The sequence below is a fragment of the Pangasianodon hypophthalmus genome, chromosome 11, assembly GCF_027358585.1.
Source record: "Pangasianodon hypophthalmus isolate fPanHyp1 chromosome 11, fPanHyp1.pri, whole genome shotgun sequence".
Lineage (NCBI taxonomy): Eukaryota > Metazoa > Chordata > Actinopteri > Siluriformes > Pangasiidae > Pangasianodon > Pangasianodon hypophthalmus.
The window spans coordinates 8,312,326-8,539,270 of record NC_069720.1 but is presented as its reverse complement, the minus strand read 5'-3'; the positions used below and the strand labels follow the sequence as shown (position 1 = coordinate 8,539,270).

Genomic DNA, 226,945 nt, shown 5'->3' with positions numbered 1-226,945 from the left:
AAGCGAATGACCTCAGTGTCATTCACTCTATAATGAGGATACTATGAACTGCAGCTTTCTTTCGAAACGTTCATGGCTGTTAATGCCATTTAATGTAGAATATAATCTTTATTGCCAAGTACCTGAGGCTGGTGGAAATGACTGCTGCTACAGCTTTGTGCAGAAAGACAAGAATTAATGCAGAATAAATGTGCGGTGACCTGGGAAAACCTTCATATGGTGAAATTTTGACATTTTCTACTATGTAAAGTTTTAGAATTTTAAAATCTGGTTACCTCCAAAAGTAAAAATGGAGAAAATTGCTTTTCCACTTCCACTGAGACACACTATGTTGTCAAAATGCAATGGCTATTTATTGATTTCATTTGCATTTCATTTAACAAATAATATTTAATATATTACTTTTATACCTGCCTTTCATACTCTACAGCTAGTTTTGCAGCTTTAACATTTAACATTGTTATATGATCTTTGCAGAAAGCAGGGTTAGTAAGTTCATGAAACCCTTTCTACATCAGTTTGGGGAAACAGTGTCAAAGTCTGTAATAGGCAGAAAAACCCAAGTTTAATCATTTTGGCTGTTTTCCAGAATTCAACTGACATTGACATATACAGCACACAACACAGATTCCTATGTAATGACACATGAGCAGTGGATATGTATAGACTGTGTACAGAATAGCTGTTATTGGAAAGTTAAATGTTACATTTAAAGACTCAATTCTGACTGTGGTGCAGGTACATCATAGACATTTTGACAGCCGGTATCTGATTAGAAACTGAATTGATTAGGCTTATGTCCATTTTGCTACAGTTGTAGCTACAGCTGTCCCTCTTGTTATGGCACATAGCTAACCAACAATTTGATTAAAGTTAGACATACACTCTAAGAAAATCACACTTAGCTACCCAATATTATCTTTGCAGGAAGATTGCCAAGGAAAGGTTAAAAAGTAAATAAAAACATTTTCATACCATTTTTTTAGAATTAAAAAAAGATATACTTTCAATCATTAAACCCAGGTTGTTATTCAGTTAATTAAACTTAATTTATCCTAATTCATATTATTTATGAACTGCAATGAATTTTCTACCAGGAAATGAATACAGTTACTTATGGGTCCTGGGAAGCAAATAGGTTGTAAATAATAAAATTATATTAGCTTACACAGCCTCCTTCTGAATGGGACGCAGGGGAAGTAACGTTATTTTTGAATCATCTATGATAGTAATAAGGTGTGTATTAAATATGATGTCATATTACTGATTTACTGCACATGGCCAAATCATATGTACTCTATGTACTCTGCACTAGATGGCAGTAGTTGTTAACTATTGTGTTATACTGTAACTACATAAATATGAATGAAAAAATACAATTGATGTGATTAAATAACTTCAAATAAATAATGTCAAATCAGATTATTGTATTAATTTTTTTTAAAATGCATTTATATATGAAAATATATGAACAGATTTATCCCAGACTCCTAGTTAAACTATTAAATGACCACTACAACATTGCATGTTATGTAAGCAGATGGCACCCCTACTGTCTGTGGCTTGATTTGCAATATTTATACATTTATATTTACTAATCTGGCCAATGTTTTTATGGAAAGTTACTTACAAGTGAAGCAGAATTCAATCCAAGCATAGAGCTGTTAAAATAGTCAAGGATGATACATGTACAGCAGACCAAAAAATAAGTAGAGAAAAAATAAGATAACCACCTTATCCTGGAGAAAGTCATGGTAAATCTAGATAAATGAATGAACGAATGGATGAAGTGCAGTTGCAGGATAAACAAAGAGAGAGATACAAATGTAAAAGGGTTTTAACTTTTGCTGATAATACACAATAACACAGTAACATAGAGTATGTGTGATATACAGGGCTGGTCTTGGGGGCCCCTGGGCTGAAACCAGTGTTGGGGCCCTATACATACACCACGACATGAAGCTACAACTTCTCCAGCCTGAAAAAGCAGGGCTGCTGTAACACAAAACAGTAGCTACTATAATATCATGATGACATGGTGTTAGCAGAAATTTTATGATATAATAGCAACTACACAGCCACTCTCATACATTAATTGTATCTGATCAGGCTACCCATTTGTCTATTTCTCCATCACTATTAATTATTAATGATTATACTTATTTAAAAATTACATTACATGCCCATTACAGATATGAGGTTGAATATGCCCAACTATTAGGTGATGTATGTTACTTGCTGTTGTGCTACTAGTTTTGGAGCTACTGCTCTAATGACATGTTCTAATCGAGAGATGGCACAATACCTTTTTTTCTTTTCTGATAACAATGCTGTTATTGAAACCTTGAATATCAGCTGATACCGAAACCCACCCCATATTGTTTTCTTTAAAAACTACAAAGCCTTAAATGTTTTTTTAACTGAAGCACTTCTCAGTTACACTCCTTCACACAAAAATCACTTACACTGTAAATATCCATCCATCCATTCATTCTCTGTACTGCTTATTCTACATAGGGTCATGGGGAGTATGGAGCCTATCCCAGGGGACTCAGGGGACACCGTGAACAGGGTGCCAACCCATCACAGGGCACAATCACACACACACACACACACACACACACACACTACGGACAATTTGGAAATGCCAATCAGCCTACAGTGCATGTCTTTGGAGTGGGTTAGGAAACCGGAGTACATGGAGGAAACCCCCGAATCAAGGGGAGAACATGCAAACTCCGTGCACACAGGGTGGAGACAGGACTCAAACCCCTAAGCCCGGAGGTGCGAGGCAACAGTGCTAACAACTATGCCACCATGCCCCCCTACATTGTAAATATAATACGTATTATAAAAATAATAAATAGTATAAAAATAATAAAATCAATCCTAACAAAAGAAAAACCAGTCAGGTTATATGGAAACATTCCAGTTCCAAAAATAAATTACTTTTCCAAATCCAATTCCATTTTTTTTTTTCCAATTCTTTTTTTTTTTTTTTGCTGTTCAGTCCACCATTTTTTTCCCCAGGTGTCAGCCTGATACCAATATTGGGGATCTGATCAGTGCCATCTCTATTCTAATCCTTTTCAAGTGAAAAATTCACCTGATCCATTTGTCTGTGTGTGCAGTAGTTGGTTAGAGTGGCTTGTATTTTATAGCTCATGTTATAGCAAGACCCTGCTGAAATCAGACAGTTGGTAATGTCAGTTTTTATTTTTTCACTTTTTTGTTTTATGGCACTTTAGCGGTGGTCCCTAATGTTTCAGCAACACAGATACTTAGAGTATATTAGGAGAAGATGTTTGAGCTTGAACAAGTCAGCGGCAATTTTTCTTTAAATATATTCTGATTGCTGGACTGAAAACCTAAATATTTATTTATAGATTCTGAATAATTTGGGGTCGCACATTCACCTGGGGCCCTGTGCTACTGAGCAGGTTAGCCTGTGCATAAGTCCAACCCTGGTGATACAGCCTATGTAACTGTGAGGAAGACAGGAACACAATTAACTAACATAGGCAACAAAAAGTCTAGACAGATATTAATTAGAGGGAGGCAGCTGAGAGTTTATGAGCTGTGCAGTTCATTCGCAAAGTGCAAAACCACAAGGGAGAGGAGTCTGGTTTTGGATGCATTTCTGGTATCACCAGGCGCCGCTCACTCATACACTAGAGTCCCTAATATGTGATTCGGTGTAAGTGGATGAACTTCTACAGATTACTCTGTAGCCAGCTGTGTTTTCAGTAGTGATCAGACCTACCTTGATAAATTTACAAATATGCATGTAAATTGAAGGTAAAAGACATTTTAAACACAGGTAAAGTGTTCTGGACACCAATCTATGTGCATGTTTCAGACAAATAACTTAAAATATTAATAAACCCTACCCTATTATTACACTTTACCTTGAAATACTTCAGAAATCTTAGTATTTTTTAAATTAATGTGCAAATTCATTTAACAGCTCTTGCTTGGAATATCATTTTTTCACAACTCATCCATTATAGGTTATGAAAAATGTACTTTTTAGTGTCCTACTACATTCACTCAACGCTGTTACCTGAACACATTCAACCCTGAAATCTTTTGGAACATTTCACAAATCACATGTTCACCTGGAAGTTGCATCATCCAAACTTTCTGAAGATTATGGGAAGAAGTAAGCTGTCTCATTTATTTTCTTCGTTTTCGATGATACTGTGATAGGGGGCATGATGGTGGCTTAGTGGTTAGCATGTTTGCCACGTCCTGGGTTGGGGGTTTGCTTCCTGCCTCTGCCCTGTGTGCGTGGAGTTTGCATGTTCTATAAATTATTATATTCTTCGAGGGTTTCCTCAAGCTACTCTGGTTTCCTCCCCCAGTCCAAAGACATGCGTTGTAGGCTGATTGGCATCTCTAAATTGTCTGTAGCTTAGTGAGTGAATGGGTGTGTGTGATTGTGCCCTGCGATGGGTTGGCACCCTGTCCAGGGTGCCACCTGCCTTGTGCCCCGAGTCCCCTGGGATAGGCTCCAGGATCCCTGCGACCCTGTGTAGGATAAGTGGTACAGAAAATGGATGGATGGATATTGTGATATTGACAGATGAGGACACTTTTTAACAACTCTTTACCCAAATTATACATTAGAAAATTAAATTAATTTAATTGAAATAATTTATTTTCAAGCAAGTCATTAGGATGTTGTTTATTCTTCATGCCTCATTGCTCATGGATGCTACTTAACCACATTTTGTGTATTTACTAATTCTATGCTTAAAAACCTTAAACTTTCAACCCTGTTACTCATTTAAGAGGTAAAAGCACCTATTGCCAAGAAACCTTGTAAAAAAAAGTTTTTTTGATGGCAAAAATTGCCTAAAGTTTAAACAATGTTATTAAATCTATCAGTACAAATATCCTTTTTTTTTTTTTGGTGAAATGGCCATTTCACCACCGCCTAGAGAAAACACATAAAGGAGTTGCTGCAGTGACGTCATCACGTAATAAACCAATAGGAAGCTCGTATGCAAATCAGCGCCGTTTCAGTAGGAAGTGTAGTTATTGCTCTGCGGCGTTGTTTTCTTCCCACACAAATTCCGCCTTGTGCACTAGGATTGGCTAACCCCTCTTATTTTTGCTAGTAACAGCCAATCATAGAGCAGCAAACGCAGTAGGCGGGATAGGTCGGAATACGGGTAGGAAAAGAAAGTCTGTTGCTGTCTTTAACTGTAATCGGGATGTGAGCGCGAGAGAGAGAGACGGAATCTGCTAGAAAGGGACAGCAGCTAAATGCGGACATAAATATAGATCCAGGTTGTCCTTATGGGAAGGTGTAGAGACAGCTAACCTGGGAGAGAGAGCTGCTGGTGAGAGGAAAAGGTGAGTCAGGCTTCAGTAACAGTGAATTATCTCTGCCGGATCTGATGCTTTATTTATCGCTGCTAGCTACAGTAGCTAACGCGGCTAGCTGCTGCCTGGCCTCTCCCATTCGGTAGTGTAGTGCAGCGCTCCTGTACTCACATTCTGCACTGCATGGCTTACACAATAGAGGCATTTTTAATGTCATATATGTATACATTTATACATATCTATATATATTTCCATACTAAACCAGTGACTAAGGTACAGCTGAAAGTGTGTGCTGTGTGATGGTGCTGTTAGATAGCAGTGCGTTTCGGCCTCAGCAGAGAGAAAACCTCTCTCTCTCTCTCTCTCTCTCTCTGAAGTCTTTTCATATATAAATAAACAGGAAACAGTTTGTTATATTCCTGTCCTCACTGCAGTGTGTATTAAATTTATATTGTATATAATAATGCAGTAATGAAAGACTGATCCGCAGTCACGACCTCCTCAAGTGAAATAGCTTTCTATCTTTCTGTTTATCTGTCTTTCTATTCATCTGTCTGTCTTTCTGTTCATCTGTCTTTCTGTTTATCTGTCTTTCTGTCTGTCTGTCTATCTGTCTTTCTGTCTGTCTTTCTGTCTGTCTATCTGTCTTTCTGTCTGTCTTTCTGTTTATCTGTCTTTCTGTCTATCTGTCTTTCTGTTTATCTGTCTTTCTGTCTATCTGTCTTTCTGTCTATCTGTCTTTCTGTTTATCTGTCTTTCTGTTTATCTGTCTAGCTGTCTTTCTGTCTTTCTGTCTGTCTTTTGGTTTATCTGTCTTTCTGTCTATCTGTCTTTCTGTTTATCTGTCTTTCTGTTTATCTGTCTAGCTGTCTTTCTGTCCATCTGTCTATCTGTCTTTCTGTTTATCTGTCTAGCTGTCTTTCTGTCTGTCTTTCTGTTTATCTGTCTTGATGTCTTTCTGTCCATCTGTCTATCTGTTTATCTGTCTTGATGTCTTTCTGTCCATCTGTCTATCTGTTTATCTGTCTAGATGTCTTTCTGTCCATCTGTCTGTCTGTCTAGCTGTCTTTCTATCCATCTGTTTTCCTGTCTTTCTGTTTATCTAACTACATGTCATGTACTTTTTTCAGTAAACACTTATGGGCAACAGAGAAGTTAGAGTGTAGAGATTTCATAGCTTTTGGGTTGTTTTGTATTGTCTGTTATGGCAATCTGTATGATTTAGGTCAGTATAAGTGAATAATGGGAATTATTATTAATGATTTGCGAGCTTTCATTAGCATGGATGGTGTAGGTAGAAGTCTGGGCCTCACCGTAGTGTTTTATTGATGACTGTGAGGATATTTGTAGGATTATTCAAGGCAAACTGCTTGTAATTATGTTCGGGCTAGTTCAGCCTGGGATCTGTATCTAACCCTAACAGGAGATCAGGCTGACGGCCAATAATCGAAGATTTGTTTTGGAGCATTTGAGGATTGAGCACTGCCTAAAAAGATTTAAACAAATCAATATCTTTCAGTTCTGGTCTTAAATACTGTAATTTAGTATTATATCTGTTTTGCTTCACAGGTTGGACCTGATCACTGTGACCACTCAGTCTTCTTTATCCAAGCATAAGGGATTAGAGTCTAGAAATCCGCACAAGCAACAGAGTAAGTTACACATTTGCATAGATAACACAGTAGTTCCTGTTTACACGTTATTTCTCAGCTTCTAAGTTCCTCTTCTCATTGAGGTGCTTGTTTGTCTTTTTTTTTTTTTTTTTTTTTTTGCATTTGCGTTACCATCATCACTCCTCCCTTGCGTCAGGCCAACCATGAGCACTCACGACTCGGAGGCGTACACGGTGGCGCCGGAGATGCCGGCCATGTTCGACGGGATGAAGCTGGCGGCCGTCGCCACCGTGCTCTACATCATCGTCCGGTGCCTGAATCTGAAAAGCCCCACCGCACCCCCGGACATCACGTGCCAGGACACGCCGCTCAACCGCTTCCTGCTTAAATCCTGCCCCCTTCTGACCAAAGAGTGAGTGTTGTGGTTGGGCGCTTTCATCTTGAAACACATCCTACATAATACATCATAACTGTGTTACTCAGAGTAAAAGCCTATATATGAAAGTAAATGCACAAGCATCGACTGTTGTGGTAATCTATATAGATTCTGGGAATGTGAGCACTATAAACGTCATGAGTTCTGTGGCTCAGGGATGGATCTATAGGGATCTACACCAGTTTTGCATTTGCCTGATGTTGTTGTCTGTGTTTCAATTTTATATCTACATGAAGTGAAATTACACATCTGTTGAAAAAAAAAAAACCTGTGGCATAAAGTGAGCAACCTGGGCACTTTCCAAGCTTGTTTTTAAACAATGAAGTTGATTTAAAAAAAAAAAATTGTAATAATTATGCCTCTCAAATTTTTATTGGTCAGAAGGTGTTGTTAAATTTGCTATACAGTAATTTGACTGCAATTAATTAATACGCTTGTCCTAAGACTTACACAGAGGCTTGTACAGCAGACACATGACATAAACAGGTTTAAAAAGTCCTGTAATTGTTGATATGATGAAGTTTTCTGGAAGGAGATGTTTGTTTAGCATTTTTAGAAGAAGTCTCCTGTTTCAGTGCTTTGTAACAATCGGAGGTAAAACTGTAAACTTATTTTCTGACACAGGAAAGTCTTCAAGAAATCATCTTTATAAGTGGATATTAGTGCTTCAATGAGTATATCATCAATGGGTTGCTTTTATCAATCATTTAGTGAAGTTGTGCAAGTCTCACCATAGACCAAACTGAATTAAAATTTCAGCAGCGTTGATTTTCTAAATACTCATGCACATGCTGCTAAATGCCGATCCCCTGTAAATCACCAAGCGCGATCATGGCACAGCTGATTTACATTTAGCGACACCCACAAAACTCACAGAGAACTGAAATGACAAAATAATTCCTAAATGTTGAAAGAACAGCTAGGCATAGACAAACCCTTCCTCTTTTTATAGGCTCACATTTCTTTTGTCCTAATTGAAAGTCTAGTTTTATTCATTTTAATATATGGATTTGTTAAAGTAGTTTAAACTAGACAAGATAAACCATCTATAAAATTGCAGTAACGATTATGAGATTCGAAGCCGATCAGTCAAGGTGCACATTATCGACTCACCTTTTAGATTAAACGCATAAGCTCTGGTAGGATACAAACGCTTTTCTGTAATTTTTTCTGGATTTTTATGAGTACTACGCTTATTGAGTCGTCCTATGAGCAATTTACGAAGAAATTTATTTGTATATATTTGATAAATGAGGCAAGGTCTCTGAGAGTTATGGGATGTTTGGAAACAGGGTGGAGTCTTTCTGCTCACTCTGTAGGCATGTTTTTATTGCTTTGAGCAGTTTGTTATTCAAAGCACATATCAATAACCTAATGTGTGCTTTTGTCCAAGCAGAAATATTTATGTAGTCAAGGCAGCTGAGTCGAATGTTTGGAATGTGCCAACCCTGTTGTGGTGACTGATTGCCTTTTGCTTAGTACTAGCTTGTGTTTGCATTTAAATTCCATTAGGAGTGTGTCTGCTTTAAAGCGTTCAGGTCTGCGTTGCTATTGGCTGTGTGTTTTCTACCTTGCACCCGCTTAGTTCATTAGCATGAAGAGCGGGTGGCTGTGTTTTTCCTAACCTTAAATTAGCGCTTGTTATGTAATCGTTTATTTCCCAGCACAATTACGACTCCCGCGGGTTGGAGGATCAATCGATTCAGCAGCAGAGCGCCTCGTCTCTTCTGCAGTATTCCATGAAACTCACATGACCGAGCTGTTTCTGAGATCTATCCAGACGATGTATGATGCAGAAGCAGTGGACATGAGAGCAAGCAGCACTCACTGATACGTGTCTGGACCTTTGAACATTAATAGGCAGGTCAGGCCAGCACGGCCCCGCTGTTACTCACTTCCTCTGTGCTTATCGCTTACTTATTACTGGTGCTTGGTGATAATAGCAGAGGAAAGAAACAAAGCGCTTGGAGAAACATAAACACGAAGCAGCCTAGTGTTTTATATAGCCCTAATCGTCTCTGGGTTCGAAGCTATTCATGGACTGCTTCATCCTGTTTGTTGTCGTTGTCAGAACAAACAGCAGCTAATTTTACTCCTCTAGTCAGTTCCTTTCTTGACTGTCATCATCTTTCTTTATCTTTCTAATTAGTCCTTGCTACAGTTTCCATTTTCAAGCCTTGTCCTTACAGCTCTTCGCTTTTTACTTCTAATTAACTTGATATGTTGCATGAGGAAGTGCAATGATGCCTTAAAGGAACAGTTCAAGCAAAAAAAAAAAAGATAGAAATGTATGCAATATTCATCCTACCCCGAATGAGATGTTGGAAGTTTGCTTCTTTAAATTTAGCTCCTATATCTCCTATAGCTACCTATTTTACATATAGCCTCGAAAGGGAGCATTTCTACCATTTCATCAGTTTCATAAAATGTAATAAATAAAGTGCTACTAAGAAAAAGGTGATAATTGTGGATTATGTAAGAGAACAGGTGCTATCTTATCATTTGGAGAGATTTCGAAGAAGAGGGTGTGTATGCATGTGAAAGGGATGCTGGTTGACGTTGCTATCTTTGCAGATATTATCTGCGACAGTGTGTCCTGAACAGCTGACAGCTTCTCCTCTCTTTAAGTGCCCTTGGTTTTTCCAGCGCACCTTTGGTGCTTTTGTTCCGTTCTCCAATCACAGCGATTGGCGGTGCACCTGATTGTCACTGAGGTATACTGAATGAGACACGACTGTTAAGCTTATAGAAGCCTAACTGTGGTATTGCGACAGCACCGTAATACATATCTTAATAATAAATCTCCTAGTATGAGGCTTTGTGCTGCATCACAGCTGTTAGTGGAAGTCAAGAGACACATGATGGACTGATTAAGTTAACCTGTGTGTTAGCTCAACACTGGCATGCAGTGTAAACTAGAAGAGCCTGTTTGGGGAAACAGTCTTCTTAGAAAACCTCTCTGTGTTTACATTTCTGGCTTGAAGATTGAAGACAGCTTGTTTCACAGCGGTTGCATGTGGACAGAACCATTGCACAACTGTGTAATTGTTATCCCCATAGCAACGTCTGGAGTCATTTGATTTATTTATTTATTTATTTATTTTTTCCCAGGCAAAACTCCTTGCATGTTCCAGTTGTGACCTTAATGTGACCGTAGTGTGCTATAGAAATGTGTGTGTGTAATATATTTACACACACACATACACATTACACACACACACACACACATACATATGTATATATATATATATATATATATATATATATATATATATATATGGTTTATGATTTCTTCTTCATTCTATTTATATGCGATTCAGTTATTTTTATGCAGGAAGGCCTTGCTGTAACTAGTGCCACATTTTCATAGGGGACCTGCATACAAAGCAGTAAAATCTAAAGAAATATATAAAGAATATAAAGAAATAAGGCTGAGAGCAGAACATTAAACAAGGAAATGATAATGATTAATACAGTCCAGTCAGTAAGGAATAAAACACAACATGCTGTTACAGATGAATAATCAACGACGGGGTGAGGGGATTCGGCCCAGATCTTTGTTTTCTAATAACAGCACATCCCGAAGGGGTTTATTCCCCTTGTACCACAGCAATTTGTCAAGGCTTACTTACATTTTTCATTATTTAAAGAGCGACATGCTGCATGTAGCTTTGAGAGTTATTTGATGTTGTACAATGTCCGGGAACAAAGTTAGTTCCTGTTATCACATACTGATCTTTACTGTTTATTATTAGTGTAAGATTAAGGGGAGTGTGTGCTATGCAGGTCCCTGTGTGAGTTGTTAGATTAGAAATAATAATGTATTAGAACTAGCATGTTAATATAAATGTACTATAAATCTAATTTCAAGCAAGAAAGAAATAAAGCTTACAACAGGAGATAAAGTCAAATATCAAAACTAAAACAAATCAGTTAAAAACAGTCTAAAGTGACCAACTGGTTTCAGACTATTCTACATTTTAATTAAAATGACGAGAAGGAAATTAATAGATTCAAGCTTAATTTCCCTCCCTGCTACTCCATACTGGAGCCCTTAGATTTATCCAGTCTTTTGGGGACCATATTCATTATTTCTTTAATTACAAAAGGAAAAATAACTGTATTTCTCTCAGTATAAATGAGGGAATGCAATGCTATAGATGGCTAATGAACCTCAGTAAACTTTCCTATAAAGATCTCTGTGAAGCTGCTGTTTGAAGATATACCTGCTTTTTTTTTTTTTTTTTTTTTTTTTTTAAATGTCATCTCAGAGCAGGTTAAACATCAATCTCTCAATATATATAGCTCAGGTCTAAAAGGTAATTTATAGGGTAATTAGTAGTTATCAGTCATGTCTAAGGTCATCTGTGAATCCTAATATGCAGGCGTACCAATGATTAACTCATACATGGTTCACTGTAATAGCACAGCATATCAACACGCAGTGAAAATGTGCTTTTGTTTATGTTTAGTGGAGCAATGCTGTCGTTTATTTGTGTAATCTCTGTCCTGCAGATACATTCCTCCACTGTTGTGGGGGAAAAGTGGCCATTTACAGACCGCTCTGTACGGAAAGCTGGGCCGCGTGAGTTCACCGCACCCAACCGGCCTGCGCAAGTATCTGCCCATGCAGGATGGCGCCACAGCGACCTTTGATCTCTTCGAACCTCTGGCAGATCATCAGAGCGGAGGTCAGTGCCTCATGGGAGTACGGTTGCTTTGTGTTCGGGCTGCAGTGACATGCTAAACCTTTCATAGAATCCTTAAGTCTCTTCCACTGAAAAGTGATTAGGGTTTAGAGAAAAAGGGAAAAAATCACGTTTCTCTGCCTGAAAAAATGTTTTTGGCAACTTACCTTGTAATAACAAACCTGCACGAGAATGAAGAACAACACAGTAAGAGTTCATGACTTGCTAGCCTGACCCTGAGCAAAATGACCTAGATGTGGCTAGATGTATAAGCTAACCAAAGCTTACCAATTTCCTGCCTCAGATTTTAGTGTACTGTTTATCTAAAAGAACAAAAGAGCAGAGGTGAGGTGCTTCATCTACCAGCCGCATGGTCATTTTTGTTGATGCAAAAGTATTGGAGTGAAATAGACAAAACGTCTCCGATATGCATTTGAAGGCTACAGTTATATCATTCTGATCTCGCAGTAATGTAATAATGCTAAAAGGATAATGAATAAATGGGCTCATTAGCCAGTCCACGTACGTACATTACCCTTCAAAATTTGGACACGCTAGATTGAAAGAAAAGAAAAGCCTCCTGGGTGAAGCTCCCTCATGAAGATAGTTGAGATGATTCCAAGAGTATACAAGATATTTTTTTCAAGTTTTTATTTATTTATCACTTTTCTTGGTCATGGCATAATCCCATATGCCTTATTTCATAGTGTTAATGTCTTCATTATTTTTCTAAACTAGGCAAATTATGATAAAAATTAAGACCTTCTATGAGAAGGTGTGTCTCTTCACTGTATTTATGTTTTTTCACAGAGTTGAACTGGGAACAGGTTTTAATAAATGGGTGAAATTTCACTTCCTCCTCTAAACTTCCCAAATATCAGCCATCCAATTGATTTAAAATTGAAATAAAACCTAGCAGCATATTTGCAAAGCTGCTATTTAGCTAGAGATCATTGAACTAGGGCAGTAGAAGATAATGTCGAGTGAATGCAAGGGAAACACTAACCACCTCTACAGCATTACTGCGGGTGAAGTGGGAAAAAAAAGTGTCACATTTGCAACCTGTATAAGTATCTCTGGCCAAATCAAACATGTCCTGACCAACATGTAAATTGCTTGTGGTCAAATTTTCTTGTCATCTCTCTCTCTCTCTCTCTCTCTCCCTCCCTCTCTCTCTCTTTCTTTCTCTACAGCGGACATCACCATGGTTATCTGCCCGGGCATCGGGAACCACAGCGAGAAGCACTACATCCGCACCTTTGTGGATTACTCGCAGAAGCAAGGCTACCGCTGCGCCGTGCTCAACCACCTCGGGGCCTTGCCCAACATCGAGCTCACTTCCCCCCGCATGTTCACCTATGGTACGTTCCATAAAACATTCAGAACTGTACTCGTTTAGAGCAGAGCCGTTGAGGTTTAAGGACATACTGTCTCTCTTTCTGGCAGTCCCCTAGCCCTGTAACATGACTCTGCCCATTTGGGTTGTTTCACTTCTTCTGTTCTTAAACTGTAAACACATAAATCAATTGGTTGAGTGATTCTTGCAACAATTCTGTACATTTCCTGAGAAAATGGCGAAGTTATTCAGCATTTTCTGTCTTGCCTGACATTTTACCGTTGTATCCATACACATATGTTTTATGCAGATGTGGATTTGTTAGATTTCCATAGCCCTTAGGGCTAAATAAAATTTGTAAAGTACCTTTCTCACACCCAAGGCTGCTATACAAGTAAAGAATTAATATGGTACATACACACAGATTACTTGTGCATAATAATAGACAAATACTCAGAGAAGTCTACAGTCATTTTGCTACCTATTATTCATGTCGTTTTTGCACGTTTCTTCTCCACACTCTGTAGGCTGTACATGGGAGTTTGCAGCCATGGTGGGCTACATAAAGAAGACCTATCCCCAGAGCCAGCTCATCGTGGTGGGCTTCAGTCTCGGTGGCAACATCGTCTGCAAATTCCTGGGGGAGAACCATGCCAATCAGGAGCGTGTGCTGTGCTGCGTGAGCGTGTGCCAGGGCTACAGCGCACTCAGGCAAGCTGGAGTTTCTTTCTATGAAATCATTCAATAGCCATTGTGCAGGAACACAGCAGGATCGTTAAGATTCAGTAATATGCACCAGTGCACTGGTCTCAGTGCTGACGAAATGGCTGTACGAGTTTAGAACAGTGTGTGTGGGGCGTTTGTGCCTTAATGGATTCATGAGTCTCTATATTGGTGAAGTGTGATACCACAAGCTGTTCTTTTTATTACTAGTGAACTGATATTTAGAAATTATTTTTAAATAAATTTCTTTTGGGAGCGTGTGGCCCTTTCAGTTCCGTTAAAGGTGGCAGGGCCTATGTGCCTGTCGTTCCCAGTGAAGGAAGCATGGCACAAGGAGCCTTGCCTTTCATATATAACAAGAACAAGGTGTGGCCTTGGTGCTTGTCAGGCCCAGTAAAAGAAGTTTGGACTCTGTGCCTGTCATTCTCAATGAAGGAGGCATGGACTTGATGCTTGTAAGGCCAAACAAAATGTCTTTTGTGGCTGTCAGTACAAGGGGAAAGAGGCGTGTCGTCTGTGTCTCCATCACAGTGAAGGTGGTGTGGCCATCATGGTGCTTGTTAAGCCCAGTAAAGGAAGAATGGCCTATGTGCCTGTAAGTCCCAGTGAAGGAGGTGTGGCCTACATGTCTGTCAGTCCCAATGAAGGAGGCGTGTCCTCAGTGCTTGTCAGGCCCAGCGAAATGCCTTTCCTGGCTGCAAAAGGTGAAGGAGCCTCTTTGGAGGAGGCGTGGCCTCACAGTCATAAGATGGCATTGATGAAGCTCTGAATTACACACACACACACACACACACATATATATATATATATATATATGTATATGTGTGTGTATATATATATATATATATATATATATATATATATATATATATATATATATATATAAACAGATTGTTGATTGTGTATCAAGATTGATACACTATTGCACATTGATTTGGTTTGTTAATCAGTTTGTTAGTTAAGTAGCCGTAATCAATTCAATACATTTTTACAGAAATGTTTTTGGCTAAGCAGTTTTCCTGCTGCTCAGTTACTGTTAGACATATGGGTGTTACATGTTGCACGTTTTCTCATTCTCAGATGCATAGCACATCTTTGGCCATTGGTGTGCTAATCAAAATTCAAACACTATATGCAACATCCTACATGTGCGTGACTCTGCAAAATACTTTACTGCACATGTAAACCATATTTTTACAAGAGCGCTGTGAATCTATAAACAGAACAAGCTTGCTGTCAGACATAGTGGTCCATTACTCAGACAGCAGTGGAATGAAGCCACTCTCCATGTGGCAGGAGTGGAATGTATCGGCTGTGTTAATACTGTGGTTTTGTAAAAGCCATACCTTTGGAGGTATGAGCTGCTTTACTTACCAGAATCTCAGCTGGACTTTTTGAGAATATCAGCAGATTTTGTGTGTGTGTGTGTGAAACTCTTTGGAAAAGATTACAGTATGTACATTCTTCTGTTCTCTGGCTGTGTGAAAGGCTGAATCACGTTGTTTCTAAATGAACAAGCGATCCTCATGCACATGGCTGATATGGCGTGTTTCTGTGCGTGTGTAGGGCTCAGGAGACCTTTCTGCAGTGGGACCAGTGCCGGCGCTTCTATAACTTCCTCATGGCTGACAACATGAAGAAGATCATTCTGTCACACAGGTAGAGCTCATCACTGTAAAGGATGTATGAAATAGTATGCAGCAGAACAACACTTGTCTTCTTTCTCTTCGTTAAGAGCAAGTCTCTATGGTATTTGCTGTAGCGGAGTTGTTTTTGATCTTTTTCTCCCACAGGGGCAGTCTGTTTGGAGGAGGCTCTCCTAAGATGGTAGACGCAGATCTGAGACGCCTTTTCACTGCCACCTCTCTCATGCAGATCGATGACAACATCATGAGGTGCGTGTGCTGCTTTGTGCACTCAGGAAGGCCTTATGTAGTTCAGACATCCTCTGTAAAAACAGCACACACACATTGTAGTTCAGACACCCTTTGTAAAAAAAAAAAAAAAAAAAACAGGAATTATGTTTGAAAGATAATGAATGTTAAAGTGATATCAAGTGATGCAGGATTATTTGATCCACACTGCGGCTAAGATATATTAAGGAAGTTTGAAGAACATGCCAAAATTACATGAGGTAACACAGTATGAGCACTACACAACACTGAATATATTAGTTTGTACATAAATTGAGTGCAACCTCTATTCTACAGTTTATGTATAAAACACAAGTCCACATTCATTTATTTGTATATTCCTGCTAAGTTATTCATAAAGCCTAAACTGAGTCTAAATTCAACAGTAGTCTTGTTTATTAACCTCAAAAGTTCTCAGAAGCATTCTCATGGTGATGCTTAATGGCTTAAAACACGTTAACACATTTTACTTTTTTATATTTAAAGTTCAAAGAGGCAACCACATTAAGAGTCAGTGGGAATCGGGAAAACAGCATCATATGTACTAAAAACAAAAAATGTTGCCTTTATGCAAATCTAGAGAAGGGCATACAAAGAATTAAAGTGTTTAGAGAGACACTTATCAATAGTGAAATCCAATTTACCAGTTTAGAGCCAATAAGTGGAAGAAAATACCTGACTGTAAGACAGCCATAAAAAAGACCTAAAAAGTCCTTAGTTGAATAGAATTCTACATTTATATCACACAATTTGTAGTATAATTGTTCCACTATTAATATCATAATAATTAATGGATAATATCAGTACCATCAAATCTGCCAACCTTTACATAATTTGTGTAGGAACTCTGCATTTTAACATCAGCGTATGCTGCTATGGGTTATCACTCAAAAATATGCAAGAGCAGGTTTTTTTCCCCCAATAACAATAGCAGATGAGTCAAGTGACATGTGAATCTAGAATGATTGACAGTTGTGCAGGTGTTGTGAAATCTCCACTGTTAACTAGAAGCCCCGCCCCTTCCCCCTCATGATCTTACGTGATCTCTTGTCTCCTACTATTATTATATAATATTATTATTGTGAAGGAATATTAGTAAAGCTCAACTTGCATTACATGTCTTATTGGTTTTTTAATTTCAAAGTGGGGGTGTGCAGACTTTTGCACTAACTGTATGCACTTGTGTTGACTTAAAATTGTTTCAAGGAGAACGAAATATATAAGGAAGCTTTTCAGTCACATTTAGTAGAGGTAGTAAAAGTGTTTGCAGAATAAGACAAATATAAATTGTTGAATGTTTATGTATGAAATGATTTTAGAAAACATAGCAGAATAATATTTAAAAAAAAAAAACTGATAATCTGCTTTGTTCATCAGTATTAATTTTTTCTTCTAGAAAATTCCATGGGCACAATTCATTAAAAGAGTACTATGAGAAGGAGAGCTGTGTGCACTACATTCACAATGTGAGTACAACTCGCATTGCCCTTATAAACAAATGCATTTGTTTTCATCTATCAGATATTATTTAATCACGAACATTTCTGACTTCCTTTTTGTTGTTGTTGGTTTTTATAATCATCTGTTTTGTGTCGACGTGTTGTAGGTGAATGTTCCACTCTTACTGGTGAACTCCGCTGATGACCCTCTCGTACACCAGTCTCTTCTCACCATCCCGCGCACACTCGCAGGTACTGCTGCGCTTCTGAACACACACTTCATTTCAGTCATTTCACTGTACACACACTATTGTTGATAAGGTGCTAGAAAAGAGAGTTTTATCAGTCTTGTTACACCAGAGACCAACAAGTTGTTTTTACTGAATCGGATTGGAAAAACTAATAAGATTTGCAAAGTTGTATATCTTAACATTACATCATTTTTTGCTAAATGCACACAGCCCCACTAAGACATGTTTGGTGTCTGTGTTTGCTGCTGGAGCTACTATGCTAATGAAGCTAAGGGAGTCTGTTTTGCCTAAAATATTTTCTGGAAATACATTCTCAAATCTTTCAATACTTTATATTTTGAAATGATTGGCTTTTGCTATAATTCTTCCTTCAGTCTCTGGGAAATGGGGCCTTGGAGCTCAAATTGCTAAGCTGCAAATGTAGCCATCATCCACTGTTAGCTGTATTAGCACTGGGTGTGGCGTTATTTCAGACAGATCTCTTCCTTAAAGTCTTCTGCACACAGCAGCATCTCTTGACAGTATGTTCACATCTTGCCCATTTCTGTAGGTGAAGAGACTAGCCAAGGCCAAGCTGGCTGTTTGTAGAATGACGTGTGACTGAGATGTCCATGTTAGTCCTAGATACTCACACACACACACACACACACACACACAGACACAGCTGAGTGCCAGTAAGTATGAGGAAATGCTTAGTCATAGAGATTAGTCAGTACACATTACTGTGATGAAATGATATGTAACAACATGGTGTTTCAGGTTATTCTATTAATATTAATATACATTTATATAGTTTGTATGTTAGTTTGAGGTACAGTTTGTCCTCAATTCTGTTAGTAGTTCAGCATTTGGTACTTGCATGCATATTTAATGCTTGACAAGGTGAATAATTCAGATTTCGGGGAAAGGATGCCTGCATTGTTGCAGCTGTTATTTTTTTTTCTCCCATTTAAAAAAAAATGTGGCTCCTAAACTAGCCTATGCTCTTAGAGATTGGTGTGAGTGTTTGACTACTGTTCTGTCAAGACTATAAATTGAGTACTATGTGCCATGATGTGAGAGAGTTATATAACCCTTTAAGGCCTAAAGTAGATCTCTGGATGCATTTATATGTTTTATATATATGCATTTATATAACTTGTGGATATATTAAAGTCTCATCAAGTGATCAGATCACTCAGGTTTCAATTGTGCCAGTTATAGAACAGGAATGTATAAAAGCTGAAAATAATGAGTACAAAACAGACAGGGATTTTTTTTTCATATTCATGCAAGAACAGTGAAAACGTACATCTGTGAAAAGTCACATACATCAGACACTTTATGTTGTTTTTTTCTTTAATTTGTCATCGTTCTGTATGTCACAGTGCCTGCTCTGTGACCTTTAGATTTCTTGACTCAGAGAGTCACCGAGGGCGTAAGATTGATAGCTTTATTATACTTGAGGAGTGTTTAGTTTATTATTGGCTTTAAGAGATTGCTTAATGAGTGGGTTGAAGAACAGGTAGTGCTTCAGTGTCTGCTAGAGAACATTTCATCCCATTTATCTTCATTTGATTAAACCTCAAGAAATGTATTTCTTTTCAGTGATGCTGAGGTATAAAAATAGGGAAAAAAGAGGAAGATTAAATAATTAAAATGGACCAGTGTGATCCAAGTTCAAGGTCAGCTTTATTAATAATCCTTAATAATTTAATAATCAGGAACTGATTATTAAAGGGCATTATTGACATTTTAATTATAAATCACATTTAAAACAACAAGGCCTAATTTGTTATACATCAGTAAGTCCTACACTGTAAGTACAATGTTTTTGAACACTTGGATTGGAGTTTATGTTACACGACAGTTTAATCTCTCTTGTGACACGGGGAAATAACAGAAAGGTGCAGAACTGAGAACTCGTTCATTGTTCATCTTAGATAGTAATGCGACTCTAAATTAGTGATTTATTAAAGACTTGTGCTGTATGTTGTGTGCCTTATTACGGTGATCACAATCTTTGCTTTTTTCTATTTAAATTATTTCTAATAAAATAAAAAGTTACATTTCTCACTTTAAGCCCATTGCTGGTGTAATAACGTTTCACTGGCAGTAAAGATAAACATATGTTGTACACACTTAAATATTTCAGAATGGCAAAGTAAAGAAGTATGCTTTTAGTCTTGACTCAAAAGCCATAATAGAGCTGATCTGAGGAGGTCAGAGACCTGGGGGAAAAGTAAAAGTTGAGCAAGTCATCTATATAGGACAGGGTGGCGCATTAAGAGCTTTAAAAACAATTAATAGAAACTTAAAGTTTACCCTGTAATAGACCAGGAGTCCATGAAGACGGTAGCCTGTAATGCGGCCAAGTGTGAGGTTAAAGAGAGGTTAAAACTGGGCTAATAGGATACATTTTCTTGGTACCAGCTGTATTCTCTGTAACCGAGCTAAGCTATTCCTATTAATATCTAATAGGGATGTAACCAAATATGAATACATTATTCAGAATGAACAGATAATGTGTTCTAAACAGATACAAATACAGATATGATTTTTAAAAAATAAAACTTGGTAGAAATGTTCACAAGGCATCTGGTTGAGACCTGAGGTTTGCATCAGGAATGGGATCCCTCGAGAAGACCGCATGATTGGAGGTATTTTATTTGTTGGCACAGAGGAGTAGTCAGGTATGAAGCTCATTAATATTAATGTACAGCATTCATTCATTCATTCATTCATTCATCCAAAGTAACTGCCTGGTCAGGGTTGTTTTGTAATATCACAGGCAGGTGCAAACAAAAATAATTACTGCACAGGTTGCAGGATTTAAAAAACAGTTGAGAGCAATTATGAAGCCGAGTGATGTCGCTGAGGTTGAGGAACTCTCAGAGTAAGTATTAACAGAGCATGCTGGCAGTACTGGCATTTCTACCTCTGGGGTTTGTTTCCAGGGTTTTCTGTGGTTTGTAGTGTGTAGGGTTGAAAGAAAAGCAACCCTTCCATTTAGGCCTTGAACACTTCAGGTTTAAAACCCGAATACAGATACAGATATTTGGAGAATGAAACATACAGAAACAGATACAGAAGCAGATAGAGAAACAGACAGTGGCATTATGTTAGACCCCTAATAGCTCTGTATCATATTTGCAACAATCAAAGTTGGACAAAAAATGCTTGAAATTTGGCTTTGTGAATTAAAAGGTACAGTAGTGTATTTAATTTGGAAGTGTATTTAATTTAGAATAATATAGTAAATGACATAAGGAGACACTCTGGAACCTTCTCAGCCATTTCAGCCCCTCTGTCTGTGCTTCACATTTCCAGAACACTCCAGTCACTTTACATTGTAGACTCATGTAGTCTGATGAAATGAAGTAACCTTCCCTTTTTTTTCCCCTCTTTCTTTCCTCCCTGTCCCTCTCCAGAAAAGAAAGAGAATGTGATCTTTGCCTTGACGCTGCACGGCGGCCACCTGGGCTTCTTCGAGGGTGCTGTTCTCTTTCCGCAGCCTCTCACCTGGATGGATAAGGTCATTGTGGCGTACACCAATGCCCTCTGCCAGTGGCAGAAGCAGAAGCCAGCATGCCAAAGCCAGGATGCCCAAGCCTCAGGGGGCACGTGCTTGAACACTACTTCCTAAGCTTTGACCTCTGCCCTCTGTCGATTCATGCCCATACGCCACCAAACCACTCAGACCTTTCTGACCGGTCTCATCTTATCTTACACACCAAAAAAAGCATCTTGATGATCAGTGGTAGAGAAAATGTTTCATATTTCGGGATCGCTCACATGTATATGGGCACAAAGACGTTAGAGAGGATGATGTGAGGGCAGCGGTATGCGTATACCATATTTTCTGGACTTAAAGATGCTATGACTTAATACAGTGACGCTAATTATAAGTACATTTGTTCGTGTTTTTATGGAAAGGAACACAAATCTTAGTTTGGCACTAACATAACGGAAATAAGCTTTCAGCACCAATATGTGTGGCCTGAGAAAAGTCTACCTGGTGAAATTTTGACCTTTTAGACTATATATAGCTCTGAAAGCTACAGACTTTCCTGAGCTATATATAGAGCTATAGAATTTTAAAATCAGGTTACCCCCAAAAGTGAAAAATTGCATTTAAAGATCCAATTCAGACTATGGTGTAGGAGCATCGCGGACATTTTGGCAACCGTTATTTGAGCACAAATTGAATTGATTAAGCTTATGTCCATTTTGCTACAGCTATCCAAGAGCTTTATTAAAGCGTAACATTCACCATGTGACTTCTTGATAAGGATGGACTTACAGACAGAACCAGTTAGCTAGGTTACACTAATGGCGTCTCTAAAGTGCCATTTTGGAGGCTGTAAAAACATTTAAAAAATGCCTGCTGCATTAAGCCAACTTACACAGTGAGTTGAATTTCCACACAGACTTGCGTCTTACATGCCGAAGCAACTTAATGTCTGGAAAATATGGTACACGTTGTCGTATAGTTTAAATATGTCAATAAATGCACTGGCCCTAGTGTGTGTAAAAGAAGTTAGCTTGCAGCTGCTAGAGTGGAAAGACTTCAGCACAAACAGCTACTGTAGACTGACGCTGCACTACCACACTGTACGTAACACTGAGGGAACGGGCTGTTATGCAGGCACTGTGTGCTTATAGCGAGGACAGGCATGCTGCTGGTGCCTCTTCTGTGCTGTTAAACCTGCTCACTGGTCTGTCGATGTCTTAGACCCAGTCAGCACTTGTGTTAATTCAGTTCATTAAACTGTATTATTCATTCTGGGGTTAAAAAAAAAGGACTCCAACGTGATCCACCACAGCTTAAAGGCTCTTTTTTTTTTAAGCACTTTATATTATTTTTGCCATAATATTCATTGGGTAGTTAGAGGAAGGTTGAGGTTGCAAGCAGAGACTAGATCATACAATGCAACAAGAGGGAGAGATGTCCAAACTCTTTAGCTCAGTGACTCTATGATCTCTCCTGTTCACCAAAGCCTGACATTCATCAAAACGTTCTGTCAGATCTCTAAGCTTTGCTGTGATGCTGTTCAGAATGCAGGGGTTTGGTTGGAGTTAGGATCAGAGTAGGAGATCCAGCAGGAGACTGTTCGTGTCTGTGAAAGCTGGTTCATTGCGGGCATGCGTTTCATTTTTCATTTGTGCTTCGTGACTAGTCTTTATGATTGTGTTCATTCTAATTTGTAAAGGGAACAGAATCTGAACATCGAGCAGATTACTGAAACTTCTTGTTCCAGGTCTTTAGAGTAACTGCATGTTCTTGAATAGTTGGAATAGAATGGAAGCAGAAAAAATGGCATCTAGTTTCACGGGAAGGTGAGGGGGAAATAAAAGCTCTTCCAGTCTCATCATTTTTTTAAAGAAATAGTTTAGTTGAAATTAAAATTTGCACGATTTTCCTGCAATCCCAAATGTAGACCAAGGCATGTTTAGTGCCTAAAGCTCACTTCGTTAGACTTGTGATGGAGCTATTGTACTACTGTTGCTAACAATTAAAAGAAGGGTGCTTATAGCTACCAGTATAACTTTGTGCATATCTAATCCATGTTAAGCATTTCACAGCTCCCGTGTCCTTGGTTCAATCCTGAGTTTCACATGTTCTCCTTAAGTCCATTTGATTATTCCAAATTGCCCCTAGGTGTGAATGTGTGTGCGTGCGCGTGCGCATGGAGCCCTACGATTGGACTGGCATCCCATCCAGGGTGTATTTCCAGCTCATCCCCAGTGTTCCGGATCTACTAAATCCCTAACCAGAATAAAACGCTTCCTGAAGGTGAATGAATGAATAAATAAATGTCCAAATCATCAGACACTTGCCTTAAACAATCATTTGGCTAAAGTACCTGTTAAGTACTAAGTTAACTTATTGTACTTTAAGTTACAATTTAACTGTGTTATCATCTGAATCACTACTAACTTGCTGAGGAAGAAAGTGACATCTCCAGCATGCACACTGATAAACTGCTAGTTGTAAGTTTCCATTAGTTGTTAGCAATATTATTCATATTTACTGAGTGCAGTTGGATGAGATTGAGTTACTGGAGATGGTACATAGTGTCATTTTGCCTTTTATTTCTCCCTCTCTGTCAGTCTTGAAGTTAGTCAGGATGAGAGGACTGTTCCATCGTTCTGAAAGAGGGTGAAGTTACATGTTAAGTAGAAGGACAAGTTGTTCTCCAGTCAGTAGAGCACAGATGCCACCTGCTGGTCTTCTGGTGTTTTTTTTTTGTTTTTTTTTGGCTTTGGTGAACCTGCGTATACACCAAACGTCCTGGGTGTTTTCCAGGGACGGATTTAGTGATTTTGGGGCACTAGGCAAAATAAATGAATGGGGTCCTATTCAACTGTATTATATTATTGATATTTAAATTTTCAGCATATGCTATTTAGCATTAATAATTAAAAATATATATAATTTGCATTTTTAGGGGCCCTTGGCTTCTGGGGGCCCAAGGCGGTTGTGTAACTTTGCCTAATGCTAAGTCCGCCCCTGGTGTTTCTAGTATTAATATGTGGTTCGGACCACGAGCTCAAATCTCATGCAGTAAGAAAAAAAATGCTTCTGATCGCTCTTCTCTCAGATCTTCTATTGGGAGGATATTGATCAGGGTGAATCAGTTTGTTCATTCAGTATTGAAGTACACCAAGAGATCTGAGCTATCAGAGAACACCAGCATCATTCCAGTCACCGTCAAGTGATGCACGGCCTTCTGCCTTTCTGAATGTTTCTCACCTTTTTTTTGCACAAGAAATGCAGGTTTGAGATGCATCTCTTTTGATTTTCAAGGTTAATTTTTGTTCTTGTATTTTATACATATATATTTGTCTCTCTTGCTGTTGGTTATTTACTCATTTGTTTTGGAATATGATGTACATGAATGACCGTTGGTGTGTGTTGATCATCAGCACGTTTGATTCTGAAAACCAAAACCAGAAAAAAAATGTAAAGAAACATGGTGAGCAGAGATTCTGTAGTTTCTGTAACAGTGTGATTGTTTTTTTTTTTTTTTTTTCATCATTCCCTGTCTGAGGTTTGTTATTTCTTCATGCCAAACTGAGGGGCCTAGTCCAGAAAAATAAGAAGCGTGTCAAATTAGGAGTGTGAAATCACATTCCTGCTGTTCTTACAAAGTGCAGCCTGCAATCATTTACAGCATTGAAAGAGCATTTGTTGTTTTGATATTTGATCATATTTATAAATCCATTAGCATTCCCACTGATCCACTGACCACTTGCTACACAATCAGGTGGAAATTGCTAATGCAGTGCAAGATCATTCCATGATTTATGCAGTGAAATTTGATTTTTAGATTTATAGAGCTGATCAGTGTATTGACAGTGCTGTGTGTTTGATGGGTTGTTTGTACCCATGACTATATCATATACCACCTTCATTGACCATAAAACTTCAGCCTAGTTGTGTCTTTTTTTTATTTTGGGGGGAAAAAACAACAGTGTGTGATTTGAATAAATGGATTAAATATAGTTATTGTGTTAAAATAAATTATTTTCTTGTATAAATATTTCTTGTGTGTTTGTCTTTTTTTTAAGTGATTAGATTTTCTTACATTGTGGAAGGATAATATTGTGCTATACCTGGAAGCAGTTGAAGTTGACTAAAGGAACTTTTGTCCTATACTTACTGAATGATAAAAGGTTCTCAAGCACTTCTAATACATGATGGTACAGTAGAGTCAAGTTTTATTTTATTCTATTAGGGCTTTTATTATTTTATTTTATTAGGGCTGGGACTTTCATGTTGCCTGAAGAGCATCCGATCCTCCAACCGTTGATCTGAAAGACATGAGGGGTTCCAAACAGCAAACTGTTTCTAAGTTCCACAGAGTTAAGATCGCCTCTGTGGTGGGCATCTCTAAAGTGAAGTGAAGTGACGTGTAGCCATGTATGGTGACCCATACTTGGAATTTGTGCTCTGCATTTAACCCATCCAAGTGCATACACACAGTAGTGAACACACACACACACACAACACCCGGAGCAGTGGGCAGCCTTTTTTGCTGTGGCACCCGGGGAGCAGTTGGGGGTTCGGTGCCTTGCTCAAGGGTCTCACCTCAGTCGTGGTATTGAGGGTGGGAGAGAGCACTGATCATTCACTCCCCCCACATACAATCCCTGCCAGACCTGAGACTCAAACCCACGACCTTCAGGTTCACCTTCAAGTCTGAGACTCTAACCATTAGGCCACAACTGCTCCCACCGCTCCCACCGCTCCCACCTTTCCCCGCTAAAATGAGTACTGTTCCTCACGACATTGTTGTCATACGTTATCTATGTCACATGAACTGTCCCTGAAGGTTAGGAAGGCTGAAATTAAATCAAAATGATGTGTATCTAGTGTTAATTTATATGCATTGCCACCTTGACCAATCAAATAAAGATTTTAAATGATTACTCAAATATTCATTAGTCATATTTTATTATGAACATTGCCAGTTACAATCTATATCATGAAATCAGACAGGGAGAACAAAATGAATTCAGAATGAATACAAAAATTTGCATTCTTCATTGTGGAGTGTGTGTATGTTTGAGTATGTACACAGTATGTCTTAATCTTTGTCAAAAATGCAGGGTTAATGGTCATATTTTCTATATTAATGTGACTATTTTTACTATCGCAAGCCACAGACTACAGTAACAGTCATTACCTCCATTACGTCAAGTCTCTTTTAAACCCACAACAATTGTTTGTGTGTAATTCCAAAGCGAGCTCCCATTGTATACTGTTTATCTTTTCTCCTATGGTACAATTCTTCCTGTCCATCAAAATTTTAAACAATTTTAAAATTTCTTTTCCACTTTTCATATTCCCTAGAGGACGTACTACATTATACTGTATATACGTCGGTCAGTCTAGCATGTGTGTTGACTTGAGTCATTTAAAGAGCTGTGTCTTCAGAGCCAAACAGCTTGATTGCTGTCTCTCTGCCATCACAGTTCGGCCCTTTCCCACTGAAGTCTGGAGGGAGGATTTCAGCACTGAAGTCTCTGAAGTAAACATCCAGATCGTCACCATGAACAAAAACCTGAGCATGACGTAAAGAGGAGATTAAAACTATTATTTCTGTCAAGTGATTCATTAAAAAAAAGGAACTGCTATGGACTTAACTGGGATGAAAACTGAGACCAGGTTTTTCTCATAACCTACCAAGATTTTTCCAAATGTCATCAAATTGCTCTGGAAATAACCCTGCAACTTTTTATTTCACAAGAGGATGCAAGGTCAAATGAGTCTTAATTTACCTGCAATAGCCACTAGTCAGAAGATCTTCCCAGCTAATAGAAAACATGATCAGAATGTTCAGTAATATAGTTATAATATACTATAATTTATAATATACAGCTTCTAATGCTGTAACATAGAGGTTCCTGCAACTGAAGTCTCAATTCTGATTGGTCAAAAGGTGTGGATTAATTTTCAATACCAGCTGCTGTGAGAGTAGTGTCAGCTGTCGCAGGTTTATATTAATATTCTCATTCTAATACTTTCTATAGTAAGTGGATTAAAAATACGTGTAATTGTTGACATGGTTAAATGATTAAAGCTGTAACTTTAAGTTTTCTGATATGGGAAATTCTTCAGGACAGAGGGCTTTGTGGTTTCTTGGTAACATAACAAGCTGTGTTTTTTGTCTTATTAATATCAAGAGAGAAAAATGTGTGACTTTTTATAGCTGCTACAACGTAATAGAATATTATTACAGATAACTGTCGTAGACGTTTCACAACAAAAATTTAGTGTTGGCAACTTGCTGTGGTGTAAGAGCAATGAAACTCTTTGGGATGTGCTGTTATTGGAAAATAATCAACTACATAATGTGATGTAGAATACTGGTTTTCCTCACAATGCCATTTTGAAAAAAAAAAAAAAACTCAAATGGAACTCTAAATTTGTGCTTTGGACATGGAAATGAGTGGACATCATGTTTGCTGTTTGCTGAACACTACTAGAGAAATATGGACGCTAAACACAAGCTGTTAAATCTTTTACACAATGTGAAGGCATAGTGGCCGTGGAAACAATCAATCAACATTTCCTTCAGCTATTTCAACATTTTGGAAAAGGGTTACGCAGAGATTTGGGCTAATGTCCCAAAACTTGTAGGATTTTTTTTTTACTAATCAAAAGGTTTAGCTGGGATGTTATAGCATTTGTTTATTGATAACAGACATTGTAAGTGATCACATAATAACATGAATCTAAAACGGATGAAAGAGGGGAACATCAGATTTATAAGTGGACAGTTTTTTTTTTCTCCCATCCAGAACGTGTCTCCTCTCAAATCAAGCCCTGGACACAACTCAACACAGGGGTTGGAGTACGTGTTAGTGCTAGTACAGCGCACTATAAAGTTTCTTCGTGCTGCTTTTGAACTACACATGACATCACTTCTCACCACTCACCCTCTCTAGCAGTTTGCTCTTCATGAAGGATTTGGCCACATTGTAAGTGGTTGTGAAATACCAAGGCTGGTGAATCACATGCACGGCCTTGAAGCGTGCAGGAAATGAGTCCTATGTATAAAAAAAAAAAGAGGCTGCAAAGTTCTGGACAGGACTTAGTATACATATACTCTTAAGACGTTTCACATTCATGTTGAACATACAGTACATGTGTTTATTACCTGCAGCATGTCCACCATCTTTTTCAGCTCAGTGTGTTTGATGCCAGCTGCATGCTGCATAGTAAAGCCCTTAAAGTTTTCAATGAGTACAAAGCCATTGATCTGAGTCTCCTCATTTTCCAGAAGTTTCTCCAGGATGACACAGTATGCCCTCAGAGTCTGTGGTGAATGACAGATAAGCCATAGACCGGGTTATATTAGAACATTAGAGCTACCACATAGCACCACAGGGTATCCATAGACATTTATGACATTTATAGCTGCTCTGTGTTAGCAAGCTGAAGAAGCCTTTGTATTAGTAGGGACTATACTGGCATTGCATTTTACCACTCAGAATCAGAAAGTATCTGAAAGAAGAAGCAGAAATGCCATGAAATCATGTGACAGTGTATATTTTTAAATTGGGGACAATGAAACTTGTTGAGTTGAGCAATGCTTTGTATCACAAGGCCTCAGTGATGGCATAAACAAATGATCTGAAGCATCTCTCTCTCTCTCTCTCTCACACACACACACACACACACCTAAAGGCAGCTAAGTGTTTTAAGTCCATAATGCTCTACTGGGTTCATGCTGTGTTTCCTCTGGAATCCTTCCATTCATCTGTCCTTTGGAGTAATTTGTACTTTGATTAAACAATTTGTGCTCATCCTTCTACTTATATGTGCTTATCTATGTTTGCTAATCAATCTACTTTTAGTTTCTCTTCCAAAGTCATTTTTAAAAAAAGGATGAGAGAATGAATAATAGACTATGTTCACATTCATTTCACTCGCAACTCTATTTCATATGCGCCTTCTCAATCACTGCTGATAATGTGTTACAGATGCGTCAGCAACATTGGCTGGAAAATATCAGCCCAAATAGAGATCAAATGTAGATCTATGGCACATTTTACTCTGTGTAATCACCTGACACAACTGTCACTGATAGGCTGTATGAATCTTCAGTCTGGGCTAGAAAGAAATCAGCGTCATTTTAGCATAACCATTCTGTGTATGTTTCTTCGACCATTGGTGGTGCTGTTTCACAAAAAATCCAAAATAATCTGCTGTAAAATAACAGGAAATTAACTGACGTGGGTGCCAAGAATGAATCCTTGTATTGACTTTTTTATCTCTGAAAGACAGGAGGGGCTTAGCCGTCCCTTGACAGGATCTGTGTTTTGAGTGTAATTAGTGTTTCGGACACATACTTCATCAAAGGTGACCTCTTCCAAATCCCAGTTCTCTATGTTGAAAAGGAGCACCACACGGCCATCCTTGTCACGTGTGCTGAGTATTTGTGGATATCCAGCCTCGATGGTACTGCGCACTGCTTCAGGGGTCAAATTCTCAAACAGCTCGGGGTAGTCACGTCGGAAACGCACATAACCTGGTGAAAAGAAACGAGATAAATTCAGCCTGAACTGTTTGTACATGAGAAAAGGGTGCCAGTGTGATGCTTCGTAGCATGCACACACACACACACACACACACACACAAAAGACAATAACTTCACTGTCTTGCTTTGCTTTGTGCATTTCTCTGGAACGGACCAATTAACCTCACCAGCAAGTGTACATTCACATTTCTCTCATGCATATGCAGAGCATCTGATGTGTGCATCAAAGCCTGTCTTGTCTGCCTGGTCATAACTGTTCCAGGTTTCTGGGAAAGTGAATGTGCCCTATTTACACACAAAGAACTTCAGTGAAAGTTTCTACGAAAGCCCAATTAAAAGAAATGATGTTTCTGATAAACAAGGCCCAGAGATACAGAGTAGAACAGCACAATCTGTTACACAAAAGCAGTGGTGTGCCGTAAGCAAATGACAATGACAATGAGGTCAGATATGAGAGATCCAGGAAATTGTTCAACCACCCTTCATGAGCTCATATGCCCTGGCCACATCGAACTTGCGCGCACGGATGAACCTCAGGAGCAGAGAATCTGGTTTGTTCCCAAATTTCTCCTTCACGTCCATGGACAAGTCGTCCCTATTCTCAGCCTTCTCACAGATCAGGGATCTCAGCTCCTTTACTGCAGACACTCTCTTCTCCACTGTCTCGTTCAGCTCGTCCTTTGCCTGTTAGCAAAGAAGTCAGATAGTGCACTTTACCATGCTCATGCCATTAGCAATGAAAGAATGAAAGCTTAGGAATAATGAGACTACAGTTGAAACCATGAACAATAAAATAATATATCTAAAATAATATATGTAGATGACTTGTTTTTATGCCTTATTATTATTATTGATTTCATTATTTTTACTTGCCTAGTTTACTCTTTTATTTTTGAATATTATTTGTTTTATTTTTTTTTCAGTTTTTTTTTACTTCACATTGTAAACTAAGTTTTCAATGCATTGTGCTATGTAATTATTATTATTATTATTATTATTATTATTATTATTATTATTATTATTATTTATTCATAATAAACTACTAAAATGGCCTAGGAACCTCTCAACACCTTTAAAAATTAATCATTAAAAATGGCCCTGAAACTGCCATCCCAAATTAGTACTAGTTAACCACTATTAAACTCCCAGTTGTCACAAGAAGACATGAATTTCTGTTATTTTATATGTTCCAGTATTCTTTTGCCTCACTGGATGTTTTGGACCTATCCACTGCAAAGCATCATGGTGCTATCAGAGATAGTCAATCTGAGAATGAGATTCTGAGTAGCAAGCACTACAAATGATTAACAGGTCTTGGGTTGAATTCTGCATCACTTTTTAAGTCGTTTTGGATAAACACATGCATTTGGCAAAAAAAAAAAAAAAAAAGTACATGTAAATACCTTCTGTAATGTGTGATCAGGTAGCTTCTGACATGGCCCAAACACTGGCCCGTGATCTTTCACAGTCAGATGCTCAAGTTTGGAGCGCAGGGCCTGCTCATCCTCTGAGACCATGCGGAAATTTCCAGTCTATTTCACCAACATAGAGAGATAAAGTGTTATGCAACCATTGTGTAAAACAAGGAGATTAAAATAAAACTAATTCCATGTCGACTAGCCCATGATTTGAGGGTGTAATCTTTAGCACAAGATCATGCAGAGCTCATGCAAAACAGTAGCAATGGGCACAAAAAAAAAACTATATATGAAATGATGCAAAACAGGAATAGATATGTGGTACATGTGAACTTACGGAAGCCATAATCTCCAGATCTTTCAGCAGCTACTTACACACTGAAGATAGAAAAGATATTCAATTTAATTCCATTCACTTGGGAAGTGGTACTACTGACCAGAGTGGGGCAAGTTCAAATCCCAGGGATCGTGCAACAAAACCCAAAATAATATATATATTCAAGGTAGAGAGGAAATCAACAAAAAAACTCGGAAGACACATGTAGTTCCACTAGTCATGTTACTAAAAAAAAAAAAAAAAAAAAACATCTATCTTTATTCTGTACAAGCGACCCCGGTTCTATCCTGAGCTCAGGTTAGTGCCTTTGCGGAGTTCACATGCTCTTGTCATGCCTGTGTGGGTTTCACCGGGGTTCTCCGGTTTTCTCCCACCTCCCTATAACCTCTGCTATTTTTCTTCAAAACACTCACAAAGTGAATTATGCTAAAAACTTTGAAAAATCACAGCACAACTCCCCTTTAAGCTTCTTAACGTAAAAGGGATTATAATATCTAATCCTGTTAGAGTTTTCAAATATTGCATTTACTGTTTCAGAGAAAGCAAGCAAAAGTATACTCAATTTCTTCAATTTAAGCTTCTTTGATACTTCTACAACAGTAGAGTAGTATAGTGCTTAATGTAGCCCAGGAATTCAGACACAGACATCATACCACTAAAAAAGCATTAAATAGACTTTTATTACGTGTCATGGTGACACAAATATGATTGATAGACAGAGGGATGTACTTTAGTGATCTCTACATCACTAAGTCTGTGTGGCAGACAGATATACAGCCCACTACACTAATTAATAAAATAGTAAATACTCATGTGTGAATCTAATGGCTTTTCATAATAAACTAACACCATAGCTAGTTCAGTATATCATTAGATATTACCGTATACCGTAACACCAGAAAGGCAAACCAGTTCTCTTCAGCATACACTCTGTCATTTTATGAACAATGTCAATATCAGCAGTAAAAATTTCATATCTGAGAGTCACAAGTAAAAGACACTGCCTTACCTTAGCCAGAGGGAAACACAAAGCCCTTTCTATGCAGAATGAGGAATGAGGCAGAGATGGCCTGGGGGACGTTGAGGCACTCAGTGAAGGGGATACAGAGGGGCAGGGCTGCAAGGGGATGTGTGATCTGCTTTATCTAACTTACATACTAAACCATGTGTGTGGTTAAATAGGTTGATAGGTTTTTATGTTTCCATTTCCAGTACCAATCAAGCTGAAAATGAATCTCTTTGAAGCTAATATACACTCACTGATCATGTTAATAAGAACACCTGTACACCTGTACATTCATGCAATTATCCAGTGCAATGCATAGTATCATGCAGATACAGGTCCAGAGTTTTATTTAATGTTCATATCAAACATCAGAATGGGGAAAAATGTCATCTCAGTGACTTTGACCATGGCATGGTTGTTGATGCCAAACAAGCTGCTGATATCCTGGGATTTTCACACAACAGTCTTTAGAGTTTACACAGAATGGTGTGGGAAAAAAACATCCAGTGAGCAGCAGTTCTGCAGAAGGAAATAATTTGTTGATGAAAAAGGTCAGAGGAGAATGAACCAGACTGGTTTGAGCTGACAAGAAGGCTATGGTAACTCAAATAACCACTCTTTACAACCACGGTGAGCAAAAAAGCAGCTCAGAACGCACAACTTGCTGAACCGTGAGGTCGATGGGCTACAACAGCTGAAGAGCACATTGGGTTCCACAATCTGTCAGCCAACTATCAGGGTCACCTGATCTTTAACATTCTGAGTAAATATGAATGGACTTAGCTGAAGCCCTTGACTTGTATATGCATGATTTTATGCATTATACTCATTGTTCATTGTTTCATTTTTCAGGCTGAGAACGAACAGTGAGTCATAGGTCTTTTCAACAGAAGGGTTGGGCCCATTGCTATGATACCTCACATATCTCAAAGAAAGTTTCTGCTTACTTCCTGTTGCCTGATATCCTCATTTCCTGCTACACCTCTGTTCTTCATGTTTCATCCTGTCAAACTCTGTATACTGTGCACAAAGGTTTACAACATCCGACATCCGTCTTCAATATCTGTCAACACTACTGTGCCTGATACACTCCTACCACACTCAGTACCATGTCAGTGTCCACCTATATAATAACTGGACAGCACTGGTCCACTGGTGGTCTCTTTACGTTGTTGTATTGGGTAGAGCGTGGCCTATAGATTGTGTATAGCAACGGATGAGCTACAATCAGTAATGATATACCTACAAAAAGCACCTACATTGTCTGTTTACACACAATATGGACAGACCAGCAACTTCAGGTATACTGGCTTGTTTGTGTTCCTTGTGAAATCTTATGACTTTCGGATTCCAAATATGGGTCAAGACTGCTATACATATTACTGCAACTCATAAATGCACTCAGTGAATACATCTTACTGATTTTGGCTCCCATCTGTTAAGCCACCTCACAAAATCAGGAACAACTATATTGTATATTCTTAATTCTAAACTACTGAAAAGAAGAGTTTCTCATTTAATGGCTTTAGACTGGAGTCAGTAATGAGAGCTCAATCACAATAATGAAAAGTGCTCTAGTTCAAATGTAACAGGACTTAGTAAGTGCAGAATCAGCACTTTAAACGCAACACTGCCACCTAGTCATCTGAGTCGTGACGTCTGACTGCTTACCGCTTTGGGTTGTCACTCTGTGTCTGTTCTGTGATATTTCTGGGTACTAACAGCTAACTTTGTTTAACATGACGAGAATAAATACCATTCACTCACCACATCTCTCACCACAGTGGATTTATTGAATTATACAAAACAAAACTACTCCCAACTAATTTGTTCTTGTACCAATGAGTGGCATGTATGGCTTAAAAAAAAAAAAAAAAACACAGTGATATACCAACATGTTTACAGCAACCTTTTACACCTTAACAGTCTTGTGCGTGTCTCTCATGTCGAAATTCTGAACTCAGTCGACTTAACAATACAGTGTACAATGCAAACAGTACAACATACAGGTTCATCGGTGTTTGTTCTGAGCTACAAGCTCTTTGTCTTCAACAGAATTCTTATGAAACAGTCTTTAAGAATTCAAGTTCTTGATCAAACCTATAAAAACATGTCAGTTGGGCATTCACACAAACATTGGCAGTAGGCATGTGTCAATATTATATGTTCTTGCAGCACATCTCAGATGAAATCTCAATTCTGATTTGTCAGAGGATGTTGTTTAAAATGACAGCAGCTCTGACAATCATATTGTCTATGAGGCAAATCAGGAGGTTATATTAATGTAATATAAATGTCTAATGTAATATAAATGTCTAATATAAATGTCTTCTGTAGTAACGACTAACACAGGGAATTGTGTCATGGATGCTCCACATAACCAGATTACAAAAACATGTAATTGTTGATATAGTGAAGTTTTCTCAATGAGATGTTTATTTAGCTTTTGGAAGGAGTATCCAGTGTCAGTGCTTTCAGAGTTAAAGTTGTGACTTTAAGTTTTCCAACATGGGAAAGTGTTTAGGATTGAGGACTTTCTCAGTAACATGACACGCTACTTTTTTTGCCTTATTAATGTCAAAAGAAAAAAAAAGGTAAAAAAAAATTTAAAAAAAAGTAAGGGAAGGGGAACAAGAACTAACTTGTTTCAGGACTGTTCCACAACTTTTAATGTAAGTTTAAACAGATAAAAAGCATGACGTGTCATCCTTTATTATATAGGAAATTGTTAGTGTTGTTAAATTGCTGTGGTATAAGAGGAAAAAAAACACTTGGTGTTATTGAATAAATAATCACCTTCAGGGTCAGAAATGTAAAGCTGATACGCATCGGACCATGTCACACCTCCTCATTGTGGACTATTTTCCCATAAAAAAATACCTCATCGTGTCTTATTCCCTACATATCACATATAACTACCCAATTTTTTAGATTACGGTGATGCTGAATTGGACTGTCCACCATCTTTTTCCAACTTTTGTACCAAAATGTAATGTATAAGTCAGTTATTCTTATGCTGCTGTCCAAATGGGACACATTTTTGTCAGGGATGCAAACACTGCTGAAAAAAAGCTGCCATCAAGACAGCCTTTTCAGCATTGAAATGCAGGGATGTTATATTAACTCTTTCACAACCAAAATATTGTGCATGAATACTGCAATAACCAGTAATCAGTCTGATTAAAATTAAAAGAAATAATACTTGAAAATTATTAAAATCATCCTGAATCTCTTTAGGTATTTAAGACCTCCTTTTCAAATAGATGATAAAATAAAATCCTGAGGTGGAAAATGAATGAAATGAATGACAATCTTACATTAGACTGTGAAATATAATACTGAAAAGAGTCAGTTAACATGTACACAACATGTTTGCTAAAAACAAATAACTAAATCCTTCCTTTCGACATAACTGCTGACTGTGCTGGACTTTGTACATTTGTACGTCTCTTGATTATTTTGTTATTGTAAGGTACACGGATGACTTTAAAGCACTTCCATTTTTTTTTTAAAAAATTAGTGCGCCGCAAATAATGAAAATAGTAAAATCTTAAATTTGTTAGTCAGTTAAAAATGAAGTCATTAAAGTCCCATATGTATATACGCCTGTGATCTCCCTCCTACAGTTCTTAGCCCAGGAAGCACAGGAAGGCCATGAGAGAGAAGCCGAGTAAGATGAAGAGCACTTTGAGGAGCTGTCGCTCTGGAGAGTTGAGCTCATGAGGGAGGATCTCCAGAAATGTGATGTAAACGAATGTTCCCGCTGCCAGGCCTTCCAGCACAGCCTGGACTAACGCCCCCATCTGTAGCTGAGCTTCACTCACCCCGATGCCGATAGCGATGCCCATTGGAGACATTATTGAAAAAACAAGGATGTAGATGACGAGCCACATGGGCCGGATAGCACTCTGGATCAGCTTTATCGAGAGGCTGAAGACGATGATGCTCTTGTGGACCAAGATGGCGATGCAGATCTCCAACACCTGGCCAGAATTAAAAAATGTAAGATAAGCACGTCTGCCTTTTCAGCAATCAATGTAACTTGACATGAGTGGTACAGCTACAAAATAACCGGAAAAAATTTAATGAGGAGGGTAAAAATACACATCAAGCCCAGGTGTAAAAGTGAAACACACACCAAAAATGTGTAAAATACACATCAAGCACAGCTGTAAAAGTGAAACACTTTCACTTCACCCAACAAGTTCCTAAATTTCTGCAGGTCAGCATAAGATTAAAAAAAAGAGCTTGTGAAGCGGAAAAATACATCATCAAGGCAACACAATCCATCCATCCACTTTCTGTACTGCTTATCCTACGCAGGGTCGCAGGGAGCCTGGAGCCTATCCCGGGGGACTCGGGGCACAAGGCGGAGGACACCCTGGACGGGGTGCCAACCCATTGCAGGGCACAACCACGTAAACACACAATTTAGAGATTCCAATCAGCCTACAACAAGTCTTTGTACTGAGGAGGAAACCGGAGTACCCGAAGGAAACCCCCAAAGCACAGCGAGAACATAAAAGCTCCAGGTACGCAGGGGAGAGGCAGGAACTGAACCCCCAGCCCCGGAGGTGCGAGGAAAACATGCTAATCACTATGCCACTAAATCTATGAACCTAGTCAAACACCATCCAATTATTTTGTGCAACTGCCTCATTGCTGTATGGCAGTGTATAAAATGTCAGTTTGACATAATCTACGCTCTGGAAGCTTGACACAAAAATGACTGAAAGTCCCACAGCAAGATAGAAATTACCATCATCATAGCAGCACATAAAACCTATGTATAAAATGAATTAGGTGTTTTTACCCTAATCATCAGGGCATATTTTACATGTAATTCTTAAAAAGCAGCTACATGTTGGTCAGCAGTTTTTTTGTTCAGAGCCGAGCGCTTCCTAACGTTGAAAAAAATTAAACTCAAGCTCTTGTTTATCACCCAACCACAGATGGCAAGTGAACACAAGAGGACAGCTGAGTGTAAGAGGACATATCTGTCTTACACAAGTGACTCGTTCTCTTGTTTTTCTGACACCAAAGCCAAAGATAAGGCAAGCAGTCCAGTGTTCACCATAGTGTTCCAGTGTCTGAGTGTACAGTGTCTGAGTGCACAGAGTCTGCCCCAAAAACATATCCTCGTGCTAGTACAAAAATGTCAGAAGCATAGAATACTATCAAACTAAAATACTGTTTTAGAGAGGAGTTTTCTAATAAATAAAAAAAAAAAACAGCCTGAGAAGGTTTCATTATTAAACATCCCATCTGATGGATTTCTTTCTCAACCAAAATACTTTATTTTCTAAAATTATAGAATGGTACATTAAAGCACACAGGATTTTGGGGCAGATTTTCAGTGTGTCTTATGTTTTGGAATAACTTTTCCTGAATATAAATCATCATCATCATGACATGACATACAGGAATGTATCTGAAATCCATAGGTGTTGAACTCTTTTTTTGTGCGCATCCCTGACCGTGTTTGACACCTGCAGTGTAGAAGTTAGCGCTCAGTGCAAAGTCTTTACCTTAGTGTCAGTCGTTTGCAAGCCGATAGCCAAACCCTCGAACACAGAGTGCAGCGAGAGAGACAGGAAGAGAATGAACGAGCGGAAGGATGAATGCGCCTGCAGGTCCACGTGGACATGGTGGCTGCTACTCTCCACGTCGTTCACGGAGCGGTGTGAGTGAGAGTGGCTGTGACCTGCAGACGGGAGAAGCGGAGCCCTTTCCTCACTCCTTCGCTCATTACAGCTGAGGACCAGCCTCTCGACGATGAGAACGATGAAGAAGCCGCATGCCATGATGAACTGGGCCAGAGGATAGTCGATCTGGTGAGATTAGAAGAATTCGTATGGGGTTTAAATTTCTTTTTCTGTTCTTTTCTAAGAAATTATTTTGCTTACGTTGCTGTCATACATATTGTTTATGTATTGCATTTATTGTATTTTATTTACTATATACATTATGAATATATAAATAAATTATGTAAAAGACAGAAAACAGTAACTGCTTTAAGTGTGAAAAGGAGAAAAAAGTTTACTTCGTGTCCAGTCAAGCAAGTAGTAGGTAAATAATCAAATATAAAATTTTTGATGGCTAAATCAAAGGTTATTTTTTTAATTAATTAAAAATTGACATGGCAAAAACCAATCAAACCTCTGGTTTGATAAAATGGACAGAAACTGACTTCTGCCTTAGTCAATACAGACTACCGACTTCTGTGGGGAATTTAATTGGGGAATTTACTTTTTTAATTAAAATTTTTTAAATACACTCTAGGGTTTTTTCCCCATAACCTGCATAGGAAGATGTTAAAGAGTAGATTTTCTATGAGGAAAACAACATCTGATCAATTTTGTAATAACTTAATACTGGATTAAAATACCATTTAATTGTTTTAGATCATTTGAAATCACTGGATTTCATGATTAAACTGATACATACAATTTATATATGTATTTACTGTGTAAGATTGTTGCACAGGACCAAAATGTGGAACTCTCCATTCAATATATTGTTCATACCGTATTCATATATTCATACCCTGATGGGAACAATGCTCAATTCTGACCCCAAGCAAACTCACATCTGTGTCTTGTAGTTGTGCACTTATATCAGACAGATAATCTGGAATAATGTCCAAGAGACAGGCAGCGAGAAACACTCCTCCGGCAAAGCAGCTGATTAAACTCAGTACTGTCCTGTGGATTTCTGGAAAAGAGATGCAATAAAACAAGAGTCATTAGTATTGATTATGAAAGTTGCTGACACTCATTGGGTGATAATGGAGCTATGTGTCCTTCTTTACTTATCATCAGACATCTTACAAGTGGTGATATCTGAAAAAAGAGCAAAAATGAAAGTGCAAAACAAGCATTCTGTGAACTAATGCATGCACTGATGGTAGGTCATGATGATTACATGGGAGGCTAAAATCTAAAATCTATTAATTGTGTGATGAAGAACCTGAAACTATGAGCAATGCATTATATCATAAGATCTCATTGATGTCATATTAAGAATGATGTGTAATCTGATTGGACAATGTGTGCTTAATCCATCCACTTTTACTTTCTCCATAGAGTAAATAATCCACCTCGTTCACACTCATTACACCTGTGACTGTATTTCATGTGCATTGTCTCAATCACTGCTGAGGTGCTACGCCAGTGTCAGTGAAGCGGGCTAACAAATATCACCCCAAAGCGAGATCAAATCTAGAGCTAGGGGGTGTTTCACTAGGTGTAATCCCCTAACACACCTGTCACTGACAGGCTGCATGAATCTATAGTCTGGGCTAGAAAGAAATCAGCCCCAGAGTTACTTCTTCATGTGTATTTTTTCTTACAATCATTGGATTTGCTGCTGTGCTTCATTCCACAAAATCAGATAATCCACCCTAAGACATCTGTTAACAGAAAACAATCTTATGTCGACACCAAAAATGAAATCTTATATTGATGTTTTTTTTTTCTTATCTGTGAAAAACAGGCAGGTCTTTGCCCTGTTAGCCCATTTCTACCAGCCGTCCCTGAACGCAAGCCTTCGAAACCTCAGTTAAATCTCAGTTTACAGCTCACTCAGCATAAATTTAGTTCTGCTAACCTAATTATATGACCTTTCACATCTGCAAAAGAAGGAACTGGGAAGGTTCTTCAAAAGGTTCTCTGAAGAATGGAAAGAAATGCACTCATCAGCATAGTATGATCATGTGACTTGTGTGTATGTAGTGAATTTTGTCTATACATCACAGATTAAAAGCAGCCCTGCAAGATAAAGAGACCATTCAAGAACAAATACACTGATTTAGGCTTAGAAAGGAATTTCCCTATTTTTGATCCACTGTAGTCAATGGACAATAGGCAGTGGTAAGGTGTTTTCTGATAACATTCAGATATCAATCCACTGATAAACAATGTATTTAAGTGTAAATCCCTCAGAAAGATCACAGATAATGTGGACATACTCGTGTATTACAGTGATGATCAGCTGGTGTAGATTTCATTCACAGGTCAGCACAGACTTTCCATAGTCACTGACACATAGACAAGCTCATTTCAATACAATACTGAAATCAGAAACTTACCTGTTCCACTTGTTTCTCGGAAAAACTTCATCCGAACAGGAACGAACCCAAAAAACACAGTAAGAATTAACAAGCCAACCAGGGCTGATATTTTAACCGTTAATAAATACTCCATCTCGAAATGTACAGTAGCTCAGTACCACCTAGATGTAAACAAACACGCTAGAACTAAACTCCTTAAAACAAACTATCTATAAAAACTATTTCTCAAACATTAGCCAGTCTTCTGGCACCGGTACATCTTCATAAATATGACCCGAGTCGACATCTGTCGCAAAAGCACTTCAAAACAGTCTAACAGCTCATATTCAGTTTCTCTACAGCTGCTACCAAGTCCATGTTGGATTCTTTTTGGCTCCGCCCAGTGACGTAACACATTTGCATATTACGCTTCCTTCTTCCGCATTCTGCGGTGCTATGGTAACTTGCGTACTAAAAAGTACGCTAAAGATTTTTGGTCTACATGCAAATTATTTCCGCGTTTACAGATTAGGTTTTATGGATTATAATTATTATAATTAAAAGTCTTAGAGAGTGATTTGGATTCGGCACTCGAGTAAATAAAGCTAAATAAAATGTGGATCCATACTCAGGATATACGCACTACACAGGAGGAGTTTGTACACATGCAGTTCCACACTTGGCCAGCAGGGTGCACCCGCGTCCATGACGAAAAGCCACATGACATGTCTTGTGATCATAATCAGGCGTCTTCATCAAGGCGTTATTTTTTTGGCCGACTGTACTGGCCCTTTAGCAAAGTCATTTCTGAAAAATGACTGAGACATATAACTCACTCAGTTACTCAGAAATCTTTATAGATTACACTGAGGGCTGCCCTTTGCTCTGAGGGAATAATGCCCCAGTTCATAGCTGAATGAATTTTTATTTTTATTTTTTGTATTCATCCTTGTACTCACTGTAACTTTCCTATGATTTTTTTTTTTTGTTCATAAAATGTGATGCAGGTTATGACATTCTGTCAATAAATGTATAGTAATTCATCTCCAGATTATGCTAAGCATTAATATATATTATATTATATTATATTATATTATTTTATATTATATTATATTATATTTTATATAACATACATATATACTATGTGGCCAAAAGTATGTGGACACCTGATCAATCACACCCACATGTGTCTGCTGAACATCCCATTCTAGATTCAGTCCCCCTTTGCTGTTATAATAAGCTCCACTCTTCTGGGAAGGCTTTCCACTGGATTTTGTAGCGTGGCTGTTGGGATTGTGCTCATTCAGCCACAAGAGCATTAGTGAGGTCAGACACTGATGTCAGGCGAGAAGGCCTGATGCACAGTCAGCAATCCAGTTCATTCCAGTTCATCCCAAAGGTGTTCAGTGGGGTTGAGGTCAGGGGTCTGTGCATGCCGCTCGAGTTCTTCAACAGCAACCATGGCAAGCCATGTCTTCATGAACTTCACTTTGTGCACAGGGACATTGTCATGTTGGAACATGTTTGGGCTCCTTAGTTCCAGTGAAGGAAAATCTTAATACAAAGACATTCTATACAATTGTGCACGTCATACTTTGTGGCAATAGTTTGGGGAAGGGCCACATATGGGTGTGATGGTCAGGTGTCCACATACTTTTGGCCATATAGTGTGTGTGTGTGTGTGTATATATATATATATATATATATATGTATATAAAATTACAAAGGTGCATTAGCATTCATTACAGCAATCAATTTCCAATAAATAGGGCTTTCAATCAAACCAATTAATTAATTGGAATATAAATGTCAACAGTAATTTCCTGAAGTGAACAAAAAATTGCTAATGCACAGGTGACCACAGTCACACACTCTTTTGCCCCTAGGGGTGATTTGGTGGAGCCAGTCCACCAGCATGTCTTTAAGAGATGGGGACACAACGGAGAACCTAGAGGAAACCCACACGGCACGAACACGCAAGACTCCTTACAAACAGCACCCCAAACTCAGGATTGAACCACGGACCCTGGAGCTCCATGGTGCTACCTGGTGCACCACCATGCCACCCGAAAAGACATTGTTATTGGAACAAGATAAAGTCCTGGTCTGCCTGACTCTTGTTCAGTGGCCCTTTTATTCATATAGGTGCATTTGATACCACCAAAATATTATTTGATCAGCGCTTGTCCTAGGGTAGTCCCTTTCCCTCAATGGACAGAATAAAGGGGTCTGAGCCCACCAGATTGGCTGCAGTCAATAATTTTATTTCTATAAGTGACTTATGGTGTACCTGATAAAAGGAAACCTTTAAAGTTTCTATGTAGAAGCATAAAATAGAGGGTTTTCCTTTCAGGTAGGCAGACCCTAGAGCTATTAACTATCCAAAGGGTACTTGAGAAACCCTTTTTCTAAACGCATTTTTTAAAAAACATCTTTGTGGTCACTGAGTTAGGATTGTAGGTTATAGAACCTTATGATATCATAAATACTACAACAACACACCTTTTTTCACACTCCAAGTCTTTAGTGTTCAGGTTTGTCCTTATTATAAGTGCAAGCTTCTGGAAGTTAGGGAAAAGGCAGGAAGAGTAAAGTTTCTCATTTAATATTCTTGCTGCCAACTGAGCCCCACGCCGCTGAGTGAGCACCACTCCCTAAGGTATCAATAATACAAGAGGAAGTTATTGTTCCACTGGGGGTGACACTGACAGAATTAAAAGGCTTTGTGGGGAGCCTGTGCTGGTCCTTTCACTGCTTCTGCTCAGGTTTCCACTGTTGCAGACAGAACTCAGACAGGAGAGAGATGATTATGTGCGTTAGTGAAGGGCCTGATTGTGTGCTTCTGGAGAGTTTTTGTTTTATGACAGCTGCAGGAGACCTTCTGGCACTCATGTACGGAAAGCAGTATGCTCAAGGACATTGTTCAAAGTTATATCCTGTAAGAGGATAGTAGGACATGTCTGACAATTAACAAAAAGTTCTCAGCGTAATCATGACAATTCAGATTCTGATACTGTGCTTTATTTTTGCTCTAGCCTATGTAAAGTATTTACTAATAAATTCATTTTTGGATAGGCAAAAAAAAAAAAAAAAAACCAGAAAAGTTCTTCAGGGAAATAAGGTTATCATAATTAAATAATCTAAGCTTTATTTAGACTTTTTTTAAAAGCTTTATATTTATTGTCATTAAACAGTAACAGTGAATAGCGTGTTCTTGAATGAAACCTTTCCTTGTGAACTAAAAAAGAAGCAAACTGCAAACTAATGGCGAGACATGTTACAGTGATATTCACTGACATTCAGTTTTATAGTTATAACTGCTGTGCTCCCAAGTCCACAAGTGTCACGGAATGTCACTTATGACAAGCACAATAATGCCCTCAAGCCATATATATTCACTTGGTAAGCCTGCCACCTGGCACATACTCAAATAATGGCGCTGAAACCTGAAGCGCTGGCTGAAGCTCCAATTGAGCTGAAGGAAGAACCGATCGAAAAAGTGACACTCTCTGGCAGGACAGAAGAGAGGGAAAGCAAGAGACAGAGGCAGACTGATGCAAAGGAGACAGTATTGTGACAATATTATGATTTTTTTTGCACTTTCTTTTTTTGCAAACCTTTCCCCCTGATCACTAATAGAGGGAATGGATTATGACTGCATGTAAGTATGCCCAAAACTCTGACGATTTGAATTGCAGATGTTGAAATGAAAAGCAGTTACGATTATGAATACATCAACAATTGGTTTACATTTTTAATGTTAGCATTTTTTTTAATCCACCAGGTAAAAACATATTTGATGCTGTGCAAATGGATTATCACTTGATCAACTTGTTGAACATTTGCTGTATTGGAGAACATTTAAATGTACAAAATAGTGATTAATGTATACAAAGTAATGGCAGTGTGGTTTTCTTTAGTGAAAGTGTAATCAGGTGCCTGTGGGCAGTCATTAACATTTTATATCCATTCTGCAGTGTGACATTGTACTCCTTGAGAGTCTCAGGCTAAAAGGAACTCTATAACAGGTGCTTTCTCAAAGGAGCATCGGTATGATTTCATCCATACTGTCTTGAAACTCGTGAATGGCACTCAGAATGGGGAAGTTTGGGATTGTAATGGGGTTGATTGTCTTATTGGGTGAAGTATCCACCATTTCCGAAGGTGAGAAAATGCGTGTTGTGTTTATTCAACCATAGTTTGTGCTCTTTAATCAAAGTGTAGTAGGTTTTACCTCCAAATATCGTATTGCAGGAAATAAAAAGAAGGACCAGAGAGAAGCAGTTCTGAAAGAGTTGGTTGAGATATGGCGGAAGGGTGGAGGCTGGTACCCCCGCAGAGAACAGCCATCTCCAGAGAGAGGACAGGATGAACAAATCCATACAGTCCTAAGGAACATTGTTGGAGGTCTCAAGTCTCTAGGACTCCTTCCCAAGAAAGCTATTGGTTTACCATCTCTTAACAAGCCACTTGACCGGAACAGGCTGTCAGGATTTCTTTATAACATCTCAATGTATCTTCAGGAAATGAGTGCTGAACTAGATGATGATATATCTTTCAGCGATGATCATTTTTGGGAAAACTTGCTGCATTCTTTTCTCCAGTCTGATGGAAAAATACCACTAGAAGATTGGGCTGGGAGGGTTCCTCCTAGACCAAGCTTCAGGCTACAAGACCTCTTCCTCTCTCTAAGAGGCAGCCCACATTGGGATGGACTACTTGGACTGGTGCAGAGCATCCTTACACTCATAGAACAGCAGCCGCAAAGACCTCTTCTCACATTTGTGTCGCAGAACTGGAAGACCATCAGTGCCTTGCTTGACACTGCTCTACAAGCTCTTGTCAGTGGGACCTATAGCCAGGCCAATGCAGGTCTCCAGGGATTTATCTGTGTCCTGAAAGGGCAAAGTGATTGTGCTTTCAACCTGAGCTGGCTGCAGCAACTCCTGACGTTCCTGGAGGCAAGGAACTGGAAACCTATGGTTAATCTGCACCCTGCAGGTGTAGCCAGTGACCACAGAGACAGTAACTTCTTGGCAGGACGTTTTAAGCCATTTAGCATTCCACCTGAGATTTTACGTGAGGTGAACAATAAATCTCAAGATATAGACAGCCTTAGCATTGTGCAAGCCCTACTTCTGCAAGCCCTGTCAAAGTCAAACAGTGGAGAAAGAGCAGTACAGTTTGCTGAGCGTAATCCTGACCTTGTCCAGGGTCTTGATGGCCTCCGACGTGGATTCCTGCACAGAGTGGGTAGCACGGTGTACAGTAATCTGAGGAGGAAGGTGTCGCGTGTGACCATAGCACTGCTGGATGATCTAGGTAGCATGGCTGGTGAGCCACAGTCCACTCAACTGGGAAAATGTTCTGTAGGCAAGTTTATCCTTAATTTCCATTTTTAAATGATTAAAATGATTTTCCTTTTAATAGCTTTTCCATTTCTCCATAGCTTTTACTGCACAATTTCTTGACCAGTCCTTAAAAGTAGTGTAAAAATCAATAAAACCTTCATAGTTGAAACATATGACTGGATTCCTGAAATCACATCGGCCATGTTAATCATCAAGGAGATCATGATACTCTAAATCCTATGGGCTGGATAACCACCCTACCCACCCTTTTGTTGATTTGTAACCATATACCCCGGCATCATGTGCCCAGCTATGCTATTCCATTGAGCCTAATTGTATGGCGCTCCTTCTTTATATCCGCAATTCATGAACAGCCCTCAGCAATTATCACTGATTTGTATTAAGAGACAACAATCCAACTCATCCTGGTTTCCACTTTTCTTTTCTTTTTTTTTTTTTTGCAAAGGTGACCTGAGACAGTTGATATTGTGGTAAGTTCCTTTTTTAAAAAAAATCATTTTTAAGCATGCATTTAACACATTTCTAACACTACTGTAATACACCTTGCCACATAGGGGGATTAGACATAATCTGACATGGAATGCTCAAGCCATGGGTTTCACCTCACATGGTTTACCGAGTCGGCCATCTTTGATGTCCTGTTCATCTTCAGAGACAGAAAAACACAACTCAAAACAACAGCAATCATCAAAAAGATCCAGCCTCCTCCAGCCTCAGCCATTGTTCCTTAATCAAACAGAATCAGAGCTGCCAGCCTCAGCAGAGATCCTGGAAGCAGCATGCAATGCCTCTATTCCAGGTCTCACTGGTGTTTCAAACTTTACCGTGTTTCTCTACTGTAATCTTTTTGATGGAGCTGATGAAACATTGGACCCGGAGGCTGGTCATGTAGTGCCTGACCTGCATGTCAGCTGTTCTAATGCGGCATGGTACCTCTCTGCTGCAGAGGAAGATTTCCTGTGGGTACATGTGTGCAGTGAATTCTTCGCACAAGATTTCAATAATACAGTATGTGCCAACTCTTCCTTCTGGCTACAGCGAGCCCATCAGGTATTAGTGATGAATGTTTAAATGATATCTTTCAAAAAAATTATCTTTTGGTTGATTGACAAGTATATTGTAACTGTGTGATTTTATTAGGCTGCCGTTACCAAGGACTACCATTACCTCAACCAATCAAGTATTGATGACCTCTGCATACAACTCTCCAGTGAAGTTGCTGGCAGTTCTACAAGTATTGCAACTGAGGACTGCTTAGAACTGCTCAGTGCTAGATCTCTAAGTGCACAAGATTTCAGGAGGTGTTTTCTACCTAACAACTCCGCTCTGATATTAGCCTTGTGTGGCAATGTGTCATATCCATTAGTTCACACTGGCTGGGCTGCAGAATATTGCTCCAAAATCCTGAACAAAGATTCCCACCATGACTCCAAAAATGTTCTCTGTGACTTTTTAAATTGGACTGCAGAGCATTTCACCAACTCTGATCTGCTTGAACTCTGTGGAGACACTGCAGGGCTGAGGGATTATATCTGCAAGAACATGAGCCTGTACGTCATGCTGGTTCCTAAACAGCCTGTACTCTTAGACTACTGCAACTCCATATCAGAACCGAAGCAGGAGACCCAGTGTGTCCTCCAGCAGCTGTTTAACATGCTGCCTGCCCCGTATGACTTTGACACTCATCAGCTCTGTATAAATCCTATTCCCATCCTACAGGAAGCTGTGTATAAATTAAACCATTGTGAGGGTGTTGTTGATGAACGTGTGGGCTGGCTGGCCACCGTAAGCTATGTGCTCCAAGTGTTAGATTTTGTTGTGGGGCTCTCAGCAGGCCTTGAAGAAGGGGAACGGGAGGTGCGCCAGGGCCTCGGCCAAGCTATTCTTCTGTCCAGACTTCTGGACAATTCCTCTTTCTGGGGTACCCTCAGGCCTGATGCATCCGTTAGTGTGCTCCAAACTGTTGGTGTCTTTCTCAGACGAGAGCAGAATCTATCTCTTAAGGAAGAACTTCTTAGTTGTTTTAGTGTAAGTGCTATACAATTATTATTTTATACTATGATTATTGTTTGTTAATTCTACATTTAGTTGTACTAAATTGTCGTGCTGACCTTATTTAAAGGCTCAGTTTGTTGTTGTGTTAATCTTTCAGCCTGTCCTTTGGGATCTCATTCAAAAAGAGGACAACTCCTCTGCACTGAGATTTTTAATACAGGTAGAGCTCAAATTTGTATAGTTGTTATACAAATTTGTCAGAAATGACATGAGGCTAAGAAACTTTTAATATACGTACTATATATTTCTAATATTCTTAATATAAAATAACTTCACACAGCCTGACAGCTTGAATGAATGAAATGATGGTAATGAGCTTCGAACATGTTTCTGACTTGTCTTAAATATTTTGCATTAATGCATACTGTCATACTTGCTCATAATCTATGGTATTCCTCTTGCTGCTGGCCTAGGAATACCTCCAGATGCCGAGAGAAAGAATACGCACCCTTGTGCTGTCTGCAGAAAAAGATGCAGTGAAAAGATTTCTGTCTCATGTACATCAGAGCTGGGACCAGCTCCAAGTGGAGACAACGCAGGTAGCCAGCCAGCCAAAGAACTAATGCATTTTCCCTCTCCATTTGTTCCAGTGAGAGGGTTCTAGTCTGCTGTAAATGCAATTTGTTCTATTTTTTGAATTTTCTATTCTTATGAATTTTTATTGCTTCTCTTGGCATCACTGAAAGGCTTCCCCAAAGGAAAAGGAGGCCATGGAGACTATGACTGCTGCCTTCATCCACAAATTCCCACGTGTTACGCCAGAGCTATTTGTCGACCTCTCACAGTTCATCCCGTATATGTCTGTATCTGACATAATGAATTTTCCTGCATCACTGATTGCCAACGATAGTGTGTGAGTGAACCATGATACTCTGCAGATATGCTGATAATTTGCAGAATATCTATGTTCATGCATTTGACATGCTTTTAGGTTGATGGCTATTCGAGATCACAGCTCGGAAATGAAGTCTCCTCAGAAACAAGCTTTCGCAAAACGTCTCCTACAGTCGAATGCAGTAGGGGACGTTTCCTCTTGGCCACCATACTTCCTCACCTCTGTTCTTCCCCTTCTCCCACATCTTCCTGTCAGCCACTTCCAACAGCTGACATCCCAGCAGGTAGGTAAGCAAACATCAGAATATTTTTTATATATGAATCCTAAAGGCGTTAAGAGAACAAAAGTAAAGGTTGCAGGCGTAACTCACAGCTCAGCCCGCTGGTCGAACTGTTGGCTAACAGCAGTCTGGATGCCATAAGGGGGAGACATGTGCTTCGCACCCTGTTCAGCAAGAGGAAGAATCTCACAAGTGATACGATAATGAGGTAATTCATTTCTCTAAACAGTAAAACTCAAAGGTTGAGCCATACAAAAGATGGATGAGCTGTTTTGTTTCTGTGACAGGTTAGGCATCCTAATATGCTACGTGAATTCAGAGGAACTGCATCGTTTCCTTTCTATACCACCTGTCTCGCCTCTTCTGTGGCAGCAGCTGGCACAGTGTATTTCAGATGGTCATGTCAGTGGAAACGGCAGAGTAAGCATGAGCTTCGTAAAATCTTTTACATATATATTTATCACCTCTTTTAACTCATATATTGTGTTGGTCTTAAATGGATCAATTTTAAACTTTTACTAAAACTGTGTAGGTAGTATGGTGGGTGGTATTGCTGCCCCACAGCTACAGGAACCCTGGTACAGGTTACTTTCTGAGCAGAGTTTCACATGCTCTCTGTGATTTTTCTCTGGTTCACTGGTTTCCTCCCATAAATATGCCGGTGGATTGGCTACTATAAATTGCCCCTAGGTTTGAATAGGTGTGTGAATATGTGTGTGCATGTTTCCCTGCAATAGACTGGTGTCCCATCCAGAGTGGATTGCTGCTTCACGCCCATTCTTCCTGGGATAGACTCCAGATCCACCGCAAAACAGTTACCGAAAAATAAAAACATGTGCAAAAGTCTTAGGCACATGCAAATTAATGCTGTAGAGCAAAGACGACTTCAGAAACAATGAAATTAAATGTTTCTACATTAAAAAATACTATAAAGAGCAGTAAACAGTAATAAATGAAACAAAGTCAGTATTTGGTGTGACGACCTCTTGCTTTAAAAAAATGTTAGTAGTCTCGGGTACAATTTGTGCAGTTTTATAAGGAAATGAGCTGCCAGATGCAGCCACAGTTCTTCTGGAGACTTTGACTGCACTTGTGTCTTATTTTTGCAGCAAAACCCAGCAGCCTTCATTATGTTTTTGGTCTGAAACGTGGTCTCTTACATAATATGCTGCTTTCTTTACTTACATACAAACATTTTTCTGTAACGTTTAATTTTGTGTTGGAAAACTATAATTGATCATGTAGAAGTCATAAAATAAGAATCTATATCAAAGTTTGTACTAAAAAAAAAAATAGGGTGCCTAAGACTTTTGCCAGTACTGTATGACATGCAGTTTCTCTCATTTGCAGCTTTCCCACTGGCTGGCCCTTTCTCTCAAACCCCTTAATGCCAGCTCGTTGTCTTCTCCGGCACTGGCCTCTCTCCATGGTGTATTACCCCAACTTGGCTCATCATTCCTGCAACCATTATCCTCAAATGATTTATTGGAACTCTTCTCTCAGCCTGATATACCTACTTTCCCACCCGCACAGGTAAACACACACAGTTTCCATTAGACTTGGTGCTAATAGAGTTTATTTTGTACCAATTTTAATCCTGGGCTCATCTTTCCATTGCAGGCGTTCCAAATTTTAAACAAAATATTCCGAGAAACAAATGTAAGTTGTGTCATATAGATCATAGAACTAAAGTGTGTCAGGATCCCGAAAGCCTTGCATTCATTTCCCTTTTCTGTTTAGATCAGTGCCAACACACTGTGCAAGCTAAAGCCATTATTTCAGGGTTTAGCTCCTGCTTTCTTAAAAAACTTGACTGTACCTGACTCGATGGGAATGGCAGATTGTCAGTGCTGGAGCTCTCTGCTGAGCGACCTACAGCCTGCACATCGTGCAATGGTGCATAGCGCACTACAACAGGTAACATCAGCACAGATATATACTTACACTGAGAAACCAAGACCTTATGAATTAAACACTTATACAAACACGTGGCAGCTCAATTCTCCAATTAAAAAAAGCATTTAGATTAGAAACATCCATTATCCATTATACCATTACATTCCACTATATTCCATCCATTATAACACTTTTTTAAGTACATAGATGTATTATGTAATTGCTTATGGTTTTAAACGCTGGCAGAATTTCGATTTAATTTACAGTGTAGCCATGGTGTACTTTATTACAGTTAAAACCTTACAAATGAAAAATGAATTCTAACTGGAATTGTTCATGTTATTGCTACGTCTGTTTAAAATCCCAATAACATTACATTTTAACTAGACCTAAAATTCCAAAATGATGTCAGAAGTTGCTAAGACCAAAACCAACAAACAAAGAAAACCTATAATCATTGACATGTTTTCAGCAAGGAAATATTTATTTAACATGCTTATGCTTTCCTTTTTTATGTGTTTTTTCAGTAGTATGACAAGCTCTGTTTTTTTTTTTGTTTGTTTGTTTTTTGTTTTTTTGTCTTATTAACTACAAGATAGAGGAAAAAGAGTGGCTATTTTGCAGGCATTCCACAACATTAAATGTAACTAAAAATGAATAAAAAACATAACGTGTAGTTCTTTAATTAATAACAATTTTTAATGGTAAACTGCAGTTTCATTGTTGATTATTTTCCTGTAACATCCCCACTTTATTTCTTAATTAACAAAGCAGGATTCGAATGCTTTCTCTCTTAGTAATTCTTTCACCAATTGTGAAAAAAAGTCTCATATTATTACATACTTTATGTAAATAGATAATAAATAGATAGATAGATAGATAGATAGAGTATAGCTGTGACAATAAGTAAACCAGTGCAGTTCTGATGCTGCCTACTTCTGCATAAAAAATCATGGAACTGGCAACACAGCCTAAGTAATATGAATAGTACTTACTAGGCACATTTTATCAAATGGTCATGGACAGTTCATGGTCCATCATCATCTGTTAGTTTTCTTTAATTACTGTAAACATCAGTCACCCCTGAGCTAATTAATATGTACTATTGGTCTATTGTACTAAAGCTTCTGGAGCATTTGTCGACCAATAAGACACTCTACCTGCACTGTCTTTTACCCTTCATTTCCCTGAAAAAACTGGCCACTGAGCTTGATGGACAGACGATCCTTCATCACATTCCTCTGTACAGAAACATGTCTTGGTCACCTCAACAGGTAATATCCTATTTATTCCCTGTAGCTCAGTAGTAAACAATAATAGCAGTTAATTACGCTAATAATGCCACAACCTGTGTCAGTTCTTGCAGGGTGGATCCGTCCACAGCTAATGACACACTCATTTTCCGCAGCTCATTAGATATGCTACAGATGAGCCTTTCAGTAAATTAATACGAAGTGCCTCTCACCTGCCATCAAGCAAATTGCGCTCACTGTGTTAGAATGGCTTGCATAAAAGAATATGAATTAGTAATGCATTAAAGTGATTTCGTCTCAGCCAAAAGGAGTATCACATTCACTTTTGGTTGTCATCCAACTTCTCAAGTTTTTCATTCAACAGGCTCAGTTGCTTTACAGAATGATTCAGCAAGCTGAAAACGTCACCCGAGATACAGTACTGTAAGTGACATCAGTCAGCCGCATGCCTTTTAGTAGCTTGATTCAATCACATAAGTAGGTCTTGAGAATTGGTTCATATGAAGCACATTTCAGCTAATCTGCCAAGACTTATCCATTTGTCCCGTTTGAACTTGTCAACACAGAACAAATCTGAATATTTTCTGGCTTACTACATGGCTTGCTGTAGTATTGTATGGTTTGTTTCTTCTTGTTGCAGACATTTAGGCCGCATTGCAAGTGGGATGAGCTGTAAAAGCCTACAGCTTTGGGCCAATGATTCAGACTTTTCTGAACTGTTACGGTTTATTACAGCGCTGCCCGGCAGATTGAGGCCAGCTCTGGTGAGAATGTGTGAGACAAGCTTCAATCCCACTCCAGCAATTCACATTCATTGGCATCTGCTGTTTTCCAATTGCTATTCCAAGACAAATCTACTAGGCTGCCAAAGCAAATAGCATTTGATTCAAACTGACACTAATGAATGCTCGCATTCTGGATAGCCAGTAAATAAAAAATGACGTGAATAAGCTGATGCCATTTTTGTATAATGAAACAATGCTTTAAACTGCCAAATTTGTTTAAATAGGCTAAGTATAATTAGTTTAATTAATGAGTAAATCAAACATTATTATACAAATCAAGGCCTGGGTGAATAATTATAGTTCAGATTAGTATCTGCTTTAGAAAAGATGTCAACAAAATCAAATATGTTTCAACAGAGGAAGTGTGTGGTAGAGGAACTTAGAAAAAGGCCAGATGTGGATCTGGATGGCTTCGACCCATCATTCGCTGCAGGATTACCGTAAGATCATACATCTTTTTTCCTTTTTCTGCATTCTCCATCAAGCCTCTGATGTCCTCTGCCTCACTGTCAGATGTTGTCTCACAGCGTGACGATGATTGAGCGCCTGTCCAACGCATCACTCTCGGCCGTCCTGAACCACCTTCGAAGACACTTTATTGATTTCCTGGAGCTTCCACGACATAAGCAGATGACCTTGGCTGAGAAAGCCATCGATGTGCTTGTGAGAGAAATAGCTTTTGGAAACTTCTGCATGGATGGAGTAATTTAGACATTGTTTCTAAACTCATTCCTGTAGTCAGTTAGGCAAATGCATATATATTTTTATGCATTAAGACACCCAAGGTAGGTAGCTCTATACTTCATCTAGACTGAATTATTTCTATAAATATAAAACCGAATCATTATATTTGGTGGCAGTTTAATTAGTGTCAGTTCCATCTAAAATAGGTTTTTCCACAGGCGCTATTGCTCTTCTTTGTGAGTTATCTCACATATTATCAGCAGTGGCTCATGACCATTGATTTTGTTGGGGCAGGACAACATTAATAACAACATAGCCTCAAACAAAATTAAGTAGAGTGGCTATCACTCTTGATTTATGCTATAGGCTACTATCTAGTGAATTTTTAGAGTAGCGCTGTAATAAGCAGTTGAGAGTCTATGACATACAGTCATCCAGCACACATTCAGCAGCTCGTTTTGAGTGGTTTAGATGTACCTTTATTCAATACAGCAGGATTTTTTTTTCCTGTGTGCGAGACAACACTGTAAAGCTAATATCATTAACCAGGGTTGTCAGGTTTCAGCAAAATTTCAAGTCTCTCTCGAAAAACCATTAAACTAGTCCAAAAGATTCAGGCACTGGATCTGTGAACACCTTTTCTTCTTTTTTCACAGTCAGGGAAAAAGGTTCACCATGGTGCACATGTACTTCTGATCTACAAATATTATCCACTCCATAATCCAGAAATGGTTCTTTATATCATAGACACACCGCCTGCGCTTATTTAATTCCAATTATTTGCTATAAAACAAATCTTGGTGGCTGCCCTATTCACTTTTCCGTCCACTGCCCCTCCCCAGTGGGTCTCCATTAGCACTTGTTTCAGGACCACTATGACCACTAACTCTGTGGACTCTGCTTAGCATATATATATATACTGTATATAGCATAAAAAGCATATACCAATAACATTTTTTATATCGTTGGTCACCCGAAGTTAGTTATGGGATTTGGAAAAGAGTTGAAAAATGTATGAACCAATTTTTGTTGTTATATTTAAACAAACTTATTAAATAAAAGTCAAAAGTAAGTAGAGTTTTTCTTTTACTGGTTTTTGGACAAGTGAAGTACAAGTAAACAAAACCATTGGTGATTGGTATATCTACAGCCTACTGACCCTACTTGTCAGCCAAACTGAAAGCCACGATATGTAATCTGCTTATCACCTGGGTACCCAGGCTAGAGATTTGTCCACCCTTGTTTATCTTTTCCATCTTTCCCGAAATATCTTTTCCAACATTTCTGTCAGATGATTGCTGAGGACAGACTCTCCGGGGCGTCCATGGACCTGCTGGGTCCTCTTCTCTTCTTCCTGGACAGGGACATGTTGTCTCAGGTGGACAGAGAGGCTCTGAAGCTGCGCCTCGAGGACCTGAAACAGTACTGCATGCCCTCTGATACCTTCAGAGAAATGGCTTCTCTGCTTACAGAGAGAAGTATGCTAGGGTAGGTCCTTATGCCTTTAATTTAAATATGGAACATGCCGAGGTAGAATAGAGGAAGACACCCCCTGGGGTAAGACATCTTCCCAACTTTATTTCTTTTCCTGTTTTAATGACAGCTCCAGACCTAATCTCACCATATTTGTCCAAAACAATATCGAAAACAAAACAAAATTGAAACTCAAGCTAGCTAGAATTAGCTAACACTTTTAGATAACTACTTGGAGAAAAACATTTTGAGGTGAATTTAAAAACTAAAACAAGGAAAGGTTTATATAATTCACTTGAACCCATTAATAACTTTTAATAAAGGTGTAGTTATCTAAATTCTCGTGTAAACAACTAAATTCTAAAAAAATAAATCATCAATAATGTATATAATCTGTTGCCATCTTGGGCAAAATCCCAGTGGGAGCTTCTTTGGCCTCTTTAAATATGTTTTAACTTTACCATAAATAATCCTTCTTAAGAAGGGGGTTGACTTCCCCTTTAACTCCCTTGGCATTGATAGGATTTGAAAGCAGTGCAGCATATTTCTATATAAGTAGAGACTACTGAATAAATTAATAGATGACCTGATTTGGATCTGATTTATAGAGAGCCAAAGTCATGGACAGTAGGAGATGTTGAGCATGTAGACCGGCTAGTGTTCACCCTGTCACCTCAACTGTTGCGCTCTCTACAACTGGTAAGAAGGAAAAGCAAGATGACAAAGCCTTTATTAATCCATCCATCTATCTTTGTGCTGGGTTATGACATTGTGTTGAAGGCCAATGTTTCTATTAGGATGACTTAGATAAAGACACAGTTGAGCAAGTCCTGCAAAGTCAGTGGCATTGGAAAGACACAGAGCTTGGTAAAGTGTGTGCGGACCCCAAAGGACTAAAAGACAAGATTTACAGCTTAATTCACAAAATAATCAGAGGACGGAGGTGGAGCAGAAGAGGTGAGGCATGTTTACTAGCTCAATATACTGCATCTATCATGAGTTACAATAATGAATCAGATGTGATTGATATGATCTTATGTGCAAGTGCATTAACTTTTGTCAGAGCCAATCCCGATTTGTGCGGATATCAAAGGGACGTTTCCCTCAGCATGGCGTTGGTACCAGCTCAATCGAATGAAGAGAAAAGAAATGAAGGAGTGTGTTGAGTTCCTGGGTCAGGATGGTTCTCTTGATGCTGAGCAACGCTGGGCACTGTGGACAGAACTCAGACCGGTTAGTGCGCCAATAATTGGTGAAATCCAAAATTAAGGAATGGTTTGGCCAAAATTAAAAGATAAACAATTTTCCATTTACCTGAAATGTACTCAATTAGCCAAGACATGTCTGGTGTCTATAAGTTTCTTCTTGAATTTTTTTAACAACAAGGCTAATGTTGCTAACAATTAAGGGAAGCATATAGATACCATATTAACCCATTAACCCTACACATACCCTAATTTGTGGTCAGTGGGGACAAGGCTAAAAGGTGAGATGTGTGTTTTTTTGCAGGTTTATAAGCCAGTGAGGACACTCAGGCCAGAGCAGATACTGGAGCTGGGCTGTATCATCACTGAGATGAGTGAGAGAGAGCTGCAGGCTGTGAACCTGTCTGACTTAGCTGTGGTGGCTCATGTTGGAAGCTTTAAAGCGTGGAACCCAAGAAAAGTGAGGGTTTTTTTTTTACACAGTCCACCTATGCTCTTGATTCCTTTGTAAAGGAAGCACTGTGCTTTCTTTTCTTCTTTTTTTTTTATCAAGTACATTAAGCATGCTTCCTTTGTATATAGTTACTGTTGCTATGCAAAATTCAGACCCCTTTATGAACAGTTGTTGAACTGGCAAACAGTATACTCTATATGGCCAAAAGTTTGTGGACACCTGACCAATCACACCCATATTTGCTTGTTGAACATACCATTACAGATTTAGTCCCCAGTTTGCAATTTCAATTCAATTCAATTTTATTTATATAGTGATTGTAACAATGGACATTGTCACAAAGCAGCTTTACAGAAATATATACATTCAGGATATAAAGGATTTTAAATTTATAAATTCAGCTCTAATGAGCAGTCAGCATTCCAGTTCATCCCAAAGGTGTTCAGTGGGGTAGAGGTCAGGGCTCTGTGCAGGCTACTCAAGTTCTTCCACTCCAACCATGGCAAACCATGTCTTTACGGAGCTCGCTTTGTGCACAGGGACATTGTCATGCTGGAACAGGTTTGGGCTCCTTAGTTCCAGTTAAGGGAAATCTTAATGCTACAGCATACAAAGACATTCTAGACAATTGTCTGCTTTCAACTTTGTGGCAACAGTTTGGGGAAGAACCACATATGGTTGAGATGGTCAGGTGTTCACAAACTTTTGGTCATATAGTCTATGTAGAAACAGTATATTTTGCCAAGCTATAACCTGCAAAATGAGACATGTATTTACCTGCATGCTTTTCTATAAATTAAAAATGCATCTCAACAGTAAAATAGCACTTACTGTGAACGTGTGAATATGATTGATGAATGGGTTTTAGGACATACACATACAGTTTCAGCTCTTCTAAACTATCCACCTATTCTCTTGGGTTGTACAATTTCAAGATATCAAAGCTAGTAAAGAAATAAACAGCAATATCATACTGGAGAAATGTAGCTATTTTAAAATATGACAATTGCTATACTATATGAGCAGGTTTCATATTTTCAATCACCACCTGTATACAATATTTATCTACAGTAATTCCTTTAATAATGGTCTGGGTCACAGTGAAGCCAGAGCCTATCCAAGGGCCTGAGGCGTTAATACACCCCGAATGGGAGACCAGTCCATTGCAGGCCACCATGCACCCGTCATTTGGTATACAAGCCCCCATTAAATCAGCCACTCATATTCTTTCCAGATGAGAGCGGCTCTACAGGGATTCCTGCGACGCCGCAAAGAGAAGCCTGAAGACCTTGGAGTGGTCGAGTTGGTTTCTCTTGGCAATCTACTTTGTGGCTTCACTCCCACAGAAATTTCCCGTCTAGACCCATTTAACCTGAGGTTAGAGGAAGAATCAGTTTCCAAATTCTTGACAACGATCATACTGTGCGATGTGATCACAAATTTCTGTGATGTTTGTTAGCATGGCTGCGATGTTCCTGAGGGAGACGTTCCTGTCATGCTCTGAGCACCAAACTGAGGCTCTGACCGCTCGACTCTCCAGCCCTCTGGCCTTCGGTCCTGTCAGTGGCTGGAGCTCTGAGATTTTCACTGAGATTGGGACTCTGGCAGGTAGAGGATTCTGAGTCAAAAGTATGACGTGTCACCATTAAATTCTGTCTGCTTAGTGAAAAAAAAAACATATATATGTCACTTTACTGCAACAGTCACATAATGTGCCAGGCATTTTTATTATACATAAAGATTACAATCAGTGCTTTTAACCAGCGTATTTCAAAAAATCTTTTTAAACAGCTGGATCAGTCACATAAAATAACTGTAATGTAACGTTAGTGTTCAAAAAATCCACACCTACATATATCTTTGCATCTCTTTCAGTTTGTGCTATGGCCTTTGTTCAATGAATATTTTTCAAAATCCAACATATTTTTACTCACCAAAAAATCTCAACACAAAATCACTCACAGAATCAGCTTATTTTTGTATTTTGCAATCCAGCTAGGCTAAGTGTTAATGTTATGCTAGCCAAAATATCACTCTAGGATCTATGAAACAAAACAGTACTAGCTAATAGCCAGTTAAGCTTAGCCAGCTTCACTTTGTACCATGAGCAGTGTTGTATTTATTTGCCTTAAATGCCTGTATGTTGAATAAAAAGGCATTTAACTGTAAAGAGTCACTTTAAACCTAATTATAAAATGAAAATATGGTTGTGGACTAGAATTATAGCTAGAAGATAAAACATAATAGCCTCCATTTTAGCCAAAGACACCAGGACACCAGGACAAGGCACCAAGTAGAAACCAATATGAAAGTAGTTCCTTCTCAGTTACACTTACACCAAACATAAGCGTCGTGTTAGGTAGCAAAACAGCTAGCTTAGTTAAAGCTTGCATCATATTCTGAAAATGACTGAAGGTGCATGTTTTTGCTTGTGGTAAACTTTATAATGATGACCTTTCTTTTTCCTCAGCTGGACTGGATGACATAGTGTTGTCATCCCTCGTGAGGGAACAAATAGAAGGGCTGACTCCATTAGCAATATCCCTGATACCCCCAAAAAAGATGGCTGTAAGAATTTCACACTATCAGTGTTATGCTCCCTGAGCCAGTATTACACTGTATGACATGTGCATTGCCAGTGCCGGTAACCAAATTTCATACAGGCGCTGTGATCTTTACAGGTGGTGTTCAGTGCAAGTCAGCTGTCCTGGCTGAGCTCTGAACAAGCGTGGGCTGTGACAGACGAGCAGTGGCAAAAGCTGGACAATGAGCAGAAACAAGCATTAAGCATGGCACTATATGAAGGGGATGTGATGCTTGGACACAGAGGTCAGTCAGACTGCATTCCTACAAATCAAACCTAGCTGCTGATTTGAGACCAGTTTGTGTCTTCACCTTTGAAGAAGAATGAAATTCACAAAGAATGAAAGGCATTAATAAGAAGTGAATGAAACACGATGTGGCATGACTATACAAGAAAATAATCAACCATCCTGACATTCATTATTTCCCAATAACAGCACATTCGGAAGTGTTTTATTCCTCTTATATCACAGCCATTTGCCAACAATATAATGTCTTTATTAACAGATAATATTATCTATTACAGAAAAACACATCATATGTTTTATCTGTTTATAATTACTGTTAATTTTGTAGAACATCTGCAAAACAAGTTCCTGTTATCACTTATGTTATAGCATTTTGTATATTGGGTGATGTGCTCTGTTGATTGCTTAGCTGTATGTATTGGTCCTCCTGCCTAATTATCCTTTAACTGCAGTCACACAGCTGTCTGTAGTATTGCTTGTCATTGTAACATATTGTGTTTGTCTCCACAGGAAGGAACCAGGCTCCCTCAGTTTGGTTTGCTGACAACCTCAAAGCATGCACACTCTTGTTACTCTGTACTCTGTTGCATTTATTATAACCACCCATGGGAGTGTTACTCTTTCATATTTATTTGCTGTACTTTATTAAATTCTTACTTTTTTTTGATTAAAAACCAACTTCAGAAGAACAGTATGGGCTTTGATATTGTTCTCATGTTTCATTTCCTTTTCTTTTTTTTCCACATTCATAACACCAGCTGAACCTGGAAGGAAGGACATACACATGCAGGCACACATGCACACACACATGCACACACACATGCACACACACATGCACACACACACACCCCAACTGTGCCACTGTGTTATTTGACATTCAGAGGAAATATGACAGTTTGCAATAATACTTAGACCTCAGGAACACCAATCCTTCGATATGCCCAGCTAATCAAGAGTGTGTGGTGGGATAATAGATTGAAATGAAAGAAATAATCAGGCATCTGCTGAACATTTTGTCTGAATAATCATTCATTCATCATCCATCTTTAGTAGCTGCTTTACCCTGGTCAGGGTCACTGTGGATCTGGAGGAAAATTTGTGAATGGAAATTTTTAGAAATAATGTATTGTTACTTTGTAGGTGACAATGGTTTGTCTTTTTCAATGCATAATGTGGGTTCATTGTCCTCTAGACCTTCACCAGTGTCAATTATACTGTAATTTACCAAGCAGTATGGCTAGTTTGAAAATCAGCAACAATAGTGTGCCTGATTTACTTGTACCAGAGTCCACAAACATGCAAGTCCACATTGGTGTTGGTGCTGTGCTCAGGACTGTCCACTACACAGATAATATCTGGTCCTCTGGTGGTCCCATTCCAATTATGGATTAGGGAGAATGGTTCTGATAACTTGCAGTCACAGCCAATAATAGTATACCTACATGTATTTATGCACATGTATACAATAGTATACCTACATGTATATATGAACATGTATACAATAGTATAGTTTACCAACTGTGTATATGCACAGGCATACAATAGTATAGTACACTTACATGTATATATGCACACATACACAATAATATAGTATACCTACTATGTATATGCACAGCATAGTATTCAAATGTATACAACAGCATAGTATATCTTCATACTATATACTATACTGTTATATACATTTGAATATACACATGTAGATATACTATACTATGGTATACATATGCCTATATGCATGTATACAGTAGTATACCAACAGGTATATATGCACATGTATACAATAGTACAGTATTGTATACCTGCATGTGCACCTAAGTAGTACTTAATAAAATGACAAAAATTACTAACTCAGTGTAGCAAAGCACTGTGTTTTTTCAAAATGGCATCTCCTCTAAGCAGAAGTAAAGAGTGTAAAACTTCATCTCGATGAGACAGGCCCTCACATTTACTTCTAACAAAACTCCAGTTCAGGATAACTCCCAAATCATTCCTTACTCCCTAAATAGTGTGTGTGTGTTTTTTTTTTTTTACATCACATGTAGTGCACTATATAAGTAAATCACCTGGAATGCAACCAAAGCACAGCGAAATCAATTATCCTCTTCTCTTCAGCTGATTGAGTCAGGTGAACCGAGTTTATCTGCCTCCAGTGCAAACAGAGCAGTTTGCGCAGGGGCTGTGGGTGTAGGTTACCTCCACCTGACTTCTACTAACCGGTGAGCCACTTTTATCTCCTTCTAAAAAAAAACGAAAGAAAAGATAAGCTTCTCTTTTTCCTGTCTAATCGTGATTAATATCTAAACCTGATATTAATGCGATTTTAAATTACGATTGCTTACCACCTAAAATCTTTTGATCTTTAACGACTTGTAGAGTTTAGTCAGAAACTAAACATTAACATGCATCCAGTAGATGGCGCTACAACACAGTCGCAGCTTCATCAGTACTAGTAGGCTGCACGCTGCTGTTTTTTTTCCTCTGCGCGTGCTCGTGTGACGTATTTCCTGAGGAGCGGCGCGTGGACCGCCTCTCCGTCCAGCTCTAGTAGACGGAGATTCTCGTATTTTTTGTGTGTGTTTTGTGTTTATTTGTTTGTTTGTTTATTTTAGCTGTTTATTTCCTCCTTGGTGACTTGAATATGTACGGACAGCAATGTTAGCGTTTGGTTTAAAAGGTGAGCCCGTGGAAGCGAGCCGTTACTCCAACGCTTCGTCGCCTAACGGAAAATGGATCCAAAGAAAGCTAGCTAGCTATGGCAAAGTTTGTGTGTGGTGCAGGAGATAGGTGTGTGTGTAGAGTTGTGAAGTAACGTGCCAAAGTCTGAACCTGTCAGAAGATTTGGACAGCCAGAATAGCAAGAGCTTTGTGGTCTCTATTATTGTTTTCTGTTAAGTCTGAGACGAGACATTTTTTTTAAAACAACAACAACAACAACAGCACCACACAGCTGTAACGTTTGTAACGGACGCGTTCAGTGTTTGTGACTGACCAGCTGAGCTTCACGTGTGAAACATGACGCCGTGAGCACAGAGCCTCTCTGGTCTGGGCAGCTTCTCTGAGCTGCTGCTTCATTTCTAGCTTTTGCGTGGCACACTACTCTTGTTTTGCAAGCTGCTCCGACTGTTTTGATCCAGGAAATCCTGATTACAACCGAGACAGCAGGCTCATTTTAATTTAAAGGCAGCGAGTTGCTTAAACTGGACTGATAACTTACAGGAGCTCTGCCTCTTTATTATTATTTTTAAATCAGTGGATCCAAATAGGAAAAAATAGTAACACACTTTTCAACACATCAGGATCTGAATGACCAAATGTTCTCTAAGGTAAGCTTTTATCCTGTTATTCTCTGAAAACTAGTGCCTTCACTTTTTAATTTTTTTGATTTTTTTAAAACTTTTTTATTATTTTATTTTATTTTATATTATTTTTTTTGGACAACTCACCCAGAGTTCTCAGACTCTTACTAACTGAAATACATCCCAGGCTCCCACTCAGGACAGCTTTATTTCATAAATATTAGCTTAATAAGTCTAGTGTTATTCATAGTAAGTGTACAATAATATTTTTGTCGATTTATTAGAGCTGTAGAGCTTTTCTGTTCCTGAACTTTCCTCTCACAAAACATATTAGGTCCAAGATGACATTATTTATAGTTTAATGTTTCATTTAATGAGGATGAAATTCAGTCCATTCTCTTCAAGGGAACAGTCAAATAAATAACTATATAAGCTCAGTAATGAATGTAATCACTTTAACTGTGTGACAAAATCAAACAAACAAACAAAAAACACTGCTTTGGTTAGATAGTAGGACAGATGTTCAGTTTGAAGCCTGAATAACTAAGAGGTTTGGGAAGCACATCAAAAATTAAGTATTTTTACAACAATATCCAAAATAAATTGTGACCCAATTGTAGGTTTTTTTTTTTTTTTTTTTTTTATTTTATTAACCTGTGTATTGATTTAAATCTTCAGCACATACAAATGAAGTAAGACTGATAATTCATTGTGAATGATTTGTTGATTGTTTTTGAAACCGTTGCCCCAAGTTTTACTTCCAATCCTGGAATAAAGTTTAAAAAAAAAAAAAAAAAACACACACACACACAATATAGTATTCATACTTCCTGTAGAAACGGCAGTCCCTTTTATCTCCAGATTTATTTATTTTTTGGTTCACACATCCCAACAACCAAAAGAAACTGGATTTTATTTTTCACCTCCAGATCAGCTTAAGTGACTCTGATATAAGCTCTTGCCTTCTGTCTCGCCTCAAGCTTCCCGACAGTACGGATTTGGACGTGCGTGTCAGTGCTTCTTACTAAATCGTGACTCACTGGGAATAAGAGTTTTCGTTGGAAAGAGGAGTAAGTTGCTGCTTGTTTTTCAGCACTCCCAGAACCCAGGCTTGTAGAAATTTGTGCTTTGGTACTCTCTGTAACTCAGTCAAGCCTGTTGAAAGTGTTTGCAAGGCGTGTTTTGCTCTGTGCAGGCTCAGGTGATGTCACACCAACGGGGTGTACTTTGAAATCAGTGTCAGCGTTCGCTTTAAAAGCCTGTCTGTGAAGGGCAACCTGTCTGTCTGCCTCTGTCTCGGCTTCACATAGAAGTGAGTATTTTTATTTTGGCAAAATGTTATCTGCTTGCTTACTTTTGTACAAAGCAGCTTAGTAATGACATAATTTTAATCTTGCTGACAAGATTACAGTTATTGCCAAACTTGTCAGTATGGTTTGCACTAGTATAGTATTGTATAATTAGTAGTACTGCTGCTGCTTTTGTTTTGGGAAACATTTTATCCCAAAAGGAAAAATGCACAATATCGTTTCACTTCTGGAACTGTCATCTGCTCTGGGATTGCCTTCTCTGAGCAACTTTGTCCAAAGTACAGACTTACAGGTTGGGAAGTGTAGAGAGTTTCCTCTCGAGTGGAACACAGAGAGGCTCAGTGATATTTTAACGTGTTCACCATAACAATAGTGTGAGAGCGTGTTCAGGAAAGTTGATAGTTTGACCATGTTGTGTTTAATATTTGGCTTTATGAATTCTTAGTATTGATTGGTCAGAAGGTGGTGTTTAATTTTTATTATACCACAGCACGGTAGAATTCTTGAATCTAATTGGTCAGGAGGTGTGTGTTATTTTTTGTAGAACGGCACGGCTCGGAAAAAAGTTCTGGCTGTAACACGAACGATTGGTTAATATTAATGTGCTTGTTCTAATACATTGTTTCTGTAGTAACGGCTCATACGTAGGGACTTGTATGGTGGACACTCCACATTATCTAAGACTAATAATAAACAGGTTTAAAAAATATGGTGTCCAAAACAAGTAAAACGTATAATCATTGATGCAGCAACCTTTTTTGTTAGGAGACTTTTATTTAACATTTATGGGAGGAGTTGTTTTTTGAGAGAGAGAGAAAAGAGCAAGGCTGGTGAAGGAATGATTGTTTATCGCAGCTATAATGTAGTGAGAACAGGAACTAACTTGTCTTTTGGATGTTTCACAACATTATATCTAATTATAAACTGTTAGAATGCACTGTTAGAATTGTTCATTAATAAATTAAACTTTGTAACTGTTGGTAAATCGCTGCGGTATAAGCGGAATAACACAATTCAGACTGTTCTTGCTGTTCTGTGGCTGTTACAAGGCATGCATTATTGTCGTAGAATAGCGCAGTCTGACGTGTTATTCCTTGCGTAACAGCAGCTTTGAGAGTAGTGTCTGCTGTAAGACAAATTAAAGGTTACGTTTATGTGTAAATTAACGTTATACATTATTGTTTCTGTATTAGCTTAATCATTCATTTAAGTAGCAGCGTTCTCCTAGTCAGGGTTGTGATGGATCCTGAGCCTGTCTTGGAAACATTGGATACGTGTTGGGAATACACCCTGGTTGAAACGCCAGTCCTTTACAAGGCACCATACACACATTCACACACACACTTCACGCCTAGGGCCAATTTAGGGGCCGTTTACACGACAACGTTTTCAGCCAAAAACGGGAAACATTTTATGCGTTTTGCCTGTTCGTTTACACGACAACGGCGTTTTGGGGCCTGAAAACGCATATTTTTGAAAGCAGGTATCAAAGTGCAAGTTTTTGAAAACGCCGCCATTATCGTCTCCCTGTAAACCCCTAATACGGGAATCTTTGAAAACGGTGACGCCATGCACGTGCGTAGAACGTGTTAGGTATGTAGACATGCGCAGTACATGTATATTGTAAAGACAAGCGTGAACAAACATACACAGCAATGGCGGAGTGCATGGTAGTGTTGTTGCTGCTCAAGAGTTTGCTAACGCTTCTTCAGCAAAGTGTGGATTTACTTCACCAATATTACAACCAGCTAACAAGGTGACAGCGCCAACTACTGGCCTGGCATACGTAATACAGCATTTTTGGCCATTATCGCGGATATGTGTAAACGTGAATCGTTTTGAAAACGTTGTCGTGTATACGTGGAACTTTTTGAAAACGCAAGAGAAAAACTTTTCCGTTTTTGACTACATTGTTGTCGTGTAAACGTAACCTTAGTGTAGCCAGTCCATCTTGGGTGGTGGAAGGAAACCAGAGACCCCAGAGGAAGCCAACATGAACACAGGGAGAAATCGTGAAACTCCACACAGACAGTAAATCTAGCTCTAATAACAATAAAAGGGTGTTGTTAAACACAGAAAGTTGTACACTCATTAATGTGCTTTCTGTAAGGAGACGTTTATTTAACGTTCATGTCAGGAAGTTTTCTGTCTGTCTTCAGGACAGGAGTTTGTGCTTTACGGTTTATCAGCAACATGACAAGCTGTGGGTTTTTTTCTCTTATTAACTTTAAGGAAGGTGAAAAAGAGAGGCTTGTGGGGGAGTGACTGTTTATAGCTGCCATAGCATAAGTGCTAGCAGGAAGTAACATGTTTCACAACATTAATTGGAACTGTAAATGGAGACATTCACAGTATTGCTATTGTGGAAAATTCTCCTCATTTGTTTGTTAGAAATATGTTTTTTCCATTATTTTAGTCATTTCTAATCCTTCTACCTTTGTGTAAGTCTGTAGTCCCTGATGTACAGCAGCTGCAAATCTGAGAGGTTCAGGGTTAACATGTACTTCTGTCGATGATAGTAGTGTTTACATTTGCGTCATTCTTTGAAGCAGTGAGGCACATATTCAGTTAGCTAATATTGACATGCCTTAGCTAGTAAACAATGATCTTTCAGTTTTTGCATTATAAAAGCTTGTTTTTGTTTCTTCTTGAATGATAGAAGAAGTAGTTTTCGTGGCACGCACACGCAGTGTGTAAAGAAAATGCAGACAAGCAGCCCATATTTATATAACTTTATAGAACGAGTAGCCTATTAGTCATTATTTGTGGTACGCTTCTCCGTTCTGCTGCAAATGATTTCTGTGGTAGTGGAGAGTGTTTGATGCCTGGACAAGCCTCTTTGCTCAGTTACATCTTTTTGATTGTCATTTTGACAGAAAGGCATGGGCTGATAAATTCTGTCCAGGTTCTGCTCTGCAAAACAAATGAAGGATTTGCATCTATATGGTAACATCAGTGGTGAAAATGAAAAACAAACTCATCCTACTGGTCTAACTGGCTAGCCGAGTCGTCAGCTGGAATCTGACAATCACAGCAAGATGCTGGCTTTGTGCATCCCAGGTTTGTCCCTGCATCTTGTACCTTGCTGCCAGTTCCTAGAGAAAATGCTACGATGTCTGACACTGGTTTCTGAAACCACTGCCAATATGAAAGCTTCTTTATTTAAGGAAGTTGACACTGACCTGTAACAGTCTGTTTGCTGATGTCTTGCATTTCAAGCCTTCTGATGATGTCTAGGGAAATTCTAAATCAAGAGCTCCAATTTAAAACTGTCTTCATTAGTAGGAAAGTTTAAAAAAAAAAAGTCTCACAACTGAGCTTTCCAGTATAAAGATTACGTTTAAAGTTAAATACTTCAGGAGGTAAATGCTTCGTTTGTGACTTGCCTGTGATCTTTCCTCAAATTATAATTTATTTTTATATAGTTATGTATCTGTCTACAAAATTACAAAGTCTGAAAGTATAAATGATTCAATGATGTGTCAGTAAAACCAAAAAAAAAGAAATTTGAACAGTCATTTATTCATGTGAATTAATCAACAAATAATCACAAACGTGACATTTAACATCTTTTTACTCTGTTAGCTTTTTCCTCTAGGGCTGATACAATGTTTATTCCCTGTTACAATAATCAATTTATATTACAAGTAAGCAATTTGCTAAGGGATTAGTTGGAAATAAAATTAAGTTACGTGAAATGTGAGGATTTAAATGCATCGTTCTCTAACTCTTTAGGTAAACTGTACTAAATCACAAAGACATTACCTCATCATTCTTAGCCAAAGTTAAACTGTGAAATTGCTGCATATATTTTAACTACTTAATCGAAAAATATCAAGTCCTTTCAGTGAAATATACTATGAGGCTGTAATCTGAACTGTTTTTAGTATATTTCTCTCACCCAGCAGGAGCTTTCGAGTGCTTTTGTTTTTAATGCTTGTGCTTTTAAACACATCTCGGCTTTGCACTGTACATTACTTTCTGTTTTTTGAATGAAACTGTCAGTGTGGGTTTTTTGTTTTTTTTCTGACTCTGCTCTTCTTGCAGCTATCTGTTTTTTTTCTGTGCTCAGTCAACTTCTTATCTAAAAGGGAAATCAATTGATTTTTAATTTTTTTTTTAAACTAACTTCGCAGTGTCACACTATGTGGCACACTAGTAGCTGCACATTATTTCCACTAATTATTGTCGCCCTCGTTTAAATGTACATCTGTTCAGTCACTCTTTGTAATCCATATTTGTTATTGTTTGTCCTCAGAAGGGAGGGGTGTCTCTTATTTGAACAGTTAAAATATTTCTGCTACTTTCCTCATTGTAATGAAATTCCAGTTAAAGCTGTATAATAAGTTCCTTGTTTTCTCCATCATGCCACATGTCAAGTGCACAATACTTATAACAGGTGGAGCCAGAGCAGAACACAAAACATGTGTTAAATATAGCTGAACTCTGTTGACGTGTGTGTGTGTCTGCGGTTGAGGGGAAAATAAAAAATCTGTCTAGTTGTTTGATGATGAAATGTATACGGTTACATTGGTTGAGCACCTGAACACTTTTGGTCACTATGCAGTTTCGTTAATTCAGTTGGCATTTGAACAGTAAAACCATAAGCTATTTCAATATTTTTATTGAAACGTACATGGATGACATGAGGTGTAAAAGGGGTGATGAATTAAAATTTTTATGATCATTTGAATTTTTTTTTTTTCTTTTAAAACATAAAAAAAAAAAGAGTTCTTAAACTCTTATAGATGAACACCAGTAACCAGCTCTGAAATCAGAAAAGGATTCTTTCCTAGACGATTATAGGAAAAGGTAGCGCTACGATAAGCTATTTAACTGTATACACTATTTAGGCCTAGGTTATCAAATTTATTAAAAGTATCAAAGGATTAAAAAAATCTGTTTTCCAAATATCAAAAATGTTTAACGATAATTAGAACTCGCACTCACTCTGGTAAGAAAGCGCATGTACGTAGTCTCCCATCTCTCTTGCCTTAAGTTTTAAACTACAGTGGCAAAGCAACCACAGCAGTCCACATACACACAGCTGAGTACGTTCAGTGGACTGGAAATTAGTTTCAATTGCCAAGGTGGAGCTGGAGATGAATTTAAATTGTAGAGGTGAAGCTGGAGATGAATTTAAATTGTAGTGTTTGAGGTGGAGATGAATATAAATTATAGAGATTGACATGGAGATTAATTTAAATTGTAGAGATGGAGATTAATTTAAATTGTAGAGATGGAGATGAATTTAAATTATAGAGGTGAAGCTGGATATGAATTTAAACTGTAGAGGTGGAGATGGAGACTAATTTAAATGATGGAGATGGAGATTAATTTATATAGTAAAGGTGGAGAAGGAGATTAAATTGTAGAGGTGGAGAAGGAGATTAATTTATATCGTTTAATTATTAAATTGTGTTGCAGTTACAGATCTGCCCAGTTGTTTTGAGCTAGATGGTTGTTAGAGACCCAAGAATGATCCAAAAGTGCATTTTCAGCTACCGTGTATAAAGTCATTTCCTGTTCACCATATAGTTCTTTGGGCTGCAGCCATTTTGTATTGTGGTTCAGTATATTATTACTCCAGAATGCAGCATAAATTCAGTGTACAACTGCTGTACATTATTTGCAGAATGCATAGACATTTCATTGAGTTTAAAATTTGCTGCCAACTTTGTATATATTGAAATTTTTTTGACAGCCCCCAGGTCCAGCGGGTACTTGTTAGTCGTGTATTTAATACAGATCTCTAATACAGACAGCATGTCACTCACTAATAAGAGTTGTTTAAATTGGGTCCTGTGTCTCGTTCACTGCTGCCCTATATAATGCTTTATATAGAAGTACAGAGTAAATATTATTAAGAGAGGGATTTTCTGAACAGGAATATTTTAAAAGTGATCTCAGACACATGAACTTAGAAAGTAAACAAGACATCAAGTGACAAGTGTGTGTTGCAAAACACTGTCAAAATAAGATGCTAATGTTGGCTAAATACTCAGTGTGTCTCAAGTTTATAGAAACGTCCTATGCTGTAGTGTTCACACACTGTAAGACAAAAGGTACTGTGCAGGTATGTTTTTGTTCCAAAAGATACGAACGAAGTAAAGGTGCTTTTAAGGTTTAGTTATGTACCATAAAGACATTTCTTTAACCACCCTCACGATGAGCACTTAAAATGCCTAAAAATACAGTTTAGTACTTTTTTCATCGAGTCTGACTGCATGTTACCTATTGTGGTATAAGGTGTTGTGGAGTAGCTGAACTTTCCTAGAATGAGAATTAAGCATTTATACATTAGAACATGGAGGATGAAGAGTCCATGAACAGTGCTCTTTATTTCCTCCCTGTTACACTGCTGTCTGACTCATGGAACAGAAGAACCTTTACCTGATCGTGGAGATAAGAGACACTGCCTTTATTGTATGGCCTGAACATAAGGAAAGCAGCTAGCATAGGTTTTTATTTACCTATGCTTGAATATATATATATATATATATATATATATTTTTTTTTTTTTCCTTCACCCACGGCTATCACATGGGAAGGGTAAAGACCAGCACATGCTTCCTAAGAGACACTTGAAGCCAGCCACTGCATCGTTTTCAAACTATCTTTTTCATTCTGTGCTGCAGAGCAGGTAAAGGCACACTGAGGAAAAATGGGTTTCTTAGTAACAGAACAAGCTACAATTTTGGTTCGTCTTTTTAACTTCAAGAAAGAAGAGAGTATGGTGAGGGACTGACTGTTTATAGCTGCTGGAACATAAATGATAATGGGAACTGACTTATTTTGTGGCCGTTCCACAACATTAAATGTAACTGTAGGTGGATCAAAAGTATGTCATGTCGTTCTTCAATAAATACTAATTGCTATTGTTGGCAAATTGCTGTGGTATTAAAGGAGTAAAATCCCCCAGACTATGCTGTTATAAGAAAACACTTTGTCACAATCACAGTCAGTAAGTTTAATTGAGGAAGCCAAAAAAACCGTTCTTGAAAGCAAACAAGATTAATTGTTCAGCATCTCCTGTATTTTATCCTTTAAATCTGAGGAAAAAGCGTCTCAGTGTGGGAGACAATTATAATGTTCTTAATGATGGAGCTGTTTTTAATGATGGAGCTGTTTGTAAGAACTTGCATGTGTTAATTGTTTTTGCATGTGCGTGACCAGAAATTAGTGCCTGACTCAGTTCATTAGGGTGTGAACTTTTAAAGTAAAGCCACCCAAGTCATTTTCATCTGTCACACTTACGGTAATATAAGAGGGTGTAGCATTGCTGATACAGTAAACAACAGTTATGTAGAAATGCTCATTAGAACCACAGACGATTTCAAAATGGAAAATGTTGATGTTTGTCTCCTGCAGGATTCGTGTTAGGTGTGCTGCTGAAGCGCACATTCATCCCCAAGCAATTAAGGTGTGCGATACCAAGTCTTTCCTTAAGCAAAATGAAATGTTCCATCACATTAATAATATGGCTTTATTTATTTTGCCATTTCCTGCTCATTTACCTGCTCAGTCACACTGTGGACCAATATCTCTGTACTGATTGCACTGAAGAGCTGTGGAATCAGACTGAAACTGCTTTATCTAAGAATCTGCAGTGATTTGTGTTGTACACTCATTTTGTATATAGTAGGCGATATCAAACTGAAATTCTTCCTCGTCCAGTTTTAGGCAGAATAGTAGCTCTGAAACGCTGAAAGGTCAGCCAGGTAATTTTGACACACTTTTTTTTTTTTTTTTTCTTTCCGAATGTCTTACACGGCCTTTGTACATGTTATTTGTTTTTAATAAGCTTCAGTATTGGTTCTGTCTTAATCTTCACAAAAAAAGTAGAGAATAAACCGCGCTTTAAGTGCTCTGGTGTAATGGATGACTCACTGTGGATGGTTCTCTCTCCTCCCCAGGTGATTTGAAAGCTTTGCTGCATCCACTTCATGTGCACATTTTGAGGGACTTGAAGACCTGAGGTTTCTGTGACCTCCACCCTCTCTGATGGAGCTGTGCCTGGCCTGCTTGCCGCTTGTCACGCTGCTGACCCTCCTGACCTCCGAGGTCACACCGTCCCTTGCCCAAAAGGTTTACACAAACACATGGGCCGTCCATATCCCCGGAGGAGAGGAGGAAGCCAACCGCATTGCCCGAAAGCACGGTTTCATTAACCACGGCAATGTGAGTATCCCGTGAGCTGTGCACTCTGTCTGACATTTTGGCGTGGCTATAATTTCTGAAGTGATAATTTTGTCCTGATTCTCACCTCTGCTATCTACTGGCATTTAGTAATTAAGCTGTAGTTACAGCTTACGATCCTGTTCAAGTATGATGATCACTCATGCTTGTGTATTTTCAAGTTCCTTATTTGGTTCGGAGTGGTCATGTGGTTACTTTTATATTGTCTCTTTATTAGGCTTTTATATTGCTTTTTATTAAACTTTTGTCCCTAAACATAATAACCTTGGGGACAGGCATTTATTTACAAAAGCATATCCCAATATTCATCCAAGATCAGCTCACACACATTAATACACTATTTTCAAAGTATGTCTAAAATCATTAGAAAATCTATAAAGCTTGGTTCTCTCTCACCTCATTTTATCTGGTATTGATATTCTATAAAGGGGGGTAAAAAAAAAAAAAAGCAGATGCCCTTAAAATATTCTGACAGCAGTAGAAAATATCTTGGCTGATGAAATGCAGTTGCTTTATTTATTTATTTATTTATTTTTATTATTATTTTTTTCTTTCTGTATTTTAGAGAATTTAGTTGAATGTTTTGAAGTAAAAGTGTGAACAGTGGCTCTTTTCAGATATTGCTAGTATGTAAGTATGTTTTCATACTTGTAAGGATTTCTGTGATGCCTAGAACAAGGAGAGAATCCTGGAATTAAAATAGAAACCTGGGCCCTGTCCTTCATACATCACTCATGAGGTATGCCAGATTTCTTGTGATGATTCAGATGGGCTAATTGGGTTCTTTGATCGTACCTGAGAGCTTAGTTAGTATTGCTGGTTTTGTGTGGGAAAGGCAGATATAGAGATTGGAAGCCACGATCAGCGAGTTAACAATAATGCGAATGGTATGGAGGGCTGGAGATGCCAGTAAGTTTTCTTTTTTGTCTGTTTTTTTCTTGCTCAAAATTTAGTAAGATGTACTCAGTTTAGTTTCATTAACTACAGATAGTAAATTGGATTCATGAAATCATAATGCTTGTGCACGATTTAGCTACTTCCTGACGTTGTTATTTTGAGTTTTGAGCATTTCTGCCCAAGCTTTGGTTTATTTTTCTTCTTTAAACAAATCATGTGCATGATTTATTTAAGTAGTTCAGTCTCCATTTAGAATAGGTTCATAAAATGTTTAGAACATAAGTGAAAAAGGATAAGACCTAACTTCTGAACACATTAAATATTTTGAGCAACTTGTCCTTATACCATCCAGATACAGATTGTGGCCACCTGACCATGACACTTCTATGTGCCTGTTGAACATCCTATTCCAGATTTAGTCCCTCTTTGCTGTTATCATAGCCTCCACTCTTCTGGGAAGACTTTCAGTAGATTTTGGAATGTGGCTGTGTGGATTTACAGACCTGCCAAAAGTTACCTGCCAGCAAGCTCCTCTGTCCTGAAAACTTTAAAACACTGTGACACTTGCAAAGAACTTACAACAAAGACTTCACCACAGCAACGATTCTAAAACATTTTAGAACATTAAATTTATATCATTCATTAATAAATTAAATTTTAAATCATTGGCAAAACGAAGTAACATCTCCGACAAAGATATCGCTGCACGTCGTGCCATCACATCACCACGGCATGTATTATTTTCATATAACTGCACGGCCTGTTCTGTGTTATTCCTTACACGAAGATGTTGCATGCATTAACTTGGCATGTAATATCTGTAAAATACACAGTCATAAAATCAGCAAAAATGCCGTTCAAAACAAAAGGTCAAGTGCATCTGGCAAATGAAGCCTATCCCTTACCCTTATGTGACTGAAAGACTGAAAGTCAATTAATATAGAATGATAATTGACATATGTCATGATTATTTGTTAAGTGAGAAGTATAACATATTTTCATTTAAAAAAAAAAAGAAAAGTAATTAAAGTTTTTTTTAGTTTTCGAATGCAATATTATGCAAAATCAAGTACTGTGTTATGTCTAGGTATTATCTAACTAAGCAGCGAACTATCTATTTAAACCCGCTCTTCCTGAAGAACATCGCTAAAATAGATGGGTGCCAAAGTAAAACTGCCCGACGTGCAGCGATATGCTGCAACATAGAAAGACATTTCCGACAATTCTGTGCTTCCAACATTGTGGCAACAGTTTGGGGAAAAACCACAAGTGGGTGTGATGGTCAAGTGTGCACACACTTTTGGCCATATAGTGTAGGTTTACATTTGTGGCTCTTTTGGTGAATACTGTACGTTAGACATTACTGTCATGCTTCTGTCTTGGTGTATGTTTGTGTTCTGACGTGCAGATGCTGGGTGGAATAATGTAAATTCTCCTGGGTTAAGTAATGACAAGGGACTGAGGTGTTTTGACACCAGGTACCTCAAGAAGGTTCAAACATAAAACACAATCTTTACTGCAGAACTCATGGAGCAACTGTATCCAGTTATTTTTAGCTGCAGGATATGGCATTTGTTAGTCATATCTGAGGGTTGTGTGTGTGTGAGTTTTTCCTCCACGTAAAGTCCAGCATTGCTGTATCAGCAATGCCTGGTTAGGTTTTTTTTTTCTTTCTCTCAGAATAGATGACTAGTTCATCCCTCCGTGTACCACTGCTTCCTGGATGTTCTTTTTTGTTGCTTGTATTTGAACAGTGTGTTTGTTGTAGACACAGATGATCCAATCTCTTTTACCAGGTACAAAATCAGAGTGACTCTCAAAAGGGACTTTGAACAGCAGAAACTACAGCAGTAAGGAAATTGCACAAGTATTCCTTCTCATCCTTCCACATGTTTATGGGGAGCTCATAAATTTATAAATTTCCTAAATGTATGTTTTGATCACTCTGGGTGGCTGATGAAATGCATAAAACATTTTCCTGACTGTTTGGGTGGTGTAATGTGTGTACGTGTCTGCTATTTTTAATAGTGCAGTCTTCTTTACAGGCTTGTGTGGGATGAGTGTGCTTACAATGAAGCTGTTTTTTTTTTTTTTTTTTTTTTTTTTTTTCCCCTTCTTCTTTAACATTCTTACCTTCATTTCTTCTGAAGTATGCTTAGACACAACAGCCCTTGACCTTAAAAGTATTAGTTTTAAAACTGATTTAGATGTCACTCTTTCAGGTGCGTGCTGCTGCATATTTTATGACTAACAAAAGGTATTACTCAAAATAACAACGAGACCAACTGGAAATAATTACCTTTCAAGTTTCTGCTTTTCTTTGTGTGTTAATGAATTAATTGGCGATGAGCAATTTGGAATATATGCTGTGTAGAATGATTGTTTTGAATTATTCTTTTCAATAAATGTTGCACCGCGATTCCTCCCTATAGATTAGAGTGTGCCATAAAGACCCCCGGTAACCAGATGGACCAGTAAAGCCCAAGCACAGTGATGAATGGCTTCATCCACTTAGCAAGCGTTTGGACAGTGCAGAATGCGAGGCAGTGAGTAATTGATTGAAAGGAGTGCTTCTAAGCCAGTACCCATGTGGACATGATTTGTGCCTTTATGGGACAGTGCGGTAGGCAGATATCATCCCTAGCCTATCCTGTGTGTCTTATGGTTCCTAGGTTATGTGATCATTAAACATTAAAATATATAAATTGAAATAAATTTTACTTTAATTTTATTTATAAGGCAATTTTAACAGTGGTCATTGTTGGAAAGCAGCCCTACAGAAATCTGGATATAAAGTTTAAATTAATATTTAAACTCCGGAACAACAAGAGGAAGAAGCCTTAAGAGGAACCGGACTCAAAAGGGAACCTATCCTCATCTGGGTGACGCCAGATAGTGTGATTATAAATAATTTCTCTTCCTTAACTGTACACTTTGGAGACAAAAAGTGCTAGTTGTGTTAACAAGAACTTGAGTATGAGCAGCATTGGAGTTTTAACTTTTCAGTTTGACACGACAGACTTGGTCATCAAGTGTTGAGTGATGGAGACTTGAGTGTAAACTGTTCTTAGAAATTGCAGTCATTAATCCATCCAAGGAAGAACATTCGCCGCCATCTTTAGGGTGAACAGTGCACACCTTTGTCAGTTCTCAAAGTTCAGGCTCTGGTGTTTGAACAGTGGTTTTAACATGGAGCGCGTGGACAGCCAACCTGAGCGCACACAGCAGTCACAGCGAGCGTGGCCATTAAAAATGAGTGCAAGGTACCATTAGTTGCGTGTGCATATGTGAGCATGAAGTGAGTGTGTAGAGGAACAGTCTGAGAGAACTTCGTTTTGGCAAGAACTGAGACACACATTTTCTTAAAGTAAAGGAGCTGTAGACTAAAGTGAATTTTTTTTTTTTTAAATTTTTTTTTAAAATTTTTTTTTTTTTTAAATATTCCGACAGTTTGTGTTTAAATAAAAATTAGAAGAAGTTCAATTGAAAATGTGTTTCTTGCCGCCACCTTTTGGCAATTTGTTATTAATAATAGTAATAATAATGATCCTTATCCACAGTGTTGCTTGTATTATTTTAGTATAAGTGCTGTATCATGGGCATGCTTATGTGGGTTTGTAAAAATGAACTCTTTTTGTCAGAGGCTGTTAGTGTTTTTCTTTTGAGAGCAAATTACCCTGAATTAATTATTTGGAATGTTAATGTGTGAATTCCTTTTGCTAGGAGCATGTGAACATTGATGAATCAGCTCCGTCCTCCAGCCAACAGTTATTTTAAAATTCCTGAAAGCTATAAAATGTTACTTTATTATGAAATGATTTTGGCTGAATATGAAGTTGCATCGCTTGTCGTGCTTTACTTGACGAATGATCTATTATACAAAAGCATACAGCTAGATTTCATAGCAAGCCTGAACATGTATGCACCTAGTCTAAATGAGCGTTATCCTGATAGATCTTGTCCACTATAAGAGATTTGTCAGTTCCGTAACAAGGCATGTTTGTGTAGTTTTTCAGCTTCCCCAGTATTGCCTAGAGAAAGTTAATGTTTATGCACTACTGCATGTTTTATCACTCGATTAGCCTTGAGAGTCAGAATGTTCTGAAGCGGAAGCTTGATGTCCCTCGATGTCCCAGCATCTGTTGAACCGTGTAGTCCTTCAGTGTGGGCCATGTGAAGGCCGCAGAATCCATCAGGCGAGGCCGATGTCTTAATAAAATGTTGATGCAAAAGCAGCCCCCTCTCCAAACCTCAATTTCTCCAACCAGCTCTTCCCTAATAAAATCTTTCATTAAGAAAATCGAGTCAGGCCATGCAGGCCGTGGAAGCGAGGCGTCCATAAGCACTCGCAGAATGATGTGATGTAACAGATGCAATGATTTGATGATGATAATGAAAGCTGTTGTAATTAGATTTATGATGGATGCATTTTAAATGTACCGGAGTGCATGAATCCTTTCGTGCGGGAGGGGGGATGGAAAGCATCCAGGTATAGCATCGTTCATTTTGTGACTTTAATTTAATCAGGTTTATATTGGTGCCACAAACAGGACAGACACCTACGGTCTGTTTTCTTAGTTCTCTGGTTTGTATTTAAGGTTGTTTTACATGTGCTCTTAAAAACAAGGGCTTAAACTCCCAGGAAGGCATCTGTTAAATTTGTGCAGCTGGGAAACCAGGTCATTGCAGGTGACGTGTTCATGCAGAGAAAGCCAGATCACAGCTGCAGCTGATGCTTTTTCAGGCACATTATTGACCTTGGACCAAATATGGATATGCCAGAAATGGCATGCAAAATGTTATGCCATACTGCACCAAATACAGACATTAAGTCAAAGATTTGGCAAGTTGCTTAATTCCACCCCATTTTATGAAGCACAGCAGTCTGCTTTTGCAAATATTTGACGATAGAGTGAGTTTACGAGAACTTGATCTTTGTCAGGGTTCATTCGAGACTATCAGTCTACGTGAGTGTTTGCTTTTTGTTCCAGTAGATACAGTTCCTGTACTGTTGCTCAATCCTGACCCACATATGTTCACTGTGATTGTCAAAACACTACTTTCGTATAGCTTTTCATCTCCTGCTGATGTACTTTGTTAGTTTAATTGGAAACATGGGTATTTTTTAATAAATACTTGTTATTACAGCAGTGTCATCTCTGAATGGAGTTTTATGTTGCCAGATGTTGGATTAATCATCGATCTCCACCTTGAACAGGAAGACTTCAAAGTCTATAAAATGTTGGAACCGTGTTTTTCTTTTCTCTTCTCCATTTTTTTAAACGGTTTTTTACTCTGTGGAGAGAGTCATGAGGCAGTCTTATTAGAAAAGGTCAGCAGATTTCTGAACTGCTTTGTTTAAGAAGTTAAGCTTTTTTTTTTTTTTTTTTTTTTTTTATTTAAAAAAATTTTTTTTATTAAAGAATACAAGTTACCTAGGATGTTCGGCTTCGTTGCTTTCTGCCCTGCTGTTAAATGCTTCCTACCGTTACTTGCCGTCCCAACTTGATGGACTTGTGTGATTTTATATATATATATATTTTGATTCCATCTCAAGTCAGAATGTAGATTGTTAGCTGTAGCTCACTCCACCAGGCTGATACTTTAGGACCATGACCTCAGCTGTGCACTGGCGGGATTTAATGTCATGCTTTTCATCTTTTGAGTTCTGAATTTGGCCTCTTCTGGTTTTGTAACTTAAAAGCTTGAAAGAAACCATGGCAGACAAACAAGGCAAACTTGTTTCTCTACTGTCACTGACTATGTAGCGCTTTACCTGCAGTGCTTAGCTAAAATGTAGTTCTTGTCTTGTGCCTTCAACATTAGTTTTCATATTTTATACACTTTTTGATGTTATTTTACCATTATTCAGTTAGCAGAATGCAAGCAAGTCAGAATCCAGACCCGCTTTTGTATTCGTTGCTGTATGTAACATCTTTTTCCTAGAATAGAAAGTAAGTAAGTGTGCACGGAAATTTTCTTGGGTCTGCATCTTGTGTAAAACAGATAAACAACAGCTTTCCCCCCCGTATACGTGCACACTCTGCTTTCTACTTTAGACAAATGTTTTGTGTAAGGACTACATTGAGTTTTTTTGGCAGGACTATGCACCATTCCTCTTCTGGGGTGGGAGGTCTGCAATCCGTTTACAGAGATGAGGTGTTTGGTTAGGGCCCTTGTTCAAACGCCTTCTAAGTGGCTTCCCAACGTTCTGTTCCCTTGTATACAGCAGCCTTGCCTGCTAGTCATTCACTGTGGGCTGGAATTAACTTAATCACAAAACACACAGACCTTTGGTCTTGTTTTGCTAAACAATAGTGTTTACCTGATTTTGCGTTTGTAGGTAGAAAGTTTTCATTTGCACTCAGAAGTTTGGTATCTATGGATTTCTTTTTATCTGTTGTGTCTCACCATATGTAATTAATTTAGTCTTGTATAATAATTAGCATGCAGAGTAATGCAGAATTTCTTGACATGTTTGGGTGCGTTTGTTCTGCAGTCATAGTTTGTCATGGCGCTTGTTCATCTCACTTGCTGATTTCCTGTTGCTTGTATGCTGTACCGCCACCAGATGCTTATCGGGAAGCTCCTTCCATTTTGGTAGAAAATGGCTGTACCACACCATGGCGGCTTTCAGAGCTTTGGCAGAGAAACAGAGCTTCGCTCGTGTCCTCTAGCGCAGTTTTGATACCACAACAGCAAAATGTTTAGCCTGAACCTCCCCGTATTTTTGTTTTCCATGAATAGTGTGTGTTCTGAATCATTTACAAATCAGGCAAGCTTGCAAGAAAACTGTAACACATTTCCCACTGTGTTTTTCCCATCCAACAGTAGTGGTCACACTGTTGATATACAAGTGAGTTTTCACCTCTCTTAGCTTACAGAAAGTATTCTGCCTGAAATAGAGATTTTGTGGATAAGGTAAAAGAAGTGCCTCAAGAGAGGAAATGACAACACTAGAATAGATCAAAATAAAAAAAAAAGTTGTATAGCCTTGTAGGCCTGTGTGTGTGTGTTTGTGTGTGCACATCTTAGGCATTTCAAAAGCTTAAGTACTCTACAGAGAAAATGAGTGACTAGTTACGGATTAATTTATTTGCTCATTTATTTATTGCTTGTTCATGCAATTATCCAATCAGCCAATCATGTTGTACCACAGCAGTGCATAAAATCATGCAAATACAGGCTAAGAGCTTCAGTTTGAACATCAGAATGAGGGGGAAAAAAAATGTGATCACAATGACTTTGACCGTAGCATGTATGTTGATGCCAGACGCGCTGGTTTGAGTATTTCAGAAACTGCTGATTTCTTCAGATTTCCATTCACAGAATGGTGTGAAAAACTAAAGACATCCAGTGAACTGCAGTTTTGTGGACAGAAACCCGTTGTTAATGAGAGAGGGCAAAGGAGAATAGCCAGGCTGGTTTGAGCTGAGGAAGTCCCCAGTAACATAAGCAACCACTCTTTAAAACCATGGTGAGTAGAAAAGCATCTCGCAATGCACGTTGAATCTTGAGGCCGATGGGCTTCAGCGACAGAAGACCGCACCTTTTTTCTTTTCCTGTCAGCCAAGAACAGGAACCTGAGGCTACATTGAGAACAGGCTCACTGAAACTAACCAGTTGAAGATTGGGAGGAACATTAGCTGCGTTTACATAGACACTAATAATCCGAAGGGGTGGTTTAAACCTTTTCTAATCCGATGGAGGGGACATGTAAACACTTCATCGGATTGAAAATGAAACCAGATAGTTCTGCGCATGTGCAATGACATACAAATCACGTAATGACGTATGACGCACGGCTGTCAGTGGTATTGGGGCACCAGGTGCCATGTACCCCTCCACCATTGAGCATAGTGTCATAAATGACTGTCATGTCATCCTAAAATTCTCCTTCCACTCCTCGTCTGTGAAGTGGTGCAAGACGATGTTGTCCCACCAGTCCTCGCTTCGGACCCTCATCCACAGACGCCTTGTTCTGGGCTCGGGAAGAGGCATTTTAATTGCTTGATAAATACACGCAGTACCGCACAACACATCACGCGCTCGTCGTCTTCAAATTAGCAGCTGAAATAGGCAAATGTTAAATCTGCTTTTTAAAACGAAAAAAAGAAGCAATGGCAAGAGAGTGGCTGCTAGTATCTGCATGTTGGAACGGTGGGAAATGTGTATTCGTGCACTGTGCGCATGTCAGAAGATCAAATCCGATTCTGTCACGTAAACGCGCGTATCAACCCGATTACTTTATTCAGCGTTCTTGTAAACGCTGCGATCGATTTAATTAATCTGATTGATTTCATTCCGATTGAAACAAAAAGTGTCCATGTAAACGTGACTGTCTGGTCTCGAACTGTACTGAAAGGATAAATGTCATTCTTTCAAAAAATGTTTCCTCCATTTTGATAAAAGTGGTGGAGAGCACTGACATGTCACTAAAAAAAAGTCTCCCATCTGTGTGCATGTGGGAGATCTGGTGAGTGTGAAGACCATTTCATATGATTTACATCATTTTCATACTCTTCAAACAGTTTAGTGAGCTCTCGTGCCCTGTGCGTAGGGGTGGGGTTATCCTGGAAGAGAGAGTTGCATTGACTCTTCCCTCTAAAGGGACAAGTGGACTCAAACCACAGCAGCAAAATGCTTCCCACAGCATATCAGAGCCACCATTTTTCCTTTTATTTGTCTCCAGTCTCTGTGTATACACTGTACATAAAATATAATTATATACATACGTAGACAGGATTTTTTTTCTTAATGTTTGTCATCTTGCTTGTTAGACATTTTGTATTCACATTTGTTTTGCACTGCAATAGCACTGCATTCTTAACTGTTTGGCCTTTTTAAAGAAAAGAAACCGTTCCCCACAAGATAAACATCAGCGTATGAGGGTTTTGCAATTGTGCATTCCATTGCAAGAGAAATGTTGTAACTGCTGTGCTCCATTTGTTTCAATGGCTTTTTTTTCCCCCCCTAACAAGTCTGGGCCCAAGAGTGTCTTTTAAAAATCAGTGAATGACACAGCTATCTACTGTCAACAGTTTCTAAGAAATGCTCAATTTCTGCCCCCCCACCTTCTTTCCCTGTGTGCCCTGCTTCACTGCTGTCTGACCACCCATCACAGGGCTTGTGCATATTTATAGTGAAAACTGGTGAGGTGCTGATGCAGTTCTGATGGTTGCTTTGTACAGAAAGAGGGGGTGTGGTGACCGTGTTTGTCTTTGCAAAGCACAGAGGATGCCTCTCTCAGAACAGCAGCAGCAGTATTGTTCTGCTCAGTCTGAATGCAAGGAACCGTTTGCCACTAGACATCAATAATTATCTGCATGTTGTACAGAACAGAAAGCAAATTATTTATTGAACACCCTGTTCAAGAAATCCAAGTTTTTGTTGCTCTAAACTTCAGCATTAGCTGCCAATTATTGTCACCTTTGGCCTATAGTTCAAGTTATAAGTAAAAGTTTGCAAGTAAAATTCCTTCCTTCCAATTACCTTTTGATGCTTACCCATTAGAGAATAAGTTATAGCTATCAATAATTTTATGTGCTTAGGTTTTTTAGTGGAGCTGGAAGTATAGATGCATATTCCTTGGTCTAATCATCTTTGAAACATTCTGTTTTTGTAGTCAAGATTTCTTTACACAAGCCAAGTCATGTGTTTACTAATAAAATCATAAAGAGGGAAAAAAGTGTGAAAACACTCTCTCTTTTCTGACCTCATGTTTCTAGCCCCCTAGCTCGTCTCTGGTCTAATGAGCTGCCTTCAGTGAAATCATTTACATAAATGCATGTGATTGGATTAACCATAACAGAGGATCTGCTGCAGAAGCTACACCGCTTCTTGTTTAGAAAACTAGAGTATCCTGAAGTACAGCCAGTATTTTTTTCATTTTCATTTGAAATACTCTGCTACAGTATCTTTTTTTTTCAACGTGATTCACAAACCATACCCAAACCTTCACTGTTTGAGTTACAGGTGGGCCGCTCTGGTTTTAAATGTGTTTCTAAGCCAGTGCTGGTGTAAATGTGGATTTGAAAAATTTTTCCATCTGATGCACTGAATACACTTATTTAATATTTAATTCTGTTACGCATTTGGTGTCAAACAAGTTTGCATGTGAACATTGGAACACAGCTCGTTTTAAAGCCTGCTTCCAGTGTGCCTCTGAACTTTCACATACCTTGGCAACAGAAGTTTGAGAGTCTCAGCTCAGGTACTAGAGAAAGTCTGCGGCTGATTAGTATGCCTAGAGATCTGATCTGAAAACTGCACTGTATCAGAAGTGGAAAAAGAAGAATCAGTGCAGTTTGAATTTAGGCTCAACTCAGATGTCGCATATTTGCAAGGCAAAATCTGTGCTTGGTTGTTGTAGTAGTGATGTATATTATCAGAGGCCAGGTTTGTCATTCATATTAACACCCACATTCATGCTATAAGTTTGAGATTAAATTTTCTTTTCAAACAGTAAAGGGAAAATGGTATTTTATCATGATAATTGCAAAGCTGACCTTGCAAAAGTGCTTACATTCCAGAACTGACTGGCTGATATGAAGCTTGAAAAAATGTGAATCAATTCAAAATTCTTCAAATGTGAGTCACTAGATTTATTGTATAGATAGGAGTTTCTTCAAGGCTGGATGTCGCAACCAAACTGACCATGGCTGGGACTGAGAATGTACTTGAAATATTTTAGCTTTGCTGAAGTGCATGCTTCAAGGTTAATGTCAGATCTGGAACAGAAACTCCAACATGTCCGTTCCACTAGTGTAAAAGTGTTCAGCTGTTTACAAATACCTCATCTGATGACCTTTAATATGGTGCAGATTTAAACATTCAAGTGATGAGAATGCTTTAAATGGCGCCATTGCTCCCAGACAAAACCTTTAATGTCTTTTGCCATGAAAAGAGGTAATGAAAGGTGATAAAAATCACAAATGTGTCATTTTAACCGTAATGAACACCTAGTTCATTAAAGGAATAATTATCCAATGTTCAGTTGGATAAGACACATTTAGTTTCTATAGTTGGCTTTATTAGTTCAGCATTGCAACTGCAAGGTTAATATTAATATTATTACTGTGCATGCCCAATTCATATTTGCTTTAACATATACTGAACAACATGTCAGGTTGTTCAGTATCCGTAGGACTCACTGTTCTCTAGAATATACACTCGTCAGCCACTTTAATAAGAACACATGCACCCCTGCTCATTCATTCAGTTATCCAATAAACCATGTGACATCAGTGCAGGGCATAAAATTATACAGATACAGGTCAAAAGCTTCAGCTGGTTTGAGTGTTTCAGAACTGCTGATCTCCTGGGAATTTCATGCACAACAGTCTCTAGAGTTTACACAGAATGGTGCAGAAAACAAAAAATAAAAATCCAGTGAGAAGTAGTTCTGCAGGTGGAAATGCTTTGTTAGACTTGTTTTGGCTGACAGGAAGGCTGTAGTAACTCAAATAACCACTATTTACAATAGTGGTGCACAGAAAAGCATTTCAGAATACACAACAACATGACCCTTGATTCAGGTGGGCTGGTGAGTGTATTTAAAATATTGTATAGAGATGTTGCATAGCTTAAAGTCAGAGTAAAGACATGAGCAGTTGTGGCCCAAGTCTGAATTCAATTCATGTATTTAATGTTTTTGAATGCAGACTTATTACTGAATTTGTGCATATCTTTTGAGTCATGTATTTTGAACAGTGGGAAGCTATAAATTAACAAAGGTTACCCACGGAGCGTGTCCTGGTTGAACTATATTCTGCAGAAACTTGTGAAATTTTTTTATTAAATCATTTTATATTCAGTTGAGTTGAGCAAGGTATTTTTAGGCTGTCCTCAAATTAATCTTGTTAGCTGCTTACCGCATGAATTCAGCCCCGGGTCCTTATCATTTTCCAGCAGATTCCAGTGAGACATTTGAATTATTTTTTTTGTGATGTGGAAAAAGTACAGTGACCCAAATGGGGATGGATTTGTTCCAGAAAGCTATGTGAGCTGTTATTTTGAAGCTTCAGTTTTAGTCTTTGTTTTTGCCCGGCAGAGAGCTGTAAAACATAGAAAAATAGAAAAGATGATAACTTCAGTTGAGGGTATTAAGAGCGATCCAGTGTATCAGCACACAGAGTGACGGGTATGAGCAGTTTCATCAAACCTTCCACTGAAAGAGAAGCTGACAGTTGGCAGGCATGCCAGTTTGGGTGTAGGTCAGAGCTGCCATCTGATGTAAATGTCTGTGGCATGACCTCCTTAACACCTGAACGAAAACATTCCTTCAGTGATTTCCAAAGAGCAGAATAGCTGATGCTGCAAGTGGCCATCTCTGAGCCTACAGCGGGGTGAAACCTTGAACATTTAAACGTTATGGTTACCTCCCCATCCTCCAGTGTAATTATACCCAGCTTCCTCAAAGAGTGTGTGTGAATGATTGGTCCAGTTAATGGAGTTGAACGCCAGACAGGTCAAAAAGGCCAATAACCAAACCCAGATGTGTTTAAGGTACAAGGCTTACATCCCCCTCATCAAGCTTCACCAGCCTCCACCCAAAAAAAAAACTTTTAGCTGATCAGTAATGTCTAGAATGACCTGAGTGAGTAAAATTTCATTTGTAATCATGTTTGCAGAAGTGTTGGTGTAATTTGTCACTGGCAGGTCTTTATGTCTACTAAATTATCGGGTAAAGGTTAAAAGAAAGGATTAACTGCTCGAAACGTTCGAGTACTTAAATGAGGCCAGGGTACACTGAAATGCTCAGGCTTTTACTTAAGCAATTAGAACTGGCTTTAAAGATGATTTAATAAGTCCAGGTGGGTGGTGTTCACTTGTCTCTGCCACATACACTCTGTTGGAGAATGAAACCTGAATTGCTCTGTAGGGTTAGATCAAATAATGTCACTTAACGAGAATAAAGACATGGAACTATAAATGTGTTAGGTGTGTTTTTGTTTATTTTTAATAGCTGGGCTGTGCCTTCATGATACAAATACTTTTTTGCTGTAAAAACAATTAAGAGAGGCTTAATGGCTTTGAGTTTATAATAGCAGTGTGACAGTAGCCGGGGTAATGCATGGTGGTGCTCTTTTTTTTTTTTGAACTAATTACATGTGTCATTATAGTATTACTACAATAACATTTACTAGATAAGTTTTTTATTAATACATATGCAAATAAGTACAAGTAAAAGTTCTTGTGCATATGTCGCCCCCCCCCCCCCCCAGTTAAGGGTTAGAGTGTTTGTTTAAAAAAAAAAAAAAAAAAAAAAAAAAAAAAAAAAAAAAAAATCATTATTGCTGGTCTTGCTGCCATACAAATCCAATTCCCTCGCTGTTTATGACTGTGAAGGCCTAGCACGGCTGCACTATTTGCATTTTAAATGGCAACACTGATGTAGAGAGATTAGTTGTACGTTTGTTTTTTCATATTAATCTCAGCCAGATGTCAGGGAATCATATCAGTGCTTGCTGTTCAGTATGAGAAATGTCTGAATCACATCATCCACTTGTGTTTTTTTTAATTATTATTATTATTTTTTTTTTTTCCCCCCTCAATACCTTCTAAAAGATATTGTACTTGGCCCATGTTGCTTGGTGCTGTTTTTTTTCCAGGTCCGTGTCTACAAGTCTCAATGATATTCGTCTTTTTTTGTGCAGTATGAAGATGTTCGGTGTGGGTCTTGCTGCCCCTGTGACCTACAGGTGTACTTCTCCACCTAGTCAGCACTGCAAGCTGTGTGTTACCTTGGTGGCTCCTCTTTGCTATCTCCATTTCATTGAGTTGTGAATCCAGCCACCACACCTGATGTCTTATCGTGTTCCGATCAGTGTCCTTTACATTCACAGGAATGCTTCAGCTTGAGTTATCTAGAAATGGTGCCAGCTATGCAGTTACACAGGTTAGCTTGTCATCAAAATGCAGCTAATGAAGTTATTAACAGTGTGGAGTTTGAATCCCTGCTGTCCTATACAGTTTGAGGCCTGGGGCTTTTCTAAATGCAGTTAAGCTTGTTGACATTAGAAGAAAAATGTCATAATGTGTTTTCATCCTTGCCGTGACGGCCTGGCCAGTGAGTGGGTACAGTTTCCTTTAAGTGGGGTGTTGTTGTTTTTTTGTCTGGGAAAATCCTTCACATGGTGACATTTTGACATTTTCTGTCAAAATGAGAGAGAGAGAGTGCAAGTGCACATTGCTATCTGATTAAAACCAAAATTGATTTAGGCTTGTGTGTCCATTTCGCTATGTCTTGTAGCTATGCAACAACTTGATCAAAGCCTGATCTTGTGTGTGAGTAAATCAAACTTAGTGTAGCTAGCAAAATTTTCGACATTTTCAGACAGACAGACTGTTCCTTATTATTATGAGGTGAATTAAAACCTTCCTGAAATATATTTGTGATTCTTGAAGTTAAGAAGAAAAATATAAAATCATCATGATTTTTATAAAAAAAAATTATTTTTTGACTGTCAGAATTCAGTCACAACAGTAGGTCTGATGTTTTTTTTTTTTCCAGAGTGACAAACATATATATATATATATATATATATATATATATATATATATATATATATATATATATATATATATATATATATATATATATATATATATTTTTTTTTTTTTTTTTTTTTTAAATTAAATAATTGTTTTGTTTATGCTACTTCCATGGAGACATGAATGAATTTGCAGCTCTTGCCATATATGTGGTGAGCCTTAAAGGAAGGGAGGCATTTTATACTGTGTACATCTCAGCTGTCTAGTCTGGACTTGTCATGTTATGGAAGGAATTTTTTTTTTTTTTTTTTTTAAAACAAAGTGTTTTATTGTCTGTGTTAGAAAGTTGACACCTAAACACTTTGACACTAATAGAGGCAGGCAAAGGAGAGGGCAAGGAGCTGTCTTTCGGTAATGTCTGTGAAGAACGTTCAGCTCAAGGGTGACTTGGCAGCAGTGAGTCTAACCACAGTCTCAGTCAGGAAGTGGTGTGGAGTTAAAATTGGAGCACCTCAACAAGCCAAGTACCCATCTCCTTGTTGTCCTGGGACCCAGGCCAGCCATCTCTGCTTAGAGTGTCCTGGTGTTTGGCATTCTGCCTTTGATGGACATCCAACTTTTCTCGTACACGACGCAAAACCACATGGCTAGCAATTACAGTGTCTTGGAAATAGCTGAGCTATGCAATGACAATGTGGATTCGACAACCAGTGGGGTTTCTAAACCACAAAAAACATAGTCTGCCTCTTCTATAACATAGTGCTGGCAAGCTTGGCCTCTGCTGTCCTGCTAAAACTGCCCTTGACAGACTTGCTATCACTAAAACTGTTGGCAGGAGAGAGATGAGCCATCCATCATCTACATTTTTTCAGGTTTCCTATAGGAGACTATTTTTTATAGTTTTTAAAAACTTGTGTTGGCCCTCTATCAGTGTGCCTTGCTAACACAATATACCAAATTTCCTGTCAGATGCCTAGTCACTTTATACTTAGTCGCTTCATCAGTTACAGAGGAAAGTGCAATGTTCCAGACATTGGGGGTGGGTGGTAGAGCACTCCAGTGACACAGCACAGCCCTGGCAAGTCACCTGGAGCACTCAACAAAATGTTTCCACTTGTAAATTAGGTGGCTTTTGATTACAAGACCACTGTATGCAAAGGTAGCTCAGAGTTCAGTAGGAGTGCTTGGAGCATTTCTATAGACAGAAATAAGCTTGTATGGTGATATATTTCCCCTGCTTGTAGTTTACTATTAAAAAAAATCAGTTAACTATTTAATCATCTAGAACTGGTAGGCTATAAAGATAGGAAAATGATCATTTCTACCATTTCATGTTTAAGGGAAATACGGTAGGGTGAAAATGTTAGGCTTTGCAGTCGGGAACTGCTTGCTGGCAGTGGCGACTACAAAAACTCAGCTGGATGGTGGATTTTTATGTGGTTCTGCAGTTAAAAAAATAAACATAACAGTATATTTTTGACATAATTATTTCAGAAATCAGTTTTGTAATGTCCACATAGCTGACGTTTTTCACTGTTCATTTGCTGCTCAAAGTCCTGGATTAACAAGTTAATATTGGAGAGTTCAAAACACAGATCATTCAAGATTGGCCTGCTGTTTGGCTGACTGTTTTATTAGCATGAAAAAGCCTGCTCGTTTGCTGTGTTTGTGCGATACCAGTACTAGTGTACTCTGTTCAGTTGCAGAGCTCTTGCGTAAAGTGTGTAAAAGTTGGCAGGTCTGTTAACATAATATAATAATGTGTGGGAACAAGTAAATATTTATCACACAAGCCTGGGCAGATGTCATTTTAACAGGGTGCAGTCTGATCTTATAAAAATGTCCCACTTGCTGAAAAGCAGAAGCCTGAAACCCATCAGCAATAGGTTGAGTAACAGAATTAAGTTTGCACTTCATTACACCACATTTATGCAAGTTTATTGCTTTATCTGACTTAGCTGTCCCTTTACATTGTTATTTATTTGCAATGATGTGCAGTATTATATAGATTTATATAATGTCTATAAATATAATGAGCAGATGAACTATTCTAAAGGAAACACTGTGTTTTTTTTTTTCCTGTCTTTTTCATGAAGTGCTCATTTTTCTCAGGTCCTTCCGCTTGATAACTGAGAGCTACGGTTAAATGCACCTGGAAAATGGTAGCAGTTTCCTGTGGCCTGTTTCTGCATGTACTGACAAACGGTTCTATTGAGACATGCTTCAAAACTGGCCTCCTGTTATTATCATTGCAAAATGTGGTCATTAGTGCCTCCCCAGTTGACTGGTATGATTGCGTATGTGCAGAACTGCTGATGGGGTAATATGTCTTTTCCTTATTCTCCTGATGAATTCTTCAGAGCTTTGTTTTTATTTATTATATTATATTATATTATATTTATATATTATATTGTTGATTTTTCAGCTAGATTTTTTTTAGATTTCATTGATTTGACCATGCAATACTGGAGTCTCTGTATAAGTAGTTTTTTTGTTTTATTATTTCTTTTACATTTATTAATTTGGCAGACACTTATCCAAAGCAGCTCACACTTCAGACCGGATACAATTCGAGAATACACCGAGCAGTTGAGGTTTAAGGGCCGAACAGTGGCTCTTTATTATTATTGAGATTTGAACTTGCACACTTCAGATCACAAGCTCGAACACACTGTGTACCCTGGGTACTGATGAGCCATATTGATCTTTCCTTGTGCCTGACGTTGTTGTTTCACTCAGTGGTGTGTTGGCAGCTTTACAGAATAACTAAGCATCAGATTTGGAATAGTCATTGGACGAGTGCTCCACCCTAAACACGTTTTTCAGTTTCTCTGATTGAGAAATAAAAGCAGCCAAAACAGTTACACAACATATAATAATAAGTGGCAGCGTTCTACTTCACACATGCAGACATGTACACACAGCATGCTTGCATGTGGCTAAATTTTAACGTATATCTACTAAATATTATGGTTACATCCTAAAACATATTTAAAGATCACCCTACATAAAAAGCTAAGAATAATTTTAATGTATGCAAAATTTTTAACTGCTGTCAGAAGGAAAAAGACTGATCTAAGAGCTAAGTATTCACTTTAAGTGCTTTGTGTTCAGTGTTTAATAAAAGATCAGACTTCCTGTGTACTAATTTGAATGCTGACTAGATCAACCAAAGTAGCTGCATCAGGTTAACTGCACATCTGTAAGTCTTAAATTTTCTGAATCCATAGATACCTTGTAGATGTAATATATAATAAGAGTATACCTTAATTTATGGAGGGATATGGATTAAGTACCAGTTGAGATACCATGCAATGCTGTTTTCATACAAAATTTTGTAAAATCTTCAATCCATAGGATAATTTTTTTTTTTAAATTTTTCTAATAGACCCTTTCAGATTCACCTGATCTTAGGCAATTCTACTCCAGATGTTGAGCAGCAGTGCTAAAAGCATGTGTTCTGCCTTGAGCATGGGTTTCCCGTAGTGAAGATTGTCTAAATTATTCTTATTGGGAATGTCTGAGTTCCTGATATGACTTTATCTGATTCGCTGCTTGTTCTTTGTGCTGCTTAACATTCTCCCTTCCCACTCCTTTCTTAGGAATGTAGGTGGTGCTACTTGGTTGAAGCAAAGATTTCAATAGCCTTTTGCTAAGAGTTTAACACCTTAAAAAAAAAAAGCTGTAAATGCCAACACTTTAACATTCCCTAATGACTTAAGCTGAATCCTTAAGCTACAGAATCAGAAGGTGTTTTTTTTTCTCCTTTTCCTACACTGTTGAAGTAAACTACATTTCCATCAAATCTGTGCTCTTGTGAATCAGTACTGAGTTTTCTTAGGCAGATTAGAAAACATGAAAACTTCTGCTAGAGACAGAAGTGCAAAATTCAGTCCTAGAATATTGCACTTCATGTGAACCACAGGAACAAACCTTTAGCAGAAGCTCCCACGCACTTGTACAACATCTGTGGTAGGCGTGTATGACTTGGTTTCTCATGGTTTCACACACTGCCATTTTGAGTCATTTCTCAGCAAGGAAAAAGAAAAGTATGAAAGACTCATTATCCATCCACTGCGCCTGTTTCTGATCAGTTGTATGCATCGACATAACAGCCTATTGAACTGTACCATGCTTTATTATAGTCTTTTTACTGCAGGCTTTTATCTACTAGCTTTGAAACCATGCAGCAGTTTGAATTGCTTTCGTCCTTAGACCACCTGCAATGGAAAACTAGAGTAGTTCCACCGGTCTCTTTTTTTAGGATTCAGGTTGTTCCAGTATTGCTATCAGTGGCTATCATTGTCTCTGTGGACTGTGTGGAATCCCTGTGGGAGACTTATGGAGTTTTATACTGTAGGCCTAAAATATGAGACTATAATTACAAAATGAACATTAAAAAATGGAAAAAGTCTCATTAACAGCTGTTCCTGAATGCTCGTATGACTGACATTAGCCTGATTTGCCAGGGAAATTTTCAGGGCGGTGCTGTTGGAAGAAATGCAAAGTAAAGAAATACAAAGTACTCTCTGCTTCAGCCTTTTATATTTATTTTAGTGTGTATATACTAGTAACAATGGTTGAACTATGGGTATACATGCAGTATTATGTGCACATGTCTTTGCAGAATTTTCACGGATATCTATGGTAGTTATGTTAGTTTTGAAAAGCATCAGCTTCAGCTTTCAGTAACCTTGTAACTGGCTCTTTCTGATGATGACAATCAGTGATGAAGGTAACACCCTTAACACTCTCACCTTTTTTAATTTTTACATTAGCTCCCCATCTGGACTCCTTTTATTACTGAAGCAGCCGCGATGAGTCTTTTTGGTTTGTGTGGGAGGAAAAAAATTAGAGACCAGCATTATAATGTGGGATTTAGGCTTTGCAGTTCTTTTCACACTTTTGGTAAAGTAGAACTTTTCTCGAAAGTTTGCATAGGGATTGAAAGACTTCTGAGATGGTTGCGTGGAGGTGTCACTATGTGTCTAGTGTGTTAATTTGTGACTTGTGAATTAAAATGATTATTATTAGTAGTAGCAGTATTTGGAACGGTTAAGCAACTGACACTCTGGCATGCTCTGTGGTATGTATAAAATGCTGAGTTAGGCCCAGTTTACCTCAATATTGCATCAGGATTGCACAAGTGATTTTTGTATCATGCCCAAATTATGAACTCATCCGAAGAGTGCTCAGCTGGCTGTGTTTCAGTAAGAACAGTGACCTCTACTTTTCCGTGGGATCCGTGGGAAAGGCATCAATAAATAGGGCTGTAATTGTGGTTGAACGCACACATTCAATGATCCTGATGTTTGTGCATTAGTGCAGCATGGTAGATAAAACCGTTTGTGGCTGAGAATGTCCATGCAGGGCATTATTACATGTGATTAGTCAGCCGGAACAGTAAGGTGGCCCAACACCAATATAAGATACCATATGTTAGGTTGTCTTTCAGTCTCTCACCCACTTGTACATAATGATTAATGCATTAGTTAATATTTTTGATCAGGCCTTTTACTTTTTTATATATATATATATATATATATATATAAAATGGTTACAATACATTATTATTGTTGTTATTAATAATGATAATTTATGTATTCATTTTAATTTTCCAAACCATTAATTTCCTATTTTCTATTTGGTGCAAGTTCATTTGACAAGCCATTCTGGAAAGAAAGAAACTGCACCATAGATATGTTGTGCTATCGAGTCACTTGATCATGTTGAACACAAAGCCATTACAGACCAACTCCAGAGAAGCACCGACAGATTTCTATACTTTATCGATAACAGTCACGGTGGAGAAAATTTAAACTCTGTTTTCATTTCATTCAATGACGTGACTGTCACGTCGTCACCCTGCTCATTGTACAGTAGTTTTAAGAGTGTTACGAATGTATTCAGACTCCGTTTATCAAGGCTGCTGACCTGGCTGCTGTAAGTTCTTATTTGATAATGTTTTACAGTTTAATTTCATATTGTATTATTATGTGCATAAGCACCAGAATATGATACTCATTGTACTGCAGACTGAGATTTAGGATAAGACCCAGGTGATCCAGCAGCTGGTTGAACAATTTCCAATCAGACTTTATGGCTAAAGTAGGCTTGTGCAATATAACAATTTTAGACGCTTATTAGTTGTAGTGCTTAGGGTGTAACAATATACTCCGCTCACAATTTGATTCCTGATAGTGGCTTCACGATTCACAATTCATTGCGATTATTTTGAACAAAATTTTGATGAAGTAAAATGAAAAGACTGAAAAGACTTTATTTTAAATTTCTGTCTAATAAACAATGCAAAACAATGTCATTTTTTTCTGTATAAAACTAAATAAATTAATATTGCCATATTGTAAACAAATATCAAAACAGGTTCACCATATCTTAAAAATGAATAAATAAATTTATAAATTCTCCCAGAAATTTGATTAAATAAAGTTTCAGACCCAGGTAAAATGATTGATTGAAACATACTGAGCTCCATATCAGCGTCTTGAGGCGTCATTTTAACCAGAAATAGAGGTCCATATTTGAATTTAAAGAAATGCCTGACTTCTGTAGCCTCATTCTAATTCTAGCTCTAAATAGTGCATTTCCACAGTATGCATGTTCATTATGTTATTCTTAAGGCAGTTGACTTAATTTTTACCAGGTTTGCATGTTCATGAGCGTTTTCAAATGGAGACGTAAAAACTACAAGTGGACGTGGTCTGGATATACACTGCCAGACTTAATATATGCCACCTATACAAATCCTAATCACTCATTTTCATTCCTATTTTTAAATAAAGCAGTAGTTCCTATGGCTGGGTGATATGGACAAAATCTAATATCACATTAAGGAGAATTTCATATCAATTGCACTGTCATGCTCCTCCATGCTTGTTTTTGTGTTTGTTACAGCACACCGCTAGCAGCTCCTAGCGCCGACCTTAGTGATGTAAATCGGCTGCTGAAAAGTGGCTTTTGTGGCATTGTTGATATAGGAAATATAGGAAAATATCTAGCAAGAGACATTTTTTTGATATAGACAATATAGGAAAATATCTAGCAAGAGACATTTTTCTATCGTCCTATGATTTGTATCGCTGTATCTCCCAGCCCTAGCAGTTCCTTCACCAGTGAGCTAAGATGGTCTCATTATGGCATAAATAATCAGTGAGCATGAATGTTCCAGGTTACTGATGCACAATGTAACCTATTCATGCAGTAATCTGAGCTAATTCTGAAAATGGGAACAAGAGGCACACATGAGAGGAAGCGATCTCTCATGGTGCCAGTGCATGGTTAAATATTTATACGTATGCTTACATATACTAAACTCCCAATCCATGGATGAAATAAACTCAGGAAGGTTAAAAGAAGTCTAATTCTGCAGAAAGAATACAGATGATTGACCACGTAGAGTATTTGGACTACTTCTAATCTGATTTCATGTATTTCATCTCATTGCTTAGTTTATCTTTTTAATCGATCCTCCTTTATACATAACTTCAGTTACCTTTGTGCAATACATGAGCTATAAATACAATTTCACCTCGTCTAACCTTTTAAGGTGTTCTTTATATAAAAGGACTTCTTGAAGTGTGGAGCAGATTTTTTTCGGCCTCAGGCTTCTTTTGACTTTTGGCTTTGCTTCGACCGTGATATTGGATTGTGTCTATCTCTAGTAGGCTTCACAGCCCGTGTAAATTCATGGAGTGAAAAATAACACCAAAGCACGAGCAAGCTCCATCTTTCTTGCTCTGTAATGGAGCGGTCTTTTGATGTCACATTGCTATACTTTTACATGGCTGAAATCGAGAGTACTTTAAGCTTTCCCCTTGAAAATATGGGCAATCATATCTGCACTTTTATTTAATAGGGCCAGATCTCAGGAGGGAAAGTCAGAACAATATTTTTATGCAAGTCAGTTCTCCTTCAGCTTAACCATCCCTCAGCCAATGGTTTTTAAATTATTATGTTCCGGTGTTGTCCTCCCCCCCCCCCCCCCCCCCCCCCGAAAGTTGGGCTAAATGATAGATTGCTCATACCATTAGTCACTGTCTCTTCCCCTGAAACAAACAAACAAACAAACAAACAAAAAAGGAAAAACAAACTGCATGTTGTAGAAACCTGTGCTGGTTTTAATGATTTTTAAAGCAGGACTGTTTACCTAATCCGCTCCTTCAACACTCATTAATATGGCTCTTGCTCCTTCGAGTGATCTCTAACTTGGCCATTTCTCACTTGAAATAACTTATTAGAAACAGGAGAGAAGTCTTGGTATTGCAGAGATTTATTTTGCTTCTCTGTGATCTGAAAAGTTTAGGCCGTGCTGCAGTGCTTTTGTAGCTCATATCTGTCATTTTACATCCCAGATTAAGGCTATTAAGCCTAGTAGTTGCATAATAGATGAAAATTGTTTTGAAGACCCACTCCAGCAGCCATTTTTGCTGTTGTCACATGCCTGTTTTTAAACACAATCTGCGTCACAGGCCGCTGACGTAATCTCTGGTGAACACAGGAAGGGGTCTGTTAATTATTTGTTAGTAATAGAGGTGTGTGGTTTGGTCCTTTTTCAGAGCTCACATACTCAGTAAAGTGGGAGCTGATCTTTATTAAGCTCACTGTTTGTGCCCTTGAGAAAACCTAATGGCGGGGATTTCACGCTGTATGCGAGGTGATGGAGCGCAGAAAATGTAAAAGGTAAAAGCTCACTGAATCATCAAAACTGGTGCCACTTTAATAAACACTCATTTTAATCTCACCACTTGGAAAGGCAGCTTTTGCATGGGCAAAGCTTATTTCATCAAGCTAATAAACTTTATTTGATTACATACAGTAGTAATGCATGCTTCTAATAATCTAGAGGTCCAATACAGGGAATTTCATGACATATTTACTTACTTAGTGAGAGAGTAAGTTGAGTAGATCAGTGGGTTTGTCTGATATATGTGTAGAATAAGCCCTGCTCCCTGCGTGAGCTGAGGTCACAGTCCTTGACTTGTACCTAAGGACAACCTCTGACCTCTCTTTCAACGTTCACTGGTAATAAAACATTACATTTGTGCAAGGTCAAGAAATGATCAATATATAACACACAATACAGCTTAGGGTCATGATTTTGTTACATTTTTCATGAAATTCGTTAGAGAATACTGGTCATAGTGGGGAAGAGATATAAATGTAGGCTATGGAATTTAAAAATCGTGCTAAGAATTATCAAATAGTGAACTGCCCTTCCCAGATATAAGGTAATGTTTTTTATACGTGGTGGACCCATAATGTTTTTGGGTTGTCTGTGTTTGTCCATCTGAGATTCTCGTTAACACGATATCTCGAGCGAGTGGTTGAATATTTGTAGGATTTATATGGAATTATTGTAGTAACCAGCAGATGAACTGGTTAGATTTTGGAATTGATCCAAACAGGGTCAAGGTCACTGCAAGATCGAATGTCTGAAATAGTTTCACTTGTATTGACAACAGGCTTTATCTCTCAGGACGACACATCCTTTTCAAAAATCATGTGTTTCACCCTATATCACAGTATACTGTATGAGCATTTATCATCAAATGCCTAGTTTAGACTGTATGACTGGAGTTATGGAGGTCACATGTCTGAGGATTTACTGCAGACAGCTTGCCTTGTAGGCTTTGTGCAGTAAATAAGGCGTTTTGTAGATGTTCAAATGCCTTCCTTGGCTCTGCTGTTTTAGCCTTCTGGCAAAATGCTTAAAGCCACACTATTTCACTGCAAGTGCCCTTCTAGCATGGATAAATGCATTAAATACCACGTCTCTGTCAGTGCACAAAAAGTGCACAATCAATACTTGGGCTTCGTAATTTACATTAACACAAAGGGTGTAAACATGTTTCTATTCTAAAAGCATTTAGAGCTGGGTAGAGCTGCTGGTGCAGGCTGGTGCCTTTGTGCTGAAGCTGACCCGTGAGAAGCTTTCCCCCTCTTCAGCATGGAGGTCAGCATTGTTCCTTATTAACCTTGTACAGCTTGTTAACTTCCTGCCAGTTAATGGTGCGGCTCGGCAAAAGTGGTTCTGAATGCTTTACTACAAACCCTCAAAGAAAGTAAAGATTAACTTTCCAATGGGCTCACTTTCCCATTTCATCTTTTGTGCACCCATTCTTTAAAGGGCAACATTTGTCAGGAGTTTTTTTCTCTTTCGTTTACAGATAAAAGTAAGTGTTCTATAGGTCTCCTTCAGTTTCCACACTCTGATTAATGGTTCTTGCTACTGTCTGATTGATTGTGCCCCATTACCCAAAAACTACACATGCTATTCTTTTCTCGTATTTTACTGATGGAACAATTATCCAAGGATTCCCTGACTAACTCTGAAATGGCTGTTTACTTTATGGAGGATGATTTCTCATGCCTGAGGAGCTCCTGCAGAGGTTATTAATTTTGTTGGCATCCTGGAAATGATCTGCCCTCCACTGTGGCAAGAGATTGAGGGGTCATATTTAGGTTTGTCGTAGTAACAGATGGTGCACTTTTCCATTTTAGCAAACATATTAAAATGTTCTTTTAAAGCATTCTCTTTTAAAAACATCCCCTCTCGCCTTGTAGAACACAAAGGACCTTCCTGTAACGATCCAGGCTCCCTTCCTCACCCTGGAAAAAAACAAAACAAAAAACATTAATGAATCAACTAGACTTAATAGTTCTGTAAACAGTTTCATATATATGGTCATACTTTTGATGATTTCTTCTCTTCATATGTTTTGTACACCAAATGAAAAGCTCCCCATGCCTGCTGTGTTGCTTTTCTCAGTTAGCGCTTCAGCATTTGAATCAGTTAATATTCACTCAGTGGACAAAGATTCACATCACATTTCTTGATCTGGTGTTTTAAAAAAAAAAAATTAAAAAAAAAAAAAAAAAGGATGACTCCATGTGTTTCTTTGTACAAACCTGAAAACAGAAGGTTATGATCTTAAGAAGCATGAAGTAAATTTAAAACTGTTCAGCGTAAACAGCGTCCTCACATCGCTGAGATTATTAAAGGGTGGCGTGATGCGTTACCAACCCGAAGTATTTTATTCCTTTTATGCCACAGAGACCAGTAGTGATTAAAATTGATTACAATTTTTTCATTTATTAATGAGCAGCATGTTGTGCTTTTATGACTATTTAATGACTGTTTACAGTCATTGCCTCACCAGACTCTCTTTTTTTTCTCTCTCTTGAAGTTAATAAGGCAAGAAATGCCGCTTGTCATGTTACTGTTATTCCTTGGGACGATTACATATGATTTTATGAATGTTAATTAGCTGTTATCTTCTAATATCATAAGTCATGCAATTATAGTCTTGATAGCTAGCATACCATGCATCATGACAGATAACCTAACGCTTTGCCTCATGATGCGGCCTGTTCATTTACAAAAAAAGTCTATTTGGTGATGTTATGTTTACGCAGTAGTTTTGAGATGCCACTGTGCAAATCAGATTGGTTCCCTTTTTCACACAGCACTGTCAGATACGCAGTAGCAGAGACCAGCGTGTAAGAGAGGGTTTACATTCTCACATCCTTACTGCCATGCTGCTCATTCTCTGCTCATCTCTGCAGCTATAACTGTCAAATTCAGTACTGGCTCTCTGGAGTTTCTATAGTAACCATGAACCTTCAAGAGTTTGGGGCCCTTTTGTGGTCTTTCATTGGCCTTTTCATCCTTTATCACACTACCAGTCTCCATTAATCTGTCTCTGACTTTTTGTGACCCACTGCAAACGACCCATAATAATGTAGCGTGATCCACAGAGCGTGATTTGCTATGTTAAGAAGATTCCACTTCATTTAGTTTGAGAGAATCATTGACCAGCAAGAGCTTGCTGAAAGAATGGTCAGTTTACGAGCGCTGACATGTGGAGGACTACGCTTGGCGTTGGATCGATCTGCCTTTAATAGATTCGGAAGAATGCGGAGATAAGGCTTACAGTTTTGCAGTGTTCAGACTGAAGTAATTCAATGTGTGTGCTATTGCATTCTTCTCACAGTTTCTCCTTCTATAGTGTTGACATCATCAAGGGGGGGGAAAAAGCCATTCCATGTGTGATGATACTTAAATCAATGTGGACTTGCTGCTGTAAGAGCCATAACTTCTCACGCGCCAGTGTGCTCCATGAACAGTACACAAGCAGCTCTTCTTTAGCTGAAAGGTTGCTGATAAAAAGCATAGTAAACTGTGAGGGTTTTTTTTTTTTTTTTTTTTTTTTTTTTTTGGTGGTGGTTGTTGTTGCTTTTCCTCCCTTCACTCAGCCCCTGGGAAAGCTAGCATGCAGCTGGCACCTTTTCCTCTGGGCCTCATCATAAGTTTGCACAAAATGTTTTGGGGATTCATTTGCAGGAAATGAAATGCTAATAGCCTCATATTTAGGAAAAATGAGGAAAATGTGCTGTTGGGTAGCCATTAAGTGTTCCTGGGGTGAGCATGGCACTGGCACATTTCTGCCACAGCTGCTCAATTGAGAAATGGGTCTAATTGGTCATTGTCCGGGCGCACCAGGACCTTGTAGTGCAGTCTAATCTCTGTTGAGAGCAGTTAGAGGGCTTCCAGGAATCACCTGTGGTGTGGAATGTATGTATATCCATCATGAACTCCTAGAAGACTGCAAAGCTGCTGACTTGGAAATGTGGAAACTTCAACGTAGTATCTGACCTCCTATTTTGAGGAGGTTGAGTATGCTTCAAATAGTACTGACTTGTTTTCCCACTAGCATTTTTTCCCAGACTCAGGGTTGTCTGAGCCCAGAGTTTGGTATAATTGGTGAAGCATGAACGCTGTTTTTAAGCCCGGGAGAGGTCCAGGGAACTGATCTCTCATCCGTTTGAAAATGGTGGTCTGGGGTTCGCTGTCTCCGAACCCTGGTGAGTTACATGAGGTGTGGAAGCTATCCACTGTTGGTGCAATGTACCGAGTAACGTGGTTCACTTGTCATGTTACTTTCTACTTTCATGATGCTGGGGAAAGAGTTATTACGGTTATTAATGTATAAAACCACACTTTCATGTCTGGAGTGCTGTAATTAGCTGTCCTCTGTGGTGCGAGTATTGGCACTAAGAGCATCATGAAAAACGCACGACTCGTGTCTGCCTGCATGGCTAAAAATCATCTGCGAGATTGGCTCCTTGTTTGCAGGGGTTTCTGCACAATGAAATGCCATGCATCCTAAAAGTGCCATCCTTCACTGCTTGGGCCTTGGTAGCAAAAGAAAAATAAATAAATAAATATTAGGGGGGGGGGGACAGAAAACAGATGAACCTAGTGTCTCCTATTTTGTAAACCTGATGTATTGAATTGTGCAATTGATCCATGTTTTTTTTGAGGAATTTTTTTATGTGAAAGAAAACCGGTGATTATGAGCCCCTCACCCAAATGAACACGGGTGTGGAATTAAATATTTGGACAAATGTGTGAAAATGTCCAGAGGTTCTATTAGGAGACAAGCCCTTTCACAGAACTTATGCTGTTTTTCACACAGTTTCACATGAATGTTTATCTCAAGGTAGAGTTGTGTGTGGGACTGATTTTGAATCCCACTCCCACCCTCCCCTGCAGGAAATTCGACCAATCCCACCAGCTCCTTATTTTTGCTTCTGGGCATCTGCAATATTTTCTAATGAACTTAGCTGGAGCAGCCCGCCACCTCCAATACGCTCCTACGTTAATAAACATTGCATTTCTTTGTCCCGAGAGTTTCAGAGCATCTGGCTGCCTGCTCACACTCGCAAGAAATAAAAAAAAACTCCCACAACTGTTTTTTTTTTTTTTTTTTTTTTTTTCTCCCTCCCTCGAGTCCCACAGGATCCCAGTCCCGATGCACACTTCTAGCTCAAGGCGTTGAAATTTAGAGAGAGTGACAATGTGGAGTACTAAGAAAAAAAAAAAAAAAGGAAAATAGTCTATAGAAGTGTAGGGTCCTGATGTTTAAGAGGACAACATAAGGTTGATGAAACAAACCAACCGTCTGAGATGAAAGGGTCATGGAGAGACAGAGAACAAGTTCATGCTGGGTGAAAAATCCCAGATGGCCATCTTCTGCTGCTCTGCTTCAGGCTGCAAATTTGGGCCTCAAATTTGGGAGGGGAAACTTTTCATTATCTGTTGCTTGCACCTGGCTAACTGAGAGAGGGTGCATTTCTTTAAGACTTTATGTAACTTGGACTTAGTGGCAGTTAAATATACATTTCAGACCCATATTGTGGGTATGATGTATATGATTAGGCTGACACTGATGTTCTTGTAAGCACCTGAATAAGCTGTCACAGAGAAGTTTAAAAAAGATAAGTCAGAAATGCCACTGCCCTGAAAATAAGGGCAATTGCAGACCTTCACATATTTTTTCAGGGCATAACATGGACTGTAAAGCGCTCGAGAGATTTTGTAGTGTGTGTGTGTGTGTGTGTGATAGAGCAAGCATTACCGTGAGCCAGGCTTGCTCTAGTGTTGCAAGAGTAGCATGTGGGTTCTGCTTTTCTGCAGGATTAATTCTCATTTTCAGGTGGTCTGCTTTCTTTTTTATACCAAGTTGATCTTGACACTTATTTAATTGGAAAATAAACATCCACCAGATTATTTTTAAAACATCCATGGTGTTGCATTTCAGTGAGGTTGTTGGATAGCCCTTCCGTTTCAGTAATTATCCCTAGAGGCTGCTGCAAATTTTACACGCACTGTGCTGCCTGTCAACATTATGCATTCCCTTTATTTCGGTTTTTCCGCCACTGGAACACACTTTGGTTTCCATTAGATCTCTTCCCTAGTTAAAATGTAGCAGGAGATTGTGTGCTTGTAAAGATTGCTATGCAGATAGTTAGGAGCTCTAATGGTACGTGTCAGGTTAGGTGGAGGCTAATTGTAGATGATGGCACTAATTTGTGTGGGAATGTGGGGCTCTCGTTCCGAACTCTATTGCTGCTCGGCTCTCCTTTCTGAACCTACACGATGAGTCGAAGTTACACTGGGACATAATTAGGCCGCCTGCACATTTCTCACGACACAGCACTGCTTTTAGATGTTAGCGCAGTGTAGCGCTGACAGGCTAGCATTACTGCTGTGTCTTGCCTATTTTTTAAGGTTTGCTTTCAGCCTTGTCCATAAATATCTTTCTCCATGACATTCTCTGCATTCCTTCGAGATGCAGTGCAAGTGCAGACCCTCCCTGACTTGGCATTAGAAACTTTTGAGATGCATCTGCATTCTTTGGGCTTTGGTTTAGATTTCAAGATTTCGGATCAGAGGCTAAAGACAAATCTCTGCTCCAGCTACGCCCACTGTGTTTTGTTGCCATGTTTCGGGAAGGACATGCAGTTGCCTTGTCTGTGTCAGGGGAGTTGAGCATGATGTTGGGATGGTATGACATTAAAAGATATGATTTTCATCTCTGTGCTCTCCTAAGCCTGGAGCTAGAAGCTCTAAATCCAGCTGTGACTTACGTCCAGCCTTTTAATTCTCTTATCTTGGATTGATCAGAATGCACCTGCTCTTGGCTCTACAATCGCTTCTCCACTGCTTTATGATTTAGAACTATGATTGCAGAGGAGCTGCTTATAATTTTACCCATCATACCCAACACTTCCCCTTCTTTTGTATCTTGCTTATTTCATTATGCTGTAATCCTTTTATTCATATTTCTTCCCTGTTCTTTAATCTGTGATTTTCTTTATGCTTGCTAGGCTTCTCCGCTTGCTTCACTGCCTCGAAGCAAATGTGTTTTCAGAACGCTTTCTGCTTTTCTTTGCCATGCTGGTTTTGTTTGGCTTATGGTATTTGTGTTGACATGTTGTAATCCAAGCTGTTTACTCAAGATTAAATAGAAGAGAATGGGAAGAGATCAGAACTGAAAACCCTCTTATCTGAATGGTGGCTGAATCCCCAACACACACACACACCACCAGCAGCACAACGCTATTACCATAGCTGTTAAAACCCAAAGGCTTGTATTGCACATTTTGTAATACATGTAAGCATATTCCACAAGTGGATTAGTATCAAAGTCACAAAATTTAGGGTATGTACTTAACATGTTTATGTGGAGTTAAGCGAGCTAGGATCCTTACAAGAGATCACCACTCAATGTATGAATTCCATCCTACTGATGTGGGAAATTCAGAATATCATTTTTAATATCATTAAACATAACACAAAGTCTCCTAGATTGCTACATTTTGTGTGTCAGGATTTTAGGATAGCTCATTTTAAATTTACGTTTATGATCTCATTTTTACTCCAGCTGACAGTGATCTATTCAGCTGCTCAGCATCTAATGAAACTATCAGTCTGTCATTCAGGGGCCATTAGATGTTTTTGTTGCAAGGATTCTGGAGTTGAATGATGTTTTAAAGCATATCATGCCTTACAGCCTTTTTGTCACGGTTAGACATGTCGAGGCTTCTCACACACACGTGAGGAGCTTAGCAACTTCTGCTTTCTTCCATTTATCAGAGAGAGAATCGATCTGCTCGAAAACTAAAGCTTAGCAGTTGTATGGATGGGAGGCTGGCTGACTTCAGATCAGTACATCAGGCGTATGCGTTCATCATTGTGTCTGTGGCTTTTATCTGAAAATGAGGTCGTGTTCGGGTCACTTGGACCACTCTAAGATGACCTGTAATACTGGAGCAGCTTAATCTATGCTGCCCGTTTTCATTAAAGGCAGTCTTAACTTGGCAGCTTCATTAAGTGAAGCTGTCTTACTGTGTGTCTAATTCTCAGATTTTTTCTCTTCATGTGAGAGTGTAGAGTGCTCCTGTCTTTCTGCCTTGCTCTTTTGATCTCTTTTCTTTTTATTGTTACTATATCTGTCTTGCCACGTATTTCATTAGTGTCTCATCCTGACTTTTTTTTTTTTTGTTCTACCCTTTTTTTTTTTTTTTTTTTTCCGCTTTACCCATGTTTGATGTAGAAGTACTACCTAAAGTATTCTCTCCTTCTTTAGTGACATTCATGCAAGAGAGGATGTGGTTTTGTTACGAACTGTATTGCCACCATGTTTTCTAAGAAAATGCGTTTTGAATGCCTCCTCATTTATGATGTTTCAAAATAACTCTGTGCTTTCCCAAGCATATCTTTAAGATTGCAAGTCTAAATGTTTTTTCCCTCTGTGTGTGTGTTTTTGCAGATATTTGGAGAATACTACCATTTCCGGCACCGCAGGGTGGTGAAAAGGTCTTTATCTCAACACAGAGGAACACACATTCGCCTGCACAGAGAACCCCAGGTATGCGAGAAACGTTCCACACCGCTTCCAGACATTTTTATGATTTTTCAAGCCAATGCACTGAAAATTAGCGTTTAATCTGTACAATATGAGTTACCGATTGTATATTTTTTCACTGTGTGGATAATTTCGTTAAAATTTAATATTGCCACAGTTCAAGTCAGACTAGAAGAGGTAAGAGAGTGTTTTGGGGATATCAGACAAGTTTCCTTGGGTTTGTTGGCCAACATATTGTCTATAGTAACTTAAATATTCACTCTTTACAACTTTGGAGAGCAGAAAACCATCTAAGAAGACGCATCACATCAAAACTTGAGGTGAATGGGCTACAACAGCGGAAGACCACGTCAGGTTCCACTCCTGTCAGCCAAAAACAAGAATCTGAGGCTGTCATGGGCACAGGCTCACTGAAACTGGACAGTTGAAGACTGGGGAAACACCAGGGGATTAGTTTTCTAATCTTCAGCTGTCCGGTTTGGGTGAACCTGAGTGGAACCTGATGTGGTCTTCTGCTGTTATAGCTCATTCAACTCAAGGTTCAATGTTTTGTGCATGCTGAGATGCTTTTCTGCCCACCACTGTTTTAAAGAGTGATTATTTGAGGAGTTACATCCTTCCTGGCAGCTCAAACAGCAGAAGGTGACTTTGTGTGTGTGTATTTGTGTGTATGTATGTGTGTGTGTGTGTGTGTGTGTGTGTGTGTATATATATGTATATACATACTATAAATAATAAATAATACACATACGTATATACACTCACCATCCACTTTATTATTGGATCTTAAGTTCAAATTTCTATCCAATCAAACAGTCCAAATCCTTTTAATAATCTGTTAAGTAGAAGAAGAATAATCACGTAAACCTTTGTGTCTAATTACTGTCACTATCAGAATCTGTCCATGTGTTTGTCACGATGTGCTCCTTGTGCAGTAAAACTCTCCTGTTAGAAAAGTTCATGTTACAGATTTGAATCTATTTAAAATAATTGGGAGGTTGGCTGTGTGATGGGCGTCAAACTAAAATTTTGAAGCAGATGCAGGTCGCAGACTGACCTCAGTAAAGTAGGTTCAGTGTTTAATATTCTCTAGACATTCAGCCAAGATGCAGAGCATTCTATTAAAAAAAAATAAAAAGTATGACACAAGACATATAGATTTTATCAAACAATGACATTTAATATTGGTAGTATAAGATGAATAAAAGCATTTCACTGATTGATAATTTGTGCATTTTGTGTTGTCCTTGTTCCTGAATGTTGGGCAAATATATTTATTGAGCAACTTTACTGCAGTTACAAACTCTTCTTCTCGCTGTCTGTTTAATAATCACACTTGGATGATGTTTTGCTGAGACAGAAATAATTGAAAACTTGTTAAAAACACAAGCAGCGCAATTAAAAAGCAGTGCGCACTGACTAGACTTCTGTCAATGGTGGCCGTAAGCCTCGCTGTCCGCATAGGCATAACTTTGGAGTGGGTTATGTGTAATGTGCATATAAACGAAGATTGTCTACGCATTGCCCAGATTAGGATACAGATAAACAGTTCATTGGGAATCTGCAATCAGAATGAATTCATTTGGACTAACAAAAATTTCTGCTGCGAGATCAGTGTGGCGTTAAGCCCTGCTATGTCTTGTTTGAACATGATTGAAATCTGTACTGTTGGCCCATGTCATCCTTGGCTTGTACCATCTTCCAATTGGTGTTTTTTCATGCCAGACTTTAATTGAAAAGACCCCTCAGAAGCTCCTCCTCCATCTCCTCCAGCTACTCCCACCCCCACTCCCCATATTTGTGTGGTGTTTCATTAAGACCACATAAAGGACTGCCTTCCTGCTTCTTTAACAACTTTTGAAACATGAGCATTTGAAGTTGAGGTGCCTCCAATGGCTCGGCCGAACATCTGCAGCTATTCAGAGCCATCTGAATGTTTGTCACTCGCCATCCGCTTCAATCCAGATGGAAAGATCAGAGGCGACATGAAACATGATCTGCACACCTTCGGTTCCAAAGGCTAGAAATCTCCTTAATGGAAATCACTGAGTGGATCAGCATGTGCCATTACGCACCTTCTAGAGGGGGATTAATTCTGCTTGCAGACTCGTGCTGGATAGCCTGCAGGAGTGAGGCTGGCTTAGCTAGAGGTGCAAAAACACTCTGGTCTGGTGTGCAGAAGTGATGAGGTGTGTGAATAATGAGCCCACCTGGGACCTCGCCACAATGACTGCATGCTGGGTGGTATGTTCATGTGTCTCTATAATGTGTGTGAATGTCCTAGACCCACAGACTAGAGGTCCCCCAGAGTTTCAACAGCCCTTAATTCAGATTTGAGGGCCAAAAAATTTTATTCTCCCCTTTAAAAAAGAGTTTTTCTCTCCCCCTTACTTGGTTTTTACTGTCCAACTCGACTGATTAAACTCATTATCAAGTCTCCCATGAGGATTAATGGAGGTTAATGTGGTCTTGGAGCAAGTAAAACACTAATGGACATGCTCTTGTGGCAAGATGGGACTGATTCAGAAACTGTGACCAAAAATCATAACGGAAACAGCCTCTGTAGATGACTGGTTAGAGGTGTTTTTGCTTCATGACTAATCACAGGTGGAGATCAGGTCATTTCTAATGTTTACGTAACCACAATGGAGCCACATAATTTTAGGCCACATAATTTTAGTTTTGAATCTTTAAGCAGTGTAGCTGCTGAAAGACCTTCAGTTGTGCCAGACGCCTTTGCCCACCCTCTCAACAAAGCTTGATGAGATTTCCGCTAGCTGCCCTGCTCCACTTCCTGTTGTTGAATTCTTTTGCTCCCTTAGTGCCAAGTTGAAATGGGAGCCTTCCTGGCTTTTAAGCAGCCCTTATCGCCAATAACACAACTTGTGGACAGAAGACATTGGGATAAAACAAACATTTTTTTTTTTTTTTTTTTTTCCCATTTACATATCGCCTTTGCTACTTTGAAGTTATACTGAACTACAAAATGGGAGAGGCTAGAAGATTGTCAAAGCTTTATCCTTGGAAACTTTTATTGGGAGCTTTCAGACCTGTTATGTCACCATCATGGCTTCACATTTCATATCATGCCCTGAGGAAATTACAATAATTTTGGTCCAGACGGACAAATATCTCCTTCAGATATGCGCTACCCACCACCGCCTGCTGTATTTGAACCGTCTGGAGAGTGGCCGGTCATTTAAGCTTTTCCAGATTACAAGCTTCCAGACTCGTTTATAATGGAGATTTTTATCTCCACTGCTGGAGCTTCTGGTCTGCATCTTTCAGTCCTTCCCCATTACTTGGAAAAATCACTGCTCGAGGCATTGGCCAGTGTTTTTATCCACTTTTAAGTCTGAAGAGCTGAAATGCTGGCATATTAAGCTTAGCTTGTTTATTCTACATCAGTTTTATATTTTTAAAACACTGTTTTGGTCTTTAGTAGATGCTTCAGCTGATCAGACACTTTTTGCTTATTAGCAAATCGGATGGTTCTGCATACAAGTATTGCAGTGGTGGCATGCTTTCAACAGCTACACACTTTCTTCTAATTACTTTCTAATTGCCCTTATGCAGTGATTGAAATGTCTTAATAGAGAACAGAATCCTGTTGATATTCAGGACCGTGTACACACTAATCACAGTGCTAGTTTCTAGTCTAAGTATCAAGAGATTGTCAATCACGTAAAAAGTTTAGCATGAAACCTCATTAACACTATACGCTGGGTTGGCAGTCTGTGAAGTGAACCAAGACATAGTCATAACAAATGTCTGTCACAGGAATGCTCTCAGGTTTACATTATTAACTCTACCCGTCATTGCTCACTGATGGTGAATGCAGTGGATTCCCGTTGGAGTCAAGGAGATGAGCTCAACATTGTCTCCTGCCTGTGAGGTTTGTACAGGATTAGAGAGAGAAATTGAAATTATCCCATGATCCTCAGTCTGCTCTTCTTTCACAGAAAGCTTTTGACATCAGCGTAAAAAAAATAATAAGCCAGGGTTTAGTTGGTCTCAGATGACTGGCTGGTTGAAATTCTTGCCTTGTTGTGCTTTAACACTGATTTAGTTCCCTTTATTCAAGAAATCTCTGTAGATGTATGCTAAGCTCAGACAGCTTTTTAATATATAATGACCTTAGCATTATAAGGTTTTTTTTTTTTTAAATAAATAAAAGATGTTAGACATCAAAATGATGATCTCTGGAAAAGGCAGTGTAATCCACATTTATAGTTGAAAAAGGCATGCACTTCAAAAGTGCAAATCCTGAGACACTTAGAAAGTGGGCTTTGACCACGTTTGTCTTTATCAGGTTTTATCAAATCAGTTGATTGATAATAGAGGATCATATGATGTAACACAAAAGGTTGCCTATTTTATGCTATCTGTTCAACTACAACTGGTTTAATATCCTTAATCTTTGGTGGGCCTAATGTATATCACATGTAGTGTTTCTCCTAGATTAACTATTCCATTAATTTTAATTTATCCCGATAGGTTTAAAAATTTTATTTTAATTTATCCTGATAGGCCTGGAAGCATAGTGAAGAGAAAGAAAACTTAAGGGCAATAGGCTTTTTTTTTTATAGGCTTTTAATATGCTACAGCTATTTAGAATTTTATATTTTATTTAATTATCCGTTTAAAGAAATCATAATTATTTATTTCAAATGTTATAAAACACCAGCAGTTTACATAGCTCAGGTAGGTTAAGTAGACTGTACATATACATATTGTGATTTTCCGTGATTGCTCTTGTTGTCAAACTGTTTGATGTTGTCTGATGTCTGACGTTAAACTGTTTCCTCACTCCCTTTCCTTTGTGCGTGTTACTTTCGGAATGAAATCATTTTAGAATGTAGTTGACTCATTTTGTGGTACTAGTGGGTTGAGCGGTGCATTTGTAACCTGAGTGCTGGGTACCTCGTTAATTCCCGCAAGTAACCACCAAGATGAAGCTGTGCTTCTTTCAGGCTCCCCTTGCAGCTTTGTCAGGCGGGACTTACTCTGGCTGTGTGCTCTGATCACTTCAGCTGAGCTGTCACTTTGCTGCTGAACAGAGGAGACTGGATGTTCTGCCTCAGTCAGGAGTTTGTCTACCTGTGTTCTCTCTTAGTTTACTGGCCTTTATTGGTGGTAGTAATAATAATAATGATAATAATAATGATGATAATTGATATATTACTATGACTATTTTAATAGGAATCACTTTAGTGATGGTTGTTCAGACACATGCTAAACAGTTATTAAAGGCATGTAATTACTAAATAAAAGTTTAAGTAATTCCGAAAATAGAAACTCTGTTTATAGCTAATGGCATATTTCCTTTTTTGAAGCACTCATGCAGTGACCACTTGCCTCCACATCTGAAATAACATATTATTTCAGTACAGCTGAGGCCTGGTGGAGGGTGGCAGATTTAATGTAAAGCCCCAAAGAACACTGATGCTTGTTGTAGGATCATTTCCCTATAAGCTAGACATGAACATGAGCAGGTTGATTAACAGCAGTATGCAATATAACTGGAGTAAAGGTTAGTGGTGTATACACATTAATTGCAACAGTCAAACCTGACGCTTCATTTTCAGTTAACATCAAAATCCTGATTGTAATATTACAACAGCTAGGGTCGCTAATACTGCCTTTTTGTACTTTGAGTGTCATTACAAGCATGTTTGAGACAATATCACTGTGTGTGTTTTTAAGGTAAAATGGGCAGAGCAGCAAGTGGTGAAACAGAGGAAGAAGAGGGACATTTACTCCGAGCCAGCTGATCCCAAGTTTGCACAGCAGTGGTACCTGGTGAGTCATACACCCACACATGCTCGGGCAGATGTGGTCAATGAGTGAAAGGTCACCATGCTTGATTGTTACCTCAGTCCAACAGCTGGCCCATAAAGAAAGCGTGTTCTTCAGATCTGTGTAGGAGGTCATGTTCTGTATGATGGGACTAAACATAGACCATCCAAAGTGTGGATTATGTGATATCAAACTCAATTTAACCAGTGCTGAATGCTTAGCCTCCTCAAAAGTTTGGGCGCAAATGACTTGACTTGGTTTTGCAACATTATGCAGTTTATGCTGTTTGTTTCAAGACATGCAAATACACTATATGGCCAAAAGTTTGTGGACACGTGACCATCACACTCATATGTGGGCCTTGGAAGTGCACAGTTGTATAGAATGTCTATGTATGCTATAGCATTACAGTTTCTTTCAGTGGAACTAAAGAACCAAACATGTTCCAGAATAACAATGCCCCTGTGCACAAAGCGATCAAAAGGAAGACATGATTTGCCAAGGTTGGAGTGGAAGAACTTGAGTGGCCTGCACCGAGTCAGACCTCAACCCTAGTGAACACCTTTGAGAGAGACTGGAATGCTGTCTGCGAACCAGGCCTCCTCACCCAACATCACTGCCTGACCTCACTAATGCTCTTGGGGCTGAATGAGCAAATCCCCACAGCCATGTTCCAAAATCTAGTGGAAAGCCTTCCCAGAAGAGTGGAAGTTATTGTAAACTTAAGGGGGGACTAAATCTGTAATGGGCTGTTCAAACAGCATGTACGAGTGTGATGGTCAGTATCCACAAACTTTTGGCCATATAGTGTATCAGATGTACACATCCATACATTGTGACATGATGTGAATTAAATTACCTCATTTGATGGTATTTTTTGACCACTAGTTGGTGGTCTTTTACAGCAAACCCACAATTATTTTATCATTTATGCTTTCGCTATTTGTTAGTGGATTCATATTGGGTCAGGAGTTCTGATAGTTTGCCTCGGGTGCATGAATCAATGTCGGGTATTGCAGTAATAATTTACACATTTATCATGTCAAGCAGAAATCACATTTACTTATCTGGCAGGCTTTTGTCTGAGCAAGCTGAAGCAGATGAAGCTTATGGGCCCTGCTTAAGGGCTCTGCACTGGCAGCTTGGCTGTGCCAGGATTTGATCTCACAACCTTCTGCTCAGTAGCCTAGAGCTTTAACCACCGAGTGGTTAGCTGGATTCAAACTTTCATTCCCGGCATAGCTGACACACATCCAGCTTTGAGACGTAATATGTTTACACCAAGATATGTTAATTGTATGAAATCATTCCATAGTAATGTTCCTGAACGATCCACTGTAGAACATGAAGAATGTTTCATAGATGTGAAACAGATGACCAGCCTGCAAAAAGGCTTTGTTTGCTCTCTCTGTGAAAAGAGCAGTGCCTACAGATAGTGCTGCCTTGAGTGGCCCAATTTTTATTTGCCAGCTCCCACCCACTAGCTAATTCTACCCTATCACACAAGTGTGAGCTGGGGACGGTGAAGGCAAACATGTGCTTCTTCATCTTTTCTTATTGGTGCGCATGCTGCGTCACAGGATAGCGTAACATACCCTGAGGTAATCTGTCTTCCCTCTTCTGCATACATGAGATCACACATAGCTGCGATTGGCTAGTGTCACCATGATTGACAGAGGAGAGACAGTAATGCCATCCCTCCCACCTAGAAATCACTGCCAACTTGGCTGTCTTGCCTCCCAGATAGCTGTGGCATTGTTGGGAATTGAATGTGATCTCAGGACCATAGGGTGAATACTTTTCTGTTGCGCCACTTCTGTTGTCTTTTTTTTTTTTTTTTTTTTTTTTGCCTCCTGTTTTCTTCAAAGGGTGACCAAATTCAAAAGCATTTTTTTTGTTTGTTTGAGATTTAAGTACATGTTGAATTTAGAAACATACAGAATGGGCTAGCTCTATGAATGAATATGAATTAAAATATGTCTTGATGTAAGACCTCTTCAACCTTGTGGTAAAAACCCTTGTAATTCGTACAGTGCACCTACCTTCACTGTGAGCGTAGCGCAAAACACTGATCATCTGTACGCGCCCTTAAGCTAGAACTATCATAAGTATTAAACCAGTTTGCAGAGATTCACTATCAGTACTCTGGTGCAAACATAATATAGCTGTACCACCAGAAATTAACCAAAGCTGTTCATAAAATTATAAGGTGTTAGCATTGTGGATATTTTCTGTGTCTGACAGTCAGCCGGTTTTTGATTTTGGCCATTCTGTGTTTTTCTCCTTGTGAAAAGAGACTGAAAGTCATAGCACAGTGTTCATTAAAATTAAAACATTTTTCTTATAATATGAATCTTTAATGGTGAGAAATGCAAAGTTGTTTAGCATCTAATTTCTATTTCTATAGAGTAATATAAATCATTAACTGTCAGGAAACCTCATTGTCATTCTGGAATCGGAGGAAGAGCATCTATCGAAACGGGGCGTTCCGGTTAATGAACCAGTGAAAGGAGAGATGTTTGTTTCATTAGTAAAGTGAGATGGAATTGTAAACAGAAGTCTGAAACTCAGACACTGCTATTCTGTGCTGCAGTGCAAAGTCAGAAAACTACTTTTTTGTATTGTGATCGTCTTTTTCACAGTTTAAAAATGCTATTATGCTCTTGTCCCAAATGAATGGATGACATAAAATTTCAAAAGCAGTTGACTAAAGGTCAGCAGCAGCGATATATCACGGAAATTGTTATTATGATGAGATTCCTGTACTTCCTCTCAGTTCACTGAAGTGTCACACTTTCAATTGGAATCCATGGCTATAAAGCGGGTCGTCAATGGATCATCACATAGTTGCCGACTATTATCTCTTTTCTACCCCTGTTACTTTTGTCTTTTGCCCTTGGGAAGGGTGAACTGTCAGTGGAAGTAGAATTTATTAGGCTGTGTAGTGAAATATCTATTTTCTGCTTCTGCGTTACGTGAACCTTAGATCTGGTTTGGAGGCTGAGGTAAGGTATGCCGGTATGCCATTCCCCACAGTCCTGTGGCAGGTGGGTAGGTGGATTGAAGGTGGTTTGTGTTATAGTAGAGGTCAATTTGAGGTCAGTGGCCCATGACTGAGGATCTGCGTGATATAGCATCACTTCTAACTGCCTGAAATCTTGATTAATTTCTTCTGCCAGAACCCTAGAAAGTCAGTGTGGAATGAAGGCCAGCTCGGCTCCTAGGCCTTTATCTTAAATTGAAATCTTCATGTGCTCAGAGTGCTTTTGTTAACAAAAGGAAATTGGTGAATCTTAGCACATGGATTATCATTAGCACTGTAAAAGCATATTGTGCTTGAGGGAAGATTGGGATCTCAATAGCAAGTGCAATAAGTGCCCCATCCTAAGTGACTAAATATATTTTGTGGCATTGTTCTCCTTCCTTCATTTCCTGCTTGGCGCATGTAATACGTTTCTCTTGTCCTCTTTTCAGTACAATAGCAACCACCATGACCTCAATGTGAAGGAAGCCTGGAAGCAGGGTGTTACAGGACAGGGTGTGGTGGTGTCCATATTGGATGACGGAATCGAGAAGAACCATCCAGACCTCGAGCGTAATTATGTGAGTCTGAAAAGAAAAGCCACGCACCTCATACGGTTTTTATTTAAGATCCAAACACTTTATTAAAAACCTCATTTTCAGGATCCTGATGCCAGCTATGATGTGAATGATGGAGATCCAGACCCTCAGCCTCGATATACCCAGCTCAACGATAACAGGTACGTCTGTAGCAGATGCTAACAACATACTTAGCCTTTCGTTCCCAAAAGGATTTTACTGCTGAGTAAGAGTGCACTGATCCTTGAGCCAAAAACCTCAGCACCAGATCATCCACGAAGTGTAAACAGCTCTGTATAGGTCTAGTTTATAGATCACCCCTCAGCTCTTGATGCCAGGGGTTGAGGAAATGTGTGCTGGTTTTGTGAGCCCCAGAAGCTTCTAGGAGACACTGTAAATCAGTATCAGTGCTGAGTACGACAAAATGTGAGCTTAAACACAAGGCTCAAGGGAGGCTTGCCTATGATGAGGCTTGCATCCTCTTCATATCATGTCTGCTACACCATTATCAAGCTGTAATATACACAAGAGCTATTCTAAGTGAAATGTGTACAGTCATAAATGTAGTTATAGCTCCACAATAGGCACTGTGCATTGAACTGACACTCTATGGGCTCCAAGCCAAAGTGCCTTTTATGTTCACCTTATCTCATCGCAGCAAATTTGGGTGTATGGGTTATGGGAGCAGTTTTAAACCTTAAAAACAATTTGGTCTACCTTTTATGGATTAGGAAGGCACTGAAATGTGGCTGTATTCTGCCTCCTCATGTTGTTTTCTACTCCATTGTTGTGGATTTGAGATTTTATTTTGCCAGGGGTTGATGGGGAGCAAAACCAACAACAATGCACCCTAGCAACCAAAACAACCTTCCCACATGCAGGCATTTCATGGATTACAGTTAAAGTAAATTTGGGAAGAAAGTAGCTTTAGTGACAGGAGCAGACTGCATTTAAGAGCTATAAACCAGAAAAGCTTTTACTTCCATTTGTCACTCTACTTAGAGCCAAGTGATTAAATTAAGTATAAGAGCAACAACACAGCAAAACCCTTATGGACCATGTTTGTCATTACTTCTGGTGGCAAATTCATTACATAAAGAATTGGTTAAAATTTGAAGGGGTTTTCTTCAGACTCTCTGTGCTTTGGGGTCCTAGAACTTTGTTATCTAGCAGCCAAATATAATTAATAATGACAGATTGAAAAGCTCAGAGCTACAAGCAGGTTGTTCTCCTAAGCTGAATTTGGAGTGGAACTATCTCTGAGCTTGTGCTCATTGTGTGAAGGCTTTGGCATGCCATGGTTACCCTGGCAAGTAAAAACCTCTCATATTGGGTATAGTTTTAACTTCCAGCTTCCAAAGAGTGTAGTAAGCAGTTGCGTAAAACTTAAAGGACCCCTTCTGAGTTTCCTTAAAACAGGAGCACTCAAATTTTTTTGTCTAGTGACCCCAGGTTGCACAAATTCGAAGATGTATTCTAAAGTTCACGTCTCATCTTGGCTATTGCATCCAAACTAGATCATTTCATTGATTTGATGCACACAAGGGCACTGAACTGTATGCTGCAAAGTATAGCATGAATGTTGTATTTTGTAGCATTTCTAGCTACTGCGCCATGTATAAATGGGCTTATTTTTGTTTTAAATAGCTGCTCTGCCCTGACAGTATCCAGTGCCACTTTCATTAACATGAGCATGTTGGACGTGCCTGTGCGGTAGTCTGCTGTAAAAATGGGTTTAAGAGGAGCTCCAAATAAAATGAAGGCTAATGAAATTTTGTTAGTAATCTGACAGTTTTATCATTGCATAAAACCAATTTATGTGCATAGATCTACATCAGCCTCATCTCAGGAGACCCCACAACACCACTGTTGAGAACCTTGAACCTATTGAATAGTAAAGCTTGCGTGTCCAAGAGGCTGTGGTTAGCTTGCCTTGGTCCCTCTGGCCTTAGTGACGAAGTTTCCCATGGTGCTTTTAAGTCTCTGCTTGTTTCTTTTATAAAGCCCATCTCTGTTCACTTTTATAAAGCCCTCTTTCATCCGTCATAATCCAGTCCATAGGCATGTTTGGCATTTTGACCTGATCCAGGACTATTTTCCTCTTTGCAAACCCTAAACTTTAAATACTGTATGTGAAACCACAAGACTGGTCCTGAATCAGCAGCAAAAGTGCAGTTTCTCCAGACGCCCCCATTCACCTTGGCTAGGAGTTTGGCCAAACCCCCATGTTTAGTTAAGGTAATATATTATTTACTTGCAAGCCTTTTTTACTGTTCTCCAGACTGGATTTTCTACAAAGCTTACAACATGGCTCCTGCAAAATTAGTAACTAGCATATTAAACTCTTGTATTTTAATATCCTTTAAGGTGGAGCAGATGGTCAGTGTAGTTTTTCTGAAGAAATAGATCATCTGAGCTGTTAGTGGCTTTAAGTAGATCGGTAACAGCATGATATCCATCATCTTGAGAGAATGCTACTTTCAAAAAAAAAAAAAAAAACTTGTGATGAATGTACAAACGTCTCTCTCTCTCTATCTCCTTGGGAAAGAAAAAATCTTTCCCTCTTCAATACCCTCTGCGTCAGAGTGATTTTCTATATGCCATAAAAGCACCGGTCCCATATATGTTTAAATGTTTGTGATGAATCATTTGTCTGCTTCTCTTCTTTGGCAATGTTATGAGAACGCACAATCAAAAGAAAAGCCCATTTAGTCATCACCGAGTTACAGAGTGAGTATGAATGTGTTTGCTGGTGCCTTTGGCAGCTTTAGATCACAGTACAGGAGGCAGTCTGCCAGAGTCTGTCTACGCATTAATTTGTATTGCTGCCTGCCGTAGAGGTTACTGCTGCCAAATGGGCTTTTGATGAATGTTTTTCACCTTTATGTTTTTAGCTTGTCAGGGAAGGATTTGGGTTGAAATTATTATATTCTATTATTCTTGCGTCACTAATGAAAAACAGGGCTGCATGTTAACTTATTTTTATTTTATGTACAGTATAAATATCAGAGCTGTGAGTATCCCTAAATTGACCTGATACTGCTTTTTTCCCCCCCTCAAACTAATTGCAGAAAAGGGATGTGTAAGAGGCGCACACACACACACACACACAGAGAGAGAGAGAGAGAAGGATATTTGCCCTTATTCTCTTTCAGCTGATGATGCATGCAAGATGGAAATATTGATCCTAAGAGACCTACCTGACTTTGCATAAGCAGAAAATAATTCAGCCCTCACACATGGTAGCAGCATGTATAACAAATGCCAGTAAATCATCTAGATATATACATATTTTGTATAGATATAAAATGTAGTTAGTTCATAAAATATATAAGTGTATGTAAATGTTTTATACCTACTTAGTCTTAATTAGGCCTCTGTACTTCCCATATTGACAAAAAGAGTTGATACAAGCCCGAGGTGGTGGAAAAATCATTGATTTATTAGCTAGCCCTTCTTAGTGACTCTGACAGGGCCATCCAGGGCTGTTTCTCAATACCCAAATGCATATTTTGGCAAGTTCTATAAGCTTTTGTTCACAGGCATCTAACATTACTTACCTAGCTAGTTAACTTGGCTGACTGGAGCCCCTTCCTGATGAACGTCAGAACAAGCTTCCATTTTAGGTGCTGCTGCTACCAAATGAGCCAAAATTTGATGACACTTTCAGTTGAAAAGTATAATTTATGATTTGATTTTATAATTAGATAATTAGTTATATAATTAGTTTATAATTAGATTTTAACTGACTCTTTAGGTAAAATAAAGGACGGCTCATCTTGTAAGACTATAATATCACAATGAATTATGGATCTCATTTTGATCTCTCGTTTGTTCAGTGGATCTCTGATATTTGGTTAGAATGTCAGGTCTTTTCATATGCCTGGTACTTACGTGGGTCTTTGTAGTCCTTGACATGTACCTCAACCCTAGTCTGTCCTGCAGTGTTAACACTAAGGGCTTTGAGGCCGCAGGGATGACTACATGACCAAAAAAAAAAAACTGTGCTGTTTCGTGTTATTGTACCCTGTTGGTGGCCATATTAACGTTACAAGAGTAAAAACAAGTCCACTGTGGTCGATGTATTATTATTTTTTATTTTTTTTAGTCAGCAAAAACTTTCAAGCCCCAATTTTATGAGCTGTTGCTTAATGACTTAGATTCCTGCTATAGGGAAGTCTACTGCCACTGTTTCTTGCTTAAAATAGCTATTTGTGGTGCTCCTGCTTTGTATTCGTTGCCTCCGGATTCAATTTAAAATGACCATGAATCCAGCCGTACTGAAGAAAGGAGCCTACATACAATACCTGTTTAAACCCAAGGCCGCATAACTCATTCTGAACAGGATTAAATTTGACCAGTCTTTGTTAATATAGGCAATTTCATCATCAAATATACATTGTAATGCCCTCCTGTAACACTCAGCAATACCATCCTGAGTCTTTTTGAAGTTACCAAAGACCCCTAATGGCAATTTTTTGTTCCATGTAGACAACCAAGTGGCCTGTGACAAGGGTCACTTGTGGGCTTTCTGCTGTGGTAGTGTGCATGAATCTCGAATGCCAGCATGTGGTAATTTTTCAGGCTGCAGGTTCTATGTGCCTCTGTGCTCTGACTGCAATTTCAGTAGTAAAAAAATGCAGCTGGACCTACCACAGTTGGCACTGACAGATGGCTTGCAGCCCAGTGAGGTTTTCTTTATTTGTTTGTTTTATTAAATAAAGAGCAGTTAATGCTGGGGTCCATATCGGATCCATTTGCTTGCGCAAAGTGATATGACCGAACCTGTTCTGTGTCTTTTCAGCATAATGAGAAAACGTAATAGTTTTACATTGATTCCAAGTCTGGTAATGAAAAAGCGCTGCGGCGCATTCTATGAATCATTTATGCTGCCCTTTCATGCATTTTACACGTAAAACATTGGGCCTGTCCTCTGATTGCTATTCCAGATAGGGCTTTGTTTTGCTAAGGTGCTGTTCTTCTGGATGTTTCCACGCACATTGGTGTGCCTATTAGAACACAGCTTTCTGCTTTGCCGAGTGCGCAGTGTTTCAGGACGAGTTGGGATTTATTATATTTTGAATGTGCTTAAAATGGCAGACCAATTGTTTCAGAGATGTACTAAAATGATCCCATTTTTGTTTAGGCTGAATTGTCAGGCATAGAAACAGGCGACACAAGACTTTGGCTCAAAGTTGCTGGTTTCCATTCTGCTAAGATTAAACGAAAACGCCCAAGGATTACATTTGCTCTCTTTTAAAGTGCACTATTAGGGAGCAGATGTTTATAGGTTTTCAGAAGACAGATTTTCTCCTGTTAAGTAAAGCGCAAAGGTTGTAATAGTTTCTTATTGTTACTGCTGCATGATTGGATTATTAGGCCAATCTTTTCTATCGGACAAAGCCTTCAACCACTTTGGAACTGGCTTTGCTAATCTTTTGTTAGTGGAGTTAAGGAGAAAGCCCGTGCAAGTCCGTGTGTCATTTGCTGACACAAAATTGCTGGGTATTTGTGCCACTCTTAACTCTGTTCGAATTGTTACAGAAAATAGCTTGGAAAAGTTTTATGCCCCTTTGATGATTGTTTTAAAATCAATTTTTCTCTGATGAAAAATAAGATACTCTGATCTCTCTCAGAGAAAAGTACGATATGTTCATATGCAATACATATAAATTTGCTAGGGGTTTAATAATACAGCGTATCGTATTGTTTGGTGCAAGGCTCTTGATTTGTTACATCTGCATATTGAACAATGCGTTCAACATGAGGTGTAATAAACGTGTAAACTTAATCAAGCCCGCACTCCTTCCTCTGAAAAAGTAGCTGCTTCTTCATCTCTAATCAGGAGAGGCTAGGGGGGTTTAAAAAAAAAACGAGCTTCTCCTAAGCATACTGTATTTCACTAGCCACTATGCTGGAATACTAACTTGAGAAAAGCAGCAATGGCTGTGGTTAATAACAAGCAGGAACTGGAAGATTCCCCCAGGTCTTTAAGCTCTAGTATATGGGCGCACTTTGGCTTCCCAGTAAGTTGAGTGATGGACCAAAACATTGAAGTGTGGCAGATTTGACAAAAGTGAGCACAAGACCACCAGTGCTAATACTGACATGAAACATGTCTGACATCATCCCTCTAACACTAGGCGAAAACACAAAGCAGCACAAACACACATGCACGCACAGCAAACTGCAATCAGACAGCCTTTTCTCGCTGATTCCGTCCAGGCTAAAGAAATCACAACAGCAATTAGAACTTTCATATTACATAGTGGGGATTCAAAAACACATCTAGGGCTACAGAGAGCTATGTGACTGAGCGTAATTAGCTAACTGCAGAATGGGACAGGCCGTGTGCTTCAGACACACCCCCTTGAGTCACACCAGTGATAACCATGTTTAGTTTTATTCGAATCTAATGTATAGCTGCTAAGAACTGAATGGATCACGCAAACTCTGTGTCAATATTACGTTTCAGTTATTGCACTTTTATAGTATTGAAGGTTATAATGAACTGATGATTGAAACCTAAAGCACATATTCAGGCAATGCTGATTTTTGCTGTATTGAAAATCTTTTGTCCCGAGATACCACTGTATCATATAGCATTTGAATTTTGTGTATCGCTACACCCTTAAAATTCGTCACATCACAGACCTCTATATCACACTATATTATGTACAAGCTTTCACAAAGGTAAAGCAGATACTGTCCACATAAAATATGGATACAATTAAGATTTCAATTAAATATGGATTGAGTTCATAAATGACATGGGGAACCGAGTGGTGCAGCTGTCTAAGCTTTTGCTTGGTTGTCAGCGATTTTGTGTTTTGACAATTGCGTAGCCATCCATGGCTGGGTGTGTGTTTCCATCTTTCTGTATCAATTATTGTGACACTAGCCAGTCGCATAACAGAATAGGGCCGTTGGTCCTCTCCTCCAAGTCTTTTCAGCAGCAGCTCCAAGATGTTGCACTGAAGTGGCTTAACGTGTCTCATAGGAAACTTATGCTAGCTCTCACCCTGCCGGAGTTGTAGCAGCCGTGCTATAGGCAGAGATCTAGATAATGAGGTGATTGACTAGATAGCAGTCGCTCTCATAACCTCTGGCAAATTCTTATCAATACAATATCAAGCACCTGCATTCCCACAAATCCAGAAACAAGCTTTTCACAAACTGTACAGATGTACAGAAAATTATGCAGGCTTACTCACTCTGGAGAATTCCATTTAATTTATGAAACTGAAAACCCTCGCCTAAGGCACTCCATTGTCACAGTAGAAAGAACGGACACCTTAATGCACATTTTGTTTGCTCATTTATCAGACTGGTCTGAAACTAAAGTTAATTTTGAAGATTGATTTATTGATTGCACTTTCTGCTCTAGCTAGTATCATGTTTTATACTTTGTTTTAAATGAATTATCTGGTCTTATCCAGAAGTGCTAAATCTGTGCCTTAGTCATTTGGACTTTACCTGCTCTGTCCCATGACAATGCTTAAGGGAGTTCATAGTGAAGTGAATACGCCTGCGGAATTAACCTCAGACCTTTTGCTCTTGCTTAGAACTGGTGCCTGTAAGCGTTGATCTCTTCCATAGTCTCTGACTGTGCTGAGCTGCAGGGCGTATTTTACTCTTAACCTTGGTTTCCTCTTCAGAAAGTCTGCTGCCTCAGTTGCTTTCCCAGTATAGGAATTTCAAGCCCAGTATAAGATTACAGCCATATTTTAAAGGAACAAGAAGCATTTTTAAGATTGGTTTATTGATCTCATTAATATGTTGCTAGCCAAACATTTGACCAACACTGTAGAAAAAAGCGAAACTGAGTGTCCTGGCAGTTTATCACGTAGAGCTTTAGTGTATTATTCCTTGTCTCTATAATTCCAGCCTCACTGATCTCATTTGTGCTCCTGTACTGAAAGCCTTTGCTGCTGGTTGAATTACAATACCTCTCCCCTTTGGCTCTTGTACCTCCTCGCCCCGATGTGTATGATATTTGCTTTAGTCAGTCAGGGCATCTTGTCACAGCAGTGGGACATCATGTAATGGCAAGTCCGGTGACCTGTACTATGAATCCTGTTGAGGTCCAGTAGAACACAGCAAATGTGGCATGTGCTGATCTCCTCATTAACAGGACCTCGACAAACAGTTTGGTGCAGAAACAGTTGCCAAAAGGAACACAGTTCCTCAGGCTGTGCTTTAAAGTGGGCTTGTCTAATGTGTATTACAGGCAAATGAATCCCTAACACAAAAAAAACCAACCTATTCTGTTGTCTAATAAGTGGTTTCTCTGTAGTTTCTCTTGACCGAAAGTGCTCATTCTGATGAACAGTAGGCTTTGCAAATAAAGCTTTCTGGTGACTACATAAATCTAATTTGGGAACTGCCTCTTGTTTTCTCTGATCAGAAACTGAAGGATGTCCTTGGTGTAGAAAAATGTTTGCAGGCAGGAATCGCTTACTCTGCTTTTCATTGCTTGACTTAAGCAAAAAAATGAGCCAATTACCTGTCAGGGTGGGTTTATTGTTTCTTCTCCATTAGGCCAACCCACACCACTGCAATAAATGTGGTAAATAACTAGGCTGATTGTTTTAATGGTATTCTGCAGAGTGCATAACAGTCTAATCTAATGTACTTCTTAAGTCAAAGTTTGAATAGGCGTTGTGTACTGTGCCTTCGGGTCCCATTGTATATAGCCCTTAAAAATTTCTGGAATGAATACAACTCATTTTTCTCTTACTCTGTTCCATCTCTTCTTTGACAGACATGGCACACGATGTGCTGGAGAGGTAGCTGCTGTTGCCAACAATGACATCTGTGGTGTTGGTGTGGCCTACAATGCCAAGATTGGAGGTGAGTCAGTATATTTAATCAGTCAGGTGAGTCAGGTATATATATATATATATATATATATATATATATATATATATATATATATATATATATATATATATATTTTTTTTTTTTGTTATAGAGGTGAGTCAGTATTTTATTTATTTATTTTTTTGTTTTGTTTTGTTTTTTTTTTTTTTTGAGAGTGAGTATGAGGTGTGGGTGTCGGTGCCAATACTGATACCAAAATGACCAACCTACATAGTGTTAAGTAATCAGGGACATTATCAGTATCAGTATTGTTGTATCCCTAATGTTCAGTTTAATATGCCAATCTTTTTTTTTTTTTTTGGAAACACCGGAATCTTTTGTTCTAAACCAAGGCCGCTTCTGAATGTAGAGCAAACGTTATTTTGGGTATTAGCTGTATTTTTAGCCTTGCTACAGTAGTGGAACCTTGCAAGTTACTATCGCAGAGCCCCAGCATTTGCCCATCTGAGCCAAAGATTTGTGCGTAAGCATCTGTAATCCTTTTAAACGATTCATCCTATTCTGTGCATATTTTATCTGCTTACTCCTCACTCCTGTGCTCCCTGCTTTGTTTGGGTTCTTGGACCTGGCAAAATCCTTCAGTTGTTCAACACTGGATAGATGACATCCAGTCTTCTGTGTTCACAGGGGAAGAGAGTGAAACTGTTCAAATCTTACACTCTGGATCTTCGCAGCTGGTAAAGCTTAGCAATGTAATCCCTAAGCAGGTTTCAGCCTATTTTTACCACTTCAGGTGTGGCATGCCACAATGAATAGGACACAAGAGCAGCAGCCATTTGTTAGATGTTTGGTTCCACAGGTTTCAGTTACTTTAACAAAGGGTGTTTGGGAAGGTCATTCAGGTCCCACCCTTGTACTAGCTGTATTGTGTCCAGTATTCAGGTTGGCTAAAAAAAAAAAAAGATAAATAATACAGCTCTGGGAAAATTCTTTTGGTATTATGAAATTATGATCTTTCATTCACAGACTACATGTAAATGGCAGCTCTGAAAGTCCTGAACACATCATCTTACAGAATACAGATTTTAGATACTATTTTAGCTGAGCCATACATTTTGCTAGTGACTTTGCAAGCCAGTGGTGAATGTCTCGACATGCAAAGCATAACCGGAGGCAGGGCTTGAATCTGCTATGAAAAAAGCCCTCAATTCACGGTAATCAAGGCTAAAGAACTTGTGCAGCAGCTTGGTAAAGTGGCTTTAAAACGGTCTTCTGCAGATGCCTGATTTTTTTTTTCCCCTCACTACACTGTAACGTCCTTGTTTAATGCCCCACTTGAGAATTTTTGCAATCTTTTTGGCAGTCTTTTTCTTCCTGCAGGGGAATATCTCAGGCCATCCTCTTTCAATCTGCTTTTAGGTCAAGGAACAGTTCGTTCCCCACTTTTGAAGCTTGTGCATATTTTCATGCTCTTGCTCAGCCATAACTCTTGTGGCAAAAAATGACACGGTCTGCTGCCACTATGGGAAAACCATTAGAAAAGCTCTTACTCAATTATCCACTCCACCACTTGCTTCTGTGTAACAGAGCTCCTTCTTCTATTAGCTTCCAAATGAGAATCAGCAGCTGTTAAGCACCCATACTTTATGTTCCTTCGTCTCATCTGTAGGGGCAACTTTCACCTAACAGGCTTCACTTCTACATGGGCCTGGAAAGGAAAGGAAATTGTATTTGAAGCGAAGATCCGAGGGAGAACAGAAGGGCTGCTTTGGAGAACTGACCCAAAGCGATGGCTCAGCCTGCCTTCTGTTAAGGGAACCCCCAGCACGAGTAGGCCACGCTCTGATTTAGACACTTCACTGCCAGCACTCATTAAGCAAACATATTCGCTTGGAGGGCTTTCTGCTGTACCATGTGGCTTGGTAACAGAAAAGTCGTCCTCCGGAAGGTTCATGTGAGGATGGATTTAGACAGTTCTACCCTGTTCCACTGTCATGCATTTTATTTTCCGCGGCATATCTCTTTCATTTCTTTAAGGAGTCATGGCTCCCTTTCTCAAAGTGCTTGAGGGATTTGAAGATTTTTGGGGTTTAGACACATGGCTTAGGCTGTCTGTTCCTGATAGCTGGCTGGGATACTTACTTTAGCTGCTGGTATTTCTGTAGCTGTGACAGCTTTGGGTTTTAAGATTACTCAGAACTTGAAAGTACTCGATTTTTGTTTGCGTGGGAGCCAGTATGAGGGAAGTATGAGTGACCTTACCTCCGTGACTTTCAAAGAACCAAGCCCTATTGTTGTGAAGATGACAGTCATTGATTTCCCTTTTTCGCTGTGCTTTAACTTTTGGGCATTGAGGGCTTTCCGTGGTTTCTTACCCCACAAGGTAAACCTCACATATTTGATCCAGAATCAATTTAACTGAAGCGCAGCTGACATTTTTAGACTGAGAAGCCTTGCCTTCTTTCCAAGCATCCCATAAGAATTAAGGTTCTCTTTGTACAAAGAACTGGAAACTGATAAGAGAGTTCTTCATTGTTTGACTTCTATAAAGGGATACCTGACAGCAGTGAGGAAAGAAGATGGCTATCACCTCTGAATGAACTCGAGGATTGAGTAGGATTCTGGTCCCTGTTTTTTTCTCTTTTAAAGATCTTTTGCTTTATAATCTCTGTACAATCTCTGCAGATGTCTTTTTTGCATTATACTGAAACTGTTTTAAGCCTCTGTCTGGAACTTCTTTTCATCAGGTGCTGAACGCTGGGGTGCTTTCACGTTCAGCTGATTTTATGTGTCGCTTTCTCCCCACCCCCACCCAGGGTTTTTCCGTATTGTAGTGGCAACTTTAATTCCATAAAAGTTTATGACCGCAACCTGTATTTCCAAGCTATCTAAGCATCAGTGAGGATTTGTCTTTGTGATTGTCTGGTGCCTCTTTCTCTGGAAAGAACACTATTCATCTGGTATTGTCAGGGCTCTTCTCTCCTGTCATGTAATCATGATTAAAGGTATGAAAAGCAAAAAATGAAATCTCACAGTCATTCTCTGGCAGTTTGGATGCATGACAAGTGTTCATTTCTGACAGAGTTGTCACAACTCTGTAATCTGACAAAGCACTGTGCTCGAGAATGTAACTTGAATTGCAATTTAAGGTCCACACACGGTAAAACATGACCAATTATTTCATCCTGTGATGGTACAGACACGTTGTGTATGAATTAAATGTTTATGGTAATGTGCATGTGTCTCAAATCTAAAGAGTCTTGTTTCTTCTCAGGTGTGAGGATGTTGGATGGAGAGGTGACCGATGTGGTGGAGGCTCAATCTCTCAGCCTCAACCCTCAGCATATAGACATCTACAGCGCTAGCTGGGGGCCAGAGGATGACGGCAAAACAGTGGATGGCCCTGCCAAGCTCGCAAAGGAGGCTTTTTTACGAGGAGTAACTGAGGTCAGTGATGTTGACTGGTTCTCTCCACTTCTCCTTCTGTCTTCCCCCTTCTTCACTTTTTTTTTCTAACTTCTCTTTTTCAAACTAAACTGTTAGTGGTTTAATATTTTAATCTCTATTGTTACCAAGAAAAGAAACTGTCTTTGGAAATGGTATACACTGTTAATAATTTTTTATTTAACTTCTTTGCCTTATTTCAAGTTCTTACTTGCTGTGAGCAATAAACATTACGAAAGTCAAATTTACTCCTAATCCACCACTGACCTTCATAACTTTCAGCTGTTACCATGGAAAGCATCTTTCAAAGGTGGAAATGTGCAGTCCAAAATGTCAAGATTTTTTTTTTTTCTTGACAAGTGGAATTCTTGGTTTGGCTTAGATTGCCTTGAGTCGTATTAGGGGTAGCAGGCAGAGTGACACTTGTTTAATTTACATGTCACCTTAAGGGGTTTTTTTTTCACTGAGAAATCTCTATGCAGATTTTCGTGGCGCGTTAACAGTTTAGAAAAACCTAACACCTGATTGCTGTGTAGGTACATGTGAAATTGGCATAACACGAGTGGCATTAAAGGAATTGTTAAGCCAAAAAAAGGTTATTTTTTTTTCTTCTTCTTCTTATCTAGGCCAAATATTTTGAAAAGGTTGCAAAGGTTTTGTAAAAACAAAAGAACCCTCACACACCCGCTGAAGAACTACATACCCGCATGTATGCATTTTGATCTGAGCTATCACTTTAATTTCAGCCCTCCTCTCTGACACACTCACACACACACACTAGGACACTGCCATGTTCTTGGAGTGGCATAACTGGCCTCGAGCCAACAGGCAGACAGTAGGAGAGAGTAGGCCTTGTTCGTGTGTAAGACTGCATTGTGCTGCTCTGAGCATGTAGAATGTTCAAAGCAATAGTATAATACTGAATGAATATATATATATATATATATATATATATATATATATATATATATATATATATATATATATATATATATATATATATATAAGGTCCAGTACAGTCATCCATTCAGCGTGGAGACTGACCGCGTAAGAGTTTCTGACAGTAAACCCTCAGAACCTGTGACACTGTGTTAATAAAAGCTTTAGTTTACCTTTTACTATGCCTTGACACAGAGTCTCTGGAAGTGTACTGGAGGGATGAACAATGTTCTTCCAAAAGATATTCCCTCAGTTGGTGTTTTGATAATGGTAATAGAGAGTGCTGTCTAAAACCTCACTTAAAAAATGTCCCATAGGTGTTCTCCAGGGTTGAGTTTAGGTGGCTGTGAAAGCCATAGCATATGTTTTAAATCAAACCATTCAGTGAGCCCTCATGACCTGTGGATCATAAAAAAAAATGATCATTAAAAATAATCATTTCACATTAACATGACATACATTTTGGTGATGGAATTCATATCTTTAAGACATAGATTAAATGTGCTATTCACGTTCATCACCATTATGCACCATGACCTTGATTTGATGTTTTTGTGGGAGATTTGCCCTATAAGTATTTTAGGTCTTACTTCTGATTTTCCCAAAAAATCTGATGGCTGGCCATCCATATGATTTCAAGGACTTCAATACACTCTTGTGCGATTTGACAAATATTCATAGTGACTGAAGTATACAGTATACTGTTGTCTCTTGCCGAGATCAAGAATTTCACTCTTTAGTAGTGGCCCTGTTCAAAAGGTAAACTTTTTGTCCATGAGCTGTGCGCTGTTCCTTCAATCATTTTGGCATGAAGCACCCCAGCCATTACCTCGTTAATCCGTGTTGCAAGTTTTCTCCGCCTGGCTAGATCATGAGCTCTGCCTTGTGCCAGTACTCGGATCTGTTTCAGGAAATGAGATATGTGTTGCGGAATAAATCCTAAAGCAAACAGGGCTCAAGCCTGGGCATACGCATGCGAAAGGAAGCCTGCAGTCCAGCAGGTGTGTACATGGCCCGAAACTCAAAGAGCTCAATGAACCTTCTCTGTATTGGACTTGAGCTGTTTTTATTGGAGGCTTTTTATTGCTTTATTGTTAAGAACCTGACGTACAGGAGAGGGCTGCGCAAACAAAGCCTGATCAAAGGTAACGAGCAAACAGCATCTGAATTGAATTACAGACACAGCCTGCCTTTGCCTGAGACAGCATGCTGAAATGAAAGCCATGTGGGATATTAAAATATACCCTGAAAACATGCCTTGCACCTTTCTCTTCATCGTTTCAGTGACTTGCATATCACTGATATTTCCTAGTAGAGTTTTACTAGTTTCTCTTTTAAAGTATGTAAACAGACAATTAACCTGAGGACATCTGCATTGTTCTTATGGCACCGTCTGCTGAGTTTATGATGGCTGGGAGCTAAAAGGAGTTTTCCAAACAACTTCAAAGCAGTGGCCCCAAACTGTAGTTAATGTTCTCAAAACATCAATATGAGATAAGCTTTGCAGCAGAAACCTTAAACATAGTGGTACTGACTGTGTGTTTATCTTTTTGTTGTGCAGGGTCGAGGTGGGCTGGGCTCCATCTTTGTGTGGGCATCCGGTAACGGTGGCCGGGAAAAAGACAGCTGCAACTGTGACGGCTACACAAACAGCATCTACACACTCTCAATCAGCAGTAGCACACAGTACGGCAACGTGCCATGGTACAGCGAGGCCTGCTCCTCCACCCTTGCCACTACCTACAGCAGTGGAGGACTCAACGAGAAACAGATTGTGAGTCCATCATGCTGCACCAAGCCCCCGGGTGCACTACATAGCAATGCATGCCTCTCTGACCCAGACCATTTGATTTTGATTTTACAGCAATACACTTTGTATTTCCTTTAAAATAGCTAGTATACATACAATGTAATGTACAATATACAAAGCCTGTGAACTAAACTCTACCAACTAACGTCACTTCACTGTCTAGTCTTTATAAATGACATTTCTTTAACATTTAATATATCACCTTGTAACTGTCAGGTCAGAATTTTGAAAAGAAATTGAATAGTTATATCCTGATGTCTTTAATGCCTGTGGTTGTAGAAACTACATTAAATTGTGTGGTCAAGATGATAAAATGTGCAACATGGGGCAAAGTTAAAGAAGCCCTTCCATTTTGTGGGAAAAATGTGGATGGTATTTAACATGCCGGTTGTTAATGGTGGAGCGTGGCATGGTGGGAGAGTGCAATGAGGAAAGCATGTGATGTTGTGGCCTCAGTTGAAGGAGAGTGGATGCGTTTGCCCCGAGGGTCTGTATTGTGTTTCATAATGCCGTATTCATTGCCAAAGCACTTTTCCAGACCTTCAAACCTCGTCTTTGGTGTGTAGACTGAAGCTTTGTAATGTAAGTTTTCATTTTGAGACAAAGCAGTAACCTCATACTGTAATCGCACCGGTTTTGACCTGTCATTCTTTTGAGCTTGTTTTCAGATTCCTTTGTTAGAGTTTTACTCTGAATGCGCGCATTTCCCATAATGCTAAATGACTCAGCATTACGTTTTTCAAAACGTCTCTGCACAGATGCTCGGATTTCAAAAATCATTTTTCTGTAGGCTTTAGCTTGACATGGGCCTGTGTTTTCATGCAGTGACAGGCAATCTTCCCCTTTCTCCTGCTCTCTAATGCCCCCATTTTGAATGAAGGAGAGAGAATTGCCGTGTCCTCCCCCTCCGAGCTGTCATTCAGCTGCTCAGCAATTTTTAGCACTTAGCCTCAATCCGAGCCGCACCGTCTCAGTCGGTGCACCTCCCAGGATGCCTCTCTGTCATGAACCATTCCACAGTCTTTCTCGAGGTCTTATTTTCTCTCTGTCTGTCACTACTTTCTCATCCCTCTCTGCACCTTACACCCGTCACCTCAGTCCTAAGGGCTAATTATGATGCCTCTAGCCTTGAAAGTTTAAACCCACATCAGGTTCCAGTGCTTGCGCAACTCGAGGTGTATCTGGATACAGCCAAAGCAGATATGCAGCACAGCCACTCTTGTAATGCTACAGTCCTTATCTGAACCTACTAACCCTCTCTGGTTAGGTTTCTAGAGTGCTTAGAGTCTCTTACATATTGAGGTCTTGATTATGAAAAGATGTCTTGAATGTTTCCTCCTACCCACAGATCACTACAGACCTGAGACAGAAATGTACAGACTCCCACACAGGCACCTCAGCTTCAGCTCCTCTGGCTGCAGGCATCATAGCCCTCGCCCTGGAAGCCAAGTAAGTGAGACCAACCCCAACTAATTACAGCTGGAATCGTGACCATATCATTATACACCATCAAAATCTGTAAACTATGATATTGTGGCTTTGTTGCGATTATTGTTTTAGTGCCTTCTAAACAGGCAGAGCCAGGAATTATGCTTTTCCAGGAAGTCAGTAGAGTAGAGGTATACTTTGCCATGTTGCACTGTAGTAGTGGCCAGTATTTCCACGAGAGATTTTCAAATAATGTTTATATATTGTAGTACAACTGCTGCACATACAGCAATGGCTTTTGTGGAGATCAAGTATTTATACAGCTTTTAATGCTGGTTTAAGCCTTCCAATCCAATGTAATATTTGCATAGTGCTTTTAACAGTAGACATTGTCACAAAGCATATTTACAGAAAGCTGAATGTAAATTTAGATTTCTTATGAGCAAGCCAGAGGAAGCGGACAACATAAGGAAGAAATCTTGAGAGGAATCAGACTCAAAAGGAAACCGTCCTCTTCTGGGTGATACTGGATAGTGGGATTATAAATCATAACTCTTCTACAACAGTACTAAGTGTGTTAAAGGATGTTTAGTATGAGCTTATTGTGAATAAGAGTCCTGGGATAATCACAGGGCAGTTTTTTGTTTACAGCAGCAGTTATGGGGTACAAACGGGCAGTATTCAGAAACTGCTTTTGGGAAGTGGCTTTAAATATCAAAAAGTAGATACAAAGAATATCCATGTGCACATCACAATTACTGACACGCTATTGTGGAGTTACAACAAGCGTGCTTACACAATTTAAACCTTGAATCTCTGTGACTCCACAGTGACTGTGGGTGTCTCAAATATAGGAAATAATTCATTTCTAGGAAATCATTTCTTTGCAGTGCGTTATATGGACATTTGAATAAGCTTTTGTTTCAGTCTTTTTTTTTTTTTGATCATACTTTTTATAAAAAATTACGTTTATTACACATCCTGTACAACTATCCATACAGTGATTCTGCTGAAAAAAATACTGGCTCTGTGCCGGCCCTGTTGACTGTAAGAAAAGCAGAGTTCCTGCATAAGAAGTTCAGGATTCAGCAGAAAGCAGAAGACGTCACTAGCGTTTAACCACAGTGTTGCTAACTCTTCAAAAAAAAAAAAAAAAAAAAAAAAAAAAAGTTATGTTTGTGGTTTATGTAGCATTTGTGGCAACAAGGTTTTGCAGAAACTTTCGGTTTCTTGTAGAATACTGTCTGAACACAGAGTAGGGTGGTTCACTGGGATTGTGACGCATTTGTGACTCTTTGTCATTTCTAGCATTACCTGAGGTTCTGATCACAAAATGCCAGTCAGTTCATGTAACTGCTTGATCCTAGTGTTATGTTTCAGACTTGACCTTTTTAGTCTCCTGCCCACAAGCTACAATATAATCATGCCATTTTCCTGTATGTAGTTGTCTGTAGCTATTAATAATTAAAACAGGCTTGTTACCTGTGAAAGCCATAGAACTGCAGGTGAAATTTCACCCTGCCTGCTACTTCACACAATTCAATTAGAGACCACCTGTTGGAAGAGATGAGTTTGCTCTAATGGATTTATTTATTTATTTATTTTGTCTGGACAGTAAAAACCTGACATGGAGGGACATGCAGCACCTGGTTGTGAGGACATCTAACCCAACTCACCTGATCACTAACGACTGGAAGACCAATGGGGTTGGACGCAAAGGTACTGACATGTACCTTGTGCTTTTCTCTTGTCTGCTGTCTGCTCTGTTTATTCTGTGCTTGAGCTCTGCTACCAAGTGTGGTGTGTTGCCAATCAATGAAGCGATGTTCATTATACCAATCAAGAGTGCATTTCAATTCCTCGCCTGTCTCATAATGTCACTGAATGCTTGGGCCCCTACTAAACTGGACTGCATGGGATTGCCAGGTTGCTGTCAGCAGTATTGATTTCTCTCTCTCTCTCTCTCTCTCTCTCTCTCTCTGTATCTCTCCCCATCACTCTCTCCATCTTTTTTTTTTTTTCCTCTCTGTCTCTCCTCATCTGTCACTTGTTCATATCACCCATCTCTTGTGTCTTATTCATATCTTTCCCCATCTTTCGGTACCTGTCCATCACTTTACATCTGTGCATCTCTCTTGCTGTCTGTTCATCAGTAAGCCATTCGTATGGCTATGGTCTGCTGGATGCTGCTGCCATCGTGGCCCAGGCTAAGAACTGGACCAATGTAGGCCCTCAGCAGAAGTGCATCATCTCCATGGTGTCTGAGTCCAGGTTAGTGTTTCACTCAATGCAACACTCTAATAAATACCCCCAATAAAGCTAGCATTTATATTTATAACAGATGAAAGGTAAGAGGCAATGGTGTCACACCTACAGCCCACATCCCGGGACTGGCCTAATAGTTTCTCATCTGGCCTGCCAAATGAATTTAGAATGTGTGTTCTAAATTAATATCATGTTGTGTACCATAATTGAATTGAAAGCTTTGAAAAAGAACAAGTCTGTTATTCCACTAGGGGTCAACATAGAGAAGTAAAAATAGGGGTGTAAACTCAATGACAAAATGTGCTAAGATGCTAATTCTTCATTAGGGAGCTAAAAATGTTAAATTGAAACGGACGTGGGTGTTAATGAATTTGCACTTGCAGTTGTCGTTAGACACCCCCCCACCCCCCCAATATATTGTCTGTGCTAATATATGGTTCACAGGCTACATTTGTGGTGCCCTACAAGACTGTCTGTGAAACTGTCTGATTTCTCATTAAAAGCCAGATTTTAATAGGAAGTGAGCATTACACTGACAAGCGATGCTATGGCAGGTTTGATAGCACGTCGCTTTCGCAGTCCACGTGAGCGGAGACTGAACCGCTCTGGTGGGTTTGATGTTCCGTCATGAGGGGGAGGCTCGCCCGCAGTGCATGTTTAAGGGAAATAATTACTTGCAGATGAGCTTGTACACCACACTTGTGTCTCTGCTGACAATCACACCCTCCTCCAAATGCCCCCCTCCTTTATGTACACAAGCCCATACACAAGCCCTCTCAAGAGATCCTATCTTTTCATCTTCGTCTCCCCCTCGCTTCCTTCATATTATAGAAAAGATCAGAGGGCTTTGGAACGAAGCCCAGTTGAGCATGCTGGTTAGTACGGTCACAGAGCTGGAGCTGGTCCAGCTGAGCTTAGTGATTATTCTACATCTCTGCATTGATCCCTCCTCCCAACATTAAACCCAGACTGCAACTACTGAGCTGTTTTTGACATACATCTGTGTGCAGGAATTTTAGTTCTGTCTGCCATCTCATGGGTGATAGGCAGGGTCAGTAGCTTTATGTTAAGCCCTGGCCCTGCTTTCATGAATAGGACCGTACTGTTCTGAGCTCCTTACAGGATTTGCCGTGGAGTATAGAGATCCTGGTACCTGGCTTACAGTGGCACAGACAAGCTCTCTAGCAGAGACAGATTATCATGGTCTTAAAGTTTAGTGTGGTGTCTCTTGCTCTAGGCTTTCACGTACATGTGACGTCCTTGTGCTATATCATGTTATTGTCCAGGCCACAGTGGCCCGGTCCTGATTCTTGTGGGGTTTTTTTGTTCTGCAGCAATGGGTGTGGTGGATATGGGAAAACACTTGGCCTTGTGTCAAGGCTCTGGAAAATATCATTTGGTGGTCCGATGAGGCACAGTTTAGATTTTCTGCTGATAACTGGAGTGATTTATGGTTACACTTAGATGGCTTATCAGCTTTGTCATTTGGTGTTCCAAAAGTGAAAGCACTTTACGTACCTTGAAGAGAATATAGATTATTGTAGGCTACATGATGCAAGTAACATAAATACTGAACTCCTATGCACTTGTAACAAAAACAACAACAACAGAAAAGTGTTTAGCTAAGCTCTTCCATGGAAGCAGTAATGATGTACTGTTTTTCAAGATTATATGCATGAATTTTGAAAAACAATGCGTTAATGCATTTTAATGTCTCACCCTCTTGGGAGGCCAGCAATGGAAAGATCAAATGTGCAGCTGCTAAAAGCACAGAATCTGTAAATACAAGTGCAGAAACAAAAAAAAAAAAAGTAGCTATGACTTTGGCGCACTCACTGTGTGTGTGTGTGTGTGTTTTTTAGGGGATGGGGGGGCTTTGTCTTAATTTCTGTTTGAATCACATCACTGATTATAGTCTAATTGAAAGTGGATTATGGCACAGCTTTGTACAATTAGCAGACAACATTGTGTTCGTTTTATTTGGATGGCTAAGTGAAATTAGGGAAAGGACAAGACGACTTTCAGCATCCAGCAGTTCACCTCTGTTTTGAGAGAAACTGTTACAGAATGCACTCATGTAAGAGATTGTGCTTTTCTTTTCAGGAACATTGGGAGCCACCTGGTGATCACCAAGGGTGTAGACGCGTGCTCAGGCAAGCCCAATTTTGTGAGCTCTCTGGAACATGTCCAAGCCCAGCTCACACTGTCCTACAACCGTCGTGGAAACCTGGCCATCTACCTGATCAGCCCACAGGGCACCCGTTCAACTCTGCTCGCCCCCAGGTCAGCGGTCATGAACTATTCTGCTTGCCTTTTATGTCAAATGTGTAAGGTTTTTGGGCATGATGTTTTTCTCCAGTCCTCTTGGCAGACCCGCTGTTGTATGGGTTGTACACTGGATGTCCCCCTCGTGCTAATTAAAGACTTAACATTTTCTCTCTCTGTGTCCTTCAGACCCCATGACTACTCCTCTGAAGGCTTCAACGACTGGGCCTTTATGAGCACCCACTCATGGGATGAAGACCCTCGGGGCGAGTGGACTCTGGAAATTGAGAATGTGGCCTCAACCAGTGACTATGGTAACTCCACATTAATATCCTCTCTCAAGGTTCTTTATTTTGTACAGTATTAATGCATGCAGAAAGCAGGGCAGACGTTTTAGCTGAAGCGTGAAGTCTCACTCCTGGATTTCCATTGGGCTGCTTCTCTGCATAACTTTGCAATTGTAACTAGAAGAATATAGCAGAACGTTTTTTGCATAAACAACAGAGGGGTTGGACTGTGGCAAGGTTTTCCCATTTTTTGTCAAGGTCAAAATAAATGATTGCTTCTTTTTTTGGTGTTGACTATCCTAGAGTTGTTGGTTTTTTTTTTTTTTTGTGTGTGTGTTTTTTTGTTTTTTTGTTTTTTTTTTAATAAATGAGGAGAGGAGAACAGGCTATGTCATGGTCAAACTTAATGCTGGGCATGTGTTGTTATAGCAACAATTAACAAATCCTTGGTTAGCAGACTATCCGTTTATTGACACTTCCAAACAGGGCTTTCTGTTGACGGAGGATGTGATTTGTTGTTGTACCTTATGCGTTCCCTCATGTTCTTTGAAAATCTTTCACTAGGCTTGTAGTTTTAATGCCTATTGATCTAATTCGATTAAAGCTTTTTCAACTAGATAGCTGTCTGAAGGAAGTTTCTACACTGAAAGTGCTCTCTAGGCTAGGGCAATTAAGGCCAGCAGTTAATCTTGCTCTGAGAAATTAGCTTCCCAATGCTGTAGACTTCACAGGAAATTAGGAGTGGCTTTTCCTGCATCCTCCTCCCTTTATTCCCGACATCTTGTTGTCTGTTTTATGAGTGGTTGGCTTTACTTGTTTTCTTTCTCTGTATCCTGTTGTAAATCTTATTAATTAAATATGGCAAAGTAAATCACAGTTTGAGGCGCCTTCTTCCCCTGTCCCCTGCTATCAGGCTATCCAGCCTATCATTCAGCAGACCGTAAATATTCGCTGAGCCCTGGCTTACATTGTTCAACTGGTGTGTGTTTTACTTGACTAGCCCAGCTATAGTGGGAATAATTTAGCTGCATTGATTGTATTAGCCTGATTTAGCAAGCTGCTGACTTCTAACAGTCTACGTTAACCGATTTTAATTGTGCCGAGTTAAAGTGGGTGGAATAAATCAACTTGACATTAACAGTCTGTTTTCTTAAATAAGCATTTTAAAAGCCTCTGTAGTACAATCTACCACAACACTGCGTATTAATCTTTAGCTGTTTTACAACTTGTTCAGCTTATTTACTGTGAAAAATCCTATTATAAGAATTAGTACAGTGGGCAAAAGGTATTGTGTAGTAGCAGATGATAGGGTTTTCTTCTGTATGATTGGGTCATTTTTTCATGTCTTGTCTCTCAGGCACTCTGACTCAGTTCACGCTGGTTCTCTATGGCACTGCGTCCACATCCGCTGGCTTGTCCGCACCAGACTCCATCCAACTCCCTGAAGATGGCTGTAAAACCTATGACCTCAGTCAGATTTGCACAGGTAAGGGTTCCGCTGCTGAAGCGAGGGTGCCCCCTGCAGCCCAGCACCTGTATGTGCAGGGCTGACAGCTTATTAAGCATTATTATTTAATTAAAAAGCATTATTTTGTACTTTTTGAATGCATATTCAGATAAAATACATCTAATTTATACACAATAGTGCCAGCCACCATGTTGGGTATCTGATTCACTAGTTTTATAGTGGAGCTATGAGGCTGAAGTAACGAAAAAAAAAAAAAAAAGTCAACCAACATGTTTTTGTAAACACGTGCCTAAATATTCATGTACTCGCTTCACCTTAACCTATATAATGATAATTTGAAATTTTGAAAATATCAAAAGGATTTTGAAAAATAGCTAGGATAGTCTACATTTACAAATGAAAATTTAAAGTATAATTTGTATTTTTATGCTACATTTCAACATATATGCTATTTTTCTTTTGTTTCTACTTCACTAAACATCAGCAAAGCTGTGTGACATTATATAAGAAGTAGGTGCTTTTGGGGGCAAGTGTGTGCATATCTTCCTTTCTTGTTCACTATATTAGCCTTGTGGGCATCAAACTTGTGTGTCTCCCGTGTACTGGATGGGTGATGGTGTTATTTTAGCCTGGCCTGTGGTTTTGTTCACTCAGCTCATCAGCTGTTTGATAGCCTAGCTGCAAAACTATAAACATATGAAAATTGGCTCATGCTAATTGGCAAGCCAAGATTGCCTTTGCTGTCCTGCTTTTCTCTGTAATGAACTCCCATGAGTTTTTCTTCTAACAGTCACTGCCATTGTCGGCTGTTTAGCATAGTTAGCATTATGTAAATTTATAGGAAGGTGGGTCATCCAAACCGTTGCCTTCATAAAATATATCAGTGTTTATTCTCGTTTTGCTACGTTTTTTGTCATTTGTTTTTGGAAGCACAGCATGGATTTTGCCACATTTTCCTTCTGAGATGGGGGTGAGTGAAGCAGCCTGGGAGGTGTCCTAAAAAGACTGCTGTCCAGCCAAGCACTCTGCACCCGCACTCTGTTTTCCAAATGGGCTTTCTCAGCCAAATAAACACACAATAATGTTATCAAATTTTACGTATTCTCAAAATAATTTTTAAAAGTAAGAAATAAAAGTGGCTATTACACCTTTAAGTGGTTTATAATGCTGCACTGGTTGCAGGTGCTCTGTGGCTAAACCTTTGTGAGAGTCTCTGGTGCTTTACACTTTCTATTCCTCTTAAGTGTCTGTCTTTTACAGAGTAGGCAAAATATATTAATAACCCCTGATATCTGCCTTTTAATCTGGCAGCTCAGTGGTTTTTAAAGCTCAGAGACAGTCCACATTTTTGCTGTTTTCAACAAACAGAGCACAGGGATAATAGCTGTAACTGAGCTTATTTGCCTGCCTAGTGGCAGATGTGTCTCCTTTGCTGGTCTGACATCCTCTCCAAATGTCTAGAGCTGTTAGCGATACTAAGAGTTGCAACAGGTACTAAGCATGAAATTTTCAAATTGCATTTGTTCCAATTGTATTTATTGTTTCCTGAATTGGAGACTGGGAATAAAAAGTGCCTGTGCTTCCTGATTAACTCGCTGTTTTTCTACTAACTAAAAAACTTTTAAGGTGGGTTTATGGCATGCCACAGAGGTTAAACACAAATTACTCATTTTAGGCATCGGGAAAATGTGCTATTCGCATGGATAAAGATCCTAAAGGGGCCTTGGTTTCTAGGTCATATTTTCTAATTAACCTGCCAGACTGTGTTTAGCTGCAATACACGGGCAGCTCCTTTAGCACTCATCTGGCCCTGCTATTTAGTAGACAGGGTATTTTTAGTATGAGATCTAAGTGATTCTCATTTAAATACAGTGTCAGTGTCTACCAAATTCTATGTACCAAATTACTATTTCTCTACTGTTAGTGTTCAGCATATTTGATGGAAATTTTTTATACATGGTATTCTTCACCATATCAAGCTTTCCATCTCTGTGCAGTTATAACTGACTTCTTTTCTCTTTGTATGCAGAGTGCAACCCCGGGTTCTACATGTACCAGCAGGGTTGTGTACGTGTGTGTCCTGCAGGCTTCACGTCAGTCTCCAACTCTGAGCTTTGGTCCCAGAATGAGGTGGCTCCTGTCCTGCATCCGGCCTGCATGCCCTGCCATGAGCTCTGCCTTACCTGCAGTGGCACAGGGCCAAAAGACTGCCTCTCATGCCCACCTCATAGCCACCTGGACACACTCACTGGCACCTGCCAGCACCAGAACCAGATTCAGCGTGAATCACCCGATGCTGGGTTGTTCCCATCTCGTGGCAGCGCCTCTTCTAGTATTCTGAATCTAGAGATCTCGTCCAGTCTACCCGCCACTGTGGCAGTGCTCTGCTGTGCCTTTATCGCAGCCACCTTTGTAGTGGTGTTTGGCCTGCTCCAGTTCCGCTCGTATAGCCTCACTAAAGTGTGCAGTTCTGAAGCCAGCGTGGGCTCCGTAATGCGTGCCAGCTTCGGCCTGGGCATGGCACGCAGTGGCGTCATTTCCTACAAGGGTATCCCAAGCGTGTGGAACGAAGACGGGGGCAACTCAGAGTCCGAGAATGACGAGTTTGACATCCACAATGAGAGAACTGCCTTCATCAAAACACAAAGTGCTCTTTAACCCTTTCCCACACACTTTTGCTATCTTTCCTCTCCTCAACTATTTTCTTTCTTTTTCTTTTTGAAAATATGGTCTTTCACAGGCTTGTCTCCCCTCTTTTTCTTTGGGTTTGATCCAGCTGTTTATTTATTATTTCTTTTTTTCCCCCATAGTGGTGAGCTTGTAATGTCAGGGCCTCACTGAACACACCTTTTCGTGCTCACCTGGCCTCAGTGCCTCTAAAGGAAAGCCTCCATGGCTGATTGGCTGGAAGATGACACAAAAAAAATTGATTGTCCCAGGCTTGCCAGCAGGACTGTCCAAAAACACAATAAACACAATGATTGTCATTTAGTCTCTTCCTCTTCTTTCCAGTCCCACCACATGTTGCTGAATGAGCTCTAAGGAAGAAATCCTATTATTGTGTGTACCAGAAGTGTCCAGGCTGACCAACTAGTCTGATTCTTAATCACAGATGATTCGTTTAGTGTGAAAGGAATCATTGTGAATCTTATTCTTATGCTGGGGGCCTTTTTAAAAGACAGTGCATATTTTTTTCATGTTCTCTTGGGAGTTATTGAGGCTAGCATGTTTTCATTTTCAGTGCATACACAGATTCACAATGCAGACCCCAAGAATAATTCTCCTACAGAGAATTTCAAATGCTGAGTTCATTGTTTTTCTTTCTTTCTCTTGAAGGCAGTTTACACTGCTGTAACCTCATGCTCTCTTTCTGACTCCCTGGAGTTAGTTTTGCAGCACTGCTCTGAGATGAACTCCATTTGAGGCCTTGGGAGAAACTCTAGCAGGGCTTCTCAGGATTGCGCTGACAAACCCTGAGAAGTGATAAGGCAGTTTAACTTCCTTCCAATGTTAGTTTCATTTGTCTTTATATTATATGTGGACATGGTAAGTTCTATTTTGGCAGTAAGAGAGTGACTTTTTGCGAATGAAACTACAAGGGCTCAAGTGAACACTTCAATGCAGCTATTGTGTGAGGCAGGGAATCGGAGTAGATTATTCTAGATTAATCTGGTTGGAGAAATAATTAAATCGAGCATCAGGTTATTTCAGTTTGTCTTGAATGATGTAGTTACTCAAACCCAGTAATGGTTTGGCCTAATTCGGTTATATTATCTTATGGTTTTATAGAGATGTTGTGAGCTGGGTTTTAAACTTTTTTTTTTTTTTTTTTCCCTCAAATAATAAAAGTAGAGATTGCCTGTGTGTGTGGAAGACTGTTGGGTCATGGATGGATCTTTGATATTCCACACTCGTCTTCATATTCTGTAATTGTAGCAGTAATAGCAGATGCCATTTTTACCATTTTTAACATCAGTCTTTTCCAATGTCTTCTAGTAACAACAGAAAATCCCCTCCAGGATTGCTTTTTAAAGGTGTGTTGTTTAAGACTTGGTGGTGTTTCAGTATGGATAAGTTAAAATCCGGCTTCTTCCACAAGTGTGCTGTGGACAATTGTACCGTATCAAATTCATGGGGCTGCATTGTTTTTTAAATAGCCTTCACTTCAGACTCAGACTCTAGCATATTAAATGATCATCACATCAAAAGCATTAGTAATTAATTTCTGTCAGTTTTCTTTTTTGTTTCCCCTTCTGACTGTACGTGTGTTTGACTTTAATTATAGAGCTATTGTTAAGAGCAATAGGATGTTTCTCCAAGTCCTTATCTACTCAGTTAAATATCTTTATTATTTTTAGTAAGTATTCTTTTAGGGAATATGACCTTCAGTACTTTCAAATCTTCATTAACTAAATCCTGCCTTGGAGATTTATAATTTACTGAAACTTTAATATTGTTTACTTGTTCTTTCTTTTAATTACCTCCAAAATGTTTTTCTTTGACATTTTTTTTCTCTCTGTTAGGAGTACACCTTATTTCCCTTTTCCAAGTTTATTGTAAATGACATATGTATATATTCACATTTTCTTTTGTTTTCTTTTATATTTAATTCCCCTTTTTTTCCTTTGCTTTGCATTAGTCTGTTCTGTCCAGCTTAATTTAACAAATATACACAGTGCATTAATTTATAGGAATCACAACATCACAGAGTGCACTAAGAAGGACCAGTATGCATCTAAGGAACACTAATTTTAATTCAAAATTTTTAATGTTAAGGAAAAAATGGAAATTTACATGCATATAGATCTATCTCTATAGAATTACTTCATGACATATTTAAGTGACTAGAATTTGATTAATTACTTCATGGAATTTAGTGAAGAACTGAATCAAAGATGGAGTTGGTTTTTTTTTGCCATTCTTAATAATGTTAATTTTAATTTTAAGCCCTCTGAGATTAAAGATTTGATGGACCTCATTCTACATTCACACTAGCAAGTAACAAAACAACAGGGGACCTCATTTCCTTTAAAGAGCCATTTCATGATAAGTGCAGCATGGTGACATGCCTTCATTTATGTCATTGGGTTATAAAATGGTGGAATCCCAGTAAATTAATCAGGTTTTCCTACTCTCGTCTTAATTTTGTATCTGCATTTGGTTCCAATTTTGTTGCACAAAAGCAATAATGATAGCATTGAACATTTAAATACTTTTAAGATAAATTTCACATGGTATACATGGTGTATATGAATTGCACAGTTGTCTGTGTGTGTTTTGGCTAAGATCATTTGTTATCAGAACTACAAGCAGTAATGGTGGCAGTCACTGCACTCCACAAGATACAGTGACATCAGCAACTTGTCGCTTGCTAGTGTGAAGTAGTTTGAGTTGTGCCTCCATGTTCATTTTCTCTATTATTATCCTAGTAAGTGTTGAAATGGTGAACTCAGCTGGACGTAACGTCTTCGGCTGTGTTGCTCAAATAATGAGAAGGTCCGACGTCAAACTAGCAGCATGACGTATTCTTATGAAGGTCGTCTTATTAAAACACAAGCATTAAGCACCTACAGAGTCCTGCAGGATTATTGGGCTTTGTGGAAGGCGTGACCAAAGACAGGAACGTGAAACATGTGCATGCTACACAGGCGAGTAAAACTGCAGGATGGACTCGCTTGATAGATAGGGATAATTTTCATTCTAGATTTTAAGATGGATGTGATTTTTGCCATGTTTTGCAAGGTATATCAGATTCAGTAGTGTCTCTCTCTCTCTCTCTCTCTCTCTCTCTCTCTCTCTGTCTCTCTCTGTCTCTCTCTCACACACACCCACACACACTGAACCTGTTTACCACCATGCACTTCTTCTGTGCCCAGCTTGAATTGTCAGTAAGTCCTGTTGTTGAAAGACTTTAGTATATATCTGAGACAGAACAACTACATTAATATAAAATAGACCTATTTTTGTGCATTGTCATATTCATGTAATTTAAAGATTTTTGCCTTTTAAATTTTTTTTCTCCTTTTTATTTAATTGATGTCAATATATGAATTATAGATTTATGAAAAATAAAGATCTATGCAAAGTTATGAAGTTGCCTCTTTACTTACCACTGTTTGGTCAGACTTTTCACATTTATATTTTCCAAAAGCCAGACTCTCCTTTGCTTTGCTGTGGCCTAGATTTCTTATGACTTACGTTATTTTTATTTAATTAATTTTAATTCTTTTATTTAATTTATTTTGACTTCACTTAGCTGCAAGCGCAAGACAGCCAAATGAGATAAAACTATCCATTACATTTGTACTTCTATATAAAGACAGTTGCATCCTGTAGAGGTTTAGATGGTGAGCAGTGACAATGGTGTTGAAGGCGTACTTATTGTTGCACAGGAAACAGCGCTCAGTGTTCTTAGTAAGAGGTGTGTTTAAAAAAAACAAAAAACAAAATGTTGCCACTGTTGTATATTTAAACCTCAGTATGTAACCTCAATTCTTTTATTGTAATAAGATCATAAGATTATTATCCTGGATGAGTGACTCAACAATAATTTAGTTTCTGTATTTGCTTGAATGTTTTACATACATCTATATAACTGGCAAGGTCACTCGCAACTGTAAAGACAATGTTAATGAGTCTTGTTTTCTTCCTCCTCAAAGACCTCCACACGTTTTCATTTGACTGCACATGAAGTGGTCTAACTTGCCTGTGTAAGCAATGAGTCATTCTTGTACAGCACTATAAAAGATGATGGTGGGTGCATAGCTGCAGTACATAAGCACTTGAGCTGTTTCTCAAGCTGTGTATTTTTTAGTGCAATTAGTGTGTTTACAATAGAGGTGTCACATTCTATTAATACCCAGAGTAATAGAACCACCAAAAATGAAGTGTGAAACACCAGCCACTTTTAGACAGTTGTGCAGTGTGCTTTACGTAGCAGATGTGGCAGAGCCTTTCAAATGTGCTGTAACGTTTGAAACCTTCCAAAGAGATGATGCCTCGGATTTTAAGTCTGTTTTTCCTTTTTTTTTTTTTTTTTTTTTTTTTTGCGCCTGTTCTTGTTGAGTTCTGGTCTGAGATTTGCTACATGAGAAAACACATATCAATGTGTCATTTTCTTTAGAGAATATTGTACTAGCGGTTCAAAAAAGAAAACCAACAGTTGGTTTGCTCTAAGCCTGAAGTTTCTGTTCTCGCTGTTCAACCCCAAAATAAAGTTCTAAAAAAAAATCAGTTAGAAACAAAATTATTAGACCCGATTTATTTTGTCCTTGTTTTTTCATATTTAAAAAAAAATTTAAATAAATAAATTCTGTATAAATAAATAAACCATTTTACAGTTTTAAAAATTCAGTACAAAATTTTAACATCAAATAGGTTGCTTCCATTTAGGAGTGTAACAATAAGATAATTTCGGTCAATGCATCGATTTAAATCAATTCATTGGCATCTTCAAATATCAAATCATTGCCTAATGAATCTAATTGTATTGTAACAGATTCAGTGGTGTCGTCAACTATTAAATCATTTCCTTATGAATGTAAATGTTGTCTTTTCGTTTGGAAGTAGGTTCCAAAACTCAGTTTTACACACCATACGTTTACACTCTTACTTCCAATCAGAGACTTAACTGCTATTTTTTTTTTTTTTTTAATTAAACAATAAAAAATATATAAAAACATAAAGATAGGTGCAATACCTTGGAAAAGTGTATTGTGACATAGTTATCATCTTTCTCGATGTTAAATTGTCATATTGCACAACCCTAGTATATACTCCAGAGTAGCTTCTTAGCACTTAGTCCTTCTCTTGTGTTTATCTGTGGTCCTCTACTCTTGTGGATTCTGCCCCTCTTGTAAGTCATGGTCAGAAACTGCCAAATGTTGAAATGTAAATATAAATGTAATTACTGTTTATAGATGATGACAGATGTTATGTTTGTTATAAATCCAGCTGGACCCGATTGAACAAGTTAGCAATCTTGGACGTCGTGATGCATATCATGGAAAAGTATTCAAGTATCGTGATATAATTTTAAGGACACTACACTCAGAAACAAAGATACCAAACTGTACTTTTCCTTGTCTCTGTGGAGGTACATCTTTTGTACCTTAAGTATGTATCTTTGACCTGAAAATGTGAATATAGTATACTTTTAAAATTGGTTTGAGGTACATAATTGGAAAGAAATGACTTGGAATGAAAACGTCATTTGATTCTGTATGTTGATGTATCTTTTTTTGAATTAGGAAGTCAGACTGAAGTTCCACCAAATCTAAATAAGAGCCTTTTTTCCAGCTGTGGAGGATTTCTCACCACTTTAACAAGGACAATATCCTAGCTGATGAGATGCTTTATGTTTGAGCCAAGCTCTACTGTCAGCAATGCAGATAATGACAGAGAGCTGCAGGGTCATCACTCGGAGGCATCTGACCCATCAGTGATAAAGAAAATTAATTATTAAATATTAATTACTCTTACTTATGGAGAACCCCTGACAGTGTATAAAGACAGAATCACATTCTTGATCAGGCTGAAGTGGCAAGACATTCCGGCACTAAACAGCCCCAAGATGGTAAAACACACCTCTGAAAAGTGCCTGTCACATAACCGCCAGCTGGCACTAATTCCACCCTCTGCAAAACGAACAAACAAAAAGCAATCATTTTGTTTGCTCAGCCAAGAAAAGGCAATAGTGTGCAGGGAGACATACCACCAAAACACACCTAAAAGCCATGTTTACTGCCTACAAGCTGCTACTGTAGAGCAAGACGCACGCTGGGGGCGGGACATATACATCCAAGAGAGCATTTAATTGGATGACCTCAAGACTAGTACAGGATGTGTCATGGAAAATGAATGTTAATCATTTTCACAGAAGTGACAGACTATGACATTAAAATGAGAATATCTCCCAAGCTTTTTTTTTTTTTTTTTTTTTTAACTACAATACTATTGTGTTGGTGGTCATAACACAAGAAGCTCAGAAACACCTCATTTGAATTCAGGTGCACTTTAAGGATCACAACAGATGTATCTTAAAGGTACACTACACTGGTAAAAGATACCCAACAAAAGATGTACCACAGGTGGTACATAAAAGGAAAAGAAGAGCAAAAGTAGATTTGGAGTATGTTTTATTTTTAAAAGTGTAAGGAGCCTGGACTAAGAAGAGAGCTGGGAAGAGACAGAGACATGGTTAACGCCCCTACACAAAACAATCACACCACAACTCCTACAAAGGTGATCATAAAGGTTAGCTTTTAATACTAATTTAAGTTTATTAAACAATAATTATCACACCTGATAGATGAGTGAAAGTGTCGCTGCTTGAATAAACTAATACAATTGGATTATCTCTGTATCAGGGGCTATTATTAATACTGCAACGAACTCAGTGTAACATTTCCGTTGTCTGATGGGCCGAATCCCGAACAGCTCCCTACTCCCTATCTACATGTTCTCCTTAGGATCTGAAACAATAGGCGGCTCCGCCCTACGTAGCGCGCTCTCTGTCCAATAGGGGGCTGTTTTAGGATGCGGCCGCGCTTTGGTGCGCGAGGACACAGTGGTTCTCTTTAGTACAGCTTATTCCGATTGCACGCGCAGCAGCTCGCGTGAGTGAACGGCTTGCTGTTCTGTTCTGGGGAATACGAGTCTTTCCGTTGTTTTGTTTTGTTGTTTTGTTTTGTTCTGTTTTTTTTTTGTTCTGTCCTCAGGCTTTTGTTTCGTCCATGTTGTCGTGATTAAATGGACCTTCACGCCCTTCACACGTCCTGAGACAAGACTCCGAGGAGGTGAGACTGAGCGTCACTGACACTATCCCTGTCGATGTCCGTGCCAGTGTCCGGTGTTAGAGGTTAGAGCACGAGCGCAGGTCAGTGCCACAGCACAGGCTGAAAGAGAGCTGAAAGAGAGCTAGAGTGAGGAATAAACAAGTGCAGGTGACCAGAGCTGCCTTCAACCGAAACTCAGTGTGTAAACTTTACTCAACATCCTGTTGTCCTACTTACATGCTGTTATGTAAAAGATTGATACTATTAACACTAATAAATTAGGTTTTTGCAACAGGCTTCTGTGATACGGAAAGAACAAAATAGTCTGACATAGGCGTGACGTCACGAGAACAGACAATGAACAAACATAGCAAGAAAAAACAGAAACTGTATTCCTGCATTGTTCTGAGACACTACTGATGGCTGAAATAAATATTCATTAGTATTTTACCAGATTCTTTAACAAAATAACACTGTCGAGACAAGATTGTTTATGTGATACTGTAGATACTGGAATACAGTGCCTTGTATTAGTATTCACCCCCTTGAATTTCTCAGAGGTTTTTTGTGTTAAAACCTGGAATTGAACTTAGTAGGGGAAAAATCAATGTAGTTTGACAAATTATTTCCAAATTTAAAAAAATGTAAATGTTGTGGTTCATCCCAGGTGCTGTAAAACCCCGACGTTTTATCTGGTGCAACCAGTCGCTATCAGAAATGATATAATTAGCTGAGTGGAGTTTAATTGTGTGTTAACACACCTGTTCCTGGAAGGCCCTAGAACTTACTAGAGGACATACCTAAACGAACAGAATCATGAAGACCAAGGAGCTATTGAAACAAAGAGGGTCTTAGTCAGAGAAGCAACCAGGAAGGCAAGGCTAACTCTTAACATGATGCTACCACCATCATGCACACTACAAAATATGGAAAAGTTCAAAGTGGTGAATATTTATGCAAGGCACTGAAAAAATATGATACTTGGTTGTATAGTGTATTTTGTTTCACGTCCTGTTTTCAAATGTCTCATCAAATCCTGTATGACAGTGGTGTTCAATCCTATCTTCAAAAAGCCGGTATGTTGTACTGCAGTAGGTTTTTATTCCCACCAAGCAGGAACCACCTTGTTCCACTTGTTTAATCAGTTCATCTTGGTCTCCAGGCAACTATTCAGTGTGCCTCCTATTTTGCTGGAATGGAAGCCTGCAGTTACGTTGGCCCTTTGCGGATAAGATCGAAGACTGCTGTTTTATAGCCATGGTTCTCAAAGTGGTGTCCAGGGACCTCCAAGGGTCCATAAAGGATGGCCAGAGAATCCAAAAATTTATTTATTTACTTATTTACTTACTTACTTACTTACTTACATACATTTACATTTTCTTAGAGTGGTGGAAATGATAACCCACTCTTACCAAAGTTACTAGGCTTATAAATAATTCTAACTGCAGTGTGGGAGTGTTTCAGTTCTTTTGAATTATAAGGTTATTGAATTATAAGGATAAAGAATGTATAGAACACACGGGTAGTATTGGTGTCAGGGGTCCCAAAATTAGTACTTGTGTCCCCGTATAAGTTACCAGCCAACAATTCGAGGACAGTTGGAAGGCCTGAAAAGCAGATGTGTTTTAAGGTATGATATAAAGATGGCAAGTGCTGGAGCTGTTAACAGTGATGAGAATAATTAGAGCTGTGGAGTCACTCTAGAGAAGCTGTAATGTTCTGATGGAGACGTAGTGGTAAAGGTGGGCTGGTGGAGAAAGAAGATCACAGATGAGCCAACTTGATTAAGGGCTTTCTGTAATGTGAAGAATATAGTAGCTCGAGTATGGGACAAACCTAGCGTTGTGAGTTTTAGCACATTTCATGAAATGTTTACTTGCTGTACACAGTCCTGCAACTTAGTCAAAAAGTGACTTGGAGATGAACAGCAATATCCTCTGCCACCTTTTATATAACCATGTACTGCTGAGTGTCATTCATTTTATAATTGTTTTTGCTTTACTATTGTGAATGAAGGTTGTGCCCTTGTAGTAATCACTATTTTGCAATCCCAAGCCACAGATGGTTCAAGTTGTAGCTCTTTCCCAGCTCTTAGCACACCTGAACAAAAACATCTGGTTCAGGTGTGTTGTGCACTTTGAGCAACACTGTGGACTGTATGGGTGTATGTGAGGATGAAATATGGAATTTTGTGTGTGTTATTGTCTGGTGAATGAATGAAAGACATCAGGTTTCTGTCTTGTGAGATGTGCGAGCAAAGTTGGTAGCGTACTAACTCTGGTTAACACTGATAGATATTAGCAAGTTGATGCAGTAATAAAGAAAGTTCTGTTTATTCGCAACATCCTTTTTTTTGTTTTTTGTTTGTCCAGAACTACACTGAAGGAAGTGAAATTCTTAACAACCACCAGCTTGTCAACCACCTTCTTTAACACTCCAGCAGAATGTTTTTTTAAGTGCTAAAATTTGCAGAGTGAAAGTCTGTGACCAGGGCAGAAAAAAAACACTGTACCTAGCATTTATTCAAAGCTAGAATAAAATCTCGAAACTGACCACCTTTTTTCCGATTAGTGATATAACCGTAAATGTTTCCACTTAAGATATCTACAATTATCCTATTTATTGGGCTGGGAATTATGTTTATTCAGAGGATGGAAAATTTTACAGGTGTTAATTCATTCATCTTCATCATTCAAGCCTTATCCTGGTCAGGTGGATCCCAAACCTATTCCATGAACACTGGGTGTGCGGTGGGAATACACTCTGAAAGGGGCACCAGTCCATTTCAGGGACCCGTGTGCACACACTCTTTCACACCTAGGGGCCATTTAGAATAGCTAATCCACCTACTAACATGTTTTTGGGAGGTGAGAGGAAACTGGAGAACCCCGAGGAAACCCCAGACACGAGGAGAACATGCACGGAAACTCCACGTAAACAGTAAGCTGAGCTGAGGAGTGAAACTTTATTTCCTTTATTTTATAGCTGTACTTTAGAAAAGGAAAAATAACGTTACGAAATTGTGGGTTTTTTTTCAAGTAAAGTACCATAGACAATTCTAATATTGCTGCATCAGCACAAAAACTGAAGCATGTACTTGTATTTGGCCCAACCATAATGTAGAATAATTACTTTTATATGTTTTGTTCCTCATGAAACTGAAAGGATTTATAAATATGCACTAATATGCAACTTGGAAACACCCCTTTCTGCCAGTCCAAATAGCTCGATGGCTAATTTTAGTCCCCCTTTGCTGTTATAATAACCTCCACTCTTCTAGGAAGGCTTTCCACTAGATGGAACGTTGCTGTGGGGATTTGTGCTCATTCAGCCACAGAGCATTAGTAAGGTCAGGCACTGATGTTGGGCGAAGAGGCCTGGGGCACCAAAGTTCATCCCAAAGGTGTTCAGTGGGGTTGAGGTCAGGGCTCTGAGCAGACCACTCGAGTTCTTCCACTCCAACCTTGGCAAGTCATGTCTACATGGAGCTCGCTTTGTGCACAGGGGCATTGTCATGCTGGAACATGTTTGGACTCCTTAGTTCCAGTAAAGAGAAACTGTAATGCTACAGCATACAAAAACTTGGGGAAGAAAAAGTACAAAAGTTTGGGGAAGAAGCACATATGGGTGTGATGGCCAGGTGTCCACATGCTTTCGGTCATGTAGTGTAGCTCACATTTGTCACAGTTAGACATAAATGGGATTGTCTTTTCATAATGACTTCTAATATGATTCCTATAACAGTAGCAAAACCTGACCAAAAATATGGTATATTCCCTAACTGTTTTGTTCATCCCTAGCTGCTACTAAGTTCTGTGGGTAAAAAAAAAATTCGAGGAACCATATGCTTGTTCTTTAAAAGTATGCATAACAGTTCAAGCCGTTTGGTCTGTAACTCTTCCTGAATCAGGAGTTAGCCAATGAAAACCATTCAAGTAGACTCCCAGTCAAAAATTTGGACACACCTGCTCGTGTTTTCCACTGTTTTAGAATATTAATGAACATAGCGTTCTTTAAAGGAATATGAATGAATGAAAACTAATGGGTGCCTATTAGTACAATTATTTATGTGAAGAATAAAACATCACAGGGCATGCTGTTATAGAAAAATAATAAGCAATAGGGTGGTGAAGCTGAGTTACTGCTACCATTGTAAAGTTGATTATTTTCCCTCAACAGCATGTCTGAAAGTGTTTTATTCCTCTTAGAATTTGCCAATGCTAAGAAGTTTTATTCATCGAAAAAAGAAATGATGTACTTTTCAACCATTTAGTGTTACGCTTAACGCTGTATAATGTCTGCAAAATAAGCTCCTCTTACCACTTAATTTATAACTGCTATAAACAGCTGTTCCCTCACCAGCCTCTCTTTTTCCACTTTCTTTAAGTTAATAAGACAAAAAAAAAAAAGCAGCTTGTCATGTTACCAAAATCTTGTAAAGCAAAAACCCCTCTGTCCGGAAGACTCTCCCTCGTCAGAAAACATAAAGGAACTAGAGGGAACTAGAAACAGTAAGAATTAGTCAACATCTTCTGACCAGTGAGAATCAAGAATTCAAAAACTTGCCATCATTATGGTAGCTCAGTGGTAAGATGTTGGACTACTGATCGGAAGGTCGTGTGGACAAACTGCTGCCGCTGCTGGGCCCTTGAGGAAGGCCCTTAACCCTCAACTGCTCAGTTGTATAAATGAGATAATTGTAAGTCGCTCTGGATAAGGGCGTCTGGCAAATGCCATAAATGTAAATGTAATGTTCATTGTCACAGTGTTCACATTCTCAGGGCTGCCCTTTAAAGGCCTCTGTTTTCCTCTAGGCTGTTGTAGTGCAGTGGGACGATGGGTTTTGGGGAGGAACTGTGGTGCCATCAGGGTCATGCTGCTCTGCTGCGGCTGCAGGACTCTGAGCTGCGGCTCATGGAGGTGATGAAGAAGTGGATGACCCAGAGAGCCAAGAGCGATCGCGAGTTCTCTGCTCAGCTGCATCAGATGGCGGCAATGGTGGAGAAACTGGAGGGCCCTCAGGCTGGAGGAGGCTTGGATTATATCAGCCAGCTCCATAAGGTATGCATGTGTCCCTGCTGGACTTCATTCAATCTAGCATATTATCTTTTGTATAATGGGCTACTGAGCTGAGGGTAAACCTACACCGGCGCTGCCATTCCCGGGCTCAGTTTACACTAATTGCCATCTCAGATTCCATATTCTGCTAAAGACGAGTGAGCTGATTGAATTTTGCTGTCTCTGGGAAGTTATTGAAAGGTTGCTCAATTAAGAAGCGCTGTGCTTCAGTACGCCTCCAATGCCCTGAGCTGTGTTCTGAGCCAAGGATGCAAAAGCAACACTGATTATTTACGTCATGATGTTGTAGTGACTGCTGAGATTCTGCTGCTTTTTTTGTTGTTGTTGTTGCTGTCTATTTCATCAGCCTGAGAGGAGCAGGCAGGGAAAACAAAGCTTTGACAGGTGTTTAGCACATTTCCTGTCAGAAGCACTCAAAGTTTCCTTTAACACATAGACATAGCGAAACATACCTAAAACCTCCAGTGTATCCATCGTGTAAGTGACATTTCATCTGGTGCACACTTTCTCAGAAATATTGTGTACCATGTAATGCCAGTGAACCTTTAAGGGATGGAGGTTGTGTGATTGGGGGATAATCATATATATATATATATATATATATATATATATATATATATATATATATATATATATATATATATATATATATATATATATATGTGTGTGTGTGTGTGTGTGTGTATATGTATGTGTGTATATATATACACATATACATATATATAATTTTTATTCATCGAAGATGTAATCTCACACTTTAAGTGCATGTCTGGGTTTCTGTCATTAAAAAACAGACATTTATGATCTTACTTTCCATCAAAAGAATTAACTTAATTAGGTCTTATAGGCTTGTTAATGTGTTGATAATGATGCAAATTGAGATACTGAATTCAGTATCTAATGCAAGTTAGTTTTTTTCACTAGCTAGCTGGATAGCTAGTTATATGTTAAAGAATGCAAAAATTATATCTTAGCAAGTAATGATATCTTCAGTATAAGCAAATTTCTCTAAAATTTCTCATTCAGTCATCTTCATTCTTCACAATATCCTTGTCAGGATGGCACTGAATCTGGAGCTTATCCCAGAAGCATTGGGCATGAGGCGGGAATACACCCTGAATAGGACTCTAAACCATTGCAGGACAAATATGATTATTAATCTTATTTCTAGGCATTTTTAGTAGTTTAAAGCTTGCAATTGTTTCATTCTTACTTATTTCACACATTTGTTTTTATAAATAAGTAAAGTTATTTGCCAAAAAAGACCATTTCAAGCACATAATATCATATAGTCTCTATAATATTTACTTATCATAATCTCATAATGAAAAATATGAAATACATTTAAGCATACTCCAGACATTTTCACTATTTTGCAGTGTACAGTTGAACAGTTGCAGTAAGCAGTGTCAGGAAGCACTTATCTGAACTTAACATGTTGAAATGTCATCACTTCCCTATTTTTGATGAACAAACGACTCCTGTTTGAACATTGACTCAGTCTGAGGTTCGCATACAAGCATGCGTTTGCCCAACATAGGCTCTCACTTTTTCATAATATCACACTGTCAACATGGTGAGTGAGCGGAAGGGGTTTGGATGACATAAGAACCTGAGGGCATTTCCAATTTGTATGTTCATGCGTATTCATAGATTTGTGCATCACTTATAAAGGTAAAGGTGTAGGGATGCTTTCAGGTGATTTGAGTAGTTTCTTAAAAAGCATTTTATGATTTTAATGGATCAGACCTACACTTTCATGTGTACTATATGATGTAGGCATGCCTGCTGATCATTAAATCTCTCCAACAGTCGTGGAACGTGATGGTGAGCGAGACAGAGAACCTGAGTCGGATCCTCCGCAAGCACTCTGAAGACCTGATGGTGGGTCCGCTTAGCAAACTTACGCTTCTAATCAGAGACAAACAGCAACTAAAGAAGACGTATGGCGAGCAGTGGAGCCACCTCAACCAGGAGCTATGCAGGGTCAGCACCACAAATACACAGTTTATATTTTCATCTGGTTTATATAAAAATTTAACAGTGTGCTATATGCGAGTAGGCAGAACATATTTTTCTCTTGGCATCAGTGTATGAGTTGAACTTTTTATGCACAATCTGTTGCTGGTACACTTGAGACATAAGTATGAATACTTAAAGACGTGTGTAGAGGCTATATCATCACGCAACAGTGCAGTAGCTTTCAAATCGAGTCCTCTGTTTTTCCTGCTAAACACATCTGACTCAGCTCATGAACGGCTTGATGATGGATGACGTGATGTTTTGGTTCAGGGGAAACACATGTGTAGCACATGGGGTCACAAGACTGGAATGGAGAACTATGAGCTTATACAAATGAAGTGGAAAGCAAAGTGTTTGTTAATTCATGGACCATTAAATGAAATGGATGATAACATATTGACAGTGAAAGATAGAAAGGACAAAGGAACAGGAATAAAGGATAAGGGTTTTTCTTCAGCTGGATTTTCTCTAGAGCCATGATGTAAACCTTGACCACCGGCAGCGTCGAAACAGCTGTGGTAAAGCCTCTGAAATCTCTGCATGTGATTCATTTTAACTGTAAGCTGAAAGCAATAATTATTGGCAAAGCAGTGTGTCATTGTTGTATTACTGGAGGGCCTTTACCACCCTGAAGTGGATTGTTTTTCAAGAACAGCACGTCCTTTTGTGTTTTATTCCTCTTATAACAGCAATTTCCCCCTCTACTGAAGTTAATAAGACAGCAAAATATAGCTTGTCATGTTACCAAGAAACCGCAAAGCCCTCTGTCCTATAGTGGAAAATTGAAAGTTACAGCTTTAACTCTGACTGTTACAAATCACTAACACTGGAGACTCCTTCCGAACAATTCTACGTAAACTTCTCCATACAGAAATCGTCACCACATCAGTGATTAATTTTTTTTTTTTTTACTCAATTTAATTGGAGCATCCACCATATAAATCTTTGTTACTATAGAAATAATAATATATTACATTATTATAAACCTCCTTGTGGCTGTCAGAGATGCTGTTATAGAAAATTATGTAACACCTTCTGACCAATCAGAATTCAAACAGTGCTGCGCTGTAGTATAAAATAATGGATCAGTGTTTCACAATAAAGACGAAAAAAAAACCAACATATGACCGTGGATTAAAACGTGTCAACAAGAATACTGGTAACAGTTCACTAGGTCAAGGATAGGAAGTCCTGCAGTCCTCTGGAACATGCTGTATGAATGTAAAAGTCTGGATTTTGATTGTTAAAAGTTGTATGTGCATGCTTATTTATAGGTAATGAATCCAGATCTGTTAAACATCAGTGCCAAATATACCAAATTTTTCCCCACGGCAGTGCAGCCAATAGACAAGAAGCATGAATAATGAAAAGTGAAGGATGTGTGCAGCAGCCAGTGTGCATGTCTCCAGGCCACTTTAATAGGACAGGAAGGGAACTAAAGGTAGGGTGTGTTTCCATAATGAAAGTGCAAAAAAAAACACACATGGAAGTGAAAAAACAGTGGTGGAATTTGTTACGTGAAACAGAAAGGGGATCTGGCCAGAGTGTACAGGTGGACAGAAAGTCAGAGTTGAAGATTACACTCTGTGAAACCAGAATCCTGTCTTAAAAAGGCACAGTGCACTCCTAAACCATTATCTGCAGGCAATTAAATATGTACCAGCCATCCTAAAACATAGCGTGGCTGGTATATATAGTAATAAAGATATTTTGGCATCCACATCAGATTATTTGCTATTAAAAATTCCTTAAGGTCGTAAGGTTTTTTTGTGGAACCAAGTGCAACATTAACGGCACTGGTTGTAAGAAAAATACTCAGAATGGTATGAATTGAGGCTGGGGCTGATTTCTTTCTAGCACTGACTGTTCATGTAGCGTATCAGTGACAGTCATGTTGGGTGATTACACAAAATGAAATGCTGCCTAGATTTGATTTACATTTGTGTTGATATTTTTTAGTCTATGTCACTGACACATCTGTAACATGTCGTCAACGGTGATTGAGAAGGCGCATGTGAAATACGGTTTAGTTTTCCGCCTAAACTAAAAGTAGATAGACTAAGTATGTATTGTCCAATCAAAGTACATATTACACAGACAGGGGAACTGTAAGTGTAGTGTTTTTCTGTTTACCATGTTTGGTATTCAGAGGAAGTATGACATGAATCCAGTAGAGCATTAGATTTCAGCCTCCCATTTAATATCATTTACTTCAGTTACAGTTAATGAAATTCAAGTTATTGAAATTCAAGAACAAAGCACAATTGGATAGTCTTTTTTAAGAAATAGTTCTTTTTAAGCTGTCTAGTGGATTGCTTTAATATTTAAAAAAACTTGTGGCTCCTGAGTGGCCCTTGTTGACATTATCTTTACACACTAGTATGACCACATAAAGTAGTTTTTACTTTGGCAAGTGTACACTTCACATAATGAGAGGGAGAAGTTCATAGATAATTACTGCAGGTTGAGGTATGAGCCTGCAAGTCTCTACATGCCACTGACTGGTTTTCTTTTCCACTGCTAAAGTTCTTTTTTAAAATTTTTTGGATGGTTTGAAATATGCCATGAAGTAAACTGTTTAAATTATGCAGGAAAACATCTTCTGTCTCTATGACAGGCCATGAACTAAAAATGAGCAAATGGAGCTATGAGGCAGGAGTGAGTTCATTGTACACAAACATGAGAAAGACCCATAGATCCTTCATCTCCACAGTGACACTGGCAATGTTTTCAGGTCTGAACAGATGGCTCTTTAGAGATCAGTATCAGTGGATTTCTTGAAAATACGAAATGGTCATCATTTGTAGTAAGCTGATATGCAAGACTCAGATCTTTTGTGAAAGGAGTCTTCCAGTGCTTTTTTTTGTCTACTATTATGCGAGAAAATGAGAGATATTAGAGCCACACCTCTAGGCATGTAGGCCTGGAGATTGGGGGAAAAAGGCATATTTATTTACTTCCTGCTTTGTCAGAGGACACCTGCTTATTTGCTTAGGCTGAAAGGATCCTGGATATAAAGTTTGGCAGGTTCCCGTTGCTATTATTGCCTCTGATTAGTCACTTGTGTGTCTTTCCTAGTTCTGCATTTGAAGCTTTTGACTTCCTTCTGGAAACCCGTTAAAGGAATGATCAATTTTTGTTGCATTTGGGAGTTAATGGCTGGCAAATTTACCTAGTTAGCCAGTTAGCACAATTGGATTATTGGTAGTAGGGCTCATTTTGTGTTTAATTTACCAATTGTTAAAACTCATATAATGGAGCTAGCAACTGTCAATAGCTTCCATATATAGAAGGGTCAATTTATTAATAGGCTGTTTCAGCCTTATTAGGATCCTTAACTACAGCATAGTGTAATATGAATTTGCTCTCTTTTTGACCCTTTTTACACGCAGTCATGTCATGTATCCTGATAAGATTTTACTCACACGCATTTACATTTGTAGTCAATTGCGTGTCAAGGTAACCAGTTCTCTTACATTAATATCCCAATCAGCTTTCATTCATCCACAAAATTCCTGATTTGCTCCTGTAGTCTGTTTAAAGGTTTAAAAAGGTTTTAAAAATGTGTGTTTTTAAAACCGTTTTAAACCTTTAAACCGACTACAGTATGTGCATTACAGTTTGAGGTTTAGTTGTCAAATGTAGTTTGTAAAGTTGGCACACATGACTAAAATACATCTCAGACTTACTGAAGTGATTTTATTGATTAGCATTTACACATTTGTTTTATGTTGATAATCTCTGTCTATATAAAATCCTGGTAATCAAGATACAGGAAATGACCAGTTGTACACAAATCCTATGTGTACAAATCCTATTTCACAGATCAATTTAAACTGCTTGGTCAAACAACCAAATGCATTTAAGGTTCCTAAGGTTCATGTAATTAAAATGTATCACCTTCAGATAGAATAGAAAAGTTCCTGCTTTGTTTATTCGTCATGATGCAGTTTATGTGGTACCTTTTTTTTTTTTTTTTTCAACTGAAAATCAAGGGGTTACTTTTGTGTTAAACTTTCTACTAAAACTCAGTGGAGGCATGTGTAAAAATGTGTGTTCAAGAGCCCAGAGGGAGTTCAACCACCTTTAGGTAGAAGACATAGATGACGTAATTGATGTATCGGTGGCCTGACACAACCATGGTTACTGTCACCAGAAGTTAATTATTTTCCCATAAGACCATTTATTCTTATTAAATAAAGACCTATATTTAGCAGATTAATTAACTTGACATAATTTTTAAACATGTTAACTTTGCCCAAGAGAACATGCAGGCTGTAAGATACAATGTAATTCTGTTTTACTTGGTTTAACTTGGAATACTAACAGCTAACTTGAAAACTTAAATGTGGCACATAATGTGGTCTTGTAGGTGTTGTTTTGCTCTCATGATAAACCAGCTTCACTGCATTAGATGCCTTTCATCTCAAAATCTGTCCAAACCACAAGGATTCACACTTCTTGCTCACTTCGTGTGAACATTTTAAGTCAGTGCGTGTCTAATGTCTAATTGATTCTCCTGTCATGCCCTGTTGTGGAAGGTTAGGTCACCCAAACTGAGTTGGACCGCCTGAAGTCTAATTACAAGCAGTTGGTGCGGGATGCAGCTCAGGCCAAAAAGAAATATCAAGAGGCGAGTAAAGGTAAGGCATGTAGTTGCTTTTCACTTCCTTTTGCATCATTGGGTTACTTCACTTCCACTCTGAATGCCAAATGCTATGCAAATAGCACGCAAATGCCCAGAGCACTCACTTACAATCAGAGGAACTACTTTTGTTCAGAGCACACAATGTGGAAATGACGAGTGTGATTAAGCAAAACAAGACCCCCCCCCCCGTTTTAACGAGCTTGTAGCCTACAAAAAGGGCCTCACATAATCTGCAGGTCATATCTCATTTATATGTTTTCATGTTAATGGTTTGAATTGTGAATATATGCCAGAACCTACAGGTTCTTTCTCTAAGCACATGTGCATTTGTCTGTGTTTGTGTGTTTTGTCACATCCAGACAAAGACCGTGAGAAAGCCAAGGAGCGCTACATCAAAGCCACACTGAAACTTCATGAGCATCACAACGAGTACGTGCTGGCAGTAAAGGCGGCTCAAGTGCATCATCAGCAGCACTTTGGCCGGGTCCAGCCGGCACTGCTGACAGCTCTGCAGACGCTGCAGGAGGAGATGGTGCTCATTCTGTGAGTCAAAACACGATGTTTACATTTGCAACTTGCAGCTGTGCTAGCTCTACCGTTGTCCTAGTTCTAAAATAAGATATGTTTAGAAATGCAAAGGTCAGCTTTTGCGATGCTGCACTCATGTTCCGTGCACTACCTGTGCTAGGTGAGGTAATTTTTCTTTAGAGTTTTACCACTTTTCTACACAGAGGCTAAACGAATGCGAATAGACACAAAGTGCACATAGCGACAGGTGGATTTCAGATAATAGGTCTCATTCTTGATGTCACATATGTTAAAGTTTAGATTTGAGATGAACTTGTTGAAGCCGTCTGATAATGAAAGGTCAAAATATTACATGTAACATGAAAGTAAAGTAAAGATATATAAAAAACAGACTTAAATACAGTAACAAAGTAACTGTTATTCCACACCTTTGTATTTGAAATATATTTACCTATATTTTTCACATTACTTACTGCTTTTAAGTTTGCTATATTATCTACTATTCCATACAATATATGTCCTACATTTTAACATATAGTAAATATAGTTGGAATTTCTTTGCTAAGACATCACATATCTTTTCCATGTATTTCTTCCATATAAAATATTTACTATATGGTAATAACATATAGCATACATTCAATTACAGTACGAGTTTAAAAACCCTTTTTGAGATGATGATCATTGGTACTAGTGTGATAACCTGCTCTTTAGCAGTCGTACATATCATACAGGCCTGTTCATAAAGAAAAATGCAGATTATGTGTAAACGTCAGTCTTTGTGAGGATAAACAAGTGCGTTATGGTTGAGCATGATACTCAGGGGGAATTACGGCGGCTGTAAATGACAGCCATATGAGCTAAACCAAATTACACAACAGATATTCCAAGTTTCACAACGTACGTTTGTACTGACATCTTTCACTTTTGCTTTGGTCAAGCTGTTGAAATACATAGAAGTACACAAAGCACTTAAACTGATTAAAGTTGCAAATTTCTCATGACAACCCCTTCAAACTTCTGCTATTTTTCTTACTGTCAGTGAGTCATTAGCTGACTGCATTCGCACTGTACTGCATTCGCACTGTATTGTCTACCCTAAGACCAGCAAAAATGAGAAGTGGTTTCCCTGCCTGTGTCTGAGACTCCTTAATGAGCAAATTCATGTTTTTTCCCCAGGAAGGAGATTCTGCAGGAGTATTTTGACCTGTCCAGTCTGCTCCAGGATGAAGTGGTGTGTGTTCATAATGAGATGACCAATGCCATCAAGGCCATCGAACCACACAGAGAGTATGAAAGCTTCATTCAGCAGAACAGGTAGAGATTTGTTCTGCTCTCTGAGTACCTCTGTTTACTGTAAATATATTCAGCAGGCCTGGTTAGCCTTCACTAATTAGAAATTTTGCTCTGTGTTCAATTTGACTGTGGCTGTCTAGATTCAGATAGCATTTATCATTTCAGTGTTATTGACTAGTTGGTGGTTTTTCCCTTTATTGTTTGACTGTGTACATCCAAGATTATCCAAATGTCAGAACCTCAACTACTTTTAGCAAGAATATTAACCCAAAATGATATACTGGTATTTGTACAGCAGTAACAACCCTTTACTACGACGCTATGGGAGCCAGCTAGAAAAATCAATTCACCAAAGGGGAAAGGACACAGAACATTAAAGACGTGCATTTGTTTCTAGTAGTGATTACTTTTGCTTCGTACCAACTTTATCAAGGTCAACTTAGATAAGATAAGACCTGTGAATTCACGAGCCATGGTCTTGTGATTGTTTGTTAAAAAAAAAATGGAGGAGCTGCTTATTATTTAATAATATTATTAAGAGCTTAGCCAGTGTTACTCACTGTTTTCTTAGTGTCATTTAGTACATATCTGGAAAAAACAAATGTAGTCATCCTGTCCACCAGCATACATTACGGGTTTTGTGGTAAAATCCTGTTTTTGTTCTCTGCCAGCTAAGATTGTCTTGTTAGCAATTTTGACACCCCTGTTTCTAATCTAAATAGTTCATATCTGAAATTGTAGATGTAGTGTATACAGTGTTTTTAAATTTTGAAAAGTGGCAAATTTTGAATAAATGGCTGGAGAGTGTTTGCTTTTTTGCCTTTAAAAATAGACTAAAAGCATTTTCATAGATTTCACAGTATGTAGCAAGTAGTAAAGATTTCCTTGTGTATAGTTTGTGCCTGCATTGCAAGTCTCGATGGTGCCGAAAAGAAAAAGTATGAAAACAAGGGACTGTATATGAACTTTAAGAAAATAAGAAACAGGATACCAATGACCAATACAGGCTTCTGGAGGTTATCAAAACAGCCAAAAGTCAAAGAAAAGGCAGTCAGTATGGTGGTGAAGCAAGTACTGTTGATATGGGTTTCCAAGGTTGGTATTGGACACAATGACAATACTATCCCAAACTAAAACCATCAGAATTTAAACAGACAAACTAGACATAGGCAAAACAAACGGGCCATAAAGATAGTTGATATTTGGAGGAAACAGGGATAAATTCTTTTGGTGGAAAGCTTATAGTCTTATTTTGAGTCTCTGTGAGTGATTTCTGAGATGAGGTACCAATCATTAGAGATAATGGAAATCTTGTAGATCACTCTGTCAAAATCCATGAATTACAAACGTCAGTTAATCCACGGGGAAGTTGTGAAATCTCTTAACAAAACTACAAATAAACCTACAGACTTTTCTGAAGTGAAAAATGTTTCCTTATTGCCCGTATTTCAACCAAAAGGTTACCTCCAGAAGAGAAAAAGGAGAAATGCACATTTAAAGAATACTGACAGCTGGTATTTGAAAACTAACTGAAGGCTTATATCGTATGGCCCATAGCATTCCAACAACCTGATTAAAGCGTGATATTTACTGAGTGGGAAAAGCATACACGCAAGGTTTTAGACATATTTACCAGACTGACTGTTTTTACTACCGCATTTGTTAAACTGGTGCTTTCCTATCAGTAAGATGTGAAAGTATATTGTAGGCAGAATAAAACAATGTTAGGCAAAACCTGATTTTCCCTCCTTTTGGCTGGTTGACAGATTTCAGCCACAGTGACATGATGGGGTTTTTACCAGACAGCTTCCTGGATCTCTTTCACACACTAACTGACAGTTTGTTGCATTTATGCAAAGAGATATAAACACAGATCAAGGGGTTACACAAGCTCACACAGTGTCACTGCTGAAGTGCATGTACATACACACACACTAGAAAGTCACCAAAGCTATGACATACAGTACTGTTCAAAAGTCTTAGGCACCCTATTTTTTTTTTAGTAAAAACTTTGTTATAGATTTTTATTTTATGACTTCTACATTATTGATTCGGTACAAAAACATTTAGATTACCAAACATTAGTTTTCCAGCACAAAATTAAATGTTACAGAAAAATGTTTGTATGTCAGTAAAGAAAGCAGCATATTACATAAGAGATACTTTTCAGACAAAAAAACATAATGAAGGCTGCTGAGTTTTGCTGCAAAAATAAGAAGCAAGTGCGACAGTCAAAGTCTCTAGAAGAACTGTGGCTGATTCTGCAAGATGCTCAGGAACACTTACAGCTCATTTACTTATAAAACTGCACACACTGTACCTGAGACTACTATTTTTTTTTTAAAGCGAAGGATCGTCACTCCAAATATTGACTTTGTTTCATTTATTACTGTTTACTGCTCTTTGTAGTATTTTTTTTAATGTAGAAACATTTAGTTTCATTATTTTTGAAGGCATCTTTGCTCTACAGCATTTCTTTGGATGTGCCTAAGACTCTTGCACAGTGCTGTATATTTAGCCTAAATTTTTATCTGTATTATACTATATTATATATATAAAAACATACTATCCTTGGAAATACTGTTCTCACGTATACAGACTGAGAGATTGATGGCTCAGCTCAGGGAGGAAAACAGTCTGATCGCCGCAGGGAAGAAAGACCTGAGAAAGACCACTGAGGCATGCGTGGCCTGCTGCTGAGCATAACCTGCAATGCATTAATTGCCTCATGGAGCAGATTGGATGGATTTGCTCGTTAGGTCAGAGCTTAGCTAGCATTCTTCTGTCTGTCATTTGTTTCCATAGCTCTGGCACTGAGGCCGCCTTCTGAGCTTGTTTGTCTGCTAGGCCTGGTGTATTGAGAAAACAGGTTTCCTGAAATCTTTGTGGAACCTGCCCTCTAGTTTAAAAGTTAAAGTAGGATGTGACTCACCAACATCCAACAAATCAGGACAATGAGAAGTCTATACTTGCTTGTCAGTTGCCTGCTAATTCAGACGGTTCAATCTCTTGGATTAGCATTCAGGTCTACTGGCCTAGGCAAGGCCTGTGCATGTGTTCTAGGGCTTACTGTTGGTAGGAACACTGAATATTGTGTTTCGACATAGCTAATTTTAGCTAACCACCATGGACTATACACTGCCAGTAAAACATTTATGAACATGCTATATTTTAGTATTTTTATTTAAATGACCTAATCCTAAATAGTTTAAAATGAATTGGTATAAGTGAATTGAGAATTGTTGGAAATTACTTTATTATTTTATCTAAATAAAATCTAATCAGAAATGGCCAAAATCTTTATCACACTTGTAGCACACCACATATTTGTTTTTCAGTTAATATTAGCACTGTTTTAGAGTCTTTTATCTATAGTCTTGGCGGATTTACCCTCCAAGCACTCATTTAGAGTCGCATTAGGATCTGAGAGCGATCAGTTAAGAAGTTCCACAAATATTTGATTTATTTGCTATCATTCTGTATAATTTTGTTTAATCCATGGCAATAATAATTATTACGTAAGGAATAAAACATAACATGCTGTTATAGGAGAATAATTAATGACCAGGTGGTTTGTTGCTTATGTGAAGTTGATTATTTTTCCAGTAACCGTCATGTCCTGAAATGTTTTATTCTTCTTATACCACAACAATTTACCAATGCTAACAAAGTTTTATTAATTAAATAAAGACACTTTGTACATTTTGTCCTTTGTAATTATGTTTAATGTTGTGGAATGTCCTTGAAACAAGTTAGTTCCTTTTATTCCTTGTTATCGCAGATATAAAGAGTCATACCCTTACCAATATCTACTTTTGTTCTCTCTTCAAAAAAATCAAAAATAATGCAGCTTGTCATGTTACAGAGAAACTACAAAGATCTCCATCCTGAAGATATTCCTATAGCAGAACTCTGACTGTTAGAAAGCACTCACAGTGAAGATTCCTTCCAAAACTACTAAATAAATGTCTCCTTACAGAAAACGTCAGCATAACATTAAATGTCAGCATAACAGTAATCAACATGTTTTTTTTTTTTAAATCTGTTAATGTGGAGCTTCAGCTATACAAGTCCTTGTGTAAGTTGTTACTATAGAATTGATAACATATTAGACGAGGTTTTAATATAAACCAGTCATTTGCCCTGCAGATTTGAGAATTCAACATTGCTGTGGTATAAAATTTTAATAAAACATGAGAAACTCCAGATGGAGTTTGAGTGGCCATATATATATATATATATATATATATATATATATATATATATATATATATATATATATATATATATATATATATATGAAAGAATGTGGTAGACATCATATGAACTATTTATTATGATGGAGCGCTATGAGTAGGAGAGAGTATGGGTTGGCCTGGGCTCCAGGGCTGCAGGTTACACTGATGTTTGTGTGTGTGTGTGTGCAGGTCGAGAGCAGAGGTACCAGTGTGTGTGGAGTTTGACAGCAGTCTACTAGAAGATACTGAACATTTGAAGCCTGAGGAGCTGGAACTGAACGAACTCACTCTGGAAGGAATACAGCACCGGTGCATACTGCCTCACTTACATACTGCAGGATTGTGGAGTCGGTGAAAGCCAGCTTAGAAATCATAGTCAATCACACATTAGTGTTCATCAGTATGCACTGCCCACTACACAGTAGGGTCTAATCAGTGTAGGGTGCACTACATCCATTAACATCTGCTATGCACAGTAATGTACATCAGGACACAGTATACACTTGAGTATGCATTAGCATGCACTACAGACAGTAGTGTGAATAAGCTTGTATTATACACATAAGTGTACTTAGCGTGCACTGCACACTGCAACTGTAAAACACGTAGGTGTTCATCAGTCATTAGTGTGCATCAGAGGGTAACATATACATTAGTATACTTACTGTGCACTACACATTGGTGAAAATCATTGTGTACTACACATTAGTGCTCATCAGTCTTCACTGAACACATTAGTTAACATCTGTGTGTATCAAGCACGTTAGTGTACTTAGCATGCACTACACACTTAAGTGCACATCAATGTTCACTACACAGGTGACACTATCTGTATATCTGCCTGAGTTTAGAAGAGTTTAGAAGTGTCGAAGTGGGCATGGCCTAAACTGGAAAGAGTATTTTTTTATATACCGTATGAACCCTACCACTATGCCCCCAAACACCGGAAAACGCTGGGAAAACCCAGAGGTAGAAATGTCAGCACTGTCAGCAGGGTCTGGGAATTTTGGCTCTGACTGTTCCAGTTCCTCAACCTCAGCTACATCACTTGAGTTTACAATTTGTCTCAAATATATTTTTGGACTGTTTTCTATGCATTATTATTTTTGTTTGCCCATGATATATATTAACAAATTTAGTTGGTACTATTTCCCAAACTATGACAAACTAGTAGCCTAATTTAACCCACCATGACCCTAACCAGGCAGTTACTAAGGATGAATGAATGAATCCTGTACATTCATGATAATGAACCTGGTGTTTGTTTGTTGCCCAAGCTTCATATCTGACTGCTCTCTTGTACTGGCATGAAAGTAAAAACCTCCTGCTTGCGTGACTTTGCCTGATTCACATTTCCAGACTCTCTAAACAGATGCTCTATGAACCTTTCTGAAAGGTTCTTGTCTAAAAAAAATGAATAGTCTATCTCCTATTCATGTTTTTATTTCTTTCTGTTTAGAACACATTATCTGTTCATTCCAAATAATGTATTTGTATTCGTGTGCTTCAGTCAGCATTTTAGTGCTTTTCCTGTTTTATATGTATTTAGTTTTATTGCTTTATCATTTGTCACTGGCTACATTGCCAAAAAGGAACTGTATTAATAATCGAGTGCCTATAAACATGTATTTTTGCAAAGTGCATATCAATGCAAAGTGGTATCCTCGCTGTGCAGTGACCCTTTCTCATGCTCTTCTCTGCTGCATCAGGCTCACCGCTATTGAGGAGGAGCTTCTCAGCATAGCAGCGACTCTGGGAACACAGCAGGCCACTGTTAACCAGCTGGAAATGGACCTGGAGGCCGAAGAGAGCTTGGACAACACTGGCCAGAGGTGTGAGAATTTAAAGAACGATTTACTCATTTACATGAAAATAATACATGAGCTGTAAGTCAGAGGAATTTATTGTGTCTTAAAACAGGGTTGAGGTTCCTCTCCCCCACAGTGAAGAGTGTTTTCATGAATATTAGATGTATGGAGTGAAGTGCTGGTCTAATCTGTTAATATATCTTGGTTTATATGCCTGTCCAGCACTGTTAGAGGTTACTGCTTAGTTTAATTAGTTAATGTTGTGTGTAATTAATGGCTGGCCTACGAGCAGCTCTGTAACTCTTACTGCCTTAAAGATTACCATCAAGCATCTGTCACAGCTCAGCATGTATTCAGGCATAGATATACATATTAGAGAGCCAGGTAGGTGATGATGTTAAGCTATAGATTGTGTTGTGAAGCCACTTGGCTGACATACTGGTCTTAATTCTCCAGCTCAATCACTAGAGCGTTATTCATTTATTAAGTTCAGAGTAGTAATTTCGGTTAACTGTAAACAAGTTGGTGACTAGGTAAGTGCAGTGAATTATTCAACATTCCTTCTGTGCTGCCACCTACACCATCAGTCAAATGTTTTTCAACACCCTATATTATTCCACAATCCTCATTACAAAATAAAAATGATTTGGTGAATTGAGAAATGATTGTATTTTGTTGGAAACAATTTATATTTAATTGGAAAAGGTATACAGTCTTACAGTTGACACCAGCGCTGTTCATGAGTCTTTTCTATGGGCTGAACTACTCTCCAAGTGCCCCTCTGTTTAATAAAGTACTTATTCTCGATAGAATCTGAGAGCAGCCCGTTTAATAACCATTGATTAGCATCTATGCCCTTCATTCATCTTCATTAGCCACATTATTCTGGTCAGGGTTGTTGTGGAATCCAGAGCCTACCTTGGGAACCCAGTCCACACATAGCATCTGAATGTTAAGAGTCTTGTGCAAAGGTGCACAAGTGGCTCTCTGGCAGTGCTGGGATTTGAACTCACAACCTTCTGGTCACTATTGCAGAATAGCAGTAGCCTCTAATGTACTACCATCCTGTTAACCAGGGTGTACCAGTTCAGCAAGCGCAACGCTCTGGAGGACAGCAGGCAGCAGGTGGTGACATCGATGGTGGCACGTGCCCGGCTCGAGGCCCAGCGCAGGTTGCTGGCTGATAAACTGCAGAGCCTCGGCAGTAATGACGCACCATCATTGGGCCTGGATGATGATCGGATTTCTCTCAACTCCAGCATCTCTGTGAGTCAATTGACTTTGGACAGCACAGAAGCACTAGGTTTCTGTGAGAAGCCATTGACAGTCTGTTTGTTGTGTTTTTGGTAATCAGGATTTTTATGGGTGAATAGGATTGAAATAGTGGGTGTATTTTCAAATGAATTGGTATTGTTTTCTTTAATCCACACATTTTTCAAGCATTATGACAAGGCCCATTATTCAAATACCATTCCTCAAATTTCTGACCAAGTCTGCTATTCCAACAAAGACACAGTCATATAGGGATTTCGTAACAGTAAACAAATCCATGACATAATGACTGTACTGTTCTTTCACTTTTTTTTAATGTCCAGCATTATGTAAATATTTTGACCACCCACTGAGTGTAGGGGCCAGTCTGGATATTCTTAGTTGCATTCAACATTCATATCCAGCTTCATATACAGTTTTTTTTAACCAGGGGCATCCAAACTACAGCCTAGCTTCACATTTGGAAAGGCACGTGATTATTTTAAAAATGAAATTAACGGTCTATTCTATTAAGAAAAATGAAGTTCCTGTTTTGAACACTGGGTGTTGCATTCATATAAATCTAAAAAGAAACAGATGGGAAACAAAACCTCTCAATCTCTTCCTCTTCCCTTTTCAAACATGATATTGTAAGTAGCCCTATACATTAATCAGGACTGTATTTCCTAAGACCACTATATCCTGATCTTGGTCTCCTCTTGGTCTTGAGCCCATTTCGTCTTGTCATGGTTTTGACCATAAGTATCAACTATGATCAAGACAAAAACAATGATGCCTCAAATATAAAAAGGTACATTTATATCATTTTTATTATTTACAGTAAATTCTGATGCCTTTCCCTGCAGTCTGCTCAGTGCAGCAATGTCAGCACTAAAGTTTAGACTTGCAAATAATATTGAAATTTTTTCCATAGGACCAAGAAAAAACATAAGGCTGTGTGTCTGTCATACACTTTAGTCTCAGTATTGTCTGGGTGTCTCTTACAGAGAAAAACTGACAGTATATTAACCATCTAGTATATTGGATTGTAGAATATATAGGCAACATATTGTAAATATGTTTTATAATATAAGAATATTATTATTGGTTTGTAAGGATACATACAGTATATTGTGTATATACACATATAATAAACATGCATTAGGGTTAGGCTTTATATCCCAGTGAATTTATATCCCAGTGAATAGAGAAACAAAGCTGTGCATTAGAAGTACACAGGACAGCATTTATTTATGAGTAGCATTGCTGCTATGCCTGAAATGAGCAACAGCATAAATTTACTGACACTTCAGAATAAACATAAATAATACCGTAGATTTTACTCATTTGTAAACAGAAGTGCTGTTAGTGCTGTTCCTCACACTGCATAGCAAGAGTGCAATATTTTGAAAAATACTGCATCTTTGACCTCTCTGTGGGCTGCACTTTTATATCTTCAAGCTGTCCTTAGTAAACTATATCAGTGTTTGCAGCATAAGGATAATGTGACTCCATGACTGAACAAAGAATAGTAGCCCGTAACCTTGTTCACAAAACTTACATCTAAATAGATGTAGCGAAAAATAGAAAAAAAAATTACATGATCAGTAAACAATCTAACATGTAAAATATATAAGCACATAATACATATATTTCATTCATTCATTTATCTTCAGTAATTGATTTATCCTGGTCAGCGGGGCTACACCCTGTATGGGATGCCATGCATACACACACATTTGCACACTCTTTCACATCTAAAGGCAATTCAGCATGGCTAATCCATGTACCAGCATGTCTTTTAGGAGGTGGGAACTGGGAGATAACCCATGCGGACACAGGGACAGCACACGAAACTCCACACAGACAATAACCCGAGCTCGGGATAGAAAAGGGTACACTGGAGCTGTGAGACAACACTGCTACCTGCTGTGCCACTGTGCCACCAAAATCTACTCATATAAACATATACTGACATATATATGTAAAAATATATTGCATAGTATTTTATTTTATATTGTATTAGAATATTGTTCATATTAATATAATATATAATACGCTAATATAGTAATATATATAAATATATGTTTCATAAGGGGTTGATTGGTAAATAACTTAATTTCAGTTTTGTGTTGTTCATTTATTCATTCTTTATTAAATAGAGAAGGCCTACTGAGAATAGTGTCTCATTTTCATAAGGCACAAAAGTCAGGCCTATTATATTTTTAACAAATTTATTATTCAAGATAGCCTGTGGTCAGTGACTCCTGTTTTTTTTCTGGTCCTCAATAAGGAAAGTTTAGACCTGCCTGCTTTAAACCATACCTGGTTAATATGCAGTCCTTGCTCACAGTTGAGCCTGAATGATTCCACACCAGGTTTGCGCTGCAATGTTTTGAATTTTATTTATTTTTAATCTATTTGGCAGACCCTTTGATTCCACAGTGCCGTAAAACCGAGCCTAATCCAGGCATAGAGCTGAGAAGATAAGGGTTAAGGGTCTTGCGTAAGCAGCTGACAGTGGATCTTCCTGCATTACTTCCAGTCACTAGTGGAGAGCTTTAACTACTGAAATATTAAATCTTTTTAATGCATTGCCCTACAGCTTGGATTACACTATGTCACTTTACCAGGCTAAATAGCTCCTGGGTTTTTCCGACTTTCCTGTCAAGACTGAACATTTAATGCCATTAGCTGATCACTATGAATAACAGGATGTAGTAGTGCACTGCTTGGATAGAGACACAAAATATGGCATTTTTCGGTGTGCATTTATGAGATCCTGACACATTAAACATAACCTTTATATCTGCACAGTGTTTCAGCTGAGCGACAACAGCAGCTTTAAAAAGGACCCATTCAAATAGGTTTGTATTGGCTGGAAGGGTTTGGCACTGGACTGCACTCCAGATTTATTGTTTCTGCAGCACAGAAATGCTGAATCCTCCACAGATAAATGTGCTACTTAGGATATTGTTTCTGTTTGCTGTATTTCCTCAAGACTGTGACTTATACAGCCTTTACTGCCTACCGTTGTGCTCCATTCCCTCCATTATTAGTTTAGGAGAGAGTTGTGTATCTTCACCAGAGAGAAGCTACTGAGGCAGAGCATGAGTGATGAAGTCTTACTGTATAGCGTCTAAAAGGCTGTGGGTACCTAATTATGTGGGGAATATTTAGACAATGCTCTCTTCTCTCTCAAGGGAATGTATGAGGCTTCCTCCATGTATATGAATTAAACAATGTAGGCTCTTCTACAGCATTCTGCAGCTTTTTATGGCTGACCATATTATACCTGCAAAACATTTAATTTTCTCATTATCTCAAGCACAAAAAACACGTCCTACAGCATATCATATCTTTCTTTTACTAAGGAGCGTGACAAAGACTTCAAGGTCCCCAGCATGGACAGCATCCTCAACCATCTGAGCAGCCTGTTCAAACCCAAGTACACTGTGAGTAAGCCTTTTCTATTGTTTGCTTCTCTTTCCATAATAATAAGACTGGGGCACAAACTACTTTAAATAATAGTACAAAAAAAGACTATGGTCATATAAAAAATGAAGTGAAATTAAACATGAGAAGAAAGGCAAATAAAATAACAAAATGCCATTCTTACAAATACCAATAAAAATGGTAGTTAAAAGGCATAAATACAAATGAAACTTGCTAATTAAAGGAGATTGGTGAATGTCTTGCTTCGAATAGACTATAACTATAACTGGGACATAAAAACAGAAAGCAGACTTACCAATTGTTTTAGGTTTTCTCTACCAGAAAGTCCTGCCTCAGATGATCCTAAACAACAAGATGGAACTGGTTTAGACACTGAAATGTGATAGTCAGATAAGACACCAAATAGGCACAATACCCTAATTATTCTGAATGTCACTTTGCAGTATTTTGTACCCAGTACAAAGGGAGGTTTCTCTAGTATCTTTTAAATAGAGCAGTTAAAAGTGCTTTACAGTAGTCGTTGAGAGAAATTGTAAGAGGATTGAGAGGAAATGTCATCAGAATAAATGTTTCATGTTATGTGTCTGTAATCCTAAATGCAGAAGTAGTAAATCACTAATTGTAATCATGCTAATGTAGACCGCTCATGTCCCGTTGTGTAGAGTAGTGTGTTTTACAATGCCTCCCAGGTGCCACCTGCTCTGTCTCCTGTGCCCGAGGTTGAGAAGCCTCTGAGTCAGCAGTGTTGGTACCATGGTGCCATCCCACGTGTCGAAGTCCAGGAGCTGCTGAAGAAGGATGGGGACTTTCTGGTCAGGCAGAGCCAGGGTAAACAGGAATATGTGCTGTCTGTGCACTGGGGTGGACAGTGTCGCCACTTCCTCATTCAGAACACAGAGGTACGTGTCTTTGAATGTGTTACATCCTGTGTTAAGATTAGTGGTATATCCTGTGTAGTGCATGTGTAAATTGTCACACACACACACACACACACAGTGACAGCATTAGTATTGGAACAGTTTCATAAAATAGTAGAGTAAATCACATTAGTACTATATTATCATCCAAATCACTTTAAACATAAAAATATGCCATAAACCTGTGAACCACTCTTCCTACATGAGTTTGATACTGTGTGTAAGGAAGTAAGGATAAGTGGTAAGGAAATAAGTGGTTCCGGCTTCTGTTTCAATCCTAACAGAAGTTTTGTGTGAGACACTCTGCAGTACAACCCTGCGACATGTACTAAGACACTTTTTCCTGTTCTCACCGTCCATTCTTCAATTCAATTCAATTCAATTCAATTCAATTCAATTTTATTTGTATAGCACTTTTAACAATGGACATTGTCACAAAGCAGCTTTACAGAAATAAATGGATTCACAAAAATATATTGTAAATATTTGAATTTATCACTGTGAATTTATCCCTATGAATTTATCCCTAATGAGCAAGCCAGTGGCGACGGTGGCACGGAAAAACTCCCTGAGATGACATGAGGAAGAAACCTTGAGAGGAACCAGGCTCAAAAGGGAACCCATCCTCATCTGGGTGCAACGGATAGTGCGATTATAAATAAATCCCTTCTATTGTGTACTATATGGACAAATAGTGCAATTGTGCAACCAATAAATTCATCACAGAATGAATTCTTATGTTCATTAGAATAAAAATAAAATGTGATGGTAGCTAACACCAACCAACTATAAACCTAAATGAACTAAAACTAAAAACTAAAGAGTTGCTGCTTCTAGGAGTTAGTGGCACCAAAACCTGTTGATCTGTCTAAAGATGTCTAAAGTGTGATTTCCTCACACAACGAATGTCACGCTTTGATAATTGGACATAAACTTAATTTATTACAGTACAGAAGGGTGTCCAGCTTGCTGTGGACAATTTAATGCTGCTAATATCATTTTTATTTTAGGTTTTGAGTACAAACTGTAAAATCCAGAGTTGTAAGCCTACAGCTTGTTCACCATGTTTTTGCTTGTAGAGTATGTACAATAAGTGTGAAGTACTGTTTACATTCATTTATTTCCTCCAGCTTTTCCTGGTGGGGGGTCCCGTGTCCCAGCAGGCTGAAGTGGTCAGCCCAGACTTTATCCCCTGCCTCTCTATGGCATTTTTGGCCATAAAAAAATGTAGGGCATTTCCTTATTCATCCGTAGAAAATGCCACTTGCAGTAATTGCTACAGCACATACCCTAGTCAGAAGACATCCATTGCAAGACTAAACCTTTGTGGACCTGCCACACAATTATGGTTAGTGTCAGTATGGTGGACACCTGGTTAGTGTTCTGTGACATTAACATCAATAGTGTATAGTTTATGCTTTAATTGCCTCTCACTTTTTTCTTTTTTTTTGTTATATGACACATTTCTGACCAGAAACCACAAAAGCAAGACTTTTTTGGGAATGCATAACTTTGGCAAGTGTGTGCTAAACTGTTAGCTATGTTAGTCTCAGAGCACCAATGCAAAACTAAAGAAGCAAACCTTCTGGCTGAAACAAACATGTCCTGGTGGATCACCTACATCAGAGTAAAGTGTGTATGAATTTGATTTCGGCCTTTGCTGTGTGAAAACTACCCATATCCATCATGTGTATGTGTTTGTGTGTGCATGCAGGGTATTTATCGTCTGGATGGTGAGGGTTTCCACTCTATACCACTGCTCATGAACCACCTTCTCAACTCCAACAGAAATGTCACTAGGAGGACAGATATAGTTTTGAAAAGACCCATCCCAAAGGTAGCAATCAACTCTCAACAACAGTGATTTTCCTTTTGCATTGATTGATTTGTTGATTTATTGATTGATTGATTGAATAGTTTTTCTGTCTGTAACATACTTTGAAATCTCAACTTTAAGAAACTGTAACTCTTTCACCAAAATGACCTTATTTATGTTTTAATCTTGCATAGAATATCTTTTTGCAAATATCATATTCAGTAAAGAGCCAGCTTAACAAACGCAGCTGTAACTGCAGTCGTCTGCCTAAAGATGTTTAAATCTTGCTAGCTAAATGTGATTTCATCACACAGTCAATGTCATGATCTGATCAAATTGTTGGATAGCTACATGCCATAGTGAAATGAACATGATCCTAATCAATTCAGTTTGTAATCGCATATTAACTGTCAATATGTTCATACACTCCTGTTCCGCAGTCAGAATGGAATCTTTAAATGCAATTTTCTCCCTTTTCACTTTGAACCAGAGGGGGAAAACTGGGGGCAATTATATTTTAAAATTCTTTAACTTTGCTTGTACTTGAGGTACATGCATAAGAGTACAGAAATGTAAAAATATAAAAATTTCAGCGCATGAAGGTTCCCAGGCTGCACACATATATTAGCCATATCATGCCGATAGCAAAATAAAAAAAATCAATAATTGTCTTGGTCTTGGTCATGCACACACACAGCCCACAACATTTACACTACACTAAAAGACACTGTATTATGTCATATTGCACTGCATTGTATAACTGGCTGAGAATGAGAAACACTGGTTAAATTTGTGTCTTGCTACATCATCCACTCTGATTCTGTTGTTCTGTTGGTTCTTATCTTATCTTATCTTCAAGGACAAGTGGTGCATAGAGCATGATGACGTTATTCTTGGCCAAAGCATTGGGCGGGTAAGTACACAGATCAATAATGGCTCTTTATCAGCAATGTCATTTAAAGATGCTAGTGGATGTCTTGAGTAAGTGAGCTATGCATATAATGCCTTTTAAGAGCCATCCGTTAACATATTAAGTGTTCCAGCATTGAGCCAAGGCAATTTTACCACCAGCAATTATAGTCATTAGATTAATGCTAATGATATAAACCTTCTTTCTGTGGTGTCACTGTTTCAGTGAGAGACAGAGAGACAGATGGATGTTTGTTTATTTATTTATTTATTTATTTATTGTTTTCATAGTCATGGCCATGGAAGGGGTCAACGTACAGGCACATATTTAACACGGGCAAATACAGATTCAAGATCAAACCTCAAAACTATAACTAAGAACTTGATGTAAGGATATAAGGAGCTGCTTAGAAAAGCTGCATAAGTGCATGAATTTGTGGTGCACATCTTCCAATCATGGCCGTAACTAGCTATGAGGACACAGAGCTCTGGACCTCGGTAGTTTTTGAAGATTTGTTGGGGTTTATTTTGCATGTGCACACCTGACCATCACACCCATATGTGGGTCTTCCCCAAACTTTTGCCACAAAGTTAGAAGCACACACTTGTCTAAAATGTCTTTGCATTGAAATTTAATCATTACACTTGCCCTTCACTGGATCTAAGGAGCCCAAACATGTAATAGCATGACAGTGCCCCTGTGCACAATGTGAGGTCAATGAAGCCATGGTTTGCCAAGTTTGGTGTGAAAAAAAACTGGAATTTATCTGGAATGGGATGTTCAAAAAAAGCATGATCAAGTGTCTACAAACCTTTGGCCATATAGTGTATATAAAAGGTTTAAGGTAACTGCCAGGCACTTGGGGAAAAAGCTGCCACTCGTCTGCTTTAGAATGGAATGGAAGGGTAGCCTAACGGAGATTAAAAATTGGAGATTAAAAATATACTAGCTTGTGATAATATATTAGCTATGACACTTTTCTGCAATGTGAAAGAAACTGAAGAAGTATAGTAAAGTTAACACAGAAACCAATTTCTAGAGAAATGAAATGAAAAGAACCAAATGCAAGAAGCCAAAGTTTTGCCATGATCATACCATGCCATATTATGAGTAAAGGCAAAGGGTAGGCATACAAGTTGTGGGCTAATATTTATCTAATTTATATAATATTTATCTAACATACTCTTTGACCTATTTTTGTTACTTTTGTTACTCATCGACCTACTTTTGCTATATCTGTGTTGGTTGGCTTTTTTTTTTTTGTTCGTTTGTTTGTTTATTTCTTAGGGGTGTACAAACTTTTGCACGTATCTCAATTTAATGATTATTCAGATTGTTGATGAAACATCAAAACAAATTCCTGAAATGCAATATCTATCATTAAACAAAGAATATGCTTAAATATTTAGAAAGGGGCAAAAAGTACTGCTCGTGCAAGATGCAAACAATGAGACGAAACAGTAAAGGCTTCACATACAGGAAGCTGCTGTGGATTGTGGGGAAGATATTTTTTTATTATTATGGGCACACAAAAGCAATGTGTAGGTGGTATGTGAAATGAGTAAGACTATTCTGAACTTCTCTATCTAGTACCATCTCAAATTGAAGACACTGAAGACAGTGGCATGTTTAGCATTGACAGCCAACCACATGGTGCCTCATACCACCAGAACAGCCTTCTCAGGAACTGCCACCAGTTTTAAAACTAAAAATATATTTTTTTGCATTCTTATTTTGTACATTGGCCATTTATAAAAATACAGCATAGAGCAGACTTGTACGTGAATACAGTTCTTGCAATAAAAATGATGAGAACGTGTGTGTTTTCAGTTAATGGCAAGCATTAACATGATTATAAGTGCTATAAGTGCCCTTTGTAATTGTATAATATTACAAAGGGCCAGTCTCAAAATGCAGTTATATGGAGATTATTACGTCAGCAGTGTGGTTCAGTATTTCTTCATTTTTGCTTATTATGAATGTGCTGTCAGTCCAGTCAGATCACATGACATTTTAATTGGCCAATTAAACTGATTCTCAGTTTGCGTTTGTGTGTGTGTGTGTGTGTGTGTGCGTGCATGGCCGCATGCTTAAAGGGGAACTTCGGCGAGGTGTTCAGTGGCCGCCTGCGCACAGACAATACACCAGTAGCGGTGAAAGCCTGCCGTGAAAACCTTGCCATAGAACTCAAAAATAAATTTCTCATGGAAGCTCGGTATAAACACTCACTCAGTTACTGTCTCTCTTACACACATACACACACTCCCTCACTCACACACCCACATTCAAGCTGTGACTGAATCTCCCACTGTGTTTCTAAAGGATTCTAAAACAGTATGACCATCCGAACATAGTGAAGCTCATCGGTGTCTGCACGCAGAAACAGCCCATCTATATAATCATGGAGCTGGTGCAAGGTAATGAAGTGTCTTAGATATCACTGTGTTCATGGTGTTAAAGTGCCACTCACTTCACTGTGTGTTTAAATTTGTACTGTCAGGGGGAGACTTCCTGTCTTTCCTTCGTTCAGAGGGACACAGCCTGAAGCCAAAGATGCTAATTAAGATGGCGGAGAATGTGGCGTCTGGCATGGAGTACCTGGAGAGCAAGAAGTGCATCCATCGGTGAGAATGGTTATTTATGAAAAAGACCACAGTGAGAGAAAAAGAGGGAAGCATTTAACAGGAGATGTACACTACACATTTTATATCTTGATTTTCTCCTGATTTTGCACTTTTATACAGATTGTCAGTATCAGAAATTATTATTAGTGGCTGAGCACCAATTGTAATTGTATGATGTTTATTATTATTATTATTATTATTATTACCTAGTGACACCAAACTAGGCACATATGTTTAGAAACATGACTTACATGTTAACAAAGAAGCTTAGAGTTTTTTTTTTTTTTTCTCGCAATTTGGGGTGGCTACTGAAAACAAGAAGTGAATAAATCTCTAAATCTCACTGCTTTCCAACAGTTTCATTCAGATTATAGGAAGTCGCGGAAGTTGCGTTTACATAATCAGTGATATGCCGAAATATATGACATCTGTAACAAATCTAATTTTGTAAAAAGTAGGTTAAACATTAAGCTGCATTCAGAACTGATTTTATCAGGGTGTTGCTACTCAGTGTATCTCTCACTAGGCTTGCATTGGCTTACAAGCAGTTCTCACCCCTGCTGCAGTGTCTGTGGCATTGATGTATGAAAGCAATGAGCAGCAGTGACTAATTTATCATCTACATAATCTATATCTATGTGCACATGTCTCAGGAGAAGCATATGGTAGTCAACAACCTGTTGCTGTAGGGGAGAATAGGCTAGTGAGTGGGAATTGGCAGGGACCAAACTTTATGATGTCATGTAGCGAATGAGAGTGAAGGAGAATAATGTTGACTATGTAGCTGTATATCGTAAGACTTTGGTTTAAAGCTTTTTTCAGAAGCCAAGAAAAAGTCAGGAGAGCGAACGGTCAGATATGAAGCTCGCAGGACAAATAAAGGCCGTGTTCATTAACATGTGGGCATATTTTTTGCTTGTGCTGTATACCTTGTTCATTCGTTCATCTTCAGTAACTGCTTTGTCCTGCTCAGGATGGTTTAAATTACTAATTTGTTTATAATTTGAAAATAGAACCATTTAAAATCATTAGAAAATATATTGCATTATTTATAAAACAAAAATAATAACCACGTGGTGAAACGCTTCTGCAGGAGAGGAGAGGATTTTCCTTTTTGCACTGCTGTATCTCTATCACTGTTTCTCTTTCTGCCTTTCTCTCTTTTCCCTTTATTTCCTCTCATGACGTTTTGTCTATATTTCCACCTGCCTGTCTGCCCCTTTGTGTATATCTGCTTGTCTTTGTCTTGCTCTGTCTTTCCCTTTCTTTTATGGTCTATCAATCACAGTCTCCCTGTCTCTGCAGGGACCTGGCAGCGAGGAACTGTCTGGTAGGAGAGAAGAGTGTGGTGAAGATAAGTGACTTTGGCATGTCGCGCGTGGAACAGGAAGGCGTGTATTCAGCAACCGGCGGCATGAAACAGATCCCAGTAAAATGGACTGCACCAGAGGCCCTCAACTATGGTACAGCCACATACAGCTAGGTCTTTTCCACACTGTAAACACCGTAAAACAGGAAAGAGGCATCACTAGTCATCATTCCAAACCCTTAGGACTGTGTTTATTGTCATAAATTGTTTTTTTTTTTTTTGTAGCATGGCATTGTGCTACGTATGTCACACTGAGCAGGAGATTATAGACAGACTGAATAATCTCCAGCAGATGGCTGAATCTTTGGCGAGTGCTAATGCCTAGTCAGAAAAATCTGTTGAGTGTCTGCTTTTCACCCAGAGTTTATCTGGAATATTGCTCGTCGTGCTTGTTCTCAAATGGAGATTTGCAGATTTGGTGAGCTGCAGATGGTTGTGAGTGACTTGTTGCTGCCCTCTGGCTGTGTTTTAGGGCGCTACACCCATGAGAGTGATGTGTGGAGTTTTGGAGTGCTGCTCTGGGAGACTTTCTCTCGAGGAGTAACTCCATACACCAGCATGAGCAATCAGCAGACCAGGGACGAAGTAGAAAGAGGTGAGACTACTGCACAGTGTCACCTAGACCGTTCAGGCATCTTCTGTATCAGGAATCTGGATAGGAATTATCCTTATGAAGATTCAAAACAAATTTAAATCTGATTGTTCCAACAAGTTCTGATGGTCTGATGTTCTGAGACACATTTTACGGATGTCCTGCATGCGTAAATTCATCTGAATCTCTGAGCCGAGTTCCTGTACACACGCCAAACCGCATATTTAACGTGCTCTAGGTCAGGGGTGATAAAGTGATAGAGGTAATGAGCCACATTACACTTAGTCCAGTGTTAATGTCAAGACCACTAACACATCATCAGCTCCTCTTAAATTTGTTCATTTGTCAGCATTTGATCTCCAGATTGAACATCATCTACAAAACAAATAAACAGCCTGCAATTCATTACAATTGAATAAAAAAATAAATAAAAGAAATTGCAATAAAAAAAAACCAACAACTTATAAAGTAGTATATATTTTTATGTTGCATAACTGTTCACCCCTGGAACGTTTCCACATTTGTGGTGGAACAATCAGGAACTGAATAATATATCATCAATAATCAATATCATCAATAATCTACACCAAATAGCCGATATTGAAGTGGGGAGAAAATGAATATAGTTTGCAGGATTATAAATAATCCTTAAATGTTGTAATTGCATAAGTGTTCAGCCCCACTGCTATAAAAACCTTAAATTCTCTTGGAAAGAGACATTTTTTAGCAGTTGTGTTTATGGCCCTGAGTTTATTGCTCTAGTTTCCCCCCTAGTGGAATAAGAGGCTTTTTCTTTTTTTTTTTTTTTTTTAATCTTTCAATTCAATTACAGTCCACAAGACGATTTTAATTTAGAACATTGATTATAAATTCATTTGTTAGGGTGAATTATGACCTTCACTGGGCCAGTCATGTATGACACTCTTGCTTTAGTTAAAACCATCTCCAAAAAAATTTTAATTTAACACATCAATTCTCCCGACCCTAGCTCTGTTCACAGTTCGCTTTCCCTACATGTAAAAATACACATGTAACCATGATATTTGTTTAATAAAAGATATTCTGTACTAGAATTAGCCAAAAGTAAAAGTTTTCACACCCCTAGAAAAAAAAATAAAGACATGTATGTAAACAAACACAGGTTAGGCAAGTTAACAAATTAGGTCAAAAGGTTAAAATTTATTTTCTTAGTTGTTAAGATATTACAAGAAAATAAAATTCAAACCTTTGCATTCTCCTTGACTGGCCCAAAGGGCTTAAAGGACAAATCCACTCTGAATGACTTGCACATCAATATTTAGAATCAATATGCAATATTCAGTTGTGCAAAAGATTATTTTGTGGTAGATTTTTTGTTTGTTTGTTTTTCTGTGTTCTATTTTCACTTTGGTTTCTGGCATTAACCACAATGCAGTTGACCAATAACAGCTGCATATACAAATGCAGATTTATCATAAAGAGCAATTATCTATTTACAGTTTAAACCAACAACTTTATGTCCTTTATGTCCTCTGTTCACCAGATGTCTAGCAGGTACACAACTTATATACACAATGCATATATTCGGGCTGCACAATATATTGTTTGTTAGGCGTTATTGTAATTGGTTTTGATATCACAATACTGATATGACAGACGCTTGCAATATGCATATGAGCACTCTAATGGTGTTTTCACTTTTGGCATTTTCCCCCTCATTTTAACTGTGTAGAGTCAAGTTGCACAAGCAGCTGTTCTTCTCTTGATTTTCTGCCTCCAAAGCTACAGAGAAGGCAAACACCCTCCTCATCACCAGAGTTAAACCAATCTTTATTTATTCTTTATTACTGATAATAATAGAATTAATCTAGATAGTTAGTTAGCTGATGTTAAAGAGGACTGGTAAGAGTGTTGTTGTGGTTACAGTGTGCATGAGCCTCTTTTTTTTTCCATATCAGCATAAAAGGCACTCTGGCTAGCACATTTTCTGGGGAAAAAAAAACAAACTGTGAAAGCACCCTAACAGAGCACAAGTTTTTATTGTGTATTCAAAGTGCTCACAGACATTATGTCTAAGTTTCCATAGAATTGGTTCAACCACAGCAATACAGGACAATCTTTAAATGTAACATACCACAGGAAATATATTAGTAATTATTAGGCTTGTAAAAAAACAACACACTTGTCTTGACAAGCAGAAATCAAATGTGTATTTGAAATATTGTGCACGCAGCAGCTGCCAGCAGGCTGTGCTCTAGCTGTTAGTAAAGTCAGGTTTAAGCTGGACTGAGCACACTGAACTCTAAACTTTAAACACTGGTTCATGAACACTGCTCTGTAATTACAATTCATTGCACTATTATTGTATAAAGTTGTCTGTTACAATATTATGACTTGAAGCAACATACAATTGCTGGCCACGTTATTACGAACACCGTACTAATCCTGGGTATATTAACATATACACTCACCGGCCACTTTAATAGGAACACCTCAGAATGCACAACACGCACAGCAACCTTCAGGCGCTATAACAGCAGAGCTACAGCAAGACCACACTGGGGTCCATTCCTGCCAGCCAAAAACAGGATTCTGAGGCTACAGTGGACACAGACTCACTGAAACTGGACAGCTGAAGATTGGAAGAACACCACCTGGTCTTTTTCTCATCTTCAACTGTCTAGTTTCATAGCCTGTCTGCCTCAGGGTTTGGGGTGTTCTGAGATGCTTTTCTGCTCACCTTGGTGGTTGTTGTTGTTGTTTTTCTTCTTTCAGCTGCTCCCATTAGGGGTCGCCACAGCGGATCATTGCTCCGCATGTTTGACTTGCACAGGTTTTGCGCAGATTTTGGCCAAAACCCAATTTTTCTTTTTTTCATTTTTTGGGCTGTTTTCCAGAATTCAGGTGCAATGACATCTCACAGGATTAAGCAGACAAAATTCAGAGGCGATAATTTTATATGTTGTTTTGACTACAAATATTGTGTATATTGAGACCAGGAATGTTTTGGTGATGTTTAATTAAAAATGGGGTGTAAATGTGATGGCTGACATTTCATATATGATGTCTGTTAATCACAGGGTATCGTATGCCAGCTCCCAATGGCTGTCCAGAGGAGATCTATGCCCTAATGCGTCGCTGCTGGCAGCATGACCCACGGATGCGTCCTTCCTTCCTAAAAATCAGGGCAGAGCTACAGGCTCTTTGCATTTAACATACACACACAAACACATACATCTCTTAAGCTGTGCTTTTTGACACACATGCAAAATTATGTCTAATGTTTAAATGAACAGAACTTTTGATATGGCTGTCTTTGTAGTGTATATTTTGCTTCTGGAACATTTTATAATTTTTTAAATGTATTTAAATTGAAACCTTGCATAACTTATGATCACGATGTATTCACATGACATTGGTTTTCCTCTAAATAAAGTCTGTGTTGTGACGCAAAGATGAAATCTGTAAAGATAAAATCAGACTTCACATGCATGTTATCTAATAGCCTTTGTAATATAATCTGCCTTTATCATCAGCTATTTCTTACTTTAGCTGTGGAAAGTTAGCAGGTGATGTATAAATAATCAGGGCTGACAAATGAACACAGCCCTCTTTCACAAGATCTGAAGTTTTTTCTCAATTTTTTCCCCCAAAACAACAGGTGAAAGGATTCCAAACATAACTCATCAATGCTGTGAACAGGTCTTTTGCAGATATGTCAAAAGTAAATAGAAATAAGCTTTTAGTGTTCTGTAAGGTAGCCCAAAGCCAACAGACTACATTCTGAAGCTTGACTTTACACAAATGAAAAATGAACTGAACATGTGCTGAACATATTGTGCAGTTGTTTTGCCACTATTCAGAGGGGCTTCATCAGGCTGCCGAAATGATTCATGCTTTTTAAACACTGTGTATGATCTTGAAATTAGTGTCATAATTATTGAATTATGATTAAATGTGTACATCATGATTTATCAGTAAGAAACACATCACAAATGGCTTTCAACTTAGGGCTGATATTTTGATATCTAAAGAAGACACATTAAATACACACAAAATACCTCATTAATGTGTTAAAATCAATAATATTGTTCCAAACAATATTCTGTATGCATTTTTGTTATAAAAATTCAAAGCTAAAAATTAAAATTGCTAAATCTGTATTTATGTATTATGTATGTATTATTCTGAAAGTGCTAAATCTGTATTTATGTATCTAGTGACATGCTGTGCATTCAGTGATTAAATATAGAAACCTTTCTCTTTTTGCATGGTTATCTCAAGTGATCGAGTAAAAAACATGATTTTTATAAGATCTTAATTTGGATTAAAGTAGGTTTTGGGGTAAATTATTAGGTTACTGCATCTTACGGTTCCTTCTGAGCTGATGACAAAGACTACTACTAGTTTGAGCCAACATAAACAAAGGATGTTAGCAAACATTTAATTAATTAATTCATTCATTCATTCATTCTTCTTCAGTACCCACTTTATCCTGTTCAGATTTGCGGTGGATCCAGAGCCTATTCCAGGAACACTGGGCATAAGGCAGGGACACACCCTGTATAGGATGCCAATCCATAGCAAGGCATCATACACACACACATACACACACACAGTGACACACTCATTCACACACAGGACAATTTAGTATAGCAATCTCTGCTACTGGCATGTTTATGGAAGATGGGAGGAACCTGGAGGGAACCCACACAGTAGGTTATGAAACTGACATAGACTTGCATCGCAACATTTTCTTTCTTTGCTGGATGTATATTTTGGGGTTATTGTCCTGTTGACAGTGTTTCCCCACATATTTTATACGTGGACAGCACATCCAGCTATAGTAACCAACACCCAAGTATAGTTTATCTGATTTTTTTTTTTTTTATTACATTTTATTTATTAATCTGTTCTGGGATATCAACACATCATATTTACAGTTTAGCTGTGACATGAAGCTTGTGGAATCAAAAAATCATGCACGATCAGAAGCACTCTCACGCAAACAAAATCACTCATGCACATGAAGAGAAGCACAGAAACGTGGTAAATGCATACAGGAGCCAGCCAACAGGAAGTACAGGAGTACGCAAGCCAGGTTTGAAAACTAAGGTTGAATGATTCGTGGAAATATTTGGAAGGCTCACATGTGATCAGAACCCAATACCTTACAGGCAAAGATGTGTGACACCCTTTGAGGTGGCTGAAGGGGCAAGCTGTACTTTCCTCAGGGTCCTGTGTTCGATCCTAAGCTCAGGTTACTGCACATGTGGGAATTTTGCATGTTCTCCCCATGTTCATATGGGTTTCCTCTGAGGTTTCCAGTTTCCCCTACTGTCCAGAAACAATAGTAAGTGGATTGGTTATACTAATTTGCCCCAGGGTGTGAAAAAGTGTGTGAATGTGTGTGTGCTGCCCTGCGATGGACTGGCATCTGATCCAGAGTGAATTCTCTCACCTTACACCCAGTGTTCCCAGGATTGGCTCCAGTGTTGCCATGACCCTGACCAGGATAAAGCAGCTGCTGAAGGTGAATTAATGTATGGTTACATGTGAAAGACAAGAAAGCCAGTTTTGTTTTCATGTTTGTATGATAAAATCCTACAGACATAAACCAGAAAAGACAATAATTGTAATTTCATTTTGCTGAGCATTGCCAATAAAGCAACCAAAAACTAAAACAGCACAGAGGAGCCAGGACATAAAAGCATAAATACAGCGGAAAAAAGTACCAGATTAAATGTTTTGAGTCAGAATGAAGGAACTGTTAGCCATTCATCATCACTGTAATACATCCGTATCATTACATGACTAAGGATTATTATTACTATTATTATTAGTATTATTATTATTATTATTGTTGTTGTTGTTGTTGTTGTTGTTGTGGCATTGCCAGGGATTAATTTCAGGGGGGAAAAGAAAATTTAAAATTAAATTGATTAATATGACATGGTGATGTGAATTTGGGTGGATGATGGGTGGAGATACTGTTCAGAATGGTGCATTTGCAATATTATTAATATTAATAAAATGCCTTTATGACAGTTCCACTGAAAATGATTAAAATAGCATGCTAGTAATAGGGGAAAATTACATCCTGTGTTATAAAACCAGATCTACCCTTCTTTTCTCCTCCTGCAGTTGACCTCCAATACTTCACCAACTGTCACCTGTGTCTGTGAAATCAGTTTCCTGTCATGGTGATGTGCAGTTTTTTTTCTTAATTCTTTTCACTTGAGTGGTGGATGCAATGGACAAACTGCTGGGTAGAATCTAAAAGTATCATGTAACTTTTGTCACATTTAATATACAGTATTTAAAGTGTCATGTCACTAACTAATCGTATCCTGATTGGTTAATCTTGCTTCTAACCACAGCTACTGTTAGCCAGTAAAATGATTAAACAAACCAAGCTAAGCCTTCCCAGTGAAGACTTTACTGACCTTTTATTAGCATCATTAAAGTTCAGTTAATATGCAAAACAATGTTATACAGTATGACATGTAGGTTATATGTATATATCATTCTGTATACACATTATATGGCCAAAAGTACTTTAATAGGAACACCTGTACACCTGCTTATTTATGCAGTTAGGTTCAAGGTTCAAGGCTCTTCACTTGTCACAGACATATTACATACATATGATGTAATGTAGTGAAATGTTTTTCCTTAGTGCCTCGTCCCACACTGCAACAATAAACAGAACAACAACGAACTAGATATACACATACATAATAAAAACAGAATATAATAAAATCTAGTAGATTATATGATAAAGAAAGTTTAGCAGCCTTTAGAGGAATGTAATGTAGAATATGAATATAAATTAATAGAATATGTTTCAAAAAAATAGATATACAGAGCTGTAGTGTGCAAATTTTTTTGTGTATGTGTGTCTGTGTGTAAGAGTTTTTATGTACTGTGCAAAAAATTGTTGTAGTGCAAACTGTTTGTGTATGTGTGTCTGTGTGTGAGCTAGAGTAATATACAGACTTCTCAAGTGTCGTCATTCAGTAGCCCGATTGCCTGAGGGTAGAAACTCCTCCTGAGTCTCTCTGTGTTGGTCCCCAGGATCCGGAAGCACTTCCCTGATGGCAGCACTGAGAAGATACTGTTTCCGGGGTGGTGAAAGTCTTTTACAGTTCTCCTGGCCCTGGTCTTGCATCGCAGCTATCCAATCAGCCAATCATGTGGCAGAAGCACAATGCATAAAATCATGCAGATACGGGTCAAGAGCTTCAGTTAATGTTCACATTAAACATCAGAATAGGGAAAAATGTGATCTCTGTGACTTTAATTGTGGCATGGTTTGAGTATTTCAGAAACTGCCGATATCCTGGGGTTTTCTCTAGAGTTTACACAGAATAGTGCGCGAAACAAAAAACACTGAGTGAGCGACAGTTCTGTGGGTGGAAATGCCTTGTTGATAAGAGAGATCAGAGACCCTAGGAAGATGGCCAGACTGGTTTGAGCTGCCATATAATTAACTCATGTAATCACGCTTTACAACTGTGGTGAGCAGAAAAGCATCTCAGCATATGGTCTTCTGCTTTTGTAGCTCATCCACTTCAGGGTTCGATGTTTTATACATGCTGAGATGGGACATGCTTTAGTCCCACTTTGCTGCTCTAACAGCCTCCACACTTCTGGGAAGGCATTCCAATAGATTTTGGAACGTTGCTGTGGGGATTTGTGTTCATTCAGCCACAGGAGCATTAGTGAGGTCAGGCACCGATGTCAGGCGAGGAGGCCTGGGCTGCAGTCAGCATTCCAGTTCATCCCAAAGGTGTTCAGTGGGGTTGAGGTCAGGGCTCTGCGCAGGACACTCGAGCTCTTCCACTCCAACCTTGGCAAACCATGTCTTCATGGAGCTCACTTTGTGCACAGGGACATTGTCATGCTGGAACAGGTTTGGGCCTCTTAGTTCCAGGGAAGGAAAATCTTGCGTGTATGTTAAAGCATACAAAGACAATTGTGAGCTTCCAAATTTGTGCCAACAGATTGGAGAAGGCCCACAAATGGGTGTGAAGGTCAGGTTTCCACATACCTCTGGCCATATAGTGTATATAATCACTTGCACTGTATCCTTGTTATATTAACTAGCCATGAATAAACATTTGGACCTGTCATTAAAATTCTCCCCCTTATCATTATACCATAGCAAAGCTGAATTCTCAGATCTGATTGGTGTGCGTTGTTTTTATTTAACCGCAGAGCTTGGACAATAATTTCATTAACTATAGATTTGGACTGATGTGCTCATTCTAATACTTGTTGTTTCTATACTAACAGCTCATTCACAGACACTTGTATGGCAGATGCTGCACATAATCTAAGACTAAAAATAAACAGATGTGTTATTTAACAAAGAAAAAAGTATAATTGTTGATGTGTTGAAGTGTAGTGAAATCACACTCCAGAAACGTGCTGATAAACGAAACAGGTGCACGTTTTGCGTTGGACAGTGTCACACCCTGGGTGGATTAACTTTGTATAACTGTATGGACCGTCGTGTGTTGTTTCTTACATCGTGCCTCTTCCACGCCTTGATAAAAGCGAGACGCGTTTTCCTAATGGCGAAACATGTCCCTCTTGGCGTTCCATCCAAAAATGTAGAGTGGCGCGTGAGGAAAGCAATGCTCGCGCGATGTTTTTTTCCCACGGAGGCACTGAGGCTTCTGGCTCTCGTGCAGATGTGCTTCATCTCGCCTGTGTGAATGAGTTTGCTCGCGTCAGAGGATCCTGTTTACGCGAGATGTCTGACACTGATGAATGATGAATAGCTTTCTAGCGCGAGCGATTAGTGAGAAGCCGCGCATCTCTCTCTCTCTCTCTCTCTCTCTCTCTCTCTCTGGTGAATTAATGTATGTTTACATGTGAAAGACAAGAAAGCCAGTTTTGTTTTCATGTTTGTATGATAAAATCCTACAGACATAAACCAGAAAAGACAATAATTGTAATTTCATCTTGCTGAGCATTGCCAATAAAGCAACCAAAAACTAAAACAGCACAGAGGAGCCAGGACATAAAAGCATAAATACAGCGGAAAAAAGTACCAGATTAAATGTTTTGAGTCAGAATGAAGGAACTGTTAGCCATTCATCATCACTGTAATACATCCGTATCATTACATGACTAAGGATTATTATTATTATTATTATTATTATTATTATTATTATTATTATTATTGTTGTTGTTGTTGTTGTTGTTGTTGTTGTGGCATTGCAAGGGATTAATTTCAGGGGGAAAAGAAAATTTAAAATTAAATTGATTAATATGACATGGTGATGTGAATTTGGGTGGATGATGGGTGGAGATACTGTTCAGAATGGTGCATTTGCAATATTATTAATATTAATAAAATGCCTTTATGACAGTTCCACTGAAAATGATTAAAATAGCATGCTAGTAATAGGGGAAAATTACATCCTGTGTTATAAAACCAGATCTACCCTTCTTTTCTCCTCCTGCAGTTGACCTCCAATACTTCACCAACTGTCACCTGTGTCTGTGAAATCAGTTTCCTGTCATGGTGATGTGCAGTTTTTTTTCTTAATTCTTTTCACTTGAGTGGTGGATGCAATGGACAAACTGCTGGGTAGAATCTAAAAGTATCATGTAACTTTTGTCACATTTAATATACAGTATTTAAAGTGTCATGTCACTAACTAATCGTATCCTGATTGGTTAATCTTGCTTCTAACCACAGCTACTGTTAGCCAGTAAAATGATTAAACAAACCAAGCTAAGCCTTCCCAATGAAGACTTTACTGACCTTTTATTAGCATCATTAAAGTTCAGTTAATATGCAAAACAATGTTATACAGTATGACATGTAGGTTATATGTATATGTCATTCTGTATACACATTATATGGCCAAAAGTACTTTAATAGGAACACCTGTACACCTGCTTATTTATGCAGTTGGGTTCAAGGTTCAAGGCTCTTCACTTGTCACAGACATATTACATACATATGATGTAATGTAGTGAAATGTTTTTCCTTAGTGCCTCATCCCACAGCACAGTGCAACAATAAACAGAACAACAACGAACTAGATAGACATATACATAATAAAAACAGAATATACAACCCCAAATCAGAAAAAGTTGGGACAGTATGGAAAACACAAATAAAAAAAGAAAGTAGTGATTTCTAAATTTACTTTGACTTGTATTTCATTGCAGACAATACAACAGCACATTATTTAATGTGTTCCTCATGATTTTTATTGTTTTTTCTTCAAAAAAACAAAATTCCTATTTTGGTTCTTGCAACACATTTCAAAAAAAGTTGGAACAGTAAAGCATTTACCACTTTGTAATGTTGCCATGCCTTTTCACAACACTTAAAAGACGTTTAGGGACTGAAGACACCAAGTGAAGAAGTGTTTCAGGTGTAATTTTGTCCCATTCTTGCTGTAAACAAGTCTTAAGGTGGGCAAAAGTACGGGGTCTTCGTTGTCGCATTTTGCGCTTCAAAATGCGCCACACATTCTCTGTTGGAGACAGGTCGGGACTGCAGGCAGGCCAGTCAAGTACCTGTATCCTCTTCCTCCGCAGCCAGGACTTTGTAATGTGTGCAGAATGTGGTTTTGCATTATCTTGTTGAAATATGCATGGACGTCCCTGAAAAAGATGTGAATCTTTTTGGAAGAAATATACAGAGCTCTACAGTGTAAGAGTTTTTATGTAATGTGCAAAACAATTGTTGTAGTGTAAACTGTTTGTGTATGTGTGTCTGTGTGTGAGCTAGAGTAATATACAGACTTCTCAAGTGTCGTCATTCAGTAGCCCGATTGCCTGAGGGTAGAAACTCCTCCTGAGTCTCTCTGTGTTGGTCCCCAGGATCCGGAAGCACTTCCCTGATGGGAGCACTGAGAAGATACTGTTTCCGGGGTGGTGAAAGTCTTTTACAGTTCTCCTGGCCCTGGTCTTGCATCGCAGCTATCCAATCAGCCAATCATGTGGCAGAAGCACAATGCATAAAATCATGCAGATACAGGTCAAGAGCTTCAGTTAATGTTCACATTAAACATCAGAATAGGGAAAAATGTGATCTCTGTGACTTTAATTGTGGCATGGTTTGAGTATTTCAGAAACTGCCGATATCCTGGGGTTTTCTCTAGAGTTTACACAGAATAGTGCGCGAAACAAAAAACACTGAGTGAGCGACAGTTCTGTGGGTGGAAATGCCTTGTTGATAAGAGAGATCAGAGACCCTAGGAAGATGGCCAGACTGGTTTGAGCTGCCATATAATTAACTCATGTAATCACGCTTTACAACTGTGGTGAGCAGAAAAGCATCTCAGCATATGGTCTTCTGCTTTTGTAGCTCATCCTCTTCAAGGTTCGATGTTTTATACATGCTGAGATGCTTTTCTGCTCACCACGGTTGTAAAGAGTGTTTATTGGAGTTACTATAGACTTCCTGTCAGCTCAAACCAGTCTGGTCATTCTCCTCTGATCTCTCTCATCAACAAGGCCTGCAGACCCTCCGCACACAGGATGTTTTTTGTTTTGCACACAATTCTGTATAATCTCTAGAAATTCTGTATAATCTCTGTTGTGTGTGAAAATTCCATAAGATCAGCAGATTCTGAAATACTCAAACCAGCCCATCTGGCACCAACAACTATGCCATAGGTAAAGTCACAAAGATCACACTTTATCCCCATTCTGATGTTTGATGTGAACATTACTGATGCTGCATTATTTTAGGCATTGCGCTGCTGCCACATGATTGGCTGATTTGATAACTGCATAAATGAGCAGGTGTACAGGAGTTCCTATTAAAGTGGACGGTGAGTGTATGTGAACACTTCACATCACACCCATATGTGCTTGCTGAACATCCCATTCCAGATTTAGTCCCACTTTGCTGCTCTAACAGCCTCCACAGTTCTGGGAAGGCTTTCCAATAGATTTTGGAACATTGCTGTGGGGATTTGTGTTCATTCAGCCACAGGAGCATTAGTGAGGTCAGGCACCGATGTCAGGCGAGGAGGCCTGGGCTGCAGTCAGCATTCCAGTTCATCCCAAAGGTGTTCAGTGGGGTTGAGGTCAGGGCTCTGCGCAGGACACTCGAGTTCTTCCACTCCAACCTTGGCAAACCATGTCTTCATGGAGCTCACTTTGTGCACAGGGACATTGTCATGCTGGAACATGTTTGGGCCTCTTAGTTCCAGGGAAGGAAAATCTTGCGTGTATGTTAAAGCATACAAAGACAATTGTGAGCTTCCAAATTTGTGCCAACAGATTGGAGAAGGCCCACAAATGGGTGTGAAGGTCAGGTTTCCACATACCTTTGGCCATATAGTGTATATAATCACTTGCACTGTATCCTTGTTATATTAACTAGCCATGAATAAACATTTGGACCTGTCATTAAAATTCTCCCCCCTTATCATTATACCATAGCAAAGCTGAATTCTCAGATCTGATTGGTGTGCGTTGTTTTTATATAACCGCAGAGCTTGGACAATAATTTCATTAACTATAGAGTTGGACTGATGTGCTCATTCTAATACTTGTTGTTTCTATACTAACAGCTCATTCACAGACACTTGTATGGCAGATGCTGCACATAATCTAAGACTAAAAATAAACAGATGTGTTATTTAACAAAGAAAAAAGTATAATTGTTGATGTGTTGAAGTGTAGTGAAATCACACTCCAGAAACGTGCTGATAAACGAAACAGGTGCACGTTTTGCGTTGGACAGTGTCACACCCTGGGTGGATTAACTTTGTATAACTGTATGGACCGTCGTGTGTTGTTTCTTACATCGTGCCTCTTCCACGCCTTGATAAAAGCGAGACGCGTTTTCCTAATGGCGAAACATGTCCCTCTTGGCGTTCCATCCAAAAATGTAGAGTGGCGCGTGAGGAAAGCAATGCTCGCGCGATGTTTTTTTCCCACGGAGGCACTGAGGCTTCTGGCTCTCGTGCAGATGTGCTTCATCTCGCCTGTGTGAATGAGTTTGCTCGCGTCAGAGGATCCTGTTTACGCGAGATGTCTGACACTGATGAATGATGAATAGCTTTCTAGCGCGAGCGATTAGTGAGAAGCCGCGCATCTCTCTCTCTCTCTCTCTCTCTCGTCATCAAGAGCTGAATAAATGCAAGTACATTTTCTGTGGCATGATGAGCCCCATGATTTCGGACATTAAGTTATAGGTAGAATTTATTCTAGACTATATCATGGTTGTTATTTCTGGATGATGTCAATTTACAACGTTAAAAAGGCAGTTTAAAATTTTCTAAAAAAAAAAAAAAAAAAAGGTAGAGAGAAAATCTTTGAAATAATTGGAATCAGTCCAGGAATAATACAGTTCATCATAGATTTAATATAACAAAAAAAAAGTGAGGCTGGAACACAGAGATTAATAACCACAAAATAAATAAATAAATAAAGACTTAATAACAAATGCAGTAACTATAATGAAATAGTGTAAGTACAACTGAATGGCAGTCAACAAAATAAAGACTTAATAACAAATGCAATAACTATAAAATCTGAAATAGTGTAAGTACAACTGAACTGCAATCAGCAATGGAAATAAAGAGGAAAGCATACTTTTAAAGATTGTTACTTCCAGGAGTCAGTGAGGAAGCTGTTCTTGCAGATGAAGGTAGACCGCAGATGCCAGTACAGATGAACTGATACAGGCAATGAGACACAGTCTGTAAAAATATAAAAGTCTTAGTCCAACCCTCAACGCCCCCCACCTCCACCCAGGTATACTTCAAATCTGTGGGAAACATGGAAAGTTTTGACCACCTCGCAGAGGTGATCAGCTCTTTAGCTAAAATATCCAGATATTTAGCAGAATGGATGATGACATCAGTCTTCAGTCTGAATCAGTCTAACCACAAATAACCCCCAGACACTGATGATCCATACACTGTCTATCATACGATTTTCCTGGTGTGCAGTCCCATTTTTTATCAAACATGCCATTTGTGCATGGCTAAAACATTTAATTAGGGGATTGACAACTGCTACTGACTTTTTTTTAAATGGAAATTTCTTTGCACCTGATTATGCTGTTAGAGTGTGTATGCTTACAGCTCTCAGTGGTTCTGAAGCTGCAAAACAAAGTGGAAAGAAGCAAAGACATGGGATAATGCACAAGCGTTGTATATATTTAAGTTGCAGTATAATCCATGTTCCTTGGCTGTGTATTTCTTCACCTCGCTGTTCTTGTTGAGTAGGTCTGTGAATGTGTGGTATGTGGCACAGCTCATGCAGGTACATCTTGCCTTTGCTATTGTGTGACCGACTGTAAACTCGTGATCTATTGAGCACAAAAAAAAAAAAAAAAAAAAAAAAAAAAAAATTGGCAGGTACTGCTTAGGTCTATGAATTGATTTTTACTCTTTTAAACAAGATTACTGATGTTATCTTAAAAAGAAAAGTAAATGAAGGTATCATACATTGCTGCCATTTGCCAGAAATCTGCTCCTAAAAAAAAAGAAGCAAGAAACAAAAAGAAAGAACAGTTGTGTGCTGGATGGTTCAGATGGCGTAAGTCAAGGGAGCAAAACTGGCCATGCATTCTGGGTGGGAGAGATGGCATACTCTCTCTCTTCCCTGTCAATCACAGTGACACTGGGCAACCATGGGCATCTATGAGCTCATTTATGTGGAAACGATATGGCTGGATGGCTTCATGTGTCTCAGAGGAAACACGTTAGCCTTCACCATCCCTGGGTGGTAGCTGTTGTGTAACAGGGGGGAGCTGGCTGGGGGAATTGGCAGGTGGCCAAAATTAGGGGGAAAAATTGAAGAAAAAAAAAAACACTAATGGTTTGGATTTTGGCCTTTTGTCTGTTTTCTTGCCCACATTAAGTTGTTAGCTAGCACCAGACCCATTTGTAATCACATGCTAATTAAAAACACTTGCAGTAAACATTAATTATGCATTTTCTTAACTTTTTTGTGCTGATTGAATTTTTTAACGACGTGTAAACATATGCAAGATGGCAGCCACGCGTATTCTGCAGTTGTTTTGAGGGTCGCTTGTGTGCATCCTCAGAAATTAATGCTATGTGTGGGGCAGTACCAACGTAAATAGTGGGGGCAGTACGTATAGCACCATGTGACACTGTGTCCACTACTGGCTAAACAACCTAGTATTGTGTCTTAAATCGCATACCTAAGTACTATTCTAGACAGTTATTGAGTACTAACACTAACTAGTTTACCTAGGACGGTTAGTGATTCAATTTTAAAAACCTCTCATGTACCCTTCAAACCTACCAAAAGGTCTGTTTTGTGTACCAGTCTTCTGCATTTTCCAGTAAATATTTTTTAGTGTTGACCTTCACGATAATGGCAGAAAGTTTAAAGAATGACAGAGCTCCTCGGTCTGTTTGACATCTCTGCGCATGAAATCATTAAATATACATTTCAACTTGGAAATCAGGTGAACAGGAATGTTTTGCCTCTGATGTACTATCTAGTGGATGCCAATATTAAGATGTATATAAACTACGCAGACAGAGTATGTGAACAATGTTCCTCCTGCTTTTGCATGCACACATAAGCTCGTGTCAAGTATAAACTGGCTTTTATAGTGCAAAGACATATCGACTGGTCCGGATTTATATACCTCAATCCTGTAACTATACGCCTTTCCTATTAGTGTAATTGGAGTTACTGACTACTTAACCCAGTAACTAGCCCTAGCTACTAAATAACTAACCTTATTATTACCATATTACCATATTATTATAACTAACCCTAGTAAATAAATAATATGCTTTAAAACGAACTACTGGGTGGCACCGTTGCTGTGTCACAGCTTCAGGGTTGACAGTTCAATACTGTCTGTGTGTAGTTTCTGTGCATGCTCTCCAGTGTGGGTTTCCTCTGTGTTCTCCAGTTTCCACCCACCTCCCAAAAATATGCCTGTAGGTGAATTGGTATCTGTTAATTGCCTCTAGGTGTGAATGAGTGTGCGAATATGTACGGAATTGGTTCCCTGCAATGGACTGATGTCCCATCCATAGTGTATTCCTGCCTCCCATGAGTGTTCCTAGGATAAAGTCCAGCTCTGCCACAACACTGAGCAGGATAAAGCAATTACTGAAGGTGAATGAATAAAATGAATGATTATATCACTACATACATAATATACAGAAAGGAGCTGTACATGCAATTTTCTGGGCATTGACTGAAATTCAGTTTTTGACTTCATTTAGCAATATGACTACATGCACAGAACTCTGCCATACCTGTAAGTCCAGGTTATGCAGACATACCAGGAGTCAGAATACCAAGGAATGAGCAACACACCTTCATGTCACTCAGCAGCCTTTCATTGTGTAACGCCTCTGATTGGCACTTATTCAACACGTTAAACAATAATGGTTCACCCATTAGATGCACACTGTGTGGCTTTTTGCTGCTCCCATGCTACTCTACTGGTCTATAAAATGCATCCAGCCCTTTTGTCTCTTATTTTAATGAGTTGTATTTTTGTAGCAAGTAATGGAATCACAGAGTGCGACTGAATGCGGTGTATGTGCTACAAAAGAGACATTCTGGAGTGTTTGCAAATTTATGTCTACATAACCTTTTTTCCTTTGTTTATTTGAACACTGTCTAATTTTCTGACCTCTGCTTTGCATAGTTTTGCAAAAAGGTCACAGGGCTATTAGATTAGCTGGTGTTTATGGTTGTATTCACGTACTTTCACTGTGGAAATCTGGAACATTTGTGAGAAAAGGTGACATGAGTATGAACACTGTTAAAATGTCTTCTTCAAGTCAAGCATGTTTCATCCTTCAGGGTCTTTAGGTGTGAACGAAACCCAAGAGTGCCACACATGCCTTATGAGCCTCCATAGGTGTCGTAAATGACTGTCCCTGCTATTGCCCTTCCCCTTGAGATTTATAAGGAACTGACAAACATCTAAAGTGCAAAGCTTACTTCAGACAGAAAAATGTCTTTCTCAATTGCTTCACAACTTTGGTTACAGGAAAACACGTCTTTGTCAGTTTGACATGTTGTGTGACCTCAGTCACGAGTTCTGTTTATGTAAGCTGCATTCTTCTATTACATGCTGTTAAAACAGTGCAGATTGCTCACGTCACTCCGTCATAATCCTGCTGAAATGGATGCAGCTTTCATAAACTGCAACTTAAAAGTAACATTTTGTACATGTCCGTAACTGATAACAGATCTTTACAGAGACATTAATATGCAAAACAAAAGTGTGTGATACAGACACCTTTAAATGCTGCCCACCCACATCATGTGATTACCTCCCGTATCACCTCATGCTGTTGCCATGTGCCACCCATCAAAATCAGCCGATAAGCTTACATTCCTTTCTGCCATCTCAGCCTCACCTGATCGTCTGTGACAGGGTTTCCAAAAGAGTACATTCCAGACCCAGCTATATACATTGACTTGCAAGATGACCGTTTAGAACAATGACTATATTGAGTGACTGCATTATGTAATGTAAGTGACATTTATACTGTGTGCCCTTTTGGAAGGTTTATTCGGGTTTATTCAGAGTGAATGATTAAAAACCTGTTTTAAAGAATGTGCTTAATCGGATCATAGGAAATAGGATCATTTTATTAATGATTTTGTGTCCAAACACATGAGTAGAAGGTGCTATGTGCAAAATTGATTCACTCAGATAGATCAAGTGTCATTGAGGGGTGTTGTGGGATACACGCCACTACTGTAATAGTATAGAAATGTGACGAAGTGCTGAAATGCATTGTTGCTTGTTCATTTTCATCCTTTATCATTTAGAGCAGTGGTTCTCAAAGTGGTGTCTGGGGATGCCCGTGATTTTTTTTTTTTTCTTCATTTTGTTACAGTGGTGGAAATCACAAAACACAAAACAAAGTTATTGTATTTGTTACTGAGCTCTTACAGATTCTTTTACTGGTCACTTAAAGTAAATAAATTTAACCCAAACCCCAGTAACTCAAAAGCAAGTAGGTCTATAAATAATGTCAACTAGGATCTAATGCGTTCTGTCAGTGGAAAGAACCTCTGATTTGGAAGAGTGACTAAATCTAATTCAGCAATCTATGATGCAGTTTGCACATGGCCTCTTTTTCAAAATCTCTTATTGATCTTTCCATAAGAAACTATATCTAAAAATATTATTGTCAAGCAAATTTTGCAAAGTGGATTCAGAATGGATTTTACCCTCAGGTTGTATGGGTGTCTATGTAAAATGTTATGCACCAAGTTGCACCTTGCAACACATACCCTATATGGTAGCTATACCTGATAAAATATGACAATACCTGAAATGTAGATTTGTTAAATAAAATAACTTAATGTAAAGAAATTATTGTGTGTTTAGTGTCAAGTTCAGGCTATGTTGGATTAATCTGGGTTAGGCTGCTGTGGGTGTGCCATACTTCCTGCAGCAGTGATCCAATACAGTAATGTAAAGTTGGCTGGCTAGAAACATGATAATTGAATATGATTGAGTGCATCTGACAAATGATTTTATCCAAAACACATTTGTCCTATTTGTTTTGATTGCTGTGCTTAAGTGACAGGTTCATTTATTTCAGTTTTGCACTCATTATCTGCTTTATGTGCTAAACTATGCTGGGTATTACCTACGGTTATGAATGACATAAGGATTTTTTTTTACATGTGCATATGTTGCCATGATGCGCTAGAATGTTATATGTATTTAAGAAGAGTTTTGTGCTTATGGCTCGTAAGGCATTGAACCCATCATCACAAGTTTCTGAATATCATATTGTATTAGTTACGTGCAGACCTTTTTTCACTGAATCTGAATTGCTTTTGTTCAGTCCTCTTCATACTGTTCAGTCGGAGCTTTCATCCAAACATTATCCACCCATCCTTTTAAACAAATTGTAAAGATAACAAAGGGTGCCATTAAGAGCTCCTGAAACTTAAAACTACAGTACATAGGTGATACTGATATTCTATGGATAGGAGTATCTGACAGCTTGGACCTTGTGGGCACATTTGACTGGTCTCCATGAGGAAAAGTTTTTCCCTGGATTTCTCACAGGGAAATCATTAGTGAAACAGGAGGAAGCATTAGTTGGGCACTTTTTGAACGGGATGACCTCAGTCCCATGTTTTGCCAGCAGTGACATTTAAAAAAACAATTGTACTTGTAAAAGTAGTTTTAATTATAAATTAAAGGAAAAATGTAAATATGTAAAGCTGTAATATGCAGTTGGCTCTGTTTTGAGACACATTTATTCCTTAATATCAACTGCACTACATAGGTGCACAAGGGAATTATGTTATACCCTAGGTAGAGTTTTTAAATTATTAAAAAATTTCTATGTAATATAATAACCTTCCACTGAATGGGGAGTAACAGTGCACTTGGGGTAAGAGCGCATGAATATAAAGCTGTGTTTTGCCTTGCAGCCAGCACTATTGTCAGAGCTGCTGTAATAGAAGATTAATCAACACTTTCTGTCCAATCAGAATCAAAAATTCAACAATGCTGTGGTATAAATGAAGATAACTATGATTAAACCTGGTAACCTAAAAATCACCTATGGAAGGGGTATCCACAGGAATTCTATGTGTTCTGATGATAGAAGAGAATGATGATTGAACATGATGAGTTATTGTAGGGTGTGTTGGCTTTCACTCACTGTGATTGGTTGTACTATTGTGGAATGTGGAAAGAATGTACCATGTAAGAATATGTATATGACTGAAGAGGGAGAAAAGAATATTATATAAAGTAGATACTAAGTTTAAAAAAGAAATCAATCAAAAGATTTCCTGAGGCAGTCTCTGGCTCAGTAATCAGTTCTTTCACTTTGGCATTGACGATACAGGGAATCATGGGGTCTGTTCTTCTGGCATGTTCCCACATGATCACATGTGACTCCAGCAATCGTTGGAATGCTGCTCCGATAACGTTTTTTTTTTTTTTTTTTGCTTCATCAGGCGTCACTCACTGTTGTGCTTTGCTTTAAGGAGGAGGACCTGCTTAGACTGTCACAATGACATCTCATTATCTCAAAAATCTACTAATACATCTGTGACTTCAGCCTGCACAGATGCCTCTTTCCATCTCAGAAATCTACAGATAACAGAACATGTCTGTCAGAGTTTTCAGGGTGGATTATCATATGACTCAAAGCACAAGCAGAAACACATGCACATAATGCAAACACACATTCGACAGTGTTAATTAAAAAGGTATGGGCTGGCATACTTGGAAGAAGAAATTAAATAAGGTGCAGGTACAGACTGATTAAGGGCTGTGAATCAGTGGTTGAACAAGTTCAACACACTGAATGTTCTGGTTGAAAAGGTTGAAATCACTTTCCTTTAATTTTAAAAGCTACTGTTGTCTCTATACTGTTTTTTTTTCACTCAAAGCTATTGTATCACTCTCCAGAATCATCCAGAAGCATCATTTTTGGAACTATGAGCCACTGATTAAAATTTGCATTAGATTTTAATAGTGGAAAATTTTAGCAGCACATTTTTTATATGTATGTATATCTAATAAAAAAGATGATTCATGTGAAAATACATAAGAAAATATCACTGCAGGAAAGGTTTATGTCTTTGGCTGCAAGTAATTTATTTCTTGATGCCAGTCTGCAAATGCCTGCACTTGTTTTAAGGGTATTTGATGCAGGCTAATTGTATCTGTTAGGAAATAAATATTAATAAATAAAATAATACAAAACCTTCCATGCAGTTGAAAAATTATTCATGTTTGAAATAAAACAACTTATCGAAACAGTTAGCATTTATTGAACACTTTGATAATATCTTGAATGTAATCTTAGGTGACACTTCAATAAGGTACAATAAAGTGTGATAAAAAGTTCTCTGATTTCTTCCACCTGCCGGTTTTTAAAACCTTCTTTTCGTTTGTAGATTAGGATCATTTGTAAAGCAGGAGAGTCAGCTGATCAGTCAGTTATGCTCACTAGCATGTGCTGGATATACTGTGTGCTTGATATTTAATGTGTTGGAGCTCAGTTTTTGCTATTTGAGTAAGGAATACATTTAGTGGCTTCTTCTGAATGCTAAGCAAACTAAGCAGCTGTTGTGTAGTTCAACTCAAATCCTTCAGTGAATTCAAATTTATTAAAGGTTTAAGAAATAGCGTTATACAGACAAAGCAGACAATCTGTATTTAGTGCTGATACGGTTAGGGTGCCAAATTTAGAACATATTTCAACAAACCGATGTAAAAACCTGTGCACTTTTTATTATATCTGTAAACATTAAAATATATTTCCCTTCATGAAACATACTGTGGGAAAAAACATATTAAAGCACAAATCAGCTAGTCATTCATTTATTTCTATTTCATTTCTGTTAACATCCTGAGAATTGGCTAGAAAATATAGAGCAGTTTTGAATGCTTTCAATCTGAGCTTGTGGTAAAGGCTATAATACTTAATGAAATCAGGTGCAAAAAAAACTTTCACTTTAATCTTTACTTTAAATCTTTACTTTGCATTCACATGAAAACCTGTTGCTGAATATATCTGTCAGAATTTTATAAAATAACCAGTGATAATTTCTTTTTCCCTGGATTTCCACATTTTTTCAGTAAATTTTATTCTGGTTAGTTATTCAGTTTATTCGATATTTAATATAAACATTTTAACAATTTAAGTAGTAGCAGGTAGCAGTAGACATAACAGGTAGCCATGTCATCACTCGTGCCTTTCAGATATTCATCAGAAACAATGTCTGCTGACTAGTTTTTTTTTCTGTGTCACATGCAAAAGATGCACTTGAAACAGCCAAACAGGTGTCCAGATGAGACACACCTGTAAAAATTCAGCTATAAATATCTCTGCGCACAGCGACTCTTTACACAAACTCCTGCTTGAAACGTATCCTGTTTTTGGATATCAGTTACAGTCACGATGGGAAACTGTTGCCAAACGATCTGGAACCATCCTAAAAACACAGATATCCGGCTCAGCCTGCCAGTTGTTTGCTTTGTTTGGCAAACTGCTATGATCATTCTCTTTGGAGTCTTTGTGCGTTATGATGAAGAGTCTGATGCTCACTGGTCTGAATATAAGAAGGAGCATAATATTACAAGTGATATCGAAAATGATTTCTACTACAGATATCCAAGTGAGTATGGATTTATTCTTACAGATAATTCATTAATTGACAATTTAAGAAATTTTGTTTTAGATACCAAATAGTATCTATTATATTGTAATGATGTTAACAGCATTCTTCTTTCTACTCTTCTATCTAATATTGTATACAAAAGGAAATGAAATACTTGTGACCAGGTATTAATCTACCCAGAGACTGATAAACTGTTTTATTCTCAGCTCTGTGGTAATATTACACTTAAACATTACTTTATGTAGATCAACTGATTTCTCAACTGATATTTAATGTTGTCTCATTGATTCTGCAATCAAATTTAAAGGCTGAACTGCAGTTAATTTTATTCTAACCTTGTAAATGAACGGTAAAGGAATCGTAAATAATCGTAATAATAAATATGCTGTAATTCTTTAAGTGAGGCTGTTGGCTGTGAACCAATAAGCTGAATATGACAAACGACTTCCACCTCCGAGCCTTGATTAAATGATCTTCTCTAATATGTCCACCGGGTTTTTTTTCCTCCTCTTTTGCTTGTCGGACAGGTTTCCAAGATGTGCACGTCATGATCTTTGTGGGTTTTGGCTTCCTCATGACTTTTTTGAAGCGCTACAGCTTTGGTGGAGTGGGCTTCAACTTCCTTATTGCTTCATTTGGGCTGCAGTGGGCCCTGCTGATGCAAGGCTGGTTCCACTCGCTGGACCATACAGATGGCAAAATAAAGATCGGAGTAGAAAAGTAAGAGCAGGCTTGACTAGTTCATGGCAATTATACACCATTTATATGCAACTTGAACCTGAAATGTGTGCTCCGTGTTCATTGTGTGGCATCAAAGCTTTCAATAATAATACAATGTATTATTTTTAATGTCTATGCTATGTTTCTATCCAGTATTATCAATGCTGACTTCTGTGTGGCGGGGTGCCTAATCGCATATGGAGCTTGTTTGGGAAAAGTCAGTCCTGTACAGCTGATGGTGTTAACTCTGTTCGGAATCACCTTATTTGCAGTAGAAGAGTACATCATCCTTGAAGTTTTGCATGTATGTGCCACTGGTAGTCAATTATAAAACTGGACATATAATTTCATGTATATGTGGTGAAACCACAATCTATATATTCGATCAAATCTGTTCTAGAAATTCTATTGATTATGGTTATCTGATTGTAACATTGCTACAGGTCAAAGATGCTGGTGGCTCCATGGTCATCCACACATTTGGAGGATATTATGGTCTGACAATATCGTGGGTGCTCTATCGACCACACTTAAACCAGAGCAAACGTCTCAATGGATCCGTTTACCACTCTGATGTCTTTGCTATGATTGGTGAGAAAATATTCATTTCCAAACACAGAATTTTTATAAGCATAAGATCTGATACCAAAGACTAAAGTCTTCTTTTGCTCCAGGCTGTCTCTTCCTCTGGATGTACTGGCCCAGTTTCAACTCTGCCATTTCACCTCATGGAGATGGGCAACACCGAGCTGCCATCAACACATACCTGGCCCTGGCATCCAGCGTCCTCTCCACCTTCGCCATATCCAGCCTTTCTGCCAAGAAGGGCAAATTAGACATGGTAATTCAAAACGCCTTGCAAAGTGTATTTTAGGCCATGTATATGTGTGGAGGACATGCAAAATCATGACAGGTAAAAGAGGTAACATGCAGAATCTCTGTTGATTAGGTTCATATCCAGAATGCCACCCTGGCTGGAGGTGTTGCGATGGGAACAGCAGCTGAATTTATGATCACACCCTATGGTTCACTTATTGTTGGCTTCCTCTGTGGGATCATCTCTACTTTTGGCTACCTAGTGTTAACTGTAAGTGTTGCAAGAGGATACAACTGATTGTTCTGCTAAATTTAAACAGTTTTATTGTACCACTAAAATGCTCGGTTCTCCACACAGCCTTTCCTTGAGAAATGCCTGAAGATCCAGGACACTTGTGGAATCCATAATTTACATGCTATGCCAGGTGTCCTTGGAGGAGTTGTAGGCGCCATTACAGCTGCCACTGCCACCGAGTCTGTCTATTCACATGAAGGGTAGGTGTGCTTGAAGACACATTCAAAACTGATTAAGTGAACTGACAAATTAAATTACATTGCCTTTTCCTAGCAATAGGAAGTTTCTGACTGTATAACAAATAATGAAATACCGTTAATATATTCAATTACAGATTGATCAACACATTTGGATTTACGGGTGAATTAGCAAAAAGGTCTCCACAAACACAGGGAGGCTATCAGGCTGCTGGTCTTTGTGTGGCTATCGCCTTTGGACTAGTCGGTGGAGCAATAGTGGGTAAGTAAGCTTTCAGTGAGAGTAATCGATTAAAAAATTGTGCAGCTGAAGGAGCATTAATCAAAAATGTCCCAAACAACTTTAAACGCTTATATTTAATTACCACTGACCAGCTATCGTCTTTTCTGGAGAAAATATTTTTTCTGGCTTGGTCCTTAACCAAATGATGAGTTCCTCCAGGCAATTGAACTCCTTACCATCTGCCATTTGGACTTTTTATAGGAACAGCATGTCTACTTTTAGTGTCCTAAAAACTTAGAAATTCATAATTTTGATCTGAAAATTGTGGAGATCTATAGTTATTATTTTCTTCATATTTGCAGGTTTTATCCTGAGACTGCCTTTATGGGGAGACCCAGCCGATGATAACTGCTTTGATGATGAAGTGTACTGGGAGGTGAGTGATTGGACAAAATTCAATAGCGAGTCTGTCTGTCTTTACTACATCTAAAAGTTTAGGTATCTAAAAGGATAGAACCTTAAAAATCTGTCAGAAAATAAATTATTATGGTAATTTGTTTTTGTGCAGCTACCCGAAGATGAAGAAAGTATCCCTCCAATCCTGGAATACAACAACCACTTTGCTAACAAGCAACCTGACACACGTATGTAAGTAATATATAGTAAAGTTCATACTAACATTATTTCAGTATGGTAAGCAACAATGAGTATATAAAGCTGGAAATAAATGGATTGTAAATCGTTGGTAGGAGCATTTACAATTTGATTTTGATGAAAATCGTGTCAATTTGGAAAAACTTTTGTATCCTACTCATCTGCGTAAATTGACATATATGAAGACTAACTAATGTAAACCTTGATTGATTTAATATTTAATTTAATATTTTTTAACACTGACAAGCCAAGTCAAATCCATTTGAAGACAAATAAGTCTAAACATTCAGTGAAGAAGAAATTGCACTGTATGAAAGGTAGGCAGGCTGGTCTGTGCATATGGTAGCCATAAGCCAAGGCTGTGCAAATGGCAGTAGGGATATTACTGGAAGAGTTAGCACATGCAGCACTCAAAAGGCAATGGATATTTAGAGACCGTAATGTTGTTTTTAAGAGGATGAAAGTTGCCTTATAAGAGTTCTGTTTGCCACAGCATCTTCTTTCACTGCTGTGTAGCACTTTAGAGCCAGCACTAATTCGGCCAACAGAAAGATCATGTGCCATTCCTGTGCATGTCCAAGTCTTTTCTGGGCTTGGATTTCTTGCTACTAGCATGTTTCAAAGAGAGATAAGTGACCAATCTGGTATGTCTCTCTGTAATATAATGTGTAGTATACTCCCTAGTGTGCTGCAGACTATTCGCAAGGGCTTTCTGGTCGTGAAGTGAGGCAATTCGCTTCCAATAAAAATATATAGCTTGCTATGTTTTCTGTAATTTGGCTCCAGATTTTGGCCTTTCATGCAAAATAACTTTCACTTCTGTCTCTGAGAAAGTCTATTTTTGCCTTTTGCTGGTAATTTCAGCTGTGTGAGCTTTGGCATTTATGTACATTTGGGGCATTTTTTGTAAGTATTAGTGTAACCTAGACTGCTGCTTCATATGTTTTATGAACAGCAGATTACTATTGTAATATTGACCTAATTTTCTAATTCAGTTTTTATAATGGAGGTTCCTAACCAAATTACTATGTTTTCCTCTGCTTTAATTACTTTCTATATAACCATATTTTGAAAAGGTTTTTTAAATCCTGTTCAATAGTCAGTGTAATCAACAATATAGAAATATGTGTTACTAGTTCCTGAAGACCTAATATTTCTATAAAAAAAACATGTTTCTATATAAAGAAAAAGGCAAATACTTCTGTGATTTTAATAGAATAAAACAAATCCTCTGCCTTTTTTAAAATGGCAGTGTCATGTTCATTTGTAGTGTTACCTGCATAATGCCCTAAACAGGATTCACTTGATTTTTGGAATAAGAACTTTGTAGATATTCTACATTTCAAAAATAGTGATACTAAGTTAACAGAATTATTTTCCTTGTTTCCTTGTCAGTTTTCTCATACATCATACGTCTTTATTAATTTTAGGTCGGAGTCCAACTTCTCCATAGAGCACAGCTAATCAGATTTGGAAAATTACGCAGAGATGATGCAGATGAGATCAGTGCTGAATGAAACCTATTGAATGAGGCCTTGGCAACCAGGAAATCTAAGATATAATAGCAATTAGCTTGATTTAATAGCCAAACTGAAACAAACCCAGTTTAATCTGAAAACCTATTAAAATTGCCAGGTGTCATATCTGTAATAATAATTGCTTAATTAACTTTTTGCTGTATGTATGTATGTATGTATGTAGGTATGTATGTATGCATGTATGACCACATACACACACTTGAAATACTATTGTTGTAAAAAATATTTTTGATATTGGTCATTGACAAATGTAAGTTTTCCATGGAACAAGTAGCACATCTTGTTTAATGAACATATGTACAAAAGCTAGAGTTATCTTTTTCTGCTCTCCAGAATTTAATGGTTGAGGCTCATTTAATGCCCTTTTTGTGTGATATTTATTCAGATTTTGCATTTTATTGTATTTTCAGTTTTGTGAACTTGACTGATTTAATGCCTTATGCATGCATTATTATTATCTGCTGTCATTAAACATTTTAATGAATTAAAAATGTATTTTCCTTTTGTTGCCCTTCATGCACAATACTCTGTCACAAACACACATGGCTGAAAAGAAATTGTAAATTTGTCCCAAAAGTAATTTTGTAAATATATGTCATAATTCAGATAATTTGAATTAAAATGGGCATACACTAACCAGTACACATGTAAATATAAAATACAAAGAATGGTATTCACTGGTATTTCTTGAAGAGTGAAATGTTTAGGCTTTTCACTTATGGGCAGCACTAATGGGTTAACAGTGAGTTCATGGAGTTTCTACCTTCCAAACTTACATAATGTGAAACACTATATGATTTGCTTTGGTTAATGCAACTTATAATTAAAGATGGCACCAATCCAATAACCAGTACTGGTATCAGAGTGGCTACCAGTTAAAAAAAAAACAAAAAAACATCAGAATAGAAAGTGGATTTGGAAAAAACAATTCTGGAGCTGGAAATGTTTACATATGAAGAGATGACTGGATTTTTCTTGATTGATTTTATGATATTGAAGTTTTGTGTATTATATTGACAATGTAAGTGATTATTGTGTGAAAAAGTAATGCGTAGTACTTCGTTTAAAAAATATAAAGCTTAGTAGTATTTAAAGAAAACAACATCAACTGAGTATTGATATCAATGGATATTCAGGGTTTCAGGATCAGTATTGATATCAGAAAAGAAAGAGTGGTATTGTGTCATCTCTGCTTTTATAACAATAATAGGCATTAAAGGTATTCAGCAAGAAACACTAGTATATTATTGCAATATATAGTTAGCTGTACATGTCAAGAAAAAAATTACAGTAGATGTTTTATGACTTCCAGAGACTTTGGCAGACCTTTGTTAAAAGTCAATCACACACTTAAATGCATTTGCTAACATCATTTAACCTAGAAAGTTCTGAAGTAATCAAACAAATCTTCTAGGATCAATGCCCATAGTCTCACACCATTCTACAAATCATACATAGATTATAGATTATAGTGTTTCTATCCAATGTGCATGATTCCTTCTCGGTCAATGTTCTTTTCTGTTTGTGTAGGGTGTGTAAAGCACCTCCCTCTCATTTTTATATAACTTTGTTTTGATAACTTGAGCACCAACCTAGACTCTGTTTTGGAGATCAGAGAAGTTGATGTCACATGATATGACAGTTTTCAAATTCAAGTCACCCTTCGTATAAATGTCAAACACTTTCCTGACTTAAATGTAGTTCTATGGAAATGTTGTCTTTTAACACAGTGTATTCCCACGGTGTATACAAAACTTTGACAGAGCAGGAACCTTTTGTTAAAAAGTGCTGTGGTTAATGTGTATAACAATGATACGTTATAGAGCATCTACCTATTTTACAAAACAAAGATGCCTCTCTCTGGAGGGCTGTTTTTGAGTGTAGTCCATCTGCATTGTTTTCCAAGATCTGTTTCAGTGAGGCACAATTAAAACAGCTTCACCCTGGGAATATAGCTAATGAGTTCTATTTCACCCCTCCTAACTCTCAGGGACAGTGAGAATCACCTAAGTACAATCTTGTGTGTGTGAACACACACAAACATATTGAGACCTTTAACAAAGTCACAAAGTGACTTTGAGAGAGATGGCTGGTAAAGCCTTGATTTGGTCATGACTCTGAGGTGACTTTTTGATTAAACCTGTGGTTTCTACTCATGGTCATAATACACAGTTTTGTTAACCAATCCTTTGACCTTGTTGCTTTCAATGTAGGCAAACCTTGAGAACATTCCAGGTTGTGCCCAGTACAGGCCCTACAGTACATTTACACTTACAGCATAAATCAGCCCTGCTTATTCAGAAAGACTTACATTCTATCAATACCATATCCTCATGAATAGTCTTACGTTTACCTTGAAGGATGATGGGTCCAGTTGAGGCATGCTAGAACCTTGAAGGGAGCGTGGTGTAGTGTGAGATGTGATAAGTCCTTTCAGGTAGGTGGGGGCTGGTCTATTTGTAGCTTTATAGGCAAGCACCAGTGTTTTCTATTTGCTACAGTAAGGCAGTGGAGGGAACACACCAGTGGGGAAATGTGGGAGAACTTGGGGAGATTGAAAACAAGTCTTACAACTGCATTCTGGATCAGTTGCAACAGGACTGAACAAGCACCTGCGTGGCCTCTGTGGATAGAAAGAAGCCTCATGATGTTGTAAAGGAGAAACCTGTGTGACCTAGTCAGGTTGGTAATGAGTGGAGTGCCATTAGCATAGCAGTTGTTATGAAAAACTATGTGAGAATATGACCACACTAAGAGTGAGTATAGAGGTGTAACAGAAGAGGACCCATCCATGAAGCTGGTGGGACACCAGTGGAGAGTCTGCATGGAGCAGAGTCGATCCCCTCCCTGTCAACTGTTATCATCCCTCCAGTTAGGAAGAAAACCACCATCATGCTGTGCCACAGTACTGTTTAAAACTAATTGATCTTATTCCCAGACCAGCTGTTAATTTGTCATGGACATTATTACAATGGCCTATAGGCAGGATAGATACCTGGCCCCTACAGCGACATGCCACTCTACGGGCAGCTTCTTCTCTTCATGGACATTAATGAGAGGTGTGTTGCTCCAGAATATCTGTACTGCTGCTACCTGGGTCACAACCAATGTCAGTATATATAGTTTAGAGAGCTTAACCTGAAGTGCAACTTTAGATGGTGCATCGGCCAACTCAAAGTGCCAAAGTTATTAATTAATAAGTAAAATTCTAAATTATAGTCATATAATTTGTGCAAGCATATTGATTTTACTGTTGCAAGGACAAGATTTTAGAGCTTTTAGTCATGACTGAGTGAACTACCATTTGCTAGCTAGCTGACATTATCCATCATTTTACTCAAAGTAATCTAAGTATAAGTAGCTAATGTAAGATACCATCTGGAAATATACTGGTAAACAGCAGTCACAATTACACTCAGCACAATCTATTTTTTGACAGAAAAAAAATGGCTCCTCTCCATGATTTTCATCTAGCTCTGACACCTGCAGTGAGTTGCCCATCTGAATGGAGGAGTGCATTCTTTTATTCGATTATTGTTCAGTCGGTGGAGTTCATTTAAAAAGGAGGGAATGGCTAACCTTACCAAGCTTCTTCGATTCTTAGCTAAGGTCATATAGTTAATATTAAATTGTTATGAAATTTAGCTTGCTGCATTGATTTATGCCATCACTTCATTCACTCATGTTGGTTTGCTAGTTATAATATCAGTCCAACAAGCTAGCTTATACATCAAAATGAGCAATATACGAGAAAACTGCAAAGACCTCCCTACTAAGGGTCTGTTAGAACAGTTTACAGAGAACAAGACATAGTTTTGCTACAGAACTGTCAAGAGCTTTAGGTACGTGTTGGAGAGTGTCCAAAACTTTCAATCACATGTCAACCACTCCATTTTATTTATCATCAAATAACACACATAAAATGCATTTATCATATGGAACAATATTGGGGATGATATCAAGGTCAACTTCAGTTGTAAAAACAACAGAACACTATTCCTGAAAATTCGAGGAGGTGTAACTTAAAATGTAGGTTCGCGTTCTTTTCAATTCACTAACATGGGAATTGGCGGGGTTACAAATTGTACTGCAGCCAGCCACTGGAGGGCCTCTAAGACATTATGGCCTGTTATGACCTCCACCCATATATACAGTCATTGTATATGTTCAATGTTCATCTCTGACTATGTAGGTTGTGTAAAACACCTCCATATTATTTATTCACTTTGTTCTGTGATAAATCTAAGCTTGAGCTCAAACCTAAACTCTGAAATGTTTCTCTCACACTGCTTGACAGTTTTCAAGACTCCAAATTACCCTTCATGCAAATGTTGGACAATGTTCAGACTATTTCTAAGGAATTGATGGCAATTGTGATCAATGTTGTCTTCTAACACAGCATATTCATGTGGTCTAGCCATAGATACAACAGAGCAGGAACCATATATAACATTTTTTGTTATGTCGGCCCCTCCTGGTTAATATGTTTATCAATAGCACTTTATATGGTATCCACCTGGTTTACAGAACAAAGACGTGCACCTGGGCAGCAGTCAAGAGCAAAGTTTGGCTGCCCTATTTTCTAAGATCTCTGTCAGCGAGGCACAATTAACTCAGATTTGCCCTGAGAATATAGTTGATGGGTTTGTCAGCTTGTGTTCAAAGACCTACATTATTCTTGGACAACTCTTCTGGTGTAGTTTCTTTTACTCTCCTGTCCTACTGAAAAACATGTGGCAAACTACAGCTTTAGTTGTCCTGCAATTCTGAAATATAAATTGTATTCATCATAAAAAAAAAAAATATATATAGAAAGCCATTTGGGGACTTATACCGAAATCCAGATTAGGACTGCTGATCTAGGCTGTTGTCAAGGTTTATAATAACCATAATGATTAAAGAAGGTAAAACTGGTAAATATGCTTAAAAAAAACTTTACTTAAGTGAAAATGCTGTGTCAAAATTTTATTATAAAAAAGTAAATGTAAAATTAAATTAAATTTAAAAAGTGTCAAAAAAAGGAAAATTTTTTTCAAGCCATTCAAAAAGAGTGTGTGATTATGAATGGTAACATCTGTGTAGGTGAAGTGGGAGCATTGGTGCAATGTTTGCTGAACCTGTTTTTGGCCTTCAGAACAGTATGAATTCATTTAGGCATGGATTTTGTGAAATGCTGGATATGCTGGATATGCTGTGCAGGATTGTTGTGCAGGACTGGTGCACAGTTGCTGTAAAATGGACATCTAGCTGTGAAATGCCCTTTCTACCCCATCCTAAAAGTGTCTGATAGGGGTCAGATCCAATGATTGTTAAGGCCAGTGAGGCAATGAAAACTCACTGTTATGTTCTTGAAACCATTCATTTCATGGACTTGTTTGCTTGTTTCCATTCCTGATCCTTGCATAAGCATGATTTCAAAGGAAACTGGATTTGTCCAACAAGGGAACTGTTTTCCTTTCCTCAGTTGCCAGTTTTTCTGTATGTTTTTGCACCATTCTTGGTTCAAGAGTCATACCAGATGTCCCAGTTATGCAATAAAACACCACTACAGTAATAGTTTGTTAAATTCCATTCCTGAAAGTGATACCCCCTATATACAGGCAAATATCCATCCATCCATCTATTCTCTGTACCACTTATGCTACACAGGGTCGCAGGGAGCCTGGATCCTATCCCAGGGGACTTGGGGCACAAAGCGGAGAACACCCTGGATGGGGTGCCCACCCATCGCAGGGCACAAATGCACACACATTCACACACTCATTCACTCTACAGGTAAACATGCCTAGGTTATTTGATAAATCAACATGTGGCCGCAGGTTCCTCTACCCAACTCATTGAGCAAGATAACTTCAGTAAATGACATCTAAGCTGTTTGCCTCACAGTTGACTTAAATATTAGCTCCAAGCAGTTAGTGGAGAAATGAGATCTGAAATGAGTCTGTCAGTCAAATGATGAAGCCATAAATCACTGGCCTTGGGACAAGAGACAATACTTTTGTTTCTTTTGAACACCGGCAGTTTCCATAAACCTGCGTCACAAACTGTGCCTAAGGCCCTGAACCATTGCAAATCAGCTGCTTACAGTCTTTCCATGTTGTGGTTTGCTTGTATGTTTTCTGGTTTCTAGGACTTCACACGCAAGCACGAGGAACTGGAAACTGAGATTAATTTTTACCAATTAACCTTTTACTGCACATATTGTGAGACTCTCATTTAAGAAATGTTACATTGTGTTTTATCACTTCAAACTATTTTTATTCTTTTTTTTCCCAAGATGTTTATTTTTTTTTATTTTTATTTTAGGGCATATTTTGGGGTATGCTGCCATATGGCAACACCACACAACAATGGAAGTAGGTGTACTGAACATTTGATGAATTTTTGCCACTGCTGAAGAAGAGGTACACATTAGCACATTTATCTTTTCACTTTTCTTTTGTTACTGTAATGTCAATTGTCAACGAAAGCAGTGCTGGACTACATCCCCTATCAGCCCCTGCACACCACAAGAGCTCATGTGTTCATGTGTGGTTTTTAGTTTGCCAAGTTCTTGTTCATGTTTCTAGAGTTAATATTTGTGTATTGCACTCATTTCTACACTTGCATCCACCTCTGACTCATTACCCTGATGGTTATATAGAATTTATGCTTCAAAATGAAGCCATCCCTCCTATTTTAATATGAGATTATATTAATTGGAAGAATTTACACATGATCTGAATATTCCTCAAAGCACATACCTGCCTCCTGTGCCTAGGTATCTGCCAAAACTGACTCTTTTTCATTTCTTGCACTAATGGTTCACTCCACAATATGGTCTACCTCTCTCTCATACTTGAAGTGCAACTTAAGATGCCTTAAGATGACATCTTTGTAAATTATGATTTTTATATAAAGTGCACAGTGTATAAAAAATTGTGTTTTTGTGATTTCAGTGGAGTTCTATGGAGTTTACACTTCACTCACATGTGTGAGTGAAAAAAATAAAATAAAATGAAACTGAATGAGATGTTTATGCAATATGTCTGGGTGTGAACTGGCCTTTAGTGATATTCAGTGACATCATGGAACATTTTATTTAGCTTTATTTGTTTAGCCTGTTTAAATAGTGGCCATGAAAAGCACACACGTACATGTCTGCTTAGGCTACTGTATTTGTTCTTTATAATATTAGCGATTGATTTGGAACGATGTACACTAGCTAGCTACATGAGTTAGCTTGGATTGAGTAGGGTTTCACTTTAGAAAAGTGTCACAGCTGTAAGTAAATTATGTTTTAATGTCTTGTCTCTAATTTAAACAATACATATGCTGTTTAAGTTCAGTATATGACGTTTCCACATTAATAATCTCTGGTCATTTTCCTGCTTTTTTTTTTTTTCAATTAATTTATACAACTTGGTTTCCATGACCAGGCCAAAATTTTATTATGAGCAACACTAGTTTTTCACCCAGAAAGGAAAAGTTTACAATTTAGAAGCATCATATGCAGGCTGTTTTTCCTGTGTAACATGAATTAACTTTAGGGAATGTAGTTGATTTTAGCTTAGTTATGGAATGTTCTTGTTAGCCAAACATATTAGCCAGGAATGACACACTTCTAACCCATCCACATTAAATACCTCTTCAGTCGACAGGTGGAAACACAACCTCCTGACAGAAAGGTGTCCTTACTTTGCTTATCAATTACAGCCACAATGGGCATCTGTCAGTTGTCAAAAGTTTTGGTGCCATCTCCAAAACACTAACGTCCAGTGTGCTTCATTTGGCAAACTGCCAAGATCATCCTATTTGAGTACTTGTGTGTTATGATGAGTCTGATGATCACAGGGCAGATCATAAGAATAATATTTCATGTGATATTGAGAATGAGTTCTACTACAGAGTGAGTACTGATTAACTTATATGTGTGGAATAACTATGCTAATCAGTCATGTCTTATTTAGCTCAAAAATGGGATGTAAAAGGAATTTACATTTATATTGATATTTTCGATTTAACTGTACATCAGTCATTCAATTAATGTACTTAAAATGTCCTGTATTAACTACCACAGAAAATAATTAGCATATATAATTAATATGTTTTTATATTAACGTAATATGAGAATATTTTTTGCAATGAGACAGTGGCATAAAATAGTGGATGTTTTTTCCAGTACCTCTACAGGATTTAATACTTTTTAACATTTCACATAGTTTTTTTTTCCCTATGATGTAGACCAAGCCCTTTAAAATTTATTCATACAATAAGATTATGAAATGTATCCCGCATTTACTTTTACAGATCAGATCATTTCAATCAAGCATTTGTTTGCAAATGAGAATAGGACTGTAAATATTATTACTATGCTTAAATGGTGGTTACAAATGTTTTATCTATTGATATTGTCGGCAGATAAAAGAAATACAAGTTTTTGAACTGCTTTGAACTGTTTTTTGAAGACACCAATTACACAACCATTCCTATCATGCTCCACCTCTTTGTTGGACAGGTTTCCTGTGCACATCATGATCTTTGTGGGTTTTGGCTTCCTCTTGACTTTTTTGAAGTGCTACAGTTTTGGCAGAATGGGAATCAATTTCCTTATCACTGCCTTCAGGTTGCAGTGGACCCTTCTGCAAAACTGGTTCCATACATACTCCAAGATTTATTTTCATAACTGTCAGACTGACAGTGCCAGAGGACCTTGCCAAGGTGATCTAGATAAACTGGTTCTACTGAACAAAGTGCCAAGGTACAGTACAGTAGCTTTCTGCTCTGTATCCGGCGTTGTCTTCTTATTTCAGTTTCATCACTGCTGACTTCTGTCAGGCGGGGTGCCTAATCGAGTATGGAACTTGTCTGGGCAAAGTCAGTCCTGTACAGCTGATGGTAGTAACTCTGTTTGGAATCACCTTATATGCAGTGGAAGAGTACATCAACCTCAATCTTCTACATGTAGGTGTCACTGGCTGCCAATTATGGATCTGGACTGAGCATGATATAGTGTGTATGAGAGTTGAAATCACAGTATGTATGTTTGATCATATACATTCTAGAAATACTATTAATAATGATTATCTGATTGTAACATTGCTGCCAGCCAAAGATGCTGGTGGCTTCATGGTCATCCACACACTTGGAGCATATTATGGCCTGGCAATATTGTGGGTGCACTATCAATCAGATTTACATCAGAGCAAATGCCTTTAAGCCTGCACCTACCACTCTGATGTCTTTGCTATGTTTGGTGAGTTAAGGAAGACCATCTAGCTATCTAAATTTTAATTCAGGTTGAGATCTGCGGTGATTTTCTCCAAACATATTGTAGTACAAAGATAATCAGAAGAGAGGAAGGGAATCTAACTTTAAACACTGAATATGATCAGGAAAATGTACTTAAACAAATCTAAATTAATAATAAAACAATAAAACAATGTCATTAAGTAACTGAAATTCTTTGCCCCAGGTACACTCTTTCTCTGGCCCAGATTCAGTTCTGCCATTGCAGACTGTGGAGAAGGGCAATATTGAGCTGTCATACACCTATTTGGCCCTGGCAGCCAGCATCCTAACCAAATTCACTATTTGCAGCCTTTCTGCCAAGCGGAGCAGGTTAGACATGGTAATTTCCCAAGCCTCACCTATGACTGTGACTGTAACTGAAATAATTGCTATTCCAATGCCAAGCCTAGTATGCTAAGGGCAAAATTTTAGAAGCAGCACTAATTGTACAAGAATATGTAACATACAAAAAGAAATATGCAACCAAAATATTCCTAATTTGTTTTTTCAAATGCAAAATTTCGCCATTTTATATTTCGTGTTTTACTGGAGCCCAAATCTTTTACGCCTAACTCTCACATTGAGATGTTCCTGAAGGATTGATTAACTGAATTAGATGTATTAAATTAGGAGTTTGTGAATGATTAAACCATAGATATGTGTATTAGATAAACATATTATCTTAATGTATTTAATTCATGCATTTTTATTTTTTGATGATTTTAAAAAGAAGAAGTTGCATTATGTGAGTCCATAATATACTATGACTGTATACCTGTATATTATTCATAAATTTGACCCAGACAGCTTCTCACTAAGTCTGGGTCAAATTACTGGCTTAACTAGTCTAATCTAGAAAGTTGACATAGCTACATAGCTTAATTAGCTAATGCCTATTTGAGTAAAATTATGTGTACATATAATTATGTGTACAAGCTGATATCAGTTACACTCATAGCTTTTAAAACAAGGAAATATAACTTTTACATGGACACTAACACAAACGTTTTGCCACATTACTTAAATTGGATGTCATATGCAGGAGAATGTATGTTTACCTTACATTCATAGACAAGCAATCATTATACAGTGTAGGAAGAGAGGACATGTATGGTAGCCAAGTGGCCTAACGTTATCTGCTTTCGATGTCTCTAATATATCTATCTATGTTAAAAGCTGTTATCAAAAAGAAAAAAAATAAAATCATATAATATGTAAACCAATTAAATATTTTGGAAAAGTTGTCTTTGGGTAAAGTAGTGTTAATGAAGAACTATTTGGACAAAGGTATGTAGATAATTGACCATCACAACCATATGTGGGTCTTACCCAAACTGTTGCCACAAAGTTGGAAGCACACAATTGTATAGAATGTCTTTGTATGCTGTAGCATTAAGATTTCCCTTCACTGGAACTAACGAGCCTAGCCCAGGAATGTTCCATCATAACAATCTTTCTGTGCATAAAGCAAGGTCCATAAAGACATGGTTTGCTGATGTTGGTGTGGAAAGGGATGTTCAGCAAGCACATCTGGTTGTGGTTGTCTAGTGTCCACATACTCTGGCCAATGTAGTGTATATGGTGTTGGATATTATCAAGTTGAATGACTACTGAAACACATCTTTTCTTTGCTGCCTGGGTTCATATACAGAATGCCAGCCATTCACACAGCCATTCCTTTAGAAACATTTAAATATCCCAGACACTTGTGGAGTTCACATTTGACACTCCATGCCAGCTGTCCTTGGAGGAGTTATAGGTACAATTACAGCTACTACTGCCAGTGAGATTAGTTATTTTCCAGTGCCTATTATGACAATGAATAAAAATATGCTTTGTATTGCTTCATTATTAATGCTTCTATAACTTTAAACATAAAAGATGGATAGAATTACTGATTTGTCAGCTGTCTAAACACAGTTCTTTCCTTTTACCAGATTAATAAAAACCTTTGATTTCATGAGAGAATTCTCATGAAATTTCTCTAATTTAATTTCTAAATTTCTCTAATCTCTCAAGTCTATAGGCATTATTCTGAGGATGCCCCTTTTGGGGTGACCCCGCTGACTGCTTTGATGATGAAATATACTGGGAGGTGAGTGAGATATCAATACTAAAATGAATAATAATAATATTATTATTATTATTATTATTATTATTATTATTATTGCACCACAGGGCGGCGTTGTTGGACACAGTTTCAGCTAAAACACAGATGATACACAGATATACAATCTGTCTAATCCTTACAGAAAAATCATATGCATTTCATGTAATGTTTTCTTCATATGATTCTGTGAATGCCACGTGCATTTCAACATGTTACGCCCTGAAACTGCACAGTAAATTCAAGCAAAAGCATGTGATATCATTTGTAAACAGCAAGAATGAACAATGAGAAACTCACAACTGAAAAATGAAACCATGTGACCTACATATGAAAATGAATCATATGTTAAAATAACAACTGACAATGGAAAAAAAAACATGCATTACACATGACAACTGTGTGAAGAGTAACATGACATGTCTAAAAACCACATACCTAAAATTTCACATGTGAATCACATTATTATGTGACCTTGTGAAGGTATCTATCTATCTATCTATCTATCTATCTATCTATCTATCTAACCTCAGATTACTTAATGTGCATCATGATGTCAGTATACAAGATGTATAATTAAGTGTTATAATACATTATGTTGGGTTGAGCTTTTCTAGTGTTTGTGTTTGTGTACAGCTGTTAAGTCACTTTCCCTTAAACCACCACACGGTGGCGGTATATAACCACCTACTGATTATTATGATCTCAATTCACCTAAATTGAACACTGGCTTTTTCTCTCTGACAATATCTAACCTTGTAATACAAAAGTCCTAAGCAATAATTAATTTATATAGCACTTTTTGATTTTCATGGTAAAACATTGTGAATGTCCCTATTTATTTAATAGTACATTATTTGTTAGAATAGAATAGAATAGAATAGTGCAAAAGTCAGGGCCCACCCTTTCTTAATTTCAATCAAATGGCCATTCAGCATGTACTGTTATCTTTGGTGGAAAGCAGTAATAAGAAAATGTACAATACATTAATTCCATTTTTCAGACAGAGACTCATGCAGTACCTATTTACACAGGTCAATATTAAAGTTCATTGTTACAAATAAAATATGTATAGATTTCATACCGTTTTTTTTTCTTCTTCTTACGGCCACTGTGTGATTTTCCCATCATTATTGTTCATTACACAAAGGTGTTCAACATTTAAAAAAACAGTATGAAATCTGTAAATATTTTATTTGTAATATTGAACTTTAATAATGACCTGAAAAAAACAGCAATGGTGATAAATACTGATAAAAATTGAAAATGGAATTAGTGTACTGTACATTTGAAAATGGGTGGTCTTTGAATTTTACACAGCACTGATAAGTAATCATAAGATAAGTAATAATAAGGACATATTTATTCTAGAGATCTTTTGTACCTATAATATGTATCATTCCCCTGAAAACCTACATTTAATATACCTTAAAAAAATTAGGTACATAATCTCTGAGGACCACTAGACGTCTTAGACCACTAATCTAAAAGCTAATGAAAGGTTTTTAATTAAACCACTTACACCTTCCCAGGTAAAAGATACATACTAAAGGTATAAAAGATGATGGTACCACTCCAGCAACAAGGAAAAGTAGTTTGGTACCTATATTTCTGTATTTACGCTATATAAAGTTTCTATATAGAGCATTTAGACAGCATGCTGCTGTCTCTGCTTTTAGAAAGTGTGCAGTTTTGCCAAATGTAGATTTTTAGACACTAAACATTTCACTTATTTATCAATAGGATTGAGTCTAACATCTCCATAGAAGAGTGACCACATGACGTCCACTATGGCATAATTCTCATTCTCATTCTCTATCAGCATGTGAAGGCAGCAGGGCAGTCTTTGGTATCTTCATATGCTGAGGAAGCAAAAGATGAACTGCATACTTAATTAAGTACTATAACTTAATATGTTGGCTAAGTCTCTTCTATTGACCAATGTGTTTACGTTACTATTCAATAACTTAAATTAAATACCTAATGGCCTACCTTTTGAGAAACTGTGAAGTAGGCTAATATTTGGCTGATATGCTTACCTGCACACATAAGGGCTGTTATTGTCATAGTAGATTATTCTGATTCATTTTCTAAAATAAAATGTGTAACATGACAGACAAGAGTCTATCTTTTTACTGATTTTTTTGTAAGTGCCATCAGTCCACAACATTTACCCAACATGGTCTGCACACAATAGATTCCTGTTTAAATATATGTAAAGTAAAACCGATCTAATGCAAAAGTTTATACAGGCTGTTTATCTCATTTATTGCTCAAGGTTGTTTAAAAATGCTTGCTTTTGTGTTTCATAAGTCAGCTTTCTAACATATTCAGAGAATTCATTACATTATACTCTGACCAGAATAAAACGAATACTAAAGATGAATCAATGAGTGAATGAGGTGCTTCTCCTGCATAGACTATCCACACTGTATTTGACATTCAATTATGTTTTTGAAAAGTAGTTATATAGGCTAAAGTAACAAATAAATAAATATTTAGGAAATGAAGGAGTGTTTTTTTCAGTTCTTGAGACCAATATGGTTCCAATGCATTGGGCTATAGAAATGAGACAAAGCCTACAATTGGGGGATAGGTCCTTGCTGGACCCTGTTATTTTCTTTTTTGGCCCTCTGTTGCTACAAGGGTTTGCACAATGACATGTGTTTTAAAGTGGTCACCTTATTGTTTTGCCCTTATGCCAGCTGTTCAGCCCCTGTGTGACTCCTAAACTGTTTGTTTAGCTAAGTGCATGGGACATGGTGGAGGTCGAAGGGCAAATGGCTCAACACCAGACTCTTTAGCCTGCAGCCCTCATACATGTATGTTCTGCAGGTGGTGTGTCCCCCTTCACCTCCCCCCCTTTTTTGGGGGAGAATTTACTCCAGGGCCTTTAAGGCATTACGTCATCAGAATACAGTAATGTTGTTGTTTGCATTGGTGGGTTACTGTAGGTTAAGCCCTCTGTGAACTGTTAAATGGATAGTTTGTAAATTAAAAAAATAATAATTTTAAATCAGTATCCATGGGATACTACAAGTTGGGTACAGTCCAAAAAATAATAATAAATTGATAAATAACCAAAGGTTTTATGATAAACATTCTACTTATTCTAACAACAGTGTGTTGTTGTGAATTAAAATAATTACAGTTAATAACAAGTAAAATATTGTTAAACGTTAAATATTCAATGTTAATATTAAATTGAATTCTCGAGTAAATCTGTTGGTGTTAAGCCTGTTGGTCACCCTCAGGTCCGACTCAATTCCACTATTCTTATGGAAATCAACTCCTTGTAGAGAGGTCAAACAGGGTCAATAGGGTTATTTCCTGATCAATCCCCACGACATTTTAATGGACTTAAAATACACATAAGAGTTTTGTGAATATCTGACAGCCAAATTTTAAGTAGATATTACATGCATTTGTGAGTAATACTTGAATTTGTACGTTTTAAGGTAAAAATGTAATGTGATAAGCAAAAAAAAACAAGAAGAATGTTTTTTTCCAGTTTAAATAGCAAAAAATTTAAAATTAAAATAGAAAAATATGATTGATATCTTAAGACTTAGTTTTGTCTTAGATCTAAAAAGCCACAAGGAAAGAAATCACAAAGTTTATTACATAACATATTTATTTATATTTCATCTAGTGAATTCAGACTATGGAACCTATATGCACAATGGATTTTTGCTCAGAAACACTTTAGTTCTCAACTGTGTAAGCCTATGCATGCCCACCAAAACATCTTTACATGAGACTGTTATTTACACAAGTCTGCTATCATTCTCCAATTTCTCTCTAAAATAGACCCCTTAGTTTAACCATACAATCATTAGCCTACACTCTTAGCAAAAAGGTTACTATATAGTACCAAAAAAGGTTATTTGGCTTGTAACAATAGTGGAACCATTTTTGGTGCCATATAGGAACATTTTAAAAGGTTCTTTACAGAATCATATGCAGCTGGCTTTGTGTGGATCCTTAGATTGCTATTAAAACACACACACACACACACACACACAAAGGTTCAAGCTGCAAAAATAAGGACCGACATACATTTAGACAGAAATACATTTTGAAGTGAAACATAGTGAGGTTGTTTATTCATTATATAAAAATATGTTAATGTAAAAAATAACCATCTCTAAAGTGAAGTAAATTATAATTTCATAACAATTTGAAGGTTACATGCACAAACACCAGAAAACCCCTAATGGGAAATATACGCTAATGAGCACTTTACAGCACAATACAGTCCTCTCTGAAAGTATTGGAATGGCAAGACCAATTATTTATTTATTTTTTTATACAGTGAAGATATTTGGGTTTGTGGATTTGTCAAAAGATGAATATGAGAATCAGAATCTCCACTTTTATTTCTTGATATGTACAGCTAGATGTGTTTAACAACTTAGTACATGTCACCTTTTGTTTGAATCTACCCATTTTTCAAGTGATCAAAATACTGGAATATTGACAGGTGTTTCTTGGTGTCCAGGTGTGTCCTGTTAGATTGATTGTTTATACAATTAATAGCTCTGAACTGGTTTGAGCCCTGGGTTTCACCTGTGAAGACTGCATTTGTTGTTCAAAAGGATAAACCAACATGACGACTAGAGAGCTGACTATGGGAGAAAAGCAAGCCAATTTGAAGCTGAGAAAAGAAGGCTGGGCATAGCCAATACAACAATTTGGACTGTCCGACAATCAGACATCTAACAGGTCGGCCAAGAAAAATAGCAGTAGTTGACAAAACAACAGTCAACAGAGTGACATCACCAACAACCTCCACAGTAAAGTTTTCACAATCCATCATTTGAAGAAGACTTTGATAGCAGAAATATAGAAGCCATACCACAAGATGCAAACCACTCATCAGCAGTAAGAATCAGAGGCCAGATTGGAATTAAAAAAATATAGAGATGAGCCACAAAAGTTCTGGAACCAAGATTAACCTCTACTAAAGTGATAGAAAGTTTGGAGAAAGAAAGGATCTGCTCATGAACTCAAAACATACAAGCTCATCATTCAAGCACAGTGGAGGTAGTGTCATGGCTTGGGCTTGCATGGCTGCTTCTGGAAAAGGCTCACTAATCTTTATTTATGATGTCTTTATTGATGATGAACTCGTGATGGTAGCAGCAGAATGGATTCAGAAGTCTACAGAAACATTGTCTGTCAGTTTACAAAGAAATGCGTCCAATCTAATTGGGAGGAACTTCATCATGCAGCAAGACAGTGACCCAAAACACACTGCCAACACAACAAAGGACTTCATCAGGGGAAAAAGTGGAAGGTTTTAGACCGGCCAAGTCAATCACCAGACCTTAACCCAAAATTTCACCTCCTGAAGAGGAGGTCGAAGAGAGGAACCCCCCAAAACAAACAACAACTAAAAGAAGCTGCAGTACAAGCCTGGAAAAGCTTCACAAAAGAAGTTTGATGCAACAGTTCGATGATATCTGTGCATTGCCTTCTTGATGCAGTTATTGCAAACAAGGTATATGCAACCAAATATTAAATGTTATTTACTTTAATTTTCTTTACAAGTACTGTACCAGGTGGTACACAGTGGGTTAGTAGTTAGCACAATTGCCTCACATCCCCAGGGTGGGAGTTTGCATGTTCTCCCCATGCTTCAGGGGCTTCCTCTGGGTACTCTGGTTTCCTCCCCCAGTCCAAAGACATGCATTGTAGGCTGATTGGTGTTTCCAAGTTGTCCGTAATGTGTTTCTGCACTTGCACCCTGCAATGGGTTGGCACCCATCCAGGATGTCCTCTGCATTGTGCCTTGAGTCCGCTGGGATAGGCTCCAGGTGATCCTGTGTAGGAGAAGAGGTATGGAAAATGGATGGATGGAAGGAAGTAGGAGCAATACTTTTGCTCAGGGATATTGTCACATTTTTGTGTCGCCAAAGATGAAAACCTACAACCTCAGTGGACAGTATTATGGCAAATATTTGAATCAATTTCCTGAAAGTGATTGTGTCAAGAATGTCCTGTGGCAAGCACGGTAATAGTTCTTTATCTAGTAAGCACCTGCTGTAGATGTAACTCAACACTTCAAAACAAGCAGCTACACTAAAACGTTAATCAAAATTTATTTTAAAGAACCCTATATTAAAAACATATTAAACTCTAACTAGAAAATGTGAGAAAATTTGACTAGAAAGTTAGAACAGCTACTTGGTTTAGCTAGCAAGCTAGTTAATCTTACTTCACCTGTGCCAACAATTGGATAACTTGTACTCGGCCCCCCATATCACACATGAAATGCCACCTTCATTTTAGGCTAACACTATAAATAAGTAGCTTAATTAAACAATTAAGCAGCAACATAGCTGATTTTGTTTTAGCTTTCATACATTCAACCTGGCCTACCCCCTCCCCTCAATCCCAGTGTACACAATTGCACATATGCTCACTCTGTGTTACACCTGTGGTTCTGTATTACTTTTGATTTTAAAGCAACATAATTGCTTTTCTCACAAAAAAAAAAAATATTTGCCATAACCACATAAAGTAAGCAAACTTTAACAAACTTAGGTAAACTGTCTTTTTTTAAGCAAGATGATGTTTTATACAGAAAAATGTAGATGTAAGAGAAATGCAACCTTATGGAGGCAACTGTCACATTATTTAAATAGCACACAAGAACAATTTTCTGAACTGCAAAGTACCATTTAAGCACTCAAATGGTTCTTTGAATTACCACGGTTCTATATATAATCATTGCCTTTAGCAAAGAACCCATGTAGGTTCTTCTTTAAGGTTTTTCTTTAAGAGTGTACCTTAACCATTCTGGAGTGGATCTCTGAAGAATTCTCCAATCGTAAGCCTTTCATGAAGAAAGTCAAGCAAGAGTAAAAAACATGACAGGGAGGATATGCAGGTTTTGGGGAAGGATTACAAGGTACAAATGAGATGGACAGCAGGGGTTTGCATTGGGCGGGCCAGCATTTGGACTGTTTTTTCGGCTCCTTTCCCATGGGTTGGAGGAAGCATCAATGAGGCATCAAACCAAGTGGGCGAAAAGCGAAGGAGTCTGGGTCAAATCTCCTCTTCTTAATCAAACATGTCTGCAGGGGATGCAGAGAGGGAGGGAGGGCAGGTTTTGGAAAGGTGGGGGCTGACCCTGTAACAGAGATGTCCTCGTTAATCCCCCCTCCCGACCCCGTGCGACAGGTGGGCTGACCCAGCTATAGTGTAACCTGAAAGAGACTACTAGCAGAGGGAGAGCACCCTGAGTTTCCACACTTGGATCACATAGCTCAGAGGCTGTGTGTGAAACCACTTGGTCTTCCATTGTCCCATAAGGCTGGTCTTGTCTGAAAAGCTGTAGAAAGCCTGTAATCAGATTAAAGATTGCCTGGAAGAAGGGGGCTAGTTTTTTCCCTCTCTCCCTCTCTTTTTGGAGAAGGGGAGGGAGATTGCAGCCCCTCTAATCAGTACCTGCCATTGAAGTGCAGGAGAGGAGCTAAATAACTCGGCAGGGAGTGTGGGCACAAGGGGCCTCGCGGACAAATTGGCCTGTTGTTGGTGGGGTATAATGGTGGGCTATGAGTAGGGGGTGGGAGAAAGGTGGTGTCTTTTATGCACCAGCCGTTCCCCTCCTGACCTGATAATTATATCACTTTGAGGAGTTGATTGGTGTAGGATGATTGGTACATCTGGCCCAACAGATCTTTTTACACAGAATTGACATCCTTGGTTATTTTGCACTAAAAAGTTGCTAAGTTGTTATTGCCTTTTTTTATTTTCAATGTTTTTTTTTCGCAAAGAATATGGCAATTGTCTGTGTTGGTTAATGTCTCTGAGTTTTTTTTTAACTAAATTACTAAATGAACCACTAAAGAACCCTTATAAAATATTTGTTTTCTAAGTGTTTATTTACAAGAGTGAGGCCTGTAAGTCTGGACATGTCAATAGATCCAGGGAATTTAAGAGGTTGATGAACAAAGAGTTGGACTAAGATTCAGATCCAGATTTCATATTCAGATTATTATGGATTAAATTTTTTAAACTCCTTATTCTATCAAAAGTTCTTCTCAGGATTTCTGTCTTTATGTACAGTACACCAGACAATGAGAAGTATGCCAAAACCTACAATACCTTGTCATACTAAAATGTTAGGTATGTTCTCTCATTAAGGACCCTTTCGTGTGTTGGTTTTCTCAAATTTCTCCTCACATCTACTTTCTCTTTATGTTCATTCATCTTCTTTTCAGGCCAGGAACTTTGGTCCTTGTTAAAACTCAATCAGGCCTGTCTTGATGTGACATGAATCCATTTGTAAGGGTCAACAGCTCTGGTACACTGGAGCATGACCCTACGGACAATGATGAGGGTAAGCCCATGTGTAACGTGTCAGTAGAAATAGTTGAATCATTGGAAGCATGGGTCTTGTTGATTTGGACACAAAAGTAGAGGCATCGAGCCTGTAATGAAAGGGATGGTGGCCGAACAATTGGGAAGGAACGTGTGGGGTTTGGATTAAAAGATCCATCTAATTAGAGGATCCACCTGCATTGCGTCTTGCAAAAAAAAAAGAGTGGGAGGGACGTAACAGGACTCTATATAATGGCGACTAATTTCAAAAAGCTGATTATTTGCCTTTTCACTCAGTTGTAGAACTTGATTGACAAGTTAAAGAGCAAAGAAAGGGAGAGGTGTTCAACCATGTGATGGAGCAGAGTGAACATTTTAAGCACTCAAAAAGGGATCTACATTTGAAGTCTATAGAACGGAGATGACTGATCCCTTGTATGAAGTCATTGCGAAAATGCTTGCGGTATACAACACGTACTCTTGCTCTGTGCTGGTTTTAGACTGTGCTAATTTAACTTCCTTTTTCCTCATTAACACATCCACTGCTGGTCTCACACCTCCTTTCACAGGATTGTTCCTCTGTTCCTCAGGTCTTCTCTCAACCCAAGAGATCTTGAGGTGACGATGGATAGAATCAATAGAGAAAGGGATCTGCTCTACATAAAGAGAAGGCAGTCTTTCCTGCCCGAGGCACCACATTCCCACCCCCAGTCAAGACAGAGCCTCAGAATAAGGAGTTGAAGCCACATCAGGGCTAGAATTACAGCTAATGATGAGGTGAAACCACTGATTATGGCTAGTTCTGCTAAGCCAGGGCTCTGGCCAAAAGGGGCCTAATTGATTGGAATAAACTGATTGGCAGACCCTTTTAATCAATCCACTCAGTTATCTGACAGAGGCAGGCAAAGATTAGCTTTCTTCAATGGTCAGAAAAAGGGGTGGTTACCTGACAGAATGGAGAAAAGTAGGGAGGAGAGGCTTGAGATGGGTATGGCCAGAAAGTGCAGACCATGAAACAAAAGGGAGCAGAAGCAGACTGCACCCCTCCCTCTGTTCCACCACCTGGTTGCTTTGTTTGTATTTTGAAACAGCATGCAAGGTGAGATC

The 226,945-nt window shown here is 38.4% G+C and overlaps 7 protein-coding genes and 1 pseudogene across 13 annotated transcripts; 6 read left to right on the top strand and 2 right to left on the bottom strand.

Moving 5' to 3' along the window:
• The first annotated feature begins 5,197 nt into the window (after window positions 1–5,197).
• On the top strand, window positions 5,198–25,256 carry abhd2a (abhydrolase domain containing 2, acylglycerol lipase a). The gene is made up of 11 exons (XM_026930543.3): window positions 5,198–5,361; window positions 6,901–6,983; window positions 7,141–7,356; window positions 11,896–12,071; window positions 13,262–13,429; window positions 13,932–14,115; window positions 15,694–15,786; window positions 15,921–16,022; window positions 17,437–17,506; window positions 17,647–17,731; window positions 21,141–25,256. The coding sequence occupies exons 3-11, from the start codon at window positions 7,148–7,150 to the stop codon at window positions 21,353–21,355; spliced, it is 1,302 nt and encodes a 433-aa protein (XP_026786344.1). The 5' UTR covers window positions 5,198–5,361; window positions 6,901–6,983; window positions 7,141–7,147; the 3' UTR covers window positions 21,356–25,256.
• Window positions 25,257–26,153: 897 nt separating this feature from the next.
• rlbp1a (retinaldehyde binding protein 1a) lies at window positions 26,154–34,149 on the bottom strand. Its single transcript, XM_026930280.3, has 8 exons — window positions 32,527–34,149; window positions 31,518–31,558; window positions 31,166–31,294; window positions 30,242–30,446; window positions 29,575–29,753; window positions 28,380–28,538; window positions 28,159–28,269; window positions 26,154–26,780 (listed from the first exon to the last, which is right to left on the bottom strand). Exons 2-8 carry the CDS (start codon window positions 31,524–31,526, stop codon window positions 26,634–26,636), a joined length of 939 nt encoding a protein of 312 aa, XP_026786081.1. The 5' UTR covers window positions 31,527–31,558; window positions 32,527–34,149; the 3' UTR covers window positions 26,154–26,633.
• A 145-nt stretch (window positions 34,150–34,294) lies between these two features.
• slc39a1 (solute carrier family 39 member 1) lies at window positions 34,295–40,986 on the bottom strand. The gene is made up of 4 exons (XM_026930281.3): window positions 40,613–40,986; window positions 39,113–39,237; window positions 38,052–38,354; window positions 34,295–36,506 (listed from the first exon to the last, which is right to left on the bottom strand). Exons 1-4 carry the CDS (start codon window positions 40,725–40,727, stop codon window positions 36,153–36,155), a joined length of 897 nt encoding a protein of 298 aa, XP_026786082.1. The 5' UTR covers window positions 40,728–40,986; the 3' UTR covers window positions 34,295–36,152.
• A 2,991-nt stretch (window positions 40,987–43,977) lies between these two features.
• Window positions 43,978–60,440, top strand: LOC113536763 (stereocilin). The gene is made up of 30 exons (XM_053238165.1): window positions 43,978–44,234; window positions 44,551–44,737; window positions 44,828–45,946; window positions 46,391–46,415; window positions 46,500–46,995; window positions 47,086–47,973; window positions 48,098–48,160; window positions 48,414–48,539; window positions 48,687–48,853; window positions 48,932–49,118; window positions 49,208–49,323; window positions 49,403–49,535; window positions 50,466–50,648; window positions 50,736–50,774; window positions 50,856–51,032; window positions 52,136–52,285; window positions 52,629–52,687; window positions 52,905–53,028; window positions 53,407–53,489; window positions 53,577–53,712; window positions 55,025–55,221; window positions 55,815–55,905; window positions 56,004–56,163; window positions 56,270–56,439; window positions 56,716–56,871; window positions 58,100–58,242; window positions 58,325–58,473; window positions 59,336–59,433; window positions 59,547–59,694; window positions 60,207–60,440. The coding sequence occupies exons 2-30, from the start codon at window positions 44,659–44,661 to the stop codon at window positions 60,293–60,295; spliced, it is 5,751 nt and encodes a 1,916-aa protein (XP_053094140.1). The 5' UTR covers window positions 43,978–44,234; window positions 44,551–44,658; the 3' UTR covers window positions 60,296–60,440.
• A 1,453-nt stretch (window positions 60,441–61,893) lies between these two features.
• furina (furin (paired basic amino acid cleaving enzyme) a) lies at window positions 61,894–143,345 on the top strand. Of its 4 annotated transcripts, XM_053238162.1 has the most exons (17): window positions 63,967–64,062; window positions 64,188–64,304; window positions 72,219–72,483; window positions 105,033–105,131; window positions 110,835–110,930; window positions 114,402–114,530; window positions 114,612–114,688; window positions 123,292–123,380; window positions 126,625–126,797; window positions 129,295–129,507; window positions 130,892–130,992; window positions 132,587–132,690; window positions 133,125–133,242; window positions 135,340–135,519; window positions 135,691–135,815; window positions 137,146–137,274; window positions 139,286–143,345. In XM_053238162.1, exons 3-17 carry the CDS (start codon window positions 72,307–72,309, stop codon window positions 139,912–139,914), a joined length of 2,439 nt encoding a protein of 812 aa, XP_053094137.1. In that variant the 5' UTR covers window positions 63,967–64,062; window positions 64,188–64,304; window positions 72,219–72,306; the 3' UTR covers window positions 139,915–143,345. The 4 variants fall into 4 exon arrangements, with proteins under 4 accessions (XP_053094139.1, XP_026786123.1, XP_053094137.1 ...); XM_053238164.1 differs by lacking the exons at window positions 63,967–64,062; window positions 64,188–64,304 and adding an exon at window positions 61,894–61,912; XM_026930322.3 differs by lacking the exons at window positions 63,967–64,062; window positions 64,188–64,304 and adding an exon at window positions 62,216–63,019.
• A 3,445-nt stretch (window positions 143,346–146,790) lies between these two features.
• Window positions 146,791–183,825, top strand: fes (FES proto-oncogene, tyrosine kinase). 3 transcript variants are annotated; one of them, XM_026930584.3, is made up of 19 exons: window positions 146,791–147,053; window positions 151,847–152,093; window positions 153,924–154,097; window positions 158,680–158,776; window positions 159,141–159,324; window positions 160,489–160,626; window positions 165,033–165,152; window positions 166,553–166,675; window positions 167,728–167,917; window positions 171,277–171,357; window positions 172,021–172,257; window positions 173,990–174,112; window positions 174,951–175,004; window positions 177,098–177,216; window positions 177,324–177,418; window positions 177,502–177,625; window positions 178,931–179,088; window positions 179,467–179,589; window positions 182,646–183,825. In XM_026930584.3, exons 2-19 carry the CDS (start codon window positions 151,869–151,871, stop codon window positions 182,777–182,779), a joined length of 2,499 nt encoding a protein of 832 aa, XP_026786385.3. In that variant the 5' UTR covers window positions 146,791–147,053; window positions 151,847–151,868; the 3' UTR covers window positions 182,780–183,825. The 3 variants fall into 3 exon arrangements, with proteins under 3 accessions (XP_026786385.3, XP_026786386.3, XP_026786387.3); XM_026930585.3 differs by having other exon boundaries at window positions 146,791–147,133; XM_026930586.3 differs by having other exon boundaries at window positions 146,792–147,053; window positions 172,048–172,257.
• A 17,578-nt stretch (window positions 183,826–201,403) lies between these two features.
• LOC113536672 (ammonium transporter Rh type C 2-like) lies at window positions 201,404–206,621 on the top strand. Of its 2 annotated transcripts, none has more exons than XM_026930771.3 (11): window positions 201,404–201,684; window positions 202,215–202,407; window positions 202,561–202,711; window positions 202,851–202,998; window positions 203,082–203,248; window positions 203,357–203,494; window positions 203,582–203,718; window positions 203,853–203,977; window positions 204,301–204,374; window positions 204,507–204,582; window positions 206,023–206,621. In XM_026930771.3, exons 1-11 carry the CDS (start codon window positions 201,468–201,470, stop codon window positions 206,043–206,045), a joined length of 1,449 nt encoding a protein of 482 aa, XP_026786572.3. In that variant the 5' UTR covers window positions 201,404–201,467; the 3' UTR covers window positions 206,046–206,621. The 2 variants fall into 2 exon arrangements, with proteins under 2 accessions (XP_026786572.3, XP_026786571.3); XM_026930770.3 differs by having other exon boundaries at window positions 201,405–201,684; window positions 204,507–204,586.
• Window positions 206,622–209,142: 2,521 nt separating this feature from the next.
• LOC113536764 (ammonium transporter Rh type C-like) lies at window positions 209,143–215,946 on the top strand (annotated as a pseudogene).
• Window positions 215,947–226,945: the final 10,999 nt, after the last annotated feature.

Bases quoted from the DNA above. Each gene is read 5' to 3' on its own strand.
- abhd2a (XM_026930543.3), top strand. From the start codon at position 7,148: ATGAGCACTCACGACTCGGAGGCGTACACGGTGGCGCCGGAGATGCCG. The intron at 14,116-15,693 runs GCAAGCTGGAGT...GTGCGTGTGTAG, and splicing joins CAGGGCTACAGCGCACTCAG to GGCTCAGGAGACCTTTCTGC. The intron at 17,732-21,140 runs GTACTGCTGCGC...GTCCCTCTCCAG, and splicing joins CATCCCGCGCACACTCGCAG to AAAAGAAAGAGAATGTGATC.
- rlbp1a (XM_026930280.3), bottom strand. The intron at 29,754-30,241 runs GTGGTTGAACAA...TCTTTTCACCAG, and splicing joins GGCATATGAGCTCATGAAGG to GTTATGTGCGTTTCCGACGT. The intron at 28,539-29,574 runs GTATGTGTCCGA...CATTCACCACAG, and splicing joins AAGAGGTCACCTTTGATGAA to ACTCTGAGGGCATACTGTGT.
- slc39a1 (XM_026930281.3), bottom strand. From the start codon at position 40,727: ATGGAGTATTTATTAACGGTTAAAATATCAGCCCTGGTTGGCTTGTTA. The intron at 38,355-39,112 runs GTGAGTTTGCTT...TAATCTCACCAG, and splicing joins CACAACTACAAGACACAGAT to ATCGACTATCCTCTGGCCCA. The intron at 36,507-38,051 runs GTAAAGACTTTG...AATTCTGGCCAG, and splicing joins TGCAAACGACTGACACTAAG to GTGTTGGAGATCTGCATCGC.
- LOC113536763 (XM_053238165.1), top strand. From the start codon at position 44,659: ATGGCACTCAGAATGGGGAAGTTTGGGATTGTAATGGGGTTGATTGTC. The intron at 49,324-49,402 runs GTAATTCATTTC...TTTCTGTGACAG, and splicing joins ACAAGTGATACGATAATGAG to GTTAGGCATCCTAATATGCT. The intron at 55,222-55,814 runs GTAGGTCCTTAT...TCTGATTTATAG, and splicing joins ACAGAGAGAAGTATGCTAGG to AGAGCCAAAGTCATGGACAG.
- furina (XM_053238164.1), top strand. From the start codon at position 72,307: ATGGAGCTGTGCCTGGCCTGCTTGCCGCTTGTCACGCTGCTGACCCTC. The intron at 114,689-123,291 runs GTACGTCTGTAG...CTTCTTTGACAG, and splicing joins ACCCAGCTCAACGATAACAG to ACATGGCACACGATGTGCTG. The intron at 129,508-130,891 runs GTGAGTCCATCA...TCCTACCCACAG, and splicing joins GACTCAACGAGAAACAGATT to ATCACTACAGACCTGAGACA.
- fes (XM_026930584.3), top strand. From the start codon at position 151,869: ATGGGTTTTGGGGAGGAACTGTGGTGCCATCAGGGTCATGCTGCTCTG. The intron at 159,325-160,488 runs GTGAGTCAAAAC...TTTTTTCCCCAG, and splicing joins GAGGAGATGGTGCTCATTCT to GAAGGAGATTCTGCAGGAGT. The intron at 174,113-174,950 runs GTAGCAATCAAC...CTTATCTTCAAG, and splicing joins TGAAAAGACCCATCCCAAAG to GACAAGTGGTGCATAGAGCA.
- LOC113536672 (XM_026930770.3), top strand. From the start codon at position 201,468: ATGGGAAACTGTTGCCAAACGATCTGGAACCATCCTAAAAACACAGAT. The intron at 204,375-204,506 runs GTGAGTGATTGG...GTTTTTGTGCAG, and splicing joins ATGATGAAGTGTACTGGGAG to CTACCCGAAGATGAAGAAAG. The intron at 204,587-206,022 runs GTAAGTAATATA...TATTAATTTTAG, and splicing joins AAGCAACCTGACACACGTAT to GTCGGAGTCCAACTTCTCCA.